The sequence below is a fragment of the Strongylocentrotus purpuratus genome, unplaced genomic scaffold (genome assembly GCF_000002235.5).
Source record: "Strongylocentrotus purpuratus isolate Spur 01 unplaced genomic scaffold, Spur_5.0 spur5_scaffold_7, whole genome shotgun sequence".
NCBI classification, from domain to species: Eukaryota; Metazoa; Echinodermata; class Echinoidea; order Camarodonta; family Strongylocentrotidae; genus Strongylocentrotus; species Strongylocentrotus purpuratus.
In genome coordinates, this window is record NW_022145613.1 from 7,971,267 (window position 1) to 8,251,975 (window position 280,709).

Consider the following 280,709-nt stretch of genomic DNA (forward strand, 5'->3'; position numbering starts at 1 on the left):
TTCCAACCATTCATATTAAAGACGCATAGAACAGGGCTCTCATGGGGAATTTGATGCCAATCTGGTGTTTACTCAATAACAGGTGCTGTCAATCACCAGGATTAGCATTCAGTTTTATGTAATGCTCTGCATTTTTCACCCCCCCCCCCCCCCCCACATGGTAAAGTCATTTTCTTACATTTCTCTCACCCAAGACTCGCTGAGAGACTAGGGGGATATTTCATGATGGGAGTATTAAGTATTCTCAATAAACTCTTCGATTACTTTTTCCTTCCATACATGCCAACATTTGAAAATCAGAAATCTGTACAAATTATGCTATTTTCAAAAAAAAGAGGAACAATCCTAACTCTCCTATTCAATACTACAGACAAATTTGTACAGGAAGAGGAACACCTGCATTAAAATGATAATTATCTTCTCCCAAAAAGAGGAATGTTCCTCTTTAATCTGAACAGTTGGCATGTATGTCCTTCAATATCACTGTTCTCTATTTCCTGTTTCTTTTCTGTGAAGCACCGGTGCACTTCCTGTGTGGGTGTGTATCGGGTTTTTACAGACGTGTATCAATCAGATATGATTATTTACGTCTGGGGACCGACCTGTAAACATCACCATTCGAAAGACGTGACTCGGTATCGAACCTGCATCCTCTGCTGAATCAGTTTGTAACTTCCATTGTTAGCTGGATTACAGGCGCACCCCACAACACCCTTGCTTGTCCTCTACTTTTAAATGTTTTTTTATAAATTGAGATTGTTTGTATTTTAAAGAAAAGGTTTGTATATCTTTGTAAACCATCGACCATCGATGAGAACCTACTGAACAGGAATTAATTTCTTTTTGGCTATCATCAGGCACTAGTCGGTGTCATTCTTACTTCCTTTGTCTCTGCACGATTTTGTTCTTGTTTCACTATGCCTGGAAATATAAAATAAACTTAATAAATAAAGAGTCACATTAACAATGAATCACAAAGTAACCACTATCTTTGGTGAGGCAGTTGGTGCACAGTAATAATATCAATCACATCGCTGAATACACAAGCCGATTAATCAATGTGCATTAATTTACATGTGACTTACGTAATACCATACAATCTACACATCTTTTCAAACATTTTTTTTACAACAAATAAATGTTTACATAACACAAAAATCCAAGAGGAAATTGGCACAAACTGGCAATCGCAGTTGTGATAAAGTACATGAGGGAAAAAGTAAGATTTTTTCACACCTTTTTTTTTTTCATTCTAGAATTTCACAAGATTTTCAATTGTAAGTGTCTACTAGGAACAATATTGCAAGTAAAAAATAGTTGTTTATTATGTCATACTCAAAAGTCCACTTGTTTGGTGGATGATAAAACTGACAATAAATTCATATCTTATCATTGTTCTACAACTGTAACTTTCCCCATGTTAGATAATCCTTTCTAATTATTGTAGACTTCCTAAAAATGTTTCACTTTGATATATACACAGATAAGGCACTATCAAATCATCCCTATGACCCCATCATTCAGTGAAAGTACATAAAACAGAAGCATGCATGGAGGTTAAACAGATAAAGTGGGATTTACAGTTACATCACACATACACACACAAATTCTATCATGCTTAAAAAGATGTATTTCAAAGAAATAAAACAAAACAAAGAAACAAGAAGATAAAGAAAGAGAGCAAGAGAGATAAAGAGAGAGAAAAAAATGGCTCTCATTTAAAATACATTTGTAGTTTATAGAATGGATGAAGAAAATGAGGTAAGAATGGCATTATTCTATTTATTTTTCCACATTTCTGAATACATCATCATACATCAGAACAACATTCAGAACAAGATGGCTGCCAAGGGTTTGCTTGGAGAATGACAAGCATTTGCAGATATCTAGAAAGATCACTAAAGGACAGCGTCTGCTCGGAGCTAGAACGTTATTATCTTATACAAATCAACATACAGATGGTATGTTCAAAACTCTTACAAGGATTTGGGTTTCCATAACAAATCTTATATACAATATGACAGCACACAAATGACATTTACTGTTCTTCATTTAGGTATTGACGTATCTACATTGGCAGTGTGGAATGTTATGGGGGGGGTGTGTGGTTTGAAGGTAGGCAGCACACATCACAGCTGCAGGAGGGGTTCTAGGGTTTCCTTCGTTTCGTTCTAGGACTCTCTGGCACAGAGGGTGCTGACCGTCTCATCGTTCCTCTGGAAGTGGACTGCCCTCTTGAGTTGGAAGATGCGGTGGACATTGGAATCGGAGAATGATCTGTGCTTGAAGCTTCAGCCAATTCTGTGATCGTGGAAGAACGGGTAGAGACACAGAAATAATAACAATATTCACCAAGTCTGTTAAGCCAAGGATAATCAACATAATCACTTGGCATAGTTAGCTTAATTCCCTACTCAGCATCGACTATAGCAAATATACTTACAAAATAAAATGATCACTGAATGTTTTACTTACATGTTCCAAATTGATAATGCATTGATAAAATTAGGTTTTATATACTTCAAGACCACACCCGTCATGCTGGGAGAAAGATCTGGGAATATGATTCCTGTAGCTTAATCTTTGTGACCACAAACCTTCCTTAAAACATCCGTAATTAGCAAACTTCCAATAAATGTTTCCATTAAATGGTTAAAAATTTGATTCCAGCAATTTGCCTCAATAAGACACTAAACTTTGGGAAATTTGGCATGTGACTGTTGCCATTTCTACAGTTAAGTGTATGAGCAAGTACTTAGTGCACTCAATTCCGGAATTTTTAAGAATGCGCAGGAGTAATGAACCACCTCCATCACTTTGGTGTGCAAATTTGGATCTAACCACATTGAACAAAAATCTGCCCAAATCTTAGGTCATTTATGACATAATAATAGGAATAATAATATCGGATCTTTTAATAGCTAACTGCATATCCGTCATGCAAGGTGCTCCATTATTACCTGGCTCTGCTAGGCTGCCGTTTTGGTGCTCACAACATTCATTAAAATATCTCTACCAGGGGGGTGTTTCATAAAGCTGTTCGTAAAGTTACGCATAGCTTTACGAACGACTTGTATATGGAGTGCCAGATAGGATGCCCAAAGTTTTTCCTGAAATTTCCAATAACCTCAAAGCAAAAAATATACTTTGCATTAAAAATGTTTATTATAATAATAATGGTAATCTACATCTGCACAGTTCAACTTTAGTTGATGCAGTTAATAGCGATTGAGCATCCCATTTGGCTTTTCATATACAAGTCGTTCGTAAAGTCATGCGTAACTTTACGAACAGATTTATGAAACACCCCCCTGTACACATTTAACACCTGAGTGGAGAGTGACAAATGTAGATTAACAGCATGCCAAAGGATATCAGTGATGCGGCGGGACTTGAACCTTACGTGGACCATGTGATCCATAGTCGTATCCATTAGACCACGACACCTCTACGGCGCATGCTTACAAATTCTGGACATGCACCAACTAGTAACTGATTTTAACTCTGAATGGTAGGGACTTACTGAGTTTCTGGTTGATAAGGGCAAGCTGTTCTTCATCCTCCTGGCAATCCCGTTGCTTGGTAACCATATCCCCTGATCTTAGCGCTGCCTCCTGGACCTTATACTCTACCTGAGCCTGCTCACGACGTTTTATGGCATGTATGATCTGCTCCAGGATTGCTGTATTACATTAAAGGAATCGTTTAACAATGTTGAATCTGAGATGCACGGCCATACGTGTTATCAGTGTCTGTGAAATGGTGTAATATTGAAGCCCTAAAAAAATTGCACTTCAAAATGATCAAGAAGTGCCTCAAAAAAGTAAAAACCTTTGAGTGACCGGTTTTACCATACTCGTTTTCTCCAATAAACTGTAGTTATGAAAACCGTTTGGCAAACGCAAAATTTGATTTCGATTTTCAATCACAAATATCTTGATAATCAGACAGGCGATCGGCTTATAAAAGTCATGGGGTTCCTGACTGACCTAAAGGTTTATAATTATCATTGCTGCATGAGCTAAATCAAGGAACAAGGATCTAAGACAAAGTTACCGGATCCCTTTAAGATCAAAATTGTAAATTTGCTCACGATTCAAAATTCCTAAAGGATACTTAATGCAGATGGTACTGAATCTGAATCTGATTGAAATTGTGAATTAATTTGTAATCAAAATTTTTAATCACAAGAACTATAAGGAGTTGGTCATATAGGTCATATATGGGCATACTAGAGTCACATTATCAGTCCTGTAAAAAATGTAGAAAAACATAAATGCAGATAAACTATATTTTGTGAATAATTTTACGCTAAAACTAGTAGTCTTATCCTCATTGCTAACTATTTAGGACAAGGATTTTGCAAGTAAGCATGTCTGAGCCTGTCCTATCAAAGAGTTGCAACTGATCCACAATTATTGCAAATCTTCCAAACAATAACAAAGTTGAAATTGCCTGTCTCTCATCTACAATGTCGCAATTGATTTCAAACCCAAATTTAGTTTGCGAATCAAAGGCATGGGCCTAAGCCTCGTTAGACAGGTGATCCTGCCAAAAAGACAATTAATCGATCAGTTAAGACTGTACTCTCTCTGTGTCTATGATGACTCACCCATCTGTTTCTCCAGTGATTCTAACTGTTTGGGAGGAGGTTCCCCAAAGACGCATCCCCGAAGGTCTGAAGGACATCGGTTCTGAAATCCTCCAAACTTTCCGTTGCCACGGATACGGTTGCCGTCGCGGGTGAGAAGCGTGGGGCAGTGGATGTGCTTCACAATCTTGAGATGGGAGAAGGCAAACGACAATTATGGTATGAAACATGGTTTCTACTTTGAGATCCATAATATCTTTTTCTTCAATTCAAATGTACATGTATTCAGCTACAATCTTTCTTGTATTGTCTGCATGTTTGATGGAGCTAGGGTCTACAGAAAATGTCATCACCACAGAGCTGCCAACCTTGTGCGACCAAAAAAGAGGAACCATGATGGCAAAAGAAAAGGAATTCATTAAAAGGAAACTTACAACCACCCGCGACACACTTCCAATGCAAAAATTTCCATTCCTTATGCCGTTTTTTCCATACAAGCAGGTATTTTTTTTTGGGGGGGGGGGTTATTTTGATATTATCGGCATTTCATTCTTTTTGAGCCAATATTTTTCTCTTCAAGTATGTTTTCAAGTCTGTTTTAAATTTAGTTTTCTCTTGAATTTGTGATCAAATCAACATTTTAGGTCAGTTGTTTGATGTGTGGTACGTTAATAATTATTTTTTTTTAATTATATTAAAAAAAAAATTAAAAAAATTAAAAAACGTATTTTATGAAGAAAAAAGGTAGTACTGTAATTTGGAAGAAAAAACAGAGTAATTCCGGCAAGAACGGAATGGTTGGCAGCTCTGTTACCATATACTCTGAAGCATTTCAAAGTAAAGTCAGTACCATTTGCAGCACTGGAATAAGGTAACATGGGACAATTTTACAGTGATATCTTCAGAAATAACAGAGGCATTTTTTTTTCTTTTTCTTTCTTGCAAAGCGATGAGATTCCTTTGCCCTTAATACCACCCTAAACATCTCTATATATGAACTTACTGACTGTCTGTATGCTGTTGCGTCATCCAGAGTATCTAAGAGTACTGTATCTTGTAGCAAGAGACTGAAGGCTGTACAAACAAAATAGGGAATATATGAATTATATTGTAAAACAATGATTAAACAATTGTCATGGTATATGTAGACCCAGCTGCTCTGGACACACCCCCATATTAAAGCTCTAGAGAATTTGACTTCCATGATACATGACACATGCTTGGGTGAAAATTACTCTGCAGGCAATTACTAATATTTCTCAAATTCCCAAATTAAACTAAAAATCACTAAAAATCTGAGCCATTTGAGTTACAGGTAAATGTCATTCAGTAACCCTAACTCCTGTAGATAAAATAAGCTTTGCTACTGCTATCACTATAATGAATGCAACTGTTAATATATTTCTAATTCAAAAATAGTACACTTGATCAGCATCTATCTATCTCTAGGACTGGGTTGGTGTAGGGGGAGGCAAATGCATTCATCAACGTATTATATTCTGTTTTGTGCATAATTAATGTTTACATTATTGCAATGTCCCTGCTATTGAAATGATAATTTTTTTGGGGGGAGAGAGATTTCTTTTACAAAAAAAGACCATCTCCTGTGATCTCTACTCACCTATCCTACAATTTGCTTCATGACCTGTGAACTTTAAAAGGTGCCTTGCATACACAGGGTTGCCTGATGGGGTTTGACCATGCTTCATGGGTACTCTCTTGTGTGGTAGAGGCCTGTCAAAAAACACAAAAATATAGTGAACCAAAATCAAAAGGATGACTTTTGGGAGTAAAGCTTGTTCACATGACGAGGTAATGCCTCGGTCACATTTGCGGCCGCGGCCGTGGGGTCTAAAATATCTACGGCCAATAGCAATTATAGGGCCGTCACAACATTCCCGTGGTCACATACTGTAGCAGTCACATATGTATTGTTTGGGGAGCCGCACGGTGTATTTTAAATTTGTGGAGACAGAAAACCTGTGGCTGCAGTACAGCCTTTCCTTTCCTTTCCTTTTGTTTCCTTTCCTGACTGCAGATCAAATTATGGAGTAATTGATAATATCTTACACAGTCCAGAGTATATCCACTACAGCTTAATTCGCCAAGAGAAATAATGCATTATAACACCAGGTGACTTTAAAACACAAAGGTAAATGTTTTTGTATCAATAAAGTGAATATCTTGACACATAAGAATCGTAATTGTAAGTGCATGAACATTTCAATTTTGTCACTAGATTATAGAATCATCTCCGTGCATAATTGACAAGGTATTAGGAAAAACCTTCATCTATCCTACCGAAAGAGATCAAGAAGCACAGATTAAAACTAGACATTGTTTGCACTCACTTGTCCCACTCAGTTAGGCCTTTCTTGTAGATCGACTCGATAGGTAGAACCTGTTGGCGCCCTCTTGTGTTTGCAAAGACTTCCTTAGCTTTAGTGACTGTGGTGGTGAGGACGCAGTCCATATCTGAGGCCATATGCCATGATAACACATAGGCATCATTCTCTTCTTCTATCTCGACCAGGTGTGCTACCTATGAAGTATGGTGGAGTTAGAGAACGGATAAGTAAATATGTGGGACTACATACTGATAATTAGAACCATGTAACATCAAAGTCTATTCTAATCGTAGAAAATGCTTTCTTCTTGCTACTAAGACATGAAAGATGACTTGTCCATTGAAAATGATTCAGCTGTGTAAGGGATATAGTTCACAAATGGGCCCAGGGGCCTCAGTCAAATATAAATACTGTAAACGTGCGTGACCACGAAAACGCGTACAGAAGCCTCTATACTTCGCGTACCAGCATGTTACATGCTTGTTTATGACCGGGGTTAATGACAAAAAATACTCAAGGGGTTACAATTTTACAAAACCAGTACTTGTTTGGGAGTACACATTTGTGAAATACCCATTTAGGGTGTGAATTCAGGAAAAAACCACACGTAATCCTCATGTAGGGTGTATTTTGGCTTCAGACGAAACCATCGTTTAGGGGGTTAGGGGTGTCTGAAACAACTGTGGTCACGCACGCTTACAGTATTTCTACATGACTGAGACCCCTGGGCAAATTTGTGTCATTTAAAATGAAATTGTATTGATCTCCAAACCAAATATTTCTAGGAAAGAGTCATAGATACATGTATAACCCTTACTCATTATGGGGAGGGGTTGGAAGTTTGCACCCAGATAAATTTTGTTTTGTAATTTAAACCACCTATATTACAGCACCAATAGGAAGAATTGGAAAGGGCACAAAAAATCTCCAAGGCCAATGAGAGGGGCATTGAGGCCAATCAAAGGGGCATCCAAGGCCATGGCCTTGGTGGCCTTGGATTAATTTAAGGCCTGCACATGTCACACCTCTTTATCTGTAACATGTTGGGGCTAAGACCATTGGCAGAGGGAATCTAAGCCCCCCCCCCCCCCCCCCCCCCCCCTCATCCCTACTGGTTTATTGTCGTTTGGTCTACAACCAATTCATCTACTTTCCAATTAGTCTATTCCCATATGGTCAACACCCAGGCTGTCTGCTATCCAATTTTCATTAAACGATTATTAGAGCTTATGGCTGGTAGACGAAATGAGCATCAAACAAACTGGGAATTTAGACTGATTATTACACTAAATGTAGACTAATTGGAGATTGGACCAAACGGTCATTAGACCAAATGATAAGGAAGACAAAATGATTATTAGACCATGTGCATAGTAGACTGGCTGGGTGTAGACCATATGGGAGTAGACTAATTGGGTACTAGATGAACTGGTTGAAGATCAAACAGCTATTCACCTCTTCCCTTACACGGACATCAAAGGAGTAAAGATCAGTACGGGTCCAACAAAATTAACAGTTAGCTACTTAAATTCATAATATAAGTGTAAAATATAAATGAAAAAAGGTGCAAGACAAAAATCAGGAACTAGACATTGGTAGAGACTACATACCTTGCCAAGTATTTCACCATCCCGTGTCTCGTATCGCGGCATCCCGCATTTCCTTCTAGGTTTGTTCCTCGATTCTTCCATTGTTTTTTGAGTAGATATCATCATTTCTTCCGCTCCTTTTCTCTACAATATAAAACAGAAGCAAATCATTAAATAAGTTTCTTACTCCTCTAAATCTCATATTTATACAATTTGATGTTGTATGAAGAGTATTTGCTTTATTCGAGTGGCCATCTACCTAAATCTATGCTCTCAATCCCTTTCCAAATTTCTTTGTATTGTATTACTACTTCAGTTGTTATTTCCGTTGTTCCATCTGCCCATTTTAAAATTTGTTATATTTCAAAATGTGCCAACAGATTTTTTAGAAAATGTAAATGCGTATTCTCTAAGTATCTTGTACATAATAGTTTACTGCGTTTGAAGAACATTGTGTTCTCACCGTTGCTATCTGTGCCACCCGGACTCCAAAGATTCTCAACTCTCCACGTAACTTGATCTCATGCTTAGCAGCTTCCTCAGCAGATTCTGTCCAAAAAAGCACACAAGAAGTGAATAGAACACTAAATATGGAACTCATTATTTTGTCCCTATGGGTAGATTTTTAAAAATATTTTTAAAAAAGAGGAAAACAATATTTCTTCAAAATAATACAAACTTCTTACTCTAACAAAAGGTGTGACTCGCCCCGAGCCCCCATGTATTTTTTTCCCTGCGACATGTTAACAAGATACCTCCGGTCCCACGTTTTGTCCATGCATAAAACTACAGTTGTCAATGTCAATGATGTCAATGATGAGAAATTGTTAATGGAAAGTTCCATTCAAACGTTACAAACATTGGTCCCATTATAGAATCATTAACTCTGTAATATTGAATGACTACAAACACAATGGGGAGAGGGGGGTAATAGTCTGTTGAAGATTATTCTTTGGGTAGCTCTTTCCAGTGGTGGTAGTTCAGTGGTGATAGTTCCAGGGGAGGGGAAGGTTGTCCTAGTGCGTGTGTTTGGGGGGAATGGGCTACTGTAAGCAGATGGTCTGGATGGGGCTTTTCTTTATTCCTTGTCCTTGTCATTCCCTCTCTTCTCTCTCCAAGGAATCACATCTAGACCCTGTTTCATTCAAATTGATATCAATAACAAGTTACAAGCTACTGTTATAAGCTACTGAAATCAAGGCATCTGATTGGCTGAAAGCAAATTCATCATAGAAATTTAGCATTTGTTATAGATAAAAAGTTTTATAAAACGGGCACCCGACCCGCCTCCCTCCAATCATTTGAAAATATCCTAGACATGCCCCTGTGCTCGAGCCATTACCTTTGAACATCTGTAGAAGCTCCTGTTTCCCTTCAAACATTGATTTGTATGCCCTGATAGAAGCACTGAGTGTGTCTCTCTCCTTTGACAGCTGAGACATCCGCTGCTGCTTCTTGGCATCTGGGTACAAGAATATAATATAGTAATATAATGATAATAACGTTCAGTTTACCCAGGGTAGCCACTTCAGTTATGAAACTGCTCTTCAAGCGGGCCCTGCATAACATAATATGTTATTACTACCCTTCTCCAATCTAATATGCTGAGCACCTAGCTAGAAGGCAGAAGGTCCTAATGTTATAAGTCTTTGGTTCATGAGCACAATTTCATATTCTTAAGATCAAAACTCGACTTTTTGGGGGGAAGGGGTGGCATTTTCATTAAATAAGGAGTGCAATTTCAAAACCTTACAATCAAAACAAATAAATAGTTGAAGGACTAGCTTCATACAGTACTTCCATTAAATCATTCAACAAATAACTATATATCTAACTAATTTTCGAATTTGTGATTTTCAATGGTATATTGAAAATGTTACCAATGTAGACAAAACAGTCAAAACCATAAATATTCAACCACAAAGAAAAACAAGAGTTTTTCAGTTTTCACTGCGTCTGTACTAAAAACTACTACTAATGATAATACTACTACTACTTCTACTTTATAAAATAGAAGTAGTAGTAGCATTTCTTGTATTGTAATGAATACAATTTAATGATTAATTTAATTGTACACACAGGAAAGATGTGTAGTAAGTCATAAGTAGTGGTGTCAAAGTCTAGTGGATCAATCACTTGACTGAAAATGCAAAGGTCTTAGGTTCGATCCCTGGCATGGCACCATGTCCTTGAGCAAGGCATTTTATCTACATTGCTCCTCTCCACCCAGGTGTCAACTAGGTATCTGTCAGGATACGAATGTCAATGTGGTTGGATTGGCATTCGCAAAAAGGTGTCTAGCTGGAATGCTCCCCAGGGAGTGGAGAATGTAAACTGTAATGTGCAAAAATAGTAATTGAATCCTGTGACTGGGGTAAAAATAAAACTGTAAACATTTCGGTCAGGTAAAAGCGCTATAAAGAAACCAGTAATATTAATATAATTATTATTATTATACGAAAACAGTGGGTGTTTTGATATTAAAATTGTTCTCACCATTATAAAACAGAAATGGCTGGATGTACGGCTTCACTTGAGGCCCCTTGCTCTTCAATGTGAAGTGTAATTTGTACTCGCTTCCATCATGCCCTGGCGTATCCTCTTGAATTGAGATGTTCTGAAATGAAAAATAAAAGTGGAATTAATCAACCTGCTAATGACTTCAGAGGATAGGCCCTCCTTTGCCCTGCCCACTGAAGTTCAAAATCTGAAGATTGTATCTGTTCAAAGAATATTCATTATATGATAACTAATCGATAACAAAAGAATTATTTGGGGTTTATTTCTATTACAGGAGGAAAGTTCACCTATTTTGTGACCAAAACCTCTAAAACTGAACAGGAATCATTCACCAAACATACAGTTGTCTTGTTTGTAATTATCATTGGTTGGCAACTTCATAGGGGAGGGGGAGGAGGAAGGATAGGGGGAGAGGGAGGGAGAAGTGGATGAGTGGAAGGAGGGGGAGGAGGGAGAGGGGGAAGGAAGAGAGTGGGAAGGGAGAGAGGGGTGGAGAAGGAAGGGGCAAGGAGAAGGAGGGGAATGAGGAAGGGGAGGGGATGAAGGAAGGGTTAGAGGAAGGAGTTGTACTAGACTCACCTGTATGAAGCCAATGCCTTTATCCAGCGGGAACTGCATCATACTCTTATTGCCTTGGAGTTTTGGCAGCTCAGCTCCATTGTTGCCTTTCATATGGACTTCAATGTTACCCGTCAAATCTTTGCCGGTCAAATTCCCAAATTCATCCTACAAGTACCACAAAGAAACAATAAATGAAACACATGTATTGGTTAGCATCTAATAGTACTTTGGATAACCCTCAGTAATTTGCTTGTCAACTTCACATTTAGTTATATAAGCTCAATGACAAGGCAGTCCACAAAGCAAAGAAGGTAAAGTAAGTCCTCTCCGAGGAACTTGGTAATGAGGATTGATGTCTTACCAAACGTCATGAGCACATTGACTTAGATTTGGCCTCAAGCTTATGAGACCACTGCTCTATCACTAAGCCATTGCTCCCCTCATGTAACCAAAATCAATAGGCTTACCAAAAAAAGCCTGAATCAGACAGGTGCCAGGGCTTCAAATCAAACAAGATCATTTTATTTATGACATCCTTGTTTAAAGATGCTCATGCGTGGGTATATAGTCGTTCGTAAAGTAGGCAACTTGGCAATCACTACATAACACTTAACTGACGGGCATTACGCTCCTGTGCATACATCCGTGTGCTACCTCTATATACCCACGCATAAGAAACTTTAACCTGTTTGATCTAAATTTGATATAACACACATTTTCAATAGACTCTAGCCAGAGTTAACCTGGCTTAAATCTCAATGAGTTTACCCGAATACGGAGCAGCCTAGTCAGATGAAAGAAAAGACTTACCACGAGTTGTAGCTTGAGAGCTTTGATGAGAGTCCTGCTCTGTGCCCGCGGTGTATTGGAGACGGTAGGTGTGGGCGGGGCTATCTCTGGGATCAGTTTCACTGGTGGACCAGGCTGGATGTCAAACCCAATCTTTATGGGGTTAAGTCACAAATACAAACATTGGTATTGGGGATGAGGAACATCTTGCGTGATCTAAACAAGTCTATTGCATTGTAGACCGAGGCCAGTTTACTTGAAAGCCCCCTTATAGGGGTATAAATACCAAACACACATCACTATGCTGGAATTGAGGAATGATAACATCTTGTATGATTTCTAGAACTTGTGTGGATTACAGACTGTATCCAGTTTTCATAACAACCTTAACCCTATTCTTTTCAATTCAATTTTATTTCATTCAGTTAAAAAGACAACATTTCATAAAACAACCAGCTATATAACATAAAAAACACATTAAAAACATATTTGACATTTGGACATAAAATAAACTGTATAGGTTGCAACCTGAAAGGAAAAAAATAATCCTTATATAAAGGTTGACCCTTTTTTATAATAAAAAAATATGAAATATATCTGTTACTAAACATTATACTTTACACAAATCAAGACAATAAACATACATACAACAAACAAATAAAATTCTTACTAGGGGGAGGGGGTTAATTTAACACCCTCTGTACGAAACCCATGACTGCCGCACGACGGCAATGAGGCAATTCTTTAGTGTAGAAAATTCAGTGGAACAATTGTTGCCAGTGCATGTGTCGTAGTAACCTATCTTGATGGGGCTACCCTCCAATACACCCCCATGTTCCTCCCTATCCTTTTCCCTACTTACCGGTTCAGAATAGAGCATCTGATCATCCAGGGACGCTTGAAAGATGATCCAATGCATGCGTGCCTCTTGGGGTAGTTTTCGTTTTCTACAAAGTAAAAACAATAGATGGAGGTACTACGTTATCTATAGAAATTCTTAGTTTTCAGTTATTGTGTATATTGGTAGGGAAAATATGTGTACACCTCCAAGACTACTTTCCATTACCTTTCTCTCAAACTTACGGTCAAATTGTGGCCAAAAATGTTTTAATATATTGATATAAAGTGATAAATAGATAATAATTGATAAAAAAGTGATATGTAGATAATACAAAGGTACATATCACAAAAATGTTCATTTTGTGTTTCTCACCTGCAGTAGAAATGTCCTTCCCTATCCTCCTCACTGGGCTTGTCCATGTCTGTAATTAGCGCCCTCTGTGGCGGCGGACCAGAGTGTTGATCGTTGGTAGCGGACTTCCACAACCTCATGGAGATCTTCTTGTGAGGAATGTTGGTCATGGTGCTCTCGTCAGCAGCAATTACAGAGATGTCAAAATCTGGGAGATCAAGTTTTTGATTTGTTACAGTTAGGTTGAGGAAACTGAATTGAGTATAACACAGTTTACAACCTGCTATTTCTGTACAGCAAATAAAAGTTCATCATCATTATGATTGCTTTCCTTACCATCTTGATGTGCTTTTGACCATCATCATCATCATCATCATCGTCGTCATCGTCATCAACATCATCATCATCATCATCATCATCATCATCATCATCATCATCATCAACATCGTCACTATCATTATCATCGTCATCATCAACATCGTCACTATCATTATCATCGTCATCATCAACATCGTCACTATCATTATCATCATCATCATCATCATCGTCATCGTCATCAACATCATCAACATCATCATCATCCTCATCATCAACATCGTCACTATCATTATCATCGTCATCATCAACATCGTCACTATCATTATCATCCCAATCATCATCGTCGTCGTCATCGTCATCATCATCATCATCATCATCCTCGTCGCCGTTGTCATTATGCTCATCCCCTATACTAACCTGGAAAAGGATCCCCAGCAATGTAGACACTCCCCTTTTTGTAGTCCACCTGAAGTTGTTGTGCCTTCTTGGGATCTGGCCTGAGTTGGACAGCGAGTCCAGAACTCATTAGGGATGACCTTCCAATGGACATCTTTGCATGTAGCATGTACTTTCCACTTTTAGGTAACAAGATAACAGAAACAGATGGGATGTTTATTTCCAATTCATCTTAAATCCATCATAAAAAGAATCTGCATAATTGGACCATTGTGCATCATGTGATGAAATACAATTCACAAGGGCTTCATGCAAATGAGCAAGTTGCCATCACTGGTCAAATCCCTCCTGTTTCAAAGTTTAATTTCTGACTCATTTTTCATTCACACATAGATCATGCAAACAATCTCAAACACTAGCAGATTAAGCTTTCTTAAAAAGCAGATTTGTGTTGTGCTTTTGAGTGGTCTGCGAACATTGTGCATAATTCATTTTTTAGCACAACTTCCATCAAAGTTAATCATCAAATCATGACAGTTCGCGTTGAAGGCTGAAATCCACCACTCTACTTGATAGATAACATGAATCTACTCACCAGGGACCGGATAAGGTAAGCTTCCCAAAGGTAACTTGACCATCACTGAATGGCCTTGCCATCAGTCGTGCAGTTGATGATACCTACATGCAAACAAAATAGAGAATGGTAACGCGACTTGATACATACATACATACATATATATACAACCATGAAAAGGACAAACAGCAACATCAAAAACCTCTATATTTCATAGAACTAAAATAAGGCAGTTTAATTAATGTTTCCACCCATCCTATTGATCAAGAACTGACAGAATGTTTTATAAATTACAAGCACTTTTCAATTTGTATTTTGAGAGTCGTATGGAAATGTTATGGTATAGTGGTTCATTCATTCGGCTCTCAATCCAAGGGATTAGGGTTCAATTCCCTGCCTGGCACTAGCTTACATCCTTTGGCAGATATTAATCACTATTTGCCTCTCTCCATCAAGTGTAATTGGGTACCTGTTATGCTAGAGCACTACTTATCTAGCTGCCCAGCTATGACTGGGGTAATAATATTAAAATGCTGTTATCAAGTGTAATTCTCGCTACCCCAAATAGCGATTCTGCCGAGATCCGGGGAAAATCCTGAAAACGCGCATTGCATTATGGGATAGCTTTTCGACATTACAGCTTCCTGTGCAGGCGTTCGTGATCACAACCCTCTCTTTCACGGTAGAGTTTAACGGCCTTTTGTGCTAAAGTCACTAATTCTGCCCGAAGCTTTCCATTGCATATTATAATCTGTACAAATTACACTGATTGGCATCGATTTTAGCGTGCGTGAAAACTCTGCACAGCGAACACAGGCGCTAGCGCCAGCGGGATGGGACTCTATACCGGAAGTTGTAGTGACGACCCGAGAGAGTGAAAATTACCTCGTCTCGCGAATTTCGAGATTTTCGTACCTATTTAGGGTAGCGAGAATTGGGTACCTGTTATGCTAGAGCACTACTTATCTAGCTGCCCAGCTATGACTGGGGTAATAATATTAAAGCGCCAGGAGCGTCACAGTGACGAACATGTGCGCTCTATAAGAAGCTACAATTTTTATTCTATTATTATAACAGTGATCTACAATATGAGATGTGGATCTTACGGCCAAAAATATTAGGAACCACTGATTCATTGAAAATTTCACATTCATCTAAGAAATTTGAGAAAATGATCACAATTGGTGAAATGCAACACTAACCTTTAATGTCTTGTCATATTGCAGTGAGATAGTTGTGTTGGCATCAGAGATATGATTGCCAGATTCATCACAAACTTTAAAGCCCAACGGATTGCTGATCTCGGCGCCGTCATATGCTATCAGTGTCTAAAGAGTAAATGAACGTATATATATATATATATATATATATATATATATATTAGGATTCATTGTCATCATTTAATCTTTCTCAGCTTTGTCAATGTCCTCATACTACAAGATCACCATGAAAAACATTATTAACATAATCATCTATTGCACCACCAACATCGTACAATCATGCATCTCTGCAACACTTCAAGCACCACACACAAATATCTCCATCACTTCCATTGTCCAAAACATATTTCTTAGCACCTTCAACTCCCTGTATAAACCAATGCTCCTACACAACTTCCAAATTTCCAAGACAGCAGCCAAACTTTCACCAACCAGGTTTTCTGACAGATACTCCACAGAAATTGTTCCAGGCTTTATTTCATCAAAGATGTAGGATTAGGGTCGCAATTAGGCTTTAGGTCAGGTTTAGGGTTAGGCTTAGGCTTATGCTTAGGTAAAGTGTTCAGTCCAGGAATGAAGTAAGGAATTCAATAAGTGTAGGATATGACCTCCTGAGCAGTTGTCACCGGAGGAGTACATGGTGCTCTGACATAGTCTCCAGTGACAATTGCTCTTGGATATATTTTGCCATAGGGTTAGGGTTTAAGTTGCAATTTGGTTTTATTGACACAAAATTCACACAAAGCAATTGTGGCTGGAGCAAAAGTGTCTTATAACCAACCGGAGTGTAATTCAACCCCCTAGCAACCATACCTCCTCTGGCATCCAGCCTATCACAAGCAGCTTCGCCGGTCGGCCAGCAAGCACCTCCAACCTGATGTGATCCGTGAAGTCGTTGTAAGTCACCACGACCTCCCTGACCCCTACCGTTGAACCGTCAAACTTGATGTTCCTTAGGCCGAAGCCCACGTTAGGTAGAAGGGCTTTCTGCAGGACCTTGGAGTCTAGATCTTCTGCCTCCACACTGAGGCTGCTCAGTGAACCATGAGGGAGCTGTAGAAGGAAAAACAGATCCTTAGTGATATGACTTTGTCGCATGTCAATTTAGAACTGTTGATTGCCATCAAAGGCATTACCTCAATTTTGAAAATAATTTTGAAAGAAAAAAAGCAGTCAAAATGAATTATGGGACACATAATTTTTTGAGTAGTGATTTTTCTTTGAAAAAAGGTACCATTGACTTTGGAGCAGGGCATAGCATCCATGTGTTAAGTGGCTCTGCAGCTTATGTATAAAGCAGTATGGTACAAACTTTATGAATTGAACTTTTTGCTTGGGAATTATTCGTTTATATTCTCTTACCTTCTTTATACTGTTCCCATAGGCATCAGTGACATGGACGACAATATCACCATCCAAGATCTCTCCAAGCTTCACCTTTGCACTTTTTTTGGTTTGACACTTGATCTGTGTGGCCTTGCCAGGGATTGGCCTGAAAAAATAACAATTGTAAGGATTTTAAACATTTATATTGTTTTGTTTTACCTGACTGCTAAGAAAGCATATGCACGCTTGTAAGGAAGCAACCAGGAGACAGACAGCTTTCAGTTCTTGTTGAGATACTCAGTAACGAGGATTATTGCTCAACCAAAGGGTACTAGCGCAAAAATAACAATTATAAAGATTTTAAACATTCATGTTTGTTTGTTTGACCTGACTACTAAAAAGCAAGTACATGCTTGAAGGTAAGCAACCAGTGGACTGATGACTTTAAGTCCTCTCAGAGGGAGTTGGTAATTGAAGACTATCACTTAAAGCTTTTGTAATACAGAGTGCAATCCTGCTCTTCATATCGTCACGTTGTTGCAGTATGTGCATCTGTTTTACAATACTCACTTGATGTTGAAGGAAAACTCCAGGCCCGATCCATCGGTGAGTCTCAGCTGACAGAACTTGGAATCTCCCACCGTATTGGGGACCTTGATAGGGGGCAAGTACCCCTCCATGAGGGTGGAAGGGTTAAAGCTGGGTAACCAGTTGAACTTGAACTTGTTTGCCAGCTCCTTGGTAATCTTCATGTGGTTGTCGCCCTCATCAAAAAGAGCAAAGCCTGGCGAAAAAGCATAAAATATACATTCTCATTTCATTTCTTCTTTTTTTCTTCATTTCATTTCTGAGAACATAAAGGAGTATAACTATAACAAAGAATACAAGAAAACAAAGGACAATAAAAATACAATCACAAAATAGAAGAAAGCATCAACTAATGCCTGTGGATAACCAAAAGAAATCAAGTTTCATTAGAAGGCTCCTCATTAGCTGATGGTATAGTACATAAATATACATAATTAAGTATTAGATATACATATTTCAACATCAAGAAGAATCAAAAGACAAATCATGGGAGATCAAGAGATCATGATTTGGTAAACTACCTTTAAAAACAAGCCTTGCATTTCTGACACACTAAAAGTCTCATACACAGATAAGTGAGTATGCTACAATAGGGGCATTTGTTTCACAATAGTTCCCCCCCCCCCCCATTGCCATTTTTAGATACATAAAATCATGTTTATGTGAAGATGCTTTTAATGTTTTAATTACTCAATTTTAACAGAGTTCTAATTGATAGAATCTATCTCTTTAAATATATGACTGTTCTCTACTAACTGATATGTGATGTATTCTCTCCGGCCGTCCACTCAATCTCTTCTTGGGGTTTCATCTTGACAGGTTTTTTCTTTGGGTCATCAAGGTACTGATGTTGGCAGAAGAATACATTGATCTTACAGGCGCCGGTGCTGGGTTTGACGGTGATGGCTTTCTCCACATGGCTGACTCCTTTCATATGCTAAGGGAAGATCAAAACAGAGATGACTATAGTCAGGTGCCAAGAGACTTTGCCAAAGATTGTGAGTGGTCCAGATTTGCGAAGGGGTTATGCCACAAAGTAAATGAATAGAAACACCATTTTTGTTCATTTTTTTTTTGGGGGGGGGGGGGGGAGGGGGGGGGTGCAATTCATGAAAGTTTCTTGACATGGAGTCTGCCCACATTAACAATTTGCAAAATATTCTTTCGCAAGAGTTACTGAACCTATGTTAAATGTGCAATGTAAAGAGACCATTTTCATCTATACTGAAATTGATTAGTACAGCCTGGTCTATTGCTTACAATAAGTAAAAACTTTGAACATGCATATTTTAATAAGCATTTATAGGTGGTACAATGGCTCAGGGAACAGAGCAGGATACGAAGATTCTGACCCAATATAGGTGTAAAATACTCAACAAACATACATTCTAAATGACCTGCACGTAGTCCTACAAATGTGATGTAAAGCTGTATGTTCGCTGGAACTCCTTACAAGCATAACTTGCTCCTTAATCAATCAATTCATTTTAATCCATCTCCATATTTTCAATTATCGCTACCTTAACAAACAACTTAGAAGGATTGTGTCCAGAACATGGACAGGAAATACTTAAGTTAACTGTAATGCATTAGAGAAAGATAAGGGTTAAGTTATATGCAACGGGCCAAGGTTTAAATTATTTTGAGAAAAGTTGTTGCATTCAAAGCATCAGGTTATAGAGTTTCTAACCCACCGGAAGTTCAATTCTGGCAGTGATCTTCTGAGATTTCTTGGAGATGTTCTTGATGAAGATAGGGTTACCGGTAAGAGTAGCCTTCCCTGAGTTACTGCAGTCTGCTGTGTATAGAGGCAAGCCAGCAGCACCCAGAAACTGACATGGAAGAAAGAAAAGAGAGGTTAAGCTTTGGTTATAGATTGTATAGGTTTCATGATTGTTTATTATGCACTTTTCACAAAAGGCTGAATTAATGAAGGAGTTGTAGATTAACCTCCTTGGACATGAGGACACACACACTCCACTGTAGTCTAAATCATTGTTTACATAAATATTGATAAAGCTCCTTCATTAAAATCATGTCATACAGTAGTTACAAATTAACAAAGAAATTTTAGGCTCTCAGCGTAGTCATTTTTTAGATATCAAGAACAGTACACACACAAAATGAGGCCTGTTGTATAAAAGTTTTGAGTATGGAATAATCCATCGCAACAATCCTGATATCAGTTAGAGATGGAACTTCTGATTAATTTGAACAATCACTTATCGTTCTTAGAGACTTCGGTGGTAAGCGCTTTATAAATAATGTTTTATTTATTTATTTATTTAAGCCCAAATGAACCTGACTAACCTACAGTTATATATGACCCATTTCCTAAAATTCCTTGTACATTAAGCATTTACTGATAGAGACATCTCAATTGTCAAATTACTTCCAGGTAGAACTTAAGAACATTTTTTCACCATACTTGATTGTGATAAAAAGAAAATTGCCATTGATATCTCGTACCTTGCACTGAACTACAAGTTTTGGGTGCATGGAGAAGTTGCCTGCTCCATCTCTGATCTCCACAGATATAGGAAGCGCTTTGCCGTTCTCTATGCAGAGGTTATCAGTTTCTTCAAACGTTGGCACAACGATCTTGTGTGGCTCACCTGTAGAAAAAACAAGATAATTTTATTGCTCTGAAATGTTGATAATAATAATAATATTAACAACAACAGCATCAACAACAAAGCACCTTTTAAGTGTTATTCTTATCCTGGCTTTTGACAAGCTGACCAAGGGTGCAGAGAACTTGAGGAATTATCTCATTTACTATTCCTGAGTTAAGAGTGGCAAATTTAACTTCATATCTTGCAAAGGACATTAGTACCATCATAATCCTCCTCTTTATCATTCTCATCATCATCATTATGAACAAAATCATCATCATGCTCATCGTCATCGTCATCAACATCATTATCCTCATCATAATCATCATCATCACCATCCTCCTCATCATCATCCTCATCATCATCAAAATCATCAAAATCATCATCATGCTCATCGTCATCGTCATCAACATCATTATCCTCATCATTATCATCACCATCCTCCTCATCATCATCCTCATCATCAACATCATTATCATCCTCATCATCATCATCATCATTCCAATCGCATCATAACTGAATCAAACATCACCAGCAGTCTGTTGTCCACCAGCTAAACTCTCTCTCCGAAAAAGTTTACAACTGAACAAGTGGCCTGCCCTAGCTTACCAGGCAAGATTCTGATCTTAAGTTGTTGAGTCGGAATCTCCAGTCCAGGTATCATCACAGTCATGTTGAAGTTCTTTCCTTGAGCCGACCCAACGTCCCCGGATGCCTTCACTCCTTTCACTATAAGAGAGGTGCCCTTGATTTCCACCTTCTCATAGCTCATTTCAAGGCCACTAAAGAAAAAGAAAAGTATTTTAGCTTCCATTCTTCTTTCTTCTTTATCTGCTTAACATCACCATTCATGATCTGATTTTATCTTTCCTTTTACATCTTCTACAGATAGGTCTCTATACTTTTCTTAAACAGCCTCCATTTCTCCCTTGTTTCTTCCATTTTTTATGCTGCCATTCTTTCTTTTCCTTCCCTTATTATCTTACCAACATCCTCTTTATTCTATATTCCACCATTTCCATGTGACATTTTATTTACCCGTGTATCTTAATCTTGTTTCTGTATATCATGAACTGTTGATTTTGAAGTACAAAGGTACAAAATAAACAATGGTAATTCCCCAAAATTCATTTGTCTCATAACACTAGTTTTGAGGTTGAGTGTTGGCTTGGTGGGTAAATAATTAGATTGGATATTTACAATTTATGAACCCTAATTACTGAGGAAGAAATTAATATAACTAAAATTTGATTGGTATACCTTGCTTCGAGTACTGGTTTGAGGTTAGATGTTGGCTTGGTGGGATAATTGAACTCGTCTTGTAGCTGAAGAGGGATGTTGAATGGGACATCTACCCTGAACGGCGGATCCAAGAATACGATGCTAAACTTGCTTGGTGGGCCCTCTGTTAAAGAATAGCACAATGGACAAGCATTGATATTATTCCACATACTTGTTACCGATTGACTTGGTAATGAGGATTAATCCCTTACCAAAGGGCACTAGCGCATCGCCTTCTGTGTCGAACCCGGATCGCCCGATTACGCTACCATTACTCTATCAACTGAGCTATAACGCCTCCTCAAGTGAAAGATATTTCCCAAAATATAACCCAAGTATTTTGAAATATATCATGGAATTGTGAACAATAGTTGTCATAAAAATATCATGTTTTATGATTTTTTTTTGTTGTCTGATTCAAGCTCTCGTAGGGCTATCAGCTTGATACAGACATCATATATACTGAAATCTTCGATGTGGCGGGTAATGTATGCAAGAACACAATCTTGGACTTAACACCCTTCCTGGAAGTCATCAGATGAAATGAAAGTACGATCGGAAATAACCCTTCAAACTCACCTGTACTTGTGAACTTGATCTTATGACTCGGTAGAGAGCGTCCTCCGAAGTCAGTGGCTCCTTCCTCTCCGAGTACTGCCTGCAGGATCAGGGTATGGGGGCCAATGTTCCTGACAATGTCTAAGACAATCAAAACAAATCAATTCCTGCTTAATCGTCTCAATTTCACTCATTTGCTTGAAGGTAGATAAGTGTATCTGTAGGCAAGTCTAAGTAATGTAAGGTCCCTGTGCATATCAGCCCTCAGAATTTTAGGTCAAGACCCCTGAAACTTTGCCTATAGACTCTTAACATTATCAATCTGGGCCCTGTTTCATACAACTTGTTATCAATAACAAATGCTGAAATTCTCTGACAACTTAACTCTCAGCCAATCAGAGGCCACAATTTCAGTAGTTAATAACAGTTATTGTAATTTTCTATTGATAACAAGTTTTATGATACAAGGACCTGGACCCTCTTTGTAATATCCCAGTCAAATCAACGAGAGACGAAAAATAGACTGACAGCTGACCAAACAAATATGATGTCACCCTGAACGGCAGAGAATCGGTTAGTTTCAGGTAGGTGTGGAGTCGGTTTGGTGGTGGAATTGTGTTGGGTAACTTGGACTGTGAACTCAGACCTCTCATTTGAGGGTGAAAATCATGTTTGTTTTCTTACAACCAATCACTGTTCCGCTGCAGATATGTATCTATATGATTGTCTTACCCATCTGTTTGAACCAGAATGACCATGTCTTGTGATGTTGACTCATGTGGGTTACTATCACCTTGTCACTGCCATTGGCTGCAAGGATTGAAACAATGATAAAGAATAAGAAATTAACTTTTCAGATTAAATTCTTATTCATACAATTATCATCAATTGTGACTCCTAAAATTATTGATATTGATTACAAACATAATTTGTATACAACCAATCAACCAGTTTAACAAATTCTGCATTAAACATGTTTTAAAGGAATATAATATCTTGAAGAAACATAAACACACTAGCGTCATCTGCAAATAATATCAGTGCTAGCACTTTTGAAACAGTGCCAATATCATTTACATGTAAAGGAAATGATAATGGTCCTAGAATTGAGCCTTGGAGCACTCCACTATCTTACTTCTATTGTTTGTGATTGACATTTTTTCTAATACAACATATAGTTTTCAATTACTTCAAAAGTTTTTTAACCATTCCTATGTATAAACAGGAGGCTTGCGGTTGCACCATGTGAGAGAGAGGGAGGATTGGGGAGTCCTGAAAAGGACTCAGACTCTCGGTAATTTTTCTTGAGTGTGTGTAGTCCTGAAACGGACTGTTGGTGTAGTCTTGAAAAAGACTGTTGGTTATCTTTCTTAGCTTATAGTTCTAAGAACTATAGCGCCGGTTGGAGAGGATGGGTGGTAGGAGTGGCTCGACGATTCGAACAGGTTGACTATCCGTCATCAGGTGCAACCGCAAGCCTACTGTATATCTACATCACCATGCAAGCCGATACTTATAAGCAGCATCATTCCAATGTAATTCCTCTAAAACCATAACGTGTGTGATCAAGAGAATCAAAAGCTTTGCTTAGATCTAAAAACAGGCCAATAATTCTTTCATTATTATCAAAGTCATTTGTAACCTTATGTATGAACTCTGTGATGGCAAAAGATATAGAGTGTATTAATACTGTTCTCACTCAGGGCCCTTCAATCATATGTAGAATAAGGTAACTTATTGGATGTGGTTTGCGTTTCTGATTTCGTTTACTCACAATGCCAAATGATCTTCATCTCCACCATGAGTTTCTTAGAGTTATGCTGAGCTCCAGGAAGTCTTGACATGGACTGACCTTTCCTGTTGTGGATCTCAGCTTTGATTGCACCTGTACATAAACAAACAAAATGGGCAATATGATATGAAAGGTAAAAACGGACCAGGGCCCAGTTTCCAGAAGACTAATATCCTAGTCACAATGCCAAACCAACTCCAAAGTGACTATGACTGATAAAATCGTGGCTGAATTTATGTTCAGCCTCTTGTCAATCTAACTGGGTATGGTTTTGAAAATGTGTTAATTCTATGATTTTAAGGTCACCCCGTAAAACATGATTAATTCTATAATGCACATTTCGAAGACAACTTCAAAATACTGGTCCAATGTCCCGAAATATACGTATTCTGCATTAAATTTTAAAGTCATGAGAAATTCAGGTATTTCCTATATTACATAATTTCTCACGCAACATTGAAGAAGAAAAATGTGCATGTCAGCACTACGCAAGAATGGATTATTTTCATCATCTTATTTGTCCACCTCAAGTGAATTTGCACCAAATCCAACTAGCATTTCTTGGCAGCCTCTAGCAATGCCATGACATAATGCACTGACCTATTAGTTTCCCAGCTGGTCGTTTCTCTCCCGCATGGACCTCGTTTGCTTCAGGCCAAGAGATGACAAGAACCCCTGGAAGTCTGGTCAGGAGAAGAGCACAAAGAAACAGTTTTTTTATTCAATTCCTTTGACAGACTCGCTTAAAATACGCTTTCATAATTTCTACCTTTCTGTCTATGTGAGTGCAACAGTTTACTGTAACACTTGTTTACTGTTTTGCTGCTTTCAAGTGCAATAAAAAAATCTTGCTTAAACAAAATAAAATCAGATTAACAGATAGGAGGGTCAAGATATGGTTTGACCCCTATAAAAAACACCAAAATCCAGTAATATTGAGTATGTATTGGTTATTTTGAACACCTTCATGGTTTTCTACATTTTTTGTGGCCAATATCACATTTTAAAGGTAAAGACCAGTATTGGAAACGCCCCAATTTCAAAAAATGAAATGGAAGCTCTCATTACCAATCATGTGAAAGAATATGTTTTGACTAATACATGATGATAAAAAATTTGCCGGGAAACCGCCTACTAATTCATATATTTGGTAAATTTGTTTCTCTCATGGTCTGTGAGAGATATAGGGTAGTCCCATATACATCTTTCTGTGTATAGTGCTTGTAACTTTACGAAGAATGGGCCAAATTTCTTATCATTTTGATGATTCCAGAACCTTGCAGATGCTAGATGCTAGATGATCAACATTTTCTGATCGATTCGACAATGTTTCTTTCACAATGCAATCGCATGACCATGGTCTTTACCTTTAAGAAATCTAAATGGATTTTTCGTCACCCGAAACCTAGGTATGGACAGCTCTTAGCTCTTAGATCACGGGTGGCCAACCTGCGGCCCGCGGAGCATTGAAAAAGTAATTATAAAAATAGTTAATGAATGAAATGCGGCCCGCATAACAGCGATGAAATAGAGTAAAACATTTACACACAGCTATCTCTATTTCCATAATTTGTTTTCATCATTCACAACATATTGATTCGTTACGTGGCTTATACAAAACTCCTCAAATTCCCTCTCATTACATTACATTAACGACATTAACATCACTCGCCGTGTAAATTTCAGTTTGTTATTTCCACATGCAGTAACCTTTGTAAATATACAAATAATAACAATAATAATAATCTTTTAAAATCCACTCCAAATTTTATTAAGTTAAACCGAAAATGGAAATTCTTTTTGCCCAATCGATCGTGAATTAAGAAATATGTTTGAAATGCCATACTTGTCTTAAAACTTACAACCCTTTTCTCCCGCCGTTTAATTTTTTCATTAATCTTAATCGTGGATATAGTCCCCTTATATTCTTTCTGCTATGTCATTGATTTTGTTTGAAAAAACAACCAACATGGCATCGATTTCGAGACGTGCGAAGAAAAGGAAAGTTTCTGATGAAGACAGAAACTTTAAATCGGATTGATCTCTGAAGTATTTCTTCATAGAAGAGAAAGGTACAACTTTGCCTCATATTTTGTCAGCCAGAAATCACACTAAAAAGTAAGCCTGATTTTGTTCGACTGATTTTGTTGTTTGCAAAATTGCAGGTGTGTACATGAGTGTATGTGTGTGTGGGGGGGGGGATTTCAGATTTGGTTTTGACGGGTGTGCCGCTGAAGCCTCGTAACCTCTACCCATTTTTAAGGGTTGCCTTGTTTTGGCAGATTTTTGTTGAAAGTAAAGCCCATTTTATAAAAATTTCGGGTGTTTGCATGGCTAAAACCCTGAATTTTTTTTAAATAAATTTTTTGAAAACACGGACCCATATTTAGGATATTTCTGTTAAAAATGGGACCCAAGTTTAGGGATTCTTTTTGTAAAAAAGGTTACCCATTAGAGTGGCACACCCCGTATGTCTCAATATGTGATTAACCCCCCCCCCCCCCCCCCCCCCCCCCGCCTGGCCTATGGCCCGCCTAGTTATGACAATCGTTAGATGTGGCCCGCGAGCTTTAAAAGGTTGGCCACCCGTGTCTTAGATAGATCTATCACAATCAAAGATTTAAGGTTAATTTTAGTTTCTGTCGGCCATTTTGGATTACAAAATGGCGACAATTTTGTTATGGTTAGGAGTATCAATCAAGTATAAAGCTTATCTAAACCTTTATGATAATTTAAAGCTTACATACAGAAGAAACATAGAGAAAGCATTGAAATACATCAAGCGAATAGAAAGATGAAAACCTGAATGGTCCACATCAAGTCATTGGGACTTACTTTCCTTCTTCATCATCGATGTACTTCTTTATCTGTCTCTCATCAGCTAATCTGTCCAGCTTCCTGAGAGGGTAGATCTTCGTCTCGTTGTACAACAATCTAGGCTCCTACCAAGTACAACAAGAGAGGAGATATGAAAATAAGTTCCACATTCTCAAAGGTCCACATTCTAAAAAGCCGCCTAAACTTTACACCAGATTTAAAAATTGTTAAGTGCTGAAGAGTTTGTTGGGCGCTGATGGATTGCCAAACTGCAACTTCTCCATCCTGTACAAATCACCATTATGCTGTAACTAAAAGAAATACAAAAATTTTCTTGATGAAATTGATTTCTGTTTTATCATTCCTGACATTTTTTCTCCTGTATTTTGTTACATAGCTATAGTAATTTATAAAAAACTGAGAGGTTGACACTTGACTTCCCATCAATCAGCGAAATGGTACCAGGTTTAGCTTGGAATGCTTTCAAAAAATAAGTTGAACCTGATGGTTTTGGCACTGCTTACCTGCTCAATTTCGAACTCTCCTCCCGTCGCAAACAGCATCCCATTCTGGATCTCATTCTCAAAGTCTCCCAACAACAAGAACCGTTGTATTGCCCCATGAAGAATTGGACTTGTCCGCAAGGTTCGAACCTAACAAAGCATAAGATAAGAATATATTGATTAAGGTATTGTCTTGCAGAAAATTATTACTTTGTTATTAAAATTATAGGAATATAACCTACTATGTACATGCATGGTCAATATAAATTACAAAATGTTTGACTGAGCCTAAAAATTACAAAGTAAATGAATGAATGAATGAATAAATAAATAGCTGATATTATTCATGAACTCATTGTCCTCCCTTATAACATCTTACATTTTAAACTGAATACTTCAGACATGAATATACCTCTTTCCCTTGATTTTCTTCTCTTTCTATCTGTACATCTTTTCATTTCACTTTACTACTCATCATAAGAACCTGTGAGTATGTAAAGTTCTTGTAGTGTCTTCCTTCCAACCTCCCCTTCCCAGTAGATATTCTCTAACTTCTTATCTCACTCCTCCTTGTTTGAGAAAGGAATTAAATGTGTATGGCAATGCTTCTCTTTTTCTTCTCATCTCACTTTGTAGAACAAAAAACAATCATCATCCATCTTTTCAACAGATGGAAAGCTGTCCATCTTTTCATTCAAAGTGTTCTCTACATCACGATATCACTTGAGTTGAGGTTTTATTATCCAAACGTTCAAATACCTTATAACAATAATAACAATGATAAATGTTTGTTTAACAAATATCTTAAATGAACAATAGGGAGCAGAAAATAGCATAAAATGCTAACTTGTGACATCATACCTGTTGCCCTGTGGTATACACCTTCCCATCCCATTCCACAGACTTGAACACAGCCCAGGGTCCTTGTTGTTTCTTGGGTAGATCTGGCCTTGTGATGTTACCCACGTAGTCTCTGAAGCAGACCTGTTTGTCGTGCGTCTCGTGACACTTGTGCAGCCATTCAGTGAACTGTTTGTCGATCTTCACTCTCTGGGGCTGAAAACAAGACAACAACGTTCCTACTGTTAATTATACATTATTATATATCTTATCATTTTGACCTGATCTATATTTATCTTCTCCATACTACAATGGGTCCCAATCCAGGATTCAAACCATGGATCTTCATCAACGGCAGAAAGCAGAAACAACTGAAAGCTGAACTTTCAATATCCCTTATCTATCATCATTTCTCCTGTATTGAGTGACGTCATAGGTAACTTGAGAAAGCTTTTTTCTTGGTGTAATTAGTATACAGATATTCACTGGCAGGGGGTGTAATATATCATTCTTTGGACCGCTGAAAGGAGTTATATTTTCCCCAAGTGGTAAAATTTTCCCGAAGCACGCAGCACTGAGGAAAAATATGGTCACAAGGGAAAATATTACTCAATTCAGGTCCAAAGAATGTTATATACCCCTGCCAGTCAATATCTGTTATAAATATTAGATAGCCTTGGTTTGAAAATTTAGGGGGGTTCCATTTTTTTCGCCCGATTTTTTTTGGCAGACACCATAAAGTGCTTTATGACTGCGATTCCCAAATGATTGAACCTTTCAGTCATTTTTCCAGCAAAGATAAACAGACTATTTCTCAGATTTTCTGTGATGTTTTAACCAATCTTTACTCAATAACAGGACAAGGTAAGAATTCTTGGTAGATTTTTGTTTCAATTTGGCATATAAAAGACATATCGACTGCTTTAATATTCATGGTCTGGCTGTCTTATAGGCTCTCAGGGACCCATATCTACCCAGGCGCCTCGCGGTCAAGGCTAGATGTGCGCACGTTCCCTTGAGCCTATAAAACAGCCAGGCCTCTAAAAGCAGTCGATATCTCTACATTATTTCATTCATTTTAATTGAGCATGCCATCTCCAAACTAGCAACATGATTAAAAAAGAAACCATTTTGTTTTCTTACCTGACCCCCAACAACTCTCTGAAAGACTGCGCTCTTATCCCTCAGCTTCATCTCAAAGTCAATGAAGGTCAGTTTGTTTGTGCTGACCTCAAACTTGCTGTTGGCAAAGAGGGCACCAGATACCCTGTTGTAGCACTCAGCTGGAATGTTGACTCGTTTCTTAGGCAAGGCACACCAGTCAAAGCTGATGGTCAAAACACAATGGATACGTTCACGAGATTAAAACCTGATTGTAGTAAATCTATTGGAATGTCAACTTCTTTTCTTTCTTTCATTTATATAACTTTATATCTACTGATCTATACAAAAGTATAGCACTTATGACGCTTGCTCTAAAATGTCTCACAAATTCAATGTTCTTCGTCAGTGTTTCAAATTCGGATTATTCTCGTTAGTCTTTGTTGGCATTAGTTGGTTAAAGCTAGGGTAAAAAATTCCAAAGCTCTTTGGAAGCGCATAGAGATGTTATTTCATAACGTATTATGCGCTATACAAGAACTGAATATTATTATTATTATTATATTGAGATAATTTTGTAGCAGGAAACAGGAAAGTCTTGTGGGCTGACATGAACATTGACATAGACTCGGCGCTCCTGATAGATCGTGAAAAACTATTCCATGGCTTGGGTTCAGAGAAGTAGAAGGCTCTGTCCCCCAAGTTGTGCGACTGAAAGTTTCTGTTGGAGAGCTTTGTCAGCTGATCTCAGACGTTTATGCCATCATTTATCCATTCCTCATTTTTTCCACTCATTCCATCATTAAATCCGTAATTCCTTCAATCATACCTTCATCCAATCATTCACACCTTCAATCGCTCACATCACCATTTGTTGAATACAAGATGAAGGATTGATACTATCATCCTGTATGATGCCATATCAATGAAGCAAACAGATAGACTTCAAAATAAAATGTTATAGTGCCTCCACATCTTAACTTTACAACTGCATGATATTTACTGAATAAATCATGAAGAATGAATTTCTTTAACCAAATAACGCTTTAAGGCAAATGACTCCCACAATCATTCAAATTAGACTTATTACTCTCTACTACTCACTCTTGGACCAGTGTATATGGAATAAGCCTTCCATTCCAGTAGCACTCAAATACGGCTTTGCTACCCCTTGCAGGTCTATCTTTGTTGTAATCAGTCTCGTCATCGACTTCCTCAAGTACTGCCAAAATAAAGCATAAAACACATCATATAGAATAAATGGAAAAGTTTTTTCTCTCTTTCTTTCTCTCTTTCTTTCTTTCTTTCTCTCTCTCCCTCCCTCCCTGTGTCCCATCCTCCTTCTTTCTCTTTCTTTCCTTCTTTTTTTCTTTCTTTCTTTATTTCTTTCTTCCTTTCCCTCTCTCTCACTGGTTTACCAGAATTTACCATGTCCTTCAAATAACATGATGCCAAGGACAATGCAAATGTCAACAAAAACAAATTTGAGTTGTTTTCACTGTTCAGTTGAAATGTTATAGCTCCTTGTAGAGCCCGGCACATTTATAATCTCCAATTCCAATGGACTAATGGATATTCCAAAGGACATTATGTATGTTTAAAATATGTATGTTTAAAATATGATATAGAAACCAATAAATCAAATCAAAATCAAAATCAAAATCATAGAGTCAAATTTGACACCAAAAACCACCACAAAAAAAACCACTTTTGTCCCTCACCTAAGCCATAGTCGGCTGGATACGACTCCTTGTCGAAGAGGAATGGATGATATCTAAGCACGCCCTCAACCAGTCCAGTTCCTTCAACCAAGACACGGAATTCAAACGTGTCCTTGGCAGACCTGATGAAGTTGGATTGGTGGTCGTCTTCAATGTCTCTCAGGTTGAGCTGCCGAGGCGTATGGCCCTTCTTGTACGTGGTGATGCTGATGTCAATGTTCTTGTAGGGGCTTGGCGTACGGTACATGGAGTTGGATAGGTGGGACTGGTTGCCTTGTGGTCCATGGATGTAGTAGTGGTAGATGTGTCTGTAATGACAATCAGGAAAGCCATACCAAAGACATATTAAAGAGCTAAATGAAATGGAGGCAATTGGCACCTGATAACTCTGCAACCTTTACCAAGTCACAATTCTCAATACGTTGTGAATATATTTTTCAGTCTCCTTTATCACATGATGCCTAATCATTTTTAACAGGTGTTTATTTGATTCAATCTCCTTCATTTGTTGATTATTGGTTACAATTTTTCAATTGGACTAATCTTTTTATGAATCATCTTTTTCAGGAAGGGGAAACAAGTATCATTCTGTAAAATCAGTAGACTGAACATAATTACATTATATTTCAAGCAATATATACCACAACCTAGCTCAAATTTTTCTAAGACACAATGCTTTGTTCCTCTTTACATGTAAATAGAGACTGTGTACATCAGCAGGGCTCCTAACTATTATTTTTTCTTTCATGGAGAGTCCAGGTTTATAATTCCCAAGGTCTGTTTGGAACCACTCACTTCCTCTTAACACTTGCACAAATTTGAAGGGGGATGGGGGAGCTGGGGGGTTTAGAATTATAATCTGGGGTTGGTACCAAACCTTCACCTATGCCCTAACCAACACCTGTCTCCCGTATGTAAATGGAATCCAGTACACAATACGTGAGAGACTTACGCCAGCTGTCTGCTCCACCTGCTAAAGTCTTCTTTGAGGAACTTGATGTGGTGTGACTTGATACTGGTGATGACCACGTGGGTGAAGTTCTCCTTGCCTTCCTCTTCCTTGACCAGTTTTTGCAGGATCTCATCTTCTGCTGATATGTGACTGCCCTCGCCAGGCTACAAGATGGAGAAAAGAAACATAACCGAAAGTAGTACAACTGCTTTATCTCATATTCTGGTAATACATGACTACCCTCGCCAGGCTTCAAGTGTGAATTGTAAAAAAAGATAGAGAAAAGAAATTTTACTGAAAGTAGTACAATTACTTTATTTCATCTTCTGGTGAGACGTGACTGCCCAAACCAGGCTTCAAGTGTGAATTGCATAAAAAAGATGGAGAAAAGAAACATGACTGACAGTAGTACAACTGCTTTATCTCCTCTTCTAGTGGAAAGGTGGCTGTCCTCGCCAGGCTTCAAGTATGAATTGCATAACAAAGAAACGTTACTGTAAGTAGTACAACTACTTTATCTCATCTTCTGTTGATATTTCATATACTTCTCTATCGATAGATAACTGTCCTTGCTAGGTATTATAGGAGCAACGAGGCATGTTAATAATGAAAGAAACCAGCATTATCATATTTAATCAACCACCCACCTGCCTATTGTGGATGATGCCCTTGTAGATGTCTTCTTTGTTCTTCTCTCTTCTTTCAAACTCTTCCTTTGATACCGCCATCTCATGAACATCCTTTGAGTCTCTGGGTTTACTGATCATCTGTAAGAAAAGATATATGAAGGCTTCAAGATTTTTTAATCAGTTTAATAGAAAGATTAATCTATAACAATGTTACAGAAGTTGTCATGGAGTTAATCATGACCGGAAAAGGGTAATCTTACAAGGCCATTATGTTGCACAAAGCAGCCCTTCTGTCGATTGGTGCCTACAGTTTTGTGCAAAATTGCATATGTGGCAAACAACCGACCATGCAAAGACGCGTAGAAAGCAATCAAGGTGTTGATACACTATGTCTAAGGATACAGGCAAAAAGCATACAACTCACCCTGGTCGAATCACCAATGAAAAACACTGCTTGCTTTCCTCCTACTCCAAAGTACGAGATGTCACTGTTTAACGATCTGGGAATGTCTTTCTCTTCCTCACTGTTATAAGAAACAATAGTGGATCAAATACAAAGATCATGTAATTGGTACTTCTTAAATGGTCTTTCAAATGTAATGAATAAAGGACTAAATCATTGCACAAGATTATAATCTTTGCCACTTTCTGACAATCGATATTACAATGTACTTAACTTTTTATATCATTTCTTTTTTAATTCTATACAATTTCTTGGTTAGTGCTACTAAATGCGCCTGATAAATTGGTCTGAGACTTCATGCAAATACATTTATCATTGAATCTATGGCCTGAGACAACATCATGAATCTACTGTTAAAAGGATTTTAAACTTCAGGTAGATATACAATCAGTGGAAATCTGGCTTTAAAGGCTACCTCAGGGGCCTTGTGCAAAGATCCTTGACTTGGTTTCATACAGCTAACGTGCAGTTCCAAGATGACTACTCTACCACTGAACCATAAATTATGATGACAATATTTCTCCTTTCCTTGTGAATCAGTTTTGTTAATGAAGAGATGTTACCTGTTGTTCTCTTGTTTTAGTCTCTTTCTCTTGCGATTGAATTTAGAGAGTCGATAGATGGCCCAGTTGTTGAGTTCCCTGGTGGTCATGCCCTTGCCATTGTCAAGGACACAAACCATGCTTTTATCTCCTGTTTCATCCAGGTACTGGTTGAAAGTGAAACAAAAAGCAGGATAATTAATGAGCTGTTCAGCCATATTACCATATCATCTGTTTAGTGCCAGAAGGGCGTAAAGTCGTATACTTTAACACAAAGATAACGCCCTAAACATACTATATAAAACAGTTGACTCTCTTAAGCAAAATCCTGCTGCTGTAAAATAAATTACTTTGAATAGAGGAGCATTCTTCACATTTATGTAAGCAATCGTTTTCTATTTGTATACAAGATATAACTGAAAAGAAATATGAACAAAAGACATGACGTTTAAGAACCTAAGTAACCACTTTAGACTACAAGATGTTGATTTTCCAGTATTCCACCAAAAGTGTGGTCTTTTCCAGCACCTGCACAAGCATTACCATCAGAAAACAAACTGTGTACATTTGAGTTTCTTACGAAGGTTCTGTGCCTGTCACAAAAGCCATGAAAATCATGACAGTATCAATAACTTCCAAGACTGTTTTCATTTACCACCCAAATTCCAATCAGAAATTAAAACTTTGCATATTTAAAGGAAATGTAAATAACTTTTAATAGGCACATACCAATCTGATTTCTATATTTCTGGGTCCAACATTATCCACAGTGGCTGCAAGTGAGTTGTCTATCAGTTCTGCAATTGCAAAAGCTGTTGGGTATAGAAACAAAAAAAACTGACAGGTCACAGGTGTTATGATGAAATGACATGATACATCTTGTAGAAGTTATGTCAATTACAAATTGAAATTTCCAATGACATTTTAAGATATGAAATAGAAAACCAATAACATTATCATAAATGTAATAAAATGATGTCAATGTTAAATACAAATTCATTTAATAGCTTGCCACACTTTGTATGTTGTTCAATATGGAATTACATAAAAATGTATTCATTACTGACAACCACAGCTAAACAGAAAGAAAAACATGGCTTTTAGAGTGTAAGAAACAATAAATTTGAACAAGTTGTTCGGAGGTACATGTAGTAGTGATGAAGCTTAATAGATGAAAGTAAAGAATTAAATACCAATACCACTGATCACATCAGAGGCGGATCCAGCCAGCGGCGAAGGAGGGTACCCAAGAGAGGGCCCAATTCGCGAGAAAATATTTAGCAGCGACTCGGCCGATTAAGAGTGGGGGGGGGTAGTGAGCACTAATTTATCTTGCCAAGGGGGAGGGGGCCTGTCTTCTTTTTTTTTTTTTTTAAAGGTAAAATTAACGTTACCATCTTTTTTAAAACCTATCTTTGGGGCCAGGGAAGGGGGCACGGGCTCTCCTCATTCCTCCCCCCCCCCCTCCCCCAGATCACATAATGAAAGATTTCAAGGCTTACGTAGTGGATTCTGTCCCTCGCTGGCATAGTACTCATACATGCCACTCCTGATGAGGGTGTCAAAGTGGGGTTGGTACTCCACCCTCTCCTGGGTAGGGGCCAGCAAGGCTTGCTTGAGGTGCACCAGCAGATAGAGAGTGTCTCCATCCTCAACAAGCTCCTCTGAAATGGTTTTAAATATAGTATTATAGTAATAAAGGACAGGTATAAATGTACAGGGCAACTACGATCAAATATAATTACCTTTAATAACTATCTTGAAAGTTCACACTTTACTTCTGGTGTCAAAGGACGTTTAGTGAACTTTTGTCACTAAATGAATGACAAACTCGTTGATTTAAGAGACAAACAAATGAAATACTGTATTTTTCTATTTTCTCACATGGTTCATTGGCATCTGTTTTATTTGAATATAAATGAAGCCCTAAAATGGAAGCCACAAATTGACAAGTTCTTTTAAAAAATGAAAGTATGAAACACATTTGAAATGAAATATTTTGAATGCAGTTCCATCATATGAAAGGACAAATATACTCCTCTATATCATGGTTGCAATAAACTCAGTTATCTTCAAGCTTTAATCTCCATCCAAAATTTTGAGTATGAGGTAGGTACTATGAAAAGAAACTTTGGTGTTGAATAAGGTGTGATAAAAATGCTCCATCTACACTCATGTGTTTCCAGCATCTCTCTCCAATCTCATTTACCAGTTATTAAAACTACAATTCTTTTTTTGGTTAAGTAGCTGGGCTTTGTTTCATCAAACTTGATATCAAAACAAGTTACAATAACTGTTATAAGCTACTGAAATAGTGGCATTTGATTTGCTGACAGCAGATTTGTCATCAAAATTTACCATTTGTTATTGACAACAATTTTTTTATAAAACAGGGACCTGGATAGATGTTCTCAATAGAAGAGAGAGATGAAAATTGTAGATTGTGTGAAACAGCTTACCATAAGTCTCATCTGTATTGATCTCATCCCTGTTAGTGGTTGCGATGACAAACTTTCCACTATCTGGGATTCCAAACTCCTATAATTACAAATAGTATGAAAAGATAATGCAAGATTATAGGGAAGTCCAAACTCGATAGCAAGCTACTCTAGAGGAAAGCAGAAAAATCTGAGAAGTAGACTGGTGAAAGTTTGTATGGAATCTAACAAAAAATGAGAAAGTTAAGTATTTTTGAAACTTGTAATCACTATAGCCTAGGTATCTTCAAATTGGCTCACTAAGTAATTTTTCTGTAATGTAGTTGAGGACATCTTTCCCATATGTTCCAAAACACAAAATGACTAAAACTGTCAATTTTTCACAAATGTGTGACTCAGGAAAGTTTTTTCCTTTCTAGAGGACCTATAATAATATGCTATCCATAATATAATTTGAGTAGTGCCCAAAGGGAGAAGGCGTTAAGAAGATTTTTTAAAAACCACAGTGTAAGTAGAAAACAGAATCATAAAACTTAGATCTAGTATTTTTTTTTAATTTAAACGTGACAAACTGGAGTTATCCGCAACTAATCACAATCCTCAGATCAAATGCAAACTGCCCATTCAACTAAAATTTGGATACACTTATGCACTTGTCGATGTGATGTCCCATCCTACTACCCCTGGACAGGGACAAACATACATGTTATTTGACACACCCCTCAGGCACTTTTTTGACTGACAAAACATAGAAAATGACCCACACCTCAGTCACAAAAATGACGGACATCCTTGGTGAATTGACTCACACTAAGTCAAATTTTGACGGCTAAAAGGTGGAAAATGACGCACATATTAGAGTAATAGAGGGAATTTTCAGCCGGTTGCAGTTTTTGGACCGGTCTGTTGGATGCATTGTAAAATCCCTTTATGATACATTGCATAATAACATATCACATATCACACACATACAATAACATGCCAGAGTCACTGGAGAACCACATTTGCAATGGAAAATGTATCCTTAAATCTCACATTGTAGCGACGTAATCGGCGGTCTCGCTTCTCGAATATGAAAAATCGAATATCTTACGCCTGTGTGAAGTTATCTACCGTAATGAGGATCTGAGACATTACGTTAGATAAATTCACACAGGCGCGCGCCCGCACGCAACCCACCATTGTTATGCACTTGTATTGTGCAGCAGTTTTCCGAAACCTGTGAAAAATTGTGTTCTTAAGTATAGTATCAACGTTTATCCGAAAAATAGTCCAAAAATGACAAGAAAATTGACACAAAACAGGTAATAAACAAAACAACTTTTAACTCTTGATCTTTATTTGGACATTTAATGAATATTTACCTCATTTTAGGTATGTTTTAGTAGGGTATCTCCACGCCGGAGTTTATACGGGTCAAATTTTGGATAGGCTTCTGAACAAGCGCCAAATCAAGATTTTCCAAGTAGATCTAGAATCTAGATCTAAAGTTAAAAAATCAACCCACTGGCATAGACCCTTCTAGACCGAATTTTCCGTCTCTTTCGTTCGTTAGCCTCTTATTGGGGTAGGGTCGGCTCTCTCTTTAGAGACGGAAACCGTCTATACACATTCCCTTGATAACGCCACGGCCATTTCAGGTCGTAGCGTTTTGCCCCCAAAATCCCCCAAAATGTCATTTTACCTCGTGCATATCCACATGTAAATTAGGCCTAGGCTATAATACATCGGTTCCACTTAACAACTTGACTGAAATAATCAGTTTAATAGTCCCTTTTTAGGAAATTATGGGTCAAAATCGAAATCCATTTTGAAAATCTTTTTCAACATGGATTTCGATTTTGACCCATAAATTCCTAAAAAGGGACTATTAAACTGATTATTTCAGTCAAGTTGGTAAGTGGAACTGATTTATTATAGCCTAGGCCTAATTTACAATATAACATGCACGAGGTAAAATGACATTTTGGGGGATTTTGGGGGCAAAACGCTACGACCTGAAATGGCCGTGGCGTTATCAAGGGAATGTGTATAGACGGTTTCCGTCTCTAAAGAGAGAGCCGGCCGACCCTACCCCAATAAGAGGCTAACGAACGAAAGAGACGGAAAATTCGGTCTAAGACCCTTGGGTCATTCCATGTCAAATCACCCAAAAAATCTGAAAATCTTAACCCGACCATTTTTGATTTTGATGAAACTTGGTGAACTTGTTGAGTGTGATCTCACAGCACCAAATCCCAAATTTTAGGTCAATCGGGTGAGGGGTTTGGGAGATACGGCCCACCAAATTTTGAGATTTTTTCAAAAATGGGGGTGGCGGGCCTACCTTTGAACCCTTGTATCTCGGGACCTAATGGGTCAATCTTCTCAAAATTTGTATTGTTGGAAAGGGTATTCAATAAGGATTCCAAATCTGCCGCCATTTTGAAGATTCGTACATGTTGGGGAACTTTGACCTCTTGACCTAAGATTTGACCTTGAAATTGACCTTGTGGATCACGTAACTTTGACAACATTTTTCATGAAATGTAATCTCTGACATGTTCACTAAAACATATAAAAGTTTCAGAGATATAATATTTTTTGTTTTGGAGCAATAAGGATTGAAAGTATCCATGCTCACAGATATTCACAATAAGCCCTATTATAATGTATACGATACATGCAATATGCACAGTACAACATACATCTTCCACATGCTTTTTTGTTTTAGTCATATCCATCCTAAATGTCAGCAGTACTTGAATAGAAATATAGGCCTAAAGGGTTAACAGGATGTATGGCTTTAGACCTCCGAGGCAGTTCTAGGAAAATTCCCCCCCCCCCCCGGAAAACTACCCTCTAAGGACAATTACCCCAGAGGACAATTACCCCCCCCCCCCCCCTATTTGTTAAAGGGGAAGTCCATCCTGATAATAAAGTGGTTTTAATCAAAGCAGATTTTTTTTTTTTTTTTGGGGGGGGGGTATAATATTCTTGAGGGGTAATTTTACGGGGGGGGGGGGGGGTAATTGTCCTAGGGGGAAATTGTCCGGGGGTTAATTGTCTATGGGGGGCGGGGACAGATTGTCCTAGGAGGTAATTTTCTGGGGGTAATAATCCTCTGGGTGTGATAGTCCTTGAGGGGGTAATTGTCCTCTGGGGGGGGGGGGACATTTCCTGAGGGTTAATTTTCTAGGGGGGTAATTATCCTAGAACCGACTCAAAGGCCTAAAGCCATACATCCTGTTAACCCTTTAGGCCTACATGAACTTGTCATTTTATTTCTATTCAAGTACTACTGACATTTAGGATGGATATGCCTAAAACAAAAAAGCATACATGTGGAAGATGTATGTTGTACTGTGCATATTGCATGTATTGTATACATTATAATAGGGTTTATTGTGAATATCTGTGAGCATGGATACTTTCAATCCTTATTGCTCCTAAACAAAAAATATTATATCTCTGAAACTTTTATATGTTTTAGTGAACATGTCAGAGATTACATTTCATGAAAAATGTTGTCAAAGTTCCGTGATCCACAAGGTCAATTTCAAGGTCAAATCTGAGGTCAAGAGGTCAAAGTACCCCAACATGTACGAATCTTCAAAATGGCGGCAGATTTGGAATCCTTATTGAATTCCCTTTCCAACAATACAAATTTTGTGAAGATTGACCCATTAGGTCCCGAGATACAAGGGTTCAAAGGTAGGCCCGCCACCCCCATTTTTGAAAAAATCTCAAAATTTGGTGGGCCGTATCTCCCAAACCCCTCACTCGATTGACCTAAAATTTGGGATTTGGTGCTGTGAGATCACACTCAACAAGTACACTAAGTTTCATCAAAATAAAAAATGGTCGGGTTAAAACCATTGGGTGATTTGACATGGAATGACCCCCTTCTAGCATTAGTTTTTACACACACAGTGACAGTTACAGAAGAAAAACAAATTAGGCCTAGACTCTCTAGTCAGTCTAGATCTAAATCTAATTCTGCCATAGGGTATTAGGAATAAAAAATGCAAAAAAGTAGCGTGAAAAATCTTTAAGTTCATGAAGTTTTGAAGCCCATGCCCATGCCATGGTCGCTAACACAAGAAGCAAGGTCGACTAAACATCTACACATTCTAGATTGGGCTTGACTCTAAAATATAGTCTACTTCTAGAATCTAGGTCTAATCTGAAAATATGAGGTTTCGTTATTTTTTCGTTCCGGAATTTTGCCGGATTAGCCCGATGCCCGGCAGCCGGGGGCTTAGACCGAATTTTCCGTCTCTTTCGTTCGTTAGCCTCTTATTGGGGTAGGGTCGGCTCTCTCTTTAGAGACGGAAGCCGTTTATACACATGTCCTTGCTAACGCCACGGCCAGTTCTGGTCGTAGCGTTTTGCCCCCAAAATCCCCCAAAATGTCATTTTACCTCGAGCATGTTATATTGTAAATTAGGCCTAGGCTATAATAAATCAGTTCCACTTACCAACTTGACTGAAATAATCAGTTTAATAGTCCCTTTTTAGGAATTTATGGGTCAAAATCGGAATCCATGTTGAAAAAGATTTTCAAAATGGATTTCGATTTTGACCCATAATTTCCTAAAAAGGGACTATTAAACTGATTATTTCAGTCAAGTTGGTAAGTGGAACTGATTTATTATAGCCTAGGCCTAGAGTAAAGGAGCCCGTTTTCGGCCACTTAAGACAAAATCCTATTTTTAGGACTCTTACTTCCTATTTATTATCATTTCTTGTTCAAATCATGAAGCAAATATTATTATTATTTAAACAAAAAAAGAATCCCAGAAAAAAATCACGAATTGCCATGACAATATTCATTTCAATTTTCACTGTTTTGGAGCCCGTTATCGGCCGAGCGTTTCAGTTTACGGCCGCATGTACAAAGTCAATAGGAAGCGCTCGCGCGCGCCGTGCGTTTCCGCGCTGATGTACAGCACAAGCGGGCGGAGCAGGTATCCCACGCCGGAGCTCCCTGGTGCTCGCCTGGCCGAAGACGGGCACAGCGGTGATCGGAAGTTGGAATCTGAATTAGACAGAGATATCGTGTGTGCGTCGCGGTGTGCGGCTGCATTGATTTAATACATGCGATGAGATACTTTTGAGCTTGCGACCAGCACAAAATCGGGCTTTAAATCTGAAAAATACTTGAAATAAAGCTCATTTTATGGTACCCATATTTCTTACAAACACGCGTAAGATACTCGATTTTTCAGATTTGGGTAGCGGGACCGGCGATTACATCGCTAAAATGTGATATTTTAGGATATATTTTCCATTGCAAATGTGGTTCTTCAGTGACACTGGCATGGTATGGTATGTGTGGGATATGTGTTATGCTATTATGCGATGTATTTTAGAGTGATTTTACCTTGCATCCAACCAATCGGCCGAAAACAGGAGCTGGCCGATTACGGGCTCCTTTACTCTAATTTACAATATAACATGCTCGAGGTAAAATGACATTTTGGGGGATTTTGGGGGCAAAACGCTACGACCAGAACTGGCCGTGGCCTTAGCAAGGACATGTGTATAAACGGCTTCCGTCTCTAAAGAGAGAGCCGACCCTACCCCAATAAGAGGCTAACGAACGAAAGAGACGGAAAATTCGGTCTACCGGGGGCTAAGCCAGCCTAGACCGAAAGCTTCAGTCTCTATACCGTCGGTTGTTCCACTGAGACTACGTCTGGCTCCACTAGACCTCCGGTTATAGAGACAGAACGACTGCCTATGCCAGCCTGTGTTGAACTTATTCCGCTAGATTTTAGCCGCTAGGCCCCTCCCACAAACTTGCCACGGCCGTATTGTTATGCCCCCAAAATCCCCCAAAATGTCATTTTACCTCGTCCATATCCAATTTTAAATTAGGCCTAGGCTATAATACATCGGTTCCACTTACTAATTTGATGGAAATAATCCGTTTAATGGTCCCTTTTAAGGAAATTATGGGTCAAAATCGACATCCATGTTGAAAATCTTGCAAGCCGTGTTAAACTCTCGTTGCCGTCAATCTCATCCCTTCTAGTCTACGCCGAAGGCAAAATGATTATGAAGGAAAAAACTGTGATAACGCCATTACGAGCGTGTAGATGGCGCACAGTTTTTCCTTCATTATCATTTTGCCTTCGGCGTAGACTAGAAGGGATGAGATTGACGGCAGCGAGAGTTTAACGGACGGCTTGCAAGATTTTCAACATGGATGTCGATTTTGACCCATAATTTCCTTAAAAGGGACCATTAAACGGATTATTTACATCAAATTAGTAAGTGGAACCGATGTATTATAGCCTAGGCCTAATTTAAAATTGGATATGGACGAGGTAAAATGACATTTTGGGGGATTTTGGGGGCATAACAATACGGCCGTGGCAAGTTTGTGGGAGGGGCCTAGCGGCTAAAATCTAGCGGAATAAGTTCAACACAGGCTGGCATAGGCAGTCGTTCAGTCTCTATAACCGGAGGTCTAGTGGAGCCAGACGTAGTCTCAGTGGAACAACCGACGATTATAGAGACTGAAGCTTTCGGTCTAAGCCAGCCTAGCTCCACCCCAGGCCAAGGGCATGCAGGACACGTCAAAAGCCCAACGGGAACGCGGGACGATGTGTGTACAAACGTGCATGTAAATTTTATGGTCTATCGAATCGTACGAATTATCAATGCGAAAAAGACCTCTAGTAAACTGTAACAACAGTCATGCTTACTTTCTTGATTAAATCCTTGAAATCAGCAAAGCTGAAGACACCTCCAAGAGCGATTTTCCGCTCTGGATCAGAGCCCCTGCGACGATCGAAAACGTATACAGTTGAGTCCTCCTCCGTTGAACTTTCGCCTGCCATGGTCGCCGCCATGTTGTTTTCTGCAAGTGTGTAGCGCTCGTCCTTGTTGTACCTAGATCTTGAAACTGAACTGGCGACCAATAAGGAGAAAGCTAGCCACCAAGAATGAGAATGTGTCTTCAGATCAAAAAGAATATTTTGCGAGTACGGTCGGCTGAATAACGACTTAACGTCTATTGTTTTCCGGGCTAACTGCATCCGAATCCTTATTGGTCGCTGAAAAGTAGCCCAATCAGATGTCTTCTCTGCTAGTTAGTATAGCTGCATTTTCCGAGGTGCTATCATTATCCGGGGCAGGCGCGGATCCAGGATTTCTTAGGGGGGGGGGGCTAAATTTGAAATAAATTTGAAATTTAGTGTGCTGAAATTTTAAAATAGGGAGGGGGGGGGGGGGGGTAATGAGCACTAATTTTTTGGGGGCCCTCGAAAATTTGAAAAATCACCCCCCCCCCCCCCCCCCCCCCCCCTCTGGATCCGCCACTGATCCGGGTGTGATTTTCTTCTGTTTAAATAATTATCCTGAGGCCATAGAGTTGTTTTTTATCAGGGGGCAATTGTCCTAGGGTAGTTGTCTTCAGGGGCGGGTCCAGTCGGCGGCGAGGGGTGGAGGGGGGGGGGGATTTGTGAAGAAGTTTAGCGGCGCGTCCCGCACATTAGCGGACGGGGGTAGTCTAAGGAGATGTGCCCCCTTCCGAAGCTGAAGGAAAAGTATACACCGAATTGCACGAATTTGTCACACTCAATTCATGCGATTCGGTGTATACTTTTTGCCAGGAAATCATTTAAGAACTGACTTTTTCCGGCATAAATTTGTGATATACAGCCTTGGATTTCTTTGTTTAAAACTTGTTTACAATAATTGTTTACAATTTGATGAAATAACACTGGAGGATTAACATGGGCAAAATGCACTTGTTTACATGATCGTATTATCTCTTATTAGTTCTAATGTTTTCTGACTGTTGTCGAGACAGTATCATGTTTATTGATCATAGTTCTATGTAGCTTGATGCGGGGCTTGCAGGCGCGTAGCCAGGGGGGCGGTGGGGGCGGTCGCCCCCCCCCCCCCCCAAAAAAAAAAAAAAACGCCGGCCAAAAAAAAAGAGAGAGAAAGAGAAGAAAAAAAAGAAAGAGGACGTAGGAAGAAAAAGGGAAAAGGAGTCGAGAACGGTACAATGAATCGTCAAAGCTTCCGCGCTTCGCGCGGGAAGGGAGAAACTGAGTTGAAATTAAGAAATATGAGTCGGGAAAGGTACAACGAATCGTCTTCTTTCTCTAATAATCTAATGAAACGTCAAAGCTTCGCGCGAGAGGGGGGGGGGAACAGAATTCAGGCAAGGACTAAGAGTCGAGAAAGGTACAACGAATCGTCTTCTTTCTCTAATAATTTAATGAAACGTCAAAGCTTCGCGTGAGAGAGGGGAAGGACTGAATACAGGTAAGGATTAAGAGTCGAGAGAGGTAAAACGAATCGTCTTCTTTCTCTAATAATTTAATGAAACGTCAAAGCTTCGCGCTAGAGAGGGGAGGGACTGAATTCGGACAAGGATTATGAGTCGAGAAAGGTACAACGAATCGTCTTCTTTCAAAGCTTCCGCGCTTCGCGCGGGAGGGGGGGGAAACTCCCCCCTCCCTGCACCCACCCCCCTAGGGAGCGCGCTTCGCGCGCTCTTTAAGTGATTCGCACGCTTCGCGTGCTCACTACCGCCCCCCCTAAAATGAAATCCTGGCTACGCGCTTGGGGGCTTGATGTCTCATGGTAAATTTTAGGGAAAATCAAAATATGCAACGATTGTTGAATTGTAACGACAGTCGTTCGTCATTGCTACTCAACAAATTGAAATTTCAGGACTCGTGACAAATTCGTTTAACACTGTTGATCGCGCTTGGTTGAGTCCACTGTTCGCATGAATTAGCTGAGAGATATACAAAAGTGAACATAATAGCTAACCATTGACGACGAACTGTTAATATTATTCTTATTTTTTCACCGCCTTTACAATGCTATTTGAATGGGGAGAAAAATAAAATGTTAGGCTTTCTGGGAAAAGGTTCAATTGTTGTTTTAAAAAATTCAGTTGATTCCGCTCGGTTGATTCTATTTTTCGGATCATTAAGCTGAGAAAGTTGACATTCTCATAACTAACGACCTCGCATTATTATTCTTGTTCATCGTCTCTACAATGTAATTAATTTGGAACAATATTTGATGACAATAAACGGCACTTCGTGCTATTTTTTATGTATTGCAATCACATGGCAGGTAAATAATCATCAGCACCTGCATGGTTTAATAAATTAATGAATACTGAATTTGAACCCGGGCTTTGCTCTCTCTCTTTCTCTCTCTCTCTCTCTCTCTCTCTCTCTCTCTCTCTCTCTCTCTCTCTCTCTCTCTCTCAATAATAGAGAATATAATCATTACTATATCGAGGAAGTTATTCTTCCCTTTCCCCTTCTTCTTCATCTTCTTCTTCCCAGTAGTAGAAGTAGTAGTAGCCTATAGTAGTGTAATATCAGCAGTATCATTATAATCATTATTATTATCATTATTATATATATCATTGGTGTTGTTGCTATATAATATCGTAATTATTATCATTTTTATCATTGTTATTCATATAATAATTTGTTATTTTTATTCATAATCTTATTGTCTTATAATTATCTTTTGCAATACGTCATGTGCCAGGATTTATTCCATTTTTGTTAAATCATATAGGCCTAAAACACGAATTAGGGCTATAGTTCTGACTTGAAAATACCCTAATCTCGGAGCATGGCCTGGACCGGATCCTTGACCTGTATACGGATAAGTGAGTGCTCTGGGTCCAGGCTAACTTGCATTTTTAGCCTATCTTTCTTCCCTTTTCCTTTTCTTTCCTTTCCTTTAATTTCCCTTTCCGGGGTAAGTCTGCAAAGGTTCAATTTATAATCACCAAGGCGCGGATCCGCGTAGCGATTTTTTCGGCCTGGGCACCCCCCCCCCCCCAGTCCCAAAAAGTAGGATAATAACGTAAATTTAATCTTTTTTTTAAAGCAAAAAACAAAAGTGGGCACCCCCCCAAAAAAAAAAAAAAAAATAATAATAATAATAAAAAATATATATATTAATAATATTTTCGCCCACTCCGAAAAAATGTGGTGGTTCTCCTTTCCATCACCACCCCCCCCCCCCCCCCACCAGCGTATTCACCGGCTGGATGAATCGTTGCTAAACTGATTTTCTCACGAATTGCCCCCCCCCCCCCTCCCCCGCCTATTCACCGGCCGGCTGAGTCAGCGCTAAATTTTTCTCAAGATTTGGGCCCCCTCCCCCTATTGTCGCCGGTTGGATCCGCCCCTGGAATCACCAATACTTGTCATGCTCGTCTTCTTCACCCCCCCCCCCCCATTTTCTATTGAAGCGCATGATTTATTTGTGTTTACCTTCAGAATACGAAGCACAGTTTATAACGGATAGGTTATTATTTTGTGGGTGCATATACTGCATAATGGCTTGTCTAAAATTTCTTTCTCTCTTTCGCTTTTGCGTATTTTTCTTTATCTATATATGTTTTCGCTCACATTGGCGTTTATTGCCCCCCTTCAAGACAGTGCCACCCATGCAAGGCAATTTTAGTTTAAAAAAAGGGGGGGTGAGGGGTATATGTTTTATAGTGGTTATACTGCTGTTGAAGATGACAATATTTACGGAGCTAAAATTAGTATTGCCTTAATATCATAAAGCTATCACACGAAGTAACCAAACTATTTTTAAAAATAATTGAAAAATTATAAAATGATAATACCTTGAATTTTCTTGGAAAATATCATAGCCAAGGCTGAGGCATCCAAACCAAAGGCCGAGGCCCGTTAAGGCATGGAAAACAAAGCTTATATAAGGCGTCAAACATCAAGGCACTACAACACTGCCCTGCATGGATAAACACAATCATTACTGGGCACAATTAAATGACTTTTTGTAAAGTTTTGGTTATATTAGCTTGCCTATTCTGTCTCGAACATCTTCGTTTATACTAACATTTCTAATACTTTATCGGTACGTAGTTTTAAAATAGTAAGTACCGTATTAGGGATAACAAATGCCAAGTACTGAGATCATGGGTGTCGATCCCGGGGGGGATGGGGGGATATATCCCCCCCCCCCCCCCATATTTCAGGTGGGGGGATGGCCTGTACAATCATCCCCCCCCCCCCCCAATAATTCACCATCAAAAAAAAAAAAAAAATGAAGAGAAAAATTAATAATGAGAGTCCGATGAGAGTAGTTAATGGTTATTACTCGCAAGATGACCATCAATGTACACATTTTGCTATCTCATTTTCATAATACATACGTAAATGAGACAACCGCTCATATAGCTTCATCAGGAATTGATGAATTTATTCAATTATTCAATCAACAGCATCATAGAAATGCAGTGCGCCAAATGCAAAGCCGCAGCGTTAAAAAAGCAACGAGCTAAATGTTAAGCGCGAAGCGCAAAAGTGCAAAAAAAAAGAAGTAGAGAGTGTGAGAGAGAGATAATGAGAGACAAAGAGGATACAGGCGCGTAGCCAGGTGATGAGGAGGCGGTGGGGGCGGTCGCCCATCCCCCCCCCCCCCCCCAAAAAAAAATGCCGGCCAAAAAAAAGAGAGGGAGAGAGACAGAAAGAAGAAAGGAAAAAAAAGATTAAGAGTCGAGAACGGTACAACAAATCGTTTATTTCTCTAATAATGTGATGAAACGTCAAAGCTTGCGCTCTGCGCGGGAAGGGGGGGGGGGCGGAATTCAGACAAGGATTAAGAGTCGAGAACGGTACAACGAATCGTCTTCTTTCTCTAATAATTTAATGAAACGTCAAAAGAAACTGCATTTAGACAAGGATTTAGAGTCGAGAACGGTACAACGAATCGTCTTCTTTCCGTAATAATTTAATGAAACGTCAAAGCTTCCGCGCTTCGCGCGGGAGGGAGGGGGCACTGAATTAAGACAAGGATTAAGAGTCGAGAATGGTACAACGAATCGTCATCTTTCATTAATATTTTAATAAAATGTCAGAGCTTCCGCGCTATGCGCGGAGGAAGGGGAACTTAATTCTAACAAGGATTAAGAGTCGAGAACGGTAAAACGAATCGTCTTCTTTCTCTAATAATTTAATGAAACATCAAAGATTCCGCGCTTCGCGCGGGAAGGGGTGGAACTGAATTCAGACAATGCTTAAGAGTCGAGAATGGTACAACGAATCGTCTTCTTTCTCTAATAATTTAATGAAACGTCAAAAGAAACTGCATTTAGACAAGGATTTAGAGTCGAGAACGGTACAACGAATCGTCTTCTTTCCGTAATAATTTAATGAAACGTCAAAGCTTCCGCGCTTCGCGCGGGAGGGAGGGGGCACTGAATTAAGACAAGGATTAAGAGTCGAGAATGGTACAACGAATCGTCATCTTTCATTAATATTTTAATAAAATGTCAGAGCTTCCGCGCTATGCGCGGAGGAAGGGGAACTTAATTCTAACAAGGATTAAGAGTCGAGAACGGTAAAACGAATCGTCTTCTTTCTCTAATAATTTAATGAAACATCAAAGATTCCGCGCTTCGCGCGGGAAGGGGTGGAACTGAATTCAGATAATGATTAAGAGTCGAGAATGGTACAACGAATCGTCATCTTTCTTTAATAATTTAATGAAATGACAGAGCTTCCGCGCTACGCGCGGAGGAATGGGAACTTAATTCAAACAAGGATTAAGAGTCGAGAACAGTACAACGAATCGTCTTCTCTCTCTAATAATTTAATGAAACATCAAAGCGTCCCCGGAAGCTTTGATGTTTCATTAAATTATTAGAGGAACCCCCCCCCCCCCTCCCTGTACCCACTCCCTGGGGAGCGAGCTTCGCGCGCTAGGTAAGTGATTCGCACGCTTCGCGTGCTCACTACCACCCCCCTAAAATAAAATCCTTGCTACGCGCTTGAGGGGATAATAACCTAAGTTGCAAGCCCATTTTGGACCCACATGTGTCCCATATTCTCTGAAATGTTATCTTTATTGAGGGTGACTTGAGAAAGTTAATAACTTGTAAGGGAGGGGGTGCAACCTGCCACACGCTTCTACCTCTTGGTTGCTTTGATCCATTGCCTAAAATATTTTGGCACCTATCATCCCCCCCAACTACGGATACAAATCGACACCGTTGACTGAGATGGCTTTCATTCCCGTTCAGTATCATCGTAAAGTGTTCAACGATACTGTATCGGAACATGACGAAAACCAACAGGCCCGAGCTGGGGGCGGCCTCCGAGGGGCCCTGTCAAATATTTTATGTACACACGACCAAAAAGAAACGCGTGAAAAGGGTAATGTTTTATCAATAAAGATTATATAGCAATATGAAGGGGCAGACCTCGGCCTCCTAATATATCCCATCACTGCACCTCATATCACCCCCTTCTCATTTTGAGACACACGATCAGGGAAAGTAAACAACGGCAACGTCCACGTGCTTAATGAATATTCATTCTGAGTTCTATTTAGACTTGCGTTTCAAACTATTTCCGTATTCTGTTTTTTATGTGAGATTTTTTTATTGATAATTTTAGTTTTTATAGTTATCTAATGATATTGAATAATTTTTTGTTGATATAGTTCATGGGAATGATGTAAAAGCTACTGAACAACAAGAGATCTTGTAAAATATTAGATTTATTATTTCATGAAGGTAAATGTCATAGACTAGTTACGATCAGCTAGCTGTCATGAGTAGTGCGGAAGTAAGACCGATCGCGTAGTAACCATTCATCGGGGAGACTAGGCCTTGGCAACGTGGTAAACACACACGGACCGTAACTACACACGTAGGCCTACACGGGGAGTGACCTCTCTCGTTATCGACTATCATTTTTCGCAAAGAACCTAGTATATTTCACCCTTAAACTCAACAAAATGGCAACAGAAGTAGAAGGTAAGTGACAATGAAGTTAGTCGAAGTAAAATATTAAATTCATCGTGTCTGTGTTGTTATCTGTAAAATAAATTGTGACTTTTCTTCTTTAATTTCAGCTTCGCAATCGGGTTCGCAATCATCTCGGCGGCCGCCCCGGCTGGACGTGCTGTCACGCCCGAAGCAGCTGCCCTCAACATACCGCGAGGACAGGTGAGTTTCGTACCCGACCGGTTAACGGTTGGTCATAAAAAGGACATCATAGAGCTAAAAACATGTAATTTAGTTAAGTGATTAGATTCATAAAATGTCATGTAGTTCATTACTGTTGTGAAACTTCCATCAATTTAATTTTTCCCAATTTCATTAAATGGAGAATAAAAACTGAATGCTTTCATGTTTTTGCCAGGACGATATTTCAAAACATTCTTGTTATCACAATGTAAGATTTTGAGTTTTAAAGTACACAAATCAAGTAACTTATCAGTACATGTCAGTTTCAAATGTCTAGTTTAATTGCAATTAATGAGATATTAAATCTAAATAGATCTAGATCTAGATAAACAAATAGATCTATAGACTAAACAATATGAACTGTACAGTACAGAGAGCAGCTCTTCAGAGCTCTTCAGGCTTATTTCTGTTTAAAGTTCATCTGACTGGATCCCTATAAAAAAACAATCCAGATAGATAGATAGACAAGTATAAAGTCTATTTATTATTCAACTCATGAGAGTATTTTACTATTACCAGTATGCTTTTGTTGGGAATATGTGAAATAGATCTGTAGTGCAGGGTGAACAACTTTTTATGATTCAACTCTGCTTCTTCTCTGCATGCCGTAACTCTGCGCTAAAGATGATATTTCCATACATGATTGTGGAATTTATCAACGCAGGAAAATAATAGTAATCATATTTTATTTTTGCTTTTCTATATAAGCTTTCCACGTCAGTTGATGAAATCCACATATAAAACAATTCAATAACAATTTGTAAATGTTCTTTCAATAACATGTTATAAAAATACATGTATAAAGTTCATTAAGGTAGCTCAGCAGAATGTTGTGGCTCATGAAGATGCCTCAACATATAAGGCATAATTGTCGGAAATCATAACGTAAATTGCACATACTGTAGATGTACATGTAGAGGTAGATATTATTCATGAGGATTTCTATCTGGTATACATGCTCTACCTTGACGAGGTATGCACCGAATCACCAGAAAACTATGCCTTTCTTTCCAGACAAGTATCTTTGTGTCTCGCCATATTACCTAGGAAATTCATTTGACAGTGTTTGTCACATTCACACTTTCTTCAACTCTTGATGGATGATTCTACTGTAATGGTCTCCAATAAATTCCAAGTAGTCAAGTAGCCTTGTCTTTGTGTAATGATAGCAGCACTCTGTTTATTGTGCTTGCTTAGCCACTCATGAGGGGGGTATATTGATTTTCTTTTGTATGCAAGGTTGGCCTGTTATTGTATCCAGCATTTTTTGTCAAACACCTTATGTTCTTGGTTGACCCATGGACCTTCGTAGTAGGTCCATGGTTGATCCCATGACCCAAGTTCTCCCATTGTTTGCTATCGAAGTTGGATAGGTCATGGGTTACACTATAAATGTGTCACAACAATGCCTCTGTTGTTACGAGCTGTGGCACTCTCCGTAGAAGTACTAGTAGGTACAACTAAAAAAAATATTTTCTAATCCCTGCAGTCAGGCGCGTACGCAGGGGGGTAGCACTGCAGGCAGTAGCGTACGCTACGGGGTTTAACATGTTTAAATCGGGCCGAAAATTTCGCAACGACTCAGCCCCTTTAATTTTGTTTTATGTGTGTATTTCGAATCAAACCCCCCCCCCCCCTCCCTTTTTTTTTTTTTTAAATTATGCCAATAGCTGACCTAAAAAAGGTGACCTTACCCCTCCCCCCCAACGGAGCAAAATGTCAAATTTTAAAATTTCGAGACCAAAAAAAAAAAAAAAAAAAAAATTCCTCTTACCCCAACCCCCCCCCCTGCTTATTCAGCGGCTGGCTGAGTCGTTGCGAAATTTTCGGCCCGATTTAAACATGTTAAACCCCCCCCCCCCCTTCAAAATATCAGGTGTACGCTACTGCCTGCAGTGCTACCAAGTTTACAAAGCTGTGTTAGAAAAATTATTGGTAGTTGCAAGAGACAAGTACCAATCTTGTTCTATTTTCATAAAATCCTTTTTGAATGATATCTAACTTCTCAATTTATGAACCTGGGTAGCATTTCATGAAACTGTCATAAGTACAAGTTCACCAACAAGAACATCCCATTGTGGTGTCTATACCACTGAAACTAAGCGTCAGGTATTTTTTGGTGAAAGTCACACTTCTTGAAAACTCATTTTTGCATATGTTGTTTCCTTATGCTATTACAGGAGGTCTGTTTATTGGGTAGACAAGCCCCCTCTCATGCCAGGATCTGATGGTACAACAAAATTTGGTAAGTTACTGAGAATATAACTAAATATAACAACAGTTATTGAGAATATTGTTTAGTCATGAAATTCATGAAAATTTGAAAATAAATGCAATCTGTCTCATTACCTGAACAAAAATAAAGTTCAAACAAACAAAAATTTCAAATTTTGATCCTATTCACCTCATTTTATGATGTCTTGTACAAGACCAATAAAGCTCATTTAATAATCTCAAAAGGAAAGAATTTTTAGAAAAACGTGCTGTCTCTCTTTCTATTTTGTGTCTATCTCTCTGTTACATTCTTTCTTGCTCATCAATATGTGTCAAATAAACCTGATAATGTATTGATACAAGTAGTTCATGATTAAACTATATTTCACCAAGCATCTACGGTATATATTTTATTCATTCTCTTCACAGCTTGTACAGACTGGGTGGGAAGCCTTAGCAACCACAAGCCTATATATAGCAGATACCTTAGTGACAGGTAAGATCAGACAAGAGTTTTATATCCAAGCATTTCTTTTATTTTTAGTGGGAAAGATATCACACCAAAATGCTTTGGATGTTATAGTGATTCCATGTTTTCTCAGATGCCATTACTTCACAATGTTCAGACTGTACTTGTTCTGTTGTCCATTTTAGATGTAGAAATTGGCTATTTGCATAAGAGAGATGTATACATGTACATACATTAGCCATGTGGTTTCAATGGCAGTAACAGTCTTCTTGCTGGCAGCCAACAAAAATGGTCCAGCATGCATGTGTAAAATATTTGCATAATTTCACAAATCAAGTCAAATTTGTCTGTCTGGAATGGGTCTTAATGTCTGCACATGTATAACCAGATTCAATCAAGCAAAACTGTATAATTAAAACACTCAGATGCAGGGACAAGGGGAGAAATCTGAGCACATTTGTAATGATCAGTCTTGAACATTTGTTTTTATCATATTGTTTTTCCCTCTCTCTCTCTCCAGACCCTCACCAAAGTCGGTAGTTAGTAAAGCAGCCCAAAGCGCTGAAGCAAGTGATCGTGTTACCGTTCTTGCCGGGCCAAAGGATTGGGCACGACATTTCACCCTCCACCGACCTGTGATGACACACGTCTCCAAAGGTGCTAAGCAAGCCGGTCCATCTGAGCGCATCGAATCCCTGGCTAAGCCCAAGACATACCAGCCTCTTCAGATCAAGGACAGTTGGGATTTTGACATCAACGTATGGGACAATGAAATTTCATCTGCTGCCAAGAATGCTCGTTGCTCGGAACGCCTTGAAACTCTGGCAGAACCCAAGGCGCTACACAATCACTTCCGTTTCGCCAACCCCATAAGGTGGAACACAGAAGACTCCACATTGAAAGCCATTGCTACATTGCGACTACAACAGCTTGCTCGGCCAAAGAGTCGTGGCAAGAATGAGTACTTTGACCCATACAAGGTTTCATCAGCAGCCGTCCATGCAAGAGCCACACCCAGAATAGATGAACTATGTGCACCTATACCACGAAAGGTGCGGCAAAAGAAGGCTGGAGCTCCATAAATTATACTGATTTAGATGAATATTTGAATTATGAAAGATGCATGTATCTCAAGCAAGGGGACAGCATAAAAGACACTATTATCCTATTATCCTGTTGTCTATATATTATGAGCATTATCCATTCTGTTTTTAAGCCATAGTATGTTGCAATATTGTTTATTCAAAGAATGCACACAAACATTGTAAATATTTCAATGGCGTGCTATAAAAACTCTGAAGATTTTGACTGATTTATTGATAACATTCCTTGTGATACAAATTTCTTTTCAGGTTCTGTTTTTCATTTGATTCTACATTTGGTAATATGATAAATTCTTGAGGTTTTCCAAAAATATCTGGCGGTTATAAGTGCCTAATGATAATTCATTACTTTCATGAAGTGCTTTTATATTGTGACTACTTCCACTGTTTAAATGTGCCTTCATTTCTAAGGATGGAAATTCATATTGAGGTTGGTAAAGACCCTTTTCCCCCTCATTTATGAAGAAAGTTGAAAATATCGTTCCTTCGATCTTGACTTCTTAGAAACTGAGCTGAGAGTGTAGACCTAGACAAAATCATGGAAACCGACATTAATAGGCATACATCTACATGGCTTGAATACAATTAACTTATTTTACTACTTCATATCAGTTTATGCAATATATTAGCCATTAGTAGGGTGAAAATGAAAGTGTCTGTTCTTTTGACGTTACCAAGGATATAAACATGTATGTATGCTATCATTCACCTTGTTTTATCATTTAAGTGTCCTAAACATGGTTTATTATAAACAAATGCCTACTCGTGGTAGGAAATCTCTTCCAATGCAAAAGGGAGATCCTTTGTTGACATGAATGAAAATAATGATATCCGTATTAGTCTACATTTTTAAATATCACCAGTATGTGTGCAAGGTCTTTATAAAAAAAATAAAACATTGAATTCAGTGGAGAAAAAAAAGGAAGACAAAAAGTGTCTTGTGTGTGCATATTCAAGTCAATATAGTGACTCGTCTACAAAGTATTATCTTGTTATTCATTGAAAAGCTCACTGCTTGAGAGTCATGAAGTACAGTATGAAATAAAGAAAGAAACAGTATATGAAATAATCTATTTTGATTCAGATAAATCTTGAAAACTGGTATTGCTTGTACGAATCTTATTATTGAATCAAATCATATTGAATACCATCTGCAACACTTCTCTAACAAATTTGCTCATGTGTAACATTAATCATTTCTGAAAATCAATAACAATGGCAAATTATAACAACTTAACTAAATTACTAAAACAAGTGCTTTTTGTTAGCAATGGGTACTTTTTGAATTATAGACTGTAATAAAAATTAAAAAGTTGGTTATGCCAAAAATCTGCAATCTTAAAAATTAGACAAATCATTCTTTTCCCTCAATTGTTTTAAAATGTCTAATAAAAAAATCCTCTTTTGGGATTCATACTCTAAATTTTCCTTGTGCTATACTTGGTATTATATGTTTGCTATCATGAAGCTAGCAATCCTTTAGTTGTGCTATGCAATTTGTCTCAATGTCTGCGCAATTTATCTATGCAGTCTATGTAAATATGTGACTTTATATTTTATTTTCTTGCTTTTTTCGGTTGTGGATAAATATTGTTATATGTTGCATGCCTGTGTCTCATTGAAGCAGAAAGTCAATAAATCAGTTGATACTTGGTTCATGAAATGTATATCGTCTTTCCATTTTTGTCCTTTTTTACAAGACTTGATATATCGAGTGAATGGAGATGTTATTAATTACCGGTATGAATATAATCATGACAAATATTTTGTAATGCCTATATGCATTTGCTATCAACTAGTCCCTTTTGTTTTACTTTTCTGTTTTTCTCTCATCTCCCTCTCCATCTCTCTCTCTCTCTCTCTCTCTCTTTCTCTCTCTCTCTCTCTCTCTCTATCTCCCTCTCTGGGTTCTGCTAATTGTTTCTTACTCGGTACTTTTCATCTTTTCTTGTTTTCATCACAGACACAGCACAGTGGAGTATTAATTAAGTATAGATGCGCTATATAACAACAATACTTAAACAAAAGATAACAAAAACAAAACAAACGATCATATTTTCATGTACCTTACTACCTTCTGACTTGATGTTGTTATTCTTCAGAAAACTCTTGTAGATTCTAATTTTTCCTGAATCTGGCTAGGGCGCCAGCTTGCATGCATTTATTACAGGCTAGGCACGTACAGTCGGCACCCCCCCCCCCCCCTCCCAATTGCCCTTCTTAGCTTTAAAATTCAGACCATTTATGATTTCAACAACGGAAAGTTTACCTTATGCATGCAAAACGTTTAGCAGCCCCCGGTAGGTTTTGTTAATTGAACGTGCACCCTCGTTCTAACGACTGAAATTACTAGACTACGACACGACCACGTACGTAAGTGTTGTTGTTGTGCGTATAGACCTATGTTATGAGAGACCAGAGATATGCAGAGCAAAGCTGAGCTGAGGCCGAGGCTATCACTGTCCGAACATTTGATTGAGATATCTGGTTCTGGGGTTATTTCTCATTTTGAAACTATCGTCTGGAACTTTCTTAGTCATCTTGTTGATTGTGAGGTATGTAAAATCAAATGATCATGACAACTTTCACGCAATCTGTGCTGTGAGTTGTGCTTGTTGTGAATGTAAGCAGGGCGGTAGAAAATTCTGCGAGTGCAAGACACATGAAATGTATGGGGGGTGCGTTGCTGGTAACACTAGTCCAGCCGATTGGGCCTTTAGTTTTGGGGCACCTGGCACCCTCGAACTCGAGCACCTCTTTGTGTGTGTGTGTTGTAATACTAATATGGGGGCATCATGTTATCGGGGCTCAATTATTACTCTAGTAATTTTGTTCATGTTATCAGACTGAGAATGAGGATCGTCCTCATAAAAGTGGAAAAAATGCGTCCTAAAAAATAAGGATCGTCTGCCTTTCTTCGCGGACGTTTTTTGTCAGGCGCTCTGCGGGTTTCGGGTTACCGGACCGCCCTCTGTCGATGCGAAAAATGGATTCCTCTTGAATAAATAACCCTAGTTTACCGTCTACTTTTAAGGGTTGTCCGTCTTCCCAAGGATTTATCGCTCATAATATGAAAGTCTCTGTACAAAGTCAATGTAAAATAGACCTAGATCAAGAAAATCATTGCTAAATCCGTTTTTCGCATCGCAAACATGCCGATCAAAAATATGAAACGTCTGCAAAAATGCAGCCGATCCTTATTTTTTAGAATGAATCGGTCTGTGTTTACGAAGAGGTGAAGAGGTAGTTCGTACAATTTCAACTTTTAATGTTTTTCAACTCCTCTGAAAAAAAGAGTCTAGAGTAAAGGAGCCGGTAATCGGCCAGCTCCAGTTTTCGGCCGATTGGTTGGATGCAAGGTAAAATCACTCTAAAATACATCGCATAATAGCATAACACATATCCCACACATACCATACCATGCCAGTGTCACTGAAGAACCACATTTGCAATGAAAAATATATCCTAAAATATCACATTTTAGCGATGTAATCGGCGGTCCCGCTACCCGAATCTGAAAAATCGAGTATTTTACGCGTGTCTGTAAGAAATATGGGTACCATAAAATGAGCTTTATTTCAAGTATTTTTCAGATTTAGAGCCCGATTTTGTGCTAGTCGCAAGCTCAAAGTATCTCATCGCATGTATTAAATCAATGCAGCCGCACACCGCAACGCACACACGATATCTCTGTCTAATTCAGATTCCAACTTCCGATCACCGCTGTGCCTGTCTTCGGCCAGGCGAGCACTCGGGAGCTCCGGCGTGGGATACCTGCTCCGCCCGCTTGTGCTGTACATCAGCACGGAAACGCACGGCGCGCGCGAGCGCTTCCTATTGACTTTGTACATGCGGCCGTAAACTGAAATGCTCGGCCGATAACTGGCTCCAAAACAGTGAAAATTGAAATGAATATTGTCATGGCAATTCGTGATTTTTTTTCTGGGATTCTTTTTTTGTTTAAATAATAATAATATTTGCTTCATGATTTGAACAAAAAATGATAATAAATAGGAAGTAAAGGGTCCTAAAAAAAGGATTTTGTCTTAAGTGGCCGAAAACGGGCTACTTTACTCTAATTAGAGTTTGCCTGTGTGAGGTGTCACCATTGAGCAAAATCGTTCTCCATAGACATTAAATTTTATCCTGCAGAGTTTGTAAAGTAGCGAGTTTCGGACGAAACAATATGTCATATGACTTATACACATGATGTACCTTGTACATACTTAGACAGAAATAACTGTATGGCATGGGGAATAAAAACTGATGTTTGGCAACTTTTCTCCAATGACCCCCATACACAGATAGTAACCCTTGCTGGGCACACAATGGAAAGAAATTAACTAGCCAATTATGATTGGAAAGAAAATAGATCTAATTTACATAAATAATAAAACATCAGAAATCTTTTTAATACATAAAAATATAGCATGTTACTAGTTTCAGGAAACTTTCAGCTGATCTGTCTGTTTTCTTGAAGTTTATCTATCCGTTTTCTTAAAGCTATTGCGCGTGATGAGATTGGCAATCACACACAAAACTTCACTGCGTAAACTCCCCTTACTAATCTGTACATGGTATACTTCAGTCTCTGTATAGAGTTAGTGGAGAACCTTCAATATCAGAGAATGAAGCTTTCTGTCTACTTTAAGGCTGTGCACAACGGTGTAATGAGGTACCCGAGTACACTCCCAGGCTTACAAGCGAATACCACTGGAGCAGTATCCCACGTCGCCGAAAATGCATGCAATTTTACTTTGAGTTGCAGTTGAAGGCGCCGATTTAATAATAATAATAATAACAGTAAACAATGCTGTTTTAAAAACCGAGGATGGCAGAATAATCCATTTTCCTCTGAGTCCAAACAGAAATCCAGACATTTGGTCCCAGTTTCTGAGTGGTGAGTTTTACAGTGCTTGAGTTGGGAAACATTTTTACCGACGGTACCATGCACTATGAATATGACTGACAAAGAAAATGGACAAAGTATACAGTTCCTCAGGTAGACAAAGGAACATCCCTTCACTGCTATTGTGTAAAAATGTGTAGAACAGGTGTCACATGCATATTCACCTGTTCTACACAGTTTCACATAATAGCAGTGAAGGGATGTTCCTTTGTCTACCTGAGGAACTGTATATTTTTTTTCGCTTTCTTTGTCAGTCATATTCATAGTGATGCCAGCGGCCGCCGCTCTCCCTGGCACGGGTAAGTGTGGGCCTGGACAGTGCCAGGTGACCGGGATTTTTATTTATTTTTTTTTGCGGCCGAATATTCGGGTACGAGAAATCGTACTCGAGTAGTTGTCAACAGTGCGGGTACTCGAGCATTCGACTACTCATCGCAGCGCTAGTCTACTTGCACTCCTGCATGCTGCACTGCTTTGTATAATTGGCTCCTAGAGGGTGTCGAGCATAGCCCAGATTTGTCTGAGGTTTTTAAAATATCACTTTCAACTTGGAAACCCCAAAATTTGTCGCAGAGTAATTAATACTTGAAGACTCCCTGAAGCAGGTACATGTAAACTAGCAATATGAAGAAAAAAATTAAAATCTGCTTCCATTGAATTAGGTACATCATCTTGAAGTAGTGCAGCAAAGTGCTCATTTTAAAACACTCTGCAACTGACAAAAAAGTCATAAAAATTTCAAGCACAAGAGTGTACAGTTGCTTTATCCCAAATAACTACAATCACAGGTAGTAAAGGAATTAAGATAATTCCATCAACTGCTGGCAATATATTGCACATTCTTATGATATCACATTTTATTTACAATTTGGTGACCTCTGGGGCTATAATCCTATATTGAACTATATTTTCCCTCGCATTCAACCCGTGAAGACACCTTTGCAATTATTTTTTTTCTTCAACCGCCAGAGTACTCTGTAATTATTTGCTTATGAAGCCTTTTACTACATGTACATGTAGGCCCAGTTAAAAGCGATAAGGGCAGGGGGGGGGATATATTTTGGAGAAAATGTGTATATGAAATAGCCATTGTCAGGGTTGGCACATTTGTGAACAATAAAGCCATTCAGGAGGCATACTTGTACACTGTAGGTTTTTCAAAAACAGGAGTTTTGCTTGAGATCCTGCCAAGTTCAGAGGGGTGTTTCACAATGATCCCCAGTTGAACTTATCTCTAATTTGGACTTAACCATTATGCAGAGCCATTTGCATCTATGAAAATATTTTGTAAAAGTCATTTTAAAAGGCTGAAAGTGTTGATTCAAATCATTCATATTTTCTATTATCAAGGAGAGTTCATGTTCTCGATGTGGAATTTATAAAAAAAAGTCTAAAATACTTGAATTTTCTCTTTTGAATATATTTTATTTTAAGGCTATTTGGCTATCCAAATTTTGAAGTTCAACTTAGAGTTAAGTTCAACTTAGGATCTTTGTGAAACACCCTCCAGATCTGATTGTGAGCATGAGCAAGACTCGATGGAATAGCAAGTTGTGAGTCATCGATTACTGAAAATCACCAGATGTCTTTTGAAATAGAGTGCTGACAAATGCGTTGAACATGTTCATGTAAGGGTAGTACTAGTAGGGTTCTGTATTATTGAATGCCAGCCAGCCGCCCCTGTTCTATAATCTGAAGTGACATATAAAGTAGTTGCTCTAGATTTTCAGATTACATCACCCATTCCAAATTATTCAACAGTATTTAGCATTACATATAATTATATGCGTCATAAGAATTGAAAATATTCTGAAAACCTTTCTGTTGGCTAAATAAAGGGCGTAAAAAACGAAATAAAATCATGTGATTTTACAAGTTACCGGTACATCAAATCAATCTTCCATCATGCACAGTATGCTACGAACTTTTTTCACAGTTTTCACTAACTTTTTCAAAAAGATGATGTTTCATGGTTGATGTCAGCCTGATAGGAAAAAAAGAGAAATTTATGTGAAAGAAATTAATATGAATTCTCGAGAAACAAATTATGGAACAAACTTTCTAAATTCTAATGCATGTTTTGAAGTACATATTTATAGGCCTGCTTGTATTTTAGAATCAGCAATTCAGCACTGTCTGATTGATCAGTGTTTATTGATAGAACTTTAAGAAACTATAATAATGAGTATGATGATTATTATAACAATAGTTATAATAATGAAATTTAATAAATGAAACTGAATAAACAATGATGATGGTGATAATTACAATTGTTGAAATGACTATAAGTATTATTATTAAGACTAAAACAATTGTATCTAGTGAATTCTCTAGAAGTTAATGAATACTGCAACTTTTGCAGGTAGATCATAATATATACATGTAAAGGAATGTTGAAATAGACCAGAACATTTGTTATGTACATTATGTTTGATACTAAATACATGTACATAAATTATTTGGGTGTGTGTGTCTGGATGGGGGGGGGGGGGGAGGGGATCAGTGAAGATGCATATGAGCCCTGAGTGAGTAGGCTCAGGAAAGCCATGCAAAAGCTGAAAATTAAGTATAAAGAAGACCCCCCCAAAAAAAAAAACCACACAAAAAAGAAGAAGCAAGAAACAATAAATCTCTGTACAGTATACTACTGACTGTCATGGAATCCAAAAAGAGCTCCTGTAAAATATACATGTAGGTATCTTTAGTATGTATACACTACATGTGTGTGTTTTTATTATTTGGGGGTTGGGGGGGGGGGAGCTAGGCTATAATTTTTTATTTGATGTTTATTTTCCTTGTGTATACATGTAAAGGCGAGTCTGCACAGTAGACTATCCAACTGTGGGCCCTGCGCTTGCACTTGAGCATGCATAATGGATTTAACCTTTCCATCGATGGTAGCTAGCTGCTATTGTGTTAGTGAATGATTACATGATGAATGCACAACATTGCTTGGCCATTATATCGAGCTGTAGAACAAAGCACTTGAACCCGTGTGGTCTTGTGTTTACCTGTAAATGGATGGGCAGGAGAAGATGCCAACTTGGTGAGTATCTTCATACACCATTGTTCAAATTCAGTCACACAGGGAGTTCTTAGAGCTGGATGATGCATGTTCGTGCGAAGGTAAAATGAAGTAGTGTTTTATATTAATGTGTTGAGATAAGGTCTGAGGAGAGTTTGCGAGGGAAAGTGAAGTATGTTAATGCAGAAGTGTGGATGTATGAATAACCAATACACAATGAAGAGGTGTACACGTAATAATGCTAACATCGTACCAGTACATACTAAGGTATACTGATGGAATCTGGTTATTATATTATAGAACCTATCAAAATCGTGGGAAAACATTGCCTGTCGAGAAATTGACATTGTAATGATTGTAGTACTTTATCATGTGTAGTGATAGATTACATCTGAATAGAGGTTGCCGGTACATGTAGATCAATCTTTTTTGTAGCAGGTCTTTTGTTAGATGGAGCCTACCGGTATATAGTTGCCGTTGCTAAACTTGCTACTGTAAAATATTTCTTGACTTTCAACTGATACATGTATAGCTGGCAGAATGTGGGCCAATGTGTTTTTTGAAGGCCATCCAATGATTCAACCTGTTTAAAGAGAAGGTTGAGTTCTGGGAAGAGGTGAACGATAATTTGTGAGCGTTATCATTCTTATTATGCAAGTGTGGAAGAACATCAGATAAGATATGTTCTAGTGCTGTAGTCAAACGTTTAACCGTCCGGTATCCGACCGCCCATGGCGGATTCCGTTTTCAATTCTCGCTACCCTAAATAGGTACGAAAATCTCGAAATTCGCGAGACGAGGTAATTTTCACTCTCTCGGGTCGTCACTACAACTTCCGGTATAGAGTCCCATCCCAAGTCACGGCCTTCATCCACCCCCATTTTTCAGGGTTCTTACGCTTGGAATCATGAGCCCAGCACTGTGCAGCCTCACAAAAGAAAACCATCGTCACTGATGTCAAAAGACGCAAAAAACAACGAATGAAATGTTCAAATAAACGTTGAAATATTTGCGAAAAAAAAACAAGACCGAGCAGACGACATATTCGGTGCATACACGTTGTGTGGCGACGGCGTTTTACGTTTGCGCTATCGCGCCGCCTGCACAGGAAGCTGTAATGTCGAAAAGCTATCCCATAATGCAATGCGCGTTTTCAGGATTTTCCCCGGATCTCGGCAGAATCGCTATTTGGGGTAGCGAGAATTGGGCGGTTTCGTTTTCCCGTTTTTTTTTTTTTTTTTTTTTTTTTTTTTTTTTTTTTTTTTTTTTTTAATAATTTTTTTTATATATTTTTTTTTTATAATTTTTTTTTTAAAGTTTTGATTTATGGCACTATGCCTGGCAATATCTCCCAGCTCGGTAATAGGTGTGATGACTCACCACTCGGAAACCAGAACAACACTGTCATCTTGGTTTAAAAGTAATCCTCTCAAAAGGTAGTTTATTATAATAATTCATCCAATTTTTACACATGGCGTACCACAAGGTTCTATCCTAGGTCCTCTACTGTTTTTAATTTACATTAATGATCTTACACATTCTTCTAAAATTGACATTGTTACTATTATTTGTGACTAGTTCACAAGTACAAATCGGTGCCTTCAACTGCACCTCGCAGTTAAATGAAAGTCCTTCCCGCTTTTTCACACGGACCTGGCCAAAAATTTTTTTTTTTTTTTTTTTTTTTTTTTTTTTTTTTTTTTTTAATCGTTTAACCGAAAACCGTCCGGTTTTGACTGGCGGTTAAACGGAATTGGAGATATCCGTGATGTTACAGCACTAATATGTTCCCTGAAAAGCATGGCTCTTCAAATGCCTTCATATTCTAAATATGTCATGTAACATGGCAAAACTCAGGGGTAGGATTTTTACCCCACATGTTCATGTAGTCCCATATACATCTTTCTGTGTACAGTGTTTGTAACTTTACCAAGACTTGGCCAAATTTCTTTTCATTTTGATGATTCCAGAACCTTGCAATACACACAAATTCTTATATGCTAGATGATCAACCTTTTCTGGTCGATTCCACACCGTTTCTTTCACAATGCAATCGCATGACCAGAACTCAACTTCATCTTTAAAGGAGCTACACAAAGAAAATTCACTAACAACTCATAATTAAAACAAATTACATATGGATGGAAAGATTTTCTCTTGAAAAACACGAACAATTTGCTGAGAAATCATATAGATATCATGGAAAGGCGTAAAATGCAATTGTTCAAGACCCTCCTTAGACCCCTGAACGCCCCTGAATGTAAGTCAAACACACAAGCGTAGCGAGCCCTAAATAGTGACGTCACACACTGGACGAACAGCTCAGTGCCGTATAGCAGTATGCAGCTAGCCAGCCGTGTCCCGTATGTGACGTCACAAATATTGACGCTCTACAAAGGACCACTGAAGGCAGAAAATCTGGATCTCAAAACTAACATTTTTGAGAGTTGATTACTGCGGGCCCCAAACATATTTTGAAGAGAAGAGTTGTTGTATTTGATTGGCAAGGCTTCCCCTTCGAAATAATATGAGTTTTGCATCAATTCAAAACACTTTTGATCTTTGTGTTAATACTTTAAGAACATTCTGAAAATTGTATCTGCTCCAAGTACTTGCATGTATACATCTAAAGTACATGCAAGCTCATTCTTCTGTCAAGAGAGTCAGAATTTGATTTAGCACTTGCTTGCCAGACTGCATGACTCACTTTGGCTCTAAATGTACAGTAAGTTACACGACAGCCAACTTTAATAAGCACATGACTTCATGACGTACATGTCTTTTTTATACAACTTCCATGGGAGACATTTTATGTCCTATTGATTGATATAGATGTATTACAATTTTGATTTCCTTTTTCATTGTCGATTTACGATATTATCTTTACGGTAATTCCATGGCAAATTAGGGGTTATTTTTTTAACACTATAAACAATTCTTTGCACAGCAAGTGCAGTATATGGAAGCTCATCCTTGTGTCAAGTGCGTCAGATTTTCAGAAGAAGTTTAGCACTCACTTGCCAGACTGCATGACTCACTTTGGCCCAGAGTTATACCACAGCCAACAAATGCTCATCATGTTCATTATATGTCTTCCTTTTTTTCTTACACTGCCCAATGGGAGACATTTTATGCCCCATCATGCCCCATCAATTGATTGATACGTGAAAGTTAACAGAAAAACTTTTTATTGTTTATTTACAATCATTCCTCTTAATTTCCATGGCAAAGTAGGGGTTATTCAGAAGCACTAAGCAATTCTTTGCACAACAAGTGCTTAAAGTAGTATGCAAGCTCAACTTATCTGTCAAGTGCGTCAGATTTTTAGAGGAAGTTTAGCACTCACTTGCCAGACTACATGACTCACTTTGGCCAAAGTTACATGACAGCCAGCACGTACTCATGATCAAGATCACTGTTTTTCATAAAGTTTAAGCCTACACTTTCTACTCCATACTGGGATAACAGATGTTGATTATTGGCCTGATAGATTACAGTCATCACAATCACAAGTTCGCTTATCTTACTTGAAATCACTCAGAAATGAAAGTTTGAGCAATATCCAATTAAATATAGGAATTTAGGAAAGTTATGAATTTTAGAAGTTGTCGTCAGATGATCACTAAAACACAAATTGTTAACACTGTGATGTATCTTGTGAGGTCCTCCAATTTGCTCTGTACAGAAAATTTCATACACTTTCATATTCTTAGTTATTGATGAAGGTTGCTCAACCTTTTACTTTCTACTTTTATTAAAACCTAACTTATTATCAGGATGGACTGAGCTTTTTTGAGGCAATTTTGTTCTCTCTCAACGAATGAAAGTTTTAATGAAATCAATGAGGATTTGTAATGAAAATGTAATTTTTAAATGAGCTGTTGTAAGGTCTAATATATATATTTATTTTCTTTGGTCATCAATACATTTATAGAGGAGGATGAATCTGTCAGACCAGGTAGTTTTTACAGGTTGGAAAAGTTGTCTGCCAGTACAATCACAGCAACAATACCAAGTCTCTTAAATTTCTCCACAGTAGAGATTTCACCTTTTGATATTTTATTATTAGTTTATTTTGTTCAAACTTTTCCCTGATAATTAAACATGGGAAGAAAACATTTGGTACAGATTTATATGTAGGGCCTACAACCATTTAGTGTTCAGTAGCTGGTTTACAATTATGGAGCCTTTCTATGTAGAGTGTACAGAAATGGAGACTCGTACCCACAGAAATGTATGAGTAAAATATTACCACATTCTACTGTGTGTCATGTACACATTGTGGCATACATTTAGAGCGTGTAAAAGCTAGGATTAAAAGAAGAGAAGACTTGGCAAGGCTTTGTAAAGTTTTAAAGGCATCTCTCGTATCAGTGCTGTAATCTAGTAAGCAAACTTTCCACAGTGCATGCTTTTGTTAAACATGGCTGTTATTATCCAACTTGATTGTATTTTCTCATCGTGCGTACTTTTTAACTGAAGACAATGCATTTTGTTTAATTACATGGTAAGCCATGGTTAATTATTATGTACAACCTGAACTATTGCTGTAAAACTGCCTATACGTGTACTCAGCAAATTCACACAGAATTTTTTCCTTCACCACAATGACTTGAAAGCACATCAGACAATCAATCTGAACCCACGGTCAGGGGCAATTTTTGTTGTGTGTGTGTGTGTGCTGTATACCTAAGGTAATAAGAGAAAAACTGAACAGATATAGTACAGAAGTCTAGTTTGAAAATATAGTTTGCTATAAGTTTTTTTTTCCATCAGCGTCTATTGAAATTCAAAAATTTAACAGCTGATATAGATTGCCACAATTGATGTTTTTATTTGCTAGAGTCTATTACAAATTTAAAAATTCCAAAGTTTGATATCCATCATAATTAAAATTTCCATCATAATTAAGATTTCCCTCAAATTTTGTATTGATCTCTTTTTTGTTTTTTTCTTCTTTTTATTGAAGTCATTCTACATTATGTAGGTTGACTTTTGAATTGACCTGATCTATTTGACTACTTGATAAAAGAGCATTGCTTAGAATTCAATTTGTTTAGGAGGGAAAAAAAAAAATTCCAAAATAGATTGTGTAGAATTTACTTTGACTTTAGTCTCAGTATTCAGACACATTCTGATTTCCCATATTTTGTTTGGTTCTCTATGAGAAGGAGAGTACGTAAGTACTTTTAGGCCAAGAGCATTAGGTAAAAATAGGCCTCAACCTGGACATTTTCCATAACAAGCTGATTTTTTCAGGATAGCTCCGGGAATATGTCTAGAATAACATACTAAAAGTCCTCATGAATCCTCCTTGAGCGTTTTCCGCAATCCAAGATGGCGTCCAAAATGGCCGCCATTTCCTAAATTACTTATAGCTTTGCAACTAGATAACCCAAATACAAAATGTAAATGTCTAAATATATGTTTTCTAGCATAAGGAACTCATTAAAATACATGTTGATAAATTTTGAAACACACAAGTAGCTTTAAACCACTTTAGCCCATCCCGAAATCCAAAATGGCGGCCAAAATTGCCGCCATTTCCTGTATTTCTTATAAATGTGCAACTAGATAACCCAAATAACAAAATTTAATTGTCTAAATATATGTTTTTCAGCATAAGGAACTCAACCAAATACTTATTAACACAATTTAAAACACACAAGTAGCAGTAAAACCACTTGAGCCCTTCCCGAAATCTAAATTGGCACCCCAAATGGCCACCATTTCCAATTTTATCTCATTGTATTAAAGTAGATAAGTTATGAATGCAATCAAATGTCGATACTAGAAAAGCACCATTGAAATACATATCAGTACAAATAAACCTTTCAATAAATAACTAAATACTTCTTATACATAAAGTATACACACACCCACCCACATACACACACACACACATGCACACATATGGCTGCTTCCATCATCCTCAACAACATCAGACTGACAGTGTGCAACCGTGAAGAGTACTCAACGTCAGATGCCCGGGTTAGATGGAACTGAAAATGGAGACACATTAGTACCAATGTCGCAAAGGCAAAAGTCACACGGTTTCAAACAGGAAATGCACCTCAATAGCACATGCCGTATCATCACTGCTAGTAGACCAGGTCATTTCTGTCGCCAATATTGTTGGAATAGCTGTGTATAAACACCGGAAGTGTGGCTCACGTGAACAGATAGACATCTTGAGCAACATGTCCTTCATGGAGTGGTTTCATGAAAGTGGCCATGCAGAGTGACTAGTACGAGAATTGAAACTCTGCCCTTCATAAATTTAGACCCCTTTTATCCGAGTACCATCTACACGGCACTATACTTTGCACATTCACAATGTGAAAAACATAACTTAAGAATATGTGCAGTAACATTTAACCAGTCCTCGTACATCAAGGCAGCAGAGATTGTAGCTTCTTCTCAAGACCTAGGAAAAGTAATTGTCCGTCTTGGTGGATTTCACCTCCTCATGTCATATCTTGGCAGCATATAGGCCACGTCATGGGCGGAAGTGTGCTTGCAGAGCTATGGGAGACAGTGTACGCCAAAGGGTCTGTCATACATAATGCAATCTGGTCATGCATTTTCCCCTTCTCTTCGTGCTCAAATTCTTACTTCAGCTGCCCTCATTGGCCTGTTGATGGGTAAACCTGGCATCTTAGACAGCATAGATAAGGACCATTTAGCAAATATGTATGGTGCACTCCTCAACCAGGACACGAAGGTGACTGATGTACCTGAGAAGGAGTGTGTCAAACAGTTAAAGTCAGATCATTTCACAACTCATTGCCGGGCAGCAGGACAAAGTAGGATAGGATAACTTTGGTTGCAGTATATCCGACAATTATGTGTCTCTTCTGCAATGTTTCATTCCAGCTGAAAGGACAGGGGACCATCTCAGCTGTGTGAGGGAAATGATACAACATTTCCATGCTGCAGGCTGGACATCTTCCCTATGTCAAATCTGCCAGGTTATATTTACAACAGATGGAAGCTCTAGAGCAAACCATGCCAGGAAATGAATATACACAAGTCGCAGAAAAGTGATAATGCACCATCCGCCATGTGGATTCATTCTGGGGTGGAAACTCCTCTGATCAGACCATTGAAAAGTTCCTGATGCGGCAGCTGAAAACATCTTGAGAAATGACTCGTGGACGTGGAATCACAGACAGTACATTGGCTAAGTGGGTTAATGCACTTCCTTGCTGTGTTCATACCTGTGATGAACTGGAACAGTTCACCGGAGTACACACTGGTACATCAGAGCAGCATAAAGACATACAGCAAAGTACCAGGTCAAGAGACAATAAAGATAGATGTATCTTTGTTTGATGGTTGCAGGCACATCATCATTTGCTGGATTTGATACTAATTGCCTGGTCTCCTTGTCAACTGGCATCGTCTCTGGCTCATCTGTTAATTGTCATTAACCTGTACGAATCGGCCTAGTAGCGGCATCCGAAACAAATGCATGGAAGGAAGTTTACAGATATCAAGCTACGTACATCGTAAGGACAAGGTAAAGACCATTGGTGCCAAGAGTAAGAGAGAGAAAATCAGGGGACAAAGCACATATTAAAAAGTCAACCCAACACTACTGTTCAACAGAATCACATGTTTCCTGAATAACAACACTGAGATGGATTAGTTCTTTGCACACAGGCACTTTCCCTTTCAGAGGTGGGGTGATGCGAAAGCCAACAAAGAGTTCTCTAGGACTCCTGCTGAATTCGTTCACCAAGCAATCCAACCTGCCAGAAATGGTCTCTTTGTTTAAGATGGTGGTCGCTTGCTGCAATCAGTTGTTTGGCCACAACTGTCAACCTATGCAGGAGGCGAGTTGACTCAGTCGGTAAAGCGTCCGTCTGTCGAACCAAAGATCCCGGGTTCGACTCCCACCCAGGCGGATGACTGAAGCCTGCATTGTGTCTTAAGGTGCCCCTTCCCTTGTTCATAGACGCAGGTTATGTCATTAGAAATCGCCTGATGTGTCTTTATGCTGTGACAGGGTGTAATACGGTTTCGGCAATATGGTCCACAAGAAAATTGACTATGACTTGCTTGATACATTCGCAGTGGAAGCACCATGACGGGGTTAAAAAAAGAGCTGGGGAAGCCTTTATGCGGCCAGCAGTTTTGAATATCTTGATGACTACCGTCACACTGCATACAAACGGGCAATTGGTCGCAGTTCTCTGAGTTCATCCTTTCAGTTAGAAAGTCTACCTCCAACTAGTGCTGCAGCAAAGCAACATCCATACCGCACCTATCTACAGTCATTATGTATAAAATGCTTTAGCGACCTTGGTACTAATGTGTCTCCATTTTCAATTCCATCTAATGTTGAATACTCTTCATGATTGCACACTGTCAGTCTGATATTAGGGACTTTTAGATTTGCACGTCAACAGCTTTGACTGCAACGTGTGACGTCATTTTAAGGCACTGCGCATGCGTTACGTCGTCTCAGTCGATGATCGAGAATGCGTCAACCTTGATTTTCCTAAATCTAGTACATATTGATATTTATATAGCGCCTTTACATGCTCAAGGTACTAGCTATGCCGCGTGCGCATAACATATACAGTTCCACAGGTAGACAAAGGAACATCCCTTCCCTGCTATTATGTAAAAAAATGTGTAGAACAGGTGTCACATGCATAATCACCTGTTCCACACATTTTTACATAATAGCAGTGAAGGGATGTTCTTTTGTTGAGGGTAGAATGAGGAACTGGATATTTTGTCCTCTTTCTTTGTCTGTGATGTTCATAGTGTTACTTCCTGCATGCATGTATATCATTGAGTGCAATCTAAAAGATTTCTAATTGTAGTCAACATGGGCAGTTAAGTACGTTGACACGCATGATCAGTCGGCGTTCGTCGTGTTCTCGTCCACTCTATCTAAAAGTCCCTATTGTTGAGGATGGTGGAAGCAGCCATATGTGTATGTGGGTGGGTGTGGGTGTGTGTATACTTTATGCATAAGAAGTATTTAGTTATTGAAAGGTTTATTTGTACTGATATGTATTACAATGGTGCTTTTCTAGTATAGACATTTGATTGCATTCATAACTTATAAATCTACTTTAATACAATGAGATAAAATTGGAAATGGTGGCCATTTGGGGTGCCAATTTAGATTTCGGGAAGGACTCAAGTGGTTTTACTGCTACTTGTGTGTTTTAAATTGTGTTAATAAGTATTTGGTTGAGTTCCTTATGCTGAAAAACATATATTTAGACAATTAAATTTGGTATTTGGGTTATCTAGTTGCACAGTTATAAGAAATACAGGAAATGGCGGCAATTTTGGGCGCCATTTTGGATTTCGGGATGGGCTAAAGTGGTTTAAAGCTACTTGTGTGTTTCAAAATTTATCAACATGTATTTTAATGAGTTCCTTATGCTAAAAAACATATATTTAGACATTAAAATTTTGTATTTGGGTTATCTAGTTGCAAAGCTATAAGAAATTCAGGAAATGGCGGCCATTTTGGACGCCATCTTGGATTGCGGAAAACGCTCAAGGAGGATTCATGAGGATTTTTAGTATGTTATTCTAGACATATTCCTAGACCTATCCTGAAAAAATCAGCTTGTTATGGAAAATGTCCATGTTAAAACTAATGCTCTTGGCCTATTTGCTGTTTGTAAATTCCAAGCCATCAAAATGAATTATATGCATTGCCCAAGAGGTTCAACTTCAATAAAATGATGAATTGTTTCCAAGGTACATGTATACCACAATACCCTTGGGGCAGGTGTGACCGCGCCGTTTGTCCTACCAGTTTCGTTTGTCCGTCGGACATAATATGCGGGTTTTCTGCTCGCACGGATCGTCCGAGGGACGATCCGTGCGGATTCCTATCCGCGCAGTCTGTCCCCCATTGTTTTACGTGTATATTTGATAAAAGGAAGAAACTCGGCAAATCAATGTATATAGACTCATTGCAAATCATGTGGTTGGCATTTTTTCTAGAAATTACATAATAATAACTCTCTACAATTTTTTAAAGCAAATGGGCCAGTCCTTTTGAAAGTAGAAGTGAATATTTTCTTTAAAACATTTATTCTATGAAGGCATACTCGTGATATCGGCCCCACAATTACTGTTGTAATTGATTGTACGTGGCTTCGTACTTACGGTCAGATGAGCATATTTTAATACCATATTCATGACACTGGCAGGTCACTAATTGGCGTATGGTCCAAGGGGCGGAGCCCCCGGAAGCGCAGGGGTTTTAGGCATTACAATTAAGGTCAGATTAGCATCCAGGGGCCAGCCTTAGGGCCCAAGATGGGGTCCAGGGGGTAGAGCCCCCGGAATTAGCTCAGGGGTATGGGCATTTAATTACGATTACATGAGCATACTTTCTTTTCTATTTCTTTCTATTTAATTCTCTTTAATATAATTTTTCAAAAGTGTGGGGGTGGGAGGGGGGGGGGGCTTGAGCCCCCAAGCCCGCTGTTCCGCGGGACCTGACATGTCGGCCTCTAAATAGTAAATAAGCACATTTCTTGCCTGACTGTAAATTGTGATATATGTCATTCTCCAACAAATGCATAAAAAGTATAATTTACTAAAAAGCGAGGAAAAATCCTGGAAAATTAGGCCATTTCAGCAACATCTGTATATCACTGGTATCAAATTAGAAAAAAAAAATCACTTTTAAAGTTTATATTGGTGGGGGGGGGGGTAGGAACTGGCTGAATACTTACACCTATGGTGTCGAGGGGCTCTTTCTTCATGTTTTTGTTCGGTAATAAATAAGGTTAGTTGTGTGGGTGTCACTCAGGCGCGGATATACGGGGGGCGATGGACCCGCCCCCCCCCCCCTCTTTGAAAAAATAAGAAAGGAAAAGAAAGAAAAAAGAAAGGAAAGGAACAAGTAAAGAAAGAAGGGCTAAAAACACGAGTTAGAAGTAGACCCATCAGGGCACTCACTTATCCGTATCAGGAGGAAAAATACACGGGGGCTCGGGGTGAATTAGCCCCCGAAATGCCAAAAAGAGCCCCCGATAGTCATAAAAGTAACCCCCGAAATGTTTAAAGTATTTTTTCTCTGATCCGTATATAGGAAAAGGCCCTGGGGCAGCTAGCTATACTCCGATATTTGGGTCGTTTTCCGATCAGAACTAGCCCTAACTATCTTTCCAGGATTTTTTGTTTCAGAACCTAAAACAAAGTTACCCAATCCCTTTAAGTTTCAAAAAATAGACTTCATTGAACTGTAATTAGGCTTAGGAAACGGGGGGGGGGGGGGAGCCCCCCCCCCCCAAAAAAAAATATTGGGAGGGGGGGGGCTCAGAGATCATTGAGCCCCCCCCCCAATATTTTTGGCGGGGCTTATAGATATCATTAATTGAGCCCCCCAATCTTTTGGTGGGGTTTAGATATCATTGAGTCCTTAGGGGCTAAGATACCATTGAGCCCCCAATATTTTAAGTGGGGCTCAGATATCATGAACCCCCTCCTCCCCAATGATTATATTCTAGGCATGAAACTCATGTATACCTATAATCTACAGACGTACCATTCAAATATAAACATTTTATAAATATTTATTTAGGGAGGAGAGAGGGGGGCTCAGACATCGGATCTCGCATATCATTGACCCAAAAAATATATTTGGTAGATCTCGGATATCATTTAAACCCCCAAATATTTTGGAGGGACTCTGATATCATTGAGCCCCCCCCCCATATGTTGGTGGGGCTCAGATATCATAAGCCCCCCCTCAAGTGTTTTTGATGGGGCTCGGATAACATCACGGAGCCCCCCGATATTTTTGAGGGGCCCGGATATCATTGAGCCACCCCCCCCCCCCCCAAAAAAAAAAAAAAAAAAAAAAAAATTCGGCCGGGCTCGGTTATCATGAGCCCCCTCCCCAATATTTTGTTTGTGCTGATGAGTTGAGGGAAGTGTATGCCGGAGATATTGACTTTGTAGCATTAACTCAGCAGCTAACAAGCCTCCAAGACGTGTGCGACGATGAGAGTAAACCTATCAAATATACATTAAAACAATCTGTGAGATTTTCAACAACAGTCCAATCTATAAGAGATCATTCTCAAAGGTGCACATCCTTCTTCTCATTTACCTTACAATCCCGGTTACACGGCAACTTGCGAGAGAACATTCTCTGTCTTGAAACGGATCAAAACTTCTCTGATAAGTACAATGACCCAAAGAAATCTCAACCAAAGCTTAATATTACACATATATAAATCTTGTAAAGATAAACTGAACTTGAAAACTATTGCCCAAACTTTGTTTCCAGGAACACAAGAAGACAAAACTTCTTTGGCACATTTGTCTGAGGCTGCATGAAAAGAAGAAAAGTCTGAAATTTTTCGCCGCGATGACATAGACGAGGAACAAAGAATTTATTTTCAGGTGCAAATTAAAGACAAAGAAGGATCTCAGAATTATATTTTTGGGTGGTGCCACATTTCCGTTTTTAAATATGTCCGATTATAGGCATGTGTGACAATAAAAGTTTTGTTTTTCACGTCCCTGGGGTATTATTTTTTCCAAAGGTGTTAAATGTGTGTTTTGTCATACTTAATAAAATAAACTGAATATCTTATAATTTCACGATTTCTTCAAGTACTTTGTAGGCCTACTTTTATTAATTTCTTCAACTGCTTAAAAGTAAGGCTACAAATGCTTTGTTATTGTAGAGCTTTAGTGTGAACAGGCTACTTAGTAATTCACATTTATAGATTGGTGCACATCATTATGCTTGATCATCCTCTCCTATCTGTTTGTTTCCATTCCTCTGTTAGTCATCCTTTATTTGCTACCTATGATATTTGAATATTCATTATTTCCTTTTATTATATATAGTGCTGTAGTCAAACGTTTAATCGTCCGGTATCCGACCGCCCATGGCGGATTCCGTTTTCAATTGGACGGTTTCGTTTTCCCGATTTTTTTTTTTTTTTTTTTTTTTTTTAATATTTTTTTTTATATATATTTTTTTTTTATAATTTTTTATTTTTTTTTTTATTTTTTTTTTTTAAAGTTTCGATTTATGCCCCTCCACCTGGCACTATGCCTGGCAATGTCTCCCAGCTCAGTAATCTGTGTGTTGACTCACCACTCCAAAACTAGAACAACACTCCAATTTGTCTGTCATCTTGGTTTGAAAGTAATCTGTAATAGATCTCATCATCTCAATATGTAGTTTATAATAATAATTCATCCAACTTTTACACAAGGTTCTGTCCTAGGTCCTCTACTGTTTTTAATTTACATTAATGATCTTACACATTCTTCTAAAACCAACATTGTTACTATTATTTGTGACAAGTTCACAAGCACAAATCGGCCCCTTTAAATGCACCTCGCAGTTAAATGAAAGTTGCCGACAGAGTCGGTAAAAAAAAAAAAAAAAAAAAATTATTTTTTTTATTTTTTTATTTTTTTAAATTTTTTTAATTTTTTTTAAAATCGTTTAACCGAAAACCGTCCGGTTTCGACTTGCGGTTAAACGGAATTGGAGATATCCGTGATGTTACAGCACTAAAATGATCATGTAAATCCCTGTATATGCAAAATAAACCCTGGAGGTTTAAAGTTGTAAAGCCCATGGCAGTTCAACACACGCAATCATAAAATAAAGGTGTCTTCATCGAAGTGTCTCTGTAAGTTAAGAACCACGACCTGTGCCTACCCGCTCAGGCCACTCTACATTCAGGGGCGTCGCTAAAGGGGGGGGGGTGTGGGGTTGAAGTCGGTGGTATTTTTTATGTCGGTCGGCCAGCAATTTGTTCCCCTTAGAACTGTGACTTTTTATCGGACAAAGAAACATTTTTGAAAATTCAGACAATGATTTAGAGTCGGTTCAATGAATCGTCTTCTTTTTCTAATAATTTAATGAAACGTCGAAGCTCCCGCGCTTCGCGCGAGAGGGGGAGAAACTGAATTCAGACAATTAGGGTTAAGAGTAGAGAACGGTATACAACAAATTGTTTTCTTTCTATAATAATTTAATGAAACATCTAAGCCTCCACGCTTCGTGTGGGATGGGGAAACTGAATTCAGACAAGGATTAAGAGTCGAGAACGGTACAACAAATCGTCTTCTTTTCATAATAATTTAATGGAACGTCTAAGCTACTGCGCTTCGCGCGGGATGCCTTTCACCCATCCCCTCCCCCACCTAGGGAGCGCTTTGCGCACTCTTTAAGTGATTCGCTTGCTCAATACCGCCCCTCCCTGAAATAAGATCCTAGCTACGCGCCTGCATTAAAATATATAGCTATGATGCTTACTAAGTTGACGAAATAATTTGTATATTGATGTCGTCGACGACAATGACCATTTGCGCATAACAATTTAGCCTTTGGCCCCGGGTTTATAGGGTTAAATTTGTAGATATTGGAACATTTAATTTTGTCGGTAATTAATTGGTGGCTTGTTTTGTCGGGAATCGTTGACCTCTACCCCCCTCCCCCCCACTGAAAAAGGACTAGCGACGCCACTGACGACACATTAGGCGTATACTTGCGTTTTGTGAGAGGCTCAAGTATCCGGGCCAGCTATTTATAGTTGAGTAAGTTTTGAAGAAAAACAAAAACGAGTACTCGCTCTCCAATCGTATTGGTTATTGGGGAATTTCGAATGTCATCAAATATGTTTTTTTCCTTTTAACATAATAATTGTTTTTGCGACTCAATTCAGGCCTGACTAAATATAAACTTTTTCCTAAGGCAACAGACAAGTAATTTAGTCATATACCTGATTAACATTTGAAGATTTCCTACACTAGTGCCTGGCCGTGCGTGTTCCATATTTGAACACTAAGTTGCACCTGAAATTGCAACATGTGCATTATAAGCTCCAAACGCTTTCTTTCATACAAATACACCAACAAAAAATCCCCAAAGCTTGAATGCATACTATTTCACAAGATGTAATTAAACAATATGAATTATATTAATGATACACTGACATGTACATGCAAATGCATGATAATTTTTGCGCTTCTTGCTCCCAGCAAGATAGTTTCCTCCTACATTTAATTTTGTTGCTGTTATGAGTTTATGAGTTTATATTCATATTTTTGTTATCAAACAGGAATAAATAAATTAATATATAAATACATTTGTACAATGATAATTGTAAAATGATGATAGAAGAACCAATGAAAATCGCAACTGATCTTCCCTAATTCCTTTTCTTTTCTTCCTCTTTGTTTTCTGTCCCTTTCTCTCCTCTTTCCCTTTCACTTCCCTTACTTCTCTCTCTCTCTCTCTCTCTCTCATTTAAGTTTGCTGAGGGTGGCAGGGGCCCTTCGCCCCCTCCCCCCGATCCGCGCGATTTTGGTGGGATTAATCGCAACTGATCTCTGCTTCTTTTCACCCTTTTCTTTTCTTCTTCCTCTTTTGTGTTTCATTTTAGCTCTCCTCTTTCCCTTTCCCTCCTTTCTCTCTTTTTTTGGCGGGGAGGGGGTGGGGTGGTCGGGGAGGGGGCAGAGGCAAAGGCCTTTCTTCGCGATCGACATCTTGTTTGCAGAAAAATTGCAACTGATATTCCTTCTTTTCTCTTTCCTCTTTTGTTTCTTTCCCTTTCCTTCCTTCTCTCTTGTTTTGCGCGGGGGGGGGGGGGGGGGGGGGGGGACAACAGCATGGGCGGCAAGGCCCTTCCGGCCCCCCAATCTCCTTCTTTTCGCTTTTTTCTTTTCTTCTTCTTTTTCTCTTATTTCCCTTTCCCTTCTTTTCCTTCCTTCTCTCTCTCTCTCTTTGCTAAGGGGGGGGGGGGGAGGGATACAAATCGGGACAAATTGCAACTGATCTCCCCTACCTTTCTTCTTCCTCTTTTTCCCCCCTTTCCCTTCCCTTACTTCTATCTCTCTCTCTCTCTCACACATTTAAGTTTGCTGAGGGAGGCAGGGGCCTTTCGCCCCCTCCCCCCGATCCACACGATTTTGGTGGGATTAATCGCAACTGATCTCTGCTTCTTTTCACCCTTTTCTTTTCTTGTTCCTCTATTGTGTTCCATTTTAGCTCTCCTCTTTTTCAACTGATATCCCTTCTTTTCTTTTCCTCTTTTGTTTCTTACCCTTTCCTTCCTTCTCTCTTGTTTTGCGGGGGGGGGGGGGGAGGCAAAAGCATGGGCGGCAAGGCCCTTCCGCCCCCCCCCCATCTCCTTCTTTTCCCCTTTTTCTTTTCTTCTGCCTTTCCTCTTCTCTATCTTTTCCTTTCCCTTCTTTTCCTTCCTTCTCTCTCTCTCTCTTTTTGTTTGCCAGGGGAGGGCAGGCGAAGGCCTTTCGCCCCCGATCCACACCGCGTGGTGGGAAAAAATCACAATTGATCTCCCGTACCTTTCTTTTCTTTCCCTTTCCCTTCTCTTCCTTTCTCTCTCTTTTAAGTTTGCTGTAGAAGGGGGGGGGACAAGGGCCATTCCCCCCCCCCCCCCCCCCCCCGATCCCCAACTTGTTGGCGGGAAAACTGCAACTGATATCCCCCTTCTTTTCTTTCTTTCCCTTTATCTCCTCTTTTCCCTTTTTTCTTTCCCTTCTCTTCCTTCTCTCTTTTTTTTTGCTTGGGGGGGGGGGGGGGCAACAGCCTTGGAAGCAAAGCCCTTTCGGCAGCTCCCCGATCTCCTTCTTTCCCCTTTTCTTTTCTTATATATATATATATATATATATATATATATATATATATATATATACAAATTATTTATTGGTCTTATTTTGCTTTCTAATGGATCCGTACAATATGGCACAGCTTTAGGGGCCTCGAAGAGCCCCTACCAGGGGTTCCAGGGCGGAGCCCCAGGATGCTCTCGAGTTAATTTGACTTTAAAGAGCAAGTGTCTCTAAGATATAAAGAGAGGTTATTTCTTCAATGAAGTGAAAGGACTCATGAAAATAAAATAGCCCTTTCATTTCATTTTAGAAATAAACTCTAATCCATCCCTTGATATTTAAATTGCACTGCTCCTACTTCGTGCTTTGTTCACACTCTCCCTGATCTATAAAGGGTGTTTTCTCTATTTGATCATCAACAGAAGCAAAATGCTAGGCCACGAACTTTTCGAAGCGTGACCAGATTCAAAGTATGCTTAAATGGGGGCATTGATGTATGTAGAAAAAAAGGATTAAGATCCCATGTAACGCTTTGAAATGTAAAGAAGAATGAGAAAACTAAAGTTGAGATTCGACCGCTATGTCTAGACGTTGCTTAATGCATTTCGTATTGGTATTATCTCCCGTCTGACAGTGATTATAGACGTTATTTATATGGATAATAAAGATAAAGCTGTCCGGGTCTTTGAATATACATGTAATGCTTCAAAACAAATCGAACAAGCTGTTTATTTCTTTATTCATGGTCTGTTTTTACTGTTTATCTATTTTCCTTGCCAATCCTTGAAAACGAATGTATTATGCATTTCACAGAGGAAAGTTTGCATATTGATGAAACATATGGGCGCAGGCCAAGATTTAAACCCACTCAAGTGTGAATTTGGCGTATCTTCACTCATCTTCTTCAACTAGGAAATGGACTTCATTGTAGCCTTAGGACAGGATGGTGAAATAAAATTGATAAAAGAACATCATAATCAGATTATCCGATCCCGGAAACCCCATGAATTCATCAACTTTTATCATACTGGTCCTTTTCCTTTTGAAACTACGCTTGACCTTTAACTCGGATGGCGGCCATTTTTTATTTGGCCAATATGGCCAGCATGACAGTCCCAAGGAGACCTGCAATATTGATACAAGCAACATCATAATCAGATTCTCTGACCCAGAAAACCTCCTTACTACATAGTTTTTTAAAATCATTTTAGCTCTTTTCCTTTTGGAACTACTATTGATCTGTAACTATCAGATGGCGGCCATTTTGGATTTGACCAATATTACCAGTATGACCCGAGGAGATCTCAAATCGATGAAAGAATATCATAATCAGATTCTCTGACCCCGAAAACCCCATTAATATATAAACTTTTATCATACTAGCCCATTTTCTTTCGTAACTACACTTGACCTGTAACTATCAGATGGCGGCCATTTTGGATATGACCAATATGACCAGTATGGCAGCCCCAAGGAGATCTTAAATTGATGAAAGAATATCATAATCAGATTCTCTGACCCCCAAAACCCCATAAATATATAAACTATTATCATGCAACCACTTTTCCTTTTGGAACTACGCTTGACCTTTAACTCAGATGGCGGCCATTTTGGATTTGCCCAATATGGCATAACCAGAGGGTGCCCTTCTTGGCGTCCGGAAGAAATCGTAAAAGTATGGTATAATCTACCTCTGGGCCAAATTTGGTGCTTTTAGAAGAATCTGCACCAAACAACCCATATTTAGCCCTAACAGCCTCCACTATATGTGTGGACTAGAGTACGGACATTCGGTGCGGCAGGCGGACTATTGGTGCGAGACCTCTTCCGCACGGATTGTCCGTCAGACATTTGAGGCGCGCACGGAATGTCCGACACGGACATTCTGCGCGGATAAAATCCGCACCGATCGTCCGCTCTCGATAGATCTCTAATAGTCGGACGATCGGTGCGGGTTACATTCTACGCGGTCACACAGGCGCACAATCTCTCTTACTACTGTAGCTATGGCAGACAGTAAATAAGTTGTAAAAGTGAATCCACATTGAAATATAGGCTACATGTACTATTGCAGAAGGGAGGCCTGCTGGGAGCTAGGAGGGCATTAGCCCTATGTAGAACTGTATGAGCTTTGGATGTATTACCCTTCTGGCTCTCACCAGATCAAATTTTTCTCCTCTGGACTTTTTACTTCCATAATATCAAACGTAGGATGTACATGTACCTACTTTAGATTGGCTATGTTTACTGCTTTGATAGGTATGTGAACTCTGGTGTCAACATCTGAAATAAAGTCTGTACCTAAAGACTAGTCATATATCATAATAGATGGCAATGGAATAGAATGTAAAAACTTGAATTGTATACAGGGGCTACAATTGACCTGGTTTGATCTATTTCCATTTACATTCAGCCAGACACCATTGTAATAGTCTTTGTTTCTTTGTTTCTATTTCCATGCTTCATTTACATTCAGCCATGCAGACACCATTATGACAGTCTAATTTGTATCTACCGGTATTTCCTTGCTTTATTTAGGCCATGTAAAAAAATATACATGTTTAGCGTCCCCGCCCGCTTCCTTTTTAGGGGCCACTTTTTTTTTTTTTTAAATTGAATTTTTTTTTTTTTTTTTTTTTTTTAAAGAAAAAAAACATGAAAAACACTGCTAAAATGGATCTATTTCTGATTTAAAAAAAAAAAAAAAAATGTCGGCGGCCATCTTGAAAAATAGCCCGACTCAGGGAAAATGTACCGAGCAGCCATTTTGAGCGGCCATTTTGAAAGAAAAAAAAAAGGGCCTCCTCCTTCCTATTTTTCGAAAAAAGAGGACGCTAAACATGTTTGTTTTTTATTTGGCCTTACATTGAGCCATGCCAGACACCATTATAACAGTCTGTGTATCCATTTCCATGCTTCATTTACCTTCAGCCAGACACCATTAATATAACAGTCTTTGTTAAAAATTGCCATACAGGTGCCAATCATGGTCACTATGAACATGACAGACAATGAAAGCGGACAAAATTACAGTTCCTCAGGTAGACAAAGGAACATCCCTTCACTGCTATTATGTAAAAATGTGTAGAACAGGTGAATATGCATGTGACACCTGTTCTACACATTTTTACATAATAGCAGTGAAGGGATGTCCCTTTGTCTACCTGAGGAACTGTATATTTTGTTCGCTTTCATTGTCTGTCATGTTCATAGTGGGTGCCACCATGAATATTACATTGTGATTGTACATATAAAGTGGAACTTGTAATGTTATATAAGTCTGCATATTCAGCTACGTTTGATGCTGTGAATGATCACTTAAGGGCCTATCTCACTGAGCAGCGAATGCTTGCGAACGTAGCGAATTTGGGGTTTCGCCAGAGTTTGTAAAATGTTGTAAAAGGTTGCAAGAAAGATCGCAAACAGTTTTCTTTGTTGTAAACAGTTTTTCTTGTCGCAAAGAAATTTTGAACATGTTAAAAATTTATGACATTTATCCAAATATTGTATACATGTACATCTCTCGAGTCTCGATATAACAGTGACAAATGGTAGGTAGGGTACCAGAGAGCACCATTTTTCAGTGGTCACACCAAGAGAATTGTTCATTTTTGGATGAAATATGTGTCAAAAAAAGACATACCGGTAGGTCTTGTGGGACTCCTTGCCTGTAATCGACCTTTGATGAACTTGTACTATATAACAATGTACCCTTGATTATAGCAAGCACAAGCACAAGCACAAGTTTAAGTACTGTAGGCTGATTGTACATGTAGGACACCATCTTGACCTGTGCAGGAGTCAAGCTTTTGTATAATAAGATCTTTGTTGTTGCAGTTAAGTTGAAATTTGAAAAATACAGGGGAAATTCCCATCGCCAGAACATTTCCATTCATCACAGAAGTATTATTAGGTCATGTCTGTGATCCCTTACGGAGCCTTTCTTCTTTGCTTAATAGGAATTTCATTGGGAATATATGCAGGAGAGTGAAAGCCTTTTTTTCTTTTTTCAAGTTTATAAAAAGATTGTTTTTCATCATTGTGTAAAACTACATGGTGAGGATCAAGTGACCCATAAACATTGAACTTGGCATAATTCTATTCACCATTGATGTGATATTTGTAGTCTTTGGAAAGATTGAATGATAGTTGTAACTTGTTTTTAATCTGGCTCCCTCATAAAAATATCGTTGATTCTTTGATAGGAATCTATTGTTGGAAAGGTCAATTTTTGTTAAGAATAGTATCACAATTTTCCATCTTTGCCCAGCCCATGGTGAATACATGTAGCAGATATTTTGTATAAATCAGATTATTTACAAGAATGCCATTTATTTAATTGCTTTATAGTTCATAACAAATGGGATTACAAAGTATGAATTGAGAAGACTACACCAATCTTTTTACTGTCAAGAAAATGGTAGATTCTCTGCCAGGTTCTGTAATCAAGTTATCTCATCCTTTTTTTTTCTTCTTCATATACGATGTACATGCACTCTATTATTGACCTCTCTTTAGTATGTTGAATAAATCTAGCTATCTGATTGGACGAAATTGGAGTTGTGATTTTAGCCATGCCCGTAAAGAAATGAACGATTGCCCGGGTAACGGGCCGCATAGTTAAATTTTGCTGAGATCTCCATTGGTTTACGTGTAAATAGTTTCTTTGTGCGAGCGCAGATACCATACAGTGTGTGTGCAATTTTCTGAATGATCGTAACATTCAGGCAACTTTCCAACGAAGATCAACTGACAGGGGTCTCAGATTTTCTGTGATGTTTAAACCAATCTTTACTCAAGAAAAGGATAAGGCAAGAATTCTTTGTAGATTTTTTTGTAAATTCGGTATATAAAAGATGTATGGACTGCTTTAATATTCGAGGCATAGCTGTTTCTATACTTGCTCTCGGGGCTGTCGCGGCGCGCTTCGGGGTCATAGCAGGATGTAACGTCCCCTTGAGCCTATATAAACAGCTAAGCCTCTCATAGCAGTCAATATTGTGATCATATTTCAGCAGATGTATTGTCACTATTTTTTAAAAACATATATTGGGCTATGTGTACGTACAGCTGTGTGTACATTTGTGTGCATACTGTACACACTTACAGTACGCTATATACAGTTTACAACTAAAATATTCATACCCTTCCAAGTTTTGTAATTTTGTAAGTAAGCTATGCGAAAACTTGATTTGTCCCAATATATCTTTCTTGAGAATGTGACATACATGTATTAACGCTTTAAAACCATACATCTGAAAAAATGCAACCATGCAGTCCGCCATTCATTTTTGAATTAAGAAAAACACAAAAAATATCAAATATATATATATATAGGTATTGTCCATGCTTTTGAATACCGGTAATCGCAATAGGGTCTGATATTGCAGACTACTCATTACTGAAGGTCATATGAGTTATAAAGGACAGCAACGCTGACCGGAATACATATTCAATTGATGATGGGATTACAAACCTGTGGTGACTTTGTCTGATTTGTATTAAAAAACTACCGTAAATCTCTGTGTATAAGGCGCACTTTTTTGCCGCCGAAAAAAATTGAAAGTCGGGGGTGTGTCTTATACATAGATTTTTTTTTTTTTTTTTTTTTTAGTTTCAATTTATGGTGCTATGCCTGGCAAAGTCTCCCAGCTCAGTAATCAGTATGTTGACTCACCACTCGGAAACTACAACAACACTCAAATTCGTCTGTCATCTTGGTTTGACAGTAATCTTTCTAATAGATCTCAATATGTAGTATATAATATAATTCCTCAAATTTTTTTCTATAACAAATGGTGTACCACAAGGTTCTATCCTAGGTACTCTATTGTTTTTAATTTACATTAATGATCTTACACATTGTTCTAAAAACGACATTGTTACTATTATTTGTGACAAGTTCACAAGTACAAATCAGCGCCTTCAACTGCACTTCGATGTTAAATGAAGGTCCTTCCCCGCATGGGTTTTCGGCAACAAAACAACATCAACAACAAAACAAAAATAACAAAACTATTTTTATTTTTTTATTTTTGTTTTTGCCCCCAAAATAGGGGTGCGCCTTATACACAGGTGCGCCTTATACACAGAGATTTACGGTACTCAGAATAGGAACATACTATTGATGTGCTCCAGTGCCTATGGTTTGTTAAATTTGCTTTAAGCTGTATTATGAGGCAGGCTGGGTGTATACAAGCATTTCATTCCAGACTTTAACTATGGGGGATGTACGATTGTGCTGTTAGTAATTGCTATATCAAACACAAATCATGGATGTTTACTCTTCAGCACAGATGACTGCTGTGGAGAAGAAAAAAAAGAGAGATAAGTAAATGAAATGTTGTTCTCTAATCCAGTGCACTTTTTTCGTTTCTATTTATATGCAGAGCTTTGTTAAGATGCTGCCCTGAAACCTGTGACCCGCAAATCTGAAGATGGTCTGGTCTATGAGATCTCTTTGGTCCGGTGAACACTGAACAGTGGTTCTTGAGAAGGAGGTGATACACTTGGTGACTTTGATGCTCTTCCAGTTTCCAACCATACAATAGTGATTGCCCGTGACTGGTGATAAGTAGACTATAACCCCATCAGGTGTTAGTTGGTGTCCAAGTGTTCGCCTGGATGGTTTGTCCTACATAAGTAATCTGTTGCTGCATCTGTTTGAGGATAAGGTTCACCAGTGTACTATCCAGGAGAGAGGTATTTCTTCAAGGTGCCTAGTTCTACCACCTGGCGTTAGCGGTAAGATTGTGAGTACTGACTTTGTAGAGATAGAGAAATAGGGCTTATCTTAATTACAAAGCTAATAGATGTACGATAAATAGAAATTTATGAGTAAGTTGTTTTTAGGTTAACCATGTACTGCAAATTGGGGTGACTGTACTGCACATCAGTGTATCAAGGTAAAACATGATATTTGTAGGGCCTACATATAGTACATGTAGATGTACTTTTGAGCCAAACTATCCTGTTCAGAGATTTTATGCATGACAACCCATTGACAGAAATGCGTCTACCTTGCTGTTCATTTAAATTTGAATTCAGGATTTTTAAAGAGGTAATGGACAAATAAACTCCACTTCAGTTTATTTTGTCACTTGTACCTCTGCTTTATTCCACTTGCTCTTGCGCTATATAATAGTGACAAGACTTAAAATTTAACAATAGGATACAGTGTACCATCCCATTCCCAGTAACTTTTCTCTTTGAGCATTTTACGGTCCATAGGTTCAGTGGTGGATCCTGGAAAGGGTGAAGCTGGCAATAATGCCACCCTTCTATTTTCCATTGTATGGCCCAGATCAATACAACTTTCGGTAATACATTTTGCTACCCCTTCCCTGCCCCCCCCCCCCCTTATGTGGCAGATATTTTTCCCTTTTCAGTCTCCTGCATTTGCTTTAAAGCCCCTCTGTACTAGTTTGGCCAGAAGGGATTAGACCACCCAATGTGGTCACTGACAGGTGGCAATCTCATTAACTAAGCTCTCAATTAACATAAGAAAAAGAGGACCATTGGGGACCAATGGTCACTGCTTAAGCATTGTTTTCTACATAGAGGGAGCAAGTAGCTTCAAGTAGTACAGTGGGGCTTTAAAAGACAGATCCTCAGTCCCATGATATTCAAGGTTGTCAGTAGAATTATAAAACACCATAGACTAGTTTCTCACGCTTCCATTAGCAGATGCAATTTATCTCGCATTTCCCATCATTATCTAACACCCGATGTCAATATCTTTTGAGGTATAGATTATTGGAGAGAAAAATCAATTTTTACTAAACTTTGCCTTTTTGTGGAACATTTGGCTTTTGTTTGCGGCTTGACGCCAGATGGGTAATCTGTCTGCTGTTTGAACATGTTCTTGGTTTTGTAATCATGGTTTTGCAACCAAAGCATTACATGTATATAAGCTCTTGTTTTTCAAAGCTCATGTTCGCTTTTTTTTATTTTATTTTTTTATTTATTTTTTAAATTTATTTAACCACGGTTAAAACACCTGCTATCAGCCATAAGGCTGTTTTTCAGGAAGTCTTGGTTTTGTAATATTAGGTAAAAGTACATAGTTTTGCCAAGAAATATGGTTCAAAAATGCAATGCCTATATGATGTTAGAAATTGTATAAACCCTGTTAAATCTTCTGGAAGAAACAACTTTTGACTTTCTTAATTCCAAAATGTTGATATGGTGAGATCAAGCAACCAATATTTTGGAATTTTTATGAAAAAAACACAGAACTGTCACAATTTTTTTTCTTCAACATAATTTCCCATACCCAAATCTAACAGGTACATTAACTACTTTCACAGAAATGTATTCCCAAGCAACTGTTTTGCTTGCCAAAGTTGTCCTCTGATCAGGTTGTCACCATTTTTTTCTCAGAAATGCTTGAAAAGGATTTAATATCTTCTGTATTCCATACATGTATACAGTGAGCAAACTGTGCCTGCTACATGGATTAGACAAAGATCAATGGTTTAATGGCAAATGAAAGCAATGTGGCAAATGTTGACAAATTCTGACAAATTATTTTATTCTCACTAATTGTTTTATTCTCAGAAATGCTTGAAAATGATTTAATGCCTTGATGCATCATATTCAAAGCTACCCAACTCTGTCATTCCACTTATCAATTAGACCAGGACAAGCTGAAGTACAGTACATGTATGTACTGACAAAAGGAAGTCAGCAATACCTCAAAATTTGACCAATGATGACAGCTTTCATCCAATTATGTAATTCTTAGAAATGCTTAAAATGGATTGGATACTGATGGCAATTCGAAGGTACCTAGATATAGCTGCATGCAATATGGATCAGAGAAAGACAACTGATCTAATTACAAAATAATACAAGTTGGGATAACAACTACTATCTGTCATCTCGTTATATTTAAAGTACTGTACAAGATGTAGCAGTTTGCCGCGTGCTAGCAGCATTCTGTATGTGCATGACCCCTGCTAATGTAAATGTACCACATTGTACTACTTTATTGCTTTTTGATTTGGTATGAGTTTTTGTTGTCTCCACTCCGTTCTTCAGTGCCTTCATTCTATTTTTGTTTTGGAAAATTCACGGAGATGATTAATTAAGGAATTTGCAGGTGTGGGGGGGGGGGAGAAAGTGGTGATCAGGGCGGAAAGGGAGAGAGAGAAAGAGAGAGAGAAAGAAAGAAAGAAAGAAAGAAAGAAAGAAAGAAAGAAAGTAGGAGCTAGAGCAAGATAGGAAGACATGATCAGAAAGAGAGAAAATAGATAAAAGAGATAGGGAGAGGGAGAGACAGTGATATAAAGGGTGGGGGGAGGGGGGGGGAGGGTGTTGTAGTGAAGATTGAGATTGCATCTTTCACATCATTTCTAATACCATGTGTCGCATGCGTGGATGCAAGGGTATGTGAAGCATCATTGTAGAAACGAGATCACCCTAGCTGCACTATCCTCGGCAACTGAAAAAAGGCATGCACAAAAGCATGCAGCAGCATATACACTGCGATACTGTACGCTGCTGCTGTGTATCGCCAGCAAGCATCGCGCAAGCTTTTGATTGAATTATGAATTGAGATGAGCTGCGTGTGACAAAGCAAGGCTCTTTCAGCGAAGGAAGGAGAAGTGGGAGGAAGGAACGAGGGACAGATATAAAGCCGCCTTGAGTTACGAGATTCTCGCTTCTTGTACATGTACATGTGTCTACTGTATATATGCTAATGCTTATCGATCGAGGAGTCTTAAAGGTACATGTACCAGTGACGTAGATGTACTCTAACAGTACTATAGTAGACCTTAATGATGTACATGTTTATGGGGTGTATTCTTGATTTATTTCCATTTTTATGTGAATCAAATTTAATTCATAAGGAATTTTTTTTTTTTTAAGTTAAACAAAAATTAAAGTGAAAATTATTTTCTTAGGATTTTCCTTCCACGTTTTTCCATGTGGCCTGTAAGCTGGCATACATTTAAGGCCTACAACTTATATCTTTTTTGTAGAGTGGACAGAATTGTGTTTTTGAAACCCTGTCCGAAACCCTTAAAAGTCCTTATATTTGTGTCGTGATTCGCCAAGTTGAATCATGCTTCATTTTGACCGAGAATGCATGCATTTATGAATTTGTTTTCTTTTGTAATAACAATACTTCCAACTGAATAGGCAGACAACGTTATGATCCTTGAAACACTGAAGCACAGCTACCATAATGATATGCATTCTGCTCTTCGGCTGTACTATTGATTATCTCATTTCAAATGGGAAACTGTGTCTCTTGTTATGCATGCAGGTTGAGTGAGAATAGAAAAACACAGCCCTGGGAAAGATGTTCAGTATTGTGTTACACATGTGTGTGTCTTCCTCCCTCCCTCCCTATCATACACACTATAGATCTACATGTACATCGATCGAAACATTCAATTCATGTTTTAATTAAAAGACATGATTAGCTTTCTAAAATGCTGATATGACGGAGGGAGGGAGGAGAGGATATGATATGATTAACACTATTTTTTAATGATATAAATGTTAACACATTTGTAAATGTAATGCAAGAATACTTCTAAAGTAAATGTTTATTACTTTATTTGTGGGGCATTTATTTTTATGCCTCCGCCACCGAAGGTGGTGCCGGAGGCATCATGTTTTCGGGTTGTCCGTCCGTACGTCCGTCCGTCCGTACGTCCGTCCGTCCGTCCGTCCGTCTGTCCGTCCGTACGTCCCGTTTGACCGTTATCACAATATCTCAAGAACCATTTAAGATTTAAACTTAAGACTCGGGAATAGTATTTATCACCATAGGAAGACGATCTGATTAGATTTTGGAGTACGTAGGTCAAAGGTCACAGGTCACAGAGGTCAACTTCTGAAATTCCTTGTATTGAGTTTGTTAGCGCGATATCTCAAGAACCATATGAGATTTAAACTTCAAACTTAAGGATAGTATGTATCACCATAGGAAGACGATCTGATTAGATTTTGGAGCACGTATGTCAAAGGTCAAGGGTCACAGAGGTCAACTTATGAAATTCCATACATTGAGATTGTTATCATGATATCTCAAGAACCACTGGAGATTTAAACTTCAAACTTAATGATAGTGTGTATCACTATAGGAAAACAATCTGATTAGATTTTGGAGCACGTATGTCAAAGGTCAAGGGTCACAGAGGTCAACTTATGAAATTCCATACATTGAGATTGTTATCATGATATCTCAAGAACCACGGGAGATTTAAACTTCAAACTTAGTGATAGTGTGTATCACCATAGGAAGACGATCTGATTAGATTTTGGAGCACGTAGGTCAAAGGTCAAGGGTCACAGAGGTCAACTTATGAAATTCCATACATTGAGATTGTTATCATAATATCTCAAGAACCACTGGAGATTTAAACTTCAAACTTAATGATAGTGTGTATCACCATAGGAAGACAATCTGATTAGATTTTGGAGCACGTAGGTCAAAGGTCAAAGGCCACAGCGCACATTATGAATGCAAAACAGCTTGTGATCGCGTTATCTCAAGAACCGATTGATGGATTCATGCCAAAATTAGGTCATGTTTGTTACTTGCAGAGCCAATGAACTGAGTAGATTCTTGGTTCATAAGGTCAAAGGTCAAAGGTCATGGGCCCATTATGTATGCAAAAATAGCTTGTGAACGCATTCTCATTAGAACTGACAGATGGATTACTATTTAACTCAGAACATCTTGCAGAGCCAATGAACTGAGTAGATTTTATGGTCATGAGGTCAAAGATCAAAGGGTCATATATGTATATGAGAAATTGCTTGTAATCACAATATTCTGAGAACCTGTCAATGGATTACCATTGAACGTGAATTCAATTTTTTTTTTCTGTTTTGGTTTGTAAAATTGCTCTATAACGGAGGCATCATTTTCGACTGCGCGCAGTCGAATTCCATCTAGTTTTAAGATTAATTAATTTGGTAAATGTACATAACATAATGTATAAGGCTCTTTTCCCTCTAACCAGAAAGACATGAATTTTAGCTCCAATATCCCTGTTCTTATGATACCACAAGGCCCCATAAAAGCATAATAATAATAATAATAATAATAATCTTTTAAAGTCCACTTCAAATTTTATTAAGTTAAACCAAAATGGAAATTCTTTTTGCCCAATTGATCGTGAGCCTGGCAGCCACTGAGCATACCCTCCTATTAAAGAAATAGCCAAGTGCTGCCAAAGATTTTGATCCAGTATGTCTGTATCTTATTGATACATGTACGTTTAGATATTGAGGGCTGCTTTAAATGGTAGCAAAGACCTTCATAGAAAAAATATAAGACGATTTCATTAGCCATGCCATCCACCTATTGAAATGTGCAAACATGACAGTGACATACAATACATAATCTAGCTCAACATGACTTCTGTTATCGGGTAATGAACTTCTCCGTTAGCTGCTATCCTGAAAACTTTTTGATCATGTTCATTGAACAGTCAATCAAATTTCCTCAATTGACTAGTGATGTCTGGACTGTACATGTAGTTAGCTCATGAATACAATGGATCGTATAAATGTACACGTACTGTTCATTGAATGGAAAACACATTAATATCCATACACTGCACATTACTACATCATGTGAATTTTTTTTATATCTGTGACCCGCCTGCTTAAACTAGATTTTAACAAATATAACACAAATAGAATTTATCTAGGGTAATTGCTCTCTCAATTTGAAATAATTTTTGAAATTTATTCCTTGGTTACGATGGTACTCTCAAAAATAATGACGACCTTGCCAGGGGCAATGACAGAGAAATTCCCTCTTGATTGTGCTTCCACAACAGAATAATAGAATCATCTAACTACTGTTATATTTTTGAAGCTCGATTAACTTTGGAGAATACACTGTTTTGAAAAGTGTTTACCGTAACCACGTCCAGTGTCAGGAAACATGCTTGATTGATTAACATGACATTTAGGCTTGCTTTATGTAACTAGTTGAATACATTTAATGTTTGAATCTACTGTTTCTCAGTACTATATTCATAAGTGTATGTACCGGTATCTAAATTATACCCCATATTGTGTTTTTTGTTGTTGTTCTTGATTTTCTTGTTCTTGTTCTTGTTCTTGTTCTGTGTCTTCTTCTTCTCCTCCTCCTTCTTCTTCTTCCTCTCCTCTCCTCTTCTCAATTTTACTACCCGAGCCCGAGGCCTAATGAAATTATTGATGAAGAAGCTTGTGATGGATTTTTTAGCTGGCCAGTGGTTGGTTTTTTATAATTATTTATAGTACTTAATGATCGAAGTGGGATAATATATTCTTTGGTTGTGGTGTGCTACTAATGTAAAGATTCATATATGCTAATCTGTCCAGTATCAGGGTGGAAAGATTGACTGATTCTTCTTCCTCTTTTTCTTCTGTTTCTTCTTTTTCTTCTTCTTCCTCTTGTTCTTCTTTTTTTCCTTCTTCTCCTCCGCCTCCTCCTCCTCCATCTCCATCTTCTCCACCTCCTCCTCCCCCTTCTTCTTCTTCTTCTTTTTCCTCTCTTCTCTTCTTCTTCTTCTCAATTTTGCTGCCTAGGCCTGAAGCGTAATGAAATTATTGATGAAGAAGCTTTTGATGGATTTTTCGCTTGCCAGTGGTTTTATTTTATAGTACTTAATGAGCAAAGAGGGGTAATATATTCTTTGGTTGTGGTGTGCTACTAATGTTGAGAGATTCACAGATGCTAACCTATTCAGCATCAGGTTGGAGAGAGCCTATTGATTCAATTAAAATCCATTAGTGTGGTAACTGAAGATTCAAGGAGAAAGTAGGACGAGGTCGAGACAGGCCCTGGAGAGCTTAGATGCTGCCCTAAGACAAGATGTGCTATGGATTACATGGTGATCCAACATTCCCTCCTGCGACAATTGCTTGAGGTTAATTTTGTAAAAAGTGTAGGGTTAGGGATGCGATTGAGATTTTAGCTAAGGATTAAGGTTTAGAATATGGATAGTGTTGGCCATTGGGTCAAGGGTTGAAGTAAGGAATTGCGGCATTTTTGTCAAATTGTCTGTCACTGAGTATGTAATTTTTTCATCCCTTTTTGGCAAAGTCGCTTTAATAATTAGGACCTTTTTTGTTTTGCTTGTAGATTGCTTCGTACCAATTTGAAAAGTTGGAATATGGTGACCTATTTCATTTAAGTTTGATGGCAAGTTTCAGGTTCAAGCTGTTTGGAAATGTCAGTGCACCTCCCCCCCCCCCCCCCCCCCCCACCCCACTCTAGCGAAACCCCTGCTTCTGTCAATGGTTTTAATGCATAAGATTATTAAGTATGATAGACAAGCCTTTGATTGATATTTTGATTTTTACCTTGATTCTAAATATATTTAATCAACATCTTTTACTCAGTACAAAAATACTTAAATTTTGATGATATAATCTAGAATGCTATTTACCTTATTCATCTCGTCTACAGGCTTCTTCATCCTCTCCTCTCTCTAATCCTGCCTGCGAGGGCTCCCTTCTAAAACAAGATGGATTCCTGCTTGGAGTATGTCCTCTCCCTCTGCAGCTGCTGTGGATGTTACAGCAAATACCGTCACTTTGACGACGACCTCTATGAACCCTTGCTGTTGGATACTGAGAGGGAAGCAGTCAAAGATCTTCTGCATTATCTCAACAGAGGTAGGGTTCTTTGTTTCTTTGTTTTGTATTTCAGTGAATATAATTAACCCTACTCATCACCATAACCCTTAAAACCCAATCGCAACCCTAAACTTAACCCTAATCTTCTCTGATGAAATAAAGCCTGGGTCAAATGTCGCCAGAACAAATGTCAGGTCATCACCGGTAGTTGAGGGTTAATATTTGACCAGAGGGCACTAGTACTCTGACCGGTTTTTCCTATTCCAAGACCATTGTTGTAATCACAGGGCTCTCCAACCTATTGTTTGAGGCCTTAGACACACATGTGGATCTTTCTATTGAATAATTGATGTCACAACAAGATAATAAATCAAGTCTTTTAGGAGCTTCATGGACTTTTGATACTGGCCATGGAGAGAAAAAACACAGAAAAAGGATCTCCTGTATTTTATTCACAGGGGTTTATGTATATGTAGGTAGGGTTAGAGCTGTATGGGATTTTTCTATTTCTTCAATAATTGATGTTACACAAGGATAATACATCAATCTTTCTTCCATTTAAAGCTTGTTCACATATACCTCGATAAACAGTGTTAAACAGTTTTTTTTTTTTTGTGTACTTAATGAATAGCAACAAGAGATGGGATTTAAAAAGTAGAAGTGTGAAATAAAAGTCCTGTTCGTACTTACTTACTTACTTGTGTGTTATAAGATGCAAAAAATGTGAAGCATGTTTCTACTTATGTACGTTTAAATGGTTCTCTTTACTCACATGGCAAGCAGGGCTCAAATCAATTTTTTGTCAACGGGGGCTCTTCCCCCCAAAAAAGAGCCCCCGTAAGCCTTCTCACGGGGGCTCTTTTAGTACTGATGGGGGCTCTTTTTTATACAAATATCCATTGAATTGGTACCTATGATACTCCTTAATTATTTGCTATTTCATCATTATCATTTTAATCAGCATTTTCCCTCTTACAAATTTACAAGCTACATAGCTGTTACTGACTTTCATTCTGTGATGACATTCTCTCGATTTCTTCCCGTTCTGCACATTATTTCCTCCTCATTATTGGGAGCAACATTTACATTCTTTCTTTACTGAGCCGCATAGCGGCGAGGCAATTTTGTGTGTGTGCTATCTTGGACAGGCGCGGATCCACGGGCTGGTAGAATTCTACCGGCCCACCCCCCCCCCCCAGCCGCCCAAACCGGTAAAAAATGGATAGTAACGTAAATTTTACCTTAAGAAATAAAATAAAAACGCCCCCCTTACCTGCCAGTGACACAAATGCGGCATCAAAATATTTGTGCTTCTCTGACCGTAATTAAATGCCTAAAACCCCTGAACCCCCCCCCCCCCCCACCAATTTACGCTCACTACCCTCTACCTGATCGTAAATACTTTAGCCCCCCACTTTGATTAACGTTCCGCGGGGCCTGTGTATATCATATATACGCATACAACACTGATCTTTATGATGTCTTTAACGTGAAATATCTTCTTCTCCCCTTGCAAAAGAGAAAGAAAACAAAGTCATTAAAAGGGATTAAGCGACAAATAATGATTGTGATTCAAATTGATGCAAGGATTGCTTTTGAATAAGCACTGCTATTCACCCGAATCTTCTCTGTAAAAACAACTTTTACAAATCTTAGCCATGCTTACTGAGTTGAGACGTTCCATTTAATGTAAAATATTCATTAAAGAATCATCATCATCAATAGTGATCTGTCAGTTCATGACAGGTTCAGTGGCCCATTAAAAATTCCATATCAAGTGTCTCTCCAAGAGAGACACTTGAAGAATACACTTCTCCTAATCTGACCTAATCTATCAGTATTAGTATGAGCCAATATAAAGTTATTATTCTTTATTCAGTTCAGTATAATGCTTTTCCTCAAAAATAGTTTCGCTATTTTTTTTAGGGTTGAGATGCTAAGAAATGTTTCAAATGTACATTACACAAACCCTGAACCATTGCAAAATGATGGTGGTTCTCACTCTCTCTATCTCTCTTTATTTCAATCATGCATTATCAACTACATATAAAGCAGCAACCAAAAACTTAGGGTTATCTGAGATAGGTGAAAGTAAGAGTTAAAAAGAAAGTCATGCTAAAACGGCGCTTCACCTCCCTTCCTGAACAAAATGAAATAAATTAGTGGTCCTCCTCTCCAGCTCCCCCCTCCCCTGCTTTAATATTTACCGGCCGACTGAGTCGGCGCAAAAATGTCCCCCAAAAACTGGACCCCCCAAAAACAAATATATGTGCATTCACTCGCCGATTCGCCGCTAAATATTTTCTCAAGATTTGGGCCCCCCCCCCTCTTGCCACCAGCTGGATCCGCCCCTGATTTTGGACCCCCGTAAGTGATGTTTTCCTGGCATCTACTTACATGCGAAGCATCGTCCTCAAGCTTTTTTTTTGTTGCTATTTTGAACCCTGTATTGTTTTCCTGGCATCTACTAACATCTTACTGTGTGGGTCGATCTGGACACATGTATGGCGTTTTTCTATGCACATCACATTTTCACTTGGCAGCCCAAGGAGGCTGGGGGGGGGGGGGAGGAGGGGTTAAACTCCCTACCCCCTTCCCCACCCCCCCCCCCCCCCCCCCCCCCCCCCCCCCCCCCCCCCCGTAGATCTGTCCAGGTTACCATATCATTCCACGACATCTTGGTCTTCTTCTTCTTCTCAATAGGGACTTTTAGATTTGCGTGGACGTCCTTTTAAGGCACTGGCAGTCACATGTGTCGTATTTTTAAGCACTGGCAGTGCCTTATAATGAGGTCACACGTTGCAGTCCACATTCTCATCGTGCAAATCTAAAAGTCCCTAATATTGATTTACTGGTCGAGGTTCATTATTTGCTGGTCATTTGAAATCACCAGATTTCAGCGGGTTTACGCAATATTGTGTTAAAGTTATAACAGAAAAGATAATCTTTATTTCATAATTCCACAGGGGCGATTTTTAATTTTGCAATCGCCCCCGTGAGCATCCTGACGGGGGCGATTATATAGCTCACGGGGGCGAATCGCCCACCGCCCCCGTGTATTTTGAGCGCTGATGGCAAGTGGGTATATTTATAAAGATGTTGTTGTCTGTCCATCTGTCACGCCCATCTCTTCCCCTTTGTCTCTTTTAATCCCTCTTGCTTATAATAACGCATATATTGTGGAGTAGCCCTTTCACAAATGGGCAGGGCTTAAATTAATCCAAGGCCATGGCCTTGGATGCCCCTTTGATTGGCCTCAATGCCCCTCTCACTGGCCTTGGAGATTTATTGTGCCCTTTCCAATTCTTCCTATTTGTGCTGTAATATAGGAATGTGCCCTACAAAAAAGTGGCCTTGTTCTAAAAATATTGAAATTTAAGGCCTGAATGGGTAACACCAAATACAAGATTAGGGGGTATTTTTCTAAGTCTGTATAACGTACATGAATCTTACTTTAGTATTCTTTGTTCAGAAAATATCTAGTCTGAAAGATCATAATTTTTGGATAAACATTATTTACTTGAATGGAAAAATCCAGCATTCATATTTTTGTGCAAGTTGAAACTTTAATTTGCTAAATTCTGTATACAATTATAAAAAACTTCTGATGTTAACTAGGAATTAATAAACAATTTAAAATGATCACACAAACTTTGCCCCATGTAATGCAATTTATTATTTTATTGACTTACATGTAAATGAATCAGAACTATGAGGGTTGGTGTCTTGATGAATAATGCCCCATGATTTCCTTTACTCACATAAACTTACCTCTCTTTCCTTTGTAGAATATGAGGAGAAGCCTACCATCTCTGAGGAGCGTTTAGAAGCTCTGTGTACGTTGACTTATTCAGAGAATGCAGACTTGCAGAGATCGGCAGCACTATGCCTAGCAGAGATCAGTGAGAGATGTAAGTCAGTAGAATCAGAAAGATTTATGTCTATAGAATTTCAGCATGATGATCAATATAATGATAGTACATGCAGTAGGGTTACCCCATCATTATTAACACTGCTCTTCCTAGTACTAGCCCTGCAGTTGTTATTACCCCAGTATTGCCAGGTACCCCGTTAAATGGAGTGGGTAATGACCTTGTCCGAGAATGTAAGCAACATTCAAGGATGGAACCCGGTATCTCTATACTTGAGGGTCAATATACCACAATGCACCCACCTATTTACTGTTTGATAGTCGTACAACATTTGCATCTCTTCGTTCATGTTTCCCGGTACTTAAATGTGATTTCATAACTGAAGGACTCGAAAGGTACAATTGATTGCAGTTGTCTGTTGCTGGGCCCCTGTAGTGGTCAGATGCAGAAAATTAAAGAGAACATACCCATTTGTGATGCTACATGTCAAGATACTTTTCTATTTAAAGAGGTTCATGCGGGGGTATAAAGTCGTTCATGAAGTAGGCAACTTGGCGATCACTCACTGCACTATATAACACTGAGCCAACAGGTATTATGCTCCTGTGCGTACATCCGTGTTCTGCCCTCTATATACCCAAGCATGAGAAACTTTAAGATCTTTTTGTCGGGGTTAGACACTAACAGGGGCCCGGGACACTTGGGCACCCAAAATCTAAGTCTGTACCCCCAAAATTCTGAAATTTTCACATAGGCCCATGCATACAGACTCAAAAAGCCTAATCCGGACCCCCTACCAAAAAAGTTAGTGTGAAGTCCTGTTTTGTGTGTGAACCAAGTTGTTAAAACCTAATTCTATAGAATTGTAATCCATTATGACATTGTTTTCTTGCTTGTGTGTTTGTTTAGTAATGCAGCCGATATCAGCCAAAGTGATGGAGCCCATTCTTGTCTTGATGGAGTCAAGTGATGTTGAGACGCAGAAAGCCGCTTCTCTTGCACTCAGTAACTTTGCTCTCTGTGGACATGGTAAGACTTTGATGTCCCATGTCTCTTATCATTTTTTCTTTACCTGTATAGTACCTTTCTCATTCTTAAATTTATTTTCCCTTTTTTCATACAAACTGTATCCTCGTTTACCCTCTCAAAGGCCTTCTTTGTGTACCTTAATCTTGATTCTTACCTGGTTATCCACTTTTTTCCTTTCCAATATTTCTTTCATCTTTATTTTTCTTGTGATGTTTTTTTCTATATTATTTTAATATTATATATCTCTACATGCATGTGTGTTTCAGCAACATTTTGTCTCTCTTTTTCTTTCCATTGCATCAAAAGAAATAGTGAAATCAAACTTATTTTAGTCACAAAATAGGACTTGAATGTTCAAGAAAATATATTTATTCATTTCGACCTGCTTTGAATACCTGTAATGATTCATGAACTTTTGTTTGTACTTTCATGAAACAGAGAGTAAAAAAAGTGTTCTTATGAAGTAAGTTACTCTACCCACCTCTCATTCTTAGTCACTGAATTAAACGTTCACATCACCATGTTTTGCAATTGAAATCATATCTGTACAATATTTAGACATTTCTTCTTGGATCTTTTCTATCCAAGTATTTGACTTTATCGTATGATTGTATTTGAATGTCACAGAGAGCAACAAGAGTGTGATCGTGAAGTGTGGCGCCCTCCCGGTACTGATCAAGCTTCTGTCATCAAACAATGTAGAGATCCAGTGCAATGCTTGTGGATGCATCACTACTCTCGCTACCTCAAGTAAGTCTTCATATATTTACTTCTTCCCTTAAAGCCCCTCTGCACTAGTTTGGCATGGAGGGATTAGACGTCCCACCATGGTCGCCAACAGGTGGTTATCTCATCAAATCAGCTCTCAATTAACATAAGAAAAGGGCATCATGGGGGATCAACGGGTACCGCTTGTATAGAGGGCGCAAGTAGCTATAGGTAGTGCAGTGGGGCTTTGAAGCCTTGTTCAGCAGGCATTACGCATAAAATTTTCTTCAAAAACTCTCTTGAGGCGAGTTGGCTCAGTGGGTAAAACATCTACCTGTCGAACTAAAGATTGTGGGTTCAAATCCAACCTAGGTGGATGACTGAAACCTGCGCTGTATGTTAACGTGCCCCTCCCCTGCTTCATAAACACACGCTGTGTTACAGTGGAAAACTCTGTCTCTCAGATAGGATGTTAAATGGAGGCCCTGTGTAGAGGAGCGTCACGACCTCAACCCACTGTAGTTTTTGTATAAGACTAGGAAGAAACCCTGGTGTTGTGGTCAACTTGCACATCCCCAATCAGATATACTAAAATGTGAAGATGATATTTATCCAGTGGTACATGTTAAGCCCATGTACTCCTCACATGTTTTGCTGTTTTTCAGTCTGTCAATGATAAACAGAGTATATCACTTCAATGCTCAGAGATGTTCATCCATGATGTCGATGTACTATTCCCCTATCTCTCTCTCTCTCAAGCTCGTCTAATCTTCATTACATGCAACTCATGTCCCCTTGACCATGCTCCCTCATGCCTCGTTTCTCTATATTTTTTTTATTGCATGTTTGTAAAGTAGCACTGTTTAGGAGTTGTGTTTTCAGCACAGCGCAGTAGAGTATACTGATATAGTAGTTGCGCTAAACAAATTATTATTATTATAATTATTTAATTATGGTACATGTCTTTGAACTTTAATATCTCTTTTTTTCCCTTTCTCTCTCTCTCTTTCTTTGTCTCTACCTCTTTTTCTCTCTGTTTCTTTTCTCTGCTCCAGATACCAACAAAATGGCAATTGTTTCATGTAATGGTGTTCCTCCACTGATGGCTCTGACCACATCACCAGACATCAGGGTACAGCGCAACGCTGCAGGAGCATTACTTAATCTCACTCACATAGGTAACCCATCTTTACTTTAACCACGTTGCATAAACTCACAATTGATGGTAACTTTGCCATCAATGGTAACTACCATGGAAACCTTGATTTTGATTGGCTATTAAGCCCTGTTACCATGGTAGTTGCCATTGTTTTATGCAACATGGCCCTGATCATTATCAAATATACCGGTAGGCAGAAACGCCCTGTATAAAAGGAATATAATTAAGGTTTTGTGGTTACCACACAGTTAAACAGAATCATTGAATCATGCAGGTTTCTTGTGTTCCATGGCAATCAGCTCTTTTATCAAAACTATTTTGAAATTTACAACATATCTTCTTCCTTAAACTTTAAAATTCAATTTCGAATACAGTGATTTCATATAATTATGATGCACATCAAAAGTAGCTTTTGTTTGTTTCTGAAGATAAGGTGATATTTTATTATACATGTATACTGTTGAGGGGACAGAGTCAAATCATTTTATCACATGATTTGAGATGTGAAGGTGTTATTTCAAGCACCATTGTTACATGAATATCCATTGATAAGATATTGATCTATCTTTTCCTCTCTTGACTTGAAGTGTACTGAATGATGTGAACTCATTAGTGGTAGCTTAGCCCCAAACACTACACAATGAGTGCCATTAGCTCCCATTGAGTGGTAGATATAAGCTCTTCACAAAAGACCAATACTTGTATGACATCTGTATCGGGGCATCAGATTGATACCAATGTACTGTATTCAATAATATTTCTAAATTGGCTACCCTATGGTTAATTAATTTTCATAAAGACAGCTATGTATTTACCAATATATATGTTTACCAAATTTCTCCTGTTCTTCTGCCTTAGATTCCAACAGGACGGTGTTAGTGAGCCTGGGAGCCGTCACCACCTTCCTAACATTGCTTCAGTCGCGGGACACCGACATCCAATACTACTGCGCAGCGGCACTCAGTAACCTGGCCGTGGATGAAAAGCATCGTGTTGCCGTGGTGAAGGAGGGTAACCATCAGGTCATCAAGATGCTGATCAGTCTGTTAAGCTCACCTGCTGATAAGGTACGTACCAAGCATTGCGGGCCCAGCACCACAGAAATAACAGTTGCCAGTTTGGATTTTGTGGGGTGAAAAGTTTAGGTACATCCTGGATTTTGAAATGTAATTTTTACTTCTTCATGAACTTTCCATGTAATTGGCTTGTCTGGGCACTTACATATATGTACTGCAAGTTTGATTTGATGGTTTTTGGTTGATGGTGTGTTTAACACGACTGTTAAGAAAGCATGTGTGTGCTTGTAAGTAAGAACTAGGTGACTGATGGCTTTAAGCCCTCTCCGAGGGACATGGTAGGAGAGGACTTGGTAATGAGGATTAACGCTTTACCAAAGGGCACTAGCGCATCGACCAAAACCACGAAGCTACAAAAGAGTAGTCATTGTGATGTCATTGAAAGCAAATGGCAGCCCTTACAACTGTGACTCTTGGCATTTTTAGCGGGTCGGTTCCCTTTTTCTTGCTTTTATATGCATATTGCGGACCATATATATGAAACAAATAATTCATGTTTGAAATTTGTGCATTAGTGATATGCCCTGCACACTGTTAAGTCACAATGAGCCAAATAGTGAATTGGACAAGTCTCATCCATTATACGATCGTGACTTCACCTGCGAGCAGTGTATATAAGAATTATTTGTGTATTAGATATTTATGTACCGATGCAAGGGTTGAATCTGTGTTTCCTTTTTTGTGTGACTCACACTGTATATTTCATTCTATTCCTCCTTACAGGTGAAATGCCAAGCTTGCTTTGCCCTCAGAAACCTGGCCTCAGACGGTGAGTCCTCAATAACCATTTCCTCCTATTTTGTCGTCTCTAGAGAGAAAATGCAATTCATGACTCTCTGCAATGGTCAATCGTGTGAGCTCATCCAAATGAGCTACTAAAGACTGTATTTAAAGCCTGTCTGCAATAGTTTGGCAAAGAGGGATTAAACCTCCCTGCCTGGTCACTGACAGGTGGTTATCTCATCAAACCAGCTCTCAATTAACATAAGAAAAAGAGGATCATGGGGCACCAATAGGTAACGCTTAGGCATTGTTTGCTATATAGAGGGCCCAAGTAGCTACAGGTAGTGCAGTCCTGCTTTAATTCTTCACGTGTCACTCAATTGATATTCCTGTGCTACACTGCTAAATTGTATTTTGACAGGGGTAGTTGTTACCAATGGCTTCTAGTTTATTTCAAAATATCTAATATAAAACTTCCTTATTCTGGTGATAAAAAAGGGTTGTCATGCAGCCAACTAAGACTAGGAATGGGTAATTATGGGTATTTAGGTGGGTTTTTTTTTTCTTTAATGCGAATGCAATCCTTTTAGTAATTGTTGGCTATTGTTTTTGCCAATCAGATCTTGCGGCAAATGTATTAGTCACTATTTGTTGCAAATAGAATGTTCAAAAGGCCATTGTATCCTTGGACTTTATACAGCTGTAATTCTTATTGACTTGATTGACCTGACTGAACTTATTGAGCACATTGTAGTCAACTATTTCATTAATTACTCATAATAAGATGACCTTAACAGACTAGCAAGACACAATTACAATAACCTTTGAGTTCTGACAAGCATATCCAGTACTTTGCTTCAAACATCACATTTCATGCATGGCATACCCATTGTGATAATGATAAGCCTGATTCAGATAAAGGACAAGGTTAATGAATTTCATTGATGCGTGTGGATTAGTATTGTATTATTTCCTGGTAAGCTCAATTGTAGAGTTCAAATGCATTCATTCATTCAGAGTAATACAAATATTGATATAGTAATGAAATGTATGGTGACGGGAATGTTTTTGCCTTTTTACCCTTGAGCACATCGGCTAATAACTTGTGATCAATTTTGTATTCTGAATGATTTTAAGATTAAAGCACTGGAAAATATCTGTGCTGTTGACGACAGTGGTGTTGATAATTATGATGATTAAATTAACTAATTATTGAATCGGCTATTACAGTCTGCACTATGGAATTAGATCAGATTTATTGTATCCCAGTATCAGTATTATGTCAGTGTTTGCAGTTTCATGCATTTGGTCAGGAAGCTGAGCCCTGGAAATGTTTTTTTTTTTTAAATAATTTTAGAATTCATATCATCCCTGTTTCCATCTTTTTGTTATCAGATGAGAATCAGGTTGCCATAGTAACCTTAGGAGGACTCCCTCATCTTCATGCCATCATGAGGGATAGCTCCAAGGAGACCCTGTCTGCTGCCATCGCTGCTCTACGTAACCTCTCCATACACAGACTCAATGAGGTATGTACATTGGTTATAATTAATCGTATAGCACAGTGTTGACAAAAGTTGAAAGGGTCTGAAAGAGATTTTGTTCAAGGGAAAGTCCATCCTGGCATCGAGTTGGTTTCACAAAATGGATAAGGAAATGAACTAATCAGGGTGAGTGTGAGGAAAATCTTTCCAAAGGATAAGAAATTAGTTAAGTTTTAAAGTTCATTGAAAGGAAGAATAACAGTTTTAACATAATGATTGATCATCATAAATTGGCAGCTCTGTTTGACTTGCCAGGGCCTCTCATTCATTCATTGTTTACTAAAATTTCATAAGTTTTGTCACTTTCTGCAAAGAAATAGATTCACTCGATCACCAACAACCAAGGAAATGTAAACACTTGAAATTTTTAGTACAATTATTATCATCTCTCACCTCCATTCGAAGGCCACCCATGATGAGGGATGCATGATGGCGCTACCACTACAGCTTCAACTTTGTTGATAGAACAATCACTCTATACTCTTTCCCCTCCAGATCTCAGCTGTTGAAAAGGGAATTTTGGAAAAGATAACTAAATCCCAAGACAGCTCATGATGTGGGTCACTCACTGAGCATTGCCTTAGCCTTTAGCACTTCAACTATCATTACCACTACCATTACCACTGCAACTACCACTACTACTGCCACTACCTCTACCACTGTCGTCACCCACTACCAACACTACTACCATTACCATTGCAACTACCACTACCACTAGCATCACCTCTACCGCTACCACTAATACTTAACCAATATTCCTACCACTACTACTACCAATACCAGTACCACTTCCTTTCCCCCTGATCACTATCTTTATGTTGATAAACCAATCACTCTATACTCTTTCCTCTCTAGATCCCAATTGTTGAAGAGGGGGTCTTAGAGGAGATAACGACCATCCTAAGATGGCCCATGATGTGGGTCACTTACTGAGCATTGTCTTAACCTTTATCCTAGCACTACAACTATCATTACCGCTACCATTACCACTGCAACTACCACCACCCCTACCACTACCAATACAACTACCCCTACCACTATGAATACCATTACCACTACCAATACCACTTCCTTTACCGATGACCTTTATGTCTATAAAACTAATCACTCTATACTATTTCCTTTCCAGATCCCAATTGTTGAAGAGGGGTTCTTAGAGGAGATAACAACCATCCTAAGACGGCCCATGATGTGGGATGCACACTGCCATGCCGCAGGGACGTTACGCAACCTAGCTGCTGGCAGTAAGACCAGGGTAAGATTACTTGTAAAACTACTGTAAAACCAGGTGGTGTTTCACAAAGATCCTAACTCGAACTTAACTCTAAGTTGGACTTCAACATTATGGAGAGCCATTAGTAGCCTTAAAATATAATATATTCAAAAGAGAAAATTCAAGTATTTTAGACTTTTTATATATTCCGCATCAAGAACATAAAATCTCCTTGATGATAGAAAATATGAATGATTTGAACATTTTATGCCTTTTAAAAGAACTTTTACAAAATATTTTCATAGATACTAACAGCTTTCCAAAATTGTTAAGTCCAACTAAGAGATAAGTTCAACTTAGGATATTTGTGAAACACCCCCCAGAAGTGTGGCTAATTTTGTGGACATGAAACTTTCACTAACTATACCAGTGGTTCAGATTCATGATAATTAAATGCTGCAAAACAACTGAATCCAAACTGACACAACATTGAACGTTTTATATGGCGGAAGTTTCTTGGAAAAGGTAGGTAAATCTCTCATGGTATGGACAAGATTATGATAATATTGAGTGAAACTTTCCAATGTGTATTTGTTAGAAATTAAGTGTTTCAGAATCATAATGTAAACTGTGTTTTTATGACCAAAAGACACAGCTTAATCACTTGGAGGCAAATTTTTAAGAGTTTATTGTTCATAAGGAAGGTGCATGTGTTTGGTAATCTTAACCATGCCATCTATACCTGATCTTCTTGTTTACTTGATTAAAATTTTCACATTTGATGTTTCTCCTTAGATGATTTTAATTTGTTATGTACAGAAATATTTAATTCTGGCATCTAAATTTTCAGATGATTTGAGATCTGGTTTCCTGTATAAAACCTAAGTTATAGGAATATTTTGTTTTAATTAATATTTTGTTTCAATAAATCTTTAGATGATCTTGAGCTCTGGTGCCCTCGATGGGTTAATATCAGTGTTCCTGGAGTCCACCTCACCCGTCGCCGTCCAGACTGAAGTGACCGCTGCACTGGCCATCATAGCTGGCAATGGTATGTCCACTAGCAGCATTGTAAATGTCAAAATCATTGGTGGGGGTAGGGCTCAGAGAACATGTGCCCCCCCCCCCCCCCAACAAAGAAAGGGAAGAGAATGGGGCTGGACCTAGTGCCTTACCCAACAATTCACTATTGTCATTTTATTGTCTAACATCTTGCTGGTGGTAGGATCAATTGCAAAGGAGTGGAGGAATGTGTAGACATATATGGATTACGGACCTTTTTTTCTTCCTCCAGACAAGTTTGATTCCTCTGTCCATTATACCTACAGATTATTCTTTACTTTAAATTGTCATATTCACATACATTTAGTAGGTCAACTGGTTTAATTGATGATCAACCATGCTTTCTGTTATTAAACATAGTTATATTAAAGTAGAGGTGTTGTGGACTAGTGGATAAGTCACCTGACTGCAGATCACGAGGTACGGGGTTCAAGTCCCGCCGTGGCACTAATGTCCTTTGGCAAGACGTTAATCTACATTTGCCACTCCACCCAGGTGTAAATGGGTACCTGATATGCTTGAGCGCTAGTTACTTTGGCAGCTCAGCTATAACCAGGGTAATATGTGTAAAGCGCCATGAGGGTCAGAACCTGACGGATACCGGCGCTATATAAATAACCATACTATTATTATTATTATTTATTTAAAACATACTTTTAATTTTGTTTCCTGTTTTGATGTGTTTAGATGAAGCCAAGCAGATGTTGCTCCATATTGGTGAGGGGCGTGTGTTCAGCCGGTTGATATCCCTTGCGTCCTGCTCACCTAGTAGGGAAGTGCAGTACAACAGTGCAGGCACCATTGGACAACTTGCTCTATTCAGTAAGCACCTACAGCTCTCTTTATTATGTCATGATATTATTAAGAGGGATAGTCTATACCATGCTCTGGTATCTTTTATCTTACATGTTTTAATTTATGTGAGGTATTGGTGTTGACCATTTGAGTGACTAGGATAAATGAAATTATTTAAGGGATGAAAAGAATGAAAATGATGGCAATGATGGTGATGATGGAGATGATGGTGGAGTTGAGTGGCTTGAAATAGTGCATGATATATTTACTTTATATCTTTCAAACCAACCTTCATGAAAATAATAATAATAATAATCTTGATCGATTGAATATCTTTGACGTCATCCATGGTATAGTGCACTATACCATGGATGACGTCATGGTATAGCATATTTTTCTTATCGGTAACATCATAGCAATGTTATGCTTGGTCACATGATGCTATGTTGACCAATCACTGAACAGCTTTTCATTAATCAAAAATATAACCTTTTTCACTTTGTCTTCTTTTCAACCTTCCTAGGTCTGCAGTCTGAGCTCATCACTATCAATATCTCCAACATTCATAAGTATCTCACTCGCTTCCTCAGGAGTTCAGATTCTAACTTCATCCACATTGCGCTCTGGACAATTGTTCATCTTCTCAAAGGTAGGCTTATGTTCTGCCTGTCAGTTTATCTGGCCATCTCCCCCTCTCTCTCTCTCTCTCTCTCTCTCTCTCTCTCTCTCTCTCTTAAGTAGCATTATATCAAAAGTCATAAACAAAATTCTTCAAGCTTATTGTTGCCTTGCCCTAGAAAATCAATCTGACACATTGGTAAACTGGGGAGTGTTTCACAATGACTAAGATCGAAGTTGGACTTAAATATGGCAGGCCATTTATGCCACTGGTTGCTCTCACCATTGGTCTCTCAATTATGATCTTTAGATAATATTTTTTCCTTCAATAATGAACTATCAAAAAAGCTGAATTCTGTAGATGTGTGACCATGATTTGTACGTCCTTTGAGAGACCAGTGCAATTAAATGGTGAGAGCAAACAGTGGCATGAACGGCCTGCCATAGTTAAATCAAACTTAAAGCCAACCTAAGTCTTTGTGAAACACCCCCCCACGAGTTCCAAGCTCTTTGTCATTTGTCCTGTTCTACAAAGATTTAATACTTCATCAGGTCAGAAATAATACCTTACTCTTGATTGGCTAATTGTCTAATAATAAATAATAATAATAATAATGTAACTTATACCGCGCCAAATCCACTCTGTGGAGTGCTCAAGGCGCGTGTAAACAGGAAACGGCGCAGTCGATTGTAACATTACTGTGTTCATCTTTCATCTCTGTTTCCTGTCTTATCAAAACTATATCTTTTTCAATGAAAATAGCAGGGTTCCAGATAGACAACCAATAGATTTCTAAGATTATATTCTAAAGTTCTTTTCACTTTGATCTATTTCTGCATCTTTCATCAGCGGAAGCATTCAGGACAGCATTTGGCGAGTCATCATTGCCCAGATTGGTGGACACCATTCTGACCTCATCTCACCCTGAACAGCTCAAGCAGCTTGCACAGACTGTCCTGGACAACATGGGTTAATCACCCGTCTCTTTGGAGTGTGACCCCATCTTTAACATGGGTTACCATAAGGAGTGATATGAACTCATCTTCGAGAGTGAGGTAACAGTCTTCTGTGAAGGGTGTGTTTGTGCCTGGTGCATGAACACATCTTAAGTCAAGTGTCTCACAGACTATATGAGGATCATGGTTGGTATTGATACACCAGTCTGTATTAAAGTGATGATGAAGATGTGACATTCTCTGTTCACAAAGACGACAAGAGGATGTTGTGCCAGGTGCTATGATGAGAAAGAACACTAAATCACCTGGATGACAACTCCCAATGTCTAACCTCTTGAGACCACTGAGTATCTTTACAAAGGGAGTTCTATTGACACATGATCAAAGAACTGTGCAGGAAAATGTAAGTTCTACATTTGGATTTGCAAGTCAAAGAGGCAATATGCTACAGAAACACTGACCTACCAGTGATTAAGCAGTGGATTGAATTGTGATGCTGCTTCATGTTACAAATATTTCGGGGAAGAGTGGTGTCATGGTTTATTATTTATACTTAACTCTTTGAATCATGAATTGTCCATAGTATTGGATTACCAGTCAAATGGATTGTATGTAACCATGTTGATATGTTACTTGCATACTTTTGATAAATCTAGACTCTTGTTGTTTGCTGGGAAGCAGAAGGATATTAAGTCATATCCTTCAACATTGGAGTTATGCCCCTCTAGCTGTCTTGTCTTCAGACTATTTATACATCATTAAAACCTTATAAACTAGATACCTTATTAAGGCGTTAGTTCAAGAAGTAATGTACCTAGCTGTGAAATATGAACCCCACCTTATACCCAAGGTTTGTTGTTATTGCTACTTTTTGTTATTTTTATACATATGATGGAGTACGTAATCACAGATTGAATTTTTGCATAGATGTAAATCAGTAGCGAGATGTCTTGATCTGTGGCTTGTACTCATCGTACAAATTTTTTTTTTCTTTTGCTGTTGTTTTGTTGTGTGGTTTTTCCCTTTCTTAATAATTCATAATAATAATTCCCTTTCATAGAGATGTAGATTACCGCTTGTGTGGGAGTATACCATTATTGAGGATACTTGATGTAGAAACTCCGCATATGTTATTTTTATTTCATTGGAAATGGAATATCACTGAAAATGCATGTTGTATTTTGATATTATAGGTTTTTTTTAAATTATTTTCAGAATTTACATACATTATTCAAAACATGAAGTCCTATAACATTCCATAGGCACTGTACATTTCCATGCAGAAACAGATTGGACCAAAGAGACGTGGTGTGTTCAAAATGAGATCCATTTCACATGCAAGGAACCTTTTTACAAGGACCAAGATGGAGGGGGAGGAGGTGGCAATTTCAATCCCTTATGGAAGATAAGATTTATCACATTTATGTTTTTTTTTGGTTTGCGGAACACCCCATTTATTTGAGGGGGAGGGAAACAAATATATCAATAGATATGGATTCTGTAAGGCCATTTTCACTCAGCTGGAACCAAGAGAAAATGATTTTCTGCTGATATTTGGTTCGCTTGTAGATCATACCATAACCTGGAGTTTTTTTTAATTTTTCCTACCCTAAACTGGATACCATTTTTTTTTTTGGTATGATATAGACTGATATCATAAAGACAGTGAAATTATATAAATATATATTTTTTTTTGTTTTTCATTTGTGACACTTGAAAGGCATTGAATATATTCACCCTTGCAAACGGCCAGTTTAGTGCTTTCACATTATGTGGCAATATGCTCTTGTCCTTATTCATTCCATACTGTTGGATGCGTTACCTGTATAATTGATAGTGTGTGCATACCTGTAGGAAACTAAATTGATATGTGTATTTTTGTGACAGGGCGTGTAAAATACAGGGGTATTTTTACCATTGCAGTTGTAGTCAAGTGCTTTCACATCAAGTCACAAACACCCTTTCGTCCTAACTCATTCCTCGATATTGCTTTGCCATTTTGAATCCCATGTAGGTCGCAATATAAAGTGAGTTATAATTGAATATGGATATAACTGGATATGACTTGTTTGTATATAATAGCAGCCATTTTCTAGTGATCACTCTTTAATGTACAGTGTTCAAACTTGATGTACAGTCTTCAGACTTGACTATAAATCTGTATATTTATGCAAGATGTTTGATAAAAGTCTGATAATGGATCATGTATATGCTGTGTTTGATGTACAGATTATGCAGAATCGAGGCAATATTTATCATCGGAGTTGACATGGCCAGAAAGATACTGTCGATCTAGAGACAGTTGAATGCAAAATGATGTATTGGGTTGTCGAATATGTTGCTTGCAACGGGCTTGAATGGAAGGAAGCCACTTTCAAAGTTGTGTGCTTTTTGCTCCTTTTATTGAGCAAACCTGATAAAAGTTTGTGAGTTTGTATATCACTTTGGCTCTCCAGCCTGTGTATACTTAGCAAGGTTTAATTTGTAATGTTATGACTTGAGTTGAGAAGGCTCAGAAATAAAATATCACTTTACATTTTTGTGTATCGTTCAAAGAGGTACATTCCCATTTTATTGCCAAGCAAGTAAAATAGTCAAATATTTTTTTATAGCTTTGATGAACAATTTGTTTAGAACATAACTCCATATATGTATTATCAAAATGATTTGTTTCACTGCCAAAAGTTTTGTTCTTCTACTTGTATTCATCAAGAAAATATCACTGCATTTTGCACTTATGGAATGTTCAGAAGACTGGTAATGTGATAGTTTGTTACTGAAATAGCACATTTAACACATCTACATGTGTATTTAATCTGGATTCTACATAAATATTCGGTAATTGGCGTCGGCCAAGTTGTCTATCATTTGAAGAATCAGCTTAGGGCAAATAGAAACACATTGATTACATTAAGCATTATCTATGTATTTTTATCCCACATCTCCCATATCTCGGCAGATGTTCACCTGAATTAAAATTAGTGAGACAATAACTAATTTCTCAGAGTTTTACCAGCCAATATTATTTCAACCATGTAAAGTAGGCAGTTCTTATGTCTACTTAAATTTTTTTAAATGGGCACTTATGATGTGATTTACACAAGTCTATCCCAACATTGCGGATACAATTTCTTTATGTGAACTGAATTACAACAATTCAAAGCATGTGACTTGAGTAGTTCATCACAAGTGAAAATACACCCAATGAATTTGAATCTGTACAGGATCTAGATTTATTTTCTTCAAGTATTTTGAAGTTGCATTATGTTGAGGAAGGGAAGCTTTACTGCAACAGCTCTTCTCCAATTCTCCATCCATGTATAATGTGTGCAATGATGTGTTGAAGTGTTTGGCGAAATAGTTTTGATTGATTTTATAGTTTTGTTTTGTTTTCTTTGTGTTTGGTCACGATGCGTGTGCCAGATTTGTGATAGAATTGCATCATGAGGTGTTTCAAGGACAGTTGACCATCTGATTGTGTTGAGTAATATCTTGCTGATTTGCAAAGGGAAGAGGAAATAAGGAAATAAGGAATACAAGAATGTTGCTAAAAGAACAATCACACAACTCAATGAAACTCCATAAATTGACATCATGATGGTGTCTAAAACAAGGAATTTCGCTCCGTCAAGAAAAGAAAAAAAATCTTTTTCTCACGTCAAAAGCACAATTTAAAAGATGTCTTGGATGTTTTGAACATCTGCAGTTTACCATTTATGAGAAAAAGCTAATCACTAACTGTGCTACATGTATTTATTATGCACCTCCTTTTTCATTGTCTTTTTTACATACGAGAAAATTCCAAGCTGCTGAAAAATTCAAAAATATGAAAAATCATGTCTCTTTATTCAGGAGTGTGGCTAGAAATACAACATAAAATTGAAAAAATAAGTATTGGGGGAAATTTTGAACATTTTTGCCTCAGCCGTTACTTAAATGAGTGTGCAAGTCATCTAAAACTTGCCTAAAATAAATATGTATTTCAAATATTGTAAAGTGTACCTCATTTTGGTTGTGCCAGTATATGTCATTTAACATAATCATGGGTCATAAACTTATAGCACTGCAAGCATAAATCAACAAGCCTGATGTATAATACATTGATCAAATGTAAATGCATATATTTTAACCTTCCCATTGATCCAGAAACAAAATTATAAATGCAAAGTCTTTTACATGTGCTCACACTTTCTGATCGTTGGTCATCGGATAAGAGTGTATTTATTTCATTCATCTTTCGTAAAGAACATTACAAGGTTAACAAATTCATCTTGTAACAGACTTGATAGTTCTGAACATTAATATTCCTTTTGTATCTTGTTTTCTATTTCTTTGGTATCTTGTTTTCTATTTATTTTGTATTTGTTTTCTTATCTTTTGTAAGCTTAATTCTTTTGAATTCAAGATTATGTGAATATGTAATCTAAATCATTGTATTCATACCTTTGTACTGATCTTTTATAATTAAAGGAGAAATTAATATATAATGAGTTTGTCAAATGAATGAGGATTGTTTCGGTAACGGTTAATTGTAAGAACATGCTATATCGTGTACTTATTAACAAGTTTTAACAATTCAATGTAGGTGTGTCATAAATTACTACCTATGTTCTAAAGCAGACTGAACAGATGTATGGCTGTTACGTACCACAACCACAAGTCAAGGAAATATTTCTTACATAGGTTTAAGTAAGCACTTGAAGCTTAGACTTTACACTTATTGATTATTTTAACTTGAAATACACTGTATATTCTAAAACAGCACTGCAGGTTGTCGGTAAGTCTGCTGTCCATAACATTATTTTCAATGAACAGGGCATTAATGAACAGGGCATTTAAAAACAGTCTTAGCCAATTGTATGGCATGGCACATGTTTATAAATTATTAAAAATATAAATAAGACATTTGATAATATATTGATTACTGTTGAAATTATGAGGATTTAATTTTATTTGTATCCCGTAAAAATTATGCATGTTTAAATAAATCTTTTAATAGGAAATATTTTGATCAGTTTCCAATACTTGTATTCCTTTGTAGTATTAGTCTTTCACACAAACTTTCTAGTTTTTCCCCACTTGTCAGTGATGTATTGTTATTCTCTTCTCATGATGCAATTATGTTATTTATTTGGAGGTTTTTGTACATGCATGTCAAATGGAAACTTTTTTAATCTAGTGTTTGCATTAAAGTTCAAAATAAAAAGAAATAATGGCACATTTGTATGTATTCATTGTTCTGACGTGTTATCAACATTCAAGATGCAGTATTTAAATAGTCCGTCGTTACCACGACAAATGGTCCTGATTATTCTTTCTGTTACATTTTGTTTCACATTGTGGAGTAACACATCAAGAGTGCTCTATAATTGAACAGAACTGTTTTGTGTGTGAAAATTTTGCAATAAAACAAAAAAGAACCAGAAGATACAATAGGAGAATCTGTCAAGAATATGAACTGCTTTTCTTAACTTGAGCAGAGTCCAGATGTAGATTTTCTTCCCATGATTTTAAACTATGCCTGGAATCTGTTTGATGTCCACTTTGATACACCTGCCACCCTCTGGCACAAGGTATTGACAGCAAAAAATGAAACATGGCTGCCAAAATTGGTGTCCATACTCTGAAATGCACAAATATTTTAAACACACTAAATAGGTATCTTATACTGTGTCGCATGTTGCACAACATCCAGTATACATGATTTTGCACACAGTTTAGACAGGCAAATGAGACGTGTCTGTCCATACCGTGTCAGATGTTCCCTCACATCAAGTAGGGAAGATATCGCACATAGTATGGACAGCAAAAGGAACCGTGAGCCTGTCATACTGTGGAAGATGTCTCATGTCTGTTTGAATGCCAAGATATCGCACACGGTTGAAAGTTGTGATATGATTGCAACGCCCCACTAGTCTCCTAAATTTCCTAGGATTTTGTTTAAAACTAGATCTAGCTTTCATTCTCCCCTCTCTCTCTCTCTCTCTCTCCCTCTTTGAAGTTGAGCTGCGATCAAGTGCAAATTTGCAATTAATCGCAAGACTTGCGCTTGATTTTGGGAACTTGCAATTGATTACAACAAACTTGCAACGTCCCAAAAGGCCTTTTTAAAAAAAGATGTTGTTTTGCCTTGTAGGTTCCAAAACATGGGTCGGTCGGTCAGAAATCTTTTTATCTATTTATTTTTTATTTTATTTTTTTACTCCCCCTTTGGGCTGATATTTATCAGTTTTGAATGCATTAATACATTTTTTTCCAAAAAATGTTATTTTTTAATTTTTTTTTATAGCCGACCAAAGATTTCAAGATTTTGGGTCGGTCGCAAAGGGCAATACAACATCTTTTTTTTTAGGCCTAAGTGTATTGGAATTTTAATGCATGATTTGCTGCATTTTTTCCAGACATAGGTTTTTCTTTTGCTCAACTAGTATATTTAGTTTGGATGACTTGTTATTTAGTACACATGAAACATCCATAATTTAATACTTTTGTGTGTTAACAAAAATGTTGAACAAAAATCAGGGGTGGTATTCTGAAAACAATGTTAACTTTTAAGTCAAAAAGAGGTTGTCATCAAATCTTAATTCGGACACGTCACAGTTTAATTTCTGCACAACGCTTGCAGCGAACATGAGCAGCTTAGGGGAGACATCTGTGCAAACACAATCTCAATTTAATGTTTTTAGAATAAAAACAACTCGGTAACAAGGTGAATTCTTTTGTGAAATATTTTAATGTATATCCACTGGTGATACACTCAGCTTAACACATATTAATCAAATTAAATTTGTCCAGGAAAATTTCCCAACCTTTTAAACTCTTTCAAACTTGACTACATGCATAACATTAATACTGTACGGAATCAACTAGAACAGAACATTTTGTACAGCTGTTTCTTTCTTCAGACTCTCTAACAATGGTAGTACATCACAATGCATGTAACAATAAATCAGGCCAAACCGGGCTTATCAGGATGCTAACGAATAAATTTTGGGGGTAATTGTCAATTCATTTTTAAATTCATATGTACTAACTGTATACAAGGAATTATTTGTATCAGATTTTTGGTCTTGTTTAAATGAATGCTTCTAAATGTTGAGAGTTCCACAATGATTTTTAATACATGTGTTATAGATTCATAATCGGCTCTGGATTTATCTTATTAATAATACATGGAGCACTACCACATTGGGTATTGAAGTAACTGCAAGATTCAAGGGAACAAATGACAAATGCTTAATCTAAGTGACATACCAATATTCCTGATGCTTATAAAACACGATTACAAAAGAATCAAATATTAATAGTTACCACAAACGATCAAATCAACTGTAAATTCATAATCCATTTGGTAAATCCACAACTATAATTTCAAGTAATCAAATGCACCTTTTTTTAATTAAAAGGAACTTTTTTGCATAAAAAAGCAAGATTTTCCCTTACACATTTTATGTTCTTGAAGTCGAGCAGTTAACAAGCTTTTCAAGGAAACCTGGTGCTTGTATTTCAATTTGTCTGTTTAAAACACTTTCTAAAACTATCTCAATGCTTTAATTCATTGTATAAAATTCAACTAAACACAGAATCAACCTCAAAATCAACAGCATTTAAATACATTGTTTTGTTTTTCTTCAATCTTCATAATTCATGTTGGCAATAACACATTTTTTTGTGAAGACTGATTACTCCAAGTCTTTGTGAAATTATTCTTTAAAGAATTTCATGACAACAAACAAATTCTGAATACCAGTACATGCATTTTAATTGATTTATAGTTTCTGAATCCGGCTATTAGAGCTCTCTTGATTAATAATACAAATATTGCAAAAATACATTCTAAAATACATGACTCAAATCAATACCATTCATTTTTCAATAAAAAAAAACTGATCAAGGGAGGGTGAGAGGGGGAAAAAGTAAATAATTTTAGTTTTAACCTACAAGCAAAAAGTTTATTCCACAGACTGATGTGATTCTGAGTAATGTTACATTATATACTAGTATAGGTCATAAAAACAAGAATTTAAGCAATCATCAACAACAACAAATCCATAATACAAATATGATTGGAATAATTATGCTTTTTCTCTTTCATTACAACTGCACCCAAAAATGCACTATTCTGAGTATAAATCTTAACATATTTTGTTCAAATAAATCAAATAAGTCTGCCATAGAATACTTTGCAGACATCAGTTCTGTGAATAGTTGCAAAATGACATCAAACATTAGTTAAAACTAAGTATACCATGGTTTAAGTAAAGCATTTGATTTCCTTCATGGAGTGATATTAGCTATAGGTTAGCAATAACCTGGTAAACCTGAATTTCGCTCAATAACGTATGAACACAAGATGTAAAGTTCAATATCAATTTCCATACCATCACAAGTGTTCACTACATGCCTTTACAAATTATATGAAGACTGCACAATTTATGAATAGTTAACTCCTAATATGCAGCCATAGAGTTGCCAATTTTCATCAAGGCATGAGCAAGGATTTCTGTAATATAATTATCATTCATTAACATCCATCCATGATGATTAGCTTCTTCTGATTAGTAGTAACCATACAAGAAATACAAAGTTACAGGCCATAAGGTAATCTTGAGTTCTGAAAATGGCAGAAAATGATATATCAGAGAATCAAAGAAACTGTTATTGATATCTGCCAGACATTTTGGTAAAAATATGTAATGGCTGAGTAAGAGAGAAAAAAATACAACAAATCAAGCTAATTGTCTTGACCAATGTGAACAGCATATATTCTCTTTTTGTGCAAATGTGGGCTGTGCATATCAATAAATGTGACTTCCAGCAAGTTTTGATCTTTTCCTCTAATTTTTTTTTTCCTTTCCATTTCTGTTTACATTTTGCTACACTATAATCAACCCATCCAGGCAATTAAGAATAAGATGAGCCACTTTTTTCTCAAAATGCAATTCCAATACCACTAATGTTACTCAAGATTAAATATTAAAAGTGGAACAAGTCTTGTGCTAATCTAAACTTCATTAGAAAGAAAAAAACAGACTGTCATAACTCCACTTTATGATAGCATAACCTTTATGTTATACATGTACTACATTCCTATTACACATGATGTGTGCATTTACATGTATGCAGTACATGTGTCAAAGTTGTGCAAATTCCCACCTAGTTATGACACAATTCTAATCTGTCTTCATATGACATAATCCTAGCAAAAATCAGCCTGTACAAGTTGATACAATGTCTTGTTAATCATCTTTTCAAATCGAAAAAGAAAAACTGATTGCACTGAATATAAAAAATAATATACAAAATATACAAAAAAACAGTAATGAACATCGTAGTCATAAACTCCTCTTCTACATGATAGTTTCAATATCTTTTGACTTTTGCTTCTGTACATTTTAGCCCGCATGTACAAGCAGATAATACACAAAACTGAGACATCATGGTTAACAAATTACTGTGCATCCATGCATAAACTGACTGCTACATTTCTCTTTTTCAATTCACTTCATAAACATGTCTTTTAATGGCATCTCCATATCGGAAAACATCCTGACAAATTTAATGTTTTTTGTTAAATCATGACAGAATGATTGAATTTACTTTTTAACTTTCTCTTGACATGTAAGCTCAGCTTTGTGATCCCTATTCATGAAAAATAAATCACTCCTATTCTAGACTTTGTAAACGCTAAGAAACAATAAAGACCAACGAGACCATTTGTTTCAGTCTAAGAGAAAAAGTAATGACTTTTGATGCAGAAAAAAGTTTGGTATTGCCCAAGTTAACATTTTTCAACTCTCTTAATTTACAAAGTGTTTCTTACAAACTATTTTCTCTTCATAGTTTCTAAATGTGGGTGTGTTATAAGATTACAAATTGCAAAAATGTAAAGTGAAGTACACTAAACCAAAACAACAACAAAACTGTGGGGTAAACCATGACAGCTCACCAAGGCATATGTGATCAAGCCTTTAGTTGTCTAGATATAACATTGATACATGGACCCTTACTGAGGGAGATACAAATGGTTCGGTACAAACACTTTGAGTATATACATGTACATGAAAGAGAGTAGAGTCTCGATTCTGAACAGTAAAGCATTCACACTATTATTTCATATAGACAGTAGAAGATGATGAAATGCACTGCAACAATTGATATTCTACAGTGTTTAACATGAACATGTACTCGTAGAATAGCATGGAATTATATTCGAAAGATGCAAAATATAAAACATTTGTATAAAAAATAAACTTAGCATCAGGGTTTTACCTATTCTTGGCAAGAACAACTTACGAAAAGAAGGCAAAAATTGCAAATTATTTACAAAATATGGTTGAATTATGGAAAAGTTGGTTCACAAACAACTTTGATCTCAATGCTTCACACTTTGCAAAAGACCCCCCCCCCCCCCCTCCCCCTGGTACCTACACAATGAGCATGTCTTCAAATTTGGAGTAACTACCGGTAGTAATCCTTAGAAGAAAAAATTGGAATGCATAATTTCGCATCTACATGTATTAGTATATTTTTGGGCCGAGCTCGTTATCTATGTTGTGCCTCCCAAATAATAAGGCAGGATGAACCAAAAGAGAACCTCTGCGACAAAACACAGCACATTGTTGTAAGGTCTACAGCTTCCATTGCTATCCTCTTCCTCTCTTTCACTCTTTATATTTTCATCAGAAGAAAAAATTGATATGCCATTCAAAATTAGTTTCATTCTGAGATAGTTAACTTGTAAGGGAATTTTTTTTTCTTCTTCATACAGGGCCATCATTCAATCCAATACTCATGTCAGACTATGTACTCATTTTTCAGCTTATATAGAATACTTTGCCAGCTTCTGGATTTGGTTGAAGCTTCTGGCTTAGTATTTCAAGTTTAAGACGACTTCCTACCAAGTTTAAGCCAAATACAATTTCATCCTGAGCTGTGCATAGTTATATTAGCGTGGATTTAACGTAACATGTTCGTTTCGCATTATTTTGGATTGGTTTTGTGACATCTCAATGGCCATCAGTAAGTATTTTGGCTTTAAGTTGGCTCGCCTGTATTAAGATAGAGTACTTAAATGTGATCTGAATAAGTCTTGAGTCATTTTACTTATACGATTCTAGTAATTAATTGAATACTGGCCGTTTCTTAACTTTTCACCCTCAAATGTACAGAACAGTCCAAAGCCTCCTGTGCCATCAGATATTTTGGCATTAGCTGCTGATTTTCATACTGAATTGTATACTTGTACATGCTGGTGCGCTACATCAAATCTCATCTGGTTCATCCAAGCTTAAAATTTAGACGAATATCACAACTTACATAAAACACATTGCAGGTCTACACAAATTTATGTACGTTTGGACAGAGGTTAAATTTAGAGAGGGCTTACTTAGCCAACTCTTCTATGCATGCATCATTTGAGTATTAAACATGATATGAGTTTCCTTCTTCACACAATCAAACCCTTGAGTTTCTGTTTGGCATACTACAGAAGTGTAGAGTGTGTATTCTCTTAAGAAATATAAGCTCTCTGGTTTGGATAACCAGATGCACAGAAAAAACTGATCAAAATAAAAATATCAAGACACCATATTGATAACATTAAATCCAAACATGTGCATATCAATAATTTCATATCATACAGCAACACACAAATGTGGAAAATGTACCATTATAATGTCCTTTTTTCACTGCACATTAATTCAACATGTGTTCCAGTTTAATAATGAGCTCTACAAAAGTCTAAATGGTAACTGTTTTGTTACAAAACGAAAGTTTCAGACAATTCTGTTGGTCTGCCCAAGAAAAAATGCAAACATGTATTTGCCAAGATCTCTAGATATCTCAACTTAAATCTTTCACTTTAATTTTCCTGTTTTTGTATCAGGACTCACATAGACCTTGATAGATGGGACTATAATCATTGTTCCTGATTTCTATAGAGAAAAAATCCTCTATAAACAGAAATTCTGATATATCACCTGCAAGTGTACCTTGGAATAAGAATCAAGTTATTGATGATCAACAGCTGTAGGAACTTCAAGCAGATCTCCTTCATTACACACTAGACTGAAAGATCATTTCCTATCAGCATCAACAATCTTGAACGTCCACACTTGCCATACATGACTAACTTTCAGAGGGTATCCCTCAATGGTAGGAAATAAAATAAAATAAATCACCTAAGAAAACTGTGATGCCAAAATAAAAGGATATGTTGAATTTCACACACCAAATGCAGTGCAAAATCTTACAAGGTGACACTACAATAAAGAGTTCAGATACATTGCATTCACTTCTTGGTCTTCATACTACCAATCAGGTTACCCATCTGATTCATGTCAGAGATTCGATCAGCATGCTTCATTTTAAGATGCTGCTTGAACCAGGTGTAGTTCCGCGACAAATACCCACAGTACTTGCACTTGAAGCTACTGTAGCCAAGATGCCTTGCAACATGGCGCTTCAGGGAACACATGCTTTCAAAGCGCTTCCTACACTTCAAGCACTTCAAGAGATTGGTGTTGATGAGAGACTTGATGGCACGGTGTTTCTTGGAGGTGTCTGCCGGGTTCTTTGTCGCAGTCGAATGTGGCATGTCTGTCTCGTTGCGCAGGAGATGAATGCGGACATGTCGCTGCAAGGAGCTGAGGTACTGATACCGCTTGTTGCAATTGAGGCATCGCACCAACCGCTTGTCCATCAACAGTTCCAGAGTGTTCTTATCTTCCTCGTCCATCTCGCCTTTGCTTCCTTTTGACTTTTCAGCGGATGTTTTGGTCAGGTCTCGTTTGACCTGCTGAGTCTTCTCAGCACTCGCCTTCTCTCCTTGGGTCTTCTCTGCTTGATTACGAGGAGACACACTTTGGTGGTTCAACCTGGCTTGTCTGATAGGCATATCCCTGCTTGGAGTGGGTTCGGGGCTCTTGCGGGCTCCATTGCTACTCGGAGGGGTCAACAGGATATCCTTGGCTGCAGTACTGTTGACTACGGACTGTTTTGAGGGAGTCTTTGGGACAACTTTGTTCTCTTTGTTTGATTGAGATTTCACAGATCTTCCTCCATTTTTGACAGACTCTTTATTACTTGCTACCTTTTGTTTTTCATTTTCAACATCCTCCTCCTCCTCCTCCTCTTCCCCTTCTTCATCCTCTTCTTCCTCCTCCTCCTCCTCCTCCCCATCTTCATCTTCATCTACTTCTTCTTCCTCATCCTCTTCCTCTTCCTCATTGTCTTCATCATTTTCCTCATCTTCGATTTCATCTTGGCCTTCCATTCCTAATGCAATATCTTCCATTTCTACATCATTGCCATTGAGATCTGATGTGTCCTCAATCTCCAATATCTTTGGTGTCATAACATTATCACATTTGCCTTTCACAGCAGTCATTTTAGAGTCATTCAAGTCTTTAGATTTTTTAGGACTGGGGCCAACAACTTCATCATTGTTGGAACCATTTCCATTCTGAACAAGGTTCACCCAAATTCCAATCTTCATATTCCGGATTGCTTCAGAGATCTGATGGATAGTGCGGAATTGCCTTCCATGTTTTCCCATCATGTGCCTCCTCATCTGAGTGTAGTCATTATTTTCGTAAGGACAGAGCATGCACCGGTATCGATTGAATCCAAAGTGATTGCAGCAATGCTGTTGCAGCCTCCTCATGGTTGATAGCTGCTTCTGACAGCGTCGGCACTTCAGCTTCTTCTCATCCATGATCTGCATGACCTTGTTTCTAGCAATCTCCTCTCGCGAAGGCGTCTGTGGCACGCTGCCGCGATTGAGATCAGAGCTGAGCTGCTCACGACGGTGGATCTCCTTGTGGCGGAGCACATTGCGTCGATTGGCAAAGGTCTTGAAGCAAACATCACAGGTTGGCAAAGAGCTACCCTCACCTTGTTTCATGGCCTCCTTCTCACGACCCTCATGCAGGATCTTCTGCTGTTCCACTTTTCTACTGAGGAGTTCATCAACCCTTGTAGTTGGCAGATGGTGCATTGTTAGCATATGCCTACGTAGGTTGTACACCGACACTGAGCTGTAACGACAAAGAGAGCACTTGAATATTGGTCTCTTGTGGATCCTCATGTGCCAAGCTAATGCTGTCCAGTTCTTGCATTTCTTCTTACAAATCTGGCACTCGGTTGGTTGGCACGCTACAGTACCCGGTAGATTCTTTTCTTTTGGCTCTTGCAGTGGGTTACCCGGATGTACAGCCAGTCCTATAACCTTCTTGGGAGTTCCACTTTTCCTACCTCCGTCGGAATCCTTCCCAACAGGAGCCTTTGGCTCTTCAGAACTATCCTCTTCTTCAAACAGTTCTCTCCTAGTACAGGCTGTGCCACCAAAGCCCTTCACAAGACTATGAAGAGTTTCCCGTTTTTCGACCCGGCTTATTTTGGCGTTCTTTGTTGCCTGACGAATGGCTATCTCACCAACTATCTTTGCAGTGTCGTCTCCCTCTCCCTTTGGAGCAAATACACTCATTTTCTCCAGCTCATCATGATGGATGATGTGATCAGACCTTACCACCTGTTGTTCAATGGCTTCAGTGGTACTTGGGATAGGTCGAAGTATCAGGTAAGCATTGGCATTGCCGACCTCAGAGGACTGATCATTGATGACCGTTGTCACCAAGTTCCTCTTCGGCACTCCCCTCTCGTTTACAGGTGAGCCAGTAGGCGGTTGGGGTTCGACCTGCGGGGCTGCTGCATCTTCGTTGGGGAAGAGATCCCTCATGTTCAGACCCAGGGTCTTTGTGGCACAGTGTTGGTCTATTCCAGAGAGCAACTTACAGTAGGATCTCTTGTGCTCGATGAAGTTGACGAGACCACGGAAGAGGCCTTTGCATACCCTGCACTCATAGATGATATCTGCCTCCTGGAGTAGGATCTGCTTGAGGCTTGGTGTGGCATTTCGGAAGAGATCCAGGACTTGTTGAAGACCCCTCCTGGAAGTGTGCATTGGAGGTAGAAGCTGGCTACTGTCCAGGCCAATCTCTTTGGATCCTGGTGGCTCTACCGTCTTGCTAGCCATTCTGCAGAAGGAAATAATTATAAATAAAAAAAATGAATATACATGTTTATATCACTTATCTTCATGAAATAATTCTTATCATTATTCTGCAAGGGAGCTTTGCTTTTGTCTTTAAATTTGACTTCCCTTATTACAATACATACATTTGACATGATGAATGTATAAACACAAGTTAGGTTAATACATATGTATCTTAAATCTATCAGAATAGTAATTCTATGCATAACATAAATAACCTCCATTCATTCAAGAAAAGAAAAATCCATGCCTTTTTTCCATGCAGATTTTTTTCATGTGAAGAAAAAGAGGAGCTATTGTTTTATGATATGACACAAAGAACTAGATTATTTATTGTTTGCCCAAAGCTTGTAGAAATCCAACACACGTCAGAGATTGCACAAGTTCAATGCACAAGAGAATGATCATGATTATCTGCTATATTAAACATTAAATGTGTGTGGTCACAATTCAGTGGATTCAGCCCTTTCATGTTCATGTGAATGTTGCTTTTTACATGAGTCATGTAAAAAGCAACCATGAGCAGATGCCATGTGTAACAATCCATGTGCAGGCATGTATTGTATTGCACAATGTAAAGAAAATGTGTCTACGGTCACGCATCATGGCTTTGTTGTCCCCTTATTAAAGGTTACCATTAAAACCATTTTTTCTAATAAAACTCGAGTGACTGAATGGTGAATAAATCTATCAGGAAAGATAGTAATATGCAACATATGGGGGGCTCTCAGAGATTATATAAAGAACATGTATGGGATCTAAAGATACATGTATGTACCTTAACTGATAAAAATAACATTAGGTGCATGATTTCTCACAAAATGGTCTTTGAACATGTTTTTTTTAAGGTTTTCCCCACAAGTGCTTTTATGAAACATTTTCATAAAACAAAGACATGGAGGAATATCTCCCTATCATATCTCTTTACAAATTTCATCTGAAACTTTTTGAAATGCTCTTCAAAGTAATTTAGCTTATCAACTTTGTAAAGTCTAATGAAATTTATGGATGGACACATTACAAAGCGCTACAGTATGGCTATAGAAATCGATATTAACGAGCTGCAGCAGCTGTCTGGCACCTTGATGATGATCTTGACTTTAGACCTTATATTTTTTTCTTCTAAATTAACAAGGCCTGTAACCGTCAACTTTACACGGGCGGTTTTGTTTAACCGTTATTTTAATTTATGTGAATTCTCAAGTTGTCGTCTGGCTGGCAGAAGGGCGTTAGCTCAAATTTCAGGTAAAAAATGAAGCGCTAAGCAGAAGGGCATTGGCACTGAATCGCCTCAAACTTTTATAAAACTGACTTATTTCTGAGAATTTTTTTTTTGGCAGTGTTCTACTATAACATTTCTATTACTCTATTAAGATTTAAACCAATTTTCGGGACGGAAAGCAGTTTAAATATAAAACAAATTTTTAAATGCGAATAATTCAAAAAGTATTTTTAGAGTCGCTCGCGCGCTAACGGTAACGCCTTCTGCCAGCTGGGCGACGAAGCATTCAGGCAATTCAAATAAGTCATATCATGTAATCATGTTCATGAACAGAGGCTTAAAACCAAACTCCAAAAACACGTACACACACACACACACACACTCATAAAAGATCTGTCATGATTTTAAAACAATAGGAAAATGAACATCGGCGTCTCCAGACTCGAGACACGAAAACAATCATTATTGGCGGAGATCTGAAAACAATAATTATTGGCGAGACATCGTAGCTGATACTAAGAATCATCAGAAGAATTATTTACTATTATTTGTACCAACATTGATAACTTTCATAAAATATGAACAAATAACAAAAATATATTTATTAATTCTCATATTAAGCTGTGAAAACATAATCCAAGTCTACTGACCTAAAACGACCTTTGACCTTGACTTTGTGACCTGGAATTTGTGTCATATGATGGACAGTTTCATGGATGGAATGAATATTTTCAAAAATATGATAAGAATTCAAAATCTTAACCTTTGGTTAAGTTTTGATGTATATGCCACAAGATAGGCTAAGTTTGTTGACCTGAATTGACCTTTGACCTTGACTTAGTGACCCGAAATTCTACTCACATGATTTGGGATACTTGATAACCCTTTAGGCCAAGATTTATAGAATAAGAACTTATTCTTTCAAAATGATATTAAAAAATTCAAAACTTAACCTCAGGTTAAGTTTTTGATGATGATGCCACAACATACTCTAAGTTTGTAGACCTGAAATGACCTTTGACCTTAACATTGTGACCTGAAATTCTGCTCACATGATTGAGGTAGCTTGATACCTTGTTAGGCCAAGTTTCATTGAATAGAAATTTTTACTTTCAAAATTATATTAAAAATTCTAAACTTAACCTTAGGTTAAGTTTTTGATGTTGACGCCGCCGCCGCCGCCACCGGAAAAGCGGGGCCTACACTGTACAGTATGTCTCGCTTTCGCTATATATATGCAGGCAGGCGAGACAAAAAACTGTTAAACAAAAATCGAAAATTAATCGGGGATAATAAACTGATTGGCGTTAGTGCACCCATCCAAATAATTAAAACTACTAAGGACAAAACGGAAATAAAAATAAATAAAAACACTAACAAACTGTATCTAAAAATGAAATTGGGAAAATGAATCCGCATCAATGCGCTGATCGGTGCCGATGCAAATATATAGAAATTATTAAGAGTAACAAACTGCACTAAAATAACGGTTAAACTGGCAAGAAATCTTTAACAGTTTTGATGAATGCGGTCAATTAAACATTTTGACTCGGGCTTAAAATTTATATTGTGTAGAAGATGCAGAATTTGGAAATTGCCAGAGGTACATGTGTGTATTGAACAGGCGATCGCACAGCCCTACCACGACCATGTATGTAGCGGCAGCGTAACTGGCAATACGTGGTAAATCTGTACAAAAAAGCGAATACAAATTTGCTGCTAGATCATGCAATTCGCAAACTCTCAAGTCACGGCACATGGTAAATCAAGCCAAATTTGGCACCTAAAAAAAAAAAAAAAAAAAAAAAAATGTTTATTTGAATTTTTAAAAATCAGAATATTCTGATTAAATCGGAACAGTTGGCAGGTAAGCTTTAACACTGCAAAAATTTGGTGAAACTTTATTGGGCATTAAAAAAAAAAAATCCAGAAGTGGGTTTTTTAATTTTAACTTTTTGTTGCATTTCAGAAACACTGGAATGTGAGAAAAGCTGACCATTTTTGCAGCCAATGACATACAGTTTACAAATCGCACAACAAAATAGACTTACACATGACACATGTGGCGGCCACATTGGACAGAAATTTTAAATATTCTGAAACTTAGCATGGAATCACTTCCTCCTTCTTTTCCTTGAAAAACTCAAAGGCAAAATTAGATTCCAGAAAGCTTAGTTTGAATCAATTCATTCAACATAAGAATAGACTTTCAAGTGAGAAGGTGACTTAGGTGTTTTTTTTACTTATTTGAATAAAAGTGATCAACAGCAGCAGGTTTTTAAGGAAAACATTGTTTGATGGAACGAACAGGGAAATTTAATTAAATGAATGATCATTTTCAATAAAGGTCTACTGATACATGGTGAGAAGTGTAAAATCACAAGGAATATCCATAGCTAGTAGGTGAGCGATTATTTGTTAAAGTGCTAGTGGTAAAAATATTTATAAAAGTTACAGGTTTTTCAAAAATAAAACTACAACATCGCATGTTCAAAACCTGTTATGTCTAATGTCCCAGACTACACGTACATGTATACAACAATGATTAAAACAAGATACAAAGCAGGGGAGAAATGGTGGAAAAATATAGGAAAACTTTGCAAAAATCATATCAGCACCAAAATTAGCATTACCTCACACTCCCAAAAACCTTCAATTACCTTCAATTTATAAAAAATAAAACCACAAAATCTTACAGAAAAAGAAAAAAAGTGAATTGTCACTTAAAAATACATTGACCCTTTCCTGAAATATTTCTGAGGAACGCACAGTGACACAAGTATCTAAAGTGTTGGGAGCCCTAAATTCACCAAAAATTTGATGGGGAAAATTTCACTTAAAATGTATCAAAATGTGAAAGAGGATGTCATTTACAGACACAATTCTGCAAAGATTCCCCCCCCCCCCCAAAAAAAAAAATAAAAAAAATAAATAAATTAAAAAGGTGTTTGAAGACAAATATTGATAAGAAGAATACATAATTTGGGTTTCTGTTGTACGCAGAAAACCTAAATTTTTAATTTGTTCATCAATACTCGACTTCAAACACATTTGTTTTGAATTTCTTGCAAAAATGTGTCTTAAATGACATCCTCTTTCACATCATGACACAATTTAAGTGAAATTTGCCATCAAAATGTTGGGGCTCCCAACACTTTAGAAGGGCTTGAATTCCATTTTATCTGGGTCAGCTGGAAAAAGGCACTTGATAAAAGTAATCAGGTTTTTCGGGATTGCCAATTTGCTTTTTATTATATCATGATCATTACATAAAATATCAACCTTCAGCAACAGGAAGAGCTATAATGTCTGGTTCATCTGGGAGTGGGAATCAATGAAAGTTCATTGCTGACTGCACCCGCCTGCATCCATTCTGCAACTTACCAGTACCAAGTAAGACTAAAACTAAGAGTAAGAGTCTTGGAGAACCATACTAAACAGTCTACCAAACATCACCCCTACATGTAAACTCAGTATGTGATGAACAATAACAAAACAAATACCAGACACCAAATTCACTCATTTGAGCAATAGTCGGCAAATGAGGCAGGAGCCTGGAGATTACAGTCAGCTCGTACAACACACGCCCATGCACCACAGCCGGTTTATGACTTGAGGCACACACGCAAAATGGACGCTGTGCTCACTCATTAGAACTGCACGCATTGTTTGCCCGTGTGGAAAAAGTCGGCGGAAGCACTCGGCAGACGAAAGAAAATGGCTAAATATCACTCAAAGCGAGCAACCAGGGTAACAGAAGACCGACCAAAGCCGGGACAAACATCCTTAAGAAAACATACTGGTGTTGATGAATTAGCAATCGTCGAGCTCGTATGCAAATTTAGCTGCAACATCTGTCATGTTCGCCATCGTTTTGACAACATTCGACACACTAATTTCGATACGTGCCATGACGCAGTGCGTCAATAGCCAGCCGCCTCGAAACGAGTCGACAACACGATAAAAAACATAGAAAAAATCCTCACATAACTCACCTTCAATAATCAATACTCCCACCAGTAGTAGCTATCGAAAATTCTGCTTCTTCTCATGCGAAAATTTTGTCGAAATTGTTGTAAGTAACTGAATTATAGAACGGAAATCTGGTATCGAGACACGCCGGTTTGACGATGGTTGCTCACTTGGCTCAGTATGGCGCTCGGCCCCTTTCTTCTGTACACGGAGTTGCCGTTTGTAAGAACGGCTTTGTTAGCAAGGTGCGGGGATGTGAGCGCGTGCCACAACGCACTCCGCCAGTATAAGTTCGGCGCTCAACTGGCTCGGCCATTGTGGATGAAGCGTTGCGGCTTGTCGAGTTTCAAAAATTCTCACTCTAAGTCCAGCGGAGGTCGAGCCCGTCTATTTTACTCCCCCTTTTTCCAGGGTAGGGGTACTCATGAAAGAGCAGGGCCCTGTTTGGGACGCATTTGTTTCGAATGTTGACGAAAGCGCTCACACCACTCGCGATGCCGAATCATTGCCTCGGCGTCGCGAAGTTGGCTTATCGTACGATGACGAAGTTTGACCGAGAAAAAAAAATGAACTGCACCCATAAAGAATAAATATTTGCCTTTGAACACCATTATTCTCGTTAAGCATGATGACTTCAACGAATGGATGTTTAAATGTTTAAACAGGTTGGTATTGTTTGGTCACTGAAGACTGAGAATGGATGGCTTTGAAGTTAGAGAGAAAGGAATAGTTTGACCTTCAAGGTTTTGTCACCGTCATTTATCTCCAAATTGTTTCCGCTTTTCTCTTATGTATGCTTAGGTCATATAATGTTTCAGCATTATAGAGACCGTTATTAATAAGAATTATTTGCTTCAAGCCTTCAACTTTAGTGCGTTTCTGTTTTGATATAAATTTGATAATAAGTTAAATAGGCCCAATGAGATAAGAGGTGTGATATATTCTCTAATAAGTCAGAAAGTCGAAGAATTTACAAAAACTAATACGTCAAAGTTAGAAGATACAGGATGCATTAGGTCATTGATCATTAATGCAATAGTTTCGACTAAGTTTGGAAATGGCACAAATGTTTCAAAGTGTGTCTCGTTACGAAAATCGTCTTTCATTTACTTTTCGCCACCCCACCCCATTTTATCGTAAAAACAATCCATGTATCGACTAGATTATACTCTCATCTTGTCCAAATTAATTTCGAGTTAAAGGTTACCTGTTTAAAAAAAAACTCATTATAGTTCATTGAGAAAGAAATATCTTCGGCTGGAAGTCATGTCCGACACTCCGAGGAATTTGGTATAGTGGAACTGAAATCATTCATGCAACTGAAAATTAAAACCGGGGAGGGGGCGGAATGGGTAATAATTCAAGTCATCTTAAATATGTTAGGTATCCACTGATCTCAGATGTTTTTATCACAGAATAAACGGAACTGTTTGGATATATTTTGAGTTTTTTTTCATAGGTGTAATATGCATTTTATTCAAACAACGTATATGCCTTACTTTGAGAGAAGACCACTTTTGTTTCTTGTCATTGATAAACAAACTATATGTCAACAAGTATGCCTATATAAGGAAATGAGTGGAAGACATTATTATTAAAGTATTAAAGTATAGAGTTGATTTTGCCCGCCCCCCCCCCCCCCCCCCCCATTAATCACTATTCCCCACGAAGTCAATTTTTCGCTCTTCATGACGATCAATTGGTTGAAAGGGGCTGTTTCCAACGCTCCATTTTGTCCACTACCTCCACATTTCAGTGATATTACATTTTACACGTCACTTCCGCTCCAAAACATCGTTCCAGCCCTCTTACAAACCGCCAATCTCGAATATGGCCCAATATCCGCCCATTGCCTAATGTTCAATATCCGGCACCAATTGATAATAGAGCGGTCTGTACAATATAAAGCTTATCCGCACTGTTGCAAAAATGTACATTATATACACTCCAAGGGGACGGAGTGGGAAAGGGTCTCGCCAAATAATTTTAGTTTAATTCCATATATGTCTCCAAATGTTGTGTTTGCCCCCCCCCCCTTCTACATTACAGATCCAATAAATGGATTAACAATGCCGACCACTATCTTACAACCATTAGGAAATCCACTGCCCTGTGTTTAAATGCAATTTCTCAAATACTACGCCACGCCAAGAATGACAGACTTGAGGGATTATTACTAAAAATGCATCATGTGCAGGGAAGGAGTAGATTTCATGGATAGAAGCATTTTTTCCTCGAAAACGTCACTTTAAGAATAATCATGACACTGCACATGCGCCACCAAACACTAGAAGTATAATTTGGTATCCCCGCAGAGCCCCACCTTGGCTTCCGAAAGATGTTTCCGAATTTCTCAATTTCCTTCTTTCTATTATTGTATTTCTTTGTAGGGCAACAGCACACATCCAATTATGAAATATTATCAGCATCAAGGCATGTACATGTGCATACAGATTTCCATTGTAAAGCTTGTTTGCAAACAGAGCGTCTCACCTCAAAAAGAAGCATAAAATGTACACCTCCAATATTGAAGACGACATACTGGGTTTGCCACCGTCGGCAAATGGTCTGGCATCCCCTCCCCAAACTTGGTCTAGCAGCGTCTCCAATAAAAAATTAAAAAACAAGGGACAATTCGTAAGAGCTGATATATTAAAATTTCAAACGATGGTCGTTGACATTTACTATTATTTTTTAAAGACAACCGTAAACCGTTGCCCACGTAGGGTTACTTGTGCGCTAAATCATACGCAGGGAGCAGTGGCGTAGCTTCAAAGGGCACGGGGGCACGTGCCGCCCCCTAACCGAGTGGTGAATAAAAAGAAAGGAAAGCGATAAAAGAAGAAAATTCAAGGGGAAATTAAGATAAAAGAAGAAGCCTAGACCATGAGGCCACATCCCGCATCCCTCGCCTAATCAGTTGCATTGTAAATTCGCGTTTCATTTTTCCGAGTAAGACCTGTACCGCCCCCCCCCCCCCGAATGAAAACAAAAATCTCATTTCCCATTCGAAGGGTAACTCAAGCTACTTTGTATCCTGTATGTATCCGTCTCCTAAACAGAAGTGGTCTGAATAATTATAAATCACGCGCGTTTTTTTGTTTTTTTTGCAAGTCAACCAACCAACTCACATTTCTGTACCTTAAAACGCAGAGCTTGGTGAACTCGCAAGTCCTTTGTAACACGCAGTTGCCATTCATTTGCCATACTCGACCCGGGTGATGTAAGTGGGTACCTACTACCTGGAAGGATTCTTCCTTGAAATGCATTTTGCCTTGTGAACGGGTCACCGGAACGAAATCCGGGGTGTGGCACTTACGAAAGCTCTTTTGAAGCGCAAATAACGTCATAGCATGTTATAATTATGTGCTACATAACAGAATAATACAATAATTATTGTGATCATCGCTTGACAGCTTGATAATTTCCTGATGGAGGCCAAAGAAACTGTTCGTTCTTCAAAGTCGAACATCATCACCAATTACACGGTAATATAAGGTTTCCGAGGTACTCACCAATAAATAAATATCCCCCATTTTCGTTTTAGCCACTGTTAGGAATATGAAGACCCCAGGAATCCTTTTTCATTCTTTTTAACCAGTTTTTAAAAAAACTAATAATAAAAAAATTTACTAGGTCTACTTATACACACTAATATAAACATTAACAATGTATAACGTGTGTACTATCTATATTAGCGTGAGCAATTTTTACATTAGTGTCTTTTATTTCCGTGTCTTTGTGTTCTTAAAACATTCGAGTATTGGTTTAACCTAAATTCTTTCGTACGCTTTAACGCTCATAGTTTCAACTTAAGATATAACAATTTTCATAATTGTCACGTATCTTTAGATCTTCCCTAAGTGGTATGAGACACATTGTGACATTGTAAATGTATAACTTAGTGAATTAACAGCGGGAGAGGCACATAGCCGATCGTTGCCGCTATTGTGACTATCAGGGGCAGAGAGCATAAATGACTTTCAGCTCAATACCTTGGTAGAAGCAGGGATGGAAGATGTATAGTCGAACGTGCCGTGGTACCGACCAAACCCTTTAAAATGCACGTGTGTGTCGCTGTGGCTTTCTCCACGGATGTACTAAGGAGACTTTCATACCCTAACCTACAGCGCAGCGTGTGGCGTCTACGCGCATTGTCTTGGAGCTGGTTTTGAGGTGGGGTGATACGTCTAAGGCAGCGCCGTTTCGTGAGGTTTTTTACTCAGCTTTGGCGCGATACAACAAAGTGACTCGTCAGTTTCTACGATTGTGATGAATCTGGCTCTCTTTTACTTAACACCTGGGTTGTAAATATATTGTAAATATACTAAATGCATATATTTATACTGGAGGCTGTAGCTATTTTCTCGCTTTGCCACTGTGACCCTCCCTTTCTCGCTCTCCGCTCCACTCCCCTTTCTCACACCTCTTTTCAAATTCCGTCTCACTCCCTTTCCCTCTTTAGTTGTTGTTTATTTCTCTTTCTCTACATCACTCACCTCTTTTATTTCGGTAAGTCTCCCGATCCCCCTAGCTCCCCCCTCATCCTCTCTCTCTCTCTCCCTCTCTCTTATTTTCTCCCTCCGTCTCATTTTCACTCCCTGTGTAATATCTTTACCTCTCGCTCAATCACCACCTCGCCTCTCTTCCTCCGTCTCCCCCTCTCTTTATCTCCGCCTCCCTCTGTATCTCTCCGTCACCCTTCTCTCTCTCTCTCCGTCTCCCATCTCTGTCTCCTCGTCACCTTCTCTCTCTCCGTCTCCCCTCTCGCTCCGTCTCCCATCTCTGTCTCCTCGCCACTTTCTCTTTCTCCGTCTCCCCTCTCTCCCCGTCTTCCCTCTCTGTCTGCCCGTCACCTTCTCTCTCTCTCTCTCTCTCTCTCTCTCTTTCTCCCTCCCCCCCTCTCTCTCTCTCTCTTTCTCTCCACGCCCCCTCTTTCACTCTCCCTCCGTTTCATTTCCCCTCTCTTTACTCTTGACCAAACCTCTCGCTCGCTCCCCATCTCGCCCCCTTTTCACCCGTTTCCCCCCTCTCTCTCTCTCTCTCTCTCTCTCTCTCTCTTTCTCTCTTTCTCTCTTTCTCTCTTTCTCTCTCTCTCTCTCTCTCTCCGTCTCTCCTCTGTCTATCCGTCTCCCCGTCTCCCCTCTTCCCCCTCTCTCTTTCTCTGCCAGTGGCTGTCAGCATCCGTGTCCCGTTGCCTGTACGTCAAAACACGTTTTAACGAAAATTCTTCCATTCCTAGTTGGTGGGAGAACAAAAAGGGTACGAAACGGCAACCCTTGTCTTCAAACGAGTGATGTAGTGATCGGCTGACGATTCGGGTCTCTTCGGAGAATTCGGCATATCATCTGTTTCAACGTACACATTTCATTCTTTGAGTTTCCAACGTTTCAGCGAATAAATATCCTTAAAAACTGTTCCCAGATCTTTGTGACATTTGTTGCGCAAACGATGGCGATTCAAAATCAAACTTTTAAGAAATTGCGCGAAATTTCCAATTGCCTTTCGATAACCATCAGCTCGAAATATACCTCAACATATCAAAGGCATTCAAAGGCAGATCAGTTCGATAAATTTTGATACATCTGTGAAGTAAAAGTCAAATATCTTTACATTCAATAGAGTGTCTGACTTGTGGTGTGATATCGGTTAGTCCCTGACACAACTACACCAGCTCACATTGTAATATTAGAATGTTAGTCATAATGGCCGGCTGCATTAATTGATAAGCTGCTACTCATTATTAATCAATTTGGTAGCGACCCAATGATAAAGTCAATGAATGGACGTCACACTTTGTTCGCGAGAAATCGTGATTCTAAACTGACAAACATTGGCTTACGGTCGACAGTAGACATCAGCTTAATGACCCTAAATCGTTGAGTTACCCATCGAACACTCTTTAGATTTCGTCAAAACTCGGAATAAAAGAAGGCACCCCGTCAGCTGTCATCTTGTTTGACTTCAAGTTTGTTTACCTTTTCATTGAAGTCCCCTGATAATCGTTTGCCAACAATGGCTGGAGGTCGATCTGACGAGTGAAGTGTATCTCCGTCCACAATTGAACGGACACCTCGATGACCGCTAGTTTGCCCTTGAGCGCCCTTGGTCGCCTGCACGAAAGAACGAACGACCGATGCAGATGACGTCACAATTTGTTGCGGCTAAACCGCTCCAGCGCCCGCCGCCGCGTCATTTGTCTCAACTCGTCAAAACTTGGCGAAACTATTAAAAGACCAGAGGATACGAATATTACGAAGCTTTTTTTTTTCATTTAGTAATACCAATTGTTTCAAAGGTTGAATGATGTTATCGTAAATCCCAACATGTCAGCACAGTTTCATTTGCTTTGAAGATTAGAAAAGCAAGGAGAACACATATCGAGCCAAAACCGTTCAAGAAGTTGATCTTGCCACTTTAATCAGTGTTGCGTCAGATTGCCATGATCACTGGTCGAAAAACATCTGAAAAGATACTGTCTCCTTGAAATAATAATCTTGCAATCATTATGCTGCTAAACAAATGTAATATGCCGAGGAGAATGAGTTAATATTGCTATTGTCAATGGCGGCATACTGTTGCCAGAACCTTCACACAGAAATGTGTGCCAACTATTTTTCACCGAGGTAACGAAATTGCGCATGATTACAGATTATTCTAATGCTTGTTTTAAGAACAAAATAAGTATGAACCATTTGAAAACCGCCTGTAAAAGAGTTAGCCCAACGCTGTGGTTTAGAGACTGATGGTGTCGCCACGTTTTTCGATCTAGGGAGATGACACGCCTCTTTGGCATCCCCTGCGGCATTAAGAAGTTTCATATTGTACTCATTGGTATGCTGGATATGGTTAGGTTCACACAGCCATACATATATGCATTTACAAATTTCACGGTAGTGAACCCTTATCATTCTTCACCTTCCTTCTTGGCTTGATTGGTACAGCAGGCGTCTGTATCGGGTGTCCCCATTTAGTTAAGGTTTTATTTTGTTGTCCTGCAAGTTCTCATCCCGGTCATTTACTTTCTTCCCACTCGAATATGTGTTTCTGTACCATATTCCATCTTCGTTTCATTGCCATGTTCTTGAGGTCATTCCTGTATCAAGACATTAACATCGTGTTCCTGATGTTTCGGAAGTTCATGTTCTCGAAACAGAATGTGGCCATTTATAGCCCGGATGACCATGCTTAAAGTAGCGAGTGTGAGCTAAAATGGCGTTGGTTTTTTTAAAGATTTGATAGATGGACTTAACAAAAGTATATCATTCTTGTTAAGCTGGTTGCAGAAAACATCGCCTGTCGACTAGGAGCGTTCAGGACTTCACGTCACTCTATCATCATTTGATTTTCTCGAGAATCAAGGCACGAGGTATAAAGCGACGAATGAAATCATTTCAGTCTGGAGCCTGTATGCGACGGAGTTTTGACGGGTCCCCAAAGTGGAGGGTGACGTGAGACTACAAGCAGCTGCCCAAAATAACGGAAAATCTGTTTGTATAGCGCACCTATTTGGAGGGGAAAATCAAAAGAGTTTATGTTGTTTGAATACGGACGATGAAGACAGCTGTCAGCCAACGGCCTTTCAAGAGATAGGTGTCGGCCCGCTGCCGGGGCGGGCGACCGGTTGCTGGAGCTCCTTCGCCCGTATCTCGTCGTCCGTGCATCTCCCCCCCCCCCCCCCCTTTGTTGAGGAGTATTGTTGTAGTGTGTCCGCGAAGGCCGATAATTCTCTCGTTTTCGGGGGTGGGGGCTGACGCCATGTGGATATAGTTCCAGCGCGTATAGTTGGAGGATTACGATGGAGTCCAAGGAATTCTTTCAGGCAGTCACATTTTGAGGATGAGAATTCCATATTTTCCGAACAAAGACACAATACTCCTTGATTCAAAGCACATTTTCATCGACATTCCCCCTCCCCCTATAATATTTATATTATGCTCATGGTGAATTATTGCGATTTTAAGGCGTCAGTACATTACGAGCAGTGGGGGGGGGGGGGGGGTGGGGGGGGGCAACATCAAGGATACGCTATTGGATACACAATTAATTTCGCAATATAATTAGAGGGGACTAAGCGCCCCTGGTAATAACGATCAAATTGGCCCGAATTCACACAGGAGGTTTAACGACAAACCTGGCTTTATGTGCGTCATAATATAACGCGTTTCGACGCGTTTCAAACAAAGGTTGTCGACAAACCCTAGGTTTATGTGCGTCATATGACGCGTTTTGACGCGTTTCAACCTTGATTTGAAACGCGTCATATGACGCACATAAACTTAGGTTTGTCGACAAACCTCCTTTGTTAATTCGGGCCATCGTGTTTTAAGATTAGAAAGCTCGGTCGGATGCTATTGTCTTAAAATCAAAGTGCCTGACAATTTCGAATGAAACCGTAACACAGATCATACCACTTCAGCTAGGTTGATTGATGACGTCGCAAGTGAGTCGATCATGGAATGCATTTCGGACAATACCCCCCCCCCCCCCCTCCCCAAGTGACTATGGGCTTTACTCAGATTCATTTGCAGAGTATATGTGTATGATTAATTTATATTCCTATTCCCTCATGTTTCATACTAGAGTTGGATCAACGACACTAATAACTCAGTCACACCTTTAAAGGTATAGACCAGTTTTGGAAATGTCCCCCCCCCCCCTCTCAACAAATGAAATGGAAGCTCTTATTACCATTCATGTGAATGAATATATTTTGACTAATACGTGATGAAACAAATTTTGCCAAGAAACCGCCAACTAATTGGTATATTTGGTAAATTGTTATATCTATCCGGTCTGGATATATATAGCGTAGTTCTATGTACATCTTTCTGTGTACAGTGGTTGTAACTTTACCAAGACTGGGCCAAATTTCTCATCATTTTGATGATTCCAGAACCTTGCAGTACACACCAATACTTTTCTGATCGATTCCACAACGTTTCTTTCACAATGTAATCGCATGACCAGAACTGGTCTATACCTTTAAACTGACTCCATACCGACTCCAAAACCGCTCGACTCTTGGCCGTTCGGTGTAATGTAATGTTTTTGTTTGACTGTTGACTGTCTGGTCCATAGTGTAACCAGTCTATACTACTAGATGACGATCGAGGTTGAAAGAAATTCATTATATGCGTTACCAGCTACAACCAGATGGAGGCCTATTCTTTTTTATTTTCCCTCTCTCTGAATATCGAAAACCCAAAGGTCACTAGCCGACCTGTAATATATTTCGTTTTTATCTCGTCACGCAACGGTAATTAATTATGTAGGCAAACGCCCAGAGCAAGATATAATGCGTCTCAGTCGTCAATGGATCCGCTTACGAAAATTACCATTTTGGCGCACATTGGGTGTTTTGACACCAGTCGGACACACACATTTCAGCAACATCGTCACCCTTAGGCTAAATCATCCAGACGTCACTATAGTAAACCTCGCAAGCCTCCCCTACCATCGTTTTTACTCATCTATTGATTTTCCCGATTCAGCTAACGGCTAAAAAAAAACTTTGAGCTGACCACATTCAGTTATATTTTGTGTGTGTGTGCTGCAATAAAATTAGTTTCGGAATTTGCCTCGATTAATACCCGTATCACACGAGGCATCATTCGTTTACTGTGCTAAGCAAGCTTGTGAAGGCAGTTGTCTCGTACACCAATAACTCAACATATTCAAAGCAATGTTTACATTGATCATTTCACTTTCACTCTCTCACTCTCTCATGGTGCGCCAAAGACCGTGCCAGTCGCTGACGCAGTGATGCGTCAACGAATTGACGCCTCGTGTGCAACCGACTCTGAGTCAATCATTTTTCGTCAATCTGACGTAAGTCGTGTCAGGTGAAACGAAACTCATCTGATGAATTGATTATTTTTCTTCTTTTCTTTGTCCTGCTGGATTCACAACCTTTGTCCATTAGCATCGATTGCATTTTTTTTAAATGAATAATCTCAAATCGAAACCGTTAGGGGAATCACGAATAATATCACCTGGTGGTATAGTGTGGGTCCAGCAATTAGGGGGTCTGGTGTCCATGGGGTTAACAGACATAATGTCGATGACATGCGAGAGAACAAGACGAAAGAATAAATGGGACGATGAGCAGTAAGAGTATATTGTATTAAGTGTTCAGTTATACCTTTTATCTCTCCATATCTTTTAATTTCCCATTTTGCTTTCTTTTACACCTGGGTGGAGATTGGAAAATGTAGATGTCTGATGCCAAAAGGACAACTATTCCACGGCGGGACTCGAACCTCGAACTATGCGATCCACTTTCCAGCGACTATCCAATGGACCATGAAACCTTATCAAGTAAATGGAGGGTGTGTTCGAGGATGGTACATTTTTTGTCTATTCATGTTGCCATCACTCTCTCACTCCCTCCCCCCTCTCTCTCTCTCTGTCTTTGTCTATCTCTATATCTTCCTCTCTATTCCGTTTTAGCCACTCGATATAGAGGAGGGTGGGGGTTACGTCTCCTGTACCCCCTTGGCAACGTCACTGCTTCTGATTCAAATTCATCTCGATTGAAGGCCGACATTAAATAAATGTGTTTTTTTTTGTAATATTAATCCTATCCTATTGTCATGGTATTCCCTTTTTTTTCTTCTTTTTTTCTTTTTTTTTTTTCTTTTCTTTTTTTTTTCTTTTTTTTTTTTGGGGGGGGGGTATTTGATCAGTCCATTAAATAATAATCCATTAAATGTTATGTATTTCTATCATCGGTATATAAGGTCATATGAAAATTGATTTATACAGCAATTATGGCGGGCCGGCATACACCCCTCCCTATTTTTTAGTCCCAGCAGAAAAAAATGTGAGAATTATTAATCATAATTATTAATTATAGGCCTAAGAAAGCTAAAAGACCCGATCAGTTTACGGCCCCGACAGTGGCGTATCACCAGGATTGTAATATTAATCCTATCCTATTGTCATGGTATTCCCTTTTTTTTTTTTTTTTTTTTTTTTTTTTTCAAATGACGAAAATAAAAGAACTAAGAGAAAAAAATCTAGAAAAGAAATGAACAAAGAATATTAAATAAAAAGAAATATCTCAATTTTCGCCAAATAACATATTATAAATAATACATAACAAGCTCCCTGAATATGGCGTAACGGATCCCCAAATATCGGTAATAGAATATTTTTTGCCGGGGGGGGGGGGCAAACTCATAGCCCGATGGTTCTACATCATTATGTGATACTTGCAACGTCGAAATAATACGGTGTCATGCGTGTGATGGGTAATGTTTACAACATTTTATCACTTTTGTTTCCCAAATCAAGTTTATCATAATTTATGAGTTGATCAATCATTTTGCAAATCTGATATCTGCTCGGACCGAATTCTGTGACATCAAAATTTCAAATTCAATCTATTTTCGGTTTTGTCTTCGGCGAATAGAAAGAGGAAGGAAATCACTTTATAAGCATTACTATAAACAATATGCACTCGAGTTATGAAAGAAAGGTTACTGCAATATATCCTTCAAGTAACTTCTTCGGGGGCATATTATTCTTGTTATGAAAGATAAAAGACGGCATTAGGTTACATGTCTGATAGATATATCAATTGTTACGTTTGCGTCATACCACAATTTCCTTTAGCTAAACCTCGACGCGCAAGAAGTATGGCCTAGTTCTGTCCAAATAACTATGTCATCGATAAAGCCGCTCCATTGCATCGAAACATTCGAACTTTCTCTGTTCAATATAAATGAAGAAGAAATAAGACGATATACAGTCGAAGCTACATCACCAAAGGGATGGAAGAGTACATGAACAACCATCATTATTATGATCCATTACGGAATCCGCACACAATGGTTAATGTTTGTGAAACGCGAGGCCTGGAAAATCGTTGATTCAGTTGTGAAACTAGCGAGATAGTGCGATTCAGTTCTGAGAAGCGCTTTTTATGTTCGCAGACATCTTGAGATCAAAACAGATCGACGCAGGTTGAATGACAGAGAAAAAGAACAGAGAAGGAGAGAGAGAGAGAGAGAGAGAGAGAGAGAGAGAGAGAGAGGAGAGAGAGGGAGAGAGAGAGAGAGAGAGAGAGAGAATCTGTCTAGATCGAGGTGAAATGCAATAATTTCCGCGCCGCGATAAGCGAACTAATATCTCATCATCATAATCAATAATTTATTTGAGAGAGCGCATAACAGGATGAGCGGATTACGTTAGTATATCGGGTTATAAAACTGTGCTAGTTTCGTTGACTGTCGCTGTAGGCCCCAACTCCATGATAGCATACTTTCGCGAAAATTTAGTCTGTTGTCTTTTGTTTGATTTATTTGTTCCAATTATTGACTTTTTGCGTTGAGGGTGGATTCTAACGACTCCTACCGCGGTCAGACTTGATACCAGGAAACTACTGGTAGCTGATATTCGAGTATGTAATCTTTGCCCCTGAGAAGCGAGCGGCTAAATTGGCAACACTGATTCTGACGCTATATCGCGCTCGATCATGCGCGGCGTCCTGCTCTGTCGGGGGTTAAAAGGAAACAATTACATGTTACGGTTTCCACTCAGCCTCCCCCCCCCCCCCCCAACCGCCATGAAAAAAGGAAACGCCTTTAAAATTGTAATAATAACTCGCCAGAGCAATTGTCGTGCAATCAATCATGACGCGAGATTTAAAACTCCTTTATCTATGTTTGCGAGCTTGTTCATGCTAACATTTTCGAACTCATTTCCCTGAAGTGGCCTGCAATGCGGAAATGTAAAGAAAGCTCTCGTTAAAAGCGTCTCTCCCAATGACGTTGTAAAAATGATCGATTGCACGTAGACTGTTATAAAGGTGGTTTCCCTGGCAAATTATGAAGCCTACATTTTTTTTCTCTCGATGATGGGTGAGAATCAATAGCCAATGTTTCATTTTCGATGCAAACAGAACACCAGGTGAACTGCCTATATACTCAGAGGCGTAGCATGTATCCAGCCATGGGGGGGGGGGGGGGGGGGGCTCGCACCAGAGGCCGTTCCTTAGACAGGGGGGGGGGGTCGCACTCAGAGGCGGTTCCTTAGACAGGGGGGGGGGTTGCACTCAGAGGCGGTTCGTTAGTCACGAGTCATGACACAAGGAACACTCGAGTGTAATATGATATGCGGGGGCGATCCTACTTTGCACGCCAAAGTTACTAAGGTTTTAAATGTACAAGGATTTTTTTCTAAATCCTCATAATCGAGAAGATATCCAATTATCTTTGAAGGCGGATATGAAGCGAGAGACCAAAGCCATCGAGTGAGAGGAGGGTGTCGGTTCGGTGTCCAGACATCTCTTCACGTTACATCTGTGTTTCTCGATTAGCGTCTCTTTTCTATTATTTCGCCATTCGAATGGGAGGGGGGGGGGGACTTGGCCCATGCTCACCTAGCTACGCCGTGGAGTGCCAGGATCTTACAAGGACGTTAGGTAGACATCATAAGTAATTTATTATCAGACGTGAAGAGTTTGCACAGAGAGTGATTTATCTAATGGAATAAACTAGATAAAAAATTATTATAAATAAACATCGGCCATAGCTAGATTTATCTATTCGGCGTATTGTGTCATCTTCTTCCCAGTAGACTTTCATTTATTTAATCTCTCCCTTCCTTGTTCTTTATTTCTCTCTAACACGCCTAATATGTTGTGCCATTTGGAAGGAGGGGGCGGGGTCGAATGCCCCCTAAGGCCCCACCGTGCCTACTACTCGATTTACCTATATAAATATTATTTCCTTTCTGTTTGGAGAACAAATGAGTATATACTCGACCTTGACCACACTGGCTGATTATTAATTGAGGAGGGGGGAGGGGGGGGGGGGTCTCAAGAATTAGCAATTGATAACGTAAGTATATTTCTGCGGAAGAGAAAAAGAAAGGAAATCCCCTTTTGAAAGGTCGATAGTTCTATCTGTGTGACATGAAACAATTCAGACGAATCGTGGCATTGTTTAATGTTCACGCCTCATTTCCTATTCTCCCCACTTATCCAAACAATAGTTGCTGTTGCTATAGTGACGACATTCGAAATATTATGATGGTATTGAGAAGGTGCGCGCGTAAAATTTGATATGGGAATTTTGTGCTGTTTGGTGGTCGTGACAGAAAAAAACCCGTTGGATAACAAAAAAAAATGTACAACGTATAATGATTTTATTGGAAGCTAGGCTATTCAATTTAGATCGAGAACAGCCCACTTTGAACAGTATTATTGTCTTATAATTTGATTTTAAATTAGCCATTTTTATATGAACAAAATCAAATTTCAGCAGTGTTGTACCTTTAATTGGTTTTAAAAAAAAAGGGGGGGGGGGGGGGGTCTTCTTCCGACGGGATGGAGATATAACATATCTGGTACTTCAGACATGTTGGGGCTATCTCAAACTTTACCCTCCCCCCCCCCCCTGGACCTTCAAACTGATCCGGAGGGGAGGGGGAGGAATGCACCGTCTATACTTTTTTTTCGAAACGCCACTGGTGTATTCTCTCTGGCTGTGTTCTAAAACCATTAAAGACATTGAGCATATTAATATTTTCAAACTTAATTTCGGCGTGTGTTCCTGAGTTTGTAAATAGTCATACCTTAAAGTGCCTATCACTGTGAAAACTGTGTTGGCTTCACTTTCTTATTCCTTGGGCGGTGAGAGCACTTTATCCACAAAATTTAGACATTGGGAATACTACCACTATCACTCAACCATACTCTCTCATTTGCCGGGAGAAATATGTAATCATTTTTTTTCCCCGGTTACGTGGAACTGTAACAATGATGTAAAATGTCAACTGCCCTTAGACAAACTTTTTCTAATATATCGGTTTCACAAAAACGCAATTTATCGCACTGCCGTGCCCCCCCCCCCCCCCCCGCGACATAATTATGTGCGCAAACTGTGTGGAAGAAAGAAAGCATTTCTGTCCGTCCTCGCACAGAATTCTACATATTAGATTCAATGTGTCCAGAGTCTAGCACGCCGCAGTCTCCTGTACAGTTATTACCCGGGTCGAAAAGTGGACCGCCAAGCTCTTGAATCTAGCGAACTCATAGTCTGATCATAGACACTGTATGGCTCGTCGTCATATAAGATCAGGAATTAATGACGATTCATTCTCGAGATAAGAGTGCAAAAATGAGTCATTCTAACTGAAGAGGCTTGTACACACTGTCACTGCTCCAGAAATCATTCTAAATTGCGAGCAATGAATGCTACATGCAGAACTACAGATCACTATTAGGGACTTTTAGATTTGCACGACGAGAACGTGGACTGCCACGTGTGACATCCTTTTAAGGCATTGTGACGTCCTTTTAATGTCTGGCAGTGCCTTAAAAGGATGTCACACCTCGCAGTCCACGTTCTCGTCGTGCAAATCTAAAAGTCCCTAATACTCGTCTGTCTTGACGCAGCAATGGGAACGGCTCTTACGTCAAATCCATTTTCGTTGCGAATTTAGGGAGCGTGACTAGCAGTAAACTTAATTTAAGGTCACGCGTACGTCCCACGACGGTCGGGCCGGGTCATGATCGAGTGAGGCTGTGAGAGGACAGGGGTGGACAATGCTAGCACAAATTGGGAGGAGTAGGAGACCTGATACGATAACTTTCTTTCTTCAAACGTAGAGACTAGAGATCAGAGGGAGAGATAGATTAGCATCGGCGTACACAGGATGCAGTTCAATCTCTTCTCCATTTCAGTTCAGTTGGATCTATAAGTAGCCGTTTGTGGTCCGAATATATGCATAAGTATATGTTTAAGAGAAGGAGGACTACAAATTGACTATTCTCATGAATTTTGTGTTTTAATATGATCGATTTTTAAAATTATTATTCAATCTCTTTTTGAAAGAAGTATCGTCGTCGCTTCATTCATTATTCTTTAATCACAACCTTACACTTACAATGCATGATTTTACTTGAGAATAAAGATTTCGAGATGATGCCGTGCTCATACTGGGCCCTACACAAGAATAAAAAAAATTGAAAATTCATTCAGATTCTTCCATTGGTTGTTGTATAATTATGACTGCAATACCCACATGATATCATCGGTTGCCCGGTAAAAGGTCGTTAGCGTGCGCACTGGTAAAAAAAAGTGGAACCGAGAAAAACGTTTGTGAAGTTTTAACACCTACTTCAAGTACTGAAAACGACATTGTTTCTATGTTCCATGTAGCCAAAACTATTCTGAGAGAAAGATATTTACGTGATTTATTATGTTCTCAAATTAATTTGCAAATAAAATTTCATTTACGACGTTCTGCTGGAAACAAAAAAGCCCGAACGCGCAATTTAACTTCCTGGCAAAAGGTAGTGTAGCGCTACGCAATTGAATATCATAATCATCATCAATGGCATATCCAGAAATTCACATAGTGGTGGGAGATCCTCCCCGGACGCGTCATTTTTTTCTGCGGCACAGATTGGGGCTTTTTTTTTTTTTTTAAAGAGGTCTTGATTTAACCCTAACCCTAACCCTAAACTTTCCCATAGGCTCAACACGCACCTAACCCCAATCTGTGCCGCCGAGAAAAAAAACATAACGCTCCCCGGACGGGATGCGGAATGTACATGGGCAGACTCGAATGTCGACTATAAAATGTTCTAACTTTTTTGAGAGAGAGAGAGGGAGGGGGGAGGGGGACTTCATACAGAAGGGTTTCATACCTCGTATGCCACCACCCTTCACAAGGTTCGTCATTGGAAATGCATATTTAAAATTAACAACTCTCAACTTGCTCTGTCTAGACCTATACAAATTCAGCTTCCCTGGCAAAATAATTTGAGAGCAAATAACTTAGATTATCATAATTTTGTAAATTTGGTAAAAAATATATCATTTCGTCAACACACTTGGGGTAAAATGTTTACATGTCTCACATGTTTCTTTTCTGATGTTCCGAATACATTTCGCTATAGAGCTAAACATATTAACGTGTACCTTTAACAGTGGTCCTTGGCCGACCTTAACATTGACATATTATTGATATTTCAAAGAGGCTCGCTCGGGGCTTGTTGAAGGGGGTAAGAGGGCATTGTTTTTACCTGGATAATTCTAGAATTAAAATTTGCGTTCTATCGAAAACTTTTTGCACCGGGGTTCTAGTCCAGTCAAGATGTAACCCATATAAATGGTAATTAACAAGGAAAACATTCATTCATTAATGTTAATATGCATTATATATCTATAACGACCACCATTTTCCATTTTCAGTTTAATAAAATTTGGAGTGACTAAAAAGATTATTATTATTATTTATTATCTGATTCAGATAATTAGCCGATAAAGTTTTGTTTTCCATGAGAGAACTGTCGTAATTGAAGATACAGTTTCTGGGCGGGGGCGGGGGATGGGGGGGGGGGGGGGTGGGGGGGAGAAGGGACCGAGAGAAAATAAAGCCTTTATTGTGAAAGCCACTAATATGGTATTTTATGAGATGATTAATGGAAGAAGAAGAAGAAGGAGAAAGAGAAGAAAAAGAAAATCAGAAGCCAACCCAATTTTAGGGTGTCCTTTCACTTCAAAACTCGCTTACAGCACCCCTACTGCACCTCCTATCAACTCCATATGCCAGCACCCTGCTCTCCGCTCCTCATCCCCACCTCACACCAGGCGCGGATCCAGGATTTCTTAGGGGAGGGGGCCCAAACTTTTTTTTTTTTTTTTTGCTCCCGAAAATTTTAAAAACGCGGCCGGCAAAAAATTCGCTCAGTGGGGGGGGGGGGGGGGGGGGGGGGGGGGGGGGGGGGGGGGGGGGGGGGGGGGGGGGGGGGGTAGTGAGCACATTTTTTTTTTGTTTTGATCCTCATTTTTTTTTTTGCTCCCCGAAAATTTTAAAAAAACGCGCCGGCCAAAAATTCGCTCAGTGGGGGGGGGGGGGGGGGGGGGGTGGGGGGGGGGGGGGGGGGGGGTAGTGAGCACATTTTTTTTTTTGATCCTCAAAAAAATTTTAATTTGCACCCACCCCCCCCCCCTTGAGCGCCAGGGGGGGGGGCCAACCCCAAAAAAAGGTAAAAATCACGTGATTTTACATGATTTTTTTCTCAAGGGGGGGGGGGGGGGCCCGGGCCCCCCGGGCCCCCCCCCCCCTGGATCCGCCACTGCCTCACACCCTGGCTTTAGGGCCGTGGGTAAAATATGAACAAATGCAAGGAAATGGGACATGTGGCTACAGCTGAGGATTTTGTTAATACTGGTAATATTACAATTCTCGAAAGGTGTGTGTGAGAGAGGGGGCGGCTGCAGTCCACCTAATCTCGTATATAGATGTTGTATTTTTTTAGTTCTTTTTTAAAACATTTATTCTGCATTTTTCTAAATATTATACTGAATAACAAAGAACATATAAATGTAAGGTATAATATAAAATATACAAACAATAATAATTTCATACATATGTACATATAATAACAAAACTTAATATTTCTATAACATAATATTATCAATTTAAAGTATTATCCGAACTATCTGTTGAAAAAGTGCAGGAGACCGCAATCATAAGCGATGCTTGACTAGGATGGCGGTCTCTTTATGACGTTTCTTTATTTCATACACATTTTTCCCGATGTATCAGTAATTTTCAGCTTTACTACCAATCAACAAATCTGATGTATAATGTAGATGTAATATTAATTGAATAAAATGGATAAACCAGTGGCTCATACTATATAGCCACATATTATTCACGGTAATACACTCTGCGCGACAGCGATACAAATTTGACAATAATACAAATAATATTCTACATGTAATCGCCATTGCTTAATTTAACACGCCTCTCAAATGTTTTGAGTCGTATACCCTCGTATACTACAAAATGTTGTTCTTTCTTCACAAATTACTGGTTGCGGTTGTTTAAAAAAAAATATTGTTGGATAAACACGTGATGCCGATTTATTATAACCTTGCGGTCAAAAACCATCACACCACTGTGCGATTGAGCGAAAACTAGATTAATATTCTGCGACTATCGGGCTTTTGCCACACGATCATGAATAAAAACATCATATATGGCTTCCAGCAAAAATATACGTTATTTATAGACATCTATATGTTATTAGTATCTAAGGGAGGTGGTAATTTTTGCGGTGTTGACAGAGGGATATTCAAGATTGAGGGCGGGTTACACTAAACTCCATTTTTTAATTGAAAACCTGATTTTCAAAGCTATCAGGATTTTATAATGTTTACTTGTCTATAACACTCTAGTTCCGTTTCTGGTATTTACTGTAAAAAGGTTCATCTTATTGTACTCCGCCTCTAAATCTTAAATTCAATTTCAGAGTCATGAACTAATAATTTGACGTACAAAACTGAACATTTTATGTATAGACCATGTCGACTGCGTAGTTTATTATGTCAAGATATCTTTATACAAGTGCCTTATATAACCCAATTGACAAGAGGTCCTATTTCACTATCAAAAGGGTCTTATCGGTTACGAAAAGAGAAGTTGAAATTAGCTAATTTCGTGCTATTTCATACCGATTATTTCATTGACGGAAATTCAGAGATTTTAACCTTTCAAAAATAATGTTACAAGTTAGTCTAAACTGACATAAGGTGGAGGTTTTTCGGATGATTACAGTAAAATATAGGTTTTGATTGAAACACACCCTTATAAGTCAACGGGGGTTTTTTTCTTCTTTTTTTTTGAATTACAGACGTTGATCGTTTTCTGAAAACTGTCAGATTTTGTTTTCTTTATACATTCTAATACATGTTAATGAGCATTTCAACTAAACAACGGACTTGACCCAATCGTTGAATAATGAGAGCACAGTATAGATCTAATTCATGCACTTCATAGCGATTACTGTTTTAATTATGCCTATGGTGGATTTCGAAGTGTGCATTTGAGTGTATCCTATAAAATCTATGAAATTTAATATCACATCAAGATATAATTTCTTTATTTATTTAAAGGGCCACTCTAACCCAACTAACATAGCCTTTTAAAACATGAATACACCTCTACTTATTAATATTCCAGCCTCTGATTTTTCAGAAAAATCTCTAAATTGACCAAAAAATGATAATAACCATCCATTTTTCACAGATCCCACGCTTGCTGGGCTACGCCCCTCGAAAAAAGGTAATACGGTCACGTGGCTTAATGACGCATTTGACGTCATTGCGGGCATGTCCGATTTGATAATTCATAATTAGGAATGACGAAATTGCCAGAAACGTAATGGGATTATCAAGTGCATATTATTTTTCGGATTAGTGTTTTTTTTTCCTTCAATTGATGTCATAGTTTGCCTTTTTAAAGATATTTACCCTCCTTTTCACCGAAGTGGCTCCGCTGCAGTGACGACATACATTGTGCAATACAGCTCTGAAACTGGGCTTTTTCCGAGTCGTCATTTTTAACGCTAGATTCCAGAATTATTGATGATTTCTAAGAAAAATCATTGTCATGTTCGGAATCTCCGTCAAAAATGATTCTACATGTCTTTTTTCTCCATTTCAAACCGGTTTGGTTAGAGTGACCCTTTAAAGATATAACTGAAGAGCGAGGAATAATCATGATACTCATGATTACAGAGCGAAGTTGAAAAAACGAATGTCTAAAAATGTATACTAGAACAATTTCTCATACCAGTTGGAATATGAAACTATAGTCGGAATATGAAATTAGAAGTCGAAGTCCTTATTATTTTAATTTTGTAAAGATATATTTATTAATCCTTTGTTTCTACACAACTAATTGAATATGTAAAGGTGATTTATACAAATAAATATAGGTAAGTAATACCACTTAATAATGATCTTTTATACTCCAGACTATTTTGTCTCGACAGGGTAAGGTGATATAAAGAGATGTCAGTATGCTGTAGCATTGGACAGGGTAAGATTGTCCTTGCTGGGCGTGGCTATGAAGGATATGCGGAATTTGTTAATTATGCTAATCCATTCACTTTGTCTCATAGATAAGAGTCTTGTTGATAAAGTGGATTTTCGTTGAAAAGGTCTTTTTTAATTAATTTACATGTATTTCCCGACAAAGATGGTGATCATGTATAAGCACCAAATTTTCTTCAATTAATACTTTTCATATACATTATCTATATCTCTTTTTGATGTTCATGATGTTATAAGATTCATGTTTATTGTTTTTGTGTTTTTTGTTATTCATCAGTTATACAGACGATAATTATTTCTCCCATCGGTGTTTATTTGCACACCCCCTCTCTCTCTCTCTCTCTCTCTCTCTTCTTCTCTGTTCGTCTTACCTTTTAGTTGTTATGATTCGAAAATGTGTCAACATTTCTAGTTCAAAGAATTTTTGTTTTATTTTTTCCCTTCATTTTTTCTAAATACATGAGTGTGACAACCCTATAGTTGTATAGCCTATCCGATCATTTTTGTCGGGGTTTCGTTATGGCCCACATAATTATTCAAGAACTTGACTTAATTGTATTCAATAATCTTTCTTTTTAACGGGAGTAATCAATAGATATACTGATATTTAGCGTTCGTGTGATTAAAACAAAATCTATTCTAAACGGCCATTTCCAAAAATAAGAAACCAAAATACTCATTCCAAAACCAATACCCCTGTGGTAAAATGTGATACAAACTATTCACACAATTATTACGACCAGCCTACGTGCTGTTATGCACGATAGAAGTTTCTCGCCGAATGAAGCGGATACATCCACGTGGAAAGACCGGTGGTTATTACGGTGAAATTAGTCACCCAGTTTCCGGTATGACCGACCTTAATTAAATGGTAGTTGGAGACATAATGAGAGAAGAAAACGTGACTAACGAGTACAATGATGTGGATGCCATGCACATGTAGACGCCAACCAGGTATAATGAGAGCTATGCAGTTTAAAAAAAAAAAAAAAAAACAGTGCCCAACTTGAAAGAAAGGTCACTTTAACGGTAGAGCCTCTAGAGGTGTCGTGGTCTAGCGGATATGTCCCCGGGCTGTGAATCACATGGTTCAAGGTTCAAGTCTCAACGCGGCAATACTGTCCAGATGGCAAGACATTAATCTACATTTGCCACTCTTCACCCAGGTGTTATATAGGTACCCGATAGGATGCGAACGTTAATTTAGTTGGACTGGCATGTGTGTGCTTGTAAAATAAATGCCTGGTCGGAATACTCCCCAGGAAGCGGAGCGTGTGCACTACTATGTGCGGATTATGTACCATTAAATCCAATGACCAAAGTAATACATATCACAATGTAAAGCGCTTAAAAATGTAGCACTAAGAGCTATAAAAATATGACTATTTTTATTATTTCACTGTTAGGTTTTAGTAACTTTTACCGTTACTTGAACCGATATTAATGGGCGAATTGTACTTTTTTGTGGATTTCGTTCATGAACTGGGCCTGGTTGGAATATACAGGCAAGATGAAGTTGAGAGGAACCTTTACATTCCCATTAATTTCAGCTTCATAGTGTGTTGACGAAACCAATTAAAAATTGCCACTCGTTGTCTTTTCGACAAAATTATTGATCGATGGGAGGTCAATTTTATGCTATAACTGAACATTCATGTTTTGGGCACGTTGGCCTTCCGACTTCCTGTCTGGAGGTCTCACGAGACCGAATACCTTCAAGTCCGAAGGCCAAGGTCTTGGTCTGACATTCTGACGAGTATCTCGAAGGTTCACGAGACTGAGATGTTTTCTATAGATAAACCCGTCGAGAGAGACAGAGAAACACACACTATACCAAACTCACATCTAACGTCGAATGAATAGATAATTTATTTTTTTGAGATACCTGTCTAGAGATATCTGTCAACGAAAAAGAGAGACATTGACTGTTGAAAAGTCTGTTGAAACATCTGGCATAGGCCTAGTATGAACAGCGATCTTGTCTGTTGCGATACCTGTAAGACATTTGAAATCGTGCAAAAGAGAAATCTTCTCTGTTGAGATGTCTATTCAGACATCTGACATCGTATGGACAGAGGGATCTTGAATGTTGAGAGAGAGAAAGGGAGACATCTGGTATCGTATGAATAGAAAATAAGCTTGTCTGTTGAGAGATCTGACGTCGTAATTATGAACTTAGAGAAATGTTGTCCTCTGAAAATTTTCTTAAGACATCTGGCATAGTATGAACAGAGAGAATTTGTCTGTTGAAGATCAGTCGAGAAAGAGAAAGAAAGACATCTGACATCGTATGAACAAAGAGAATTTGTCTGTTGAAGATCAGTCGAGAAAGAGAAAGAGAGACATCTAGCATCGTATGAACAGAGAGAATTTGTCTGTTGAAGATCAGTCGAGAAAGAGAAAGAGAGACATCTGACATCGTATGTATAGAGAAATTTTGTATGGTAAAAAATAATCTGTCATTATACGAACAGAGAGAGCTTGTCAGTTGAGAATCTGCTGAGAAAAACATCTGGCATCGTACAAAGAGTTATTGTGTCTGAAGAGACATGTCAAGAATGAGAGAGATATTTTTAATATCGAATGAACAAACATCAAAATGTCGATTTTTTGTCTTCTTTCTATGCCATTCTCATCTTATGATGTAAATCGTTAGTTACTGATTGCATACAAAAATATATGGATATATATATATATATATACGGAAGAAATTGAAAAGAAGAAATCTAAGTGGAGAGAGATAGAAAAGAGAAAAAATATTCGTTGAAACCAGATGTCTGATATACCACATAATGTAAATGGCTACAAAATGAGACTATATTTAGCAACTCAAATTTATATAACCAAATTGAAACCTGTTTTCCTACTGTTTTCGTTATTTCTTCGAATACAAATCACTTTATATTTACCCTACAAAAATAAATAAGCGAAGTCTGTTTCTTTTTTTACTTTTTTTTTTTTTTACTAGTGATTGAGTTCCATATTTCCCCCTCATAAGTGCACTTATACCCAAGGTCAGCGTTTAAATTCATTTTACAATGACATAAAGCGATCTATGCCCACCATTATTACGTTTTAAAAAAAAAAGATATATACCTTAATTTTACGGAGTTGCATGTACGTCATCGTTACTTATTCTATCTAGAAACTTCCTTTTCAAATTATTTTTCCCAGCGATTTCTGAAGAATTTTGAAAGAATCTATTCAAGACGAATGCTTTCTTCGAGCTTCCAACGATTTCAATTAAAATAGATGACACCGTAGGTCTTGATTCAGTAACGATTCGAAGCTATTCAAAGATTATCGATTAGTTGGGTGGTTTCAATCAATCTTTCGCATAATGTATCGTAGTTAGTGCGGTGAAATACCAGGCATATTATGAAAATAAAGCAATGAAATATGGAGGCCTTTACTGCATAATGTTAATTTCTCGCAAGGAAACAAAGGCGTTTCCTTCTTCATAACATGAACCATTCTTAGACATTTTACTTACACCTATTGATTCCTATCTCGAAGATGCAAGTGAATCCTTGAATACTCTATTGTCATTATGTTACGACCTTAACATGAATGGTTAATGTACTGTGATTCATGCTTCAGTAAATGATTAATTCTTGACTGCACTTCTACGTCAGGTTTTCATCTGGGAGTAAGATTTTTATAAGAATGCCAAGACCGTGTTCCCACGTGGTGCGTTCTCCCTATTATTTCGTTTGACGTTTTGCAGCTAAAGTGACAAACCGGGGTTGGAGAGCCACGCAATGGCTGATGGGGTTCCTTGATGCCTCCGGTAAACCCAATTTTACAACCGCCGCGGAAAAAACAAAAACATAGCGCATTCCACATTGATTCTGTATCTGTTTCTGTATCTAGGTGACTGTATCAACACATAAATAAGTGAGCACATCTATGGGGCGTTTCAAGAAAGTTGCAATCAGTTGCAAATCCCCCCAAATCAAGCGTAAGTCTTGCGATTAATTGCAAATTTGCTTGATCGCAACTCAACTTTCTTGCAACGCCCCATTAGTAAGAGAGAGAGAGAGGGAGAAAAAGAGAGAGGGGGTAATAACAGCTAGATCTAGTTAACTAAATTTAATTGTTAAAACTTTAATCTTAACAAAATACTCGGAAACTTAGGAGACTAGTGGGGCGTTGCATGAAAGTTGAGTTGCAATCGATTGCACATATCAGTTGCAAATTTTGTTTGCAATCAATCGCAACTTTTTTGCAACGCCCCACTAGAGGATTTTGTTGCTCACAAGTGTTTATTTCGCATCACCATTTGCCATTCATCTACACGTAATTTTTCAGTTCGCCGCGGCGGGTTTTAAAACGGTTTACCGCACTACGTATAAACGAAGCTGATAACGGCTCTTCCATCTCGAGATGTGTGTTCCCAATAGCTCTCTCTCCTCCTACGTGAAATTGGCTGCATTGATTTATTTATAAGAAAGAATCTTTTTCAAATGATTTTGGGGTACGGCATTTCGCTAATGGTTATCGATTCGCAAATCATGTGATTAATAAGTTCATTGGAATACAAAGGATTGCGATACATTATTTTCCTCTTTCAGAGTCGGGAAAGAGAGAAATGGCAAGGGAGTCGGAATGAATGGGCTAAACTTGCGAAGGGTTAAGGCACATTCGAACAGCGACGACATTACCACTGATGCGGGGTCTACGCGTTGATGAAGAAGATGATTATGGTGATGGTAGTGGTGGTGGTGGTGATGATGGTGTTGATGATGGTGTTGGTGATGGTAACGACGATGATGAAGATGATGATATTGATGATGATGATGGTGAGGGTTATGATGATGTTGATGGTGATAATGATGGTCTTGGTTATAATGATGATGATGGTGATGGTGATGGTGATGGTGAGGTAATGGTAACGGTGATGACGACAATTATGATGACGACGACAACGATGATGGTGTAGATGTTTATGGTGATAATGATGATTATATACTGCGCTCTTCCGACTTTTGGTAATCAAGCATCTATAAAATTCCTTCCCAAGAGATATCCATTTTATTCATTTGGATGGAGGGTGTCAAATGCAGACTGATATCTTCCTAAAGGATGTTAATGCTATGGCAAGAATTCGAAACCCGTGCGCTGTCCATTTGGCCTATGGTGGTGGTGGTGGTGATACTTTGGATCCCCGTGATGTTGGTAGTGATGATGGTGATTGATGATAATGATGGCGATGATAATGGGGATGATTAATGATTGATTTGATGATTGATGATGCCGGTGGTGATACTGGTGATGATGATGATTGATGATACTGTTTATGGTGGTGGTGATGGTGGTGATTGATTGTGATGTTTATGGTTATGGTGATGTTGATGGTTATGATGATGATTGATGATAATGGTGATGTGATGGTGGTGGTGATGATTGATGATGCTGGTTATGGTAGTGTTGATGGTGGTGATTGATTGTGATGGTTATGGTTATAGTGATGGTGGTGGTGGTGATGATGGTGATGGTGATGATGATGGTGATGATGATAATGATGAAGATTTTGATGGCGAGGTGATGATTGATGGTGATGGTGATGGTGGTGGTGATGATGATGATGATGATGATGGTGATGGTGATGGTGATGGTGATGGTGATGATGATGGTGATGGTGATGGTGATGGTGATGGTGATAATGATGAAGATGTTGATGGCGAGGTGATGATTGATGGTGATGGTGATGGTGGTGGTGGTGATGACTGATGTTGATGGTTATGGTGATGTGATGGTGATAATGGTGATACTTTGGTGATTGGGATGGTGATGGTGATGATGAGGATCGATGGTGATGGTGATGGTGATGATTGATGTTGATGATGATGATGTTGATGGTGAGGTGATGATTGATGGTGATGGTGATGTTAAAAAGTGATGATGGTAATGTGATGGTGATGGTGATGATGATGGTGTTGGTGATGGTGATGGTGGTGGTGAAGGCGATGGTGATGATTGGTGATGATGAAGATTATGTTGATGTTGATGGTGAGGTCATGATTGATTGTAATGGTGACGTGATGATTTTAGTGATGATGGTTATGGTGATGATTGATGGTAGTGGTGATGTTGAAAGTGACGATAGCCATTAAGGTGGAGACAGACTGAGATGAACGGTTGATGATGGGCATTGTGACACTGTCCTCGCATGCCTTCATTTAATGTATTGACGTTAAAAATAAATCTTCTCATGCACGATTGATGCACTTTCGTTACAAGCCTACATTCTTCGCGATCTAAATTCAATTCAACTACTTCAATCCACTTCCATTACTTTACAATTCATCGTTTTCTGTCAATATCGTCTTTTGAATGAGCTTCGGTATGTTTTCAAAAATGATCGTTAAGATTTCCATTCGACAAAGGTTTGGTTGAGAAAAGAGCTTCCCTCGACTCTTGTCGCCTCCGCTTTTTCTTTTGATCATTCGCTCCATCACGAAGTATCTCCACACCGCACGAGCTCGCTTTCCCGCTCCCTCGCCTGCATGACGTCATTGTTGCTAGGCGACATACTGATGAGGAGTTTGGGAACGAGGTTGAGTGCATTTGCGCTGGGTCTCACTGGTTCTGTCAGTACATTCTTGATAAGGAAGTTGAAGAAATTGTTATCGAGTCTAGAGTCGTAAACGGGCCTCATGTTTACAAGACTGAGGATTTAGATCAAATATGACACTTTAAGCACTGGTCTACCTGTGGCAATGTTTGGTTTGGTAGGCAAATCGTGTATCGACTTTCTAAATGTTTATGTATGTAAAAATGAAAATTAAAATGTCAAAGAAGCTTCTAATGAACACTTAATCTGAGCCGTATTTGCACAAATATTGATGAAACATCAACACGTTTTGTCACAATAAATTCCCATGTCATATACAAGAAATGCACGAAAAAGTCTATAAAGTTTGTGGCTCGCTTGAAAGAAAAACAGTTTTTATTGTGAATTACTTTTCAATAAACGGAAATGCAGGTACTGTAACAAGCAGGCTTAACTGATGGTGAAGATGACGATGACGATGATGTTGATGATGTTGATGATGTTGATGATGTTGATGATGATGATGTTGATGATGATGATGATGATGAAGATGACGATGATGATGATGATGATGAGGATGTTGAAGATGACGATGATGATGATGTTGATGATGATGATGGTGACGATGATGATGATGGTGATGATGATGATAATGATGGTGATGATGATGATGTTGATGATGATGATGATGATGATGATGATGACTATCTCGGCGAAGAAAAAAATCAAGGAAGTTGAAGCTTCGAGTGCCGACGGTGTGATAGCGGTAATGATGATGATGATCATGTTGTCGACGACGCCAAAGAGGACTAAAAAAAAAAAGATGTTGTATTGCCCTTTGCGACCGACCCCAAAATCTTGAAATCTACGGTCGGCTTTTTAATTTTTAATTCTTTTGTTTACCGTTCTTGAGGAAAAAATGTATTGAAGATACAAATTGATAAATAAGTAAATAAAATTAAAAAATTAAAAAAGAAAACGATTTCCGACCGACCGACCCATTTTTTGGCACCTAAAGGCCTGATTAAGAGGATAGTGATAATATAGATGATGATGATATTGATGAAATTGTTGGTGATAATGAAGACGATGATATTGATAATGTTAATGATGATGATGATGATGACGACCATGATGATGATGTTGATGATAACGATGCTGAAAAATTAATTTCATATCATTTTTTTAACACGGTAACTCGCTTAGCCTAGACGGCTGTTTTTCAGAATGTCCGTGAATTGAATAAAAAATATACAAATTATAATACAAACACAAGCCAGTAACAAAGATGTTGCTGCTGCTGATGTTGCTGATGTTGCTGATGTTGCTGATGTTGCTGATGTTGCTGATGTTGCTGATGTTGTTGATATTTATAATGACGATGTCGATGGCGACGATGATGGTGGTGGATAGTGATGATGATGATGATGATGATGTCGGTACTGACGAAAATGCTGATGATTGTGTCAATGACGGGTACGATAAAAATGATAAATGTAATGTTCGTTGTCATGATTCTTTAATTGATTTTATGTTGTTAAATGTTATAGTGGAGGCGATGACGGAATGGTAATGACATTTACCGGGTCGTTACATAATATGATCATGTCCAAAGCTCTCCAAACCTTACGCATGATCAGGGATCGACGAGTAAGCGTCATGAAATCAGTAGTCGAATATTCAAGCATCTCGGAAAGGATTTCTAATTGAACATAAAACAGGGAAAGAAACCGGGAAAACCTAATGAATGAATAAGCCAAATTATTATTCTAGTCAGTCGAGAAGATTCAGAACAATAAGAGTCAAGACAACTTTCTCACGGCATGATCGCAAAGACTTTCCACAAATCAACTCAAGGGCAATTTCCATACTCCTTTGCATATTCCATAAAAATCATGTTCGGATCACGAAATACTCCAGTGCAATGTCTGTACATTTTAGCTTAGTAGGTCCATGATTTCAGTGGGTGATGGTTGAATAATCTAAATTTCGCTGATTTTTCGAAAGTATTTGCAATCGTGTTTGCTTTCTCCATTTGGAATTAAGACTCGTTTCATGGGGGTTTCGATGGAAGCTGAAGGCTGGAGATGTATCTGGTCATTTTTATGTCAAACGCAGCCTCCTTCTCGGGATGCTTCAAGGAACACATTTCCCGAGAATTGACTGAACCTCCATGCTGCATGGATTCGTCTCCATTGAATGGCTGAGAATACTTTCAGATGTTAAGTTCTCTTCTAGTTTCGAGCTGGGCTATACCGAATTAATATGGATTATAGATTTTGTTCAAATAATCATACTAATTAAAAAATAAAAACGAACGAACAGATGTGAGAGAGAGAGGGAGAGAGAGAGAGAGAGACTAGAGGAGAGATGGGTGTGGTGGGTACGGGGGTGGGTAAGGGAAAGGACCAGATTGAAGTATGCGCAATCTGTTGGCGTACGGTGAAATTATAATTGCATGAAGCTCAGTTAATATAGAAATTAGAATTTCGGATGCATAATTCGTAATAATGCAATATTCAAATTAAAGAAGTAAAACGACATATTTGAGATGCTAAGTTGGGCAAACTGTCTCATGGTAGATGTTAATTCGTCACTTCATATTTAATGGAAATGCGCATGCAAGGGGCTAAGCATACAATACTCCCCGCGGGCATGTTAGCGAGCGATCGACGCGAGGCGACAACGTAAATAGCGCAGTGCGGAGACACATCATCGCGCGCGCTACGACGAACATTTGCATTTTTCATCTCGGCTTTCTAATGAGATTTCCCGGTCGACGGACCGAGCGCGGCGTCCTGCCGTTGGCGGACTAACTTACCATCTTGAAGTCGCTGCACGGAAGGATGCACGGAGCGACGATAAATCCCCGTGTTTTCAACCGCTGAATGAAGACGGGCTAGGCGATGGAGCGTCCACCGTGCGGCCAAGGCGAAACAGAGGTGAAACCTAGCTCGATATGCAGTCCTTTGTTTGATCGTGTAGTTGAGTCATGATAGGCAGCTAAAAGAAGATGGGATATGGTGGGGTGGGATGGAGATTGAGGTGTGGGTGGGGGTGGGGGGGGGGGGGGCTCGAATTAGGAATTTGTCGACGATGCCGTTAAGCTGGATGGACCAGCGCGCTGTTTTTTATTGAACGATCATGGGTTTGTTAATTAGGAAGTAGATCGCGCTCGTTGGTTTAAACTATAAATCGATGCGCTGACGAAATGGTGGCGAGAGGGGAGAGAGAAAGAGAGAGAAGGGGGTGGTAGTAACAGAGGAAGAGGGTAGATAGGAGAGAGGGGATGGGGCAAAGTGGGAGACGGTAGAAAAAGATCAAGAGGCGGATCGAGGGACGTTAGAATAATAAAGATAGGAAACATTCATAATGCGCCATGTCTGTCAAAATTAACAATCCTGGCGCAGTTGTGAGAAATTGTGGGCATACGTCTATCAAGTTATCCAAAAAAGAAAGCAAAATACAGATAAGTTTAATTACCGAGTCAGAGTCCTTTTCAGGACTCCTCAACCCTCTCTCTCTCTCTCTCTCTCTCTCTCTCTCTCTCTCTCTCACACACACACATGGTGCACCCGCAAGCCTACTGTATAGATAAGTTTAAGTTTAATACATTACAGGACATAATTTTGGAATACCGGTAATAGAATTACGACATCATTTTTAACAAAAAAGCAAGGTTATATACGCATAATTATACAGGTATGAATGGAAACATAAAGAATGGCAATGACAAAGAGAGAAAAAGAAAGATATAAACGGAGCTGAGGGGGAAGGCCAACGACATTTACGAGAGAGTGAGAGTGGGAGACATCCATTCAGGAGGATCAGGAGAAAGAGATGACTCGTGAGAAGGAGGTTAACGGAGAAGGGGTCGGATTGCCCATTGTGCCCGTGAAGAAGCGGTCATAATAGGGCCTGGCGTATACATTAAATAAATTGGGAAGTAATTCGCGTTCATTAATTTCGACCAAAATTTATGAGATTTCGGACGAAATTATGACTGAAGAGAAAATGGTGGAGAGGAAGTGAGTGAGGAAGAGGAAAAGGGAGAGAGCTAGGGGTTGGTAGAGGGGTAGAAACTAGATGAAGATGTACAGGCGATTGCCTCGAGAAAGGGCAAAGAAATTGACAAAAGATAGAAGAACAATAGGTGAGAAGTGGGCCAAAATAGGAAGAAACATGTTCATATTGCAGTAGGCGGCAAATGTAACGTTTTTCTATTTCGTCCTCTAACCACATCGGTCACGCCTGTGGGATCCACTATTTTCCGAAGCGGAAAGGAACTTTTTTTTTGGGGGGGGGGGGGGGCTCGGATCAGTTTATGGTTTATCAAGTTTGGATCTCAAATGAAGGAATCAAATAAATGTATTTTGAAGTCCGATGACATCTTAGACCATTAACCAAATCCATTAGTCTACTCTCAGTGACGTATAGCTACAGGTGGTAAAGCCAGGGCACATCCATTTTTTTGAAGGCAGAAAACACAATGACGGAGGGAGAAGGGGAGGAGAGGGGTAGAAAACAAAAGAGAGAGAGAGAGAGGGACGCGGAAAGAAGACGGTAGGAACATTCCTTTTGGTTAATCCTGTATTTAATATTTTCATCAATACGACGTTGGGCCAATGTGTGGCCAACGTGTGCTGTTACGTTGGCCCAACGTCTTTTTGGCCAGCGGGCCAACGTTGGCTCGACAGCGACAAGTTGACGTCGGGCCAACGTTATGCGACCTTTCCCACCATATATGCCATTGCCCAACGTTTAACCAGCGTTGGCCCAACGCGATATAGCCTACCAATATCCACCGTTTATCAGCGAAAATGGCGACGTTGGCCCAACGTCGGATTGTTATCTGGGACCGGTCTTTCATAATGCCAGTGCCCCCCCCCCCCCCCCCTTATAGCTAATATACGCTATTGTTTACTTCTATTTCCCACTTAACTTGCAAAGTTAGGATATAGGCCTGCTCTGAATAATTTTGCTCATCTAGCAACATTTAGTTTAACCTTGTCTACTCTGACGTATGAATGATTCACAGGGGTATACAGATTCACTCGTCACCATGAAAATCCAGCTCAAAGTAAAGTACCAATATAATCTGAAATGATGACTAATCATGTGTGATTAACAACTCTGAATTAATTTTCAGTTCAGTTCAATTTCAGAGCGCTGCTAGTCATTTCGGCTTGTGATATTAGTTTTGGTATCGATTCCTTTCAAGTTTTATTTGATAATTATCTTCCTATAAACGTTTTATAATGATTGCCTTTCTCTCTATATAAGTACATTATATTATTTTTCCCTCTCTTCAACCTTTAATTCCCTTTTTTGTCTCGGTTTCATTTAATAATTCAGTGTATTTCGCACAGAGGGGAAAATATTATAATATACTGTACATAGTAAAAAGAAATGTTAAAATGAAACTAGGGATGATAGGCCTATTCTATCTCTTCTATATGCCCTTCTCTGTAATATTTGTAATTATTGATGCTAAATTCTCCTCTTTCGTCAACGCGAAAAACAATAACATATACACCCCATAATGCCAAACGTTTTATCATTCTCGATGTGCATAACTCGCTTTGAATAATTGTTAATAAAGAACGGTCAGTTCCGTTGAAGCGAAATCCGACCGAATAATATATAAAGCAATAACTGTGCGACATTAGTCATACGACGACAGTAATGATAAGATCTGCTAATATGAAACACGAGTTTATGACTAGTGCCTTCTAAAACACTGCCCTACAACTCAGTTCTAACGTATCACGATTACCTACAGGATATCGCAGAGAGGGGCATATTAATGGCAGGTCTGAGAAGTTAAGTTAATTGCGTAAAGTCAGGGTCCCATCTCACAATTTAAAAGTGTTTATATTAACGACATACTTGCGTTTGATTCGGGTCAATCGTAACTCTTGTGTACAGTTTATTGACGTCAGGGGGAGGGGTGAAGATAATGTGACACTCCCTGGAAATGTATGTTTTGTAAAAACACTGGAGGCACCTCTTCTTTAAGTTAGCAAACCTGTTGCGAATACCCCCCCCCCCTCATTCAAAATTGTTCTGGATACGTCCTTGGCTTATGCTACATTGCTGCGTGTACATGTAAATCGTATTCTTTAACAATTTACTTTTTGTTATAACACAAGTACAAGCAAAATGATGAAAACGTGAATATATAATAAATAGAGATGGTTATCTGGGTAGGCGTATACTCTTACGAATTGTCTTTGATTTAGAACAGTGTATAGGGAATTTGTTTTGATAAAAATTCGCCCAGCTAAACAAAATTATCAATCGAAATAAATTTATTCTGGAATGAGAATGCTACTACATCAGTAGTTAATCTTTTGGGATAGTTTTTCTTCAACTACGTTTATTTGTCGTCAGACATTGAAATGTTTAATTCATTGTTACAGAAAAATATTGTACAATGATTTTTTTTTTGTGAAAGTGATTCCGTTGAAATATGAGAACAAACTGATTTGCTGATAACGTTTTATACTGCTTCTTTGTTTTTAAAGATGACTCAACACTGATATTACATTGCGGCTCGGTCAAAATGTTAGTGATACTTTTGATACACATACATATATACACTGTTGGTCATAATGGTGGAATAATTATTTTTACCCCAATTTATTGAACAATGTACGTCGACGCCCCCACAAAAACAAAAAACAAAGAAAATGCAATAAATTTTCAATAATTCATGCATTTTCCCCCAGTCCCCAAAAGGAAAAATACCTCTGTAGGACCATGCATTATAGTTTAAGGCATGCCCACATAGAAGATTTTTTCATGTTGGGGGTCGTGGCAAAATACAATGAATTATTGAAAATGTATTGCATTTTCTTTTTTTGTTTTTGTGGGGGCGTCGACGTACCCTAGCGCCCGCTGCGTACAGTCATGATTCATTGGCTAAGCAATGGCCTCGTTACTGTGAGCCCCAAGGATCAAACCCGTGTCGATGTGCTATATTAGTGCCCTTTTATGAGGTATTAATCCCCATTACTGTCAGTTATGATGTAAGGACATAGGTCCCCTAGTTGATTAGCATTGTAGCACACACATGCTTTAGCAGTCACGCAAAACACACACTCCCCAATTGTCATTCAATAAAATCTGAGAATGTATACTATTATCTAGATCTATTAGGAATATATCATTGTCAAAATCATTCAATAAATTGGGGTAAAAATAAGTATTCCACCATTATGACCAACAGTGTAGTTGTTACCACAGAGTTGAACATATCTTTTTTGCAGAAGAAAGAGAGGATGGACACATTGATCGATCTTACTCCTACCTACCTACATGTAAGTGATCCTTGCCAAAAGCAAAAGGAAAACAAACCAATCATTACAACAAACGTGTTAGGAGAGAGAGAGAGATAGAGATAGAGGGAGAGAGAGAGAGAGAGAGAGAGAGAGAAAGAGGGAACAGAGTAAGGAATATAGGAAGGAAAGAACAATGAAATGATAACGGAAATCAATACAAGAACAATGAAATAAGAAAACTAAAATATGGTAAATGATAAAGAGAAAGCAGAAAAGAAAAGAACATGGAATATTATGAAGATAACTTTTCATCTAATGAACAAACATTCAAATATAAAACATTGTTGTTTTTAGTTTTTTTGGACAATTATCAAATAGGTTTGATTATTTTTTCCTTAAATCTGGAACTACAATCTTTGCTCATTTCCATGCGACTTTGGTCAAACTTAAACCTGAAATTAGATTGTAAATTTAGTAGAATAATTTCCTTTACACCCACTTCAAAGAATGCACACTGATAAAATTTGATGATTTATAAATTTCACATTTTTATTGGCATGCAAACTAAGCTCAATCATTTGCAATACACAGTATCATTTTACAAATCATATCACAAAGTAGCATATGAGTTGAACAAATGACAACAAGTATTGAGTAGCGAAATCATTAAATACAACTTTATAGGACGATCTATCACATATCTCAAAAGGGTATCTTGGTGTTTTCCCTTTAAAAAAAATGTCTACTTGGACCTTTTTAACAAGAACTTCTACTGTATAGCCAATTTCAATGGCTGTAAACAGTTTCATAATGGGAGCAAAATCGTCTTTCCATTTTCCACTCCTACGGCGATAGGTGTTCTACATAAAGCCTTTGTTTCCCCTTATGAAAGAAAACTTTCACATGTGTATTATGGAGTGCACTGCATGTGCATAAATGAATATTGATTACATAACTTTAATGAGCACGTATCCAGTATTTTGTCTCCGGGTATTTCACAACTTGGTCTGCAATAACCTTTATCTGCTCATGCTTAGACTGCAACCTTGAACTTTCTTATTCTGTATTTTTAGGGAGGATTTTAAAGATACAGTTGAGTTCTGGGCGCCTGATGGTAACTATGGCATTAGTATTAACCACCACCAATGGTAAGTTCTATGCAACAAGGCCCCGGTCAAGGAATTAAAGTGTGAAAGAATGTAAGAGTATATAAGGTTTGGCGTATACAGAATCGTTTTGAAATCATCAAAATGATCCAAAATTGACTTTTGAATAATGAAAGGCGGAGGCAGGCTAATTTAAAGGGATCCGGTAACTTTGTCTCAGATTCTGAAACAAAATTCTGGATTTAGCTCATGATGCAATGATAATTATAAACCTTTAGGTCAGTCAGGAACCCCATGACTTTTACAAGCCGATCACCTGTCTGATTATCAAGATATTTATGATTGGAATTACAAATTTTGAAAACCGTTCGCCTGACGGTTTTCATAACACTACAGTCTATTGGGGAAAACGAGTATGGTAAAACCGGTCACTCAAAGATTTTTACTTTTTTGAGGCACTTCTTGATCATTTTGAAGCGCAATTTTTGTAGGGCTTCAATATTACACCATATCACAGACACTGATAACACGTAGGGCCGTGTATCTCAGATTTAACATTGTTAAACGATCCCTTTAATTGAAAGGATTAACTTACTAGATGATCAGGAAGAATACAAAAATATCTGCTAATGCAGTTTCCAATGGTCAATTTTGAGGGCGAAAATTCTACATTTATTACAGCCTACACCTTCTTGACACACAAATATTGCACATGAAGTTACAGTTCCTACAAAATACATCTCATATTTATATTTCTTTTATATATTTTTAATATGCATTCAGCACATTTACTTTACATTTCTTTTCAATATGCAGAATATAATTATGTTCTTGTACTCAGTTGTCTCTCATACTATCTCTCTATATCCTTCCCCTCTCTCCATATACATGTATCCATCACTTCTCTTGTTGTTCCTGTCTCTCTCCCTCCCTATCTCTCTCTCTTTCTCTCTCTCCCCCTCCCTCCCTCCCCATCTCTCTCTCTCTCTCTCTCTCTTTTATGTCTGTCTCTCTATCTACATATATATCTCCCCTCTCATTTTTGTGCCTCTCTCTCTCACTCTCTCCCTCCCCCATCTCCCTCTGTCTCTTCTCTCCCCACATCTCTCCCTATCTCTTCTCTCCCCATCTCTCTATCTCCATCACTCATTGGAGAGCCTTATCCTCCATTCCTTCTACTTAGCAGGTATATCAGAGAAGATACTTCTTGTTGACATCTGCCTCGTATCATCTTCACCAAGCGTATCTATGACGACCTGAAGACATAATGAGAAAAGAACCATGTTTTTTTTAAATAATTCCCCAAGCTGCCTTTAAAGCTGCCAATTCACTGTACGTGTGACAGAAACTAATATTTTCAGGTCTCTCATTCCAATGCATGAATCAAAATGGGAACTTTGCCATTCACAAAAAAACAAACTTGTATTTATAAATTAATCAAATCATTACAGCATTTTGTGCCTAATAGCCCATATAAAAACTAGATGGAACTTTACGCGCAGTCAAAAGTGATGCCTCTGTCATAGAGCAATTTTACAAACCAAAACAGAAGAAATATTTCAAATTCAAGTTCGGTTGTAATCTATTAACAGGTTCTGAGAATATCGTGATTACAAGCTATTTCTCACATGTATGACCCTTTGATCTTTGAACTCATGACCCCAAATGCAAAATACATACATGTCTTGAGTTTGATGGTAATCCATCCATCAGTTCTAATGATAATGCAATCACAAGCTATTTTTGCATACATAATGAGCTCTGTGACCTTTGACCTCGTGACCCCCAAAATCTAACAGTTCATTGGCTCTGCAATTTACATACATGGCCAAAGTTTGGTAGGAATCCATCAAGCGGTTCTTGAGATAACGCGATCACGAGAACGGGACGTACGTATGTACAGACGTACGGACGGACAACCCGAAAACATAATGCCTGCGGCTACTTCGTAACGGAGGCATAAAAACTTAGTATGAGTAGACTAGTTGATGCCCCCAAATAAAATGTGGCTGGTTTGGAAGTCAGCCCCAGGTCAACTTCCCTGCGAGCATTCATATAACTGTTTCTTTTTCTTTCTTCTTTAAACAAACAAAAGAAAACAACCCTGTATGCTCTTTTACCTTACTGTTTTAACAATTATCTCTTTAAAGACCCCTTCTACTATTTCCCCATGAGCAGTCTTAATATACAGGTTTGTGACTTTGTCACCTGTAGACAGTATAACCCTGAGATAAACTGACCTGTTTTGCAGTAGCTACAGTGAAGTCTCCTCTTGAGACTAGCAGGTTGACCAGATGATCAGTCCTGATGTCGGAATAGCGATGAACCAGTGTCTTAAAACAAAGAATGAAAAATAATGTTTTTGTAAAGTATAAACACATGGACATGAAGTATAATACATTCATGTACCGGTTGAAACAGTCTCACGATGTGTGTGTCTCTCTCTCCTCCCCCTCTCTCTCCCCTGCCTCTTTCTCTCTTTTTCTCTCTCTCTCTTTCGCTTACTCTACCACTCTCACTTTCTGTCTTCCTCACTTTCTCTCTTTCTCTGTATTTCTCTTTCCTTATCTCTTCAAGATTGAACATTCAATGTTACATATTCATACATATTTTGTTTCCCATTCATATTAACTCACCGATATCTCAAGAGAAAGCATGGACGTGTCTTCCATACGAATGACCTCGGTCATCAGGGGAATGACCTGACATTGGGAGTTGCCCTAAAAATGGATATAAAAAAGAAAATACTCTGTGCCAAAAAAGATATATTTCAATCACAACACATAATCTCATACGGGAAAGCATAGTTACATGTACAGGGAAAGAATCTTAAAGTAGTCACTCAAAGAAAATTCACAACGACTGATAATTATGGACAAATTATATTTGGATGGAAAGATTTTCTCTTGAAGAACACGAAAATCTGGATCTCAAAATTAACATTTTTGAGAGATGATTATTGCTGGCCCCAAACATATTTTGAAGTGGGAAGTTGTTATATATGATCAGTAAGGCTTCCCCTTCGCAATGATATGAATTTTGCGTCAATTCGAAACACTTTTGATTATTCGGGTGACTACTTTAAGCATAACAGAGTGGCACAACATCCGCATATTGTTACGCGTTGGCAGTAGGGTAAGAACAGACGAATGGCCAGCAGGAGAGGTACATTTCTAGACATATGCATGACATAGGTTGTCCTGCCTGCCTTTGACTACACAACACATTTATCAAACTTTACACATCATCTATATTGTAACAGTAGTAGATTATCACTTCATTGTACTATTACCGATTCTTTCATTACAAAATTGAAAAAAATTGAAAAAAGAAAAGAAAAAAGATAATCTTCTGTGTTTGCACCCTTCTGCAGGGAATATGGCACCATTCATCACATTTCAAGTGTACAATTCAATAATTTTTGTAAAATTTGTAAAATACCATCAGTTATCAGCCCTTCAAATATCACAAACAAAATGGCTGCCTGGTATCAAACCTACCATATCCTCAGACCGCTTGAGACGTGAGAAGAGCCTCTCCAGCATATCACTCTCTCTGGTGATCTTCTCAATATAATGTAAAATAATAATGTAAAATACCGTCAGTTACTCAGTGGCACACCTATCAGCCCTTCAAATGTCACACAAACAAAATGGCTGCCTAGTAACCTACCATGTCCTCAGACCGCTTGAGACGCGAGAAGAGCCTCTCCAGCATATCACTCTCTCTGGTGATCTTCTCAATATAATGTAAAATAATAATGTAAAATACCGTCAAGTTATTCAGTGGCACACCTATCAGCCCTTCAAATGTCACACAAACAAAATGGCTGCCTAGTAACCTACCATGTCCTCAGACCGCTTGAGACGTGAGAAGAGCCTCTCCAGCATATCACTCTCTCTAGTGATCTTCTAAATATAATGTAAAATGATAATATAAAATACCGTCAGTTATTCAGTGGCACACCTATCAGCCCTTCAAATATCACAAACAAAATGGCTGCCCGGTAACCTACCATGTCCTCAGACCGTTTGAGATGTGAGAAGAGCCTCTCCAGCATATCACTCTCTCTGGTGATCTTCTCTGCAGCCTCCTTACGCTCCTCGTACGTCCGGAATGTCATCCGTCTGAAAGCAGCAAGGATGTGACATACATGTATGACAGAATTTGATTCTAAATAGATTAGTTGATTATTTGATTCCATAATTGTGTTTTTATATATTTAAGTAAATATCATTTAATTATTACTTGGTTTCTACTCAAGATTGTGGTCGCTTAATATTTTTATCATGACTTGATGAGTATTCCAACAATTCTAACTATTTATGTATGATTAATTTATTCTGATGTTTTAGTGTAAGCATTTAATATTCAGGACCAGGATGTAAACCAGTCCTCTCTGATCTTGTTATCCTGATGAAATATGTTCAAATAATAATAATGATAATTAAATAATGTATGACTAGATGGATCTCAGGGTGTCCGTTCAAGATATTTGCTAAACTGTGAAGCATGTGATTTATTCATTTTTTAATTTGTTTTACCTGAATGCTAAGAAAGCAAACATATGCTTGTAACCATTGGACCTACATCTTTTAGTCCTTTTATATAACCCTGAATGATGATTCTAAAATGCACAGAGTGGTATCTATCCCCTCTTTCCAAATATCTGGCCATTTGGGATTGTTTGGTACATGTACTGATTCGGTAATGAGACGTAGGCGGTGACCGTCCTCACTAGATCCTTAAAGTGATAATTTTATAGTTATGATAACTGGTATTTATTATTTTCAAAGATATGAGAATGGCTCTTCACATGACTTGACATGACAAACTTGACATTATTGGACATGCGCTATCTCTGAACTAGTCTACTGTAAACACTATTATTTTAGCGTGCTTAATTTTTAGCGTTGAGCGACCCCAAAACATATTCGCAGGTTCTTAACTTTGCGTTAGACACAATTCAGCTCGTTCCAAACATGCATAAGAAGTCATACTTATATTTTCGCGAGTTCTAAGATTCGCATTCTCCAATTTTACCGCGAAATCCGTGAAAATTAATGTACCGCAAATATGTCTACCTTTACAGTTTTCAAAACTAATAATTTCTCTCACTTCTCTAGCATGGCTTTGACGTAGGCAGTGACAGTCCTCTTCTCTAGTTCTTTTATGAGTGATTCAAAGTAGTTGGGTCTGAGATGGATGAAGTCATTGTGGTAATCTTCTATGGTGATAGACACAGTGTCAAGGGCTGGGGAACCAGGGTGCTGAAACCTGTACATCAATTAAAAAAATATATATACAAAAATAGATGGATCTTCGATTGCGCAAAGTCGAATTATGCCTCCGTCATAGAGGGGTTATTTTTAAAATTTGAGTTTGAATGCAATTCATTAACAGGTTCTCTGAAAATCAGGATTACAAGCTATTTTTCATTTACATGTATGACCCTTTGATCTTTGACATCATGACCCTAAATCTAATCAGTTCAATGGCTCTGCAAGATACATACATGACCTAAGTTTGCATGAGACCTTTGCATGATATACAGAAAGAGAACTTAAGAGAGAGAAGAAGTGAAAGGAAGAAGGGGGAATGTAAGAGCTAAAACATCGATATAAAAAAGAGCACTTTCATAATTTTATAAGAGATCAAGGCAGACAAATTCAGAGAGGAAAAGGGTACAAAAAAAAGAGGAAGGAGGGTAAGAAAGGGTAAGAAGGAGCAAAAGTGAGAAACATAAGAAACTGAGAGAGAGAGAGAGAGAGAGAGAGAGAGAGACAATAAGAGAGGGGGGGGGGGGGGGACAAACACACACAGATAAAGATGAAGAGAAAGATAGGGAACAGGGAAAAGGGGGGGGGGAGACAGAAATACTGAGAGACAGCATCTCAATATCGTATTCTTATCAAATGAAAGAAAAAGAAACTTACCATGGTCTTGTGATAATCTGATTGAGATGAGGCTCAAGATCTAAGAACATCTCCCACAAGAGATCGCCAAGACTGTAAACAAATACACAAATATAAATCAACATAAACTTCATCTTTTGACATCGTATATTGCTTTGAATTGTTTATTTTTGGGGTCAGGTTTCTTTAGTTTCAATACTGCTCCCTGAATAGAAAATATTTTCAAGCACCCTGTTACCAGAAGTTTAATTCCTTTCATTTTATTTTATTTTCATTTGCAGTTAAATTCTTCAGTTGCATGGGTGCAGTCCCTCCTTCTCCTCCTTTTTTTTAAATTTCAAAACCATATTCATGCTTTGTTATGGCTAATTCTGTAGAATACTGTGTAAAGATTAGATTAAAAACTTGCCTCATTGCATTGTGGTAATATCTTTACTGGTATACATGGTAGTACAATTCATAATTTATAGCAATCATGTGGTTCTATTCTTCTATAATTCTTGATAACACTCCTGACGACAACCTGTTTGAAACGTCAAGCCCCTCCTACTACCCATTCTCGCCAACCGGCGCTATAATTCTCTTTAGAACTCGAGAAAGATTACCAAAAGACCTTTTCAGGCCCACACACACACTCTAGAAAGAAAGATTACTGAAGGTCCTTTGCAGGACTCCCTAATCCTCCCCCTCTCTCTCACATGGTGCGACCGTAAGCCTACTGTATAAATCTTGATAATTTGAACGGTCGTACCTCTCTCCAGCTAGCTTGTTGAAGGCATCAATCAGACCCTGGAACACTGATGTTGACCCTGTCTCTCCTACCGGTAGCTTGAGATGCCTTCTCTGTAAGCATGATAGGTGACAGTCATCAAAACAGTAATGATAACAATAATATAGTCGTACTGTGAAGGCCCATCACATGAAAATGCATATTTAACTTCTGCAGAAGAGTATGGGTCTGTTAATCAACAGTTGGATCTAAATAAGTATCATGATATACAGTCAAACCTTCTTTAGTGACCACCTGTCTACAAAGACCACATTTTTTGGTTTCTCATTGAAACATGTACTTAAAGATAAACTTGAGTACTGGTAATGCGATTGCATTATGAAAGAAAAGGTGTGGAATGGATCAGAAAAGTTGATCATATAGCATGTAGGTAATGGTGTGTAATGCAAGGTTCTAGAGTCATCAAAATCATCATAAATTTGGCAGAGTCATGGTAAAGTAACAATCACTTACACAGATAGATGTATATGGGACAACACACATGGTGTCGGGGCTAGTACTACCCTGATTTCCTTATCTTTCTATGCTCATTACTCACATTGGCACATGACATTTATTTGTAATCTTGAACATTCAGTGTAAGTTTCGTTAGATTCTGTGAGAATTAATTTTATTTTTTTACCGGAACTCAAGTTTATCTTTAAGGAACCTGTCTAAAAAGACCACTTTTGTGTTTCCCTTGGGCAGTCGTTATAGAAAGGTTGACTGTACATGTACATGTGTTTCTGAACATTTTTCCTTTTTTTTTCCTGCAGGCTGCTAAGCCCCACTCATCAAAAGTCCTCCAAAAGCCTTGTGTGCCTCTTGTGACACCACAGACAGCTAAAATAAGATCAACGATGTGCAGGATCATGCACTTGGACTATTTAGTATAAGATAATAGCATTACAGGTTTTTACACAACATTACCTCATAAACTTTCAACATGTAATAGCCATTGCTATGCCAGACATATTTCGTGCATAGCCTAGAGCAAATGCTCTCAAATATTCTATTGAATCAAACTATTAGGTTGAACACCACTCTTACATACCTCTAGTTGTTTGGTGAATTCAATGAAGGAATGAAAGTTGTTCACAATAGCCACCTGTAGAGTAAAGAATAAAATTAAACACAAATATCAGAATTAAGAATTATTACGACCAGCATGTTTAGCTGCATAAAAGCACCATTGCAGCAGATTTCATCCGTCTCAGCAAAATGATAAGATGACTGCATCGACACAACTCCTGCACTACAGTCTAATATGTGTATAGCACATGGTGACGGTTCTAGGACAATTACCCTCTGGAAAATTACGCCCTTGGACAATCACCCCCCTCCCCCCCCCCCCCCCTCCCTAAAAAAAAACAATTTATTATCAGGGTAGACATTCCCTTTAATGAACAGGGAGGGGGGTGATTGTCCAGGGGGATAATTGTCCTGATGATACGCATGGTGACTAGTGGTTGTTATTTAAATCTAAACTAACATAATTCCAAACTTTGACACTTGGCCAAGTATAATACCTCAGTATCAACCCAAAACAGTGAACCTAACCTAACACACCATCGCAACCCCATTCCTAACCATGCGTACGTATCTTTGAAGAAATATAGCCCAAAGCAAAGTTCACGTCACTGACTTACCATATACTGGAAGAAGAATCTTGGCTGGCTTCTATCAGCCATGTGGCTAGTCTTGTAGTCTCGGATTGCATCTGAGTGTAAGGGGAGAAACAAAGGAAACATCTTCTATGACTTACTCCTTACTACCTAGTAACACAACTGCAAAAAATGGTGACGGTACTCACTCCACGGAAATTCTAATACTTGTTGCATCACCTATTAGAATGTTTGATCCTTACAATAAAATCTTCTGTAATCTGAACATAAATTCTATAAGATATTGCAGACTGAATTCTTAAGAGTCTGTTGGATTATGTTATCATGTTTGGATAAGTAGTGGGAAACAGAAGACAAAACACACACCCCACCAACATATATTTTCTGAAGCAGCTAAATGAAATGTTCCATCACTGTGTAAGCACAGTAGAAGCATCTATAAACTTCAAACTCATTATCACCCCATCGCTCATTATCGCTCACGCTATGAGCAATCAGTTCATCAACACAGAAACTGCGATATTTTGTCTTCAAACTGAACTGACCTCTGTATGTATCAATGAATAATTGGAGCTCTTCCACACAGAGCAGGACCACCTTGACTGTTAGGTCTTTGCTTATCTGGTTCGATACTTGTAGCTAAGATGGGAAGACAGAGACAAAAGCGACAGTAATGATGAGTCAATTATGTCAATTTGTTGATTTATCAGTTGCTCGCATTATCAATCTGAAATCATAGAATATAACGACTATGCTCATTTAAATGTAGTGTCAGTAATAGCAAGGATAGTGGATAAAATGTGATGATGCAAAAGGGATTTAGTTTATAGTATACTTTTGAGACACACAAGTGAAAGATGACTGCTTTTGTAAAATGTTGAGAGCATAAAATATTCACAAATTTCACGAATGGTCCAGATCATGCTGCAAAATCAATGAATCACAAATGGAACAACACTTCATTTTGTCAATTTCACAGAAGTTGATTGCGGGAAAAGGATGTAGAGGTGTTGTGGTGCAATGGATAAGACTGCACACCACAAGGTCCGGGCTTTGAACCCCTGTTTCAGAACTTATGTCCTTCAGCAAGGCATTTATCTACATTTGCCACACTCCACCCTGGTGAGGATAAATGGGTACTTGGCAGGAATTAATTGCTTAAAATGTTTGAGCCCTGTAATATCAGCAATGCTTAAACTGGGGTTATAATAATGGCATGCCAGAAGTGGCAATGTGCCAGACATGAGCGCTATACTATACTATCACTATTAGTTTACGATCCAAGAAATATTCATGGAGTGGAAGTTTCTGTTTATGAAGAGGCACCATAGCTCATTTGGTAGAGCAGTGGTCTTGTAATCTGGCGACCCGGGTTCGAAACCAAGGCGATGCGCTAGTGCCCTTTGGTAAGGCATTAATCCTCCTTACCAGGTCTCTCGGAGAGGACCTGAAGCCGTTGGTCCTCTGGTTGCTAACTAACAAGCATTTATGCTTTCTTAGCAAAATAACCACCACTACTATCACTTTGTTCATTACACAGGGGTGATAGTGAGCACTAAAAAAAAAAAAATAGGTTTTTTGTTTTCCCCTCAACCACGCCCCCCTTTCAAGTAAAAAAAATTTGGACAAAAATAGGGCAAAATAGGGAAGAGTAGAGAAAATAAAAGGGGAAATCGGGAAAATCAGGATAAAATATGGAAGAAGAAAAAAAATTGGTAAAATTTTTTTTTTTTTTAAATCTGGATTTTTTTTTTTTTTATCAATCGGGAAGAAAAAGAAAATCAGGAAAAAATCAGGAAAAATCAAAAAAAATCAGGAAACTGATTTAAATCAGGTTTTTATCAGGCCTGAATTTACATTTGTTTGTTGTGAGTCCGGTGAGGAGGAACACTTACATTCTGCTCAATCATCTGAAAGATAATGACTGCAAGCTGCGTCCTGAAGTAACCCTCTCCATCTGCATCAGGCTCCACTTCACCATTCCAATCCTACAGGAAGATACAACATTTAGAAACAATGTACTGTAACGAAACCGGTTCCTGTCGATGTTCTTCCCAGCAGTTTATCTTGTCAGGATGCCTCCTGCTGGCAGGTTTTCCTAGTCCGGTATAAATTTCGCCGTGGATCCGTTTGGCAGAGATATACTGCCCCGTTGACGTTGACACCACCTCTCGACCACCGTCCAGTCGACACTACCAGACCGTCACAGGTCTGTACTTCACCACCGTCTACTACCAACCGTTGTACCGTCGTGTACCACCAGCCGACTAAACCATTCCGCTTCTGCACCTGTCAAACGTCTATACCAGTCTGCTTGTGCATGCAACTCCAATTGGCCGCACCAGTTTGCTTCATGCACCTTTCAGACGTCTATACCAGTCTGCTTGTGCATGCAACTTCCATTGGCCGCACCAGTTTGCTTCATGCATGCACCTTCAAACAACCAGACCGTCTGTCTTTGTACAGTCCCTACCATCCGTCTACTACCAGACCACGATCACCGGACCACCGAAAGAGCAACCCCTGGTATTGTCTAATGCTAGAACGCAAAAGACCCAACAAACACAACCTGGATTCTAACCATGGTCATCACCTAAGATCAGAAATCAATCTTAGGCTTCCTCATGGAAAGACATGCAAACGATCATCTCAATCATTTCGTTGCACGCAATACTTTATTGGGCAAATATCCAAACATAGCCTAATTGCCTTACAGTGTAAGTGTGCCCAGTGGGCGACGGCAATTATGTAGACTATGACAGGAAACTCGTCTACACGAATGACACTTGATTTATATACACATTTCTTAAATATTTGTTATTTTCGTTAGGTTTCCAAGAATTACATAAACATTGATATAACTTCACTTTCCAATATCAGATTGAAACAAACCATATATCAAATGAAAGCAGTAGTTTTAATCTATAAAACTAAACAGAAGAGAACAAGTAATTATTCATGGTAGAAAAGTAATTAGACTAAAACCGTCGAAAACATGCACGATCAAACATTCTTGAAATTGACACGTGACTATAGCATCGTTTATTTAACTTGAATTACGCCATCTACGCCGAAATAGCTATCTACGAAATGAAACCAATTTCGTGACAGTACATTATGCTACTCTCTCCCTCTTATCTACCCCCTCCCTGCCCATCTGAATGTACATGAGTGTCTTATATTAAAATGAAAAATGACAGAAGAAATCATTGAAATTTAGCAATGGTGTTTCAAGATATGATTTTCATAAATGTAAGAAACAGAGTGGTATAGGATAAGGATGAGGGTGATGATGATGATGATGATGACGACGACGACGACGACGACGATGACGACGACGGTGATGATGATGATGATGATGATAGTGGTGATAATGATGATGATGATGATGATGATGATGATGATGATGATGATGATGATGATAGTGGTGATAATGATGATGATGATGATGATGATGATGGTGGTGATAATGATGATGATGATGATGCAGAGCTGCCAACCTCCAGAACAGAAAATCAGTAATCACAAGGCTCAAAATCAGTAATTTGGGGTATAAATCAGTAATTTCTTATGCGGCGCTATGAATCTAAAAAAACGACACGCCAACACTGCGCGGACGCATGATTATCTGAAATTTTTGGTGATTTTACTCACACAAAGATGTTAAGTATTGAATTTCAGGTCATCACAACACAGTTTATCATGAAAAATGGCTCCTATTCACAGCACTCGCTACGATAAATCATATTTAATTCATTAAAAAAAAAAAAAAAAAAAAAAAAAAAAAAAAAAAAAAATTTTTTTTTTTTTTTTTTTTTAAATCCGTAATTTGAGACAACATTCCGTAATGGTCGTTAATTTCCGTACCAATTACGGGAAATCCGTACTAGTTGGCAGCTCTGATGATGATGATAGTGGTGATAATGATGGTGATGATGATGATGATGATGATGATGATAGTGGTGATAATGATGATGATGATGACGATGATGATGATGATGATGATGATGATGATGATGATGATAGTGGTGATAATGATGATGATGATGATGATGATGATGATGGTGGTGATGATGATGATGATGATGATAGTGGTGATAATGATGATGATGATGATGGTGGTGATAATAATGATGATGATGAGGATGATGACGGGGATGATGATGATGATGATGATGGGGATGATGATGATGATGATGATGATGATGATGATGATGATGGTGGTGGTGGTGATAATGATGATGATGATGATGATGATGATGATGATGATGATGATGGTGGTGGTGGTGGTGGTGATAATGATGATGATGATGATGGTGGTGGTCATAATGATGTTTTGGAGATGATAATGATGATGATGATGATGATGATGATGATGATGATGATGATGATGATGATGATGGTGGTGGTGGTGGTGATAATGATGATGATGATGATGGTGGTGGTCATAATGAAGTTTTGGTGATGGTGATGATGATGATGATGATGATGATGATGATGATGATGATGATGATTATGATGATGATGATAGTGGTGGTGACAATAATAATGAAGGTGATGATGATGTCTTTTTTTATCGACAATTATACATAATGATTATGATGTTATTTTCCCATTGCCGGGAATAACTATGGAGATGATAAAACATAAAATCAATATCTCTGATAAATTAATTTCCATCTCATGTAATTTATTCAACATGGTGTAGAACTTGTTTCATTCAATATCTGTTCTCTTATTTCAAATATCATAACAATTTCTATTATCACATTTGCCTATTTTGTATTGAGGTCGTCCACAATAGGAAAATAAATCCTACCTTGGTATCTGTTTCCATAGCATTGGCCATCCAGAACTGAATATTGGTGTGTAGAGTCTTCATGTATCTGAATCATAAAACAAAAGGAAGCAGAACAATGTAAGTCTAACTGTGCAATCTAGTTTACAAATATGTATTCTAAATAATGATTCCACAAGGTAGGTATTTAATTGCTCTCGGGCTATTCAGTGTTTACCCATATACATACATACATACTTACATACAAAGCTCCATGGGATCAACCCAAGTTGAACTGAAGGAAAGAGACAAGCTTTTTATGGTTCAAATAAACTGGATGCCACAGAAACTATACATATCTGTCCGTCCGTCACCATTTTTTTCTTCAATTTTGATTCTGTCTTACATTTTCATCACTTCATATCCTTGATAAAATCATTATAGGTTTATTTTCCACATCTCCACAAAACAACCTGTCCAACACTCGTACTTACAAGACAGAAAATAAACCATCAAGATTAATTACAATAATGAATAATAATACTCATGTACTGTTAAGGCACAATGGAAAAGAGAAGCAAGAACTGAAAGAAGAACAACGTAAAACTATATTTACTGGGAAGAAATTCTGGTAAAAGAAAAAAAAGATGGAAAAAATGCTGGCATTTAAAACCCATCTATACCTGACACATTGTACATCAGTTGTGGAAAATGATTCCAAGTATTAAAGCCCATCTGTACTAGTTTGGCCAGGAGGGATTAGACTACCCAGCATGGTCACTGACAGGTCGCTATCTCATCAAATCAGCTCTCAATTAACATAAGAAAAAGAGGATCATGGGGGACCAACAGGCACCGCTTCGGCATTGTTTGCTATATAGAGGGAGCAAGTAGCTACATGTAGGACAATGGGGCTTTAAAGGTGAAGCACATATACATTTCAGAGAGAGGGAGCAAACCAGACTCACTCTTGCTGCAGATCTTCTACCATCTGATCTGAGAGCGCATCAGGTTCTTTCTTGATGTCTATACCAAGTTCAGGGTGACCAAGGAGCATTGGACCTCTGTGGATGACAAGCAGACAATGGTGGGTCAAAAGGTTAGTGTGGAGTTCTGATACCAATGATAACGATAAAGTGGAGCTGCTGTAGTTGAGTGGTTTAAAATTATTGATTAAAGATGCAAATTATCTCCTTTTGCCACATTGAATAAACACTAACACCAGCCCTAAACACCGAAATGGAAAACAGCTGGTGTTAAGGCTTTGACCTCTGAATATCATCAACTTCCGGTAGCTAGTGTTATCGATTTTGCAAAATTATCGTCTGCTGAACTGACCTTTGTGGCTTGTGTTAATATTTTACGTACAAATGTCCTATTCACTAACACTAGCCCCTAGGGATAAAGCAAATGTTGTTAAGTTATTAATATTGATATCAGTATCAGGCTCTTAACTGTATTTATCAGGGGATAGATATACCAAAGGCTTGTAATCCAGCTAATTGAGACCAGAAATAGAAAATTTGCAAATCCATTGTTTTGCACAAAGCAATCCTTCCATCCATTGCTGGTTAATGTTTTGGGAAAAATATTGCACTTGTGGCAAACAAGCATCCGTGCAGAGAGGTAAAGAAGAGCAACAAAAGTGTTCAAAACTTGACCGAATATGTACTTTGATGGATTCAAGCCCTGGCTTAGTACTAATGTCCTTTAAGCAAGACATAAATCTTTTGCGATACAATAGGTCATCTTCATAATGTAACCAAATGTAATACATAAGACTTAGTGAAGTGCCTCAATACAAATTATTTCATTCACCTGATAAAATAATTCAATACTATTCACTATTTCGATAGTCAGAATGCAAACTGCATATATCAAGTGTTGCTAGGTAGGTCAAGCCATAATGTTTGTCCTACTGTCTATTGAAATGCTATAATTTTCATGTGGTGAATGAAATAATTTGTATCGTGGCACTTCACAAAGACGTATCCATTAAATTTGGTTACATTACAAAATTGGCCTATTCCGGTAGCAGACCTCATAATTGATGTATTCAACTAGAGTTTGCATTGAGCAGGGCATCAGCTATATTTAATTAATATTCAACATAAGCAGTGAACGATATCCAACATTTATTTACAGTCAAATTTTCTTGTGACTTTTGATTAGTACCTTTTTTTCAATAAAGAATTTGATAAAGTCAACTGGGCTCACTCACAGTGTCAAGTATGTTATGAAATTGAAAAATAATAATAAATTGTTGACCATGTACATGAACAAGTAGTAGTAAAAGTGATTTCCGTTCTAATAGAGCATGTATGTCGTTGTGATACAGTATTCCCATGTACTTCAAGAGAACTTACTTGAATTCTGTAATCCATGTTAGCATCTGAATAATCTCATTGTGTTCCAGGCCAGAACCAATCAGGTCTTGAAGCTGAACATAACAAAAAAAAGCTTCATTAAGTATCGTCTTTAATGATGTATTTTCATTGAAAGCTAGCTAAAATAGAGGAAGGGGAAGATAACAACTCTTCTTCCTTCCTTATGAAAGACACAAAGCACAATAAAGCCTTCATCTCCTAATTACACCTAATCCCATATTCTAGAGAAAGTACCGGTACCAGGTATTCTAGTTCCAAAACATGACCCTTTACCTGAGGATTACAAGAATAGACTCCTTTATTCAGTAATTCAAAAGTATTCTTTTCAGTGCCATTGGCAGTTGATTTTTTCAAAATGTATCCATTTTTGTACGAAAAAAAGAAGCTTATCCTTTCTTTCTTGAGATTCAAGACAGATTCTTAAAACTACGAGTTTGATATCATGAAACATGGTATGTGACAATGAGGAACACACAGAGAGGGAACATCATCAATATTTGTCTTACAAATTAATATTTGTGATAAACAATTGTAAACTTGGTGGCACTATACGGTGCATATATAAACAAAAGTATACCCAACTTCAGTAGCTTTAATTAAAAAGTCATAATTAGTGTGTTATTGAAACCTATTTCATGGTAAAGAGTAACTTGTTTTCAGTCTTATGATACCCTATTCATGTCTTTTCTGGATGACTGACCACCACATATCTTTTCTCAGACTGAAATATTTCAACGCCCAAGGGCTTTTGACCCACAATCATTGCCTCAGCCCAAACTTGGTACAAGAGGATTTTGACAGCACTTTTTGAAAAGGCTACTGCTCAGTCATCCGTGGCAGGAAAGTTATGAATAAGGTATCATTAAACAGAATATTAATTACTCTTTAAAATGAAATATAATTCAAGGTTGAACAAGTTATAACTTTTAAATGGGAATCTGCCAAAGTTTGGTACTTTTTTTGATATGCACTGTAGAGGTTTAAGAAATCTGCTGCGATTACTTACATGTCCAGAGACATTCTCTATGTAGGTCTTGATGAAGAACTCAAAGATCTTGTAATCGGGAGGAAACAGGGGGACACACAGGTACTGCAATCAAGAACATAAACAAAGATTATTATCACATTAGTTTACTGGGAGAGAAAATTGTGCTAAGGCAAAATGAATAATAGTTTTACTGACAGACTGTTGTATACTTACACAATGATGAATGACAACACACATAAATTGTTACAAATACACACAGATATGAGTATTATAACCTAACAGGAACTTAGGTCCTTTCACCTGTTCACACATCTTTTAAACAAATATGTAAACTTACATACAGGTTTTTCAAACAGGTTTTTCAAACACTCTACCACAACAACTCCGCCTATGTAGTACAAAAGACACATTCACAAAAAACTTAAAACCCAACTCTTTCCATCTTGAATCCATGTATGTTTTGAGTATCTGAATTTCTTTTCGTTCATAATATCTTAATTACTGTTCCTTGTTTGATTGTTATGATTAGTATGTTTCTTTACTGTTGTAATAGCGCTCTGATCATTTTGTCTGTAGTTGCGCTCAATAAGAATCAATTATTATTATCATCAGTTACATACTATATCTAATCATTTTGGAATTATCAAGAATAGCAGCTGTGCTACTGAAATATCGCAAAATGTTCACTTTCCACAAGGATCATATTTGAGTTGAAATACATAAAATGGTATATCTTAGTGGTACCAAATAAATTATTTGAAAACAAAACTAATTTGGTATAAATATAACACTTACTTTGACAACCTGAAGATCCTCCACCATGTACTGTCTGATCAACTCTAGATGGCGCACTAACCACATGCGCTCCATGCTCCGATCTTCTAACTGGCTACCTTCAATCCTGAGTAACGGGAAATTTGAGAAAATATATGACGAATTACATACATGATTAATTCCGTAACACAGCAATTTGGGTTTAACATTATAACCTTGTAACAATTAGCGATCACTCTGAATAAGAAATACAAAATGAATATATACCAGTTAAAAAAACATAATTTGAAATATAAAAAATTAATACAATGGGGTAACGCAAGTTTCACAATTCGCAGGGTGTAAGCAAGTGAATTGGATCTGTTGATCCAGTTATCGGTACTAGCTTATAAAGCAATTCAATTATAAGCTGAAACACAATTATAAGCTGTAATGGCAGCACAGCTAAAGCTGGAGTAATGATCTCCAAATTTGGAAGCACTTAGAGACTTTATTGTTATTCACGCTATATAAAAGCTGAGTATTACTATTATTATTATTATTATTATTATATATAAGATTTGTACTGAAAGATCAACTTACTTGATATTAACCACCTTCTTGAGCTCGTCAATACATCTCTTACGCCAGTTCTTAGGGCGCCCTGGTGCCTTGAACCCGGCCATCTTCTCTCTATCTGACATCTTCTTATCAATCCTGATCAAATGAAGAAGAAAAAAACAAAGATAATTAAAACAAGAAAGAGATAGAATGACATGCTTTGTTTTGTTTTATAGAGACTTACAGAAGATAACATAAACATTTGTGTTACATCAAAGTATGATAAAATTATGTTTGTATCACAATGTACCCTCACATCAGGTGTTCAAACAAGATTAAGTAATTAAACAAATTATGAATTAAGCCTTTTTATTTATTCCTGTGATAACTTATACCTTTACTTTTATTGATATTCAGCAAAACACACTACGATTTATCTAAATCCCTTCATGTAGCTTTCACATCCCATAAAGCTTTTTGAATCAACACATCCAACAACACTGTTCTTGCTTTAAATATTTTTGAAGTGATAATGATAGGAAAGTTTCTGATCAATTTGGTTACAAAACTACCACATCAAATTTCTTCCTAGTCCATGGCAACTTTCTGGAAGGTTAAGTCCACTCTAAAAAATAATACCTAATCACAATACATATATGAACTCAACATTTTCTCTAAAAAAAACGTTTTCTAAAATGACTCACTCACATATGAAATGACCTTTTGAACTTCAGCATCTCTCATATTACTGGTCATCGATTATATTGTCAATTACATTCCTCCTTGTTTACAAAATAATTTAAGCCAAGAAATTACTTCCTGAGTTCATGTAGATTTCTTCATTCCAGCAATGTACATATCACCCACCCTTCTATTGTTACACATACTGCTAGTGTGAATTTCACACTGCTGGTATGTCCTGTGTAACATACAACCTGTCACTCAATAAACCATCCTACATTGTATGACCTACTTCTCTCATAAAGTAGATGAAATTACAAAATCATACAGATCTTCAAATATTTCATTCAATAAATTCTATGAGAGTTGAACAAGAAAATTATATTGACAGCTATAATGTAATTTTCCATTAAGATTACAAGGCATACGTATTTTACTTATTTTGGGCTCTTGGTCATTGACCAGATTCATTTTCTTATTAAATTTTACCAAGATTCTCTTCGAAATTGCACAACTGATTCAAAGCACACAGATAATTGAAGGAAGGCATTTAGAGAAAAAGAACAATCATAATTGTTTACCATAAATTGAATGGATAATTTGGACATACAAAATGTAAATAAACTGAAGAAAAATCAAATCAGGAGTCTCTTTTTTTTTTACCTACTAACTGGCATAAAACTTCATGCTTGTATTTTTGCAGAGGCATCATTTTCTTAGGCATTTTACTGCATCATGTGTCAATGGGGCTTCAGTAGTTAACATATAAAAAGCAACTCACCTCTCTTCTCTTTCTATAATACGAAGACATGTGACGACCAGCTGAGGCTGTCTGCTAGCGATGAGTAAGTGACGTTGCAGGACCAATCTTATCTGCTTGAAAAGCATGTCCTAGGGAAAGCGAAAGAAAGAAATTAGTGTCTAATATGTAAATATTTACAATGCAGCACATCAAACATTACACAATTGTATATAATCAACCATCATTTAGAAGGCTTGTTGAGATATGCCGCGGTAAAAGAAATGAATGATGAATAGCAACTGTATACACCAAAGATCCTCAATGTGTTCACTAAACTCTGTGTTATAAGATAAAGTAATCTGAAGCGTATTACACTAACGTCACCATAAAAAAATGCCACCGTGGTTTACAGTGTCATATTTGAAGTAGCCTTTAGAGTAAGTTCTAGATTAAACATTTCAAAAATTCATGATACAAGAAAGGAAGGGGTGGGGTGGTTGGGAATTGTGGCCCCATATCTAGTGTCACTTATGATTATTTCTCTTTAAGGTTGAACATTTATTGGGATCTTTTTTTAAACATCTTTTTTACTCATGGAAAGAACAATCCAAAATTTCAACTGACACAATGTCTGCTTACATTTAATTTCATAAATTAATTTTCACAGGATATCATTTTTGACGAAAGTGTATGTTAATTACTGACTATGTACATGTAAAAAGTAGAGTATGTTTATTTGTACTTACTGACAGTTTTGCTACTTCTGAGAAATATCTTTGCAGGAGCTGTAATACAAAACACCCAAAACATACAATTAATGATAACAAATATCAACAAAAGGTCAATTAAGTCCACTATTATAGGTTTCATGTTTAAAAAAATGTACATGAATACCAGTAGGTAAAAAACAGGGTTTCAAATGTTCAAAGTTATGTAAAGCATAGTAAAACATCAAACTGTAAACATGTAGAAAATTGTCCTGCTAAAGAACAGGATAATAACAGAAAAGCAGTTACCATTAATACCTCAACTGGAATAAGACTCAGGAAGCAACTTGCATGATAAAGTTGTGATTCAATTCTACAAAACTAACATAATGTATCATTACAATGATAAATATTCCTTGTAGTATATATATATTTTAACCTAGAATCAAACTGTTTAACATGGCTAAAGGCTTTCACACAAAATTATGGTTTATTCTACTTGTTTAACTTTTGACTCAAATTCGTGAAAGTTAGATTCATTGTTTGCTTGTATGAATACTTACATGGTTATCTGTTGGATTGTCTGATGGCTGTTTGTGTAATTCATAAAGGAGGTCATCTCGTGAACTCTCCAGCTCCATCAATCTGAGGAAGGAATACACAAGATAAATCTATTTGACATATTGACAACATCATTTATAAATTGCTTTGATTTTCTCTCTCTTTCTCTTTCTCTCTCTCTCCCTCCCTTCCCCCCCCCCCCCTCTCTCTCTCTCTCTCTCTCTCTCTCTCTCTCTCTTCCTCTCTCTCCTCAGTTTCAGCCTCATGTTTGTCCTTCTCAATTCACTTTCATCTGTCCACTCTTCTCTCTATTATTTTTTTTTGAGGGGAAGGGGGGATGGTTGCCTCAAGTTCAACCATACTGTTTCTAAATTGACATTCAGATTTTCAAGAATTACTACTACATTGAAAGTAGGTCTATGTGAAGGACAATTACCGTAGGGAAAAAAAATCAATGTTTACCAAAAATCGGACACAGGACAAGAAAGTCATGGATTCTTGGACATCCTGATCAATAATGATAAGGGAAATCTGGCATGCCACTGGCAATGGGTTGTTTGTAATGTGATGTCATACAGGGAATCCAAATGCAAACAAGTCAAGTGAGAAATGGCAGAAGTGATAAGATGTCATGGTCTTACCCTTTATGGGCGTGAAGCAGTTTTTCTTCTTCTATGTACATCTCTGTTCTCTTGACGTTTTCCGGGACAGTGAAAATGTGCTTCAAATTCTCCACAGCAGCTGCAAGCTAATTGGATAAGTAAAATCAATACTAAATGAATACCTCTCTTTTTGTTGATAATGTATATATATATATATATATATATATATATATATATATATATATATATATATATAAATACATATACAAATATATTAGTGAGGGCAATTCTTTTTCATATTTATGATTTGAATATAGCCTCTTGAATTTGTGGGGACACACACATTCAACCATGTACAGAGTGTACTGCAAACAGATTTAAAAAGATGATTGTATATATACTCAATGCATATTGTTTTGCAAGACATATACATTCGCACTGCAAATTCATTGTAAAATATAAATTTTCAAAACATTTTCTTTTTAAACTTCTGAATTATTTTTGCTATTTGTTAAGCAAAATCTAATAATAATCATTCAACCAATTTCTTTTAAATTCTGTCATTATTTCCATATATCTTTAATGAACTGTTTTATAAAAAAATCTTTAAAACCACTTCCACACTAAAATTTGTACGTCATATTATTATTATCATTAATCTTCTTTTTTTTTGGGGGGGGGGGGGAGGTGGATGAATAAATTATTTTACCTGACTGTGTTGGCTTGCTACTTCTTTGACCTCTCCGAGTGTAGAGGTCAACTCAGCACACTCCCTGTACCTCACATCAACTTCATGGACCCTGTGTAAATACAATCATAGAAGAAATAATAATAAAACAATCTTACTTTAAATAATCTCAGAAAATAATGCAAGTCTACATAAAGTTTTGGCTGGATTTCGATAGTGTCAAGTATGTGCCATCATATACTCAATGTGTGGAGCTACAAAAATAAACTTACACATTGGTAACACATAATTATTTTTGTGTAAAAATTATTTTAAAAACTTAGTTACACCAACAAGACTCACACTAGACTGACAACAGCGCTAACAAACAATTGAAATATATTTCAATTACCCTGAATGACCAAGAATCTGTTGGTTTAGAGTCTGTTTGGCAGTGTGACCAAGGTGTACAGGAGAAAGAGGATCAAGGGTGAGTGAAGGAGGTGTTCATCATGAGTGAGTTAAATAGAGAGAGAAAGAGAAAGAGAGAGATAGAGAGAAAGAGAGAACTACATTCAAAGAACTATATTCAAAGACATTACCATGTCCTTATCTCTTTGATGCCGTTGAGGGCACCACTCAGCTGCGTCAGTCCCGTCCTAACCCCATCGAGCTGAGACTGCATTGCTGTCTTCAGACGTGCCTCTACAGACGCCTTCTTCCTGGCTTCCCTTCTCTTGAACTGCTCCACTCTCTCCAATTGATCAGGCCTCTGTAAACAAAACATAAACGGACATAACCACTTGATTGATTAACCCTAGCAATACTCTTCTTCATGTCAATTAGAAATGGGCGTCACCTGGAGAGCGAAAATGGAATTATGGAGCAGAATGACAGAAGTGGCATGGCTCAGTGAATAACATGGAAATGATTTGGCTCAGACAGTAAATTTAGATCAAGGCTTGAATATTGAAGCCACATATTTTGTACATGATTATGAATGAGAAGCTAGGAATGAATTCTTATACTGGGCTTGGACTAACATTATCTTGAATTATCCAATTATTTCATTAACATTTAATTAAGAGTGATCTCCAGACAAAATTTATATTCATATTTTGTTTGGGGCTCACACATGAAGACTTTCGTATACAACTGCATCAATACGTCATAATTTATAAAGTAAACGTGCAATGGGAGAATAACAGTAATAACTGAAATAGAAATTAGGATCTAATAACAATATATTACAACAATAAATCCTAAATAATAATAAGAAGAATAAGATATTTCTATAATGCAAATTGCATAATGCCTCTAATAAAGCAGTTACTTTAGAAGGAAAATTAGTTGATAAATTAACTAAGGAAACATCTAACAGTATTTTCATTACAAATTAGATCTAGAGTAAAGGAGGGGGTAATCAGCCGGCGACAGTTTTCGGCCGGTCCGCTGGATGCATGGAAAAATCCCTTTAAAATACATCGCATAATAGCATATCACATATCCCACACATACATGTACCATAACATGCCATATCATAGTCACTGAAGAACCACATTTCTTATATGTGTCTGTATGGAATATGGGTACCATAAAATGAGCTTTATTTCAAGTATTTTTCAGATTAAGAGCTCGATTTTGCATGAGTCGCAAGCTCGAAAGTATCTCATCGCATGTATTAAATCAATGCAGCCGGGCACCGCAGCGCACACACGATATTGCTGTCTAATTCAGATTACAATTTCCGATCACCGCAAAGATAGTTTTCGCCATGGCGAGCTCCGGCGTGGGATACCTGCTCCGCCCGCTAGTGCTATAGATCAGCGGGGAAACGCACAGCACGCGTGCGCACTTCCTATTGACTTTGTACATGTCTCGCTATGCTGATAACTGTCTCTGAAACAATCAAAATTGAAATGAATATTGTCATGGCAATTCATGATTTTTTTCTGGGATTCTTTTTTTGTTTAAATAATAATATTTGCTTCATGATTTGAACAAGAAATGATAATAAATAGGAAGTAAAGAGTCCAAAAAATAGGATTTTGACTTAAGTGGCCGAAAACCCCCTCCTTTACTCTAGATCAAGATCTAGATCTACATCAAATAAATTAGACTATTAGATCTAACTGTTAGACCTAATTTAGATAGAGTAAAGTACCCGGTAATCGGTCAGCTCCGGTTTTCGGCCAATTGGTTGGATACATGGTAAAATCACTTTAAAATACATCGCATAATAGCATAACACATATCCCACACATACCATACCATGCCAGTGTCACTGAAGAACCACATTTGCAATGAAAAATATATCCTAAAATATCACATTTTAGCGATGTAATCGGCGGTCCCGCTACCCAAATCTGAAAAATCGAGTTTCTTACGCGTGTATGTAAGAAATATGGGTACCATAAAATGAGCTTTATTTCAAGTATTTTTCAGATATAGAGCCCGATTTTGTGCTGGTCGCAAGCTCAAAAGTATCTCATCGCATGTATTAAATCAATGCAGCCGCACACCGCGACGCACACACGATATGTCTGTCTAATTCAGATTCCAACTTCCGATCACCGCTGTGCCTGTATTCGGCCAGGCGAGCACCCGGGAGCTCCGGCGTGGGATACCTGCTCCGCCCGCTTGTGCTATACATCAGCGCAGAAACGCACGGCGCGCGCGAGCGCTTCCTATTGACTTTGTACATGCGGCCGTAAACTGAAACGCTCGGCCGATAACCGGCTCCAAAACAGTGAAAATTGAAATGAATATTGTCATGGCAATTCGTGATTTTTTTGGGGGATTCTTTTTTTGTTTAAATAATAATAATATTTGCTTCATGATTTGAACAAGAAATGATAATAAATAGGAAGTAAAGAGTCCAATAAATAGGATTTTGTCTTAAGTGGCCGAAAACCGGGTACTTTACTCTAGAATCTAGTAATTAACATTAAAACTGATAAAATTAATATTAACAATAATGATAATAAAATCTAGATCTAGATCTAGACTACTAACAGTTATATTTTGCAATGAGTTGACATGTAGTCACAATTTAGTCTATGATTACACAACTGAGTTATTTCCCCTTTCTACCATTTATAGTTGTATACACTGGCTGCAACTCCACATTCAAAACAGTATAGGCCTAGCCTATAAACGAGCGCGAGCACTTCCTGTAAATTGCAATCTGTATTTGCCTTGGCTGTAGGCCTACAGTGCAGTGCAGTATGCAGGGTAATGTAAAATTTCAGCTTCGAATTTACCTTCAACATGTTTTCAACACGTTTTGAAGCCGATTCTATAGCATCAATTTCTGCCTTTCCAAAGTCCTCCCCCAGCATCGTGAATGTGGATAGCAGACCAAGAAAACAGACCAAGAAAACAGTAGAATAGTGTGGAAAAATACCGTATGTTTAGCAATTTTTATAACTCGAATGAACGAAAATGCTACACCCCTAGATTATATGGTATCGTTGAGAAGACAACAAAAATGAAAAACACTACATAGGGCACATAATAGACGAGTGTGATCGTTGATTCACTGTGATTGAATATTATAGGGTTATTGTCCTCGGGGGTGGGGGGGGGGGGGGTAGTTCTCCGGGGGTAATTGTCCTTGGGGGTTATTAGGGGTCCGCTCGTTATTCATAAAGAAACGCTATTTGCAATTGGGGTCGCTATTAATAATACGAGAAAAGGGTCGCTATTCATAATGTGAGAAGAGGGTCGCTATTCATGATACAAAATAGGGGGTCGTTATTCCTAGGGGTCCCTCTTCATAATACGAGGAGAGGGTCGCTATTCATAATACGGGATGAGGGTCGCTATTCATATAAATCAAATAATCAAACAAACTTTATAATAAGAAAGGGGAATATTGGATGGGGGATACCCCCATGGCGATCCTCATTTCGTATCATGAACAGCAGTCCTTATCAGTAGTGACCCCGACTCCGACCCCTCTCTCTTTTACTCCCACTCCTCCTTTCTTCAGGCTTTTACCTTCCCTCTCTTTCCTCTCTTTCATCCCCCGTTTCTTTTGTTTCCCTTTTCTCTCTTTCTTCTTTTCTTCCTTTTCTTTCTTTTCCTTTCTTTCCTCTCCTCTCTTTTTTCATTTTTCTCTTTTCTTTCCTTTCTTTTCCTTTCTTTCCTTTCTTTTCCTTTCTTTCTTTTCTTTTCCTTTTTTTTTCCCCCTTTCCCTTGGCTCTCTTTTTTCCTTCCCCTTTTCTCTTTTTTCCCGACGGCAGCGCAATTTTACCGAAAATATCCTGACAGGTGGGGGGGGGGTGTCGCACCCCCACCCCCCCCCCTTTGGAGACGCCCCTGAATACAACTAGTAATAATATATGTGCATAATACATTAATCCACGAACAAAATGATTGACCAAATACAAATAATTTTAGGATCTTAAATAAGAAATTATGTATAGAGTCAAAAGCCTTTCGAAACCCACCGTGACCAAATATCCAATATTTTAACATATAATTCTCTTATCACACTTTTCCGTTTATTAAACTTAAGTAACTGTTCGAAATATTGTGTTTTCTGTTCTCCTTCCTCAACCTAAACGGCCCTCGTCGAGTATAGTAATACAATATATTCAAGTTGGATCCCTCCTCAATTTCATCAAATATATTTCTAGATGGTCGAGCCAAAAGCTGATTTCTAAACATCTGATTTCCTCTTCTAATTTGTCACTGTTAAGTTTCCTATGTTTTTCTTTTGTCTCTGTATAACTATTAATAAACTCTCTAATTTTCATTTTCAGAAAATCCCCCTTCACACACACACACACACACATTCTCTCTTCCTCTCCTTTTTCTCTCCTCTTCTATCTCTCTCTCTCTCTCTAAATATCTCTCTCACTCTCTGCCATACATCTCTCTCTTTCTTTCTCTCTATTTCGATCTCTCCCTCTCGTCACTCATATATCACCTCCATTCTCACTCTGCCTTCCTCTCAAAGTATCTATCTCCTCTCTCATTCTCTTTTTCTCCCAATCCACTTCTCTTTTTCTTGATATCATGTTTTTATCTCTTCCAAGTTATGCTGATAACATTCACGAATTCATGTACGTATACGTGTAACTAGCTGGGATGGGTTGGCGGGATTCGAGGTTTTGAACACTCCCGCGAGCCTATACAGAGTGAGTCAAAAAAAGTTTACACCTAGACAATTGCTAATTATTTTAAAAATCATCAGTGAACAGTAAATTATTATACATCTTATGAAAGAGTGTTTTATCCCAAATCATTTGGTATCATTTGGTTGTGGTATGTGTTCACGCTTGGATAAATACGAGCATTGTTTGCGAGAGTGCAAACATCGACTTGCGCCAAAGTTGCTTATGTGATGTTTGAATAAAACAACTTGGATTTGGGTATTAATTCGGTCTTTGCAGATCTAAATAACATCCCTAACAAAATTAATCATGCCACACATATCAAATATCGAATATCAACAAACATTTGTGCGCGTGTGTGTGGATGGTGTGACTTTGACCTTTGCAAACAGCATATGCAAAATAATGCAATGCATTTCATTCGATACATTTAATTCATTCTTTCACTCCACTAATCCCAACATAATACATACTGTACGCATCACTTTGGCGCAAGTCGATTTTTGCACTCTCGCAAACAATGCGTCGTGATCATCCAAGGGTGAACACATACAACACAAAATTGATACCAAATGATTTGGGATAAAACATTCTTTCATAAGATGTATAATAATTTACTGTTCATAGATGAATTTTAAAATAATTAGCAATTTTCTAAGTGTAAACTTTTTTTGACTCACACGGTATAGAGAGCAGATATCCCTTTAAGAAGAAATTGGAATATCTAGCACAGACTAATGCTCTGAAGAATTTTGATCAAGAAATCAAGAAATACATAGTTTAATGCGGACAATAGCTAGCAGGACTAGATTTTTTTAATCGCCATGGCTCTCCGAGTAGGAGGCATAAAACGAAGGGGGGGGGGGGGGTGATGTCAATGCCATTAGACATAGCACAAATTGTTTTCACTACCCCCCCCCCCCCCCTTTGCCCACCCGATGGCATGGGAAACATTGTTGATTGTAAATTCATAAATTTCATTAAATTCAAATTCAAACTTTATTGATTTCAATCCAAACAGATCGTTCTCAACTTTTTTTTGTATACATTGGATAACAAATTTCAAAGCTGTAATGTAATATAGATAATGGAGTGTATTAAAGAGTAAATATAACAATAACCAGGAATGACACAAATTAACATACGACTGTGAAATATAATACAGGGAAAATTAAAATAAATTATATTACTCGTAATACTTTATACAACATTTCCCCCTTTTCTTTTCAAATAAAAAGGGAAAAATATAAAATGATATAGTAAGACAATATACCAACCCCTCCCCACGAGATAATCCCGACATCTTGACCCTATTCTAAATACAAACTCGTGGGAGACAGTGAGCATGGGGAGACAAATGCTTTTTACAATACTTAATTACATCGAGATTAATCATACTAATTTTGTATTTCTATCACAATAATAGACAATCAAAAGATATTAATAGCATAAAGATAAACAGCAATGTAGATGAAAGAGGTAAGAAATTACGTGGTCAAAAAACAATACTTGAACTTTGTATATATTTATACATACAATTATATACATACATACACATACTGTACATAATTTCCACTGGCTTTCAGTAGGACAGTTATAACCGTTTTTATATTCCTATTTCCGGGTAAAAATAATGTCCTAAATTTTCCTGGCTGTAAGAGCAAAATCCCGCTCACTCCATAACTATTTTCTGTAAGTTTATTTTGAAAAGACAACAGATTGCTAGTTTACAGGTACTCGTATTTCTCATCACTTTCTATCTCATATTTCCAGGTTCTCAAGTTGTATTCAAGTGCTCACATTGGTAGACAAAGAAAGCGAACCAGCGCCTAGTTTCATAAAGCTTTTCATCAACTAATAACAATTTAGAATAGGATTTTGACACACCCATATATTTTGTTGATACATCAGAAAAAGAGAAAGAGAAAGTGTGAAAGGAGTAGGGAAATAGGAATGAGGAGAGATAGGTGAAGAAAGTGAGAAAACAAGAATGAAGGGATTATACCCCCACATACACATTCTCTCTCCCTCTCCTTTCTCTCTCCCTCTTCTACCTCTCTCTCTATTATCTCTCTCACTCTTCACCACCTCTCTCTCTCATCCCTCTAATAAGCGCTATATAAAAACTGAGTATTATTATTATTATTATTATTATTATTATTATTATCATTCTCTATATTTCAACTCCATTCTCTCTGCATCTGTTTTCCTCTACACCATCGACTTCCCCTATCATTCACTTTCTCTCCAAATTCATTTTTCACTTGATATCATGTTTCTACCTCTTCTATGTAATACGTAAGTATAACTAGGGGGATGGAGTGGCGGGGTTCGAGGTTTCGAACACTCCCGCGAACCTAATGTAATTTATTACATGTATAGAGAGCATCCTTTCAAGGAGAAATTGAAATATCTAGCACAAACTAATGGTATGAAGAATTTCGATCAAGAAATCAAGAAATACATATTTTAATGCGGACACTAGCTAGAATGACTAGAATAAACAAAACAAAAAACGTCATGGCTCTATAAGAGGCCAAAAATGAAGGGGTGGTGATGTCAATGCCATTTGACATAGTACAAGTTATTTTCAATATCTCTCCCTCCCCCTCCTATTACATGGGAAACATTGTTGATTGTATGACTGAATTTGCAAGGGCTTTCAGGAGGACACCCTTGACAGTTACACACGTTTTTGTGTTCACATTTCCGGGTAAAAATAATGTTCTAAATTGTCCAGGCTGTAAGAGAAAACCCCTCTCATTCCCTAATTATCTTCTGTAAGTTCATTTCGAAAGACAATATAGATTGCTACTTTTCAGGTTCTCGCATTTCATATCACTGATTATCACGTTTAAAAATGCTCTAATTTGACGGAGACACCCCATCCTCCTCCTTTTTTGCTCTGTAGGCGACCTTTTCGTCTAAACTGTGCATGAAAATCACGGGTACACATTTATTTTCGCTGTAATACGATCTAATAATTGTTTGACAGAGCGTTTTACCCTAAAAAGGTAAAATATCATACAACAATGTGAAAGTGTGTGTGTGAAGTATTAAAAATGCTCTTAAAAACAAGCAAATTGTGTTGTGACTGGCAACCTGGCATTATTTACAGAAATGTACAATTCAATGTATATGATTATAAAGCATTCAGCAATTCCACAGTCATGTTCGACTTTTTCGATGGCGAGAATTTCTATATTTTCAGAGATCGGTATCTTTGAGGAAATCTCACGGACATCGAGAGATTTAAGATAACATTTTGTAAAACAATGAGACAATGAGAAAAACCCTTAGTTTTACATAACTCCTCGTGTTATGTTCCAAACCGTGGTCTACAGAAAAGGTCCGCGGTTCAAGTCCCTCCGCAGCACTAATGTCCTTTGGCAAGACATTAATCTACATTTGCCGAACCCAACCCAGGTGATGTAAATGGGTACCTGGCATGAATTAAATCCTTGAAATGCTAGAGCGCCGTAATGGCAGCACAGCTAAAGCCGCTGTAATAATTTCCAAATTTGGAAGCGCATAATAGAGACGTTTAAATGTGATATGCACTATACGAGAACGAATGTTATTATTATTATGATTAAAGAGGTTCATGGACATGGGTTTTTTGATTATCTTGAAGATATTCACTTCTCCATAAACACTTACACTTACAATTGCACTTACTGGCGCACACTACACGATCCGACTGCGATCTGATTCTTGTAGTAAGCTTGAAATCCCCTAAAAGTCAGATTTGTATTAATATTATTACGTGAATAAACAGATCCTCAATCATTAAAGAATTTACATGTTGAAATGTTCATACAAAATGCTGTTGTAAATTCTTCCAAAATCGGATCGCAGTCAAATCGTGTAGTGTGCGTTGAGCCTTAGAGTAATATGAATCAATAAGTAGAAACCTTCGAATTCTCTTTTTCAGCAAATGGTGATTGTAATTATAATATTGAAAAATAGAAATAAACTGCCGATACAAGTACTATAAAGATTTGCATCCAACCATCTCATGAAGCCACCATGCCACGCTGATACATGTTAAGTCTACAGTTGCCAATTATCTAACCGATTTTCTTCTAGATTTTAATTCCAATGTATGCCTTTCACGGAAACAAGTAAAACAACATCAACAACAACAACATGGTGATTGTTGATAATGATGACAATAATAATAATAATAATAATAATAATAATGATAATAATAATAACAACGATAGTATTATTAATAATAATGATGATGAGGATGGGGATAATGATGATAATGGTACTGATGATAGTGGATGAGAATATCAAGAAGAAAATTATGATGATAATAGTATATTAGCAACATATTAGTAGCGCGATCGTACTGACTAATGGTTCTAGGACAACTACCCCCTGGACATCCATCCCCGGATAACCACCCCTAGTCAACTACCCCCTAGGACAACTACCCCCTAAGGCAACCACTATCCTAGGGATAGTTGTCCGGGGTAGTTGTCCTGTGTGTAGTCGTCCGAGAGGGTAGTTGCCCTAGGGGTAGTTGTCCTAGGGGGTAGTTGACTGGGGGTGGATGGCCAGGGGATAGGTGTCCGAAAACGATTTCTAAAAATACTACTACTACAACTACTAATAATACTACCACTTCTACATATACTACTACACTACTACTAAGTTCATTATTGATAGCTATCATACGTAAAATACTATCTCTAGATTCCTTCATTATTATTCGTTTGGGATCAAGTCATTCGTCCTTCGATTAATGGTAAGATTTTTGGTCAATTCATCCCAGAAATATTGTTGTCCTCTCACGTTCTCAGTCCAGTGAATATAGGGCCTGCCATCACTGAGATACAACCTCGATAGGAATGGCATTTCATCATCTGGGATGTCTTCGAGGAAGATCACGACTACGAATTCAGTCAGAGTGTCACTCACGTGGTCCATGGCCGTACGGAACTTGAGTATAAACCAGTGGTCGTGCACAGCAGCTCTGCTAAGCACTATGATGGTCTTGTAACTATGGCTCACCACGTAATCGACGGAATCTAAGTAATGCATACCTAACACAAGGTCTTGGTCACCAAAGACATTCCTCTGAAACTGTGGAAGCCGTTCTTCAAGAGCCGGTCGAAGCTGTTCGCGAATCCATTCGTCGTCATCTTCGTCATCGTCGTAGAAAATGATGTTCACGTCAAACTCGTAGTCATTGTGGTCTCGAGCGTCTCGCATCTCTTTATAGCCCAGTACGGCCAGTTTCAAGAGAAATCGCTTGTACCTCAACTGCCATCGGTAGTGATACAACAGCACGATGATTACAACCACGCTAATGGAGACGAGGGGAATCAGAGAGAATAGACCATAGTTCTTTATACAGAGTTCATTTGGATTAAAATCAAGCAGGGGTTTCTCACGAAGAGGCTCCAGAGATTCCAACGAACAAATAGTATTTTCCTTGTCTTTCAGTCGTATAGGTCCATTTAACCAATCAATAAGCCACTTTAGATCACAGTTACAATTAATTGGATTCATTGATAGATCAAGTGATAAAATGGAGGAAAAGATCGGCTCGAAAGCGCTTTTATTAAGGTGCGTTAATTTGTTGTCGGCCAAGGAAAGATTTGTGAGCTTCCAGTTATTTAAGAACATTAGCTCCTCCAAGTACACAATACGGTTTCCTTCAAAGTTGATAATTTGTATTTGACCCAACCTCGACAATACATCATCATGAATATGATGGATGTCATTTCCCTCCAAACTTAACTTCTGAAGAGATTCCAACCCCGAGAAGACAAGAGGATGTAGAATTGAAATATCGCAGTAGTCTAGATTTAGCTCTTGTAAACCAGAGAGTTGCCGGAATACTTGTGGATATATTTCACATATACCACTCAGGATAGGGTTTCTACTCAATTCCAATTGATTAAGATCCAATAATCCATCGAAAAGAGATGCGTTTGCAGTTGCATTCCATAGGGAAGTCCAGTCAAGGAAAGAGTCTATCATGTATAAATTAACAAGGGATTGTAAATGTTTAAACGATTCTCCTGGTCGAAAAGGAAGCCGGACGCGATAAAGAGAGTTTAGGGCAAGTGAACTTAATAATGGGGTGTTCAATTCCAGAACATGTAATCGACACCCTTCCAAATCAATGGTTTGAATATTGTCAAGTCCCGAAAAGGCCGTCAGCTCAAAGACAGAGAGATATTCGTTCGAGCTCATATCTAAGACAGTCAAATTGCCTAAGCCGCGAAATACAGATGCAGATATTTCTGTAAACAGATTACCGCATAAGTAAAACTCCGATAAGTCCACTTTCCAAGTCTGATTGTGAGGATTTATTTGTTTTACTTGGTTGAAGTTGATTATCAGTACCTTTAACGCATTCATGCCGTCGAAAAAGTCTGGTCGAATTTCGTCTATGGGGAGGTTGTTATCACTGAAACTTAATTTTTTGAGTTTTGTCAAATTTGAGAAAACTAAAGGATGGAGGCTGTTCAGGTCGTTGTTCTCGAAGTCCAGAAAAGAGAGAGAAGAATCGCGCAGAGGATCAAAGAAACCTTTAGGAAACGCACCAACAGAACCATCCATGATTGTAAGTTGTTCGATGTCTGATTTTGATAGTCCGAGGATGATGTTCTGCAACACCTCGTAACTCAAAGGGTAGCCACCTAAAATCAAAGATTGAACATGTAGTGATGCGATCACATCAGGGTCTACTGATAGGATAGGGTTGAGTCTAAGATCTAAAAAATCCGTTTGGCACACAAAGGTAAAATCTCTCGCCGTCAGGAGTTGTAGTCGATTATTAACCATGTATACATTGTCGGCTATGTCGCAAGAGCTTACATTGATGAAGGAGAGGTTGTTGAAGGACAGATCTACAGAATCTAGACGTGGACTCCATTTTAGAATGTCATTGGGGAGCGAATTCAATTTTGATGACGCTAAATTAAGAAATAAAAGCTGTGAAGACATCATAAAGACGCCTGTTGCTGGAAGCACAAGATGCGGGTTATCGGATAGAAACAGGTGCATTAAGTCCTTGAGGGGGTAAAAAGTGGCGGATTCTATCGCTCTTACATCGTTGTTAGAAATGTCCAAGGAGTTGATTAGAGGGTATACTTCAAATGAGGAGTTCAAGAGTTTGGTGATATTGTTCCAAGATAAGTCAAGCACCTCGGTATCCTCAGAAAGATTCTCGGGAACCGTGTCCAGGTTGCTGCAAGAAGCTGTTTTCAGTTCAAGGTTCTGATCGCATTCATGGAAAGATTTGTCCATGTCTAGTGTTAAGGATGTCATCAGCGAATCTCCATCGAGTTGATGTAAAGATTGAAAGGACGACTTGACGAGAAGACAAGCGACGAACAATGAGTACAAGATTGAGCCGTTTGCCATGACGTCAATATATCTCCTCTGAAATAGGAAGGGTACACCTTTGTCGGATGATAATTTCGTGGGTAAACTTCCAATAAAGAAAATTGTAGACGTGGTGTATTTTTAGTTCATCATTTTATTTTGTCATCAGACGAAACCAAAGCAAAGCCCTGCAAGAAACAGGAGAATATCAATCAATTAATACTCCAGTCATTTATAATATTGATGAATGTAAGTAAAAAGATTTTGTTGAATAACAATCAATATTGTCATAACATAAAACATAATTTTCATCAGCTAGTAACGCTGACACATTATCCATTAAACATCGGAAATCTGTATTTCCATCCACGGGCCACAATGGAATAATTGAGTCAGAACTTCGAGAACATCATCATTATCACACAATGACAGGCAATACACCTTATTTACATTCGCACCAACCACCCACCATCATTATTCTTTTATAGCATCAAAGACAATTTAGGAATTTGGAATGAGTCAATCAGAATGACAAACTATGGTAGAATTCCTATTAAATAATATATAAATTGAAAGAGTAGAATTAAAATGATTAAACCAAATTCAATTGTTATATGAATCATTTCCAAATGCTGTTCCATGATAGAATAGTCAATGAATTTTACCAGTAACGACACATGATTAAAAGCATATTTAATGTGATTGCTTCCAGAGCAAAATTATAATTACGCAAAGTTACTTTTACTGAACTACATGATTACAATCTATTTGTACCATTGATACAATGAACTATGGATTCAATTATACGCTATTCAGTTACAGCATGTAATCATTCTGTCCTGACACTACAGCAAAACTGCACTTGTTAATTACAATAAAGGATTCCACATGATTTCATATAAGCAAGTTCCAACGAGTAAAAAATAATGTATTATACTCACTGTTTCCCTTGATCCTGATAAATACGAAATGAAATGATTCACACATAAACTTACCCAGTTCAAATAAAAGTAACTGGCAACAAGTGACATGAGAGGTCTCTTCTTAAAACGTGTTTTATAAAGGCGTTCACAATGTCTCTTTCGCAAGATAAGAAGAGAGTGTGTCTCTGGTCATGAAGATTTTCATGTAGAAGTGACGTGAGTCTGTATTTCACCGTCTGGTGACGTGACATTGAGCAGGTACCTGATGCAAGTCAGTTGGACCATGTGGTCCAAAAAACGAAATCAGAGGAAAAAACATATAACTACAGCTAACCAACCGAACAACAGAATACATATCTCTCACTTAGTGAGTCGGTCCTGATGGGCATTGTGATGCAAAGAATATCATGTGATAAAGTGACATGGGCATTCCGCTCAACAAGTGGAAACCTTAGTCTGTTCCCAGATAGAAAAGAAACTACTTTAAATGACGATGGGGGGGGGGGGGGGGGCAGAGGAACTTCAATCCATATCAACTGCCATTGCATCTGAGTACTTTCCCCACAATTTAATCATATAAATCTACTACTCATGCGAATCTAGACATTTCAAAATATTCTGTTGAAAATGTAAACATGACTGTTATTATTATTATTATTATTCTTTTTTGGCGGGGGGGGGGGGGGGGGGTTAAGTGTATGCCAGTCTTTGGTTTCCCAGTCACTATTTGAATATTTTCTGAAATCTAAAATTTAAAGTAATATCCAACAACGCTTCACACAATTTTCTTTTTAAATCTGGGGAGAATTCAGGGTTTGTAAAGTGGAGGTGGGGTGGGGGCAAAATAAAAATAAAATATATAGAAAATGGAACAAAGGAAACAATTTGTATTTATTTGTTTATTGGGTGCAAGCCAAAATGTCTTTAAAATTAAAAAAAAGGGACAATTTGTTTGTGTAAGCTGGCTGCTGAATGAACAATTTAACCTTTCTTGACTTACAAGTTCCACAGTGCCTCCCACATTTTAAGTACCCCAAAAGTACCCCTTTAATTTTGTAAGAAGTGCCCATTTTTACATAGGAAAAGTGCCCTTTCCCTCTTTCCAATCTGATAAGTGCACTTGTTATTTTGACACGGCCCCTTTTCCTTCGGCAACTTCCCACTTTCTTTTGCAATAAGTGTCCATTTTCCATTGTCATAATATAAGTGCCCTTTTTAATCTTTAGTAAGCGCCCCTTTCCAGGAACGAGATTAGTGGCCCCTTTCACCTTTGATAAGCGCTCCCTTCATCTCTGATAATTGCCCTATTCAAATCTGAGAGGTGCCCATTTTACTTTGACAAGTGCCCCTTCCCCTTTTAACACTACCCCTGTTTAATAAGCCAGTTCACGGTTGCAGTCTGAGCATGAGCAGATAAAGATCATTGCAGAACAAATTTTGAAATACACGGAGACGAAATACTCATGGAAGTTATGTAACATTATTCATAAATGCACGAGCAGTGCACTCTATAATACACAGGTGGAAGTATTCTTTGAAAAGGGGAAACAAAGGCTATTCATAATTATAGCACCTCCGTTGCTGTAGGAGTGATTATTTCAAAATGTACACAGTGGGACCTCTTTATGTTTTGAAGATCTGAGGATATTCGGGGTCATTGCAGTAATGTGCTAACCGTGAACTGGTCTATAAGAATAAGCCCTCCTTTTTCCTTATGATAAGTGGCTCCATTACAACAAAAAAGAGCTCCTTCCCCTTTTCATAAATGCCCCTTTTCATCTATATAGTACGAGAAGTTACTCCTTTTCACTTCAGATAAGTGCCCCTTCACCTTCGATAATTGCCCCTACTCAAATCTGAGAGATGCTCGTTTTACTTTGACAACTGCCCCTTCCCCTCCTGATAAGTGCTCTTTTTATCTCTGATGAGGGCCCCTTTTCACCTCTAACAACTGCCCCTTTTCGTTTTTAATAAATGCTCTTTTTCCTTCATATAAGTGCCCATTCCTCTTCTCATAATTACATCTTTTTATCTGGGAAGAGGTGCAAAATAATTTGTGAGCTTTATCATTGACATTGAAGTGTGGAAGAACATCAGATAACAAAATGTTCCCTGAAAAGCATGGCTCTTCAAATGCCTTAATATTATAATATGTAACAACACAAACATCGGGACGGATTTTTATGCCACATGTTCGTGTAGTCCCACATATATCTTTCTGTGCACAGTGCTTGTAACTTTACCAAGACTGGGCCAAATTTCTTATCATTTTGATGATTTCAGAACCTTGCAGTACACATCAATACTTATATGCTAGATGATCAACCTTTTCGGATAGATTCTACACTGTTTCTATCACAATGCAATAGCATGACCAGAAATCAACTTTATCTTTAAGCAATATCTAGTATGATGTACAAAGAGGAACAGATATTAAAATCATCCCTGATAATGTAATCACAATGTAGGGGTATATACCAATGTCTATACCAAAATTGTATATTTTCGCTTTGAGATTTTTCTTTGTAGGTGATCTTTTTTCTCCAGAAAGTGCCCCTTTTCATTGGTGCCCCCCCCCCCCCTGGTAGTCGCTCGGTCGCCCCTGCCTACAGCTAAGTGTTTTATTGTCACGGTTCTGCTTTATTCTATGTACAATTTCAACAAATATTTAGTTTTATATCAACAAAATAATGCGTGAAATATTATCAGTGAGCCTATTTTGAAATACAAGTGATCTTTCCTACAATCCCCTGGCAATATTTTGAACTTCTCTTCCGTAAAACGCGATTCATATTCACTATTAATATTGTCGGTATAGCGCCATCAATCGTCTTCTTCAACAGAGACGAGAAGGGTGTGTGAGGTTTCCGATTACCAACTTTTCGAGCGAGCGAAGCGACATGGCATAAACAATTCAAGATACTTCTGACCAGGGACTGATCCAGGTTTTTGTTTAAAAGAATTGGAGAAAAGGGGGAGGCACAATCTGAAAAATTACACAGCTTTAAAGGGGTAGCCTATTCTTTGTTGCCGGTTCGTGCCTCAAGTTGAACATTTTGAAATTGAAAGTTTAATTTGCCCCCAAAACAACTATTGCTGACATTGTCATTTCGTTATGAACACACCCACAAAATATATCTTGCTCTTCGCCTGTGGCCCGTTGCCGTGCATGGTCAATTGAACGTCCCAATGTCGAATGCACATACTGCTCAATATGAAAGGCTTATAATCATAATTTTTATAAATTATTTGCGCATCTAACACTATTCCGTTGGCACAAACATGCAAAATATGCAAAGCATAATAATCTACGCACCTATCGTTTTTATGCAATTTAGCTGCCTATAGGTTTCGGAATTCTGTTACAAGTCATGAATGAAATATCAAGTTAAATAATTTGCATATGTACGCAATTTGGGAAGAAGAAGCCGGAAGAAGAAGAGGAGGAAGAAGGAGATCATAAAAAGGAGGAGAAGAAAGAGAAAGCAAAGAAGAAGAAGATAAAGAACGAATTAAGAATGGAATTGTCCTGGGCTATTGTTCTCCTTTGTTGTGCAAGTTCTGAACAATAAAGTGATGTTTAAAAAAAAAAATAAGAAGAAAAATAATCAGAAGATTGAAGGAGAAGTTCGAGAGAAGAAGAAGAAGAAAGAAAACAAAGAAAAAAAAAGGAGAATAGGGAGGGGAACAGGGGCGGCCGAGCGACTTCCAAATAAGGGGGGCACCAACAAAAAAGGGCACTTTCTGGAAAAAAAAGGGCACCTACAGTGGGAAATCTCAAAGCGAAAATATACAATTTTTTTTAGACATTGGTATATACCCCTACATTGTGATTACATTATCAGGGATGATTTCAATATTTGTTTCTCTTCATACATCATACAAGATATTGCTTAAGCATCATACTTTACAGTTGAGTGTGATGTCTGAATATGCATTTACGAGCGAGCGAAGCGAGCGAGAAAAATTTTAAAGATCTGTGAGGTCGCAGTGCGAAAAATTACATCTTATAAAGAGGAAAAAAGCCAATCGTAATGGGGTTATAAGCACATTCTCATAACGGAAGACTGAAAAGACCTTTGATAAGTAACATAATTATATCATCTTTAAATGAGAGCAGGCGCAGCGAGCGAACTTTGGGGGAAATTGCTCTTAGTCGCTTTAAATAAGGGGCACGTTTAATGATTACATGAAAAGGGGACAATTATCGAAAGGGATAAGACACTTATTAGAAAAGAAAAGGAGCACGTGTCAAAGTACAAAGGATAATTATAAGAGGTGGAAATGAGGCATTTTTTTTCACCTGAAAAGAGGCACTCACCAGTGATGAAAAAAAGGCGTTTAAGAAAATGGGAAATAGGCATTTGTTGCGGAAAAGGGGCACCCATCAGATTTTGATAGGGGCATTTATAAGAGGTGAAAAGGGGATAGGTCCCTTATTAGAAAGGAAAAGGGGCACGTATCATTATTAAAAGGGGAATTATCAGAGTTGAAAAGGGGCACTGACCAGATATGAAAAGGGGCACTTATGAAAATGTAAAGGGGCACTTATAATAAAGGAAAATGTGCATTTGTTGAATGAAAGGGGGGCACCGTTCAGATTTTTAAAAGGGGCAGTTATGAGAAGGGGAAGGAGCTCTCTCTTTTTAATGGGGTCACTTATCATAAGGAAAAGGGGGACTTATTAGAAAATAAGAGGGGCACATGTTAAAATGAAAGGTGTGCTCATCCGAGTTTAAAAAAGGGTAGTTATTAAAAGGAGAAGGGGCACTTCTTACAAAGGAAAAAAAAAGGGAAGTTGTCAAAGTAAAAGGAGCACCTCTCAGTTTTGAATAGGGCAATTATCAGAGGTGAAGGGGGCACTTATTAAAAGTGAAAAGGGGCACTTCTCGTACCTGAAAAGAGGCACTTACTAGAGATTAAAAAGGGCACTTATTCAAGATAATTTCAAGATTTATGAGAATGGAAAATGGACACTTATTGCAAAGGAAAATGGGAACGTGTCGAAGGAAAAGGGGCACGTGTCAAAAATAAAAAGGGCACTCGTCAGAGGTGAAAAGGGGGAAGGGGCACTTTTACTAAGTAATAGGGGCACTTGTCGAAGTAAAAGGGGCACCTTTCCTATGTAAAAGGGGCAATTCTTACAAAATAAAAGGGGCACTTTTCCTATGTAAAAAGGGGCACTTTTGGGGTATCTGAAAAAGTGGGAGGCACTGTGCCCCCCTGCCCCCCCCCCCCCCATCCCTGGGAGGGTCGCCTCTGGAGGGGAACAAGATCGAAGAAGAAGAAGATGGAGAAGGAGAAGAAGAAGAAGGAGGAGAAGAAGACGGAGAAGAAGAAGAAGAGGAGAAAATGCCAGGGAAAATGTAAGAAAACACTTGATTCATGTAATTATCAGTACTTATCTCAACACTTTTGTACGTCTTTTGTTGGCGTTTATATAAATCGCTTCGTCAAATTGGTTGGCTGTCTGTCCACTATGTACCGCCTCAATGATCACCTGTAATCTCGTATGTTCTTGGAAGTTTTCTCTGTTATGCCTGATGAAACGGAAACTTAGGCGTTCACTTGGAACAGATTACCTCTTTATCTCATGAACCCGTTTATCAGCTAGGCTGTTGATCAACAACAGGTGTCTGAAAATGGCGTCATGTTCCCTTTTCTTGCTATTCCATTTCCAGTCAAGGTGACATCGGGTCATTCTCATGTGCACCACCCATTCGCTATCATGTAAGTACATGTACATGTAGGTCCATGTAAATGTTGATCTAGATCTAGACCTAAAAATAACTCACGATTTTTCTCAAACGTATTAATTTAATGATATACGTAATTGGTACTCAGTCATGAGAGCTGGCATAGCATATGCTGTGCATCATTCTTGATCATGTCTGACTCCGAACTCTGAGTCTGATTGTTATTTAAAGTCTAGTTTCAAACAAGAAACTCGAGCAAGCCGACATGATCAATTCACAAAAATGTGTAAAACATAAGGAAGAGGAGTTATCTGACACTATCTGATGACATCTGAAACCAAATGTAATGTTAGACTTCATTATATATTATATTAGTTTATGTCTAGAACTAGACTAGACCCTATGTGGTAGATCTGTTTGAGAATGACATCTACAGTAGATCTAGACCTATTATTATCCCTTTGTACATGAAAGGGTACAACTTATTAATATTTAGTCTTTAAAACAGCCTTGCTATCTGCCTTCATCCAAGTATGTTAACAAATAAAATCTTTGGTCATTCAAAGCAAATGATGATTGCATGAAGTGTGATGATGATGGCGATGACGAAGATTGATGATGATGATATTAATTGTGAATAATGATGGTGATAAAGAGGAAGGAGAAAAGAAAAGAAAAAAGGTGAAGAAAACAAAAGTGAGGAGAAGAAGATGATGAAGAAAAAGAAGCAAAAAAAGGGGTTGCAAATGAAGCTCAGATATACCATAAACTAAATAGTGTTTATCCAAAAGTTGTGTTATTTTGCTTTCTCTAACATTTTCATTTTACTCCTACAAAGGAGCTTTTCAAGTCAAGTATCTTTTTTAATTCAGTAATATTTACTACTGAATTGGATACAGTTCCATTGTGCCTGAGTATGTGACAGTAATTTTGTTTAATATCATAGCAGCACAAAAATGAACTTTTTTCAACAGTTTCATATTTCCATGTGCAAAATCGTTGCACTCTCAATCTGGGTTCATCCGTATAATTTTGATCCGCTGGGTAAATTATACCCCAGGGGTGCATTGTAGGGTTTCCCATTCATGGTATCAAATGGAGATTAGGTTCAGAGCGTGATATCTAACGCGACTTAACATGACGTTCGTGACAGAATGCCAGCAATCAGTGTGATATCTCCTGATTTTCAGGTAAAGGAAACTGATTTTAGGCCAATGCTGACTTGAACGAAAATGTCTTTTTTTCATCACGTAATCCAATTATAGAATTTGGAGGTAGACAGAGGAAGAGAGGGTTGCGATGAGGGAAAGGGGGAGAGGGAAAGAGAGGGACAGAGAGGGAGAGAGGTAGAGAGAGAACGAGAGAGAGAGAGAGAGAGAGAGAGAGAGAGAGAGAGAGAGAGAGAGGGGGGGGGGGGGGGGGAGGAAAGGGGAGATGTAGGGGCAAAGGGAGGGAAGAAATGAGAATGAGAGAATAAAAGAATGAAATGAAAGATGGAGAACATGGGATGTTCGAAATGTGAAAGGTGAAAGGGCATTAACTCAAATACGTAGACATTTAACTAATACCCTTTAGGCTTTAAACAGACAACGAAGGATAGAGAGAATAAGAAAAAGATCTTTGGTTTGAATGAACAGGTATGTGAATGAGAGATATTCACTGGAATAGATAACAACGAGTGAGAGAGAGAGAGAGAGAGAGAGAGAGAGAGAGAGAGAGAGAGAGAAATCTACCTACTTGGATGGAGAGGTAAATGTTCTGTGGAAGGATATATATATATTAAAGCTGACAAGGAATCAATAGGACAAGAATGCGCTGTGAGCTAGAAAATTCTGCCGGCTGAATAAACCTTTAGAATCATCTTCAGACATGCATTTCAAATGACATAATTCCTGATTAAAAGAAGGCTTAGAATTTCATGGATTGATGCTCGTACAAAACCAGTCACGCCCCTCTACCTATGTAATAATTCATCTAGTTTCATGCACATTGATCTGCAATGATTCCCCGTCCAGGAATGCCAGTTTGAATCCCGTGGGATCTTTGGTCATTTTATGCCTGTCTGATAGCATTCCCTACTCTCATTAATCCAAAGATAATCTGGAGATAATCTAGTATCGACTCAATCTGTCTGACTCATGATGCTGCTAGGTAATGTTGGTCTCTAGGTTACCCTTTATTGATCCACTGTATCATGTCTGCCCTTCGAGGAGAAGGTAGGTGGATGAAAGGTCACATCGTGTGTGCATCCTTTTCTGTATCCTTCAGAGCTTTTCTCACATAGAGACCATAGCTATATTTAACCTTTATCTCTCTTGCAACAGGACTCCTACTGGTTTAAAGAGTATACTTTAAAATGCTGAAATAAACCAGATCAATTAGACTGTAACACTAATGTCACCTCATGCACCACCAGTAATCCTTATTTGTTGTAGACATGTTTTTTGTGTGTGTGCTACCAGGTCTCCCTATGCTCTCATAATTTCCATGTAAGTTCAAGAAATTATGTTTTCAAAACTGTTTATAGAGACCTAAGTTTTGAAAACTTATTTTTGGGTAATATCTGAAAAATCATACATGTTGGGTTCAAGTGGGGTGCAATTTCTGCAAGTAGAAGGCTGCATAGAGAACACTACTTATAGAATAGTATCTCAATGTGGTATGAGAGACATATCATGGGCTAAGATCAGAGGTATCAATTTAAACTTTATGAAAATCAGATCATATCACATGGAGATGATGGATGGGAACATTTTCTTTTTTCTTCAAAAGTGCAACATGTGGGGAAAATGGAATAAAAGAAAAGATCTAGTGATAGGACATAGAGAAGATAACATGAAACGGATCTAGAGTGGAAACTATAAAAGGAAGGTTGGTGTCACGGGAGACAGAAAAATCAAGCTGAGAAGGAAGAGGAAAACAGGTGGATAGAAGAAAAGGAGGATAGATTAAGGGAATATACTGAACTCCACAGATCTCAAAGGATAAACGCAGCATTTGTATGATTTCTTTCAAGATTTCAACTAATGATGGCATTACACCCTAAACGCGGCTTTATTTGCTAAATGAAGCCATTTTATGCTTCACTTATGTGACAAGGACTAGACCTGTCAAATAACTTTTTTATATCCAGTTTCAATGGGGAGATTGTGAAATACCTTTGTACATTATGTAGCCTTTTCAAGAATATTTAAAAGGAAGAAGGGCATTTAAACCATTTCCCCCACCCACACATGTAAAGATAGAAAGACATTATAAAAAGGGGAGCCTGTGACCCCTACATGTATGTTCCTTTTTGCAAACCATTGTTGAAAAAGGAGCATAGCAACACTTTTCAAAATCTACAGATTTTAGGCTAGAAAAATATGATTTTAAAATGACACTAAAGATTAATAGAAATGACAGGGCAGAAGGAAACAGTTTAGAAGAAGGAGAAATTAACTTAAAGTTGAGGTCAGACAAAAGAGTGAAATTAACAAAATATGAAATAAAACAAAAAAGATATGACAGAGATGAAAGACAGGGGAAGAGGAAGAGAGATAGAGAGAAGGAGGGTGGTATGATATATATACTGTATATATAAAATGGCTAAATGTGAGATCTTAATAAACATTTTCCTTGTGTAGCTTGAGCTCTGTGAAACATATATGAGTGTTTTCTGCTTTTGGGTTTTGATGCATCTATTTGCGTGGTTAAGATAGCAACTATTTCTATCCATTTGAACCCTGGAAAATAACCCAAATTATGCTTTTCTAACAAACACTTTTAACAGAAAGAAAAGTTTGAATACATCAATGTGAGTCTAGAGCTCTCATAGTGCAAGCAAGGTTTTATATCGCCATAAAAGTCATTATGATAAATTACTGTTATTTAGATGACAACAGTGGCCTTAGAATGGCCTCTTTATCCCAGGCAGTTGTATAACTATTTTGTAACAAGGAGATAATTTTCCGGCATTGGGCACAAATCGCTAGAGGCTGAAATTTTGTTTTGGTATGTGCGTAGTTATGAATACACTCTATAGGAAATTAAATGACAGTTGATCTCTAGCTCATCTGACATACTTTATTTGAATTCAATTGATTCTCACCGCCTTTATGAGCGGCTACGAAGGCCAGACTCTTGCCCTGGGATGGTCTTTTTGTGCTGTTTATGTCTGCCTTTTCAGAACACGAGATTTAATTGGGATTTTCGGTAGCTCTTATCTGTCATTCTATGTGAATGAGACAAGTATCTGTTAATCCTGAAGGTCGCTTTGCCCTGTTTCACCCATGCCAATTGCATGGTTGTGACAAGAAACGCTGCATATTTCATGTGCAGACTAAGCTGGCCTATTCCTAAATACTTTCAAATTCCCAAAATGATACCCACAACATATCATTCATGATGATTTGAGAGGAAATTTTTCTCATCTGTATGGGGCTCGAAGGGCATTAACTCTGTGTTCAAATGAAATACGAACTATGGCCCATGGGGCTTTAAAAAGTTGATGTGACCTTGATTTGTAGAAAAATATGTGAATATTTATGTCTCAGGTAATACAGCCAATAGGCCCATTTACACATTTAAAACACCATTTTGAAAAATTGTCTATTTTTGGACTGTCTATGGCACTACTGGAAAAACCATCTACACAGCGAAAATCATGTATAATATTGTTATAATGTATAATATTGTCATAATGCTAAATATATTATGGTTAACATTACTTTGGATTTTTTTAAGCGCTTAGAAACAGAAAGGCATTTTATAAATGTGATAATAATAATAAATAGGGAGATTGACAGAGGGAGTGAGAGGAATGGGGGGGGGGGGGGTGAACTCGTTCTATTTTACCCCATGTGATTGCAGTCTTATCTGAGGATAATGGTTCAAGCCTTTGAAATCTTATTGAAAAGATCATGGAACAAATGATTAAAATAACTGATTGATGGCAGCATGCTAAGGAAGCCAAATTGATTTTTTTTTAGAAATGGGGATGGTTTCAAGGATATTGGGAAGCCAGAGGAAAAAAAATCTCCACTCCTTCAAACTTATAAAAAGCAAGTGGGTGTGAAGGGTATGAAGACACCAAAATGCTGATAATTGTAAATAAAACCATCTTACATGTAAATGTATGCCAGTTCTTTGAATGAAAATAAGCGTAGTGAAAACGAAAGACTCACTGACACTAATCTCAACCATTTGTTTCGTAAAATAATACTAGATTAAGAAAGAAAACCAGATTGGGGCAACATTTCAAACATCATTAATTCTTTGTTGGGTGTTTCCCAAGGACACCATCAGTTGATTTTAGTATTTTTAGGGAGACTAACCCCACATACTCTTCCGCAAGCAGTCGAGATGCAATTATATTTTGTCTGGGGTGCCTTCATCAGTTTGGACAGATGTAGGCCCTTGACATCGCTTTTGGCTTCCTCTTTTCAAGTTTTTGAAGGGTGTGCATTTTATGCTGTAGAATGGATCCTAGCTTTGTTGGCAATTTTAGCATTGTTTTGATGTTTTATTTGAAGTTTACTTCTAGTACTCCATGAGAGTGATAGAGAGGATATAAGAGATATAAAAGATAGAGAAAGAGAGGGGGGGGGGTGGGTGGTGGGAGTTACCGACAGACATTTTCAATGTTTTTTATGCAGCTAAAGGTATAAATTGAAAGTAATATTTTGAAAGAAAGATAGAGAAAGAGAGAGAGAGAGAGAGAGAGAGAGAGAGAGAGAGAGAGAGAGAGAGAGAGAGCAAGGAATACCATATTAGAAACTTTGAAAGGGAATAAAAACAAAAAGTAGAAAAGGAAATCAAGCCACGAAGAGCAAAAGGAGAGTGATGAACATGAGAAGAACGAGACGAGGGGGCAGAGATAATTGGATACGCTGATGAAAATTAGATCAATTGATCATTATCTGCGTTGGTGATTGATGATTTATGAATGATGACGATAGCTCACCACAATGTAGTAATGTATAGGCAGAATGATACAAAAAAAAACCATGGCGACATGAAACTCTGCTAAAAACTGCACATTTTAAGTCACTTTGAATGAATGTCTTATTTCCAAATGTTAGCTGTTACAGGATGAAATTCTTGAATGGTTTAATTCAGCACACCAAAACTGGTAATACTATACACATATGTAACCCTCAGCTGATAGGCTTGACAATTTTCATTATCCAAAAATGAAAGATTGATTCTCAACAAAACCTCATTACATACTAGTTTTTTCACTGATGATTTTGCCAAATAAATTGCAAGGTAACAGATTACCATTTAAGATATATAATCAGAAAAGTTTTGATTAATCCAGAGGAGAGGAAAACCTGAAAATGAAAGCAAGTCTGAACTTATAAAGTAGGCTTGCGGGTGCACCATGTGTGAGAGAGAGAGAGAGGACTGGTAACTTATTTCCAAATTTCACTCCTCATTACATATTCCTAGGATTTTTTGCTGCATATACACTTTGAAAGTATAATGTAAAGTTCAGCTAAACTGTTTCCAAATAGTAATGCAATGAAGCACAAGCAAGTCAAATTTATGATAATGAATTACATAGAGTTGCACAAAGCTTTTAAATCAATGTACTTTGTGAACTAGTTTTAGGATGTTGAAAAATGGCTTATTTGTACACATTAAAAACAAATTCAACATCCTAAAACTAGTTCACAAAATACATTGATTTGCTTTAGTTTTTGTTAAGTCTGCTTATTATCTTGAAAAATCTTTTAACAGATGTTCTTTGACTTGGCTTATTAAATTATTGTAATTCAATTATTATTCCTCCATGTCAAATTCTATATTTCTCATATGTTGATTGTACATGTACTGGAGACATTTGGAGAAAAAAAAAATGTTGCAATCAACCTCTGAGCTGGGAGCAGATACAAGGATAGATAGATAGGTACCAGTATTGTTATTGACAAGGTCATACAATACTGACTCATTTTAGTTTTTCTCTGCCTGCTTTAAAGAATTTATATTGCATGGTCGGTATTTGATATATCCCATGAACTTTTTGCATTGAAAGCAAACAAGGTCAATGTCTTAGGTACATGATCATATCATATTGAAACAAAATAATTGTAGATTTGTACTTCTTTTTGACAAAGCTTGTTGAAGATCGCAGCATGGTAGATTGGTCATTAGAATGGCATGACAGATACATGTATACCTTTGCAGGCAGTTAAGATGGAGCGGGGGGGGGGGGGGGGGGGGGGGGGTTGAGAATGGGAGGGAGAGAGAGTTAGAGGGAGGAAGAAAGCTGGGAGAAAGAGAGGGAAGGTAGAGGGAGGGAAGGGAGGGGGGGGGGGAAGAGGGAGAAGAGATGACGGAAGAAGGATAAGGAGCACGGTGGAGAAAGATGAAAAGGGAGGAGAGGAAGGTTAGAAAGAAAGTTAGGAAGAAAAGGCGAGATGGAGATTCTCCATTCATCCAGGGTTCCTTGGCATCTGTTCACAGTATAGTTGTTTCCACGCTACAGATCAAAGTGTCAATCTTGGGAAATCCACTCCACGATTCACTTAAGTTTTCAAACGTCTCCACAGGAAGAAACAATCCCACGCTGAAACGTCCACAAACTGCGCAAAAACAAATATATCCCAGATCAACTTGACAAGCAATACTTTGCTACTTTATTCAATCTGAACAATTTGTTTTCTTTCGTTACAAGTGGGCTTTCTTCACAATGCAAGGTTTGATTAAATAGATTTTCATCTGTTATATGTGACATTTTGCTCTTTCACTATTCAGTCTTCCTATGTGGGAGTTATATGTCTCTGCTCAGGATCCTGTGTCTATACTGTTACTGAATGTTCGTCTAACTTGATTTAGATTTGATGGTTGAGACGGACATGTTGCCTCAGTGGGATGAGAAAAAGATGAGAAAAAGTCAAGTTTGATGTATTCAAGGTTAAATGTCTGCTTCAAGGTATACAGCATTGTAGGTCATGGTCATAGATTTGATGACAATATGTATTTCCTCAGTTTATCAAAACAGTAAGATCAGAACAAAGGGGACAATAAGAGAGAATGAGATTGGCAGACAGATATGAATAATAGAGAGAGTTTGGGAAAAGAGTTCTAGAAAGAGATAGATATACTTGTCCTACAGAGAGGAGAGAGAGAGAGAGAGAGAGAGAGAGAGAGAGGGAGAAAGAAAGAGAAAGACAAAAAGGGAAAGGGAGAAATAGAGAAAGAGAAGAAAGAGAAAAAGAGAGAAAGAGAGAAAGAGAGAAGAGAGAGAGAGAACGAGAGAGAGAGAAAGAGAAAAGAGAGAAAGAGAGAAAGAGAGAGAGAGAAAGAGAGTGGGGGATGAAGATACTTCAAGAAAGAATGAGCAACCGGGAATGAGATTGCGTCGTCCATGTAAGACAAACAAGCTAAGGAAGTATCAAATCATAGTAATAGTGTCAATATAACCCCAGTTTATCATCTGCCACCCCACCCTCCCTTTATTAGGCTAATAAACCTCACCGTCAAATAATCATTATTTCTTAAATGTATGTATCAGAAATCCATTATGTGTTTCAAAAGAGCATTATGTGCACATTATTATCTCAAACAGACAGGAAATAGAAGAATTAGGCTTATCTTGTCACCAGCTCATAACTTGCTTTCCTGTCCCCATTAGTTTTTGACCTACTTCTTCCTCCTTTCCATGTATCCCTCCCCCCTCCTTATGTTCCATATCCAAGACTCCCTTGGAACATGGAATACAACGTTAAAGATAAAGTTGAGTTCTGGTAATGTAATGCGATTGCATTGTGAAACAAACAGTTTGGAAGCAATTGGGAGAGGTTGTGTTTTTACATATTACGATTGATGTCTACTATCTGATTTTGAAAAACAAAGTGATTATACATACCAATTGTAACCATGTTTACAGCACGTAAACACACATGAAGAAGCAACCGGTGGCTATAGCCTCTACATACGATGACGCCATCAAGTCGTCTTCTGTTTTTCGTGAGATTATTTCCCTGTTTTGATGCTCTTGAATTCAAGCTTTCAAACAATTATTTCTCCTCTGCATGACACTTTTTGAGCAAATAATAGCAATTACTGTACATTCTATGGCTCATAAGTTTCAGTTTGATATGGTATGATTTATCCATTCCATTTTTCAGTTTGGTATGCAGAGTCCATCCAGTTTCATTAAATAAAAAAAGTTGATTCGTACCTTTAAAGTTCAACAGCAAACATTGCATTCTGTCTTGTATCATAGGCATTGGGAATTTGGGAATCACATAAGTGGTGATTATCATGGTAATAACTTTCAATCTCGGGAGTAATTGGCAACATCTTCTGGTTATCAGTATTTTCATTAGTTTATAATGATCCAGACAACATTCCACTGTTTTGAGGTCCATCAAGCCCTCTGAATCAAATTTAATTTAATAATAGGCGCATTTATACTGTCAAATACTTCATTTTGAAAAGTCGCGTATTTCGCGCAGCCGTTTACACTTGTGCGGAAACATCACCGACTGAAAAGCTCAGTGATGTTTAGGCGCGTTTCAGTTGGTAATGCGCATGCGCGGCACTCCGATGCAAACACTTTCCTCTTTCAAATCTTTCCTTGTTATTCTTTGTTTTTCCTTCTATCACCTTCTCTTATGTTATTCTTTATCACTTCCTTCTATCACTTTCTCTTTCTGTGTTTCCTTATGTTATTCTTTATTACTTCCTTTTATCACCTTCTCTTATGTTATTCTTTGTTTTTTAATCATTCTATCACTTTCTCTTTCTGTCTTTCCTTATGTTATTCTTTGTTTCTTCCTTCTATCCCCTTCTCTTATATTATTCTTTGTTTTTTATCATTCTATCACTCCCTCTTTCTGTGTTTCCTTATGTTATTCTTTGTTTCTTCCTTCTATCACCTTCTCTTATGTTATTCTTTATCACTTCCTTCTATCACTTTCTCTTTCTGTGTTTCCTTATGTTATTCTTTATTTCTTCCTTTTATCACCTTCTCTTATGTTATTCTCTGTTTTTAATCATTCTATCACTTTCTCTTTCTGTCTTTCCTTATGTTATTCTTTGTTTCTTCCTTCTATCACCTTCTCTTATATTATTCTTTGTTTTTTATCATTCTATCACTCCCTCTTTCTGTGTTTCCTTATGTTATTCTTTGTTTCTTCCTTCTATCACCTTCTCTTATGTTATTCTTTGTTTTTTATCATTCTATCACTCCCTCTTTCTGTGTTTCCTTATGTTATTCTTTGTTTCTTCCTTCTATCACCTTCTCTTTCTGTCTTTCCTTATGTTATTCTTTGTTTCTTCCTTCTATCACCTTCGCTTTCTGTCCTTCCTTATGTTATTCTTCGTTTCTTCCTTCTATCACCTTGTCTTATGTTATTCTTTGTTTCTTCCTTATATCACTTTCTCTTTCTGTCTTTCCTTATGTTATTCTTTATTTCTTCCTTTTATCACTTTCCTTATGTTATTCTTTATTTCTTCCTTCTATCACTTTCTCTTTCTGTCTTTCCTTATGTTATTCTTTATTTCGTCCTTCTATCACTTTCTCTTTCTGTCTTTCCTTATGTTATTCTTTGTTTCTTCCTTCTATCACTTTCTCTTTCTGTCTTTCCTTATGTTATTCTTTATTTCTTCCTTCTATCACTTTCTCTTTCTGTCTTTCTTTATGTTATTCTTTATTTCTTCCTTCTATCACTTTCTCTTCCTGTCTCTCCTTATGTTATTCTTTGTTTCTTCCTTCTATTACTTTCTCTTTCTGTCTATCCTTATGTTATTCTTTGTTTCTTCCTTCTATCACTTTCTCTTTCTGTCTATCCTTATGTTATTCTTAGTTTCTTCCTTCTGTCACCTTCTCTTATGTTATTCTTTGTATTAATCGTTCTATCATTGTCTTCAAAAGGACGACATCTAGCCCCGCTCCTCAAGTCACTTTACCTAACATCGCGATGTTACAACTGCGAGCGTTTATACTTGCCAAACACGCCAAAACACGCCAAAAGATCACACTTCGTTTTGGAATGTTTGGGGCTTGGCGTTTCTGCCGGTAAAGCGTAGTTGCCCTTGGTAACATCGCGGCCAGGCTCCGGTTTGGCATTTTTTGGCGTGTTTGGAAGACAGTGTAAATGCCCCTAATGTCGGTGGTTTAATTTGAAAAGATTCACTTGGGAATGTGTGTAATGTGGCTGGAAATTATGTTTTGATATATTTAATTGAGATCAAGAGGGAACGATGGAAAGGGTTGTGGAATTCCATAATTAGGAATTATTCTCTGTGGAACCTCATCTTCTCTTTCAATAAGATTTTTGTTTTTGTACAAGTCTCAATACCATAATTTTGAAACTTGTGCATGCTCACTTTTGAAGTAAAACTACAGAGAATTAAATCAGTGAAATTAAATCATTAGATTTATAGAACAACATTGGTTGATCTGTAGAGAATGATTATTAAAAAAAACATATATGGACAGGTCCAATGTGGTCATGTGACAGCAGGCGCGTACGCAGGATTTTTTCAAGGGGGGGGTTTTAACATTTATAAATCGGTCCGAAAATTTCGCAACGACTCAGCCAGCCGCTGAATAAGCGGGGGGGGGGGGGGGGGGGTAAGAGGACACTTTTTTTTTTTTTTTTTTGGTCTCGAAATTTGGAAATTTGACATTTTGCTCCGTTGGGGGGGGGGTAAGGTCACCTTTTTTAGGTCGGCCATGGGAATAATTTTTTTTTTTTTTTTTTTTTTTAATAATTAAAAAAAAAAAAAAAAAAAAAAAAAAAAATCCAAAAGGGGGGGGTTTTAGGTTTTTTTTAGGGGGGTTTACACACAAAAAATTTCCAAAGGGGGGGGTTTAACCCCCCAAACCCCCCCCCCTGCGTACGCGCCTGTGTGACAGTCATGTGACAGTATACAATCATTACAATGGTATATTTGATGCTTTCTGGCAGCACAGAACCAGTCACTGTTCCTACTGGTGGCAGCGGATGTCGAGATTGAATTAGAGATGGATCATTATGATTTTGGGTCAACCTGATTTTCTATAATTGCTCAGATGAATCATTTTAGATTTGTAATTTTAAATTATGATGAGGTTTTAGTTTTTATGAATCAGATGGGGGTTCCTGGTAGAAAGATGTTCATTCAACTATACCGCCAGCATGCTTGTAATCATATCAAATGCTCTGGAGATTTGAGAGAGAGCAAAAGGGCAAATGTTTCTTTGGATTCTGTTTCATATTGCACATTTATTGTTTTAACTGTCTTCATTCCATTTGTATGTTTATGTTTATGACTCTGCCTTGTATTTTTTGTGTCTGGAGGCCTGGAGCCACAAATCTGTGTTCATCTTCCTCTCTGTTGTAGGATATATCGTTTTCCTTTTCTCCCTTTAATCAGCCCAAAGAATACCTTTCCTCTTTTTACATTCTAAGGAAAATTTAAAACATGATAAGTAGTTTTTTTCTGTTGTATGTCAGCCTGTATCTATCAACAATTCAACATAATTTTGTTTGTTTTTGTTCTCATAGTCTCTTTCTGTCTGTATATTTATCTCTGCACTTTAAGATCTTATACACCTCTATCAATCGTGGGTATGAATCTATTTCTCTATATTTAAATTTCTGTCTCTATCTCCAATTCTTGATTTCCTTTTTATTCTACTGTCATTCTATCTCCCTTTCTCTTTCTCTTTCTCTCGTTCAATGTTGTGTAGTTTTATCTATGTGTGCTAGCGCATCTTCAAGGCTCATTATCAGGTGACATGTGTCACCAACATCACATGACTCAGTGACCCTCAACGCCACCTGACTTGATGACCCTGTATGTCACATGAGCTTTGTTATGATTGTATGAATCATCTGCTGAGAGCCAGAAGGGTGTTAGTGTTTTATTAATGTGCATTACTTAATCAAGTTAATGTCCTTCTGGCTGAAAGTAGACAGGGCTTTGTTTTGATCTCATCTCAAATATGACGTGAGAGCACAAAAGCAAGGCCATTTTACCTGATAATCTAGTAACAAAAAGCAGCGCATCTGTATGATATTCATATGCCGGTAGTGAGTGTTTTTTCTAAGAGTTGTCTCAAGGACTAATTATGTACAATAATTATGATGCACACATACAAGTATGAGATGTCATACACTAAACATGAGTGCAAATGCAAGTAGACTAGATGACAGACAGATACAAATGCTTCTACTCATTTTCTTCCTAAATATTCTATCCTTTTTTTTTTGGGGGGGGGGGTGGGGGTTGTAATCTACACCTCTCCCTCACCTCTCAGTTTATGTCTTGCTCTCCTGATTCCTCCATGATATATGATAGAGACTGAGAGGGATAGAGTAGGAGACAGACGAGAGAGAGAGAGAGAGAGAGAGAGAGAGAGAGAGAGAGAGAGCGAGAGACAGACAGAGAGACAGAGAGAGAGAGAGAGACAGACACAGAGAGAGATACAGACAGACAGAGAGAGAGAGAGAGAGAGAGAGAGAGACAGAGAAAGCATGAAAGGGGGAGATAGAAAGGAGAGAGGTCGAGAGAGAGAGTGGCTCCAAGGTTCCGAGACATTATTTACACCTAATAATAACATCCCCATCCCTATGAATTGAACAATAATCTCCAAAGGAAAACAAATCAATTGCGAATCAAGCCAAGTGGAAAGAGGATGAATTGGGATTAAATTGCTTTGTTAAATATAGCTGCGAAGAGGGACCCATTCAACGTCTAGCTTTCAGAAGAACCAAGTAGGCTTCTGTTTTTATGTGAAGCACAGTAAGGTGGGATAAGGCATACATTTTCTACAGAAAGTCTTTGAAAGCATGGAAAAAGAAAATTACCGGTAGTTTAGTCTACGAAGGTATCAATAGTAGGTCCATGGTTTAACCCAACAAGTTGACAGTGTATTTGATATATAAAGATTCAGAAATTAAACCCGAATTCGGAAATGACAATTGATTTAAATATGTAGAGTTCATAAATTTGCTTTAGCCTTTTACGTTGGATTAATTCTTTCTCTTCAATTGGGGGGGGGGGGGGGGGGGTTGTATTTCAAATTAAAAGGTAATGTGTAGCTGACTAATCAAAGAGCTCTTACACCTATAAATGAGTTCTTAATTTTAGTCTCTACCCATTTCAATTCCCTCTTGGTACAATGAAGAAGACAAACTATTTGAGATGTTATTATCCTTTTCACACCAGCTGAATTTGCAGTCATTTTGTATGGCGTTGAAGCAAAAAACTATCAAAAGAAATGGAAATTATCAATGTTAAGAGTCCATCTTGAATCAATAAGCAATTTCCTGAAGAATAAGTCATTGATTTGAAGAGGTTTATCTTAATTGATGAAGAGAATTTATGATACTTGGACAGATGGTGTATATCTCTATGTTGTAGGCTGAATTCATTCTCCACTCGCACCAAACTGTATCTACATGTGTATATTTCAGGCTAATATTACTTGCAATTTATAATCTAAAATTTTGAAAATATAACATGATCAAAGATTGGTCTTGGAACTGTTTGTGTGGGCAGCTAGATGATTTTTTTTGGCAGAACTAAATCCACAAGAAAAGACTTGATTGACATAATATGAAGTAAGATTTCAAACACCATTTTGGATCAACACACATTCTTTATCATGATTTTGTTTTTTCAGATTTCTCAGACATAACAAATACCGGTACAATAAAAGCAAAACCTTCATGAAAAGAAAGAACGCAACCAAGCAACAAGATAGATTCTAAAGAATAAATAGAAGAGAGAAAGAAAGAGAGAGAGAGAGAGAGAGAGACAGACAGACAGAAAGCGGGAGAGAGAGAGAGAGAGAGAGAGAGAGACCAAGGCCCAGGTCCAGAGGCCAGGGGAGTGGTTCATTTTTTGTTGGCACCCGAAACCAGGCTACAGGTATGTTTCCTTTAAAATTTCTTATCGAAAGGGGAATAGAAAATATCTTTGAATTCCCAAACCAAAAAGATTCAGCAGGAGTGACATTGCCTTCCTGCTTGTATGATGCTCTATTTAGCCTGCCATTGCTTACTAAGAGGATTCCTTATCCGATAATTACCGCAATCAAGGACCCTAAATGCATTTGGAGCTCATGCTTCTTTGAGGCTGCAGCTTGAGTTTTATCCAGCGGTTAGGGAGTAGGCTATACAGTATGAGCATGTAATGACTCGGTTAAAAGGATGTATTAGGAAATAAATCAAGATTTAGCTGGGGATTGTGGTTTAATCGGAGAAGAGCTGGAGCACCAAGTGGAGTACCGAGGAGCCTAGAGAGGTTTTATTTAGAACAGAAAACTATCAACTTTAAAGGTAAAGACCAGTTATGGTCATGCGATTGCCTTTTTGAAAGAAACGTTGTGGAATCGATCAGAAAAGGTTGATCATCTAGCATCTAGCATCTGCAAGGTTCTGGAATCATCAAAATGATAAGAAATTTGGCCCATTCTTCGTAAAGTTACAAGCACTATACACAGAAAGATGTATATGGAACTACCCTATATCTCTCACAGACCATGAGAGAAACAAATTTACCAAATATATGAATTAGTAGGCGGTTTCGCAAATTTGTTATTATCATTTATTAGTCAAAACATATTCTTTCACATGATTGGTAATGAGAGCTTCCATTTCATTTTTTGAAATTGGGGCGTTTCCAATACTGGTCTTTACCTTTAAGAGAAAGGGTACAGAAACAAGAGAGGCAGAGGAGAGAGAGAGAGAGATAATTCCTTATCTTAACTTTCCGAAAATTAATTCTATAACCATTTCTATACTGCTCTTTCTGTGGCTACTGCAGCTGTTATTGTCCATATTGAGCTGCACCAAGTATCTTGTTGAATGTTTTTGGGAATTCAAATTGATCTCTTATTATGAAGCAAACATCAACCTTATCACTGATGATAAATGATATTCTGAACAACAAGAGAGAAGCAGGAAATGGCATTAATTTAGATTTATGCTGCTGGAACATGTTCTATGTAGAATTCCCCTGATAGATCAGTGCTTATGTAAGGGCTTTATTTCTTTAAAATGTGATTTTAGAGTCCTGTATGAGATGAGACATAATAAGGCCTTTGTATGGCATTCCACTGGAGGCTTGCAATGGGATACTAAGCATTACACATTTATCAGACTCTGGAAAAGAGAATAGATGAAAGATGAATGAAGAAAGGATGGATAAGAAGAATTAATAGGTTTTGAGCAAATAAAGCAGAGTTAGGGAAGGTCACATAAATTCCTAAGGAGAAAGATAGTTAAATATGCAGAAAGAACAGGAAAGAAGGAAGATGGGAACAAAGGATTCGATGGAGGCACGAGTATAACTGCCAAGGTATATAAAGGCAATATATACATATTGTATTAGAAACATATAGGTAGATGTAAAAATATATATAAATATAGATAGATTGATATGATTAGATTCATGGAAAATCTGTTGAACATAGCATCTAAAGTGGAGTTTAGGTCTATTGAGGGAATTAAAGGATAGAGAAGAGCAAATATTTTAGGTTTATGAACAATACAATGTACTTTAAAGCCCAGAGAGTTGCAAACAAATAGGAAATGTATATCAACATTTATTACAGGAAAAAACCCTTTTGAAGCCTTTTGAAGGTGCTGAATTATCTTGGTTTTTGTTGATATTCATGCAGGGTACACGTGTACTAAGTGACATAATAGAGAAAACATAGTAACTTACAGATACTGCCAACTCCATTTTAATAGATCATGAAAAAAAAAAAAAAAAATGAATTGTTCAGTTTAGCAAAGGCAGACTGAACTTTGTGATTTGGCACCATTACAAGTAGAAGATTACTACAGGAGTGGCAGATAAATTGCTGCCATAGAAATAGTTGTAGGATAGTAATAATAGAAAGGAGTGCTGGTAACTGGTAATAGTAGTCATGGATATTGTCAGCATTGTATCCAAAATTGCTATTCAAAAGAGAGATGGAATGTGATATGGGAATGTGAATTGATATATTGTGTACCAGTACTAGTTGATCTTTTAAAATGGGTCTTAATGGCAAGTTAAAGGTAATTTGAAGTCGCAAATTGTGTGAACATTTCAAAGTTCCTTGTTGTATCTTTCACGTCTTTGTAACTTTCAATTATGAATGAGAGCTGTATTATAGTTTCCATACATTTGCAGTTATTCAGACAATTGATATAATTTCATACTATAAAATATATTATACAATGTACTTGCATTGTTCTTAAGTCAATAGGGATAAGGTACATTTTTTTGTTGCTGTCTAAAATATACATAAAATGCAAACATATCTGTATACTAGTATTTGGTTCTTAATTTCACATAATTCATGTAAAGGAAAGGATTAACAGTTACTCTCTCTCCTACATAAGCAGGCTTTTAAATAATTATTTGCACAACCCTTCCAAGTAGAGTGCATCACTTTCCCCTTAAGCCAAGTCTGAAGGGGCGGTATTGTCACAAAAAATGCAAGTCTTGAGTTTGTTTTACTAGATTAAATACTTGAAGTGCTCTTCAGTGGATTATTTGCAGAAGGATGTTGTAGCAACCGAACTGTGAACCTCTTTCAATCCATTAAGAGTGAAATCACATTGATTGTTTGCAGAGTGAATTAATTGCTAGTTTGCATAGAGGGGGAACACTTGAGGTGATAGAAAGAAGGAAACATGTTTCAATCTGTTACAGAATGTGTGTAGAGCTCTAGAGCTATGGCTGTGGTTTAGGAATTAATAGAAGATCTATACAGCTTAATCCTTCATGTGACCAATCTTTAAGAATACCAGGCATCATTAGAAGGTAAGATTCGTTCATGAAACATTTCAGGTGCATTTTTCAACAGTTATTTTCTAGAACAGTCATAGAGAATATTAATAAGAGAGAAAAAACAAAATAGTTGCAGCAAACTTGTCAATGATTTTTTTTCTCTTGCAATGTTCCATTCCTGTAACTTGTAAGATGTGAATAAGATTGCAGTGTAAAGCAAATTTTAACGATTTCCTGATTAGGATGACATTGCTGTAAACAAATATCCTAATTTGATTTCTTGAATATTTTTTTAGGAGAATTTACATTCAATTTTTTGATTGATTGCATTAAACTGTTTGGTTGTGACACAGAATCTGTTTAATAGTATAACATGAAGGTATTGGTTTATTACATAAGTATATTGTTAATATAATTTTTTAGGTATAAATAAAAAGTTTCATTTCATTCATTTCCACTTCTCATAAAAAGTTAAATTTAATTACTGTCACTTCCTTGGTTTAAAGTGATACCTGAAATAATCTTATAGGGGAATACCTTTCAGATAAAATTTTCGATGCTGTGACTTTAGAGAGAGAGAGAGAGAGAGAGAGAAAGAAAGAAAGAGAGAGAGAGGGGGAAGGGGGAGGGGAAGAACATGGTATGCTTTTTACATGCATCCAAAATATAGTGAGTATAAAGAAATATTCAATTCAAGTGATTACATGCCTGATCTCAGGTGACAGAAAAAGTGCATGATCATTACTCAGCGATCAGAAATGTCAAAATGCTTCAAATATAGCCATCAAACACATATTTTATCGCTCGAGTCTCACCGTGACCAAGTGAAAATTGTGGCTGGATGATTTTGATTAGTACCGACACATCAGGAGAGAGGCTATATCCTGACGGGCCAGAATTAATGATCGGAAGCTGTTAGCAGACCTTAAGTTGTTTTTTACAAACTTTTCACACCCTGACTGTCAGTTCACTAGACCTACAAGCATAGTGTGATTGAATCTGTAATACAAAATAGGAAGAAGTTTGTACTATGGTGGAATTTATTGACTCGGGATGTAAAAAATTGACCTCAATTTCTAAGCTTATCATAACAAGCATAATTTGAAGATGTCAGAATCTGCAGTAATGACAGAATTACATATTACAGAACTGATGTGCATGTTTAAAATGGAACAATTACCTGCTGATGGGTACCCATGTCGTTATGATGAAATGCAGTGTGTTGAATTTGTACTAATTTTAGAGGTATTTCAGCATATATTATTAATGTTTGTATCACAAGAAATCTAAATTTGGTTTTTACATAATTTAGGTGGAACTACATTTTAAAAAACTGAACGGAAGGAAAATATCAGATGTTATTGAATGCCAAATATGTGAGATAGAAAATGACTAAATTCTTATTTAAAATGCAGAATGATTTTAGAAGTCCTGCACTTGATGAATCTAGCCTTTAACATTATAGAACTATCTTTATCTTTCATTTTTTCCTTTGCATCACAACATTTTGACAAACTAATTTGTAGGCTTGACTACATGTAAATATTGGCAGCAGAACCCATCTTGGGTCCAAATGTAAGAGACAGTTATTAACTAATTTTCTATGAAAACCAGCTGTAAAATGTTATATATTATCAATTTTTTTTCTCTTTAAGAGGTGGAAAAACCATCTCACATTTTAGTAATTGGGCAGAATTATTTAAAAAGTGTAATTACCATTTCAAGATTGAAGCTGTAGGCCTATGTTTATCTTTCAAACATTTCTTTGCCTCACAAAATGTTGGCAAACTAATTTGTAGACGTGACTAGATGTAAATATTGGCTGCTAAACCCCTCTTGGGTCCCAATTCAAGAGAGACTGGGATAAACTGATATTCCATGAAACACGAATGAAAATGCCATCATAAAATTATTAAATGTCATATCAATTTTTATCCAAGGGGTAGAATAGCACGTCACAGCCTAATTAGTGTGGTCGGAAAAAGTGTATGTGAACTTTTAGAAATTGATTTCAGCATTATGTTTTTGGACGCTAGTGTGGAAGCATTTGGTCAGTATATAGTTCAAATTTGTCATAGGGCAAACTTACACAAACATCCTGTGGTCAGTTTATTCATTGATCCCACCAGAATATTGTAATGCCCTGGTAAAGCAATGAAGAATTATGGCATAATGCCTTATAGAAAAACATGCTCATATTTTCAAAAGAGCAATGACCACTTCTTGTATCCTTAAACAAATTTAAAGGTCAGTTAGAATTAACTTTGAATCATATTTTAAATATCAATGTATTCCTATGAAAGTTAGGAAGTATGTCCATTAAAATATATTTTTTACCTAAATGTTCATTATGAGACAAGAAGATGCAAAAATGAATATATTAAATCATAAATCAAACTTGTTTTGCACATCTTCTATGTGACTACAAAAAACAGGTGTATGTTTACTTATAAAGAAACCAGGGGACCTACAACTGCACGTCCTGTCTGAGAGACATCGTTACTCAGTGGTTGAAGACTCCTCATTATCAAAGGGACTTCGGTTTCAACTAAGTTTTGAACCAAGAACCTCCAGTATAATTCCAAGACTGCTCTCGCCACTGACCATTCATGCTTCATCAAAATATATCTCTCTCTTATATCAAAGAAGGGAACTTTCTTTAATCTGATGTATGTTCTGTTGCCAAATATACATCATCTAAATAGACACTTCCTCAGAGTACATCGCCAATATCAGTCCCACGTATTAAGAATTTTGGCAAGGAAATTGCGGCTTCCGAGTTTACGTTCTTGTGACCCCAATCAGATTCCTAGGTGATTTTGCCAATTAGGGTTTGCAGAATCAAGACATCATCATAGATCAACTTCATTTCTTGTATCCTGTGACCATCCATGAAGGTCATTGCGATAGGGAACAACTATTTTTAAACTTAAACTGTTTACTCCTGTTTTTGAAAGAATTTACTGGTTTTAATTTGGACAGTGGCTTGTAGGGATATGTCCATGGTACAAGTTGAGTGATATGAAAGGTCTATATCGATGAGCAAGGTGTTTATTCCAGAAATAGTTCCTGAATATAAATTTAGTTTGAGGTGGTGTAGGGAGGGAGGTTGATGGACATGTGTACTAGATTTTTGCATGAGATGAAGAAGATAGATGTAGAAGATAGATTTTGTTATGCCTTGAAATAATATTCAGTGTGGGGGGGGGGGGGGAGGAATATGAGAGACAGGGATAGTGAGAGAAACTAGGAGAAGAGAGAGGATGAATGGAAAGAGGGAAGGGGTAGAGTAAGAGAGACGGAGAGAGAGACAGGGAGAGAGAGAGAGACAGGGAGAGAGAGGGAGACAGGGAGGGAGGGAGGGAGGGAGGGAGGGAGGGAGGGAGGGAGGGAGAGAGAGAGAGAGAGAGAGAGAGAGAGAGAGGGGGGGGGGCGGGGGGGGGGGGCAGTTTGAAAAGTTAGACAAAATCCAGTGCAGAATTTCATGTTTTCAAACCTAAAACTATTTTATCTCCTTGCGGAACTGCAACTAGAAATTAATTTTTCCCCATTTTTATTTCATGACACATCACAAACTTCTTCCTCTTCCGTTCAGGACAAAAATTCCTTCAGGCTTCTTCTTACACTTTTATTTTTCCGACCCAGTTTTTCTGACTCCATAACAAGTCAGCATGCAGTGACTGGTCTTAATATAAAATGTTCATTTTCATGTGGCAAGTTTCAGTCATCCCCTCTTGTTAACACATCTCTCAACAATGCCCTCTAGCTATTTCAATGCCAACAATACAGGCATTTAAATTGCTAAACTTTTAACATTTCCCTTGCCAGCTATCTCTCCAGGGGATGTCTCTGTTTAACCTCAGATCAGATAGAATCAAAATCAAATTATCCCAAGTCCCGCAAGTTTTTTGATGCGTTCAGCGCGATAACTCTCTCCCGTCCCAGCGGGGCGTCTACCTCGCTAAATTATCTCCCAAGAGGTATTTTGTGAGAGAAAATTAGGAATTTTGACGGAAAGTGCATGATTTTGATACTTTATAGAGAAAATTTTTCGTCATTTTTGGGGAAAGTGAGAAGATTGCCTGCTGTGTTGTCCTTTCTAGATCGTGTCTCACCAGAATTTTAAACTTCCTGTACTTGTCCTAGTACCCCTTGACCATTTAATTGAAATCTTGAATTTTTACAAAATGTGTTTGATACATAAATTATGATAATTTATCAAAGTACTTTCTGCAGTTTATTTGGCCCTGTCTTATATATGCACTTGTGATGAAGTTCAAATTAGATCTGGAGATTTCCTCCTTTAAGAAAAAAAAATTTGCACTTCGTTCACTAAAAAATGCCAGAAAAAAATTAGCTGAAAGTGTTTTAGATATGAAAAGTCTGATGAAAGTACACTGTACATGAACCTTGTACATTATTCTTTGACACTAGATTTTAAAGTTTGTAGACATCCTGTAACTTGCCCTTCATTCATTCTGATTTTAATTGTTAGTGAATGGAGTACCATGTTAAATTTTTAGTAATAATATACCAAAGCACTTTCCAAACAGTATTTTCAGATGTATAGGCCTACATATATTTTTGTTGGCTGTCTTTATCTTTCCTGCTTCCTAATTTGAGTATTGAGTGGAAAATATAAAAATTGATCTTGCTGAAATATGTCAGCTATAGAAGAAAAAAATATTTTCTCATTTCCTTGCATATGATGCATGTTGTGTTTTTGAAAGAAAAGAAGCTTATTGAAATTAATTGAAGATTAATGAATCATCTTCAAAACTAATTAAAAGTAATAATGTCATCGCTTAGCCGATAGCATAATCAGCAATCAGAGAATATCTCCCTAAAAGCATCTTCTGCTGATGAACATCACTAGCAACTGCTGAAACTTCCAGTATCTGTCAATCTCCCCATCCAGACTACCAAAATTCATTGTATAGTGCTATATGAAAACTGTATCTATAATTATAAATAATTCAAACTTTATTCTTGTCCGAACAACATAGAGGGAAATGCATATTTGAACATTGCCTCAAGTGAAAACTAGATAGAGACTCTAGGTCCCGTTCTCATCTGGACGTGTTATCGTACATAACAGTATGCAGGCAGGATTTATCGTGAGTGTTCACCGATCATTGGCCACCTTCCTTCAATGTCAAATGACCCCTTCAAAACTAGTTCCGTTTACAACGTTTCTTTGTACTATGTTATCCGGTGTGTATGCCCCCTTCGCTATACAATGCTTCTTAAAATAACGTTTATTTATATACAGTAAGTTTCATATACCGGTACATTTTGTCAAGTCTAAACAAGATACATGACATCAGAGCTCCCACAAAGATTACATAGCTGTGCAAAACAATTCAAGTTGAAAAATACAAGACATCTCCAGCGAGGCATATATTACTTAGGTTTGATGTTGATCTTCTAGCACTTAATGTTTTCCATGACACTGAGAGAAGACCTTGATGTTGATGGAGAGTCTACATGACAGACCGACTGGTTTATCAGATCGTAACTGTCAAAGTGAAGGGGAACCCTAAGCCTTCAGCCTGACTTATGGGTATTGTCAGTCTTGCTTCTTAATTTCCTGCCGAACTGGAGTTTTCATAATTGTACGTGATTTCCGTCACATCCCATTTCTGCAGCAGACTCTGTTTCCAGCATGTGAGGTATGTTCTGAAATTTTCCTTTCTCTTTTCTATCTTTGAGGCTGAACTCTAGGGGTGAGATAGACCATGGACCTACATGGATAGGTCCACCTCTTAAGACTATTTTAGAATACTACATCAGGATGGATGGAATTATACTCTTCCCTTTCCAATGCAAAGTGGTACAAATTTGTAGGTCCTAATTGAAGACATATTTTCATTTTGGTAGTACACAGAACGTTCAGATGAAACTTCTTGTTTATAATTACTTGTTTATATAGTCTCATATTATGCCATTTGTACATGTATGTTCCCTGCAGATATGTTGTTTGAACTTTGGGGTTGGGCTAGGAGTGTCCATCAGTATATTCCAATCTTTAGCCATGCCTATAATTAATGTGCACATGCTGCAAATGCATTTATTATTGTTTTGATTTTCAGTAAATATTTGCACTCTTTCTGTCTTTTTCTTTTCTATTCGCTATTTTGAACAAGCGCAAATCATTGCTATCTGAATATCCTTCCAAAATATTTTATGACCATCATGCATAATATTAAAAGATGTTATAGATTATAGATAGAAAGATTAAAAAACATAATCAATAACATTACAAAGTAACAGAACTGTCTTGCATTCTAGTGACAGCACCGGGGCTGTTTTATGGTCATGATTGTACTTATATATCATCATTTGATATTTATCAACTGTTTATGTTTTACGACGGGAGATGGCATCTCCGTTTTCCTTTTCACAATTTCCTTGTTTATAACTTCTTGACCTTATTTTGTGTCAGTTGAATATTAATTGACCATTTAGATGTGTCTGTTTTGTAGGAAGGAAAGGCATTTTATCTTATTTATTGGATAATTTTGGTTGAAATTTCTAAACCTTTGTTTCCTGTGCTGTAAACAAAGCGATCGGATGGTGTAGTCAGTGGTCATAAACACTGATTTTATGATGGGCTTTGTGGTTAACTTGGCTTTTAACTTGCTTACAGGATTCTGCATTTATGCCATATTGTTATTCTAGACATTTTCGCTGTTTAGTTATTATTTGAATATTTATGTCAGTCATATGTTACATAATTTTTCACTGTCTTGGTTGTTAAATATACAATCATTGAGGTGTAAAAAGATATTTTAAAAAGTCCAGGGACACATACAATTGGGCTAAATATCTCATTACATCCGAGTCAAAAGAATATCACAAAATTTGAACTATTACAAGTTTATAAACTTCATAACTTTCTCATTCTTTAATTGCCAGGTTTTTCTCAAAGATAATCTGTGTGCATCACTTACACCAATATGATGCCAGCTAGAGTGGACTTCCCCTTTAAGTTATTCCCTTTAACAGTTATATTCCGGACATGTCGGATACATGTATGTGCTGTAACTATATTATTCCATGAAGGATGTTGGAAAGCACAAAAGTCTGAGAAATGAGGAGGTGGTGTGTGGTTGGGAATCCTGTCTGATGAAATTACAGAACAGGATTTAGGTGTGGAATTCATCTTTGTTGCCGTCTTCTTCTCGTTCTTGTTCTTGGCCTCCTCCTCCTCCTTCTTCTTCTTCTTCTTCTTCTTCTTCTTCTTTTTCTCAATTTGTTCATGTTCTTCTCGTTCTTGTTCTTCTTAGTTCAATCTTATTCTTCTCTGTCTTCTTAATTCTTTCTCTTTCTTCTTTCTTCTTTCTTCTTTCTTCTTTCTTCTCCTCTCCTTCTTCTCAATATTATAATTTTGGCATGATTATGATTACCTAATTAATTGGTAGCTAATTCTAAACATTTCTCATGTAGCCACATTCAAGCAGTAGGTAGGGGTTGGGTAGTAACCACTTTCATAAAAAAAAAGGATCATAAGTTGTCTCTCTTTGACACTAATCTCTACTTAATTAATATCTAAATATCTCTGTTGCAGGCATCTTAAGAAGGGCAGTGGTATTATTGGCATTTGCAAGGATGATGAACACAAAAGAAGAAATTGTCACCCTGCGGTTGTGGTTTTTTGTTGTTGTCTATATTTCAGGAGCCAAATATTTTCCTTCATTTATTTCATACAAAGAGGAATGAAAGATGGTGATTAATGATGTTTGTGTGCTCAAAGGACACAGGAAGTAAAGGTGGTGAAGAAAAGAAATAGGATTTGAGACATAATAGATTTTGAATGAATAGTGATGTTGACGTATGTATACGTGCCATGCGATATTGAATGGGTATGTTCAATTCAGGTGATTAATGGCTATGTGTCAGGTGGGTTTTAAGAAATCAGCTGATATAGAAAGCATTTGGTGACAGGCCCTTTCCGGAAGAAATAAAGAGTAAGAGAAAGGAGCTAGATATAGAGAGGTTGATGATGAAGAATTAGGAAAGCGAAACAATGGGGAGGAAGAAAATGAGGGGAAAAAAGAGTAAGGTAGCAGAAAATGAGAGGACAAAATAAAAGAGTTATGAAAAATAACCTGATATTTTTATTTAAAAGCAATCCTGATGATTGGATGTAAATGTATCATCGGATATTATGCAATGATATTAAACTATCCTAAATGTTTGAATATTAGTTAATTCTACCTCCCCACAATATACTATTATTGTAAGGTACAGGTCAGTGTGAAGAATATCCTTCCTGGTGTTATCTTTTATATTTTGGGTTCTCCGTCTGAAAGCCTTGAATTTTATTTTTGTACAAAAAAGCTTTTTGGTCAGATTCTGAAGTTTTAGGATTCTTTTTGGGTCTCTTCACTAGAAGTACAATAAACAGCAGAATAGACATGCCATTTGCCTTCCAGACATCCAAATGATAGTTTAGGCAAGCCAATTTGGTTGGTTCATATCCCAATTTTATACTCAGTGCTGTCTTGTTCCTGGTTTAAACAAAATAATTCTTTCAGAAGACTGTTTGTTACTGTCAGACTGGCTAGTTGAAATATGTTTGTCCAAAAGTTTCCATTTGGCGGCGCCAGGACTAAGCCCCACATTAAAGACTGGATGAGTGTAGAGTGAGCCTGGATTACTTGGAATCTTTAATGGACAATTCCAAGTGCAACTGTTAGATGATTATCCCTCTTGTGTCTTTTGAAAGATGTGAGTAGTCAGTAGAGAGAGAGAGAGAGAGAGAGAGAAAGAGAGAGAGGGGGATGTGGAGGGGGAGGGAGAGAGATTGAGAAACAGGGAGGGAGAAGAGATAGAGGAAGAGAGAGAGAGAGAGAGAGAGAGAGAGCGAACACAGAAATGTTAGAATGCAAGAGTGAAAAAGGAGTGTAAACAGAGAGCAAGAGTAAATGTGCAACAACAGAAGTGACAGATGGATTTTAAGACATTTAAAGTGCTGATAAATACCCTTTCTGATCTACTAAAAGGTTTCTGTGGTTTAAAAATATCACATATGTACTTTGTTGTGATCACCTAAGATATTTCCCCCTGTCAATGTGTTTCTTGATAACAAACGAAGCAAAAAAGGCAGGTTTTTTCTTATTTTCGCTCATACCTTGATAACCCCATAGGTTATTGTATGGGGTTGAACAGTTTTAAAAAGTATATTTTAAAGTCTAGCTAATTGTGGTAGTTGCTTGCTTTTGTTATTAAAAAAATGCTGTACTTTTGAAGATGAAAGAGTGACAAATGATGATTATCGATCAATATTCTGTCCTTTGGCCAGAGTTCCCACCGGTCACCATTTGTTTACACGTGTTGGGTAACCGTACTCTGGAAAACTGAACATGTCTTATATAATAACCAATGAACATATTGTAAACTTTTTACAGGGAAATTTGATCTTGAAGATGAAAAAGTGACCAATGATGATTGTCGATTGATATTCTGTTCTTTGGCCGGAGTTCAAATGGGTCACCCTTGGTTTACACGTGTTTACATCGCATATATAATAACCAATGAACGTATTGTAAACTTTCTACATGGAAATTTAATTGATCTTGAAGTAGTGTAAATTTGGAACCTAAAAAACATGAAATTTAGGATGCAAGGGTTAAACCATGTACGAATGCATCATTTAGTTATAGTACATGTATCAGGAACACCTCAACGGTACCATCAAGATGTCATATGAGGAGATGCAGATGGTGTGTTACTACTCTGTCATCTCATGAACTATATCCCCAGTGTACCTTTCAGACTTCCAAATTAATCAGGGTGGAGCACCTCAAACCCAATTCACATTAAATATTTCATCTTTATGCTATGCTCTTATAGCTAAGAGAGTGGTCTCTTTGCATTGTATCATGATATTAGTAATTTTATTATATTTTTAAAATTTGACAATGAAACATTGAGGTTTTAAAAATAATACCTGTAAATGTTTTATTAAGAGCTACATGATTCACCCTTGATTTCCATATTCCTAATGATTTAGAATGTTTTAGATGGAGAAAGGCCGGCTGGCCGAGGCCATGCAATAAGAAAATTCGATCTTCCTTCAAGTATTTGGCATGTTAATGTGTATACTTGATATGAATGATTATCTCGAAAATAATAATTTGTTCACATTATTTTGCATTATTATCAAATTTTGTTGAAAGGAGAATGTAGAATAGATCAGAAATCAAATCAATTTTTTTGTGATGATGTGTGTAGTTCAGTATTAATTTCACAATAGTTTTCATGTGTAAAACTTTCACCTGCATATCTCCACCCTGACGAAAAGATAAGAGAGCAGGAGTGAACATTTTATGAATGTGAACAGGACCCTTGCACATTGATCTCCCGACCCTCATCCATCCAGGACCCCTTCTTACCTGGGCCCGGCCTGCTCCTCATAACAACATGACGCACCAGTTCCTGGCCTAGATACTAGAATCCTCGTCACTCAACACCTTATTAACATCACCCCTGCTCACCAAAACATGCCTCTATCTTCAAAATGTGACTATTTTTGAAAAACATCTCTAGTTTTTGCGTGATCAACTAATTTACAAGAAAATTACGTCTTGCGTGCGAACATTTTCGTCTCGCGACTCGATGTGATATGGTTAAGGAAATGATATTCCTGGATACTATTTGTAGCCAAAAGGTGTTTATTTTTAGAGTATCACGTCCTTAAATGTGTTAAAGTGATTTCTTTAGCAAGGTGGTTGTCATAGCAAACTTTTTTCCCTTTTACTTTGTTGACCTGTTGGTAAAAGGAAGTATGTATAAACCATTGCACTATCTATTCCCCATTCAATAGTCTGTTTATAGCCAGAAGGGCTTTAACTCCCAAACCTTTACCAGAGTTAATGCCTTATGGCTCTCTCAGCTGATGAAGTACTCCTTAACCTATTTGACTTCTTGAATATATATCCAAGTCTTTTGGCAATGAAGTGTTGCACTTACATGGGTCCTAAACAAGAACTCTTAATTGATGGAATTGCTTTATGCACCTTCAATCGTCAGTTTATAGCCAGAAGGGCTTTATAGCTCCCAAACCCTTACCAGAGTTCATGCCTTATTGCTCTCACCTGATGAAGTACTACTTAACCTGTTTGACTTCTTGAATATCCAAGTCTTTTGGCAATGAAGTGTTGCACTTTCATGGGTCCTAAAACAAGAACTCTACATTTATAGAATTGTAGATTTCCTTATTGCCCAAGGTCTAATAAAATTGTAATTTGATACAGAAGACCTGCTTGCATGTATCAATCAGATATACTAATTACATTAATATATATCTATTTTTTAAATACTGAGAGTATTTATGGTTCATGAGACCATTAGTGATGGGCATAATACATTGACCCATAGATCAACTATAGAAAGTCAGGTGAATAAAATGTTCATGTAATACAGGTATTCCTTATTAAATGTATTATACATAGTCAGATTTGATGACCATTATTTTATCCTAGATATGGTATTACAGTGAAACCTGCTTTTAGTGACCACCTGTAGAGAAATACCACCTGTCTGTATAGACCACAATTTCAATTCCCTTGAATATGGGTCTTCATTGAAACTTGTACATAAAGACCACCTGCCTTTAAAGACCACTTTTCAGGTCTCCCTTGAGCGGTCTTCATATACAAGTTTCACTCTATATTACAGTTTGTAACTTGGCCCTTTCTTGACCCTATGCAATTCTAAAAAACCTTTTCACACTTTTATAATAATAATGTTTAATAGGCATATTTCCCTGGTTTATTATGTGACTGATTTACATAAATAGGTCTGAAACAACTGAAAAGAAGTGAAATATTATAAATAACTTTGACATCCAATTCAATTGTAATTAGATTTTATAATCATGTCAGTGTTGTGAGAGATGTGATTCCGGACTGAGCCAGAAATATTTACCAAGTAATTTTATTTAATGATGATAACTCATTCAAGGTTTGAATTGCATTTACAGATTAACATTTGTCTTGACATAGGAAATGAAAAGGAAATGAAATAGGAAATAATTTTGGCATGAGAATGTTGTGATATCAGAAATGTCTGATTAAGTCTCATGACGTAATCAAATCTATTCAAGATACTGATTAGTATTATCATTATTTGACAGAAAAGAACATTAAGATATCTTTGAAACTTGCAAAACAGAAAGAAAGAAAAATAGATAGATAGACACAATAACAGCAATTTCATTGGTACCATAAGTCTGCCTGCAAACTGAAAAGCACTAATGATAGAATCTAAATCAATAAACTCATTTTAGATAGTAGACCTACACGTTACTAGCAGTTTATGTGATACCCTATTCTATGACTTTCAATAGATATTGAGTAAGGTAAAAAAAAAATAACAGTGTTCTTCCCCAACTTGCTTTTACTTGGAGAAGCTTGGTTTGGAAAAGTTTCCCCCTGTTTCTTTTTTTCTTTTCCATTGATTTGGGAAGAAATAATGCAGACTTTTATTTCAAAATTGTGTCTTTCAAGTGAATAAAATTTCTACCACATATCTTCCAGTGAGTCATGATTTTATCCCTCTGCAAATACAGCTTGATGTACCTTCCAATTAACAAATTTGATATATATAATTTGACATATCGTCCCTATTTTCACGAAGTGACGGTAGTGAGGAAAATCGTAATGCAAATCGAATGCAATTTTTTTTCACTACCGTCACTTCGTGAAAACAGCGACGATATACCTCAGACTACACTCGTGCATAATACCGCATTGTGACCTTCATTGCATTGACACATCATAGCACTTTCATTTCAGCATTTCAACAATGATTTTGATAGGGAATGAAGTGGTTTTGTGATAAGATTACTTTTCTTTGCTGGAATTATACCTACTTTAATTTTGCATTCATGCATAATACCTACAAGTGACATTTATGAATGTATCCAATAACTTTCACCTTAGTGTTTGTAACCATGATCTGATGGGGAATGACGTTATTTTTGCGATAAGATCTTATTTTTGCTGGAATTACACCTACTTTCCACCCCCTCAGATGTGCAGAATCGAGGCTTGGGAATTAATGTGACAAAACAAATTGAGACACAGAGATGTGTTTGTTTATTGAAATGTACATTCATGTGTAACACATAGTCATGCCAGATGAGATCACTCTTGTGAACATGATGAAGGAAGAAACTGGAGACGGAGGTGGGAGACAGAAAGAGAGGTAGAAGTATTAAGCCAGGGAAAGCAGAGAACATGAGTAATGTTAGATAGAATTTAAAAATCAAATTTAAATGGGAAGACTCGTGAAGGGTAATGAAGGGTTTGACATTTTATTTTACAAAAGGTATGGAAGAGCCAGATAAAGAGAAAAAGTGGATAATATTGAGAATAGAACAGAAAAATAAGGAAACAAGTGTCAAATATACAGTAGGCTTGCGGGTGCACCATGTGTGAGAGAGAGAGAGAGAGGATTGAGGAGTCCAAGGCTTGCGGGTGCACCATGTGAGAGGATTGAGGAGTCCTCCTCAATCCTCTCTCTCTCTCTCTCTCTCTCTCTCACATGGTGCACCCGCAAGCCTACTGTATATCTATATCACCATGCAAGCCGACACTTACAAGCAGCAAATGTAAAATAATTATTGAAGTTTATAAAAAGAAAGAGAATGAGGGACATTTGAAGAACAGAAGATGAAATAATGGGGTAGTGTTACATAGCAGATTGTTGGTACACTACAAGAAAATTTAATTTAACTATGAATGTGAGCATCAAAAAAAGAGAAGCGACAGATGAAGCAAGGAGCATTAAAAAGAAAGTGAGATAAATAATTAAATGGAACTATTGGATGGCGAAGTTTGGTTTATTCCTCTTATCCACCGTCTAAATCACTTTCCATAATTTGCTTTCTGTATGTCCATATTATAATATGCTCAATGTTGATTTGAATCACATTTCTCATTTTTCTTATTTTTTTTCTTGCCCTCAATAACTACATCCTATGGGCCTACTTGGGGGAAGCTAGTAGAATCATGACATGAAGTCATTTACATATATCCCTGATCAGTTGATTTAACTCCTAATCCACCTTGTAAAAGATCACATCAGGTGGATAATCTTAATCCCCACCATCCTCCTATCCATCTATTCGCAGATAGTCTGATTCCAGGCTGCATGAGGAATTTTCACAAGAAAAACTGTTGAAAATGCAAACAAATGTGCTACTTTCTGTATAAAGGAATATGAGTGTTAACTGAAATATTACGATGATTTGTTATTTCAACAATTTTTATACCATACTTAACTTATTTCTAAACACATTGTTTGAAGAAAGAAAAACAATTGAGTAAGTTTCTAAGGGGCAACTTTTCAAAAATGCATTTGTGAAACCACTTCTAAGATATTTTTAGGTAATAACATTTATTGTCATGTAGAGAAAATTAAAAATATCTTTCTTGTTACTCATTTGATAAATTTATCCTGTAAATCACAACATTTATTTTGTTATTCATATGGAGTTTGGTAAGAATGTCGTGGGATGAAGTAAGTTACATGGATCTGGAAGCGAGTCTACCATTAAATAGGACCCTGGGAAGACCCAGTTGAGGGAGAAGGGGGATAAGAGTTCACCTCTAGCCAGCGGGCGTCTAGAAGCATGACTCTCTCTTCGCTGACAGACGTTTGTAAAAAGAATGTGAGTAAGAATACGCTATCAAAACAAAACTTTTCATTATGCCAAAAGATAGGTTTCTGAAATCCTGAGGTTCAAAAGTCAGTTTAGTGGAGTGAGAGATATCCCTCTGATTCAGAATAAACAAGAAAGAGATCTTGTGTGTACAGAATAAATAAGATGGGTAAAGATAACATTCCTTGTCCGTTCATGAACTTGGATAAACTGTCATTCAAACTTTGTTTTTGGTTGGATGCAGCAGGTGTATACCTGAAGCAATTTGCATGGAAAGAGAAAACGATATGAATTTTAGTGGAATATGCTTTATCACGTGCAGATGGATGCACAGGAGGAAGAAAAATATTGTGAAACTGTTGATTACAAGATGCATTCACAGAACTTGAGAAATGGAGGGACAAAAGAATGAAGGAAAAAGAGAGGACTCACTATTAGAGGAGGATTTTGGACAAATAATGTAAAATGAAAGGAAGAAATGGCAAAAAATAGTGAAATAATTGAACAAAAGATTTAATCGCAGAACTTGAGAAAAGGTGAGTAAAAATAAAATGAAGTATGGTAAAAGAGAGGCATTAAATCTAAAGGGGGACAGATGTCGTCAAGCTGGAGAAAAGAAAATGAAAATTTAAAGATAAACTTGAGTTCTGGTAATGCGATTGCATTGTGAAAGAAAAGGTGTGGAATGGATCAGAAAAGTTGATCATATAGCATGTAAGTAATGGTGTGTAATGCAAGGTTCTGGAGTCATCAAAATCATCATAAATTTGGCAGAGTCTTGGTAAAGTAACAATCACTTACACAGAAAGATGTATATGGGACAACACACATGGTGTCGGGGCTAGTACTACCCTGATTTCCTTATCTTTCTATGCTCATTACTCAGCCAGTATACATTTTCTTCCAAAATTGTTTGGCACATGACATTTATTTGTAATCTTAGAACATTCAGTGTAAGTTTCGTTAGATTCTGTGAGAATTCATTTTCTTTTTTTACCAGAACTCAAGTTTATCTTTAAGAATTAGTTAAACAGAGCAGAAAATTATCATCTTGATAAATTTGAATGAACATTGAGATAAGAGTAGTTGATAAATAGAGGAAATCAGAATTTAAAAAAATGGTCCGTAACTATAATTTTGAACAAAAACATTCTGCTTGGCAATGACTCAACACAATATCTCCTCGGAGTACAAGAACCGCAACACTTTAGTGCTCCACGGAGAGGGTCTCACAGTCATACAAACAAAGCGCTTAGCTCAAATTAGATTTGAGCGGGGGGAAGAGCAGGGGGAAATATGATCACGTAATCTTCAACAAGCTCTGACTAGGTTAGTTAGAAATTTAGGGGGAGGGGAAAGTAATAATTCTGTTTAGAGAAGTTAGTCCCAAACAAGCATTTCCTGTGATGCGCCCCGCAAAGAGATAGTGCTGATTTGTGGACAACAGACTAGATGAAGCAGGGACCAACATGATGGAAGTTTACGTCTTTTAGCCAGTTCAGACTATAAGAAATTCATACAAAACTCATACAGAAATGTCGCGTAAAGAATCAATGTAGAGTGAAAGGGGTGCACAGACTAGAAATCATTATTGTATACGGTAATTCAATTAAAAAGAAGGTTGAATTCTGGGAAGAGGTGAAAAATAGTTTGTGAGCGTTATCATTATTATTATGCAAGGGTGGAAGAACATCAGATAACACATGTTTCCTGAAAAGCATGGCTCTTCAAATGCCTTCATATTCTAAATATGGCATGTAACATCGTAAAAGTCGGGACAGATTTTTACGCCACGTGTTCGTGTAGTCCCATATACATCCTTCTGTGTACAGTGCTTGTAATTTTTCATTATACAATTTTGTATATGATGTTCAGACTAGACGAATAAAGGTAGAGGTATTGTAGTTCAGTGGTATAAGCACTTTACTTGAAATGGAAAGGTTGTGGGTTCAATCCCCAAAATGGCACTAATGCCCTTTGGCAAGGCGTTAATCTACATTTGCCACTCCATACCCAGGAGAGAAATGGAAACGTGGTAGGATGACAAAAACCTTTATGATAGACATTGCCACATGCCCTCATGGTGACCCTATGGTAGGAATACTCCCAAGGGAGTGGAGATGGTGCACATTTTACATGAATGAATACGATGACCAGGGTAATAATATCTCTAAAGCGCTTAGAGATGGCATTTCGTATTAAGCGGTATATGAATCCAGATTATTATTATTAATGACTTATCGTATAAGATTAATTAATGATCGTATAAGATGAATTCTGATAGTCTGAATGAGGGCTAGAGAAGATAGTCACAATGAAGCATTTCCTGTGATGAAATGCAAAGAGATAGCGCTGGGTTGAGAACCTCGGTCGGAAAATAGAAAAGATGCGGCATACAGGACTGTCGTTTACGTTTTTAAGTATATAGGAAATGGACAATTACTATCCCAAGATGAAATCTTTGTTATGAAAGTGTTATCTGTCTTGAAAATGCTGTTGTGTCTATGATTATTGTTGATGATTGTTACATAGTCTTTACCATCAGAGTGAAAAAACATCTTTTTACTAGCTAGTTCTTATATTTCTTCCCTATATCGGTAGTGACCATTTTAGAATAATTGCTGTTTTGTATTTCTGCAATTTCTTCTTGGAATATGAATAGGTATTCAATCTCCATAGTAAATTTGTATATTTGATTATATTGGGAAATCTGCCCCACTCTGATTATCTGTGGTTAAATATAAGCACTTTTGATATTGCAGGTATTATTTTTTTATCATCTCTCTTAGGTTTGAGAATGTAGCTTTCTATACTTTTGTATACCAGTAGTTATTCAGAAGTAGGTTCACAATAACTGAGCCAGGAAGTTCTATGACCCTTACAGCTGCACTCTTCATGCTGTTCAAGCTAAGAATAATAACTTTTAAAATGCAATCATTAGAAACCATGTGATGATTTTGTGGCATGAGGTTGCTATCTTGTCGGAATAGAGGATTAGAAGATTGTTGAAGGGCATTGCGAGCAGCCAAAAGGAGCATGTGTCAATCCATTTTAAACTAGTATAGCTTTCACATAGATGCAGGCTGTATTGAGTTTGTAAGTGCCTACTAAAAGGTCTTTTTGTGTCTGATTAGCGTTGAGAATTTTTTTCTTCTTCAAGATTCAGACCCTCTGATGAATATTAAAGAACGGTTGTATGTCGTTTGTAAATGTCTCGAGTGAAAGGTTTCTGCCGGAAATGGTTCAAAAGTATCTCTCTCAAACACTTTGCTTTCTGTGTAAATTTGGACCCTGTTAGTGAGATGACGACAAAGCGCTAGAGGGAATTATAGTTCAAAAGTGTAACTAAGCATGTTTGTTGCTACTCTAGGGAGAATGAACCAATAGCCAGGAAATGGGACCTAACACCAAGTCTAACCGTGAAGCGTCAGAAACAATTAAACACACGCAGAGAGTCAAACCGCAGAATTGGACGAGAAGGGGGAAGGGGTAAGGAAGGGGGCGAAAGGGCACCTGGAAGTCTAAAACCAATCCCTTTGCATGTCACTAATGTACCCCCAAATTGTAGTGATTGGTATGAATGTAAGTGGACAGCATTTATTTTGACTTGAGTTCCAGTTGGGTTGCATCCTTTCCATACATCTGTGAAGTTTTTCACATGATGAAAGTAGCCTATACTCCCCAGTACTTGCAAATTCCACAACACATGTTTCAGCATCAATAAATTCCATTCTATAATATCCAAATTCCTGACTCTGGACCCGGTTGAAAAATATCCTAACTCTAACCCTTAACTTGACCTGTATTAAAACACAAGAATAATTGTAACTTTAGCCAAATATGACCAAATCATAGTAAAGCCAAGAGCATATATTTTGTCAGTGCAAATGTTGGGCCACCTTGGAATTACATCATAACCCCAACTTGCCATTAGCAGCAAGATAACTGAGATCAGGCACTAAGCAATGCTCAATGCTGAATGATATTATGCAGATCAATTATTACAGCAGACTTTATCTGTGATGACATGATGGCTTATCCAACGTTTTCCGCAGGCTTTTTTTTCCTGTCAAAATTATAGGGTTAGGGTTAGGGTTAGGGCTTGGTTTAGCTTAGATTACGAGTTAGGATAAGGGTTAGGTTTAGTGTTGAAGTTAGTACTTTGTTTAGTGCATGGATATACATGTACATGTACTAAAGTAGTATATCCATAATCGATAATAATAATAATAATAATGGTGGGTTCTTTTATAGCACTTATATCTGTCAGACTTGACAATCCTGCCACTCCATATTCACCAGTAGATTTGTACAGTATAAGTGTATTGTTTCACACATATGGCTGCCATATGGAATTATTTTGAAAAAGGGGGCATGGTTCAAATATCTCTTTTATATTTTCCTTCTCCTTTTCATTTCCTATTCTAAACTAATGAAAATTTAGAATTTTTTACTGAAATTAGGCTTGTTATTTATTCTTTCATATTTAGAACTACACTCCAATACTAATCTTATCAGCCCATGCAATGCTCTGAGAACCCCCTCCTGCCCCAAAATAATGATAGTACTAAAAATGTATCAATGCCCTTGTATTAAACTAAAGTGCTATAAAGGGAACAAGCTGATGTGTTGATTGCCCAGTAGAAAGGCAAACAAGAAGATATCTACATTTGATATTAAAAATACACCATGAAAGCCCAAAATGTGGTCATATAAAGAAACATAATTAAATATTAGTGGTTTTTTATGATCTGCCATTGGAGGGCTTTTAGACCGAAAATTTACTACAAGTGCCATTGTAGGCAAAGTGTTATAATAAAGGAAATAATCCAATGACTTGGCTCACCCGAATGGCATTAGGGGAATACCTAATGCATCAAGCCATTAGGAATTCACCTGCTAAATGCCCATCAGCAGGGCTTACGATTGTAGTCCGAACAAAATAATGCAAGATGAAAGGAACGCTAAGGCCCCGATTTTAGGTATCCATAAAGATCTAAAATGCCACCCCTCCCCATTTTATCCTGCTTAAGACTGTTCTACATTTGTCCCAAACTACCTGTTATAAAGAAACACAAACCACAAGTGGTTGTTATAATTGTGTTTAAATGTTAAATCTGCCTTCAAGGTCATTACTGTAACTAAGTCATACAAAGGGCTATAGAGTGCAGCTTTATTCACTACTAAATGGAACGATATTGTGCGTAAATGGTCTCGTTAAAATTTTTGATTGGGGGTGGTTTTTGTGACCCTGGATTGAACCCCAGGGATCGCAGATTGATGTTCTTTCAGAAATTTTACAATTGCTGTAATAATATTAATAGTAAACATAATAGTAATAATAATAAAACACAGAACATTGTGTCTTTATTGCACCTTGTTCACAATGAAATTCAAACATGCGTATTTTAAGCATTTTGTATTGATACTTAAAGAGAAGGTTGAGTTCTGGGAAGAGGTGAAAAATAATTTGTGAGCATTACTCATTCTTATTATGCAAGTGTGGAAGAACATCAGATAAGACATGTTCCCTGAAAAGCATGGCTCTTCAAATGCCTTCATATTCTAAATATGCATGTAACATCGTAAAAATCGGGGGGGGGGGGGGGGCGGCTTTTTACGCCACGTGTTCGTGCAGTCCCATATACATCTTTCTGTGTACAGTGTTTTTAACTTTACCAAGACTTGGCCAAATTTCTTATCATTTTGATGATTCCAGAACCTTGCAATACACACAAATTCTTATATGCTAGATGATCAACCTTTTCTGGTCGGTTCCACACCCTTTCTTTCACAATGCAATCGCATGACCAGAACTCAACTTCATCTTTAACTGAAATTTAGTTGCTCAAAGCTTACAAACATAATAGCATCCAAAAATTCACTTGGCTGATTTGAAGATTTATGCAACTCTTGGTGCTTTTTGAAATTACACCTGTATTTGACCTGTGGCATTTAAGATGGTAATTTGATTATTTCAATTGATGCAAAGGACTTTATAAAACTACTGTTGTCAAATTATAATCTTTTTTTTCTTTGATAATCTAGAATTTCCTCAAGCAGGGTAATTTCATGCTCTCCTACAATTGAAAGAGATACAAATCAACCATAAATTCCTTGACATTCAAATTCTATATTTGGCATCTAGTCACTAATAGATCTTTGGAATTATTAATTAATTCCTACAAATCATTCTAAAGTTCTTTGAAAGCATGCACATTAAAGGTAAAGACCAGTTATGGTCATGCGATTGCATTGTGAAAGAAACGTTGTGGAATCGATCAGAAAAGGTTGATCATCTAGCATCTAGCATCTGCAAGGTTCTGGAATCATCAAAATCTTAAGAAATTTGGCCCATTCTTCGTAAAGTTACAAGCACTATACACAGAAAGATGTATATGGGACTACCATATATCTCTTACAGACCATGAGAGAAACAAATTGACCAAATATATGAATTAGTAGGCAGTTTACTAATTTTTACTAAATTTTTTATCATAATGTATTAGTCAAAACATATTCTTTCACATGATTGGTAATGATAGCTTTCATTTCATTTTTTGAAATTGGGGCGTTTCCAATACTGGTCTTTATCTTTAAAGAGTATTTTAGGGATTGGGAGAAGCTTGTCAGAGGAAAGACATACAAGAAAGAACAAATTAGTAAATAATAATGGAAGACAGTGATAAAGCTAGTAGAGACCCTACATAGAGAGAAGTAGAGAAAGAGGGAGTCAGTAGGAGATACAGAGAAGGTATGAAGAGAGAGAGATAGAGAGAGAGAGAGAGAGCGAGAGAGAGAGAGAGAAAGAGAGAAAGAGGAAGAGAAGAAGAAGAGAGAAATACAGAGAAGAAGAAGAGAAGAAAAAGAGAAGAAGGAGAGACAAATACATAGAGAGAGAGTGAGAGAGACAGAGAGAGAGGAAAAAAAAGGGGGGGGGGGGTGTGTGGCAGACAATATTTGTAGAGCTTAGACCACAAAGCCATGAGGTCAATGTTGAGGAGACAGTATTATCAGTCAATCTAATCTTACGTACTTGTGAGTCTATCAAAATATTTACACTCACCACTAATGTTTGTCAGAAAGGTTCATAGTTTATTCAGCTCTAAACACAGATAAATTTCTACTGACTGTATTCTTTGTCCATTACTCTTGGCATGGACCTATATAGATGCTCATAGTAAATATATGGAAATACAAGGGAGTACTTATATAATATCAAAATAAACTTTAAAATAGATTTGTTCATGACAGGAATTTTTAAAGCTTTTACATACACCCTAGCTAATATGCTCTTTCCTTGGCTCTGAATGCAAAATGTCAATACATTATGTGCCATTAGTGCCAAGATGTTACTATCGATATAAATGAAGAAGAAAAAAAAGAACAAAGAATTTGACAGGAAACATACCATGTCTATTCATTAGAAAGTACTCTACTTTCCAATGTTTGTTATGCAATCCAACCAACATCGATATCAACAAATGGAAGGTCATGTGGTTGGCTGGTAGTTTTCTGGAATCAGCCAATCAGAGCCTCTCCTCCCAAGGCCACACCCCCATACTCCAAAACCACACACACAAACAATCAATGGGCCTGGGAGCTGTGTGTACACAATGCATGTATGTGGAGAGGGGATTGTGTGTCTGTGTATAGTGTAGTAGGCAGTGCATTGAGAGGCAGCACTTTGTACATCTCACACAGATTGCTTGCTGACAAGCAGACCATTGAGAAGTTCATTTGGTGACACCATTTTACTACAATCTTATCTGTTTCAAAGAAACAACTTATCTTCAAAATTGTGTGCCTGTTTTTCTACTGTGCTGAGTTTATTTTATACAATATCTTTATTTTATAGACTGGTTGATACTTAATCACTGAAAGGAAGAGTAGAAGAGGACAAGGAGTCAGGCCAGTCTGCTCAAGTCTTGGATCAAATACCGATACTTGGACTATTATCATTTTTGGAGCCAAGCACCTGTCATCAACACTTGAACTGTGTGTGGTAAGTTGATCTTAGTTTATCTAAGTTTATCTAAGTCATAACACACCATTTGTCATAGTTTTGTAGTCTGTACTGTGATTTTTTTTTTGGAAACATATTTATCAGCTTGAAAGAGATTTGATGCACATCTGTCACAATTACTGTTGAAGTGTTATTTGGTATTTTGAAAATGTTAATGTACTTAGATATTGCATTTGATTATATGGAAGGATAATGCATGGTGAGGATGGTATAACCCTTTTAGATCCACATGCTTACAAGGTATGATACATTTTGTTCATTCTTGATTGAATGAAGAAAAACAGTACAATTTTATGTGAAGAATATGCACATCAGACTGGGAAAGCAGGGATGATTGATTTTGAGCCTGAGGAACCCAGTTCTTTGAACACCTGTGGTCATTATTATTGAAAGACCCCCTTTATGCTGTCAATTTTGAGAAATATTCAATAATATGATAATATCCGCAACATCACGCAAGAAGTATTGATCGGTACCTGAGTTCTAAACATGCTTCCTGTTGCAGAAGAATGCTCTGGGTAAATTCTGAATAGCGTGAGATCTACCACAATAATGAAAAAAGTACAAAACACTCTAGTGTCAGTCAAGAGGGGCGCAGACATGCCCCCCTTCCAGCTTCTGACAGGTGAATACTGAAGCCGGAAACCTTGGAATAATCGCTTTGGTATTTAGAGATCATCTTTTTGTGGACTCTGTGGGATATAGGTCTTGGATTGAATAGGAATCCTGTGGAATATATCATGAAAGAGAGAAGAATTGTTCATGCAGAGTCAGGTTAGGATTGTTGCTCATTTTATAGTAGGCATTTTGTAAACTGATAGGTTCTGTGCAGGTTTCTTTATTTAGGGAGCATAATTTATAGGAATATTGAGAATGTGAAAACATGGGAGTTAAAGACTGATGGGGACCTATGGACTGTCCCATTCCCTAAGGCTGAGTGGAGGGATTAGAATAATGATGTTAATGATTGGTGATAATGGTGATGGGATCGTGGGAGCGATCATGGAGACATTTTTATGAAACATTCAGGATGAGATGATTTAACCTGTTAGACCCATTTTATATTCTGTGTATTTTCACTTGCTTTGAGCCCAAGGAATCAAGTAGGCTTTTTATCACTCCTGAAGAGTAAAGAAAGGATCAACCTTAGTTGAGATTAGGGCCTTAGTTGAGATGATTTACAAAGACAAACATTTGAGTTTTTTGTTGAACAAGTAAGCCATCGGCCATCTTCAGTGCATTACCTGTGCAAATTATGAGTGAACATGATATGTTTGTTATTAATTGGGTACATTATCATATTTTGGTACAAGATCTAAGCAAAACAGATTGAAATAGATTGCAAATAGTGTCTGGTATTGATTCTGTGGAGGTTCATTGAACCTCATCTCCATCCTGAATCTATTCTCACACCTTTCTTCACTCCACTTGCCACTGATCAATACAACATAGTATGTTCTTTTTAACGCAATACATCATGTAGTTGTCAAAATCAATATTAGCTTGTCTAAATAGTGATTGCCTTGGCTGAACAAACTGAGGTGAGGACTATCCATGCAGGTGTACAACATTCATTGTACTGGCAAATTGGGTAGGAAGAAGTAAGAAGTAAGAAGAAGGAGAAGAAGGAGAACAAGAAGGAGAACAAGAAGGAGAAGAAGGAGAAGGAGAAGGAGAAGGAGAAGGAGAAGGAGCAGATGATCTTGTGATTGTAATGCACCATACATGTAGCTACCGATAGCAATTAGGAATAGTTGATTGAACATTATACAATTATTGATGAGGCGGCTGGCATCAAACAACCATGTGCTTAATGATGGAATATTGTATGTGCAGTATCCCAATTCCCAAAGGTGATATTATTAATGACATCACATCTTATTATTGATCCTGAATTACACTTTGCAGCTTGCACTGTGCGGCTTCATTTAGCCTCTCAAAGGATTCCGATTAAGCCTGCATAATTTAAGGAAATTAAAAGAGTCGGCTCGACTTCAACGCAATTCCTAAGGGGTTAGAGCACTTTATATAACTGATTAATTTCACCTTTTCCCCGCAGTTTTAGAGAGTTTTTAAGTACCGTATTGCATTTTTCAGGAGGCTTGTTGTATTCAGAGAGATGGGAGAGATTTAAAGCAAATCAGAGGGTCAATTATGGTTGTCTGACCAGCATAACACTTTCTTTGACTAAAACATAATTATTGAAAAATAGCAACATTCAGCAAAATACATTTGGTCTATCAGTTCAAATCACTGGTTATAACAAGCTAAAATTGTGTACTTCTAATGGACACAATTACAGCACACAGGCCTCTGTAACATGGCTGGTAGTTACAGGTCTATCAAAGGATGGATGATCACATCCAAATTAGGTCTTAGGAGAGTTATCCCAAATCTCTTTTCTTGGTGAAGTCCTAGTAACTAACCCTTAGCGTACAACAAAGGGTGTAGCCTCTTCACACACCCCCTTTTTACCCCATCGTAAGCAGCTTTCCTGGTTCCTCGATTACTTTGTTAGATCTACCATTGATCCCAATGCCAGCTCCTCAACAGTTTAGGGACCCCTAGTGTCCCAACTTTGAAGATGAATGGAGAGAAGCCATAAAATAAATGTCATCTAGACCAGAAAGCTGGATCAAGATTTATACAGTTCACAGACCTTTCCATTCTTCGTTAAAAGCCCTTAATCTCTTAATATGGGTTTTTGAGGCAATTACCATGTCTAGATATTTACATGATTATAGTAGTGTTATGACTCAAAATGATGATCCCTTCATGGACATTTTTGTTGTTGTTCTGATGGGATTTTGCTAGATATTTGATAAAAATGTTTAATAAATCCATGGAGTTATAACTCCATAATAGATCACACCCCTCTGTTATAAAATATTTTCTAGAGGTCATTGGAAACTGGAACAGTACACTCACGGTAGCTTCTAAGTTCTATGTAATCATTGCACCGGAGATGAGGGTCACATGTTTATGTTGTGTAAAGTGGAAAAAGGAAACTGAAATAAAAAATTGTGATGTGTTTATATCTATGGTGAAAATTATAATACAGCAGAATATGGTGATACAAATTTCAAATAATTGAAAACCTTTTCAACATGGTCTGTGTTTAGCTTTAATGCAGCCATGAACCACAGACCTTCTTTGCAGCACATCTATTGGTTGTATACAGAGACAAATTCATAACTCATTCGTCTTGTAGCCCTTCCCATACATGTACGTCATAGCCGTATGGTAAAATGGTGTACAGAAAATTACAGGTTGTTGACTTGATATTAAGCTGTAGCCAATTAGCCATAATGTTTCAGTTGTGTGTTCAAGTTAATTATTAGGAAGAAGAGGAATTAATCTCTATCGAAAGGTCAGCATTTTCTTGTTTAAATGCATATTACTGTTATGAATATCTATTTTAAAATGTTTGAACTTGAACCTAAAATCAAGGATCTTGTGAAAGGAGATTTTGAGATTAAAACAAAAGACAAGGTAAGGTACAGTATTATATCAAACAAGAAAATATTGCATTTCTCTACTGCAAATTTCAAAGTATTCACAGATGTTCTTATGGCAGGAATTTCCTTATATTTCCCTATCTTTTGTAAATTATTTCTTTTTAAAACTATGCATCTTATAGTTTTTCCCCTTTTCACATTAACTGTTCTGTAAGAGGGTAAAAACTAATATTGTTTTATTTTACACTACTCATCTCCTGTAACCATTTTTCTTCAGTGTCTGGAGTAGTTAGTTGGTATTTGCATTCTGCTGCACACAAATTTCCATTCCCAATAATTTGCTAAGTAGGACGAATTCAGAGAAGAGGTCAACTGAGTTTAGTCCATATGCTTTCCCAATCTTCCCATACCAGTCAGCCTGTGATAATTCAATACTCTCTCCCAGCTAGAGCTATATGTACTTTGCACACACCAACAAATTGCGTAAAGAAGCTTGCATCATATAACATGAACGGTAGGTGACCTGATATTTGTTACAGCGATAATATTTGAATACAAGATATATACAAGATACAAGATATTTTATTTGGTCTTTGCAAACAAGTTACATAGGTTTAGGATTAAATGCTATTGGGGTTTTAAGTTATGACATATTATGTTTACAGTTAGTGTTAGGTATTGTGTGTGGTCAAGTGTTGAAAGCTAAGAATTTGGTTAAGTGTAGGAAATTGACGGATTACTAGCAGCGGCCACAGACAAATATCACTAAATATACAGTGATCATGGTCATCATCATTTTCTCCATAATGCAAACTTTCCCCGTGTGCATAAAGTACATTGAGAAAGCAGAGGGTTCTGAGAGATGCATAGAGAAGTCGGAGATGGAAGCTTGAGTGATACCTCTGGCTTCGAGATTCATATTACACGAGAAGCAGAGATCAGTTACAGTGTCTTATTGATGTTGTGACATGATGACATCATGTTCATCTTTCATCGTTGCAAACCTAAGATCTGTTTTTACAAGGTTCCCGGGCCGTGGAGAGAGAAAGGCTACATACATGTCTAGGGTCCCCATGAAAATACTACCCATCTACGTGACTCGTTGTTATGTACATATTGACATTTTCAAGTGACTTTTAAAGGGTTAGAAGGGAAATTTGGTATAAGTCTGCTATAAATCAAGATTCTTTCATAACAAAATGGGGCTTGTCGGACTGTCTCAAGCAGTTGGTACAATAGTATGTGCATTGAAAAAAATACATATAGAACTTTCTTGGTCAAATTGGTCATGCACAGATAAAATAATATCCTATATTCCTTTTCCAATTCAGTTTTTAAAAAAAAGAGTGAATATTGTTTACATGGTTAACATGAACACATGAAAATTGATTTGAGTCATAAATAGCCCCTACATGTAAGTAATTGTAATGCCATTATTACTATTTTCTACTTAATTTTAAACACAGAAGTTGTCATCATATTTTTGCTCAGGGAGAAAAATGAGATGTATGCATGTCTTGTGTACAATGTGAGTTACGGATGTTGATTGAAGGGAAGTCGGTATTCCAATTCTTGAAACTATTACATACCCTCATGGTGTGATTATCACCTTACCACATGGGCTAGGCATTCTTGCTGTCCCCCTATTTCTCCTAAAGCAGGCACAGCGGAGCACCCCAATTTGCATATCATTAGCGGCCCGTTCTATTTGAATAACCAACGGACATCTGCGTGAATCCGAACATGTGTGTGCTAGAATGTCAAATCTTAAAATTCGCGTTGCGCCTTTATTACTGCCAATATCGCTATGAAACTTTCCATACTAACTAAAATTATTATGAATTTTATGTCAGTGAAATAAATACGAAATTCCATGGAATAAAACTCGAGATATTAATGTGTTTTGAGCTTCGCCCCTCGAAAAACACGACGTCTACTTTATAATGCGATGACCCTATCAAGCAATGCACGAAGTAGAGACTTGGTATGAATATTCATTAGGGTTAAATCCATACATGGGCGAAATTTTCGCTTCTCCGCTGTATTTTTTTTGGTTATAACGTTCTTTTTCATGGGGCTTCATTTTTAAAAGTTGTAGTCAGCGAACTCATTGAACATGACGTCATCGATCTCAGCGATGTACTGCGCATGCGTCTTAGGCCCAGTGCATGCCAGATCGAAACAGCTGAGCCATTAGCGTGCACGTGTGCAGTCGGCTGGCAAGACATGTATAGCCAACGCACACGCGAGGTTCAGACATGACACACATTTGAATGTATGGGACTGGTCAAACAATTTTGCGACAACGAAGGATTATTTTTGTTCGATGAGATTCGGACATTGGGGTATGTTTTTCTCTGAGACGACCCTATCAAGCAACTATGAAAAGAGATATTTCGCAAGGATTGAGATTATTAAATTTTCTTTCTGTTCATACGAGGCAATTCTTTCTCGCTCTAAAAGAAATGGTGAATTTTACGGTGATTTTGTATCTCATTTTTTTCGTTTTTGTTCGTCAAAACTATCCCTTAAATTTCACATTTTCTGTGCATCAATAACTCCTTTTATACACATGAGTGTCTTGCAAATTTATTAAATACTCGATTTAGTAGCTTTGATTGGTGATATTCATCACATTAATGAAGAATTTGTCTTCGAAATTTGTTTACTTTTTTTCGCATCGATCGGTACACAATTGTTGATTTTATGCAAATGATGTTTACTGGACGAGAGTCGATCGCACGGTAATTGGGGTGCTCCGCTGTGCCTGCCTGGCCATGCCCTGGCTTTCGGAGTGCGTTGAACCACAAATTATTGAGACATCTGGAAGAGTATGAATGACACTGGGCAATTGGATATGGAGAAAGCACAGTGTATCATGTTCATACTTGAACTCCTGTCCATTTGTAACCCCATTAACTGTGTGACAAGGCTGTAGCTCTCTACTAGCTTGCTTAATTGAGAAAACTTGGTATCAACACCGGATCACAACACATGAAATCATAGACCGGAGCCTGATTAACAATTTCTAAGGTTTCTATGGATCAGCATCACATGACAATTGACAATACATTCAAAAAATTGAAATACTTATATTGTACATGTATTTGTTTCATTTATTACTTAGTTACTGTTTTTTAATGATGTGTCTGTTTCTCCAAAAGTTAAAAAAATTGGAAAGGCCATTTTTATTTTGTACACTTTTAAACAGAGTTAGACAGTTTAGTGGTAGCCTATCATGTGATGGGGATAGAAAAGTGGGAAGCCTGCATATACACTTTGACAGATTTCATTAATTATACTATGGTAGTTGATATGCAGCAGGGTACAAGCTGTTGACTTGCAACCTTTTATTCTTCCAAGGTAAAGTAATTTATAAAAAAACACAAATCTGTTGAATTAATAACACTTATTGTGCTTTCAATAAATGTTGTTTCCACATTGTTATGTTTTCCTTGTCCATTCAAACATAGTAGCCCGAATTCACAAAGGAGGTTTGTCGACAAACCTTGGTTTTCGTACGTCATATGACGCATTTTACGCATTTTTTACAAACCTTGTTTGTAAAGAACAAAAGGAGGTTTGGCGAAACAAAAGGAGGTTTGAGCTCAAACCTTGGTCTGAGCTCAAACCTTGCTTTGTGAATTCGGGCCATTGCGTTTCAAGACGCTCTGTTGGAATATGTGTTGATGCTATGCACGACTCTCATGAGTACGATTGCACTTACCATACTTGATATGCATTATGAGATTTAAGACAGATGCCAAGCTTGAACAGCGTATCATGTTGTTTGTAGAGGATGGGGAATCGCTTGAGGTCAAAGACATCTGCTTCTTCGACACCTTTACCTGCATGTATGTACTCTCTCACAGCCTATAGGAGGCATAACAGTCAACAAACTTTGCTATGAAGTCAGAGGTGAACTTCCTTAGGTGCTTGGCTTAAATGGAATTTTGATTAAGTATTGATAGGATTTCCACAGTTTTCTTGATGCATTTATTGATAATGTATATTTTGTTAAGATTTGGCTAACATCCAAAGGACCAAAGTTTACTTCTTTGCAGTGAAAAAAATACATGGGGGCTCGGGGCGAATTAGCCCCCGAAATGCCTAAAAGAGCCCCCGAAAATCAGAAAAGAGCCCCTGTAAATTTGCATAGAGTTCAATGCAAAACAAATTTTAGAATGGTATTTTCATGCAGGCAAGCTTGAAAAGTAGCCCCCGAAAAATAAACATTAATTTTTTCCCTGCTTCTTTGAATGAGGGTTTCTAATATCTAGCTACTAAAGTTTTGCCCTGAAGTGTATTTAATTTGGAGGGAAAAAAAAATCATGAAATATGATTGATTTTGATACGTGTAGCAAAAGAAGAGGCAGTTTATTGACTGAACAAAAACTTGATTCCAAAACAAACAAATAACAACATGTAGTTATCTAGATTTATCAGATTAATGCTGTTCAAAAGAGGGAAGACATCTTATTCATACTGAACCTGTTGACAACTGAATTATTTCATTTCCAATTTTCCATAGGCTTTACACAGGCACTAACTCAATCCAATAATGGGATAAAACATTTATACACTTCTTATTCTTTCATTTTTACAATTTTGATTATCCACTCTATCACTATCAGAAAAATACATGTAGTTTGACAACTACTGCTTGTAGGAATTCAAATCAATCTTGAATTCCAACTTGTCTAAATAATCGCTCATGGCACCTCTGTATTTGCTCAGGTGCACTTTAGCACTCTAGTAGAAATCACTGACGAGCCAATTGACAAGAGAACAAATCCTACATTCTGCAGACTCTATATTGCCCCCAGGTAAATGGACTTCTTTTGATGTCAGGTATAATAAGTGTCTGGCATTTTTGTAAGACTTGTCAATAAAGTGGCACTTAATCTGTGTAATTTGCACTCCTTATGATGGTGTGACATACTTACATGTATGTGTTCCAGTGTGGAAACCTCTGGAAGTATTTGAAAGCAGCAATAAAGCAGTACATATAGAGTTGTTATTCGATGGTGTTATAAGTCTCCTCTAATGGCTGATGTACGTGTCCATAAATCTATGAGAAGTAGAAGGAAGAAATATTGGCCTTTTGCTTTATTGGAAAAGGATGTTTTTTTACATTAAGATTTTTGTTCTTTCATCATGTAGACACACTGTTAGAATTTTCTGCTTTGTACATTGAGTTTTGTTGCCATCACTCCATGCATTCAAGTAGGACTACCTCCTGAAAAAAAAATAGCTTAGCTGAGTGAATGTGGGGATGCGGTACATACTAAATTGCATGTTTGGGAAATGACTACCGTACATGTATGTGTCATAAACTACATTATTAAAATGGTTTCTAGGAAACGTTTTTCTCTGTAATTAGAGCAGTCTGGAGGGTTGTCATCTCAAGTTTACAGGTATTGGGATGTGGTGCTAATAAGATTTCCCTCAAGTATTGTTGTGCAGGTCAGAAAAGGGTCATATAATGTAGCGATGAAAATGTGGCTACATCATGTTTTCTGTACCTCAAGCACAGGACTAAGATATCACAAATCATTTCTCATGCATGCTTACATAATGTAAGTGATGCAGTAGAGACGTGAGCACATCTCTGGATACAGTAAGCCTATATATAGGTGCCACCTTACGCCCTTTTTTATTAGTAGAAACAAATTTATTTTATTTATTTATTTATCTATTTATTTAAAGACAAGTTTTTTCTCTGTTCATAAGGAAATAAGATATTGATTTCTTAAAAAAAAATATTGGTCTCATTCATGACTCTCATTCCATCTTCACTTGAAAAGAAAACTTAACATAACTTTTAAAAATAGAGTAATATAATAAATGTGTCTGTAATTTGTTTGATTTAGTTTCTATGTTTAGTCAGATTAGACTATGATTTATGATAGTTGAAGTACCAGTGATTTATGATCTGTTCAGTACTAGTGATATATTTCTGTCACTATTCCTCATACACATACCTGTTGGTATTTTTCTGCACCATTTAACCTCCATTTTGCCACTGTTCTCCATTTCGCTGGAGAAAAAACAGTAATAATTCTTTTTAAAATGTCTTTCCGGATTGTGAGTTTGTCTTTCTGCGGTAGCAATAGGTTCATTGGAGTATGTGAGGGGGAGTTCATCGGTCATGAATGATTGGATTTTATCGGAAGTTATTCACCTGTTCTGCGTGAAGTTGTGAACACCAGGAACAAAATGAAGTGATTATTACCCCATGTATGAATATGCAATGAACCTACACTAATTTTTGCTTTTTGTACAGTACAGGCATTTCTTTATTGCATGCTTTCATTGATCAATGATTGATCACTGCCGACAAAATCTACTGTGAACTACAAACAAGTTTGAAAGTTTGTAGGCCGGCTTGCTAATTTTGTTGGGTATTTTCAGAGTGCTAAGATTATTGTGTTATTGTTTTGGACTTTTCATGAAGCATCATCTTCTTTCTTCAGTAGGTGGTAATATATTGTATCTAGAAAATAAAGAACATTACAAAACATGTTATTCGCAAAGATAAACTACATGTACACCCACATGAATGTGTAGGTTTAGATTTTTTTGTTCAAAACAAGTTATTACAAAATCTAGCATCCAATGTTCATTGAGCTATGGCAATACTTGTAGGCGAAGACAAAGACAGAAGTTGTTTATTTCCGGGCCTTGGATTTTACTATTCAATGATACAAATATTTGTTATAAATGCTTCTGTCATGTTCAGAGTGTTTTGCTCTGTAAGGGGTAAGCTTTGTGATTGATAAGATATTATGTTTAATGATAAAATCTTTATATTGTTTTGGCGGCAGTTGCAAAAGAAAATTATAGTTTGTTGACATTACAAACAGTTTTTGATACATGTGATTTACAGCCTTCTTGATGACAGCTGACAATAGTCTCTGTACAAATGATATTCAAGTATCCATTTCTAATCCAATAAATGGGCAATGTCTGAATATGATACGCCTGAGCCTAACAGAGACCCCTCAAAACCCAACAAAATAATCAGTCTGTAATGAATTAAGATTGAGTAAATAATATATTTAACTTGCTGATAATGGTTCATAAGGAATATTTTTGCATGGGCTTAAAGCCCCACTGCACTACTTACAGCTACTTGCGCCCTCTATATAGCAAACAGTGCCTAATCAGTGACCATTGGTCCCCCATGATCCCCTTTTTCTTATGTTAATTGTGAGCTGATTTGAAGAGATACCACCTGTTGATGACCTTGCAGGGAGGTCTAATCCCTCCTGGCCATACTAGTGCAGAGGGGCTTTAAGACACTATATCGATTAAAAAGCCATTAGTAACTTAGGAACTTCTAAAGTACTTTTGTTTATTACAGTGTTGAATTGCCTTCCATTGTAATGAATAAGTAGTATCATAAAACTGGGATAGGACAATCATTAGATGAATTTAAACAATCCAAATTTAAGTCTAATGATAGAAAATAAGTTGCAGCATGTTTGCAGAAAGATGCGATCCAAGTAATATATGAGGGTGAATTAAAGGTAAAGACCAGTATTGGCAACGCCCCAATTTCAAAAAATGAAATGGAAGCTCTCATTACCAATCATGTGAAAGAATATGTTTTGACTAATACATGATGATAAAAAATTTGCCGGGAAACCGCCTACTAATTCATATATTTGGTAAATTTATTTCTCTCATGGTCTGGTGAGAGAGATAGGGTAGTCCCATATACATCTTTCTGTGTATAGTGCTTGTAACTTTACGAAGAATGAGCCAAATTTCTTATCATTTTGATGATTCCAGAACCTTGCAGATGCTAGATGCTAGATGATCGACCTTTTCTGATCGATTCCACAACGTTTCTTTCACAATGCAATCGCATGACCATTACTGGTCTTTACCTTTAACATACACAGTAGCACACTCCTAGTAAAGGGAGACTTCATGCAAGCTTCAGGTTGCAATTATTGGTGAACATTCCATATTACTATCGGCCTATTGTTTGTAGGAAAATCTTAGTGGACAGATTGGCATGCTGTTACCAAATGTGTTACCCGCTTCTGTTTATGATTGGAAAGATGGTTTCCAAGCTGAACCAGTGGTAGGCATTGTTTAACTTAGGTAAAGTAGAGAAAGGCCGTTGACTTGACTTTTCAAGTTTAAAAAAACCCACCATGAATATCTCCAGTTTGGATATTCTGATGACAGCAGTGGAGCTTGGGAATTCATAAAAGTACACAAGTAAGGTTTAAACTTGATATGTCATGGGATGTTTATGTTTTCTGTATTGGTTTGTATATGAAGTGAGTATTGCATTACATATCCCACCGCTGACATCAATAATTTAGAGTCCCTAGATGCTCTCTGTTACACGTTGGAGTTTGATATCACTGTAAAGCTGTCATCACCTTGGCAATGTGTGTCTTGTAGTATGAGAATCATAAACTAAACTGAAAGCAATGCCATATTAGAACTCAAATATGTAAAAACTAAGCTTTTATCCCCCTTTTGTGTTATAACAAATAATGGAGATGGCGTTTTTTTATGGAAGAATATCAAAGTTCTCACAGCCGATAAACTCTACCTACTTTTTAAACTTTACAGGTCTACAATAAAAGTTCGCTTCAATGCCTAGGGATTCAATTCTCTTTCATTGCGATTGAACACCAAATAGTTTGGTGAGAATATGTAGTCTGGGGAATCCATTCAAACTTCACTATTCACCACACATTGCTGTGGTGGTACATCATATTTAGGTGACTAGCAGGTTTGCTGCATTTTTCTGAGCTGAACTGGGTTACACATCCCACTCCTGACATACATGTAGTGACAGCCCATCACATTGATCTCAAGAGGCAGGGTTGATACCAATTGTGCAATTTTAACAGCTTCAACACAGGCCCATCCATTGATTTAGAGCCCTTTCCCAAACTGTCCCCTGATATATATGTTCCCAGGGATTCAAACATCTGATAAATTCATTTCAACTCTTTCAGAAAAGTTAAACTTCACCCAAATTTGCTGTTTGCTCTTATTAGAATGGGGTCATGTAATATCATGGTCAGTATCTCGGGTTCAGTGCCGAGTTTGGACCAATATTGGATTACCGCTCCCACTCCAGAGCTGAAAATCACACACAGAGCTGAGTCCCCCGAGGGTGAGATACCAATGGGTCATCGGATCCTGTTCTTAAACTTGGAATCATGACCCAATTTGTTGATGAGAGATGGACCTTCCACAGAGTCCGAAATAGGGGCCGAAAATTGATCGCGGGGTGGAGTCAATCAATTTTGCTCCTTCTTCTTGAATTATGGTTGATGAGGGAGTGGATTAAGGATGAAGAAACTGGTCAAAGGGACTTGAGACACTCTTGAACTTTTAGGGTCGATGGATAAATGCTGGACAGGGTTCATGCCTCTGGCCAAGTGCGGTCTTGGTGAACTTTTAACCTGTTCAACAAGAATAACAAATTTGATTTTTGAAAATTGTATTGAAATGGAATGTGCACAATAATGCCTAGCTGAGATCATGTGCGAGCGGTTTTGTTTTTTACCGACAATTACCAATCGGATCTGATAATTTGCATTTTGGATTGACCTGTAAAATCACAATCCTAAAAACATGACACATGATGTAGAATCCTGGGGCCCGATTCACAAAACTTGTCATCAGTGACAAATGACAGTTTAAGCTACTGAAATCCTTGCTTCTGATTGGTTATCAGCAGATTTGTCACTGATTTTTGTCATTTGTCATTGAAAAAAGGCTTTGTGAAACGGGTGCCTGGTCAAGTGTGACCTCTAGACCAGCTCTTTATCTCCCTAGGTATAGGAAACAACTAGTACTCTGTTGTTTTTTGTGCTTCTTCATATGATCCATCAAATTTCAATCCCAATCATAAGCAAAAACCATCTGCAGTTTACAAAATAAAAATGATATTACTGTTAAAATAAACTGTTAAAATAAGCATGAGGCTCTCGGTTCTTGGTAACAAGGTTTGTCAAGGCATGAGTAATTCATCTGTTACCTGAGGTACAATGATGTACGAGCTGTATGGCCCAACTCGACTGCAAATCTTATACCACATCAGTGTAATTTCTAAGAAAGAAACTGGTTTGTGTCTGAATTCAGGTGTGCTCTTTTGTATTTTACCTCTCTGCAGTGTCAAAAAGAACGTTTTCTGGTGTCGGGTTTGAAAATGTTGTGGATTTGAATACCCTGAATGTGTCTCTGATGCGTCTTTGGGGACTTTCAGGTACTGTCTGTTGCAGACTTTCAGTTTTAAAAAAAATGATATTTTTGTTTAAAGTAGATATTCATTGATTTTAAAAAGTAACTTAATTTCATTATTGCAAAGTTGAAAATTTGATTCGACAAGGTTATCAGAATTCAATGCTTGGAAACAGTCAAAGTAATGATTATTATAACTTATAACACGCTTAAATTCAGCCCCGGCATAGCACCTGAAGAGCTCTCCGAACGCTGCTGAGGTGTATGAGATCACAGTATGGACACGACTTGCACAAGCAGACGATGTCCCATGACATCTCACACATTTTCAGTTTCTGTGTTTTCATCTTCTCTTGAGTTCTTTCTCTTACTTCACTACCATCTGGCTAAGTGTATAATCTATTGCCTCACTTTAAACCCCGCTAATAGTTTTATTTTGATGACAAATGAAGCGATAAAAAAATAAAGGAATCTTTCGCTTGTAAACAAAATAAGACGCCATTGAATATTCAACTGCACACACCGCGGTATGTTCGGCGTTTCAAGAGGGAACAAATGCCGTCCTTAATATCGTTCCGGGGGTTTTCAATTCGAAAGTCTGGTTTCTTTGATTGTTAATTAACCCCTATCCTGTGTATTTACAAGCAAAAGATTTTAGTTATCGGAATCGGGTCATATCCCCTTTTGAATTTTTTGACATGCCATCACATTTACATACACTAAACTCATTATAATTTGACAAATGAAAGCCTTGCAATTATGTTAGAAGATAGGTACCCCTATATAGGAAGTGTTAATTGGCATTTCCGGTTAATTAGTTAATCCTTCCGGTTAATTAGTTAATCCTTCCGGTGACTTCCGGTAAACAATAGGGGAGTGTTAATGAGTTAATTGGGGTGTCCTTCCGGCGGAAGTTACGTAATGAGGGTACATCCCCTGGAGGAAGTTCTTTTGTTTACATCATTCATTCATTCATGGAGAGGTGGAGGATGGACGTGTGTAGGTACGTACGAGGGACAAGGACCAAATGACCAAACAATGGGCCACCCGGCATGTATGTTGAATGTGTGTGTTACCGACCAATGAGAATGCGAGGATTTTTTTAGAAAGGAAGTGACCCAAAGTTGGTACTTGTTTGTGATTGGACGAGAGAAAATGGTGAACCTATGGGCAAGTATCATATGACATCTAACTGTCGTTGAGTCAACATCGCTTTGTTTTTGTTGTAATACTGGCCAGATTCTATAATGTACCATGATTTCTACATGTGATTTAATGCACAAGCTTCGGGCATGTACATGCCTGGAAGAAGTATCGAGTTTTCGTGAGGAATATTATGAAGACCTTGAACCAGAACAACATGCTTTGGTATTTGCAAGGTCATCCTACTTTTTGAGTTTGCAGGACTTGGAAGATGGTAAGTGTTAATCATATTTATTTATTTATTTTCATATTCATAATTGAATAATTTTGTAGTGTTACCATATCGGGTTTGCATCTGGAATTCAAGAAGGAGATTAAGCATCGAAAATCCATAATAGGCAACGATGTGACATAATGAGTGTTTTTTTTTTGTTCAATGCAAATTAAATAATGATTGATATCTCCATTTGAAACATAAACTCACGTGTAAGCAAAAAAAAAAAAAGATTTATAAAGTATTATAAAGTATACGTTCAAATTATAAATTTAATTAAATTATTCAATTATACTTGTAGGGATTACCGATGATGATTTAGTGGATGTGTTCGTCGAGAACCAACAGCCCCCCTCTCCCCCTAGCAACGCAGCACCAGCAAGGTCTTCCACATGACGCAGCTACTCCATGGCAACCAAATTTTGATGACGGTTAGTGTATACTTCATTTATATATACATCAATGCAAAGGATCATTGGATGAATGTTCATTTTTTTTTTTTCATGTATGAAGACAACACAATACATTGTAGCGGTTGAATGAAACTTTTTATCCGTTCTTATATATCTTTTTTTTTTTTTTTTTTTTTTTTTATCTCATAGGCATTTCCGATGACCATTTAATGGAGATGGACATCAATACAAATAAGCCATGTGACGCAACATCAGTACCTGGCCCCTCTAACCGCCAACCAGCAGCAACAGCAGTGGCTGGACCCTCCCGCCATCCAGCATCAGCAGTGGCCGGACCCTCCCGACAACCACCAGCAGTGGCTGGACCTTCCCGTCAACCAAGAGCAGTGGCCGGACCCTCCCGACAACCACCATCAGTAGCCGGACCCTCCCACAGTCAACCAAGAGCAGCAGCAGTAGCCGGACCCTCGTCTTTTCATGTTGGGGGGATCTAAGAAACGTGTTGTAGATGCACCGCCTGCAAGAGAACCCAATCTCCCTACTCATCACGTGACCAAAGTGAGTCAAAAACATGTACGCAAATACAATGCTAATGTAACTGATTACACCGTTTCTTTCCAACCCATAGAAAATAACGGTCCCATGATAGAAATGATGCCACGCGTAAATGAGATGTTTGAAAATATCATTGAAGAGATGGTTGAGGGGGTAAATGATAGAGATTTTGTTAGGATTGTTTTCAATTCCCCACAATTAGATAGACCCGTTAGTATGCCATTTGTAAGGAGGGATCAAATGAATCACGAAGCATTTGCAACCAAACTTGAGAATACTATTCAATCGAATGATAAGGTAAGCTTGGACGAAACAGTCTCTTTCAACATATTACACATGGCTATGCCAAATGGTGGTGGTTCCAATGTGAAGTGCTTAACCATCGAAGAGACATTGTCCAGAAAAAGATGCATCATCAGGATGAAGAATAAAGATAACATGTGTTGTCCAAGGGCTATCGTAACTGGCATTGCCCGGATTGAAAAACACCCTAATTTTGAGTCGATCAAACGTGGTTACAAACAGCAAAGGGAATATGCCATTGAGCTGTATAAACAGGCCAAACTTCCAGAAAATACCAAATGTGGCATCGAAGAGATTAAACTCTTCGAAAAGACGGAATTCATGGCCGGTTTCAGGGTGGTGGTTGTTTCAAAAGAGCACTTAAACTTCATTACGTATGCTGGCCCCGAAGACAGGCACCATACCATTTATCTGTATGTTCATGACAATCACTTTGATCTCATTACATCAATGGCCGCCTTCTACAACAAGTCATATTTTTGCCACGAGTGTTTGGTAGGATACGACAAGAAACTCAGACACGACTGCATTTTCCGCTGCAAACTTTGCAAGGGAGATGACTGCCCCGCCTCCAATGACCCCGATTCCTACAAATGCATTAGCACCTGACTTGATGTACAAAGAGCATTAGCGCCTTTACACCTTCTTATTTTGTTTTCTTTAAACAAAAAAACTTTTTTATCATTACGTTTTTTCTTTTTTCTTTTAAAAGTTTCATAATATTATTATTTTTTTTTTTTTTTTTTTTTTTTTTTTTTTTTTTTTGTAGATCATTTTGCACGAACCGATCATTTTTTTGTCCACTTTGAAGACTTGATTCTTTAAAGATGTCATTTCTTTTTCTTTAAAAAAGGTGTATAACATTTTCTTTATTAGATAATTTTGCACGAACCGATCTTTTTTGTTTCCACTTTGAAGACTTGATGCAAACAAAAAAGTGTTTACGCCTGTACGCTTTTTTTCTTAATTTATATTAACATTTTTTTTTGTGTGTGTGTGTGTGTTAACTTTCTGTCAAGATGATATTTCTTTATCTTTAAAAAAGTTTTATAACTTTTTCTTTACTGATAAGTTTGCACGAACCGATCTTTTTTTTCCACTTTAAAGACTTGATGCAAAAAAGTCTTAACGCCTGTACGCTTTTTTAATTTGTTTTAACATTTGTTTTTTGTTTTTTGTTTAAATTTCTGTCAAGATGTTATTTCTTTATCTTTAAAAAAAGTTTTAAAACTTTTTCTTTAAAAGATAATTTTGCACGAACCGATCTTTTTTTTTTTCCACTTTGAAGACTTCATGCAAAAAGATGTTAACGCCTGTACGCTTTTTTAATTTGTTTTAACATTTCATTTTTTTTGTGGTTGGTCATTTTGCACGAACGGATCATTTTTTTTTCCACTTTGATTCTCTCAAGACGTTATTTCTTTTTCTTTTAAATAAGTTTTATACTTTTTTTTTTTTTTTTAAAGATCATTGTTGCACGAACCAATCTTTTTTTTTCCTTCCACTTTGAAGATTAGATAGAAAAAAAAAGTGTTAACGCCTGTACGCTTTTTTACAAATTTGTTTTAAATTGTTTTGATTTAACTTTCTGTCAAGACGTTATTTCTTTTTCTTTATAAGATTATTTTGCAAAACTCGATCATTCCCCCCCCCCCCCCCACCCCTTTGAAGACTTGATGTACAAAAAAGCATCAACGTCTGTACACTTTCTTTATTCTTATTTTTATTTTTTTAAACTTTCTGTCATTACGTTATCCTTTTCTTTAACATTTTGTATAATTTGTTGGATCATTTTGTACGAATCGATATGTTTAACCCTATTTAAAGACTTGATGCAAAAAAGTATTAATACCTGTACATTTTCTTACTTTATTTAATTTTTTTTTACTTTACGTCAAGGGCGTTATTCCTTGTTTCTATACAGACTCGACATGAATTTTTCTCTCGTAATAATGTACAAGTTCCGACAAGATTGAGAACAAATTTTATATGGTTGCATGTTTAAGAAACGATTTGTATATATATATTTTTTTTTGTCAATTTTTTTTTTAATGCACTGGACGGCCCTTTCAATATCGAATAATGATCTTCCAAGGGGGGCCCTGTCTTTATAGTTCAAATGCATTTATAATGAAAAAAACATATATAAATTATAATACAATAGAAACAAGAATAAAGTACAAAAACATTCAAAACTAAGATTTAGAACAATGACACAGCATAACTCCCCAAAAAAGGTTTACAAAATATGACAATACTGTCATACAATATCAATATAAATATGAATCAAAAGACAGAAATCGTTTCTCAGAGGGCATTCACAATACTTATCTGTTCATATTACATCTTCAATGATAATAAAGATAATTTACTTGTACGTAAATCAGGCGATAGGGTACTCCACATGAGTGAACCTTAGTAGTGAAGGGATCTTGTAAAACAATCAGTTGTAGGTCTTGTGATTAAGAGTAGGGAATGTTCCGCATGTCTCGTATAAATGAACACTGGTACAAAATTCTCGGAATAATAATTGTTTTCAGCTCCAAAGGTATACATTTTGTTGTGTGTGGATTATATGCATATTATAGACAAAATGTGGTACTCCATTCTCTGACAAACCGATTGCCAAGAATTTTCAGATAACATAAAAAAAAAACATGAGGTGTAGAAATCTGCGTTAAATACAAGTCTTGCATAGTTGGGGTTTGAAATGTTTGAACTCTTGTTATGTTACATATTGCACCCGGCACCTCGCCACAGTATTTTCACAGTAGTTAATGTACGATTTACAAAAGAAAAGAGAAGAATATTATTATAGGTCATTAATAAAACACGTTTGGGACAAGAGATATCGATTGTGTCTGATAAAACCAATAGTTATTGGCAATGCAGTACATGATCTATAAATGCGACATTTCCAAAGTAGGGAAGACTTAATGATCAATACAAGTCCTGATTTATATTCGTGTTTCACTTGTTCGAGAAATGATGATATTACTGCTTCAAAGGCTGTAAAATCAGATCAATGCAGATTGTTACTAATATTCGATATTCTAGCAAGTAGTAACTGTTTGCTTCGGCAGTTTAGATGACAAGGGGGGTGGGGGTATCAATGATGATGATTATTACAAGTGGAATCTCGAAGGATAATAACATTTGAAGTAGATTGTAAAGGTTTTTTTTTCTCCTTTAAATTGGAGTTCTGCTTTAGAATAGAAGTCAGTTGAAGAACTACATGTAGGTGTTCGATAAACAATAGCAATTAAACGAAATTGTGGATATTTAAATCTTCCTTCAAACCTTAACATTTCAAGGTTCTCATGTTTTAAATCATGTTTGCAGTTGTAAATCAAATTCTAATTTCTAGTTAATATATCAAGCAACAACACTAACTGATATATTGTTATCTTTTCTTACAAGATTGTAACTACTTAAATCACGCTCAGAATCAAGGCTTCTTGCAAGTCAAGTTTATCAAAAGGATTGTTAAACAAATGGTTTATGTGGTTAAATTCCCATCTAGTGCTATGTATATGTAAGTGAGCTATTGTAAAAAAAAAACCTTTCTATCAAAATCCAGATTTCCCGGCGAAACATTTTATTTTAGTTTGTTTAGTTTATCATTATCATAAAACAACAAGAATATCTACAGCATCATGTGAGTTAAAAGGCATATATTCCTTCACCATTAACCATACACTACTATCATCACGATCCGCGACATGAAGGTAGCCATGATTCATTGATAGTGTTGCGTTGATGAAACAAATGATCTAATTGACTGTTGCTTGTGGAATACCGTATTGTGATAATGTCAAAAACGTTGTGATTGGATAAGTATCTCGAGTCAAGTGATACAAATGTATTTATGTTTTTCTCCGTTTTTCAAATAATGCGCGAGTTTTGTGCTTGTACGACTTTCAGGGAACGTTATCAGATATATATTTTTTTTAAACAATATCATGTAAAAAACAACAACATGTAGTTCCTTGAGATGGGTCACGAAAGTAAACAAGTTTCGGCGAGTGGTCACATCTCGCACGTAGACTGCGGTTCGATGAGTCTACGATTCGCGAAAAGTGTCCACTCGCCGAAACTTGTTTACTTTCGTGACCCATCTCAAGGAACTACATGTTGTTGTTTTTTACATGATATTGTTTAAAAAAAATATATATCTGATAACGTTCCCTGAAAGTCGTACAAGCACAAAACTCGCGCATTATTTGAAAAACGGAGAAAAACATAAATACATTTGTATCACTTGACTCGAGATACTTATCCAATCACAACGTTTTTGACATTATCACAATACGGTATTCCACAAGCAACAGTCAATTAGATCATTTGTTTCATCAACGCAACACTATCAATGAATCATGGCTACCTTCATGTCGCGGATCGTGATGATAGTAGTGTATGGTTAATGGTGAAGGAATATATGCCTTTTAACTCACATGATGCTGTAGATATTCTTGTTGTTTTATGATAATGATAAACTAAACAAACTAAAATAAAATGTTTCGCCGGGAAATCTGGATTTTGATAGAAAGGTTTTTTTTTTACAATAGCTCACTTACATATACATAGCACTAGATGGGAATTTAACCACATAAACCATTTGTTTAACAATCCTTTTGATAAACTTGACTTGCAAGAAGCCTTGATTCTGAGCGTGATTTAAGTAGTTACAATCTTGTAAGAAAAGATAACAATATATCAGTTAGTGTTGTTGCTTGATATATTAACTAGAAATTAGAATTTGATTTACAACTGCAAACATGATTTAAAACATGAGAACCTTGAAATGTTAAGGTTTGAAGGAAGATTTAAATATCCACAATTTCGTTTAATTGCTATTGTTTATCGAACACCTACATGTAGTTCTTCAACTGACTTCTATTCTAAAGCAGAACTCCAATTTAAAGGAGAAAAAAAAACCTTTACAATCTACTTCAAATGTTATTATCCTTCGAGATTCCACTTGTAATAATCATCATCATTGATACCCCCACCCCCCTTGTCATCTAAACTGCCGAAGCAAACAGTTACTACTTGCTAGAATATCGAATATTAGTAACAATCTGCATTGATCTGATTTTACAGCCTTTGAAGCAGTAATATCATCATTTCTCGAACAAGTGAAACACGAATATAAATCAGGACTTGTATTGATCATTAAGTCTTCCCTACTTTGGAAATGTCGCATTTATAGATCATGTACTGCATTGCCAATAACTATTGGTTTTATCAGACACAATCGATATCTCTTGTCCCAAACGTGTTTTATTAATGACCTATAATAATATTCTTCTCTTTTCTTTTGTAAATCGTACATTAACTACTGTGAAAATACTGTGGCGAGGTGCCGGGTGCAATATGTAACATAACAAGAGTTCAAACATTTCAAACCCCAACTATGCAAGACTTGTATTTAACGCAGATTTCTACACCTCATGTTTTTTTTTTATGTTATCTGAAAATTCTTGGCAATCGGTTTGTCAGAGAATGGAGTACCACATTTTGTCTATAATATGCATATAATCCACACACAACAAAATGTATACCTTTGGAGCTGAAAACAATTATTATTCCGAGAATTTTGTACCAGTGTTCATTTATACGAGACATGCGGAACATTCCCTACTCTTAATCACAAGACCTACAACTGATTGTTTTACAAGATCCCTTCACTACTAAGGTTCACTCATGTGGAGTACCCTATCGCCTGATTTACGTACAAGTAAATTATCTTTATTATCATTGAAGATGTAATATGAACAGATAAGTATTGTGAATGCCCTCTGAGAAACGATTTCTGTCTTTTGATTCATATTTATATTGATATTGTATGACAGTATTGTCATATTTTGTAAACCTTTTTTGGGGAGTTATGCTGTGTCATTGTTCTAAATCTTAGTTTTGAATGTTTTTGTACTTTATTCTTGTTTCTATTGTATTATAATTTATATATGTTTTTTTCATTATAAATGCATTTGAACTATAAAGACAGGGCCCCCCTTGGAAGATCATTATTCGATATTGAAAGGGCCGTCCAGTGCATTAAAAAAAAAATTGACAAAAAAAAATATATATATACAAATCGTTTCTTAAACATGCAACCATATAAAATTTGTTCTCAATCTTGTCGGAACTTGTACATTATTACGAGAGAAAAATTCATGTCGAGTCTGTATAGAAACAAGGAATAACGCCCTTGACGTAAAGTAAAAAAAAATTAAATAAAGTAAGAAAATGTACAGGTATTAATACTTTTTTGCATCAAGTCTTTAAATAGGGTTAAACATATCGATTCGTACAAAATGATCCAACAAATTATACAAAATGTTAAAGAAAAGGATAACGTAATGACAGAAAGTTTAAAAAAATAAAAATAAGAATAAAGAAAGTGTACAGACGTTGATGCTTTTTTGTACATCAAGTCTTCAAAGGGGTGGGGGGGGGGGGGAATGATCGAGTTTTGCAAAATAATCTTATAAAGAAAAAGAAATAACGTCTTGACAGAAAGTTAAATCAAAACAATTTAAAACAAATTTGTAAAAAAGCGTACAGGCGTTAACACTTTTTTTTTCTATCTAATCTTCAAAGTGGAAGGAAAAAAAAAGATTGGTTCGTGCAACAATGATCTTTAAAAAAAAAAAAAAAAGTATAAAACTTATTTAAAAGAAAAAGAAATAACGTCTTGAGAGAATCAAAGTGGAAAAAAAAATGATCCGTTCGTGCAAAATGACCAACCACAAAAAAAATGAAATGTTAAAACAAATTAAAAAAGCGTACAGGCGTTAACATCTTTTTGCATGAAGTCTTCAAAGTGGAAAAAAAAAAAGATCGGTTCGTGCAAAATTATCTTTTAAAGAAAAAGTTTTAAAACTTTTTTTAAAGATAAAGAAATAACATCTTGACAGAAATTTAAACAAAAAACAAAAAACAAATGTTAAAACAAATTAAAAAAGCGTACAGGCGTTAAGACTTTTTTGCATCAAGTCTTTAAAGTGGAAAAAAAAGATCGGTTCGTGCAAACTTATCAGTAAAGAAAAAGTTATAAAACTTTTTTAAAGATAAAGAAATATCATCTTGACAGAAAGTTAACACACACACACACACAAAAAAAAATGTTAATATAAATTAAGAAAAAAAGCGTACAGGCGTAAACACTTTTTTGTTTGCATCAAGTCTTCAAAGTGGAAACAAAAAAGATCGGTTCGTGCAAAATTATCTAATAAAGAAAATGTTATACACCTTTTTTAAAGAAAAAGAAATGACATCTTTAAAGAATCAAGTCTTCAAAGTGGACAAAAAAATGATCGGTTCGTGCAAAATGATCTACAAAAAAAAAAAAAAAAAAAAAAAAAAAAAAAAAAAAAAAAAAAAATAATAATATTATGAAACTTTTAAAAGAAAAAAGAAAAAACGTAATGATAAAAAAGTTTTTTTGTTTAAAGAAAACAAAATAAGAAGGTGTAAAGGCGCTAATGCTCTTTGTACATCAAGTCAGGTGCTAATGCATTTGTAGGAATCGGGGTCATTGGAGGCGGGGCAGTCATCTCCCTTGCAAAGTTTGCAGCGGAAAATGCAGTCGTGTCTGAGTTTCTTGTCGTATCCTACCAAACACTCGTGGCAAAAATATGACTTGTTGTAGAAGGCGGCCATTGATGTAATGAGATCAAAGTGATTGTCATGAACATACAGATAAATGGTATGGTGCCTGTCTTCGGGGCCAGCATACGTAATGAAGTTTAAGTGCTCTTTTGAAACAACCACCACCCTGAAACCGGCCATGAATTCCGTCTTTTCGAAGAGTTTAATCTCTTCGATGCCACATTTGGTATTTTCTGGAAGTTTGGCCTGTTTATACAGCTCAATGGCATATTCCCTTTGCTGTTTGTAACCACGTTTGATCGACTCAAAATTAGGGTGTTTTTCAATCCGGGCAATGCCAGTTACGATAGCCCTTGGACAACACATGTTATCTTTATTCTTCATCCTGATGATGCATCTTTTTCTGGACAATGTCTCTTCGATGGTTAAGCACTTCACATTGGAACCACCACCATTTGGCATAGCCATGTGTAATATGTTGAAAGAGACTGTTTCGTCCAAGCTTACCTTATCATTCGATTGAATAGTATTCTCAAGTTTGGTTGCAAATGCTTCGTGATTCATTTGATCCCTCCTTACAAATGGCATACTAACGGGTCTATCTAATTGTGGGGAATTGAAAACAATCCTAACAAAATCTCTATCATTTACCCCCTCAACCATCTCTTCAATGATATTTTCAAACATCTCATTTACGCGTGGCATCATTTCTATCATGGGACCGTTATTTTCTATGGGTTGGAAAGAAACGGTGTAATCAGTTACATTAGCATTGTATTTGCGTACATGTTTTTGACTCACTTTGGTCACGTGATGAGTAGGGAGATTGGGTTCTCTTGCAGGCGGTGCATCTACAACACGTTTCTTAGATCCCCCAACATGAAAAGACGAGGGTCCGGCTACTGCTGCTGCTCTTGGTTGACTGTGGGAGGGTCCGGCTACTGATGGTGGTTGTCGGGAGGGTCCGGCCACTGCTCTTGGTTGACGGGAAGGTCCAGCCACTGCTGGTGGTTGTCGGGAGGGTCCGGCCACTGCTGATGCTGGATGGCGGGAGGGTCCAGCCACTGCTGTTGCTGCTGGTTGGCGGTTAGAGGGGCCAGGTACTGATGTTGCGTCACATGGCTTATTTGTATTGATGTCCATCTCCATTAAATGGTCATCGGAAATGCCTATGAGATAAAAAAAAAAAAAAAAAAAAAAAAAGATATATAAGAACGGATAAAAAGTTTCATTCAACCGCTACAATGTATTGTGTTGTCTTCATACATGAAAAAAAAAAATGAACATTCATCCAATGATCCTTTGCATTGATGTATATATAAATGAAGTATACACTAACCGTCATCAAAATTTGGTTGCCATGGAGTAGCTGCGTCATGTGGAAGACCTTGCTGGTGCTGCGTTGCTAGGGGGAGAGGGGGGCTGTTGGTTCTCGACGAACACATCCACTAAATCATCATCGGTAATCCCTACAAGTATAATTGAATAATTTAATTAAATTTATAATTTGAACGTATACTTTATAATACTTTATAAATCTTTTTTTTTTTTTGCTTACACGTGAGTTTATGTTTCAAATGGAGATATCAATCATTATTTAATTTGCATTGAACAAAAAAAAAACACTCATTATGTCACATCGTTGCCTATTATGGATTTTCGATGCTTAATCTCCTTCTTGAATTCCAGATGCAAACCCGATATGGTAACACTACAAAATTATTCAATTATGAATATGAAAATAAATAAATAAATATGATTAACACTTACCATCTTCCAAGTCCTGCAAACTCAAAAAGTAGGATGACCTTGCAAATACCAAAGCATGTTGTTCTGGTTCAAGGTCTTCATAATATTCCTCACGAAAACTCGATACTTCTTCCAGGCATGTACATGCCCGAAGCTTGTGCATTAAATCACATGTAGAAATCATGGTACATTATAGAATCTGGCCAGTATTACAACAAAAACAAAGCGATGTTGACTCAACGACAGTTAGATGTCATATGATACTTGCCCATAGGTTCACCATTTTCTCTCGTCCAATCACAAACAAGTACCAACTTTGGGTCACTTCCTTTCTAAAAAAATCCTCGCATTCTCATTGGTCGGTAACACACACATTCAACATACATGCCGGGTGGCCCATTGTTTGGTCATTTGGTCCTTGTCCCTCGTACGTACCTACACACGTCCATCCTCCACCTCTCCATGAATGAATGAATGATGTAAACAAAAGAACTTCCTCCAGGGGATGTACCCTCATTACGTAACTTCCGCCGGAAGGACACCCCAATTAACTCATTAACACTCCCCTATTGTTTACCGGAAGTCACCGGAAGGATTAACTAATTAACCGGAAGGATTAACTAATTAACCGGAAATGCCAATTAACACTTCCTATATAGGGGTACCTATCTTCTTATGTTCATTCTTTATGGGATGTCGTCTGCTTGGGCAGTATTGGTCCATATAGTGACGTCATTAAAACATCATTATTTTTCCAGCGAATCTCTCATATATCCCAGCTGCTATGCAGGTGGTTGTATTTGTATTTTTATAAATCACCCGATATGTAGTTGACCTAAAACTTGTACGAAGGCCATCTGTTAGCTTACCAGTTTCTATTCATACATTAGTTGACATATTTGTGATTTTCTTTGAATTTCACCTTTAAAAGGTACTATGTCCCTTTTGCAGCCAACCTCAAATTCTGTAGAACTTTGCAAGAATTATGAATATGTCATGTATGTCCTATCTGTGAAATTTAAACGTTAGCAGTGTCCTCATATTCAAATTATGCAAGGAAACCCGTTTACTTGCTAGACTTCACTGTCAGACACTATTGAGTGACTGACTGGCTTTTTTTCTTCTTTGGTAATAACATACATGAAAAGAGTTGTTAAGGGTACATGAGCATTTGTCTACATCAATAACCCACTTCTTGTGATGGCCAAGATTAAACTGATTGAATCTTTGCGCAGCATAAAACGTATGACCAATCGGTACAATTGTCTGAAAATCAAGACTATTACTTTTGGGCTCTATAGCCCTTAAGTCGATTTGACAACTAAAAGTCATTATTTTCCCACTTGAAGACATTTTCAAGCCCCACCTTTTTTAGGGAAGTTCTAAATAAGTATTATCTTTCAAATGCAGTTGGAATTTAACTTTTTCATTTTTTTGGCCTGCAAATGGGGCATAGTACCTTTAACAAGACACGTGGCTCTCGATTCTTGGTAACAAATTTTGTCAAGGCATGAGTAATTCATCTGTTACCTGAGGTACAATGATTTACGTGCAGTACGTGCCCAACTTGGCTGCAAATCTCATACCACATTGGTGTAATTTCTAAGAAAGAAACTGGTTTGTGTCTGAATTCAGGTGTGCTCTTCTGTATTTTACCTCTCTGCAATGTCATAAAGAACGTTTTCTGGTGTCAGGTTTGAAAATGTTGTGGATTTGATAATACCCTGTTGTTTCTTTGATGTGTCTATGGGGACTTTCAGGTACTGTCTGTTGCAGACTTTCAGTTTTAAAAAAATTATATTTTTGATTAAAAAGACATGTGGCTCTCGATTTTCCGTAACAAGGTTTGTCAAGGCATGAGTAATTCATCTGTTACCTGAGGTATAATGATGTACGTGCTGTACGTGTGCACCTTGGCTACAAATCTCATATCACATTGATGTATTTTCTAAGAAAGAAACTGGTTTGTGTCTGAATTCAGGTGTGCTCTTTCATATTTTACCTCTCTGCAGTGTCATAAAGAATGTTTCCGGTGTCAGGTTTGAAAATGATGTGGATTTGAATACCCTGTTGTTTCTGTGATGTGTCTTTTGGGATTTTCAGGTGCTGTCTGTTGACTATGTTGCAGACTTTCGGTTTTGATGCTCTTGCTTTCACCATGAATATGAGATTTTTTTATAGTTAAAAAGAATGTCAGATAATTCTTGGTCATCAGGTCGTTGACATATGAAATTAAAGATTGGATCTAGTCATCCTATTTCCGCACTGAAAGCATGATTATATGTACGTGCTTCTTTGCTGTCTAGTGTCTATCGACTGATTCAATGTTCTGTATCCAGGACATTGCGTTAGAGCTACTATATTATGATGTGCAAACTTCAAATGTTGTCTATTCCAATCTTGGTGATCTTCGAGAGATTTCACATGGGGACTACAAGAAATAACAAACAATGCAGCTCTTATTAACATTTCTGTTCTAAATATCAGATATTGCAGATATGTAATATCAGTTATAAATGATTGATTCTTTATTGTACTTTCTGTAGATTTAGGGTCCATAGAAGTGCCTCTGCAAAGATAAATTATATATAACCAGCTGCATTCACTATTCATACAAGTGCCCTCTAGGTTTTTAATCTTATAGCCTTATAGGCTCACTTTGTAGTTTTAAATCACCATTTTAGCCACTTCACTGACTCGATTATATGTGAATAAGTTACAGACTTTTTGTTTGTTATCCAATGCTGTAGAACAAGCTCAATTAAGGACCAGAGGCTATAATATTTGCGTGTTCAGAATCTGACCTATTTCAATACCTTTGTCAAATCTGGTGTAAAATTTATATGCAGACAAAGTGTAGTCTGTCAAATATGCAATTATCAACCAAATTATTCATACCTTACCAAGTTTTGTAATATTTTGAGTATGTGAAAAATTGATTTGTCCCGCTTCATGTTTCTTGAGAATGCGACGTATTAAATTTACTTTGAAAAGTATGAAGTCCCTAGAATCTAACCTGTCCACCTTTTATTCTTAAGTTGAGAAAAACACAAAAAGCATCAAATTTACAAGGGGTTTGAATAATTCAGTTGTTAAGTGTATTGTCCTTTATATTTGCAGTTGACTTCATTCTTTGATGCATTCCTTCAGAATCCTATAGAGGAAACTTTCTGTTGTGACAGGAACCCTATTAGGGAGGGAATTGAGTAGGTCTTATCATTGTCACTTCAAGACGAAATGCTCTTAGGAGGTAGGAAATAACAAGGTAGCGGAACGAAAACACTTAACCACCACCTACAGCTGCATGCCTCTATACACCAGTAGCCTGTTCATACTGGAGGATAGTTGCACAAAACTTGCGTAAAAAAATGTTTTAAAGTGAAGGTGGCATATTAGAATTGCAACATGGTATGAAGAACTAGTTTCAAAGAGGTCCGCTAACATGACAGTTAGCCATCATCAGTGCACGCTCACACTAGAATAAAAAAAATTGTTTCAAGAACTAGTATTATTGAAGAGTTCCGCTGATAAGACAGCTGGCCAATCATTAGTGCGTGCTTGTGATAAGCCCTAACCAGTTATACAGTTTTCTTACGATGTGATAGACTAGAATGGGACCCTGATACCTAATATCGAGTTTTCATTCTAAACAATGATCAAACATACATCCTGTGATATACCATTACTTTATATGACATCCAGACTATAGCAGAAAAGTAATTATTTATCGTATAGCTACAGTTTATGACTCTCATATAGCTGTACAATAAATGCTGGTAGTCTGAATGGGGCAAGATGCACTTTTAGTCCTCTTTTGAAAAGGAGAAAAGGAGCTACAACAATAACGCTCTCAGCAGGCTTTAAATCTCTGACAATCCCAACTTCGATTCCTGCAGGCGACAGCCCTCTTTCTCACACCAGTATTGCTGTATTTTCATTTCTTTTCATTCCTTTCCCATTCCAGAAACCCCTTTTTTCTTTTATACCACCCTCAAACAATTCAAACACTTTGGTAGAAAGGGGAACACGCTCAGATTTGTAGTTGCCCCGATTGTTATATGTCAATCCGGTTCTGTGGCTGACAAGTCCTTTGAAAATTGAATTTTGCCAAGTGAGCGGAGTTAGAAGTCAACTGTCAGGGGTAAATGGGCTTACAGCAACCAACACCTCCTTGAAAGAACTTTGTTATTTCGCTTTTGGCGTGTTAACACTTGATTACGCCTTTTCTTCATTGCTAAGATGTGGAGCGACAACATGTCTTTATCTGAATAGAATATGATCAAATAGCCTCCTCTGTCATCGTTCACAACATAAATGGAATCTTAACAACTCTTTAAATATCAAGAAATGATGAGGATGATAAACTTAAAATTGTGATGGGCTTCATGATAATGATAAAAAGAGTACTTATTGATCCACATGTAGGCATATGCAGAGTGGAATGCTTGACTTCTTTCTTTTTTTACTCTGCACTCTACACCAAGTACTGCATAACAGTAACATGAATTATTTTAAATTCTATAAAGTAGTAGTAGAAGCAATAATAGTAGTAGTAGTAGTAACACCAAGACCAATTCCATACAAATATAAAAAGCATATGAACAGTACCTTCGGAACTTGGGAGATTTTTTGATGTGACGTGATCGACTTTCCCTGAAAAGCCACATCAATATGTTCTTTTTGCTTTTTCAGGAAATGTAATATGTTGCTTGAAAATTGCATAAATCCAGATAAATCCTCCTTTTGACGTGAGGAAATTATCTGGATATATTCACCCTGATTCCCCAAAGATAAGGTTTTTTCTAAACTTTTCTCCTAACATTCATCAGTTATGCATACTTCTCAAAGCATGTCAGCTCCCCTGTAGTGAAATTGTGTGAACTTGAACTTTGTTTTAAACTACCGGTAAAAAGAAATATGTTAAATTTGGTCAATAGTTTGTAATTGTTATCAAAAAGTAAGGTCCAAAAGTGTTAGTGTTATCGACAACTACATGTTTAGTGCTTAATTTTCGTAAGTGCAGGGGATGAGTTTTGTTTTTGTTTTTGTTCTTCAGTTGAGCCCATCATATAATAACTTTCTTGTGGTTATTCCATAAAAATGTGTTGTTTTAGACAATCCATTCTATTATGTATAGTAGATCTATCGTGGCAGAAGGCTGCACTAATTGAAAATCCTTGATTCCATTCAAAGACTTGTAAGGTGATTTGATGGTATTCAAAAGTCAAATACCAGTATGCAAAGATTGCCATATGTTTGTGGTATTTTCTATTAAAACCATAAATGGATGAATCGAATGCAGTGTTTTCTCTAACTACGTAAATGGCTTTCACGAAAGGTGTACCGTTGCTATGTGTGTGAAAACATGATGGAATTTCGGCTTTCTGTACTCCACAAATCTCCTGAGGCCTTGTGTCTGAAATACAATATTCACAGAGAGTTGTACATTGTGTTCATTGGTGATTGATAGCTCTCTTTATATTTCAATATTACCCCTTGGGAAAAGAGCAGAAATGAAATACTTCATGTACAATGTCAAGGAGCTCTTGAAATGTTCAGATTGTGTGTGGATAAATATGAGAATGGTTGTATTTGTACTTTCATCATGCTTAACATTCTAGATATACGTATCTGTTGTTGGCGTAGATGGAATGTTGATATTGGTAACTAACATCATTCAACATAAAGGTGTTGTCTCGGTATTGCTGTATGGTTAAAGATAAGACAGTGTATCTGTACTTTCGTCATGCTTAACATTCTAGATACACGTACCTGGTGTTGGCGTAGATGGAATGTAGATATTGATAATGCACATCATTCAACATAAAGTTGCTGTTTCGGTATTCGATATATGAAGTGGATACATGTGCAACATTTGAAACAGAATCGTGAGCAGACTGAAGACAGAATAAAAAGGAAAAGAAAGAAAGAAGACAAAATAGAGAAGGCTTGTAGGATACAATAATACTAGGAGGATTAAAGGAGTCCAATAAATTGTATGGCAATCATATCAGAATTGATGGAAAATTAAACATCTTAATTTGACTCAAAGTCTGGGCATTATCAGGATAGGATTAAAGAATTAAGACAAGCGAAACGGGATTTAATTTAGTTTATCTTATTAAGGAGTAAGGATGTACACAGACATAGATACCAATAATCAGTTTAAAGGGATGGAGTGTACATGTATGTTTGAATAAGAAAAACATTGTTCCAAGAAATACCAGAAAGAAAGGAAGAGGTGAATTAAGAAATATCTTAGGAAGTGGAAATGGTCTTGACTAATCTTCCCCCGTATGTTTTCTGCACCCGACATACTTCCTTTCCGCCCTTATTTCAAGGCTCATGAAATGTCAGTTCCAGGTATTAGCAGCATTAATGATTAATGACACATAGATGTGATTAACCTTTTATGAAGTACACACCCAGCACAAACGATTTCTCCCATGCTTTGCCTGTTTTTCATTTTTCAGTATAGCCTTAGTAACCTCCCTTTCAAATGTGGGTTAATCTAGGCCTATGATATTCATGATGAAAGCTTAATTTGTAAATAATCAATTGTTTCTGTTGTGAATGTAATGTAGTTAAAACAAAATAATTGTAGGCCTGTAGCAAAATATAGATTTAGCTCTGTTTCTGTTTTGAACTCAGTAGATAATGGATGTCAACTCCCCTTGTGTCTTTTTTAATAAACATTGCATAATATGAGCGCCATGTACAGATCTATACATTTCTCAGTCAACACCCTCCAGTGTGAATGCCCCTTTCACTTCACAGTCCTACATGCATGTATTTCTTCATACAAATTTCCTCTTGTGTGAAAGCACAAACAACTTCAGTTGTAAATGTTAGCCAGCAATTATAAGTCCATAAGCCTTCATGACATTGATCCATTGTCAGATAGATAGATCTTTAACCTATTGTTAGTCCATAACATGTTTGTTTTTCTTCTTCAAAGTTTGATTTATAATGATGTAATAGTTTAGGCTCCAATCAATAGTGCAATGACCCCATCCATGGATGGCTGCACATGTCTGATCAAGGATACTCCTTGGTCTTATGATCTAGAAATACTAGAAATCAGGCCATATGGCTTGGATCCAGTTTTTTAGGGCAAAAAAAGATGTCCATTTAGTATCTATTAATCAAGCACTTCTTTTATTTTCTGTAGTTAATTTGAAAGAAGAACAATTACATTGTATTAACTGCGAAATGTGCCAAAAAGAGAAGAAATATGAAAAGAAAAAAGAATTTACTTGACGGATGGCACAAGTAAGTCCTTTTTAAAATTGCAACAGTTAAATTACATACATTAATAATAATAATATTCCGCTTATATATAGCGCTTAGTACGATGATACAATGATACAAGTGATTGTCATGGTTGTCAGACAATGAAACATGACCCAAACTGTTCAATTTTGAAATGTTATGCAAGTCTATTTTCAGATTTAATAGAGGCACATTTTATCTGTGGTTGAGCTCTGTTGCCAATTTCATGTCCCTATCTAAATGCTGGGTGATTCATCACTAAACCAAGAGATTAAAAGCTGACATTTAAACCATGCAGGGTCCAAGTTTAAACCTACCAAGATCCTTCTTGTTTCTTCCAGACAGCTTGTTCCAGGGACTGTTCCCTCTGGCAATGAAGTTGCTTTTCCATTGGCCTGAGATAAGCTCAAGCTTTTGATAGTACAGAGATCATCTGCTTCTTGAGAAAATTGTATGAGGCTGAATTCCCTATTCTATTAAAAAATGCTGCGAATGATAGCTCAAGATTATAGTTGCAACAGTGAAATACAGTGTAGCTAACTAATTGCATCTTTACTGTGAATTAATTAGCTGGAAGTAGTTGTGAAGGGGCTAATTTTCCTAAATCATATTACAATTTTAGCTGGCTATTTCAAAGGCTGTGGCCAGTGAAAATAGCCCTGTTTTGCGAATGAGTCGCAATAGTTGTGAGAAGGGCAATTTTGTTTGATCAGAGCCAGAAAGGCAATAGCTCAAAAAGTATGTGAGCACCCTTCTCGCTCTAAACAGACAAATGTCAGAATTACATGTGGCAAGATATTTAAAAAACTCTGGCTATTTTTGGCTAATCTGGACGGATTTTATCATGATAATGATATTAGGAATGTATACTGGAGTAGATCAGAGGGGTAAAATAGAACTCTTGTATGTCAAGGCCAGATCATTCATAGCTCCATCCCACATTCATGTAGGTGTATGGTAAGCCAATAAGCCCTCATGCTCCACCCATGTATCTAGTGCAGCTGTCTTGAAGACAGAAAAAAGAACACCTGCCACATATGCATCAAAATCCCACATGTGTGCATCTTGTAGCACCTCATAATTCAGATGGGTGTGGTGAATAGAGGCTAAAAATACCATTTAATGAGTTAAACGTTCTGAAAATGAAGTCTAGCTGTATGTTCTATGTCACATCAATGCAGCTCATTATATTGGGATATTTCCTTGATGCCAATGGATTAGCCTTTCATCTTTGGGATTTAGCACATAAGATTTCAGTATGATGGGAAAATTGAATGCATGTTCTGTTTAATATGAGGAGAGCATATTACTATTGTACATTCCAGTTAAAATTTTAGAACACTTTTGTTACCCATATAGTCAAGAATTTTTGATGACTTTGTCACATTGTCACTGTTTTTCTGAAGTTATTACAGATACAAACAGATTTTAATATTGCTCCTGACTTGTTGGAAATGGGAAAAGTTATAGGATAAAAGGTTTTGAGAGTATGATTGAAAGAAAATTATTTCCGAGTTAACACCAGGTCATTTGTTATAGTGCAATGTTCTGCATGATAGGTGCCTGTGATGGTAGAAGTGATGCCTGATTGGCATACATCAAGTAGGGTCTGCATATTTCAAGACTAAAAGTAGACCGTAAATTTTTCATTTTTGCCCAGCTGGATAGTGGTGTGGATGACTTGTCAGACACACCACACAAAAGGCCCAGGGGTCATGTCAGGTCATGCGATAGGGGGGTTAATTGAGGTGATAATTACTGGTCAGAGGTGAGGGATCTTTTCCCCTTTTTTATTGTCTAGCTGTGCTGGTGGCCAAACATGTATGTAGAAGAAGCTATAGGCCTGTATGATAAATATGGAAGATTATTCATTTAATATTGTCGAAATGTATTGCGAAGTCAGGTTAATTCTCAGTAAAGGGCAATACTTAGTCCTGGCACTAGTGTAAATTTGAGTCGTAACTCATGATTTTGATATTACAAATGTGAGAATTACTTTGGATAACTTATACAGGAAATTGAAGAAAAAAAATGATCTCGATTTGTGATGAGCTCCAAATAAATAACTTAAAGCCAAATGTAATGACAAATTGACATAGCTATTTAAAAAAATAAAAATAAATTTGAGGTACAATTCTTTTTTCTAACATTTTCTTAGCTGTCAAAGTGTCAAAAACCTAAGAAGGTCAGGACGAGTCTACTCCAGCTAGGGACTTATGCAGTGTGCTTTGATACTGGTAGTGAAGAGTGCATTAAACAAGTACAAGGTGTATGAAGGCCTACACATAAAATGTAGGCCTAGTGCTAATGTTTGTTCTTCCTATCTGAGCTATCATTTAATCATTAAGTACCAATGCACACATTCATGTTGATGAAGCTTATTTCCACTAAATTCCTAATTGTATCTGACTGGATAGATAAATGTACACAGATAAAAGGGGTCATTCTTAGTTTGGAACTATCATAAGAAA

The 280,709-nt window shown here is 37.5% G+C and overlaps 8 protein-coding genes across 16 annotated transcripts; 3 read left to right on the forward strand and 5 right to left on the reverse strand.

Annotated features, from left to right (window-relative positions):
• Positions 1–729: 729 nt before the first annotated feature.
• Positions 730–43,155, reverse strand: LOC583320 (structural maintenance of chromosomes flexible hinge domain-containing protein 1). Its single transcript, XM_030974948.1, has 43 exons — positions 42,960–43,155; positions 36,286–36,364; positions 35,329–35,490; positions 34,556–34,638; positions 33,848–33,993; positions 33,246–33,345; positions 32,840–32,959; positions 32,193–32,356; positions 31,241–31,548; positions 30,624–30,741; positions 29,562–29,745; positions 28,440–28,634; positions 27,600–27,728; positions 27,094–27,200; positions 24,859–24,941; positions 24,241–24,351; positions 23,199–23,276; positions 22,488–22,607; positions 21,888–22,032; positions 21,237–21,409; positions 20,482–20,627; positions 19,707–19,844; positions 18,769–18,949; positions 17,995–18,208; positions 17,461–17,590; positions 16,912–17,151; positions 16,081–16,206; positions 14,900–14,982; positions 14,326–14,483; positions 13,612–13,798; positions 13,261–13,345; positions 12,420–12,551; positions 11,628–11,774; positions 11,025–11,145; positions 9,871–9,990; positions 8,992–9,077; positions 8,550–8,672; positions 6,943–7,133; positions 6,213–6,325; positions 5,595–5,665; positions 4,613–4,778; positions 3,524–3,682; positions 730–2,301 (listed from the first exon to the last, which is right to left on the reverse strand). The coding sequence occupies exons 1-43, from the start codon at positions 43,104–43,106 to the stop codon at positions 2,150–2,152; spliced, it is 6,021 nt and encodes a 2,006-aa protein (XP_030830808.1). The 5' UTR covers positions 43,107–43,155; the 3' UTR covers positions 730–2,149.
• Positions 43,156–49,880: 6,725 nt separating this feature from the next.
• LOC583297 (testicular haploid expressed gene protein) lies at positions 49,881–55,707 on the forward strand. Its single transcript, XM_795126.5, has 5 exons — positions 49,881–50,041; positions 50,140–50,233; positions 52,435–52,499; positions 52,898–52,964; positions 53,458–55,707. Exons 1-5 carry the CDS (start codon positions 50,023–50,025, stop codon positions 54,017–54,019), a joined length of 807 nt encoding a protein of 268 aa, XP_800219.1. The 5' UTR covers positions 49,881–50,022; the 3' UTR covers positions 54,020–55,707.
• Positions 55,708–56,456: 749 nt separating this feature from the next.
• On the forward strand, positions 56,457–113,225 carry LOC752458 (vacuolar protein 8). 4 transcript variants are annotated; one of them, XM_030974837.1, is made up of 15 exons: positions 56,457–56,595; positions 84,966–85,328; positions 93,008–93,216; positions 96,966–97,088; positions 97,959–98,078; positions 98,706–98,828; positions 99,842–99,964; positions 100,804–101,012; positions 101,745–101,790; positions 103,140–103,273; positions 104,418–104,543; positions 105,438–105,552; positions 106,251–106,385; positions 106,882–107,007; positions 107,827–113,225. In XM_030974837.1, the coding sequence occupies exons 3-15, from the start codon at positions 93,066–93,068 to the stop codon at positions 107,949–107,951; spliced, it is 1,656 nt and encodes a 551-aa protein (XP_030830697.1). In that variant the 5' UTR covers positions 56,457–56,595; positions 84,966–85,328; positions 93,008–93,065; the 3' UTR covers positions 107,952–113,225. The 4 variants fall into 4 exon arrangements, with proteins under 4 accessions (XP_030830697.1, XP_030830700.1, XP_030830696.1 ...); XM_030974840.1 differs by lacking the exon at positions 56,457–56,595 and adding an exon at positions 61,821–62,075 and having other exon boundaries at positions 84,966–85,320; XM_030974836.1 differs by lacking the exon at positions 56,457–56,595 and adding an exon at positions 61,822–62,075.
• Positions 113,226–114,647: 1,422 nt separating this feature from the next.
• On the reverse strand, positions 114,648–128,533 carry LOC100893457 (zinc finger protein 800). 3 transcript variants are annotated; one of them, XM_003730479.3, is made up of 2 exons: positions 128,206–128,533; positions 114,648–122,971 (listed from the first exon to the last, which is right to left on the reverse strand). In XM_003730479.3, the coding sequence occupies exon 2, from the start codon at positions 122,968–122,970 to the stop codon at positions 120,226–120,228; it is 2,745 nt and encodes a 914-aa protein (XP_003730527.3). In that variant the 5' UTR covers position 122,971; positions 128,206–128,533; the 3' UTR covers positions 114,648–120,225. The 3 variants fall into 3 exon arrangements, with proteins under 3 accessions (XP_003730527.3, XP_030829884.1, XP_030829883.1); XM_030974024.1 differs by lacking the exon at positions 128,206–128,533 and adding an exon at positions 128,011–128,123; XM_030974023.1 differs by lacking the exon at positions 128,206–128,533 and adding an exon at positions 127,714–127,827.
• Positions 128,534–165,049: 36,516 nt separating this feature from the next.
• Positions 165,050–189,204, reverse strand: LOC578021 (exocyst complex component 3). Its single transcript, XM_030974584.1, has 24 exons — positions 188,990–189,204; positions 186,329–186,498; positions 185,769–185,859; positions 185,099–185,205; positions 184,460–184,541; positions 183,936–183,974; positions 183,229–183,338; positions 181,809–181,922; positions 181,248–181,353; positions 180,471–180,554; positions 179,444–179,517; positions 178,046–178,141; positions 177,120–177,186; positions 174,196–174,288; positions 172,846–172,939; positions 172,325–172,395; positions 171,730–171,783; positions 170,658–170,749; positions 169,928–169,999; positions 169,110–169,268; positions 168,007–168,118; positions 166,628–166,711; positions 166,232–166,324; positions 165,050–165,247 (listed from the first exon to the last, which is right to left on the reverse strand). The coding sequence occupies exons 1-24, from the start codon at positions 189,065–189,067 to the stop codon at positions 165,167–165,169; spliced, it is 2,223 nt and encodes a 740-aa protein (XP_030830444.1). The 5' UTR covers positions 189,068–189,204; the 3' UTR covers positions 165,050–165,166.
• A 6,361-nt stretch (positions 189,205–195,565) lies between these two features.
• On the reverse strand, positions 195,566–198,353 carry LOC105438910 (toll-like receptor 3). The gene has a single exon (XM_030973990.1). It carries the CDS (start codon positions 198,236–198,238, stop codon positions 195,566–195,568), a length of 2,673 nt encoding a protein of 890 aa, XP_030829850.1. The 5' UTR covers positions 198,239–198,353.
• A 61,569-nt stretch (positions 198,354–259,922) lies between these two features.
• Positions 259,923–262,299, forward strand: LOC115919853 (vegetative cell wall protein gp1-like). 3 transcript variants are annotated; one of them, XM_030974309.1, is made up of 3 exons: positions 259,923–260,329; positions 260,631–260,760; positions 260,932–262,299. In XM_030974309.1, the coding sequence occupies exon 3, from the start codon at positions 261,220–261,222 to the stop codon at positions 262,207–262,209; it is 990 nt and encodes a 329-aa protein (XP_030830169.1). In that variant the 5' UTR covers positions 259,923–260,329; positions 260,631–260,760; positions 260,932–261,219; the 3' UTR covers positions 262,210–262,299. The 3 variants fall into 3 exon arrangements, with proteins under 3 accessions (XP_030830169.1, XP_030830170.1, XP_030830171.1); XM_030974310.1 differs by lacking the exon at positions 260,631–260,760 and having other exon boundaries at positions 260,932–262,190; XM_030974311.1 differs by lacking the exon at positions 259,923–260,329 and having other exon boundaries at positions 260,578–260,760; positions 260,932–262,190.
• A 6,724-nt stretch (positions 262,300–269,023) lies between these two features.
• Positions 269,024–271,391, reverse strand: LOC115919852. Of its 2 annotated transcripts, XM_030974308.1 has the most exons (3): positions 270,988–271,391; positions 270,557–270,686; positions 269,024–270,386 (listed from the first exon to the last, which is right to left on the reverse strand). In XM_030974308.1, exons 2-3 carry the CDS (start codon positions 270,660–270,662, stop codon positions 269,110–269,112), a joined length of 1,383 nt encoding a protein of 460 aa, XP_030830168.1. In that variant the 5' UTR covers positions 270,663–270,686; positions 270,988–271,391; the 3' UTR covers positions 269,024–269,109. The 2 variants fall into 2 exon arrangements, with proteins under 2 accessions (XP_030830168.1, XP_030830167.1); XM_030974307.1 differs by lacking the exon at positions 270,557–270,686.
• Positions 271,392–280,709: the final 9,318 nt, after the last annotated feature.

Excerpts from the sequence above, each read along its gene's own strand:
- LOC583320 (XM_030974948.1), bottom strand. The coding sequence starts at position 43,106 with ATGGCGGCGACCATGGCAGGCGAAAGTTCAACGGAGGAGGACTCAACT. Across the intron at positions 16,207-16,911 it reads TAGGCTGGATGCCAGAGGAG|ACACTGATAGCATATGACGG; the intron begins GTATGGTTGCTA and ends TTTACTCTTTAG. Across the intron at positions 9,078-9,870 it reads GCTTCTACAGATGTTCAAAG|AATCTGCTGAGGAAGCTGCT; the intron begins GTAATGGCTCGA and ends TTTTTTGGACAG.
- LOC583297 (XM_795126.5), top strand. Across the intron at positions 50,234-52,434 it reads TCAACATACCGCGAGGACAG|GAGGTCTGTTTATTGGGTAG; the intron begins GTGAGTTTCGTA and ends ATGCTATTACAG. Across the intron at positions 52,500-52,897 it reads TGATGGTACAACAAAATTTG|CTTGTACAGACTGGGTGGGA; the intron begins GTAAGTTACTGA and ends TTCTCTTCACAG.
- LOC752458 (XM_030974837.1), top strand. The coding sequence starts at position 93,066 with ATGGATTCCTGCTTGGAGTATGTCCTCTCCCTCTGCAGCTGCTGTGGA. Across the intron at positions 98,829-99,841 it reads CACTACTCTCGCTACCTCAA|ATACCAACAAAATGGCAATT; the intron begins GTAAGTCTTCAT and ends TCTCTGCTCCAG. Across the intron at positions 104,544-105,437 it reads CTGCTGGCAGTAAGACCAGG|ATGATCTTGAGCTCTGGTGC; the intron begins GTAAGATTACTT and ends ATAAATCTTTAG.
- LOC100893457 (XM_003730479.3), bottom strand. The coding sequence starts at position 122,970 with ATGGCTAGCAAGACGGTAGAGCCACCAGGATCCAAAGAGATTGGCCTG.
- LOC578021 (XM_030974584.1), bottom strand. The coding sequence starts at position 189,067 with ATGCTGGGGGAGGACTTTGGAAAGGCAGAAATTGATGCTATAGAATCG. Across the intron at positions 178,142-179,443 it reads ACATGGATTACAGAATTCAA|AGGTCCAATGCTCCTTGGTC; the intron begins GTAAGTTCTCTT and ends TGTCATCCACAG. Across the intron at positions 174,289-177,119 it reads CTATGGAAACAGATACCAAG|GATTGGAATGGTGAAGTGGA; the intron begins GTAGGATTTATT and ends ATCTTCCTGTAG.
- LOC105438910 (XM_030973990.1), bottom strand. The coding sequence starts at position 198,238 with ATGGCAAACGGCTCAATCTTGTACTCATTGTTCGTCGCTTGTCTTCTC.
- LOC115919853 (XM_030974309.1), top strand. The coding sequence starts at position 261,220 with ATGTTGGGGGGATCTAAGAAACGTGTTGTAGATGCACCGCCTGCAAGA.
- LOC115919852 (XM_030974307.1), bottom strand. The coding sequence starts at position 271,150 with ATGATTTCTACATGTGATTTAATGCACAAGCTTCGGGCATGTACATGC. Across the intron at positions 270,387-270,987 it reads TTTGCAGGACTTGGAAGATG|GCATTTCCGATGACCATTTA; the intron begins GTAAGTGTTAAT and ends TTTATCTCATAG.